Source organism: Salvelinus namaycush, chromosome 9 (genome assembly GCF_016432855.1).
Source record: "Salvelinus namaycush isolate Seneca chromosome 9, SaNama_1.0, whole genome shotgun sequence".
Taxonomy (NCBI): domain Eukaryota; kingdom Metazoa; phylum Chordata; class Actinopteri; order Salmoniformes; family Salmonidae; genus Salvelinus; species Salvelinus namaycush.
In genome coordinates, this window is record NC_052315.1 from 43,034,566 (window position 1) to 43,322,923 (window position 288,358).

At 42.2% G+C, this 288,358-nt stretch overlaps 1 protein-coding gene across 1 annotated transcript; it reads left to right on the forward strand.

Annotated features, from left to right (window-relative positions):
- The first annotated feature begins 28,803 nt into the window (after positions 1–28,803).
- Positions 28,804–205,698, forward strand: tmtc2b (transmembrane O-mannosyltransferase targeting cadherins 2b). Its single transcript, XM_039000635.1, has 12 exons — positions 28,804–28,956; positions 105,679–106,258; positions 148,922–149,768; positions 157,189–157,303; positions 157,827–157,912; positions 159,215–159,399; positions 159,699–159,777; positions 168,937–169,058; positions 176,862–176,943; positions 178,931–179,045; positions 188,262–188,325; positions 202,670–205,698. The coding sequence occupies exons 1-12, from the start codon at positions 28,874–28,876 to the stop codon at positions 202,847–202,849; spliced, it is 2,538 nt and encodes an 845-aa protein (XP_038856563.1). The 5' UTR covers positions 28,804–28,873; the 3' UTR covers positions 202,850–205,698.
- The last annotated feature ends 82,660 nt before the right edge of the window (positions 205,699–288,358 follow it).

The following is a 288,358-nucleotide window of genomic DNA, read 5'->3' on the forward strand; positions in this document are numbered from 1 at the left end:
CTAGCATTTAGAGCGTTGGGCCAGTAACTGAAATACCTGGGCCGACAAGGTGAAAATCTCTTGAAGTGCCCTGGAGAAAAGCACTTGACCCTAATTTTCTCCAGGGGCGCTGTATTATTATGGCTGAACCTGTAAAATAAATCATTCCACTGCACCTATCCGGTGTATGAGACAATAAAACATATATTTAATTGTTTTTTCAGACAATGTACAATCTTAATTTGGAGCAGATATTAACAGAGTTTTTGGAAAACGTGGACACATATATGTAGATTTTACCTAAATTCTGTAACCAAACTTTGCATATGCACAGTTCTTCCAGTTAAAATGTTTTGTCAAATGTTCAACGAAAATTGTTAAAAATAGTCATTGTGGGTAGAGTTGTATGGTTTGTTAAAATGTTAAATCAATTGTTTTTGTTTGGCATACCTTTTAAGTGAAAAATCAATCTCAGTGCACTTCTTTTACCGTGGAATTGACCACAAATACCTTTGTGCATCTTTAATTCCCCCAAAAATCTTCCATCTACAATTTGGAAACATGTTGCCTTTTGTCCTTGAATGCCTGACTCTAGCCTCACATAACACATATTCACTGTTAGCATAGCTGCTCCCTCAAACTCACTCTGATATAATGACATCACCACGAAACAAAATTCCTGACTGTCCGTATCCTCTACCTTCCCTCTACCAGGGGAAGGGAGGAAGAGCGGGCCAAGGGGATGAGTAGGAGGACTCTGCCTCGGGCTCCTCTGTCGGAAGCTTTAACACAGATCATCTGGGATTCTCATCAAAAGCGTTCAGGATTATTACCACATGCTACACATCAGGCCCAGTGCTGCTGAGGCATAAACACACAGACACAGCATTGTGATTCACAGTCTTCACTGACTGCTAGGGTGGAGCGCGACAGTGTTCACTCATCACTCTAATCCCCACTCCTATCACACGTGACTCCCATTTCCATGGCGTGGAAATATTCAATGTGACAAAGTTATTGGAGTTTATTTTGAATGTGATCATTAAAACACTTCAAGGGTGTTGAGTTAATGCAGGTGCTCAGACATTCCCCTAAGTATTAGCATGGGTTTTTGGGATTGGGGTTTTATTTTATACTTTATTAATCAACAATTGTGTTACCACATATACCTTTTGTGCAACCAAACGTTCCCTCCATCTATCTCTCACGGTCTCTCTTCCTACTATTTCTTTCCACTTTACCCTCCTTATTGTTCTTGCTTCTCATTCCCCTCTTCTCATTGTCCATTAAAAGCCACCCCAGCCATGTGAGCTGATTGTGGAGGTATGTTGTGGTCAATGTTCCCTCTAATTTCATCACTGAGCAAATTTCAGGTCTGCTGAGCACAAACTTGAATGTTTTGAAAATTCAATGCAACTTCCGGCACGCATTTACTATTAACACTGAGGCCGTACCCACTTTGAGTTAGTTTTAACAGTGGCCAAGTAGGTCTACTGTGGTATTTGATCATGATGTAGGCCTACCAAAGTGGCCTACCATCAAAAACAATGTAGAAAATACATCCAATAACATTTTAACATGGAAATAGCTGTACTATCATTCAGCCTACAGTAGCAACCAATGTGTGGTGTTCAATGTAGGCCTACATTCCATGAGACTTTTGAAGAAAACATGCAGGGCTTGACATTAACCTGTTCATCCACTTGTCCTTCAGACAGGGAGGTGACTGAAAATGTTGTTGTGTTGTTTGATGCAAGACACCAATTTACAAAATAAAATGCATCATTATTCCCATACCATTATAACAGAGAATCAGACAAATTATGCTACCCTCAGCCTATTTGCTACTTAGCTTATTCAAGCCTGTCTCAAATGCAACACTGCCCCTTTAAGACATAAAAAAGCTCTTTACCTGATTTGCTTTTCAAAGATGTCTAAAAATGCACATGTTTTGTGCTCTTGTAAGAAGCAATCCACTCCCCCATTGCTGACTACAAATTATCTATAACTAGGCTAATAACTCACTAACTAGCAAAAGATATGAACAAATGTACAAATGTGCACACGGCGCTACATGTCACTTTTGTTTTGATCTCAAAACAAGCGCATCTACTCACTTCAGCTGATGCTGTAGAAACAGTCCAGTTCAAAGTGGATGGCACAGATCCATATATGGCAATGGTCTATTTGCATATTGGCCTGCTGCAGCTCTGATTGGTTATGGCGCACCGATATGTGTAGAGTACGGGCCTGAGTTGTGCCTGTTAAAGCAATAGAATCTTACTCCGATGCGTTCTGCCTATAACAAAATATATTGTATAGTTCGTTTTGCATACTAAGTCTTGCATAGTTAGTTTTGTTTCGGTATGTTGCATTGAAAGTGGCTAATATTGTGTTGATTCGATCACAATTGCCACAGTAAAGGGAAACGTTGATGGTGTTAACGAACAGGGAAACTCTAGAAAATTGAGTGAAGTTAAATCTCGTGCTTCTCAGCGCACGCTGATATTTCTTATTCGAGTCAGAGGGAACATTGTTTGTGGTGGCCATGTTGGATTTGGTCCTGTACTGGGGTCACTGCCAGAGTATCTGCCTTCTGACCCACTTCTGAGGAGCTACCAAGCTCAGCCACATCCAATCACCAGAGGGCATTCACCAGCGTAAACAATGCCAATTAGGGCAGATGGCCTAATGGCACTATGCCATTTGGGGCAACGCGGGATATGGTGGGTCATGGTGGGCTATAGTGATCCAGTGAAACGCTGCTTGTGTAACAGATGGAGATTTGTAAACTTACTCCTAAGCCTGAAATGTCTCCACTTGCGTTGCCAAATACCTAGCTTTTGTGTGGCACGACTGGGTAAGAACGTTTTAGGAGGGCGGTCATGTGAGTTTGCCAAGCAGAGTTCCTGGTTTCTATTCTGTGTGAACTAGAGCAGGAGGAAGTGGGAAGGCTAAGCAAGCAGCACGATGTCTATTATACTTGTCCACGAAGAACTGAGTTTCAGGAGGATATGAGCAAAAGCCACATAAAGTCTGCGTTGATGTTATACGCCGTCAGTCAGTTGGCCGCCAGTGTGGGATGTGGAGACAGACGTTAGGAATGACAGAGGTTTTAGTGATTGTCTAGAGAGACTTTGATTCAACCATGGAGGAACTCTGCTCTGATGTCATTTGATCATGTAAATGAGTAGGAGTGCTCCTGAGTTTGTTTGTACGCTGAAGGGGACAGGGGCATGTGTCTGGTGGGATGTGTGGGGGTAGGCAGAATTATCCGGACATTTTGCGGGAAGCGTGCCACCACCCTGACCCTTGATGACTTGCAGTGATCCCCTTTGATTTGCTTGAGAGAGAAAATGGCATTATGAGAAAGCCGCAACATTCCTTCCGGGAATGTATAGCATAAACAGATGGGAGGTCTTGGCGGCATCAGTCCAGACAGATATAACCCATTGTTCACTTCTAAAAAGCAGAAGAGTTAGCGAGCTAATTCTGCCAAGGAATCATTCAATCAGGTAATGTACAGTGTCAGCAATATATGCTGATAATTATTCATTCATCATATAAATAGTTTCTAAATAAATAGTTGCTTGTCCTTCTTGCGGTTAGTTGCATTGTTCCCTGTCTTCTCTAGTCCCTCTCTCTGCTGTTTGAATAAACAGAGTGCTCCATCTTGTCCGGAAATAACCTTGACCTCTTCTGATGCGTTGCAAATGTGTGCAGGTGCAGGTACCGGAGGGAAAATACTGATGCTTTGAGCTGTATGGGCATGAAAAACATTGGCCCCGTTCCCATAATAGGAAGTGACTAGTGGAAATTGCCCAAACAGAGAATTCTCTCCCACTTGACATCACAAGTGCACATACTTGAATGGCCACGAGAACTGATACAAGCTAAAAAAGAACTAAGATTCCCCAAAGAGATGGCGTAGTCCGATGCAGCAGCGTGGGTGAGGGAGCGGAAATATTAAAGTTATTTATCCGTGACTCATTCAATCCAGCTTGCTCAAATTCTACCCAGAGAATAATGAGAATTAAACTCAGAACTACCCTGTTTTTTTTTACCCTCCTAGCCAGAGATCAGGAAAGGCCTGCTCCCTTTAGACATGTGAAAAACACAATAATGTAACCAGTGTCTGTCACAGTTCAACGGAGAAGGCATTGAGAGCACTGACACGTCAGCACACAGCTCGCTGATGGACTGAGAGGAGTGAGGTTAGACTACTGGTAATCTGACTGTAGAACAGGAAGTGAACAGTGTGTTGACATAATGGGAGTCAAAAGGAGTCAGTAATTGGAGTCAATGCCCCTCTGTATTAAGTACCTATGACTTAGTCAAGTTCAGTCTAAGCTAACAGCGGGTCCTGATGGACTTCTCTGATTATACAGTGAGCTTTCTACTCATTTTCCCACTCAATTGGATTGTCTCTCTCTCTTTATCATTACACTTGGGGAGAGCTGACGTCATCGCCAATGATGGTTCTTTTATATTATCAGACAACTCAAGAGTCTCAAGACCCTACTCCCCTTTAGCAATGTTAGAGTCTGTAAATGTACAGTAACAGTACCACCCATGTCAGAATTGGAGGTGGTCTGACAGACCTCCACTTCCTCCAATCTCCTCATTATTAATAGGCCTGCTACTGTAGTAAAACTCCCTTCAGTCTAATGGGGAGGGAAAGAAATTATATTAATGACCATGTAACGGATTCCAGACCTATGCTGAATACATCTTCCTCACTTTCCAGCTCCATCTAGCCATAAGCAGCCTGTCCCTCTCCGTTAGGCCATCAAACCTGAAGTGACAACATTATTTATTTTAAAGCTCTCTATTTTGCGGCTGAGCGAGCCATGTGAGAGGAGGAGTATTTTGAGCAATGATATAAAGCTAATGATCTCATGTTTTCCCTTATGGCTGTGAGGCTGCCCATTATGGGGCAAGACTGTCTGCGATTGGAGCACAGATTGCACAGCAGAAGGGAGAGGTTCGATGTCACAACAGGGAAGAACAATATGACCAACAATACGCATGAGGAGGTAGAGGAAATGAAGTACAGGGAACTGCTAACGGTGCTACAATAATGTTACCTTTGCCAGAGAATGCATTCATAAGAGATAATCCTACGTTACCTCATGCATCACCTACAGAATGAGAATCTGTCTTCTGTTTCCAGCTTTTTGTCTTTCTCCGTTTCCATTGTAATGGATGAATGAATATCGATATTCAGGTGGGCTTCATTGAGTTGCTGCAGTGTAAAACATTATAGAGCAACTGGCTGGTTAGCCATGTATATATTTCTGTTCATCACCCTCATTATATTTTATGTGTCAGTCAAACCGTATTACACATGTATCCCTCCAAAAAGGCCCTGTACTGTAGATGCTCCCATTAGAGTTCATACGATGTTACTCTCCGCTTCAGTTACTGTAAGTACCATTCACATTTTTTCCACTTTCTTTCCAGACAGTACTTCCTTTACCCCCAGATGTGGTCCTGAACCTGTTATTATCTCACAAGCCCAGAGCAACGTTCCTGTAATTCCTTGAACATGTAAGATCGGAAGATACAGCAAGATGGTCTGTCACATACTCGATCTCAGGCTGCACACATGTTTTCGCTTAGGTGGACACCTCACATGTGTCGGGACTAAGGGTTTATGGAATCAACAGGACAGGATTGATCAACAGTACCACAGTATTAGAGCGCTCTGAAAGGGGAGCAGCAGGAGATGATGCAATATCTTGAGTTGAAATGGGCTTGTGATCTGACAATACAACCTCTCACCCTGATTATTGGCCTACAGCTGTGTAGCACTTGTGACCTCACTGTCCATCAGTCCTTTGTAATACATGGTAGGCCACACAAGCTCATAGAATGGGACCTCCGAGTGCTGAAGCGTGTAGAGCGTAAACATCGTCTGTCCTCAGTTGCAACACTCACTACCCAGTTCCAAACTGCCTCTGGAAGCAACGTCAGCACAAAAACTGTTAGTCTGGAGCTTCATGAAATGGGTTTCCACGGTCGAGCAGCTGCACACAAGCCTAAGATCATAATGTGCAATGCCAAGCGTCAAATGGAGTGGTGTAAATCTCGCCACCATTGGACTCCTAGCAATGGAAACACGTTATCTGGAGTGATGAATCACACTTCACCATCCGGCAGTCGGACGGACGAATCTGGGTTTGTTTGATGCCAGGAGAACGCTACTTGCCCGAATGCATAGTGCCAATTGTAAAGTTTGGTGGAGGAGGAATAATGGTCTGGGGCTGTTTTTCATGGTTCGGGCTAGGCCCCTTAGTTCCAGTGAAGGGAAATCTTAATGCTACAGCATAAAATTATATTCTAGATGATTCTGTGCTTCGAACTTTGTGGCAACAGTTGGGGAAGGCCCTTTCCTGTTTCAGCATCACAATGCCCCCGTGCACAAAGCGAGGTCCCTCCAGAAATGGTTTGTCGAGATTGGTGTGGAAGAACTTGACTGGCCTCTACAGAGCCCTGATCTCAACCCCATCAAACACCTTTGGGATGAATTGGAACGCTGAGTGCGAGCCAGGCCTAATCACCCAACATCAGCGCCCAACCTCACTAATGCTCTTGTGGCTGAATGGAAGCAAGTCCCTGCAGCAATGTTCCAACATCTAGTGGAAAGCCTTCCCAAAAGAGTGGAGGCTGTTATAGTAGCAAAGGGGGGATCAGCTCCATATTAATGCCCATGATTTTGGAATGAGACGTTCGAAGAGCAGGTGTCCACATACTTTTGGTCATGTAGTGTACCTCTGTCTCCCAGATCTGGAATACTACATTTGCTCCTATGCTCCCCACACAGCAGGCTTCCTGTTGCTCCTGGCCGAGATGACATAAAGCGAAGCAGGAGAAAAGAAAGGAAAGGACTCCAAGCTAGGCTGAAAACATAGTATCCTGATGTCTAATGTCCAAACTCTGGAAAATAAACTTTGAACTCAGAAGAAGGCCTCAATCGCAGAGGGACATCAGTGAATGCTGTGTCTTTTGTTTTTACAAGTATGGCTTTCAATTTTATGTATTGATTGAACGGCAATTTGTACCGAAATTGAAAACATCTCGAGCTCCTGTTCAGCTGACCGAGTTTGTGATGCTAAAATGCCGACTCCACTATATGCCAAGGGAATTCACGTGTGTTATTATCACAGCTGTGTACTTACCGCCACAAGCAAACATCAAGGCGGCACTCAGCAAACTGTACAAGAAAATTAGCCAGCAAGAATCATCTCACCCGTAAGCAGTTTTTATTGCAGAGAGAGATTTTAAACAAGCACGTTTAAAACAAATTCTTCCAAAGTATCACCAACATGTATCCTGCCCCACGAGAGAAAATAACATGCTGGACCATGTGTACACAAACATCTGTGATATGTACAAAGCCATCCCCGCCCCCACTTTGGCCAATCAGGTCATGTCTTTCTGTTCCTACTCTCCGCCGACAAGCAGCAACTCAAGAGGGGGCCACCATCAACGAATGAGGCGCTGGACAGAGGAGGCTGACTCAATGCTGCAGGACTGTTTTGAGAATATTGATTGAAATATGTTCAAAGAGTCATCCACCCCGGACTCATCCATCAACATTGAGGAATATACATCGTCAGGCACAGGCTTCATTAGGAAATGTATTGATGATGTTGTACCCACAATAACAATCCGGAAATATCCCAATCAACTCACAAAGCCGCCAGCCCAGATGGCATCCCTGGCCGCATGCTCAGAATTTGCGCTGACCAGCTGCCAGGCTTCTTCTCTGACCTCTTCAACCTGTCTCTGTCCCAGGTTGTAGTCCCCACTTGCTTCAAGGAGAACACCATTGTCCCAGTGCCCAAGAAAACCAAGGTGACATGCCCAAATGGCTATCACCCCATCACACTCATTCCTGTCATCATGAAGTGCTTTGAGAGTCTGGTCATGGCCCACATCAAGGCCAGCATACCAGGCACACTGGACCCACTGCAATTTGCCTACTGCTCCAACACATCCACGGAAGATTCAATTTCCATAGCTATTCACATGGCCCGAACACAGTTGGACAAGAGGAACGCCTATGTGAGAATGCTGTTCATTGACTACAGTTCAACACTATTGTTCCCTCCAAGCTTGTCACCATGCTCAGAACCCTGGGTCTGGACACTATGACTTCCTGACGGCAGACCATAGACTGTGTCGTGTCTTTGGCTATGCCGGATTAAGTGATATGACATGCTATTCTATAAAATAATTTCTCTGTAATTCATATTACCTGATTAAGCTAATCAGGTGAATGTAAATAACTAGAAAGTCGGGGCACCACAAAATCATGTTTATAGAGCTGTTTTCTTCTGAATAAACTCTTAAAGACCTAGTAATCTTTTACATCAATAGCAGTCAATATTTAATCCTCGCCTTATTTAGTTGCATCTGAAAGTTGTAAATTCTTGGTTATCTTCACGAACCCTGGCTAACAAGTTGAATCAGCAATACAAAATTTGGTTTAATTATTTATTTACTAAATACCTAAATAATCAAACAGAATTACATCTACACAGAATGGATCATACATTGATTACAAATTATGTCATTAAGGAAAACGTCCCTAGCGGACGGAACAGATACGACGGCTGGTTACACAAAGAGAGGGGGTTGGGTTTGAGTGAAAGAGCGGGAAGACTGAGGAGCAAAAAGGTTTTGTGTCTCTATCGGGCCGTAGGCAGCCATGCTATTGTAAATACAGTATCTCATGCATTCTAAATAACCGCCCATTTGAAAAAGGAGAATGCAATAAATATTTACTCTGAGCTGCGCTTCGATAGATTGTTCGTAGATGGGAGACCGGGTGGTCCAGCATGGAACTCTGGTCGTCTGAAGAATGTCTCTGGTGGTAAACTATATATGTTGTAGTATCGTTGTGTGTGTTAGACTGGATACGTCGTCCGTCCTTTCCTAGCCCACATTTACAGCGACTGCTGCTAACTCAACGGCTAGGAGGTATCACTTCTGGAGTGAATAAGAGTTCAAAGTTCATACCAAGTTGCCATACTGTTGATGGAATTTATATGTTTAAATTAATGATTAGAATATTCCACCCTGAAACCATATAATGGTATGAAATTGATTAGAATCATAAAATTATTATTAATGATGTGTGTAGTTTTTAGTCAGTAAAATTATATATCTGTACAATATGTCTCTATAGTATCTTAAACACAAACTGTCTGAGCAAGATTCGGTGCCGACCGTGGCTAGGGGCCACTGAGAGATTTGGGAAAGGACAGGGAGTGCTTCTCACGGTCCCTAATCTTTGTCGGCTGGGTATTGATACAGTATGTGCGTAGGATACCTACTGTTCGTGTGTATGTATGTGCGTATGATATCTACTGTTTGTGTGTGAAAGTATGTGCGTAAGGAGCCAGTATAAAATGAATGGTTTTGTACAACGGACTAGCACGCCCGTGAATAAACATTTTGACTATCATAGCTGGGCCTCCGTCTGTTTCATTCAACCAGTATCTTATAAATCCTGGGTTGCAGACTGAGTAGTTTAATTGAATTGGGTTATGAACATTGAGAACATAATTCTTGTAACACATACTTTTAAGCTCATGCTATATTCTGGTATAGTCGAAATTCATCCTTTCGGCATGTTGACCATCAACGGGATGTGGTCCCGTGTGGCTCAGTTGGTAGAGCATGGCGCTTGCAACGCCAGGGTTGTGGGTTCGTTCCCCACGGGGGGACCAGGATGAATATGTATGAACTTTCCAATTTGTAAGTCGCTCTGGATAAGAGCGTCTGCTAAATGACCTAAATGTGAATGTAAATCTTCGCGTTGAAATTCAATGCTAATTTCGTTAGGTTATTATCTGAGCCCTTTTAACGTAGGACCGTCGCCCTAACGTCCTCGGAACAGAAAGTTACATTTTCGTAAATGGGTTTATATAGTGGTGAAAGAAGGGCGTGTTTCATAGTTTACAACCCATGTCTGTTCATAGGGCGGGGCCTCTGAGTGAGCAGAGTGGTGTTCTTCTGACAAACCGTCCTCTCATTAAGAAGATAAAAATTACATTTAATCTTTTCACAAATAGTTTCATATTAAAACATTTAAATTGCACAACAATTCCATGTGAATCTGATAGCTAGAATGTGTAGATTTTCCAAGATACAGTTTATGTCGTCCTATCATCAGTAATCATGTCTCAGACATCAACTGAACTGACATCAAATTCATTAAGTCCCAATGCATATTTTCAACTGGTTGGATTACTGAAATATGGTTCCGTTTCCCATCTTTTGATGTCACCAGACTCTCTCTCAATGTTAACAAAGGGATTTTCAATAGTCACATCGGTAGAGTAGAGAGAGGAAAAAGGGGCAAGGTATTTATGGGGGTCATAAACCTCCCCCCTCAGGCCAACGTCATGACAACTGTGAGGATTGGCAACAACACCTCCTCCACACTGACTCTTAACACAGGGGTCCCAAAAGGGTGTGTCCTCAGCCCTCTGCTGTACTCCCTGTTCACGCACGACTAGGTGGTTTTGCACGACACCAACTCCCTCATTAAGTTTGCTGACGACACCACAGTTGTAGGCCTGATAACCAACAATGACGAGTCAGCCTATAGGGAGGAGGTAAGTGAACTGGCATTATGGTGCCAGGACAACAACCTCTCCCTAAACATCATCAAAACAAAGGAGTTGATTACTGTCTTCGGGAAGCAGAGGAGGAACACACACTGATCCACATCAATGGGAATGCAGTAGAGAGTAAGCAGTGTAATGTTCCTCGGCATCCACATCACTGAGGACTTGTCATGGACCAACAACACCACCACTATTGTCAAGAGGGTGCAACAGTGTCTCTACTTCCTAAGGCAGCTGAAGAAATTAGGCATGCCACCCCTGGTCCTCTCCAAATACTACCGCTGCATCATCAAGAGCGTCCTGAGCGGTTCCATCATGGCCTGGTATGGGAATTACTCCGTCCACGACCACAAGGCCCTCTAGGGGGTAGTAAAGATGGCCCAGTAGAAATCTGGGGCCATGTTCCCACCCATCCAGGACATCTTCTTGAAACGGTGCCTGAGGAAGTCCCACAGCATCATCAAGGACCCCACACACCCCAGCCACGATCTGTTCACTTCCTTACTGTCAGGCAGATGTTATCGGAGCATGAGGTCTGATACCAACAGGCTCAAAGACAGTTTCCAGCTAGCACATTTGGTTCCTTGGAAGTTGTGGGAAAGTACGTTTTTGGTTTCCGATTGGTTCTGAGTACGAAGCCATACGTTTCCTGACCGGTAATACGGAACGTTTTTTAAACGTTCTGAGAACTGGAGTGAACATTTTACTTGTTCTGGGAACATACTGTCCATTTTTAGGACGCTACGTCACTGCCATGACTAAGGGTAGACCTCGAAAATTCTAGCCCCTAGAGTTACATTAGAAGTGCCCATCCAAAAAGGCTCAAGGTCATTGGCCACAGATAAAATGACATGTCAAATCATGTTATATCTATGGTAGCTTTGGTTGGACTGATCATGTCAACATCATACTTTCAAAATCTTACCTAGCAGTCATCATCATGAGTCAAGTCGACAATCTACTGGCAAATAATTTTTAATCCTTGTCATATAAAGAGAAATAATGAAGAGAAATTATAGATAAAACGTATCGGTGCTTATCGGCCGTTGGACATAAACATTACACAAGTTGGAAATCGCAAATTCAACAATGAGTGGTTTGGAAGGAATCAGTGGCTAACTGCAAGCATTGCAAAGCAATCATTAGCCTGCTGTTCAGTGGAGTGGCTGTGGCTGTGTGGTCTAAGATTAAGACTCTCTTTTCCTAGTTTGAAAGGATAAACATTCAACATTGGCCATGCTGTCAATGAAGCATGATTTGTGCCGCGCTCAAAACAACTGTTAACTCGGTACTGCAAAATCTAACTTTAGTGAGTTCAAGACAACTGGAAACTCTGGAAAAACGAGCTACGACTGAGAAAATACATTTTGAACCTTAATCCAACTCGGAATTGGAATTCGGCAACTCAGGCCTCTTTCTAGAGCTACAACCTGAAAATTACTGACATCATCATGATTCAACCTTTTTTTCGAGTTCCCAGTTGTCTTGAAAGCACCATAAATCCAGAGAATTTGATGACAAAGTTTGATGACAAAAGTTGATGCGACCTTCCTGTTCAAGTGAGCACAGCACAACAAGGTGAGTCCAAAAATGTATTGTATGCTGCTGCATAAATGATGTAATATGCCAGGGAGATATGTATACTGTAGCTAAGAAAGTAATACTAAGTGTATGTTGTGCAGTAAGCTGTTAGTAGCCCATAAGTGTCACCCTAATAATTTGCTCTATTTTCACCTCTTAATTTTGCTTACTGTTCAGACTTGGTGGTGCATATGTAGCCTATAACCTGTTTTTGAGAAATGTAATTATTGAATATCGTGAGAGCTTTCATTGTCTGCTTATATGCCCCCTTTATTTATCCTTACGGTTCTGACTCGATGTACAGGGAGAATACTGTAAGAACGGCCCATGTTCTGATTTCTGTTGCTGTACAAATAGTTATATTGACTACGTCCATCCTAGCTCGCTCATTAATGTGTTAATCGGAATTACGGATTGCCTCTTATCTGCTTGTTGTCCCCTTGTGCCATAGTTTGTACATATCAATTGTCAGTAGGAACCACATTTGTTTAAGCAAGTCAGCCATATCAGCTATGTTTTTTTTTAAAGGCAGTAAATTAGGCTGAATGAACTGTTTCGCTGCCAGACAAGGCTCCACTGATAGCCAGTGGTAAGGTGTTGGGACTGCTGTTGGGACAGCTTTCTGTAGGCCGTAACAATTTGTTGGCACAGTTTGTCACCGTTATAGTGCAATTAATGTATTGTTTAGTGCAGTGGCTTGCATCCCATTTTTTTTTTACCCACCAAGATTTACATGCTAAAATCACCACTGGTCTGGTATAAAGCAGACTGAAATATTATTATGCAGTTTTTATTTTATTTTACCAGATAAGTTGACTGAGAACACATTCTCATTTACAGCAACGACTTGGGGAATAGTTACAGGGATGAATGAGGTTTTGTAAGCTGGGGATGATTTGGTGACCGTAACGGTATGAGGGCCAGATTGGGAATTTATCCAGGACACTGGCGTTAACACCCCTACTCTTATGATAAATGCCATGGGATCTTTAGTGACCACAGAGAGTCAGGACACCTGTTTAACGTCCCATCCCGGAAGACAACACACTACACAGGGCAATGTCCCCAATCACTGCCCTGTGGCATTGGGATATTTCTTTTTACTTAGAACAGTGGAAAGGGTGCTTCCTTCTGGCACTCCAACACCACTTCCAGCAGCATCTGGTCTCACATCCAGGGACCCACCAGGACCAACTCTGCGTAGCTTCAGAAGCAAGCCAGCAGTGGGATGCAAGGTGGTATGCTGCTGGCAAAAGCAAGTTGATTAAATTAAACCTGAAGCAGGTTTTTCTCTAGGACGTTGCCTGTGCTAAGCCATATCCTGTGTATTTTTATCCTGAAAAACTCCCCAGTATTTTCCAATGTCAAGCAAACCCATGATGCAGCCACCACCACGCTTGAAAATAAGGAGGCAGTTACTTAGTGATGTGATGTGTTGGATTTGCCCCAAACATAGGGCTTTGGATTTAGGTAAAAATGTACTTCTAGCAATGTTTTTTTGCAGTACTGCTTTAGTGACTTATTGCATTCAACATGCATGTTTAGGAATATTATTATTCAGTCTTGAGTGGCCCAGCCAGAGCCCGGACTTGAACCCGATCGAAAATCTCTGGAGAGACCTGAAAATAGCTGTGCAGCAACGCTCCCCATCCAACCTGATATCGCTTGAGAGGATCTGCAGAGAAGGATAGGAGAAACTCCCCAAATACAGGTGTGCCAAGCTTGTAGCGTGATACCCAAGAAGACTCAAGGCTGTAATTGCTGTCAAAGGTGCTTCAACTAAGTACTGAGTAAAGGGTCTGAATACTATATACAGTTGAAGTCGGAAGTTTACATACACTTAGGTTGGAGTCATTAAAACTAGTTTTTCAACCACTCCACAAATTTCTTGTGAACAAACTATAGTTTTGGCAAGTCGGTTAGGACATCTACTTTGTGCATGACACAAGTAATCTTTACAACTATTGTTTACAGAGAGATTATTTCACTTATAGTTCACTGTATCACAATTCCAGTGGGTCAGAAGTTTACATACGCTAAGTTGACTGTGCCTATAAACAGCTTGGAAAATTCCAGAAAATGATGTCATGGCTTTAGAAGCCTCTGAGGCTAATTGACATAATTTGAGTCAATTTGAGGTGTACCTGTGGATGTATGTCAAGGCCTACCTTGACTCAGTGTCTTGACTCAGTGTCTTGACTCAGTGTCAAACTCAGTGCCTCTTTGGTTGACATCATGGGGAAATCAAAAGAAATCAGCCAAGACCTCCATTTTTTTTTGTAGACCTCCACAAGTCTGGTTCATCCTTGGGAGCAATTCCCAAACGCCTGAATGTACCATGTTCATCTGTACAAACAATAGTACGCAAGTATAAACACCATGGGACCACGCAGCCGTCATACCGCTCAGGAAGGAGACGCGTTCTGTCTCCTAGAGATGAACGTACTTTGGTGCGAAAAGTGCAAATCAATCCCAGAACAACAGCAAAGGACCTTGTGAAGATGCTGGAGGAAACAGGTACAAAAGTATCTATATCCACAGTAAAATGAGTCCTATATCGACATAACCTGAAGACATCAGTCCGGAAGTTGAAGCTTGGTCGCAAATGGGTCTTCCAAATGGACAATGACCCCAAGCATACTTCCAAAGTTGTGCGAAAATGGCTTACGGACAATAAAGTCAAGGTATTGGAGTGGCCTACAAACCCGACTCAGTTACACCAGCTCTGTCAGGAGGAATGGGCCAAAATTCACCCAACTTATTGTGGGAAGCTTGTGGAAGGCTACCCAATTTTTTTTTACCCAAGTTAAACAATTTAAATGCAATGCTCCAAATACTAATTGAGTGTATGGTAACTTCTGACCCACTGTGAATGTGATGAAAGAAATAAAAGCTGAAGTAAATCATTCTCTCTACTATTATTCTGACATTTCACATTCTTAAAATGAAGTGGTGATCCTAACTGACCTAAGACAGGGAATTTTTACTAGGATTAAATGTCAGGAATTGTGAAAAACTGAGTTTAACCTTTCTAGCCCAGGAGCCCTTTCTAGCGGAACCTCCCCCCCCCAACATTCCGCTGAAAAGGCAGCGTGGGAAATTCAAAAATATTTTTTTGAAATATTTAACTTTCACACATTAACACGTCCAAAACAGCAAATGAAAGATAAACATCTTGTGAATCCAGCCAACATGTCCGATTTTTAAACTGTTTTACAGCGAAAACACAACATATATTTATGTTAGCTCACCACCAAATCCAAAAAACACACAGCCATTTTTCCCAGCAAAGATAGCTTTCACAAAACCCAGAAATAGAGATAAAATGAATCACTAACCTTTGAACATCTTCATCAGATGACACTCATATGACATCATGTTACACAATACATTTACGTTTCGTTCGATAATGTGCATATTTATAGCCACAAATCTTGGTTTACATTGGCGCCATGTTCAGAAATGGCTCCAAAATATCCAGAGAAATTTTAGAGAGCCACGTCATCTAACATAAATACTCATCATAAACTTTGATGAAAGATACATGTTTTACATATAATTAAAGATACACTGGTTCTTAATGCAACCGCTGTGTCAGATAAAAAAAAAAAACTTTAGTAAAAAGCACACCATGCAATAATCTGAGACGGCGCTCAAATATAAATAACATTTCTCCGCCATGTTGGAGTCAACAGAAATACGAAATTACATCATAAATATTCCCTTACCTTTGAATATCTTCATCAGAATGCAATGCCAGGAATCCTATTTCCACAATAAATCGTTGTTTTTGTTCGACAATGTCCATTACTTATGTCATATTAGCAACTTTATCTAGCATGTGTAGTACACGTGTCCAAACACCGGCGCATTGAAGGCAAACGTCGGATGAAAACTTCAAAAAGTTATATTACAAGTCAAATAAACTGGTCAAAATTAGTAGAGAATCAATCTTTAGGATGTTGTTATCATATATATCCAATAACGTCCCAACCGGAGCATTTCTTCATGTCCGTATAACTCATGGCACACGTGGACATCACATGGCTAGCGTGCGTGGCCAGGAACTGGAACTCTGCCAGACCAGTCACTCAAATAGCTCCCATCCAGCCCCACATCACACTAGAGGCTTCATTCCACGTTCTCCTGACTGTTGACATCTAGTGGAAGGCCTCTGAAGTGCAAACAGATCCATAAATTACAGCGATTTGAATAGGCGATGACTTTCACATCAACCCATTTCAGATTTTTCACTTCCTGTTTGGAAGTTTGCCTGCCAAATGAGTTCTGTTATACTCACAGACATAATTCAAACGGTTTTAGAAACTTCAGAGTGTTTTCTATCCAATAGTAATAATAATATGCATATATTATCATCTGGGACAGAGTAGGAGGCCGTTCAATTTGGGCACCAATTCATCCAAAAGTGAAAATGCTGCCCCCTATCCCAAACAGGTTAAATGTACTTGGCTAAGGTGTATGTAAACTTCTGACTTCAACTGTATATATATATATATATATATATATATATATATATATATATATATATATATATATATATATATTATAATAAATATATATTTCTTTGGTATAACTTAGCAAAAAAAATACAAACCTGTTTTTGCTTTGTCATTATGGGGTGTTGTTTGTAGATTGATGAGGGGGAAAAGCAATTTAATCAATTTTAGTATAAGGCTGTAACATAACAAAATGTGGAAAAAGTCAAGGGGTCTGAATACTTTCCGAATGCACTGTATGCTATCACAAAAATAATAATTTAGTTGTGTTAAGTGCTAGTGTAACATTAGAATACGATTTTTATTTTATTTTAAGTAAAACAATAGCATTTTCATTAGTGTATGTTACTGTAGGCTATATGTTTAAAAAAAGTATTCAATCAATTTTTGGGGTGGAATGCCTTTGTTACAACTATGAAACAGAAAGCATATGTGTTGGAATACGGTAACAGCTTCTTTTTATAACAACGAAATAAATACAAAAATACCCCAACCACCAAGAAGCACAGTCATAAGACGCGAGGTCAAATGATGAAAACATCAGTAGCCTAAACCTCATAATAAGCGTCAAGTGGCCTTGATAAATAGTGAAACTTGACACAAAAGCAATAATGGCATTAGAATGAAAGTATTCACACCCCTTGAGTTTTTCCACATTTTGTTGTGTTACAGCCTGATTTTAAAATGGTTTCAATTGATATATTTTTGTCACTGGCCTACACACAATAATCGGCAAATGTTTCACATTCCAGGCGTGGAAAGCTCTTAGAGGCTTACCCAGCACAAATGTGCTTCTACTGTCACGATCGTCTATGGGTGAGAGAGAGAACCAAGGCGCAGCGTGTGCAAAATACATTCTCTTTTATTTAGAGAAGGGAAAACGCGAAACGAACACTGAATACAAACTAAACAAAACAACAAACGACCGTGAAGCTAAATGACGTAAGTGCATAGACAAGCAACAAACGTTCAACATAGACAATTACCCACAAAAACCCCAATGCCTATGACTGCCTTAAATATGGCTCCCAATTAGAGACAATGAACCACAGCTGCCTCTAATTGAGAACCAATCTAGGCAGCCATAGACATACAAACACCTAGAAAAGACACTGATCCCTTTACCATACAAAACCCCTAGACAATACAAAAACACATACATTCCCCATGTCACACCCTGACCTAACTAAAATAATAAAGAAAACAAAGAATACTAAGGCCAGGGCGTGACAGTACCCCCCCCCCCAAAGGTGCGGACTCCGGCCGCACAACCTGACATTGAAGGGGAGGGTCCGGGGTGGGCCTTATTATGGCGGCGGCTCGGGTGCGGGACGTGGCCCCCACTCCACCATTGTCAATACCCGCTTTGGTGGCGCCTCTGGAGCGGCGACCCTTGTAGCAAGTCCCGGACTGAAGACCATCCCAGAGGGCGCCACCGGACTGAGGGGTAGCTCCGGACTGAGGGGTAGCTCCGGACTGAGGGACGGCTCCGGACTGAGGGACGGCAGCTCCGGACTGAGGGACGGCAGCTCCGGACTGAGGGACGGCAGCTCCGGACTGAGGGACGGCAGCTCATGGCTGGCTGACGGATCTGGCTGCTCATGGCTGGCTGACGGATCTGGCTGCTCATGGCTGGCTGACGGATCTGGCTGCTCATGGCTGGCTGACGGATCTGGCTGCTCATGGCTGGCTGACGGATCTGGCTGCTCAGGACAGACAGGCGGCTCTAATGGCGCTGGGCAGACGGATGGCTCAGATGGCGCTGGGCAGACGGATGGCTCAGATGGCGCTGGGCAGACGGATGGCTCAGATGGCGCTGGGCAGACGGATGGCTCAGATGGCGCTGGGCAGACTGATGGCTCAGATGGCGCTGGGCAGACGGATGGCTCAGATGGCGCTGGGCAGACGGATGGCTCAGATGGCGCTGGGCAGACGGATGGCTCAGATGGCGCTGGGCAGACGGATGGCTCAGATGGCGCTGGGCAGACGGATGGCTCAGATGGCGCTGGGCAGATGGATGGCTCAGATGGGGCTGGGCAGACGGGCAGTTCAGGCGCCGCTGGGCAGACGGCAGACTCTGGCCGACTGAGGCGCACTGTAGGCCTGGTGCGTGGTGCCGGAACTCGTGGTACCGGGCTGGGGACACGCACCTGAAGGCTAGTGCGGAGAGAAGGAACAGGGCATACTGGACCCTGGAGACGCACATTAGGCCTAGTGCGTGGTGCCGGAACTGGTGGTACCGGGCTGGGGACACGCATCTCAGGGCTAGTGCGGGGAGCAGGAACAGGACGCACAGGACTCTGGAGACGCACAGGAGGCGTGGTGCGTGGTGTAGGCACTGGTGGTAATGGGCTGGAGACACGCACCATAGGGCTAGTGCGTGGAGGAGGCACAGGGCTCTGGAGACGCACAGGAAGCCTGGTGTGTGGTGTAGGCACTGGTGGTACTGGGTTGGGGCGGGGAGGTGGCGCCGGAAATACCGGACCGTGCAGGCGTACTGGCTCCCTTGAGCACTGAGCCTGCCCAACCTTACCTGGTTGTATGCTCTCAGTCGCCGACCAGTGCGGGGAGGTGGAATAACCCGCACCGGGCTATGTAGGCGAACCGGGGACACCATGCGTAAGGCTGGTGCCATGTAAGCCGGCCCGAGGAGACGCACTGGTGGCCAGATGCGTTGGGCCGGCTTCATGACATCCGGCTCAATCCTCAATCTAGCCCTGCCAGTGCGGGGAGGTGGAATAACCCGCACCGGGCTATGAACACGTACAGGAGACACCATGCGCTCTACTGCGTAACACGGTGTCTGCCCGTACTCTCGCTCTCCACGGTAAGTACAGGGAGTATGAGCAGGTCTCCTACCTGACTTCGCCACACTCCCTTTTAGCCCCCCCCCCCCAAGAAATGTTTGGGTTGTACTCGCGGGCTTCCAGCCTTGCTTCCGTGCTGCCTCCTCATATCGCCTCCTCTCGGCTTTAGCTGCCTCCAGCTCTTCACGAGGGAGGCGATATTCTCCCGGTTGTGCCCAAGGTCCCTTTCCATCCAATATCTCCTCCCATGTCCATGAATCCTTTATGCGCTGCTCCCGTTGCTGCTTTACACGCCGCTTGGTCCGATTCTGGTGGGTAATTCTGTCACGATCGTCTATGGGTGAGAGAGAGAACCAAGGCGCAGCGTGTGCAAAATACATTCTCTTTTATTTAGAGAAGGGAAAACACGAAACGAACACTGAATACAAACTAAACAAAACAACAAACGACCGTGAAGCTAAATGACGTAAGTGCATAGACAAGCAACAAACGTTCAACATAGACAATTACCCACAAAAACCCCAATGCCTATGACTGCCTTAAATATGGCTCCCAATTAGAGACAATGAACCACAGCTGCCTCTAATTGAGAACCAATCTAGGCAGCCATAGACATACAAACACCTAGACAAGACACTGATCCCTTTACCATACAAAACCCCTAGACAATACAAAAACACATACATTCCCCATGTCACACCCTGACCTAACTAAAATAATAAAGAAAACAAAGAATACTAAGGCCAGGGCGTGACATCTACAAAATATTGACACAGGGGTGTGAATACTTATTTAAATAAGATATTTCTGTATTTAATTTTCAATGCATTCACAAAAATGTCTAAAAACATGTTTCACTTTGTCATTGTGGGGTATTGTGTGGGGGAAAAAGTACTATGTTTAAATAAAAAATGTATGTCTAATCCATTTTGAATTCAGGCTGTAACAGTGTACTGGGATACAAGGTAGTTGGGGTGATTGATTGAGGTAATATGTACATGCAGGTTTGGTTAGGTGATTGATGGAAGTACTATGTACATGTAGCTAGGGGTGAAAAGTCGAAAGTCTGGGTAGCCATTTGATTAACTGTTCAGAAATCTTATGGCTTTTGGGTAGAAGCTGTTCAGGAGCCTTTTGGCGCTCCGATACCGCTTGCTGTGTAGTAGCAAAGAGAACAGATTGTGAATTGGGTGGCTGGAGTCTTTAGCGCCTTTAATGCCATCTGTAGTGCCTTGCGGTCAGATGCCGAACAGTTGCCATAACAAGCGGAGATGCAGCCAGTCAAGATGCTCTCAATGGTGCAGCTGTAGAACTTTTTGAGGATCTGAGGGCCCATGCCAGATCTTTTCAGCTGTGCCCTCTTCATGACTGTGTTGGTGGGTTTGGACCATGATGGCTCCTTAGTGATGTGGACACCGAGGAACTTGCAGCTCTCGACCGTCTCCACTACAGCCCCGTCGATGTGAATGGGGTCGTGCTTGGCCCTCCATTTCCTGTAGTCCATGATCAGCTCCTGAGGGAGATGTTGTTGTCCTGGCACGGCCAGTTCTCTGACCTCCTCCCTGTAGACTGTCTCATCATTGTCGCTGATCAGGCCTACCACCGTCGTGTCGTCGTCAAACTTCATGATGTTGGAGTCGGCCACCAATGTGAATGCGTTCTATAGTTTATATGCTTAGAATACCAGTAAAAGTACATGTACTGAATGATATTGTAAAACATATCGAAGATAACAGCCAGACAGTAAATAATGATATGGATTTGAAACAAGTTTTGTATTTGCACAGGCAAAAAAAAACATAACAAACTATTGTCCATTATCACTAGCTTTGACTGAATAGCATTCCTTTAATAGGCAACTCAACCGCCTGGTAGATCATATTTTTCAAGAGTTCTTATAATAGTAAAAGAACAACATATTAGTAATTTAATCATTCTTAAATTATGTTTTAGAGGTCAACAACATTTTACAACTTTGTAATTTCCCATTTTATACACAATTAGTTTGAGAAAAAGTGTGGTAAATGATGTTCGGTTTTGCGCATGTTCACTTCCTTGTTTTCAACCATCTTTGACTGGGGTGTTTAAACAAATATGTGAGTCTGATAATGAAACCCCACTGATCCTTTTACTAAATAGCATTGGTTGAGATTATAAAATGTGCGAAACAAAATTAATATGTTTAATTTAATTTAAAATTGGTTGTCAACTGCCCGGTTTTCTGAATTTAGACCTTAAACAGACAGTGCAAGGTGCAAACACAGTATTTGAGCATATGCGTGTAAAGATACCTGAGGAAATCTACACAAACACAGATATGACGATGAATCCAGCACAATGACGATCTTAGATATTGATGACGACACATATGCCATGCCCAGAACAAGAGATGGTGTTAAATATTCAGGTATCAACACACACGCTCCGGAGTTGCTGCGTTGTGTCTGGGGCTGTGTGTGTTCTCCTACTGGCTGGGATCATAGGCCTGTGTGTTCACTGTAAGTTTAGTATGTTTTCCCTGAAATATTCTTAATCATCAGTGACATAATCATTGATTAACTTTTCCACTGTTCCCTTAGTCACACTGGTCAAAACCCACTGGGTACACACTGACTGAATCAACGTTGTTACCGCGTCATTTCATTTAAATTTTGTTGAACCAATGTGGAATAGACGTTGAATTTGCATCTGTGCCCAGTTGGAATTCTTGTGCAAAGAGAGACCAGATACAGACCAGCTACAACAACATGACTAATGAGAGAGACCAGCTACAGACCACTTATAGCACCCTGACTAATGAGAGAGACCAGCTACAGAGGGAGACAGAAAGGCTGAACAAGAAGCTCAAAGGTGAGTCAACTAATGAGTTTATCAGGAGTGCTTTCTCTATGCAAAGTTTTATTCTGGTTACTTCATTCAATGTGAGTGGTATCAATCAATGTAACTAAAATAAGGACATGAACAACTTCTAGGGAGACCTTGTCAAGAAGGATGGAGTGTTGAATTCAATTTTTACTTCCTCTTCCTGTCTGCTTAAACCTGGGAGGAAAGCAGACAGAATTGTCTAGGGAGCGAAGCACACCTTGTGATCATAAACAACAGAAAGGAACAGGTGAGAGAAAGACAGAGAGAGGGGCGTGGGGGGCAGAGAGGCTATGTACAAACAATGTTTTTTTCTGTGCCAAAATAACAGATATTTATTAATTGCTTACACGGAGTGAAAACAATCTAGATTGGTCTGACTAACTCAATTGCCTGGAAATGGGTGGATGGCACATCACTGACCACACCGTAAGACATGAAGAGTTCTGTGTCACTAAGAAATCCCTGACTGGAGTAGTAGGATCTCAGAGGGTGGACCGTTTTGAATCTACAGTATGTGTTGTTTCTACTGCAGATATTGGCAGGATGGACAGCCTCATAAAATGTTTTGACAGAATTTCTGGCAACCCCATTTTTTTTGTGCCAAATTTCCGTTGACCACAAATCTCGTGATGCAACTTTAAAATCTGTAAATTTCAATTAATTTTATTTTCATATCTCTTATCAAGTTATCTTTCCCAAAAGCATGTGTATCTTGTTGCATGTAGTAATATGTACTCTTAATTTAAAAAAATACATATTTATATGTATAAAATATACATGTTTTGGCGTCCCCACTGCAATTCCCCCACTAGGGGTTGCGACCCTGACTTTGAAAATCACTAGCCTAATAGCTGGAAAGGAACAGAGCAAGACTGTGTGGAGTTTGTATACTGTTTAGAAGAAAATTACAATCTGTTTGTCTGAAGAGCCTAACCCTGTAAGATCATATTTTATAATTTAGCTAGACATGTTGGCAATAGAATAAGATTTCAAATGATGCCCACCTGACCCAGATTACAATGTATAATGGAACGTTTTTGGATTACGTAAAGAGTACAACAGTAATTGTGGGACGCTGTTCTGTGTTACAAACACAAAAACTACAAGCGTGCTTGCTTCAGTTCCTCAGTGGCAAAGCTAGGAGATATGAAAAAAGCCTTTTATAGTTGAAGGCTGTTTCATAAAAGTGCATTGAAATGACATAGTTTGGAGAGATGTGCGGCCACTTGAAGACACCAGTTAGACACCCTTGTAATCGTTTTTCTTATCTTGAACCTACTCTAAAATGTCAATGAATATTCTTGTTATGCTGTATGAACGTATCCAGAGTATTTTCAGAATTTGTTATTGATAAAATGCTTTGAAAAGTACAATAAATTAACAATGCACATACAATCAACAGTGTAATGTTTGGATTCAGTCTTGTGTCAAGTGAACTGTTGTGTCCTCACCTTTAGTCTGATAATTTCCCCTTAATCTCCAAAGTGTTCTCTTTCAATGGCTACCATGGTGATGCATATGCTTTTTATAGTTTTACATTTCAATTTGGCCCAATTTCCAAAGGACCTCTCTGTCCTATCAATATTACCCATCTAATCTTATGTCTGAAGACTGTTATTTGGTGGATTGGTAGTCTGAACTAGATGTGGGAGAATGGCACATGCCCACACACACAAATTATCTTAATATTGTCACGTTCCTGACCTGTTTTCTGTTGTTTTGTATGTGTTTAGTTGGTCAGGGCGTGAGTTGGGGTGGGTATTCTATGTGTTGTGTTTCTATGTTGGGGTTAATGTGTTGCCTGATATGGTTCTCAATTAGAGGCAGGTGTTTGACGTTTCCTCTGATTGAGAACCATATTAAGGTAGGCTGTTCTCACTGTTTGTTTGTGGGTGATTGTTCCTGTGTCAGTGTTGGTGCTACACGGGACTGTGACGGTTAGTGTGTTTTGTCAGTTTGTATAGTGTTTTGTTTTGTCTGATTAAATTCATTATGTCTAATTACCACGCTGCACATTGGTCCTCTGATCCTTCTCGCCTCTCCTCGTCTGAGGAGGAGGACGAAGTAGACTGCCGTTACAAATATTTCACACAATGTACATCATTCAATAGCAGTTGTCAATAAATCATTGTTAAAGGTCCAATGCAGCCATTTTTATGAGTGTACAAAACATTAAGAACACCTTCCTAATATTGAGTTGCACCCCCCCCATCACCCGCCATTTTGCCCTCAGTCAATACTGATTCCAATACTTCCACAGCGCCAGCCACCTACTACCATACCATGTTCAAAGGCACTTAAATATTGTGTCTTGCCCATTTCCCCTCTGAATGGCACACATACACAATCCATGTCTCAATTGTCTCAAAACCTTCTTTAACCTGTCTCCTCCCCTTCATCTACACTGCTTCAAGTGGATTTAACAGGTGACATCAATAAGGGATTGTAGCTTTTACCTGGATTCAGCTGGTCAGTCTAAGTCAGGGAAAGAGTAGGTGTTCTTAATGTTTGTATACTTAGTGTATTTCCACACTATGATGGTTGGAATAATACCGGGAAATTGTGAAAATAATGAAAATGACATTTTTGTGTAAGAGCTGTTTGAAAAGACTGCCTGAAATGTTTGCCTGTTTTGGTGGGATGGAGTTTTGGCCTGCCTGGTGATTTCACCATGCCAAATTAGTTAATAGACCAATAAGAAAGAGTTCCAAACTGCCAATAACAGTTCATTTGAAGTTTTCCACTCCCCACTCAGACCACTCCCAGACAGTCATAGCTAAATTCTTGCTTGAGAAATTTCCCTTTGCGAGGAAGACAATTTAAGTTGAAAACAATCACAGTAAAGTACTTAACTGTTACCCAGAAATGATTTGATATTTATATAAAATGGCTGCATTGGACCGTTAACTATACTGCCTCCACTATTATAATGCAGAAAAACATTGCCTGATCCCAGACATTTACTAGCAGATGGGTTAAATGCACATGAAAACACTGGGTCAGTCACTCCGATCAGTTTAATTAATTCTTGAAATCTATTACATCATCATGTCCTGCTGTTCTGTGAATGGCCACATTGATGCCTTCCTAGATAGACTGGGGTCCCTCTATTGAAATACCATTGCATCAATATGCAGTGGACCATACTGTCCTCTTTGTCTATGGAGCACACTTTGGAGAACACTATGGAGCACAAAGATTGATTTAGTTTTTCTTCTCATCTGTTCCCCTGCTTCCTCACATTCTCCTTTATAGTGTGCAATCTCAAAATACTCAAATGGTTATATTCCAATAGTGGATGTTGAAAACACTTGCTTTAGTGTAAAACATTTGCTACAGTTGGAAGCATGACTGTGCTGCTTTGCTTCAGTGTTCAGACTCTGTGTAACTGTGTACACTCAGTGTTGCTCTTCTTGCTGGGTGAGCCCTCTACTGGACGTTTTAAGGAAGCACTTGTAGTAGCCTGCAATGGCCACAAGTCAAGAAAAAATAAATACAACCCTCCTGGTTTAATTAATACTAAAGCAATGGACCTGCTATAAATGTGTAATAACCATGGTATACATTATGGATAGTAATAGGGCATATACATATCAGGCCTACGTCCCCTAGAAATCACAGTTTTCCCCAACTGTTCATATTCCTTTCTGCCATACATTTGTTTCACACAATAAGTTTTAGTAAATGTTATTTAAAACAAATAACAAACTCTCCCTTATTTACCTCTTGAATCATTGTTAGTTGTTAAGTTCTTTACTGAGGCTTCTTAAAATATTGTTAATTACTTTTTTATTGGATTGTCTTTTCTGCCTCAGGTTTATTGCACCGTGGAGTGTTTTGACTCAAGGCAGGCACCCATGGAATATTTACTACAGGGTTAACATGTTGTAATGCTCTAGAGCAGACTACTGTATTTTCACATGATCGTTTCTGACATATAATCCTTAGTCTCTTATAAATACTAACTAGTTCAATATACAGTTGAAGTCGGAAGTTTACATACACCGTAGCCAAATACATTTAAACTCAGTTTTTCACAATTCCAGACATTTAATCCTAGTAAAAAAAACTCAATTAGTATTTGGTAGCATTGCATTTAAATTGTTTAACTTGGGTCAAACGTTTTGGGTAGCCTTCCACAAGCTTCCCACAATAAGTCGGGTGAATTTTGGCCCATTCCTCCTGACAGAGCTGGTGTAACTGAGTCAGGTTTGTAGGCCTCCTTGTTTGCACACGCTTTTTCAGTTCTGCCCACACATTTTCTATAGGATTGAGGTCAGGGCTTTGTGATGGCCATTCCAATACCTTGACTTTGTTGTCCTTAAGCCATTTTACCACAACTTTGGAAGAATGCTTGGGGTCATTGTCCATTTGGAAGACCCATTTGCGACCAAGCTTTAACTTCCTGGCTGATGTCTTGAGATGTTGCTTCAATATATCCACATAACTTTCCTTCTCATGATGCCATCTATTTTGTGAAGTGCACCAGTCCCTCGTGCAGCAAAGCACCCCCACAACATGATGCTGCCACCCCCGTGCTTCATGGTTGAGATGGTGTTCTTTGGCTTGTAAGCCTCCCACTTTTTCCTCCAAACATAACGATGGTCATTATGGTCAAACAGTTCTATTTTTGTTTCATCAGACCAGAGGACATTTCTCCAAAAAGTATGATCTTTGTCCCCATGTGCAGCTGTAAACCGTAGTCTGGCTTTTGTATGGTGGTTTTGGAGCAGTGGCTTCTTCCTTACTGAGCGGCCTTTGTTGTTTGTTGTTGTTCTGGGATTGATTTGCACTTTTCGCACCAAAGTGCGTTCATCTCTAGGAGGCAGAACACGTCTCCTTCCTGAGCGGTATGACGGCTGCGTGATCCCATGGTGATTATACTTGTGTACTATTGTTTGTGCAGATGAACGTGGTACCTTCAGGCATTTGGAAATTGCTCCCAAGGATGAACCAGACTTGTGGAGGTCTACAATTTTTTTTTTATTTTGATTTTCCCATGATGTCAAGAAAAGAGGCACTGAGTTTGAAGGTAGGCCTTGAAATACATCCACAGGTACACCTTCAATTGACTCAAATGATGTCAATTAGCCTATCAGAAGCTTCTAAAGACATGACATCATTTTCTGGAATTTTACAGGCTGTTTAAAGGTAAAGTCAACTTAGTGTATGTAAACTTCTGACCCCCTGGAATTGTGATATAGTGAATTATAAGTGAAATCATCTGTCTGTAAACAATTGTTGGAAAAATTACTTGTGTCATGCACAAAGTAGATGTCCTAACCGACTTGCCAAAACTATAGTTTGTTAACAAGAAATGTGTGGAGTGGTTGAAAAACTAGTTTTAATGACTCCAACCTAAGTGTATGTAATTTTCCGACTTCAACTGTATATCTAAAAATCTAGTTTTGGTTGATTCGTAATTATGTTATGACTCACATTATGCCATTTCAGATTGTATAATCCAATAATCAACAGACATTTGAAGCCTAAATTAATAATATTTTGTATCATTTTGGGACAGTAGTTCTATTGAATTAGGTTACATTTTATATGTATATATATAAAATTGGTTGTAGTAGAGCACAGATCAAACCTAGTGTTTTGTATGCCTGGAGGGTGAAGCGCTATAGCCCAGGTTTTCCCAAACTCGGTCCTGGGGCACCCCCTGGGTGCATGTTTTGGTTTTTGCTCTAGCACTACACAGCTGATTCAAATAACCAACTCATCATACATGATTTTAATCAGCTGTGTAGTGCTAGGACAAAAACCAAAATGTGCACCCCAGGACTGAGTTTGGGAAACCCAGCTATAGCCTACTGCTCGGATTAAATCCAGATTATGGCACTATGCTGTATAGGCCTATACAAAGAGCTCTCCTGAGGGTGAGAATTGGAAAACACTGGTGGGCCTGGTGTCACTGCTCCACCGAGATTGACATATTCACACTCATAAGGGGCTATATACCGTAATTATGGCTAGATTACCTATAGCAATGCAATGTGGATACAGCAGTTGGCAATAAAGAGGTGTCCCATCATGCAGTCTAGCTCTAGCCTAATCCTCAAATCATCAGCATCATTTTCTTCTATTCACTGCGAGGAGGAGGGACACCGCACATGCGCAGAAGATCCTTTAAACCACACGCGGCTCAATCACGACGTTTATCCACCGGACCACTATGAATCACACGAGCAGTCTTGTAGGAAAGGCGTGCAAATGCAGTCAGAGACACTGTAAATGCTGGCCGTTTGCTCTATTTCGTGTCGGATCATAGCTGTCCTCCTCTAGCTCAAAATGGGTTAGAGGGAGGATGCCTGCCTGGATTATCCACTCTCAACACTTTGCGAGGATGTGGAATTGGAATATCTGTTTTTGCAGAGGCATCTTGACAAAGACGGAGAGAGATAATAGAGATAGTATTTGAAATATATCTCCACTGTTCTTCTTCGTTTTCTTTCATTGTTTATTTTTTTGAGAAATGATTGCAGAATTCGTGTGCAGCGCCGTGGCTTTGGTCCTCTATGTCAACACTCTGGGCGCCGATTTCTGCTACGATGACAGGTACATGAATGAATGACATTGCTGTGCTGCCCGTAGGCCTACTGTCAAAGAATACAGTGGTTTTTAATAGCGGTAGAGAATTGCTTGGCATAGTAAAATATGTCTTAACATCTCTAGACAACATTTTGCGGTAGCGTACGGAATAGCGGGCAGAGGGAGGGTGACTTCTGTCAGTTCTCTCTGTTGGCTGCAAGGTCTCGGTAAACAGCAGGCACTTGCTTGCCAGTACGGTGTCACTGCATAAAGTTTGAGTCCTGAGAGGATCCAATGATACATAGTTGCAGGCGAGATGAACCGAACGCTACGAAATTATTAGGGGAGTAATTTGATACATTGTAACTCCATAATGCCATGCTAATAGTTGCATGAGGCAGCACCATGTACGTAGCACTGCATTAAAACCATTATCATGGCCAAGTCTCGTCTTAAACAGCGATACTATGTATGACACAGTCATATTTGTTAGGGGCTGTACCGTCCACATAAACGGGTGAATAATATTTTCTGAATATCATTATTCTAACAGACAATAGTGAATGATGATCCCAAACGAATGAAATAAAACAACCCTGTTTTATATAGGCGATAGGACTGAAATCAAATAAGACCAGTGCGCTTCATTAGGCAGGCTAAAACATATTGATACATTTTAATGTGGTTAATTCTCCATTAAAAAAGGAACTGTCTAAAAAGTGGAAATGCGTTCAGTGCAGTCTGCCGCCGGCTGTTGTGCCTCCAGATAAATAATATTTCTCCCGGGCCTGATAATTTATTGTGCCAAACAGATTTAAGTACCTGTAAGGGCTGAAGATCTTAACACAACACCGTCCCGGTTTTATTTTACCAACGGCTGCAATACTTTTGGACAGTTAAACATAATGGCCTCTGTATAATAGCTTGGTTGATTGATTTAACGAGTGATAGTGTAGTGCAAATCACACTATATTACATTTCAATATTTTATAACTGGTTTGATACATGCAGAATTGGAGGGTGGTCTCAGGGCAATTTGTATTATTCTGTACGTGATTCTGTGACACTCCATTTAGAATGATATGTTAGATTCGGTTACATTATGAATGGAATAGAGGTTGTAAAATATCATACGATTTAGAGGACATACACAAAACATTAAGAACACCTGCTTTTTCCATGAGATACTGTAGACTGACCAGGTGAAGGCTTATTGATGTCACTTGTTCAATGACGTCAATCAGCGTAGATGAAGGGGAGGAGACGGACTAAAGAAGGATTGTTAATAGGGATGCACCGATATGACTTTTTTGGCCGGTACTGATATCCAATATTTTCCTTGCCAAAAAACCTGATACTGATAACCGATATTTAACATTTTAGCAGCCTTTTAAGCATTCTAGTACAGTTAACTAGTTGAAACAAAGTGTCATATGTTCATTTGTTCAGTTAGGAACAGATTGTTTAATAACTTGTAAATGAGAAAAATGACATATCCATGAATGTATTTTATTCCACAACAGATATTCATGACACAAATATTTTATCTGCCCCGCATTACAAAGATGGTTAAGTGGTTGGTGGCTCTTCTTACTCTCCAATCTTGACTGTATGAAGAAACTTTAAAATGATTTGAAAGAAATATAGGTTGAAACTAAAATTCAGTTAATCATTTTAGCTATAACTGCTTGAAAAAAGTACTGTCTCTAGGCTGTCATAAACTGCTATAAATGGCACAACTTCAACTTTTCAAATGTGCTCAACTGACTTGACTAGTGAAATGAGAGCAAATTTACAACATGTCATCTCATCTTTCATTTATGAAATGAAAAAAATTAACAAAAAAACACAACTGCTTTGTTTTAAATGAAATTAAAGTCTTGACCTATACCAGCCATGAATGAACAACAGAAAAGCCATTGGGCTTAGTACATTTTTTCCCAGTGACTCTAGATGGCTGTGTTACAATATGACTGCCCATTTACAATTTTAACATTTGGGGGAGGTTTTTCTTCACAAAGAGGACCTGCTCGGCCTTGTCACAACAGAGTCTGTTTCTTTTTTTCGTCTACAATGTGTGAAGCTGCTCTGAAAAGCCGCTCACTGTCCACACTACTACAAGGAGCACCAAGATACTTGCACGCAGCTTTAGCTAGGATGGGGAAACGGTGCTTGTTACTTCTCCAGTATCCAAGTGCATCTTCATTCCTGGGAATAGTAGGTTCTGTCAGGTATGCTAGTATCTGCAAATAATAGGAAGGGGGGGTTAGTACATTTAATACAACATATTGCGTTATTCTTGCATTCCAAAGGATCATTAGGCGTAGATCAACAATGGCAAATGTTGGCCGATGTAGTAACAGAAAATGAAAATACAACGCGTCTCTCTCACAGAGATACATACACACACTGACCAAAAAGTTATTTTGTTGGCATTTACGTTTGTCCTCATTACCAGTAAAACATAATCAAAACCTAGTTCTTTCACTTACTCGCTGTGCTGTTTCGTTGTTCATTTGTTCAGTCGTTTCATTCTCAACCAAGATTTCATCATACATGTCAAGCAGTGAAATTTCAGCTCTGTTTGTGGCCTCTTCTGTCGTGGGTCCCCTTCTTTGGTGCGAACTGTCACTGTGTCCATTTCCATATTGTCCAGCTATGTTTGTAACATTTCACATAAACCATGTTTTTGTCTGCATCGAAGTAGCGGTCCTTGTACCTAGCATCAAGCATGGTGGCGACACAGTAAAGAGGCTCAGAGAGAATGCCACCGAATCGCTTGTTCAGAGCGTCTAGTAGAGTACTTTTGCAAGTTTTAACCCCACGGTCTGTGTCGGCAGTTTTGTTGAACAGGCATTTCAATGCCATGACAGAGGGTATCACGTCTGCTGCAGACGCAGTTGAAGAACTTACTTCTCGAGTCATTTGGTCGAATGGAGCTAGGAGTGTGTTCATGTTTTCAATGAGCGTCCACTGGTTTGTACTGATTGTTGCAGGTAACGCATAGTCGGCTGCGTACACGCCAAGCACGCATTTTTGTTCCAGCAGGCCCTCCATCATGTAGAAAGTACTGTTCCATCTGGCCTTGCAAAAGCGTTTTAATTTTCACTCCAAGCTGCTCCTGTATTGCTTGCAGGCGGCTATATGCTCGCTGTGAGTGTTTAAAATGACCCACTATCTTTCTACCGGTTGCCACTGTCAAATATGCTGCATTGGGCTAAAACACCTTAGTTCACAGCCAGTTGCAGCATGTGCATTCTTCCAAAGCCTTTGTCATGTTACGTGCATTATCACGTAGCACAGCGTGTACATTGTTCTTGGAGATTTTCCAAGTTTCAAACATGTTCTTAAATGCCATTTAAGTGGCAGCAGTGGTATGAGAACCAGCACATTCTTGAGCATGCAATATGGCTTTCCTCAGTACGAAATCCTTGTTAACCTACTGTGCTGTCAGACTCGGCATGCTCATGGGGCTGACAACGCTGGTCCAAATGTCAGTCGTGAAGCTAATAGCAGTGACGCCCATAGCAAGTAGCTTGTGGATGTGCGATTCAACAATCCTGTGTAACTCCGGTAGGGCAACATCTGAAAAATAGCGCCTACTTGGTAGTGTGTACCGGGGCTCGAGGAGAGCCAACATCATCTATAACAGAGAACGGTTGATTGTCAAGGGCAATGAATTCCATTATCTTGGCGTTAATGGATTTCGCCTTTGAGTTGTCTTGCTGAAATTGTATTACTTTTTCAAATGACTGCTGGACTTGAACTTGTTTAGTTTTTGGAATTGTGCGCTTATTTTTTTCTGCTTTTGTTCTAAGTATTCGCTGAACGTCTGGGGGTGATGCACTTTCAAATTAGTAATTAGGTTAGTGGTATTGAAAGATTTGAATTTCTCCCCTCCTCGGGAAATAATATCAGCACAAACGTTGCATATGGCCTTTTTGTTATCTTCCTTTGAAACTTCAAAATAGATCCACACCGCAGACATTGTGGGCTAGGTTAGGAATGCTGTGTTGCAAGTGTGATACTGTATTTTTCGTGGCATCATTATGTCACCTACCTATGTTATATAGGTATGCACGTCAGCTTTGACATCGGTTTTGCACATTGGCGTTAAACTAGACATCGGGCCGATGTCGATATTGGCATTTTTGGCTAATATTGGCCTATTCCGATATTCTCACCGAAATATCGTGCATCCCTAATTCTTAAGCCTTGAGACAATTGAGACATGGATTGTGTATATGTGCCATTTAGAGGCTCAATGGACAAGACAAAATATTTAAGTGCCCTTGAATGGGGTAGGGTAGTAGGTGCCAGGCGGACCGGTTTGTGTCAAGAATTGCAACGCTACTGGGTTTTTCACGCTCAACAGTTTCCTTTGTGTTTCAAGAATGGTCCACCGCCCGAAGGACATCCAGCCAACTTGACACTACTGTGGGAAGCGTTGGCGTCAACATGGGCCAGCATCCCTGTGGAATGCTTTCGACACCTTGTATAGTCCATTCCCCAACGAATTGAGGTTGTTCTGAAGGCAAAAGGGAGGGGTGAAACTCAATATTAGGAAGGTGTTTCTAATGTTTTGTATATTCAGTGTATAGTGTCATCAGTTGTGCACACAACAACCCATGTTGTTAAATAGCAAGGAAAATGGCAAGGAATCAAATATGGATATTTTATCACAATGTTTAGTAAATCCTCCTCTCGAAATTCAGAAAGCAAATTTGTACACTAGTAGAGAAACCTCAAGTCAGGTGCCTTGACTTAACCCAGCTAATGAGTTTAAATCCAGTGTGGCACTGTGTCGAGCATAGCAGGGAGCACCAAGGGTGGCTGAGAACACTACCTGAGGATTTCTCATCGGTCTGGTTCTGGAGTCTTGCTGCTCAGGAATACGTAAGTATACTGCTCTCGTTACATTCAGTTGTTTTCTTGAGAAAATAAATCCTACAAGAAATTGAGTGCTCTGCTTGCTTTAATTAATGTAGGGTTTGCTGAGTCAGATCTCTATAGGACAACCCTGTTCAAAGATCACTGGTTTTACGGGTTGATTTAAGTCACCTTCCACTTACCAGTTGTTGTACATTGTAACTCATCATGGTTAAAGTTAACAACACCTTAACTACATGTTTTGTGTGATGTGTTTGCTAGCCTAGCACCAAACAACTCTTTTATATGGAGGAATCTAGGGACCTCACAAGGCTTTCCACTGTCAATGCTCTCAGCACCACCACCAGTTCCCTGCACAAACAACCCAGCCTTGAAGAGTCATCCATTATGTGGTGCCAGAATCACCCCTGGAAGTTGGTTCTCCATCTGGCCATGGTCACCATTATCACACAGAGCCTTGACACCTGCACTAGAACATAGTGAGTCATATGTATAGTTCATATCTCAGCCTATTGCTATAATCCTGTATGAAAATAAATGGTCTGTACTCTGCAGTGTTGTGTATCCATGGATGCCATGAATACACCTTTATTTAACTAGGCAAGCCAGTTAAGAACAAATATGTTTTGTTCTTTTTTATTTATTATACAAAATGATCAACAATTTACATCCCTACATCAAACATGTTTAACAAAACAAAACACGTGTATAAAAAGAAAATACTAAATACATACAAAAAATATATATATGTAAATAAAAATATATACTGTACATTTCTAAAACAAATATATGACAAAATTCTAGTCCAATTGTATTCCCTCAGAAAAAAATCTTATATTCCATCAGAGAAAATCTGATAATGCTTCAGGAATTTTTATTTTTTATTCAACATGCTTAATGTCTTAACAAGATGATTAAATTCAATCAAAAATATTTGTAATTTTGGTGTAGAATTCTGGAATTTTTGTTTGTGTATAAAGTATTTGGCAACATAACAAAATAAATCACAATCATTTCAATGGTCTTGTTATCATTGCAATAGTATCACATTATATCCTTCATGTCAAAAACATTGGTAGTGTTCAAAAAGTTTAAGTATTCTGCAAGGTTTTTCCAAAAATCTATCACATTCATAGAACAAGAACAAGTCAGATTTTCACCTTTTTTTCTCTGCAGAAAACGCAGATATCATCAATATCAACAAATTTCGACAACAATTACATGGATGTATCTTATGTAGAATCTTAATATACAATATTTGTAAGGCATCAACCAAGCTTTTTTCCAGACAATGTCAGGAATAAGCATATTCCAGAAAGGCGTAAGTTGGTTCCGTGAATGGAAAATTTGTCTTATGTATTTGTTACAGCAAGATTTGTAAATGAAGGCCACGCCTTCCAAGCTGAGTTTTGGATAAACTCTGTGATTATCACCAAAGCTAAAATGAGTTTTCATTAGTGTAGTTAGACCACTGTAAATGGCTTAGATCACAGAAATAAACTGTCTGAAAGGTATTGGAATGTTAAAAATTCATTCAATGTTATAAATTGTTCATATGAAAGAATATTACCCATGTTGTCGAAAACATCAAGAATAAAGTCAATATTCCTCTCATGCCAGGTACTGTAGGGTAGAACAATGACTTATTCCTTACAGTTATGTCTGAATTTTTCAACAAAAGAGCTTTATTAGGGGAAAAGTTGTGCAGGAAACATATTTTCCAGGACATTAAAGCTTGTTGGTGAAACATAGATTACACGCTAAATTGGCTTTCAGGAATATAATTACAATTTGGTAGAAATTGAAGATCTCCCAACTTATTAAACACATTGTTTGGAATGAAATACTAAATAGATTCTGTATTGCCAAACATCTTTTCAACCAGTTGATCTTGAAAGTGTTATTTATGTCAGCAAAATCCAACACTTCCAGACCTCCTTCGGCTCTTTTATTTGAGAGGACTGACTTTTTTAGTTGGTGAGACTTATTTTTCCAGATGAAGTCAAGAAAGATCTTGATCTTTTTACAGGTTGAGGGATTTATAAATAAAGATAATGAGGTTTACACAAAGTGAGACAGTCCCTCTGCCTTGGACAGAAGCACTCTCCCAAGTATAGATATATCCATTTCTAGCCAATTATTAAATATATACTAATTTTACGAGAGAAATTCATATGTTGTCTGACTAAGTTGTTTTTTGATAGACGTATTCCTAAATATTTAATATAGTCCTTTACCGGAATATTTTATATTTATTTATCATCAGAGTCATATAAACGTAAGATTTCACATTTAGAAATGTTCAGTTTGAATCCAGATGTAATGGAGAATGCCGTGATAGCATTAAGGTCATGGGCGACCTGGTCTTTGTCTTTAAAAAAAAGAGTAGTATCGTCAGCCTGTTGGGAAATGTTGATTTCTCTGTTAAAAATGGATAAGCCATGCAGATTTACATTATTCAGAATATCTAGTTCCACTACCAAAATTAATAAAAAGGGCGAAACTGGGCATCCCTGTCGTACACTTCTGTTGATACTGAATCTTTTGGATGTATTAAGGTTTAGTATCACAGAACTATTCATATCTTTGTAAAACATGAAAATGACTTTGATAAAAATTGAACCGAAAACGATCAGCCGAGTCATCAGGTGTTTCATTAAAATCCCTTGAGAGAATTAGAAAAGCGTCTGAGTATTTGTTGCGTAAATCCTGTAATTATCTGGTAAATTTTACTAAAAGGGTCTTATTTGGAGCATGTGAGTAATGTCCATACACATTACAGATGATGAAAATAGCATTGTCAAGTTAACAGTTACTATGACCCATCTCCTTTCCTGTGAAGATGTGGATTCTAGAATGTTGATTTTTATACTTGTGGATAAACGTCAAAACACCAGCAGAATGGTTTGATCCATGACTGAGATAGACCATGTTTCCCCATTGTGACTTTTAAAATTTCAAGTCACTTTCACACGAATGAGTTTCCTGAAGAAGGACAAAATCTGCGTTTACAATATAAAAATAAGCCTTTCCTTTTTGTAAGCTCTCTCCTAGCATTCAGGCTAACGATATTGAGTGAGTTGAAAACAACCTCGTGCATAAAAAAGAAAGACACAAACTAGACAGCAGATGAGTAATGTGAACAATAAAACAAACAGTAAACCTTGAGAGGGTAACTCCGACGGAAAACTACGCTCATCTGAGGTAGAGGTGGTTAACAGTATAACAAATCCTTTTTGAATTTTTTTGGGTTGGCAAGTGTTCATAAATTGTAGTTTGAACGGTAAATTTACTTGTGGCAGTACAGTAAATGTACTCTTGGCAGTGCTCACAGTTCAAGTGTGGTTCATGTCATGTCACCAGAGTTACCCAGTCATCTTTCTTCTTTCGATGAACACGTGTTGGCCCTTGAACCCAGCCTTCTTTCCTTCTTGTCGAGCCTTCTGTATAAGCGGCCACAGTTTCTCCCTGGCAGTCTGATCCTGCGGTATCAGAGCCTCTTTGATGCAGAGCTTCTTCTCGTCCAGAAACGTATTCCCCGTGGTCATTTTCCAGATGATGTCCCTGTAGTGGCGCATAGGGTCCATCTGATCTTCGTTTCCCAAGTCGATGTACCACGTCAATCACGTCTCTTAGCTTGTCTTTGATGCACGGAGCCACCTTTCCCAGGATAATGATAACTGCTTCCCTAACCTCTCTTATACTTTGGATTTTCAGATTCCACCAGCGAGAATACCATTGAAGTTCAGCTACATTCTCATACAGCTCATTATTTTGGGATTGCAGTTTCTTCAGCTCGTTCTCCAGGAACGTTATATTTTCCTTGTTCTCACTCACAACTGTGAGAAGCCGACGGACAGTTTCTAACAATTTATCAATCTTCTTTGATGTTTCTTTGGTAGCCCACTCTATGGTGGAGACTTTGGAGACCGTGGCGTCTTGTTTAGTAGTCAGGGTATTGATTACATAGAGAAGTTCAGACATGGAAATGTCCTCTCTCACTTTTTTCTCCGGTGGATTTTTAATTGGGGTCTGAGGTAAAGCATGTAGCACTGCAGTCTGATGATGTGGTGTGGCACTTGGTGGCGAGAGCGCTAAAAGTTTCAGGTCAATGACACACTAGATTAGTCATTCTAAAGTTCATCAGTTGGGGAGAGACAGTGGAATGCCAAAATGACTAAATCAAATCAAAGTTTATTTGCCACGTGCACCGAGTACAACAGGTGTAGACCTTACAGTGAAATGCTTACTAACCAACAGTGCAATTTTTAAGTAAAAAATAGGTATTAGGTGAACAATAGATAAGTAAGGAAATAAAACAACAACAGTAAAAAGACAGTGAATAATAACAGTTATGAGGCTATAACAGTAGTGAGGCTATAACAGTAGTGAGGCTATAACAGTAGTGAGGCTATAACAGTAGTGAGGCTGTAACAGTAGTGAGGCTATAACAGTAGTGAGGCTATAACAGTAGTGAGGCTATAACAGTAGTGAGGCTATAACAGTAGTGAGGCTGTAACAGTAGTGAGGCTGTAACAGTAGCGAGGCTGTAACAGTAGCGAGGCTGTAACAGTAGCGAGGCTGTAACAGTAGCGAGGCTGTAACAGTAGCGAGGCTGTAACAGTAGCGAGGCTATAACAGTAGCGAGGCTGTAACAGTAGCGAGGCTATAACAGTAGTGAGGCTATAACAGTAGTGAGGCTATAACAGTAGTGAGGCTGTAACAGTAGTGAGGCTGTAACAGTAGTGAGGCTGTAACAGTAGCGAGGCTGTAACAGTAGCGAGGCTGTAACAGTAGCGAGGCTGTAACAGTAGCGAGGCTGTAACAGTAGCGAGGCTGTAACAGTAGCGAGGCTGTAACAGTAGCGCGGCTGTAACAGTAGCGCGGCTGTAACAGTAGCGAGGCTGTAACAGTAGCGAGGCTGTAACAGTAGCGAGGCTGTAACAGTAGCGCGGCTGTAACAGTAGCGCGGCTGTAACAGTAGCGCGGCTGTAACAGTAGCGAGGCTGTAACAGTAGCGAGGCTATAACAGTAGCGAGGCTATAACAGTAGCGAGGCTATAACAGTAGTGAGGCTATACAGGCACCGGTTAGTCGGGCTAATTGAGGTAGTATGTAGATGTAGGAATGGCTAAAGTGACTATGCATATATGACAAACAGAGAGTAGCAGCAGTGTAAAGAGAGTAGGGGGGGGTGCAAATAGTCCAGGTAGCCATTTGATTACCTGTTCAGGAGTCTTATGGCTTGGGGGTAAAAACTGTTGAGAAGCCTTTGTCCTAGACTTGGCACTCCGGTACTGCTTGCCATGCGGTAGTAGAGAGACTGGGTTGGCTGGGGTCTTTGACAATTTTTAGGGCCTTCCTCTGACACCGCCTGGTGTAAAGGTCCTGGATGGCAGGAAGCTTGACCCCGGTGATGTACTGGGCCGTACGCACTACCCTCTGTAGTGCCTTGCGGTCGGAGGCCGAGCAGTTGCAGTACCAGGCAGTGATGCAACCAGTCAGGATGCTCTCGATGTTGCAGCTGTAGAACCTTTTGAGGATCTCAGGACCCATGCCAAATATTTTTAGTTTCCTTAGATGGAATAGGCTTTGTCGTGCCCTCTTTATGACTGTCTTGGTGTGTTTGAACCATGATAGTTTGTTGGTGATGTGGACACCAAGAAACTTGAAGCTCTCAACCTGCTCCACTACAGCCCTGTCGATGAGAATGAGGGCGTGCTCTGTCCTCCTTTTCCTGTAGTCCACTATCATCTCCTAGACTCAGCATTTGGGAATTGACCTGTTTGTGTCTGACTCAGATTGTACATTCTTTCTGTATGATGAAATGGGGTGATGATATGTGGGAATAATATTTTCACCGATATAAAGCACTGCTTAGAGGTAGGATGAATATTTTATTTCCAACATGAGTTATAACTTAGTGTTCGGAACGGATTATGGTCCTTAGTTCTTTCCTGCCTGTCTGCCAGTAATCTGTTGTTCAAAAATAGCCTTGACATTATGTATTTTCCCACGGATCACATTAAGGAGTGGCTGAGTGGCTCAAACTATAATGAATCACTTGGTTTGATGACACACGCCTCTAAGTAGCTTTCTGTTCACTAACACCCTCAGCCTCGTATAATGTGCTCAGAGTGCTGTGTGTCTGTCTGTGTGCGTGCGAAATCGTCATCACTGACAAATCATCCCACGTACCTACCAGGATAAAGGAAATACAGACAATAAATATGTCGTCCTTCACACGTCTTAGGCATTCCTTCTTTATTCTTTCCTGCCTGTGCTGAGGGCCTGAACGTATCTGGGTTGTCTGTCTGTGTGAGGCTGACTGCCCTGTAAATAGCCCCGGCTGGCCTGCCCCTGGTTGGGTTTCGGTGGTATTGCTGTCTGAGCTGGCTCTGCTCTGCTTTGCTCCGGCTCTGGCTGTAGTGTCCACCCAGTGGAATAGGATGGGCCAGCCCACTCCAGTCCGGGCCCAGCACTGTGGTAATGTAGCGAGCCCAAGGGCGTCATCCCAACAGTCTGAGCATCTCTCCCACAGTCTCTCCCAGTGCCCTGTAATTAGTGGAAGCCTCCAGAGTGGCGTGGAGGCACGGACGGCAGACTCTCAACAGGCGTGCAAAGCCTCTCGCTCTAATCTTCCGTCGTCTGCAGCCAGATGGTCGTGTTTTTGCGAAGCCTTGAGGGTTTTTCTCGCCTGTGCTCTCGGGTTTGAGGTGGAGTCAAGAGGAACACGTCAGTGCAGCCAGGATGGAGACGTCAGTGTTTTTCAGACTGAATGATGAAGCAATCTAGGAGGTCTGTGTGAGAGGGGTCCTTTGGTATTGTTCACACATTGACGTTTGTTCTTTTTTTGTTGTTGATGTGCCTCGGGATTGATTTAAACGTCATTGAGACGCTGAAGAGTTTTGATGTGTTCTCTTATTTCAATGGTTTACCATACAATACAAGGTCCTTCCACGCTTTTCTGGCCTGTCACTGAAACAGCGTAAATCAGGGATGCATTTTCAAGTCAAGCAATCATTTCCACTTATTGAGTCATTCAGTTATTGTTCTCTCTATGCGAATGCTTGGAAGTTGGCTTCTATTGTGATCAGACAGACAATTTCTCATCTACCTATAGCCCAACAAGATCAGCACACAGATATATGGGTTGACTTCCTTTCATAACTATATTTTCCAGCAGATAAAGAGCTCAAATTGTAAATGTTATTTTCACAAATGTGACATAGACTAAGAAGCTTTCAGTATTTGTTGCTAAAAATACTATTAATGAGGTTTCAGTATGTTGTGCATTGCTTCAGTTTCGCATAAACCCACAGAATTACTTGAAGCATTTTAGCCTTGGATTCGATCAGTTCACCTTTAGGCCGTGGGAAACCATTGACTAGATGCGATGCACATTTTTCCATCAAAATTTCCATCAAAATGAACAATCGTATCGTATCAAATTTGTAAAAATGTGCTCAATATTCCAAGTTTTAACAATAAATGGTGTTGTTGATGATGCAAGGTACAGCACATAATCAGGAAGTGAGTAGGAAGTGAGGGATGGATTGGGGCTACATGTTACGCAGCAGCAACAACTCTGGGGTATATTTGACTCCCCTTTCCCTCTGGGTCACTGCCTCACTCAGTGACTGTCAACACTATTACTATTTAACCCCATCTGCGGCGCGGTGTGTGATGGCAGCTCCCACTGGGTGATCTGTGTGTCGGCGGGTGTGACCCTACCGTGCTGAGGTGAACTTTCTCAGTCATTATCCCGCTGAGCTCTCACTGTCTGAGCACTGCTTCAGGTGATCAAACCTGGATTTGGGATTTTTTTTTAATCATGGGGATTTGTGGAGAGTAATAACTTTTGGATAGGTATCTACTGTGTAGTAACATACTATATATTTGTTTTAACATCATTTCAAAGTGATACATCCTCTGTAATACATCACTATAGGTTGATTCAAAACAGTAGTGTAAAATGTGTGCAAGTCAATTAACTTTTGATTTACAGTCCTTGTCGATAGCATTTAACATGATGAACGTGTTCCGGAGATGCCACCAGATAGCCATAACCGCCGTTGTCCAGATGGTGTCTAGACTTAAGACAGGGGACTTAAGATAGGGGACATCCATCCATCGGGTTTTACCCTCTCTCCATGGGAGAAATTGGATAGGCCTGGCCCATTCTGCTGCTGTAGTAGGGGAGTAAATTGCCTCTGTGATTGCCTGGGCAGATGATTGTCATGTGTGAGGTGCAGTTGGAATAGGGTGATTGTGGGTTGGCCTGATCAGATCAGTCACTGCCCACCGGTTCATGAAAGACCCTGTGCACAGACAGACAGCTTCACAGTCAGTCTTCCCAAATTCAGCAGTCCTGGATGCTTTGTAATCGTCCCACTGGAACCCGCAGAGATGAGGAACGGGCCATAAGTAGTTGTCGGGTTTACTGCTTTGTGGTGGACAGCATTAAAGATGAACTTGAACCACGTTACACAAGAGTTTAATCAGCGCCCTCTTTGCCTTTTCACAATCTCTTTGTTGACTATTTAATTAAAGCCAACAGATTATCTCTCCAAATGTATCATGTGGTGCACCTACCACCCCTCTTGACACACACACACACACACACACACACACACACACACACACACACACGTTTATACACACCCACACGGAAACTAATCATAATCACCATAGACGTACATATAACGGCAGATTGAATTATCCAGCATTAAAATCCTTCATGGGCAGCAGTGCATTGTGAAACATTTTACAGCGCAACAAAGTAATGAGACGTACTGTAAGTACTTAAGCTGCCAGAAGAAGACTTGAAGCTTGTCTGGGCAAAAATCATCTTTTTGGAAAAAGCTGCTTGGTCAAAGAATAAAACCCTTGCAGCAACACGATACTGCACTCTCCACAATGGCTGAAGGGAGGCCCCCCTCTGTAAAGGTTTGGTGTAGTGTTTCCTCCCATCATTAGACATGGGTTTTAAATCATTTGATTTCATGCGGGTGAGTCGGTAATGGGTCTAGACAAGGCCTTGGATTCAGAGGGCCAATGTTGGCTGATGGATCTAATGCCGTGTCCAGGCCCGGGTTGCCGAGCTCTCTTCATATTAATGGGATTAACAAGGGTTTTGGATGAGAGGGCGACTGTAAGCAGAGAACCCAATCCATTAGAAACAAGAACTCCCTTGTTGCCAATATCAAACAAGGATGCTATAGTTCATCGGTGGCCTTGTTTTCCTGTAACATGGGACATTGGCACGTTGTGATAAGACTATTGACAGCCTGGCCCGGGCCTGGGCCTTTGTCCATTGTGCATGGACTGTGTGCATTGTGAATGGACTGTGTGCATTGTGAATGGACTCTCACTATTCTCCCTGGACCCAACGAAGGTCCTTATTTGTCACAGATGGGCGAATTAAGACCCTGGTTGTGTTGGCTGTTGTTTTGGGCAGATAATGAAATAAGACCTCACTGTTGTGGCACCTTTGTGGGCCAACTTGTCAGAACCAACCGGGTCCGCTTTTTGTGGGTGTACGTGCCTGGATTAATGTAGCCTACTCAATGGGAGGGAGAGCTCCGTTTTGCAATGGCCAACCCAAGCTGTTTTGTTGTGTCCACTCAGCAGTGGGTGGCATGGCTGTGGGGTGGAAGGATGTCGGAAGAGCTGGGAAAGAACAAACTGAAGTGACCTGTGATAAAAGTGTCATATTGTATCCAGTGCTGCAAAATACAAGTGTTGGATTTCTTTGACGTTCTATTATTATTGTGGTCAAAGGGGTTTCAAATATGATTACAGCATCCTATTTTTGGAGAGTGGGTCAGATGTAGGACACGAGGACCTGCGGTTAGTTTGATTTAGCTACTGTACTGTTGGCGAACAGGCAATCCTCTCAGGTCGACCTCCAGAGGGACGTGATAGGCCTACTGCTACTGTCCTCACTGCTGAGGTCATTTTGATGCCACAGATGGGTTTGTTACAGCAGAAAGAGAAAGAGAAGGATTAGGCCATATTGTGTTGTCAGTCAAAAAGTATTTTGATGGTGATTTGTGGGTAGGCTGTGTGGGAGGTGCCTGCACTGAGGACCTTTATGTTTTCCAGGTCTGTGTGATGGAGAACCCATCTCAGGTTGTCACGGTCTGTCTCTAATTGCTACTGTAAAAGCATGAGTCCTCCCAGCGTACCTTTGAATTCACGTCACTCTGCGTCGTCAGACAACCTTTGGGACATCGGCACATATTAACATCCAGACGGTACTGTCTTTACTGTATATCGTTTCTCTTAAGTGGGTGAAAAAACAGCTTGGAAGTGGGACCCCCAGCATTTCATCAAATTGCTACATTGAGAGAGGGCAAGAGTTGAATCCACTCTAGCACTGTAATCTAAGCTCTCTGAGCTTTTCACCAAGTGGTTGTGTGGGATATGAAAGAATGAAACCAGAGCTGTTGCAATGTTAAGTCATCGCTAGTGGAGCTGGGGCAAACTTCATCCCACCTTTTTTTCCCTGAGCTCAGTCTAACCCAGGCTGGCTGTTATTTTAATGTCTGCTGAGCAGTGGGGGTTTTGTCAACCCTATTTCTGTTTTGGCCATAACTGTTTTTTTGTGTGTGTTGGACAGTTGCATACAAATGACATTATTTGCACAACAAGTAACAACTATGGTGATGAAGTTTAGTGTGTAATAGATTTTTTTCTAAATCCAGAGGAAGACAAGTCTGACATTTCTCCAGATGGAGAAAGACTCATGTTATATTGCATTTCTCATTTTCAGTCAACTCTCTCCGTCTCTCTCTCTCTCTCTCTCTCTCTCTCTGTGTCTCTCTTCTATCTCTCTCTCTCACCATCAAACGTATTTATTTTTAAACAGCAAATTCTTCATGAAGACTTCACCAGTGAGTCAGCAATAGACAGTGTCAGTTTGAAACGTGAACACATTTGATTCCCATAGTTTATTTTGGCTATGCATTGACCCTCAGGATCGCAAAACATATTATAGGCATACTGTATACGTTGGCATAATGTACATGTTTTTCCCCCCTCTAGTGATCCAGCCAAGTGAGGTCTTCCTCTCCGACGTGAGGAGGATACACATGGCGAGTGACAAAGGTTTATTTTTGGTCGGTGAGGAAGTTTGGGGTTCTGAGAGAGTGCGTGCAAATTATTTGATTTGACTTCTTGGCCCCTGAGGTTTGAGAAGCTGTAGTGGTGTGCTGTCAGCTCGTCTGCCAGACTAATGAGACTTCCTAAATGTGCTCTCAAGAAAAATAACGAAGTGGTCAATGTGGAGGAGAGAAAGAGAACGTGAACTGATCTCTGATCTGCTGTCTGTTGGCTCATGCTGCTGAGAAGACCTTGGGCTATCTGTTCTCAGTCTGTACAGAACAGCAAGAGTACTGACCATCAACTCCTGCAGCCTAAGGACTAGACTTAAAGGACTTTTACCTGAGGAGCTGTTAGAGATGTCATCACCACATCGGAGGCTTTGCATGGGTATTCTTTAGGCATCGGCACCAGCCACACCATCATCAGCCTGTCTAGTAAGGAGCAGTTTAAGTCAATCCATCCTAGTATTGATTGGTGTTTTAAGCTCTGATTTGCTTCAGGGTGAGGGACTGCTGATAAAGCCTGGCGTCTTCTTGAAGCCATTCACATCTGAGCGGGAACTCTTTGCAACAAATTGTCACTCATCAGGGCTCATTTGGACCCACATTACAGGATTGGTAATGTGGTGCGCTTGTCACTCTCTCTGATTGATGTGTCTGAGTACTGAATGGCAGCTAGCTAGCACAGCCCGGTAATCCTCAGGTTGGTGTATTGTGTTCTCACTGGACCCAGGCTGTTTATTTGAACAGAATAGATTGACAACATTATCTGTGATCTCCTTCAGGAACGCTCCACAGCTATTGTCATTTGCCATAGAGGCATTAAAGACTGACATTATGGGGGTTGATTTCTGTTGATGAATAAAAGTGTGGGTCGTAGGTCGGCACTGAGTCACAGATGTCTGGTCTTCATCGGAATACTTTTTTCAATTTTCATTCAACCCCAGTTTGACAATAAAGGGTTTTAGTGTCTCTTGCCTGCAATTTCACAGCGGTATATGCTTTTATGCATTATATATACACCCTGGGCCTGGATTCCGTCTCAAAATGGCTTGTGCACTTAGCCTACATATTGATGAATGGTGCCGCAAAGCCCATTTTTTTGGGCTAGCACAAGGAAATGAAAATGCACTAAAATGACTCTTTCATATCTTCTTAACGTGTGATCCATAGCATGTGGGGCCTGCTGACACGCAGAGATTTGAGGTGTGTCTGGAGACGTGGTGTATCTCACCCGCTGGGTGCTGTATTGGGAAGGGCGTCTGGGAGTAAACCTTGGGAGTGATTGATACTGGGTGTCATGAGAAACAGATGTGTTTGTGTGTTCCATGAGCCTTTAATTGTGTGGTAATTACTCGACATGAACAAAGATGGGGGTCTCTGGTAATCAGAAGCCTTGGGAAAGAATACTACCAGGTTACATTTCCATTTCTCAGGATGCAGTGTGGTAACACATGGCAGCTGTGTCTGATCGACGAATCTTGCGGTGAGAAGAGTTGTAAGATGTCTGTTGGACAAGGGTGACCCAAAGAAGTCATTTCAAAAAGACAGTCCGGTGACCTTAGATGTTTCAGTTGTTTCATTTTGATGTCCTGCTGCCCGACGTGATCGCAAGCTGTGCTCCCAGAGCGCTTGTTCTTGTCAAAAGCGAGCAGAAACTGAAAACTAGGAGACGTCTCGTCTGAAAGTGCCTAAACTACACGTTAGACATGTTCCCTTCAAAATCAAACAGAAGAATCCATGGTTGCTGTGAATTTCTGCTACTCTGCACAACATTTGGGATTGATCAAAATCTTTAAAGTTTCAACGTTTATTTGCCATGTGCACAGGATAGAACAGGTGTAAAACAGTACAGAGAAATTCTTACCTTGAGAGCTCTTTCTTAACAATGCAGTAATAATAACATGGGCACTAATAACATAGATAATAATACAAAATAGAATTAAAAAGAAATACGATGTGAGTTAAAGAAACACAAGAATGCAAGTACAGTGCATTCGGAAAGTATTCAGACCCCTTGACTTTTTCCATATTTTGTTACATTACAGCCTTATTCTAAAATGGATTAAATAGTTTTTCCCCCCTCATCAAACTACACACAATACCCCATAAAGACAAAGCAAAAATGGGTTTTTAGATTTTTTTACACATTTATAATTTTTTTTGACTGAAATATCACATTTACATAAGTATTCAGACCCTTTACTCAGTACTTTGTTGAAGCACCTTTGGCAGAGATTACAGAGGAGGAGTTTCTCACATTCTTCACTGCAGATCCTCTCAAGCTCTGTCAGGTTAGATGGGAAGCGTCGCTGCACAGCTATTTTCAAATCTCTCCAGAGATGTTCGATCATGTTCTAGTCCGGGCTCTGGCTGGGCCACTAAAGGACATTGAGACTTGTCCCGAAGCCACTCATGCATTATCTTGGTTGTGTGCTTATTGTCACTGTCCTATTGGAAGGTGAATCTTCGCCCCAGTCTGAGGTCCTGAGCGCCCTGGAGCAGGTTTTCATCTTTCCCTCGATCCTGACTAGTCTCCCAGTCCCTGCCACTGAGTAACATCCCCACAGCATGATGCTGCCATCACCATGCTTCACCGTAGGGATGGTGCCAGGTTTCCTCCAGACATGACACTTGGCATTCAGGCCAAAGAGTTCAATCTTGGTTTCATCAGACCAGAGAATCTTGTTCCTCATGGTCTGAGAGTCTTTAGGTGCCTAAAGCATGCTGTCATGTGCCTTTTACTGAGGAGTGGCTTCCATCTGGCCACTCTACCATAAAGGCCTGATTTGGTGGAGTGCTGCAGAGATGGTTGTCTTTCTGGAAGGTTCTGTCATCTCCACAGAGGAACTTTAGAGCTCTGTCTGAGTGACCATGTTCTTGGTCACCTCCCTGACAAAGGCCCTTCTCCCCTGATTGCTCAGTTTGGCTGGGCGGCCAGCTCTAGGAAGAGCCTTTGTGGTTCCAAACTTCTTCCATTTAAGATTGATGGAGGCCACTGTGTTCTTGTGGACCTGCAATGCTGCAGAAATGTTTTGGTACCCTTCCCCAGATCTCTGCCTCGACACAATCCTGTCTCGGAGCTCTACGGACAATTCCTTCGACCTCATGGCTTGGTTTATGCCCTCACATGCACTGTGAACTGTGGGACCTTATATAGACAGGTGTGTGCCGTTCCAAATCATGTCCAATCAATTGAATTTACCACAGGTGGACTCCAATCAAGTTGTAGAAACATCTCAAGGATGATCAATGGAAACAGGATGCTCCTGAGTTCAATTTCAAGTCTCATAGCAAAGGGTCTAAGTACTTATGTAAATAAGGTATTTCTGTGTTTTATTTTTTATACATTTGCAAAAATGTCTAAACCTGTTTTCGCTTTGTCATTATGGTGTGTTGTGTGTAGATTGCTAAGTATTTTAAAAAATGTAATCCATTTTAGAATAAGGTTGTAACTTAGAACTTGGAAAAAGTCAAAGGGTCTGAATAGTTTCCGAAGGCACTGTATATACATGTCAGTGCCAGTACCTTATTCAAAGTGCAGGGGTACTGGAGTGGTTGATGTGGGTTTATACATTAAAAGTGGAAAGTGACATACAGTACTAGCAGGGATATATAAATACTTATGGTGATATACTAATGGTAATACTGTATACTGTACACCTAAACAGGAGTGATAGCCTTCATGTAGGTCCTGGATGACTGGGGGCTCGCCCTCAATGATGCACTGGGCCATCCGCACCAACCTCTGTTGGACCTTCCTGTCGCGTTTGGTAAAGTTGCCATACCAGATGGGGACACAACCAGTCAGGATGCTCTCAATGATGCAGATGTACTAGTTCCTGAGGATCTGAGAGGCCATGCCAAATCGTTTCACCCTCCTGAGGGAGAATGGGCGTTGCCGTGCCTTTCTTCACGGCTGTTTGGGTGTGAGAAGAGCATCTTAAGTCCTCAGTCCTCTACAAAAGCTGGCCTATATTTTAGCCCAGCACTTTGTGTCATGCTTTTCATACAAATGGGACATCTTCAGATTAATTGCGGTACACTTATGTCACCTATTGTCAGGCTCAAAATATTTCCTGGTATTTGACCAGGAATCCTGCAGCAACTGATGTGCAGCCATGCCTGTCTTTGGGAGCCTGTGTTTGAGTGCAATACAAGCTTGTAGTGTATTTGAGTTTTAAAAAGCCTTCAACATGTTTGTAATTTCCACTTTGAAATTTCCGACTTGATTTGCCCTAACAAAAAATGTATCAATCACTACAAAAATGTCCATTAATTACAATCCACATAATAATTCAAATTTCCTGTTGCTGCAATTAAGATCCTACATCTGTATGCAGAATCTGGCCTGATGTGAAATACAATGAGGCTCAATAATGCTTAATTTGATCCAGTTTTCTATAGCAGGAAAAAAATCTGAAAGGTTGCTGAATCGAATCCCCGAGCTGACAATGTAAAAATGTGTCGTCCTGCCCTGAACAAGGCCGTTAACCCACTGTTCCCTGGTAGGGCGTCATTGTAAATAAGAATTGGATGTCCCATTTCCTCGCCTAGTTAAATAAAGGTTACAAAGTTTTTTAAATACACGTAAGACGAGCATTACGCTTTGAAGCTTATTTCTTTATTTAACCATTGAGAACACATTTTGTTTTACAATAACGACCTGAAAGTAACTTGATTTAGCAGCATCTGGGAAAGAGCAGTTAGACGTTAAACATTAGTCAGTGAAATTATCCTCCCCTTTCTTTTTGGCCAATGGTGTTGTGCCTTGGGCTTATTTCAGGCCAATTGGCAGTTGGTTCCTTGCGAGTTTGCAGTTACACAATTTAAGATCTTGGCCCTCACCCTGAACAATTACAATCCCTCAGTTGACTGCCGTGATTAGCTGTTCTTGCTCTCCATGACACACTCAACACTAGTCACCTATACCGTAAAGTGGTAGCACTCATTCCTGAATAGCCGTACATGTTAGAGTTTTAACAGTATCCTCTCTGAGGCTAGAGACATTAGCACTGGGGCCCCGCAGGGTTGTTTGAGTTTACCCATCTTATTCACACTGTACACAAATGAATGCAGTAAATGGGCTCCCGAGTGGCGCTGCGGTTTAAGGCACTGCATCTCAGTGCTAGAGGTGTCACTACAGACCCTGGTTCTATCCCAGGCTGTATTACAACCGGCCGTGATTGGGAGTCCCTTAGGGCGGGGCACAATTGGCCCAGTGTCGTTAGGGTTTGGCCAAGGGTAGGCTGTCATTGTAAATAAGAATTTGTTCTTAACTGACTTGCCTAGTAAAATAAAAATCCTGATAACTATATTGTCACATTTTCTGATTATACTGCCATTCTTGGTCTGATGTATAATGATGATGATATGTACAGCTCAGGGATTCAAAGATTTGTCAAGTGGTGTGATGAGCACCATCTCATCCTTAATGTAAACAAAACGGGGGAGATGGTGTTTGACCCCAAATCTGTTGGCGACCACTTGCCTGTGGTTGTCCACAATACCAACATAAACAGGTTAGTTCGTATAAGTACCTGGGTGTCCACATTGACAATGCGCTGAGCTGGAAGGTCCAAGTAGAGTGTCTGCTGCAGAGTCCAACAATGCCTCTATTTCCTACGTAGACTCAGGGTTTTTGGAGTTGACCAAAAAATGCTCCTGTTCTACCATGCGGTCATAGAGAGTATCCTGAGATTCGGCCTCAGTCTGGTTTGACAATTTATCAGTCCAATTGAAATCCCAAGTTTGCTGCCTGATACAAACGGCCATGAAGGTCATGGGTGTGAGAAACATCCTTCCCTGCAGAGTACTTCTGAACAGACCTTTATCAGACAAGCGCAGAAAGTAATTTCAGGTCAGACCAGATCAAATCCCTCCCATGTACTTTACTCTGAGTATCAGCTCTTCTCCTCAGACAGAGACTACAGGGTCCCTCCTCCCCTCAGACAGAGACTATATGGTCCCTCCTCCCCTCAGACAGAGTCTATAGTGTCACTCCTCCCCTCAGACAGAGACTATAGGGTCCCCACATGTAAGCTGAATAGATATTGGCTGGAATAGATATTGGCTGGTGTTTTTACAGACATTTTCCAATCCTCACTTGACCAGCAACACGTGCCAGTATTGTGGAAAAACTCAATAATTATACCAATTCCTAAAGCATCTAATCCCTCTGTGCTGAATGCCTACCGCCCTGTCGCCTTGACATCCTTAGTAATGAAATGCCTTGAGAAAATTGTGAAAAGTCATATTCTCAGCGTCACCCAGAAGCTCCTCGACCCGTTTCAGTTTGCCTAACAGCCTAGCAGAGGAGATGATGATGCCATTCCTACCCTCCTTAACATGGTCTATAGACATCTAGAGGGTGCCAAATCTCATGTCAGGGTTCTGTTTGACTTTTCTTCTGCCTTCAACACAATCCAGCCTTACATTCTGGCACAGAGACTTCTCCTTAGATGGGGGGCTGGTTTTGTGGCTGTTTGACTTCCTGAACCAACGCTCACAGCGAGTTAAAATAGGTCCCCACTCGTCAGACATACGCAATACCAACACAGACTCTCCTCAGGGATGTGTTTTGTCCCCACTCCTGTACATCTTGTACACTAATAATTGTACTAGTTCCCATCCTGACAGACACCTCGTTAACTTCGCTGATGACACTGCCTTGATCAGCCTGTTGCATGATGACGAGGAACATCCAAGCCCGGTCCTAGATGACTTTGTAGAGTGGTGTGACGAATCACACTTGGTCCTCAATACCAACAAGACCAAAGAGATGTGCATAGACTTCAGGAAGCATACAACACCTACCTCTGCAACATCTATCAGAGGTCAGAACATGGAGATTGTAGAGGAATACAAATATCTGGCTGTCCTCTTGGACAATAAGCTTCAGTGGAGAAAATGTACAGACCTGATCTACAAAAAGAGCCAACAGAGACTGTACTTTCTCAAAAAGCTGGGATCTTTTCGTGTTGACTGTACTATACTGACTCTGTTTGACAAATCTTTCAGTGAGAGTATTTAAACTTTTTGTATTGTTTGTTGGTTTGGCAATGCCACTGTCATCCAGAGAAATATGCTGAGAAGGATTATCACCACAGCAAGCAAGGTACTTGGAGTCAAACAGACAGGCCTGGATGAGATCTTTTAAGGTCAGGGCCCTCCGCAAGGCTCACAAAATCATTTTAGACCCAAGCCACCCCCTGTACCCGGACTTTGAACTACTCCCCTCTGGGCGCAGGTATAGGGCACCCCTCGGCAGGAAAAACAGAACTAGACAATCATTTGTGCCAGGTGTGAAATCCCTCCTAAATAGCTCGGGCGAATGTTCCTATCGACCCAGTAAGGCCAGCAGGCTAATGTTCCTATAGACTCAGTAAGGCCAGCAGGCTAATGTTCCTATCCACCCAGTAAGGCCAGCAGGCTAATGTTCCTATCCACCCAGTAAGGCCAGCAGGCTAATGTTCCTATCCACCCAGTAAGGCCAGCAGGCTAATGTTCCTATCCACCCAGTAAGGCCAGCAGGCTAATGTTCCTATCCACCCAGTAAGGCCAGCAGGCTAATGTTCCTATCGACCCAGTAAGACCAGCAGGCTAATGTTCCTATCAACTCAGTAAGGCCAGCAGGCTAATGTTCCTATCAACTCAGTAAGGCCAGCAGGCTAACGTTCCTATCCACCCAGTAAGGCCAGCAGGCTAATGTTCCTATCCACCCAGTAAGGCCAGCAGGCTAATGTTCCTATCGACCCAGTAAGGCCAGCAGGCTAATGTTCCTATCAACTCAGTAAGGCCAGCAGGCTAACGTTCCTATCTACCCAGTAAGGCCAGCAGGCTAATGTTCCTATCAACTCAGTAAGGCCAGCAGGCTAACGTTCCTATCAACTCAGTAAGGCCAGCAGGCTAACGTTCCTATCTACCCAGTAAGGCCAGCAGGCTAATGTTCCTATCAACTCAGTAAGGCCAGCAGGCTAATGTTCCTATCAACTCAGTAAGGCCAGCAGGCTAATGTTCCTATCAACTCAGTAAGGCCAGCAGGCTAATGTTCCTATCAACTCAGTAAGGCCAGCAGGCTAACGTTCCTATCTACCCAGTAAGGCCAGCAGGCTAATGTTCCTATCAACTCAGTAAGGCCAGCAGGCTAATGTTCCTATCAACTCAGTAAGGCCAGCAGGCTAACGTTCCTATCTACCCAGTAAGGCCAGCAGGCTAATGTTCCTATCCACCCAGTAAGGCCTGCAGGCTAATGTTCCTATCCACCTAGTAAGGCCAGCAGGCTAATGTTCCTATCCACCCAGTAAGGCCAGCATGCTAATGTTCCTATCCACCCAGTAAGGCCTGCAGGCTAATGTTCCTATCCACCTAGTAAGGCCAGCAGGCTAATGTTCCTATCCACCCAGTAAGGCCAGCAGGCTAGTCTTTTTTTATTGGTATGTAACTGTTATGAAAGTTGTATTGTCAATTTTGTTTTGTATTTAAACGGCACTTTAAACGTGTACATGACACTGCAACAAAATGTCTCTATGGGGACAATAAAGTCAGTAATTAAGTAAGATATAAATAAGCACTCATTCATTCCCATGTCCATCACATACTGTACCTAAACAGCAATAAGTAAAGCTGAGCTGTGTTAGGACACCACTGTGGCTCAGTTGGTAGAGTATGACACTTACAACACCAGGGTTGTGGGTTTGATTCCCATGGGGGACCAGTACAAACAAAACATGAAAATGTATGCAACCATTACTGTATGTCGCTCTGGATGAGAGCGTCTGCTGAATGCCTAAGTATGTAGCTAGATGATAAGGGTAATGCGCAGTGTATGTATTATGTTGAGTGTGTAATGTACAGTGTCTATTTTGTACACAGCAGTACTGTGTGTCGAAGACAATTTTCCCCTTGGGACATTAAAGTTCATCCTATCCTAGTCAAGCCCAGCTGTTGCATTAGCCTAAAACTCACTATATTTAAAAAAAACTTTTAAAAAAACTGCGCAAACACCACAATGCATAATGTAGTTCGTGACCTTGTGGACGATACAGCGGTAGTGTTTAATGCTCAAGCATCTTTGGAGAGCATATTCAGCTCTGCTATAATCATCGTGAAGGATCTCGTGTCAGTGAAAAGGGCTTCTGCCTTGCTTCAGGTGTACTGTGCTGCTTTATTCCTATGTCCCGCTTTGATTTATAGTGGAAAGAGCTGTTTGAAAGAACAATTTCTCTTGAAATATATATATATATATATATATGCTCGGAAGCCCTCAGAGCTCATGGTGGTTCACAGTGTAACATTTTTCCCCCTTGTGGAATGGTTGTCATTGTTTAATATCAACGAGTTCAGCCCCATTAAATTCCCGTTAGTCATCATCTTGGGCAGGATCATCTCTTGCGTGGGACAGAGCCAGTGAGGGCTAGGTAGGCTGCATCTGCACTGGGTAATCGGAGCTGGGTTTGAGATGAGCCGTAGGTCAACTGCACTGCCGCGTGCGTTCACCACAGTGTGTCTCAGCGATGATTCAGCCGCCCCTAATCAAAAGCACATTTTGTGTGCGGTTATGCAAGTCCCCTCCAAAACCCTGCTGGTAACGCTGAAGTGCTGTGGTGGACGTCGCCTCACATGAGACGTTTGCCTCTTCCCTTTGCGCTGATCTTTTCTTCTCTCAAAGGAGAGATCACGGCACACAGACAATTTGGCACCCTGAATTGTTTTCTCATTAAGGCATTTGTTTTCTCTGTGTGCAAGCTCTGAAGGTATTACAAATAAAACAGCGGACAACCCACCGAAGCTTTAATTATTTGCAGATTTGTCTGACTTCACAGGGGATGAGGCAGCTGTTACAATACTAGACCCCACTAAACCAGATTAGGGGTTAAAACCTTTTAGAGGCAGGGGTTGGGAAGCTCTTTAAAACTCTCCTGTGGTGTGCATCTATTCTCTACGAAGGCTTATACAGTACATGGGAGAACAACGTACAGTAATTGCATCACAGATCCTCATCATTCAACTCAGGTTTAGAATCCAATTCAATCTGCAGGAACATGTCCAAATTCATGACAAAAATTCTGTTCTGCTGCCATGGCTCAAAACTGAGGATGAATCTCAAAGGGTCAAAGAATCAAGCCTCAGATCTCTGGAAGCAGAGGAAAAATCCTGCTACACTTCCTGACACCTGGAGACCCAGGTCCACTCTTGCATTTAATAAGCCCTTGGAAGGTTGACCTAACACAGGGAGGTGTACAAGGTTCTTTGACGCCGGCAGGAAAGGACAGCTCTGACAGGTTCATCCATCGTTGTTGGAAAAATGGTAGTGAGATTTATTGAAATCACACAAAAGCAAGTTTGGCTGTACAGGTCATTGCTGGGGACTTACAAGAACCATTTATCAGGGCAGGCCTCCAATCAATTCAAATGTTCAGGGGATTGCAGATGCTGTCATGCTGCGGAAAAGTGAACAGCTCTATAAAGGGTATGCCTAAAGGCCAGGGTATTCAAGCTAACAGCAGAAATACTCAAATATAGGCACCTCCTAGAGCTCCTGCGCTGTCAATCGAATGAACTAGTGATGATGCAAGTGTAGTGGGGTGAGGGGTAGCCCTTGTCTCATGCCCAGCCAGCCTCTTGTAGCAGCCAGCCTCGCTCTCGCTCCTTAGCTATGTAGTCGGCTTCCACGTCTACTTTTACAGAGGTAACTGCTGGCAACCCTAACAGGAAGGGGCTTACATGGCCAGACGCGGCTTTATAAACATTGATATATTCAGCAAGTCTCCTCAACATTTTTATGCAACACAAATCGGACAGATGGCCACATTAAGAGTGTTTTTGAGGTCTAAACAGTCTTTATTAGCATAAGCATGTACTCACCTATTTCTTTTAGCAGAAATCCAAAGAAAAACGAAGCTTTGTGACCTTTGCCATTTTATTCCAATGCATATTTGACTGTTTTACTGATTCACGTTGAGTACTACTTTTCAGCAACCAGTACAAGGCTATTGACTGGACGGTAAAGCCAGGATTTACTTTGAATGTCGAATTGTTCCTTTCTTTTATGACTGAGCTAGCAGCAGCCAGGAAGTGTTCCTGCACTGTGAGACGCTTAAAGAACAAGACACTAGCACCGATAAAACATGCTTTACTTAGCCACTCTACTTACACGTTGTTCGCTTCGAGGCTGAATGCCCTGGACAGCTGTATGCAACAGTGTTGTTGGCTATGTGCTGAGAACTTTATTTAAAAAAAAAATGTATTGCTGTTTTCCCAAACATGTCAAGGAAGTTTGACCGTGTGTATTTGCTTTGAGTTTACGTCAGTGTGTATTTCCATTTCAACAGCAGCTGAGTTATTAGATGGATGTGTGCATATGCCTGTGTTTATTTTTTAGAGATTTAAAGCAGATTTGATTAGGATCAGAGCCCAGGCTCAGTGTATAGTAGTGGTAGTTAGATAATGCAGAGTAATTAGATAATGCGGAGAATTCATGAGTTCCGTAAAAGGCCAACGGTTTTGGTTACCAGTGTTGGAAGGTCTGCTCTGGCCTTTACATTGATAAAAAAAAAGGTTGCCCCTGACCTCAACACACTCGCTCACCTCAGGTTTTTGTCCATCGTCCACCGTTTCCTAATTGGCAGCATTTAATCAATAGCACCTGGTGTGGAATGGGCAGAATGAGCCCTCTGATTGTGAGAGGCATAGAGTGTACCACAGGCAGTCCGCTAGGGCTAAATAATTAAAACATTGTCTGTGTTCTACCCCACTTTGAGGATTGAGTGGGCTGCCTAAAAAATGGAACCACAAATGATCCAAAAAAAGACAGCGCCGCCTTCAGACGAGGGATACTGCCGTAGGTTTGTATACAATAACCTTCATTGTGTACCATGGCAACAATGGTGATGACTCACTGCTTACTGCAGTGGAAGTCGGGATGGGAATTCCCAGGCACCTCACGATGCAACGTTATCACAATATTTAGGGGCCTATACGTATTCACTCATGTATTGCGATTCGATATTGCGATTCGATATTGCGATTTTATTGCGACTTCATGTTCCAAACATATTGCTCACTATACGTCTGCTGCAGAGAGTCGACAGAACATTAGAAAACAAGTTTTTTTTTAACCAGTTACAAATAAAAGTGCTGAAAACATGTTGGCTCTATTTTAAAAAAAGATGGAGAACAACTATAGGATGAAGAATACCAGCGTTTTGGCACAGGTAGAGCTGAGAAGCGCTAGCTAATGCTACCCTACAGTAGCAAAAAATACTTGGAGACATGTAACTGTATCGACCCCCCCATCACTACGTGGAAGATCCCATTTAGTCTCATGAAGCATGACATAATCCAACAAAATGCTCATTGTAATGTGTGCATTCAAACTCATGTCCATGTTTAGCTTGGTTTTTTGTTGTTAATCATGTACTAATCGTGTTCTTTAAAAGAAAAAAATGATCCTATGGTCCTCAACCTCTCCCTGACTCTGTGCTGCTGGCTCTTTATCAAAGGCAATGCAATCATGTTGATTTCTGTATGGAATGCTGTGCTCTGCTTTGTTGTGAACATCAATGATGGCTTTTAAGTTGAAATTCCACCCGTACTAGATCAGACCCAAACTGCTCTCTCCTCTCAATACTTTCACATTTCATACAAAATGATTCCAGTTCTTCTTTGTGATTTGAGGGAAAACAGGCCTTCAGTCGCATGTCTCCAAAGGCAGGCAGCACTGGATCAGTCCAGTTCATTCCTATTAAGTGGAGGGGGCAGCATCTGATCTAACTCGACAGACTAGAGCCAGGGAAGCTTCCCACAGCATGTGGCTGGTAATTGATTTGATGGAGCTCCCCTCACTGAGGTGGTGAATGAGATGACAAGCCCAGAGTGGGACGATGGGAGATGAGAGAACATGGGGGCGATCAATGCTGCGGATACAGAGGAAAAGGCCTCTAAGATGGGCGTTTGTTTGCCGAGCATGGACCTCTCTTACCAACTGCCACTCTCCGTTGTAAGATTACAAAAGGACCATGTTTCTGCACAGCCCATTTGTTTTTACGGCCATGTATTAGATCATGTGGTTTTTCGTACCACAGGCCAGAAATATTTTTAACTTCCCCTCATTTTAAGAGATATCAAGGTCATAAATTCAATATGAGTCCTAACCAAAATCTGTTAATATGGCATAACACGGTCCTGCTATGAGGGGATGTATACGTTATTCCCCCTTTTACTGAACTCAAGTGTGGTTTAACATCCCCTAGAAGTCATAATGAAGGGCAATAACCACAATTATTTTCGATTGGAAATGTGATATACAGGAGTTGATGCGCGACATTGAGATTGCAGTGGAATTACTGCGAGGCGTTGAATGGAATAGTTCTCCCTTTAATGACTTAACAAACACTCTTGTTGGGGTTTGTGAGTACAATATGCATTTCACAGTGGAACATTAATGAAAAAACGTAATATTTTGAATGCCTTGCAGTACGTATAAACTCCAAAACCAGATGTACCCATAGAGTTTCATTCATCTGTTTTCATGCAACTGAATCCTACCACACAATACAGTACCTGACAGCTTTGCCTTCCAGCACAGCCTTTAGCAGCCAACAGACTAGCTTGCTCAATTGCACTGACACTTCTCAAATCGTAAAATTCCATATTCTGTAATTTTTTTTCTTTAAGTTCAGAATTCCATACTGTGGGGAGGAGAGGGGAAGAGAATAATACCCCAATTTGCACCTCATAAAACACAAGCGTTTTTCAGCAGAGTGCTCTCTCTCTCCTTCTCTGAAGGGGCCTCAGTTGCACCCCTCCAAGGGGGCGTCCCAGAGGAGAGTAATTTGAAGTGGTGAGGGAGGGCGTGTGAGGGTACTAACTGTCCTCACACTGTCATGTGGATCTGATCTCCTTCACCTGGGAATGGATAGGTATGGCAAGTATTCAGGAATGCCTCTGCTATTTCTCTCTCTTTCCCTGTGAGAATAGGCAGTTATTTGGACTGATAAAAACAAAAGAGTGTCTTAAAGAGGACAAGTATGAAAGAGGTTTGCACAATTTCTTTCTTTCTTTCGTGTTCTTTCTTTCTTTCTCTGCTCCTTTCCCTCTGCCTATATCTGAGAGTTGGGAGTGGAAGTTGATAGGATGCAGGAGAAGCTTGTGGCTGGCTTCCACTTTGACCCTGCTGACTCCTCTACCCCACGCGGCTGCCAGTCGACACTGCCGAGCGGTAAACTGTGTACTGAGATTATCCCCTTTTTTGCTGCAAATCCAAGAGTCTGGGCTGAGCCTGTGCCTACTGAGCTGAATAGAATGTGTTCACTGTGGTGTTTTAGCCCAGTTTGCGTGACTTAAATTTTTTATATCTGTTAAGCTCTAGGAATGCTCTCTGTGGCACTGCAGTAGCGGGATGGGGGGGAGAACTACTCTCCCCCTAAGTGATTCAATTATTTTGCAACAGTTCACGAACACCCACCACTGTTAAAGTGCTATGACAATTCAGTGAGGTGGAACAATTGAGGAAGTGTTTAAAAAAAAAAATTGTAAGCAAAAAATGTAGTATTGCCACAGATAGACGAAAAGAGGTAGACGAAAAAGAGGTAGACGAAAAAGAGGTAGACGAAAAAGAGGTAGACGAAAAAGCCAGTATCCTCGTATAAGAACAAGCCCTCTTGAACGTGTTGTTGGTTTGAAAGCTGTATTGTCTCAGTATTTGGAAAATGCAATATAACATTCAGATTCCGATGTAGTCCATGTAAAACTAAGAGGGGGGGAAGAACATGAGGCATGCTCATACTCCTAGTGGTTTATAATGACAGACTGGGTCATTATCCATGTAATGTGGTTATAGACCTTCCACCGGGAGATGGGTAAGTGATTGAGGAATGATTGACCTTGTTGTGAGGGATATTATCGTCCCAGAGATGTCACCAGAGCTTATCAAACCACTTTGTGCTCTGCTTGTGATTGTGATGTGTAGCTTATATCAGACAATGCCAGAACAGGAGGTATTTTGTAGCTGCTATAATTTATCAGACCAGAGAGATCAGGACAATCAGAGTCAAATTGATTGTCTGGGGGGGTGGCAGAAATTAGCAAGGAAATGGCTTCCCCTGCTCTTCTCAGAAGTAATAAATTATAGTATGCCACTCTGTTGTCCAGATGGATGTGGTCCTCATGTCAGTGGATTATGTTAATTATCAGACTGGGTTGGAATATCATACAAATAAGACTTTACAGTACTGTATGTGACATGATAGGACATTGAAATAAATCTGTTAATTCACTGACTTATCCCAGACAATGAGGCCTAATCCTCACAATGAAGTGTAGTGACCACACGTGAACTCTGTTATCAGGGATCAGATCTCTTACAGGCAGGTTGAGCCCAACCATGAATATAATTCAACTTAATGTTTTAATGGGGAGCTCTCTCTCTCTCTCTCTCTCTCTCTCTCTCTCTCTCTCTCTCTCTCTCTCTCTCTCTCTCTCTCTCTCTCTCTCTCTCTCTCTCTCTCTCTCTCTCTCTCTCTCTCTCTCTCTCTCTCTCTCTCTCTCTCTCTCTCTCTCTCTCTCTCTCTCTCTCTCTCATATATTACTAGGTGAAAAGTCTGTCGATGTTCACTTGAGCAAGGCACTTAAAGGGATACTTTGGGTTTTGGCAATGAGGCCCTTTATATACTTCCCCAGAGTCAGATGAACTTGTGAATACCATTTTTATGTCTGAGTGCAGTTTGAAGGAAGTTGCTAACTAGTGCTGGAAGTCTATCATTGCGCTAACGCTAGTTAGCATTGACTTGTCCTTTATTTGTCATCTATGCTTCAGAACCAAAAAGTTGTGTTTTGATCGTTGACCAATGACCATATCCAGATTGGTGACCAGAAAAAACGTGTTTATTCTCCTCCAGTATTGCCTGGAAAAAAGAGAGTAAGCTTATGTTTATCATCCATATAAAATGCAGTTTAGAAATCTACTGCTGACTCAGCTTTGCCAGAAAAATAGTCTACCTGGCGATTTGATTGATCATTTTCATATTTCAGATCGGCCTAGTTTGGGTGGCGACTAGCTACATGTCTAAAGACAAGCAGCTGTAACAGTTGACTACCTTCAATATTATGGGTAAAAAAATGTAACACTGGTGAATTTGTTACGATATTTGTGAGGAAGAACAGGGCAACCCAGCAGGCAACGAGCACTCTGCAGGTAGACTACCCTTCAAAGTGATAGTGCGGTGCAGACAGAGCACGCTTTCCATCTGATCCTGCAACCTCTGCTACAAGTATATCGTATGATTTCCCTGGACTCCAGAGAAGTGACATGACACCTGCTCGTCGAACATCTCGTTGCAAAATTATAGCCATTAATATGGAGTTGGTACCCCCTCTGCTGCTATAACAGCCTCCACTCTTCTGGGAAGGCTTTCCTCTAGATGTTGGAACATTGCTGCGGAGACTTGCTTTCATTCAGCCACGAGCATTAGTGAGGTCGGGCGCTGATGTTGGGCGATGAGGCCTGGCTTGCAGTCAGCATTCCAATTCATCCCAAAGATTTTTGATGGGGTTGACGTCAGGGCTGTGCAGGACAGTCAAACTGTTGCCACAAAGTTGGAAGCACAGAATCCTCTAGAATGTCAATTTATACTGTAGCGTTAAGATTTCCCTTCAGTGGGAAACCAACCAAACTTTACAGTTGGCACTATGCATTGGGGTAGGTTGCGTTCCCCTGGCATCTGCCAAACCCAGATCCGTCCGTCGGATGGTGAAGTGTGATTCATCACTCCAGAGAACGCATTTCCACCGCTCCAGAATCCAATTGCGGCGAGCTTTACACCACTCCAGCCAACGCTTGGCATTGCGCATTCATGAAGCTCCCGACGAACAGTTCTTGTGCTGACGTTGCTTCCAGAGGCAGTTTGAAACTAGGCAGTGAGTGTTGCAACCGAGGACAGCTGATTCTTACGCTGTTCAGCACTCGGCAGTCCGGTTCTGTGAACTTATGTGGCCTACTATTTTGCGGCTGAGGAGTTGTTGCTCCCAGACGTTTCCACTTCACGATACCAGCACTTATAGTTGACCGGGGCAGATCTAGTAGGGCAGAAATGTGATGAACTGACTTGTTGGGAAGGTGGAATCCTATGATGGTGCCACGTTGAAAGTCACTGAGCTCTTCAGTAAGGCCATTCTACTGCCAGTGTTTGTCTAAGGAGATTGCATGGCTGTGTGCTCGATTGTATACACCTGTCAGCAAAGGGTGTTGCTGAAATAGCCAAATCCACTAATTGGAAGAGTGTCTACATACTTCTGTATACGGTGCATTCGGAAAGTATTCAGACCCCTTGACTTCTTCCACACTTTGTTACGTTACAGCCTTGTTCTAAAATTTGTTACAAATAAACATCTTCATCAATCTACATACAATACCTAATAATTGCAAAGCGAAAACAGGTTTTTAGAAATTTAAAAACCAGAAATACCGTTTTGAATACATAAGTATTCAGATCGTTTGCTATGAAACTCGAAATTTCCATTGAGCTCCAAGACAGGGTTGTGTCAAGGCACAGATCTGGGGAAGAAGCCCAAAACATTTCTGCAGCATTGAAGGTCCCCAAGAACACAGTGGACTCATTTTCATTCTTGAATTAAAGAAGTTTGGAACCACCTAGGCTCTTCCTAGAACCCAATGGTCACTCTGACATAGCTCCAGTTCCTCTGTGGAGATGGGAGAACCTTCCAGAAGGGCACGCATTTCTGTAGCACTCCACCAATCAGGCCTTTATGGTAGAATGGCCAGATGGAAGCCACTCAATAAAAGGCACATGACAGCCTACTTGGAGTTTGCCAAAATGCACCTAAAGGACTCTCAGACCATGAGAAACAAGATTCTCTGGTTTGATGAAACCAAGATGGAACTCTTTGGCCTGAATTCCAAGCATCACGTCTAGAGAGGACCTGGCACCATCCCTACGGTGAAGCATGGTGGGGGCAGCATCATGCTGTGGGGATGTTTTTCAGCGTCATGGACTGGGAGACTAATCAGGATCGAAGGAAAGATGAACGGAGCAAAGTGCAGAGATCCTTGACGAACACCTGCTCAGGACCTCAGACTATGCGAATGTTCACCTTCCAACAGGACAATGACCCTAAGTACACTGCCAAGGAGTAGCTTCGGGACAAGTCTCTGAATATCCTTGAGTGGCCCAGCCAGAGCTCGGACTTGAACCTGATCGAACATCTCTGGAGAGGCCTGAAAATAGCTGTGAAGTGACACTCCCCATCCAACCTGACAGAGCTTGATAGGATCTGCAGAGAAGAATGGGAGAAACTCCCCAAATACAGGCGTGTCAAGCTTGTAACGTCATACCCAAGAAGACTCAAGGCTGTATTCGCGGCTAAAGGTGCTTCAATAAAGGGTCTGAATACTTATGTAAATGTGATATTTCAGTTATTTTATTTCTTATACATTTGCACATGTGCATGGGCGTGCGCTGGGGTCGCAAGCTTGGTGGGCTAACGCTCCTACTCCTTTTTGGGGTCGAGGGTCAAAAAGTTTGAAAACCACTGGGATACATGATAGTGGCAACAAATGGAGTTGGGTTGGATATAGTCATGGTAGCCTACAGTATTTCTGACAATATTCTATTTTGACTGAAATTGTGTTAGTCATTGTTAATAAGTGCAGCATTTATTCCACTTCAAAATAGTTTACTCATCAGGTTGTGCTGTTTTCCCCTCATCTTGTAGTAATTGCTCAAGGAGTCTGTGACCGCAGATGCAGGATTTTTTTTGCCCCCAATAGATCTGTACCCTGCCCTACTTTTGCTCCTGTAAGTCGCTCTGGATAAGAGCGTCTGCTAAATTACTCAAATCTAAATGTAATTTAGTACATCAGTGAATTAAAGACTCTCAGACTGGCTCGCTCAGGTGGCACACTGGAATTGTCCGCACACGCACGCACACACACGCACGCACACACACACACACAAAACCTAATGGAACTGAGTATCAGCTGAAGTTTCAGGAGTACATGAGCAAAAGCCACAAAGTCTGCGTTGATGGTATACGCTGTCACTCAGTTGGCCGCCAGTGTGGGATGTGGAGACAGACGTTAGGAATGACAGAGGTTTTAGTGATTGTCTAGAGACACGAGACGTTGATTCAACCATGGAGGAACTCTGCTCTGGTATAATTTGATTATGTAAATGAGTAGGAGTGCTCCTGAGCTTGTTAGTTCGCTGAAGGGGACAGGGGCGTGTCTGGCGGGATGTGTGGGGGTAGGCAGAATTATCCAGACGTTTGTGGGAAGCGTGTCACCACCCTGACCCTCGATGACTTGCAGTGATCCCCTTTCTTTGGTTTGCTTGAGAGAGAGAAAATTGCATTTTGAGAAATCCGTAACATTCCTCCCAGAGTGCTTATGTCTGTACAGCGTAAACAGATGGGAGGTCTTGGCTGCATCAGTACAGACATAACCCTAGGTTTCATTGTTCCCTTCTAAAAAACAGTAGAGTTAATTCTGCCAAGGATCCAGCAGTAGGTGTCATACCCCGCGCCAGCTGGAATAGGTCGAATAGCTGGAATAGGTGTCGTTTTTGGCTGCAAAGGAGTTCAGTAAAGCGTAGCAAAACAGCGTGGGCTCAGTGTTTGAAAACATTACCTCTCCTCAGGCTAACGAGAGGCGTTCTGGGTAATCCAGGGAGACAAGGGGATTTGGATGGTGATGTGATCAGCTCGAGGCTTTCTTCCCAGTAATCTGTGTGATTACATTGAAGAGAGGCGACTGACCAATCTCTTGATTTACAGATACTCTGGGGCTGTATTCAAAAAGCATCTCGGAGTAGAAGTCCTGATCTAGGATCGGGTCCTCCCTGTCCATATAACCTTATTCAAAGAGAAAAATGATCTTGGGTCAGAACTCTTTTGTGAATACGGCCCTGGACTCAACGGACCGATGGTCCTCTACCCCTTCAGACGACGGGCCTGGGGTGCTTACAGATTGAAACAGGAGTGAGTACAAGTCTAAGCAGCTGTAATTTCAGCACTGTTAACCAATAAACCCTGATGTCTGACTGTTTCAAAAGGTCTTGGCTTCGAGGAATGTTTTCAAAACGGCCGTGTCCGCATGACAGAAATATTTTCTATCGACGCCGGAAGCCTCGACTGACATGCCAAAGGCACCAGCCATCCACCCAAACAATAACCAAATCCCTCTCCAGGGACAAAGAGTGATAAATCCCTGTGAATTGATGATGATTGCTCAGTCACTCAGAATGCCCTGTTTTTATGAGCTCGTATCAGTAATATCCCAGAGAGTTTTACTGCTAGATTCCTCTAGCATGAGTTTGACTGTTTCACTGGCCCAGTCGACCGCCAGACCTCCCAGTCTCTGGTTTCTTAATGAGCGTCACTCCTAACAGGTGATCCGGGTGTGAGGAAGGATGCTTGCGTGTGTCCTGTTTATTTGCCTTACTGTAGATTATAGGCTATACTCTTATGATTCCAGCGTCGCCTTCTCTATGCTGCAAATACCATAGTGATCCATAATGTTGAAATCCCAATATACTGTATACCAAATGCCTAAATCAAGGAATGCAAGATCTTAAAGTAACTAATCATCCCTAATTGAAATACATGATTGTTTACCATGACATTTAATAATACTGTAATAACTCTAACATGAGGCTGCTGGCGTTTCCTACACATGCTGCATTGCACGGTGAGTGGGCTGTTTTGCAATCCAAATATAATGGCGGCTCCATGTAACAGCACAGCTGGAATGAAAACAGACATAAAACAGGCTATTAATTGTTTCCAGTCGTTGCCTGTCCATCATTCTGCTGGTGCACAGCATGTAGTCATTACATCTTTTTGTGAAAATGTATCTGTATGTATAAAGGCCTATATCCAAACAGTTTCATGCATCATATACTGTTGTTGCCTTCTGTTATTTTCACACTTGAAAACCCAACATAAATATCGCACGCACATATGTTTCTTTTCCCGCTTTCAATACAGGCCTGTATGGTGAACCACAACTATACTTTTTTCCTATAATCGGCAAATGTTGCGCCCATTACTATCTTGTGTTTTACATATGCTTAGGGCTGAGTCAAGTCTGTTTCTTTGTGTCACGACCGTCAAAGGAAGTAGACCAAAGCGCAGCGTTGTGAGTGTACATATTCCTTTTTATTTAGGATGACGCCAACAAAAACAATAAACAATACAAAAAAAACTGTGTAGCTTAAGGGCTATAGTGCCACAAACAAAGACAACTACCCGCAATGAAAGGAGGGAAAAGGGATACCTAAGTATGGTTCCCAATCAGAGACAACGATCGACAGCTGTCCCTGATTGAGAACCACACCCGGCCAAAACATAGAAACACAAAATCATAGAAAAAAACTAAACATAGAATGCCCACCTCAAATCACACCCTGACCAAAACAAATAGAGACATAAAAAGGCTCTCTAAGGTCAGGGCGTGACACTTTGTTTCAATTAATCATCAGGATCTGATTCTTTCTGTGATTCTTTGCCATTTCTTCAGGTGAGGAGAGAACTGTTACTTTCGCTATGCCAATGCATGCATAACAGGAGGGCTCCTATGTTCTTTTCACTTTCAACTCAACCTCACTTGCCAGTGTGATTTAGAACTTGTTAAAGCTATCCACATGAAACCTGTAGTTGTCACTGCTACGTTGGTAAATGGTATAATGAGTCACGCTGAGTAAATCTAGTCTGCAGCTCCATTCAACATCTATTATTTCCATGTACAAAATGTGGAAGTGCAGACCCTACCAGGGAATAAAATAAACCAACTTTCATCTTTAGTTGCTGGCAGTAACTAGGCTTTCATTTGATTACAGAATAAAATTTGGACACTTGCAAGGAACAGACTAAGGTCATTTCTCACAAGACTGTAACAACATGCACCGTGCTCCCCGGCTGTTCTCTACAGAAAACAAATGAGTCACACAGGACAAAACATTACTGAAGTCTTATTTGATACACGCTTTCATGTCAGTTTCAAAGGAACAAATGTGGAATGATACCTGCTACATCTGAAACATAGCTATGTTCTATATTGATCATTCATCTCCCTCTATTCTTAAACAGCCCCAATGTCAGAAGAAAATAATGGTATTATAGTATTTTGGAACAAATGGCTGATTAATGTTGCACTAATCCATTTGGACCATTCAGAAGATGAATAAGCAGAAAAGCAGTGTGCCTGGGTAGTTGTTTCCTTGGCAACCTAGAATGTTGGACAGCTGGTTGCTTAGGCCTACACTGACTGCCATGTGCATGTGATTCCACATAAATGCACCTCTCTTTAACAATATCCGGGAAGAAAGGTGAAAATAAAGCTGCCATGGACATTGTGGTGTATTAGATCAAGAAAAGATTATGGTGAATTAGATCAAGCTGTGTTTCTTTTTCCATCTGGGCCCCATGGGGACCATTTGTTCTTACACGTCTGGGTTTGCGATTCTTGGTCAGTGCCGGCTGACCAGAGTGATGGAACAAAGCAGGCCTGCCTGGCGAGCCCATGTCTTTGTCTCAGAAATATAGCTCATTAGTTGAAGCTGGCTGCTCAGGACATTCCTCTGTACTACAATGTTACGCCACAGGATTGCTCCTGGCTGCAGCTGACTTTCAATAGAAATCTGATTTGAAGGATGGTGAATAATTCCTTTTGGGGGGGGGGGGGGGGTGGTGGTTTATAGGTCACTGTGCCATCGTTTGTTCCTGGTCTGTCTGAGGAGGAGTGAAGTGGATTGGGGAGGGGCAATGGCTGTGGGGGAGAAGGAGCTCGCTTGTCTAGTTGAAAAATCTCAGCCCCACTTGCACTGCGCTGCTGTAGGGGGACAGGAAAATATTCCCAAGCCTGCTTGACCCAGAATTCCCCTCTTCACAGCAACAAAGGGATTCGAGTCCAAGTATAATTTATAATATAATTTAGTGCCTTCAGAATGTATTCGTACACCTTGATTTATTACACATTGTGTTGTGTTACAGCATCAATTCAAAATGTATTAAATACATATATTTACACCCATCTACACACAATATACCATAATGACAAAGAAAAACTAACTCGGTGTCACGTTCCTGACCGGTTTTCTGTTATTTTGTATGTGTTTGACGGTCAGGGCGTGAGTTTGGGTGGGTAGTCTATGTTATGTGTTTCTATGTTTGTTTAAGGGTGACCTGATATGGCTCTCAATTAGAGGCAGGTGGTTTTCATTTCCTCTGATTGAGAGTCATATTAAGGTAGGTGTTTTCACATTGTTTGTTGTGTGTACACTCTGTACATTCTTGTTGTGTCTGGGTATCGTGTTGGTTGGTATTTTCCGTGGTTCTCACTCTGTTTGGGGTGAAGCATTTGTTTTTTGAGTAGCGTCGTGTTTGCACCCGTGTGGGTAATTAAATTTTGAACGCTACTCTGAACTCTCTGTCTCCTGCGTTTGACTCCTGTTCATCCACTACACCTCGGGCATTACACTCGGCCACTCAGGAACATTTACTGTCTTCTTGGTAAGCAACTCAAGGATAACATTTGGCCTTATGTGTTAGGTTATCGTCCTGCTGAAGGTGAATTCATCTCCCAGTGTCTGTTGGAAAGCCGACTGAACCAGGTTTTCCTCTAAGATTTTGCTTGTGCTTGCTTTTTATCCTGAAAAACTCCCCAGTCCTTAATAATTACAAGCATACCCATAATATGATGCAGCCACCACTATGCTTGAAAATATGGAGAGTGGTACTCAGTAATGTATTGGATTTGCCCCAAACATAACATGTTGTATTCAGCACAAAAAGTGAATTGCTTTGCAAGTGCCTTGTTGCAAACAGGGTGCATGTTTCGGAATATTTGTATTCTGTTCAGGCTTCCATTGGCCTCATGGTGAAATCCCTGAGAAACGGAGGAAGGACGCCTGTATCTTTGTAGTGACTTTTCATGAAGTAGAGTATGTTACAATCCCTGGAAGGAGATTCTCGCCCTGAGCTTATCTACATTTTTATCCAGAGACTGAACATTAGCGAGTAATATACTCGGAAGCAGTGGATGGTGTGCGCACCTCCTGAGTCGGACTGGAAGTCCACTCCGAATACCTTTTCTCCACCGGCGGTGTTTTGGATCAGCCTCTGGAATCAGTTCATATTCCCGGTCGTAATGCTGGTGAGTTACCGCCGCTCTGATATCCAAAATGTCTTTCCAGCTGTATGTAATAACACAAACAATTCCCTGGACTAATAATGTAAGAAATAACACAAAAACTAAATACTGCAAAGTTACTTAGGACAGCTCTGCTTCTAGCTCCTATCTGTCAGCGCTATCTTTATATTTAAATGTTTATTTAACCTTTATTTAACTAGGCAAGTCAGTTACAAGTTCTTCTTTACAATGACGGCCTACCCCGGCCAAACCTTAACTTCTTATGGCTGCAAGCCCGAGGTCGGTACACCTATGACAACATCCAGCTCAAAGTGCAGGGCGCGAAATTCAAAAAAATATATTTTTTAAATATTTAACTTTCACACATTAACAAGTCCAATACAGCATATGAAAGGTACACATCTTGTGAATCAAGCCAACATGTCCGATTTTTAAAATGTTTTACAGGGAAGACAAAATATGTAAATCTATTAGCTAACCACGTTAGCAAAAGACACCACTTTTCTAACTCCATCAGTTTCTTACTCCATCAGGTGCTATCACAAATTCGACCAAATAAAGATATAAATAGCCACTAACCAAGAAAAAACTTCATCAGATGCCAGTCTGATAACATATTTATTGTATAGCATAGGTTTTGTTAGAAAAATGTGCATATTTCAGGTATAAATCATAGTTTGCCATTGCAGCCACCATCACAAATCTCACCAAAGCGACTAGAATTACTACAGAGAGCAACGTGTATTACCAATTTACTCATCATAAAACATTTCTTAAAAATAGACAGCGCATAGCAATGGAAAGACACAGATCTTGTGAATTCAGACAACATTTCAGATTTTCTAAGTGTTTTACAGCGAAAACACAATAAATCGTTATATTAGCATACCACATGTGCAAACGTTACCCGAGCATTGATTCAAGCCAAAGAGAGCGATAACGTTATCATCGCCAAAATATATTAATTTTTTCACTAACCTTCTCAGAATTCTTCCGATGACACTCCTGTAACATCATATTACAACATACATATAGAGTTTGTTCGAAAATGTGCATATTTAGCCACAAAAAAACGTGGTTTTACAATGAGAATAGTAGCAAAACTGGCCTGAAAATGTCGGGCGCCATCTTTCACAGTGATCTTGTCTAATGAATAACTATTCATAAACTTGACTAAAAAAATATAAGTTGGACAGCTATCGAAAGACAAATTAGTTCTTAATGCAATCGCTGAATTACATTTCTAAAATTATCCTTACTGTGCAATACAGGGTTCGCCAAGCGAAGCTATACCAAAAAAAATGGCGGAATATGCGTTTAACATTTTTCTACAGAACAACGATTTATCATCTTAAATATTTCTTACTATGAGCTGATCTTCCATCAGAATCTTGGGCAATGTATCCTTTCTCGGGTCTAATCGTCTTTTGGTCGAAAGATGTCCTCTTGTCCGTCGAAATGGCCACTAACGTTCGACCGGTACTGGAAACGTGCCCGGCGCTTCAAAGTGCATCACAAAGAAATGCCTCAAAATCGCACTAAACGGATATAAATTGCTATAAAACGGTTTAAATTAACTACCTTATGATGTTTTTAACACCTATAACGAGTAAAAACATGACCGGCGATATATAAGTGGCTTAACCAAAGCTTGGAAAGAGAGCCAGTCCGACGTCCATCGTGCGTAAGGCGCAGCAGGAAAAGAAAGCCACTTCCGCCTTGTGCTCTTTTATACAGGCCCTGATTGCGCAATCGACTCCATTCAAATTGTCACCTCTTACTGACATCTAGAGGAAGGCGTGGGCAGTGTTTGTATCCTCATAGCATTTACAGGGACCTTAAAACTGACCTGGGACCAGGGGCCAAGATTTCTGAAATCTCACTCCCTGTCAGGAAAAGTGCTGTAGAATGAGTTCTGTTTCACTCAGAGACATAATTCCAACGGTTATAGAAACTAGAGTGTTTTCTATCCAATAATAATAATATGCATATTGTACGAGCAAGAATTGAGTACGAGGCCGTTTGAAATGGGCACCTTTAATCAGAGCTACTCAATACTGCCCCTGCAGCCATAAAAAGTTAACCCGGACGACGATGGGCCAATTGTGCGCCGCCCTATGGGACTCCCAATCACGGCAGGTTGTGATACAGGGTGTATCTGTAGTGACGCCTCTAGCACTGAGCTGCAGTGTTGATACACCATCCAAAGTGTGATTAATAACTTCACCATGCTCAAAGGGATATTCAATGTCTGCTTTTTTTTACAACAAAAAATATATATTTAAGAAACTTTAATATCTGAAGCGAGCAGTACTACCTTCATATGAGTAATGCAAATGTTGTTTTTTGAGTAAGACACGACTTAAAATGTATATGTAAATCAACAGTTATTTTTGTTTTCTCGTTAAATTAAATCAGTATGGTGAAGTAAACATACAATCTTTTTAAGTCAAGGTCACTTAAGTATATAGTTGCAATACTTTAAATGCTTGAGTTTAGGAAAGGCCACCTTACTTAGAAATTGAAAATGTATCTAAGTTTACTTAAAACATTTTAGGAAACTGATTAGCTAAAATGTTTCAATTAGCCTTCACTCATATAAAAACAGTGAGTTAACTACACTCAAAAAGCAAAAGTTCAGATGCAGAAGAGTTTAGCTAAACATTTTTTTATTGCACCTTAGGAAATTACACATGGTCAACTTCAAATTGCAGGTGTGAAAAAACATATTCAACCCTCCAAAGCTGCCCCTGTTCCATAAAGGGTGAGCTGGTTGCCTAGGGCCAGAGAAGAAGAGGCAAAACGAGAGGGATATGGACCAAACTAGGTCAAGAGAGTGATGAATTTGGTCAACAAAAATTGTAATGGCTTATTTGCTATGTGAGGTTCATTTGATCGAATAAAAGCTTCATAATGCTTAGGTTGTTTTGAGTGTACTGATATAAGTAGTGACACCCTGCAACTTTGAGAAAAAAAACACAGCTATGCATATTAATGATTTGAGGCTGCTATGCATATTAATGATATGAGGCTAGTAGCATAGCATCTCTCTCCATTAAATACAGGTGGTTGATGTCAACCCCCCTCATCGAATTTTCAAAAAAGTTTTAAAATCACAAACTGGCCACCAATCCAAAGAGAGGAATAGGCGGGAGCTTGGCTGCCTGCCGTTCTGCTCTGTGGACAACGAGTCCCATTGTTAGGGTGGAGACATAACCATCTCGTCATTTTATCCAAATCTCTGCTTGAGCCTTAGGCCTGTGAAGACAGCACAGGAGAACACAAGAGGTAAGAAGGAATAGTATTTTATAGCTTATTCCAAACAGATTTATGGGGAATATTTTCAAAATAGACTCAGGCTGAAGATGTGAAATAAAAGGAAGCAATCTATCCATAAAAGTGCACACAAGTCATTTGTGCCGAGTTCAACTGGAAGCAAATGTGCAAGTTTAAAAAAGATTAAGTACAAAGTAACTTTGACCCCTGTAAAATCCAACTACAACTAATAACATGGATAAATTGACATTTGTCACTACACATGAACATAGAAGAACATAGTACAATACATTCTACATCTTGATGTTGACGTGCGTGATTTACAATTGTTATCGTCTCCTTATATGGGGTCACTGCAAATTTCCACACTTTCGTTTAGAGGTTCGTAGTAGGTCCAAACCAAAATTGAGAGCGCAACATAGTGAGTGTATATAGACCTAGTACCTGTGTGAGTGTAAAAGAGAGGGAGAGTGTGTGCACGTGTCTACCACCCCACTGACTGTTTACATCACTATAATTGGAGAGCATAGACTGTGTGCCATTAATAGTGACCTTAGATATTCAGTAGATAGTGTGCCTTAAAATGAGAGGGCGTGCGTGAGAGAGAGCACAACACCCCACAGGCTGCTCACAGCATCACTACACATGCATCAATAGATCATTCTTCAATAACTGGAGCTGAGCCGTCAGCTTACTACCATCTACGCCCCCAACACAAATCTTTCTGGATGAATTCGAATGTGTTGGTGAGTACCTTTGGGTAGCTCAAATGTAGGGCGTAGATCATACCTAACGAATCAATGAATCCCTCAGCAAAAGTGGAGAGGTTGGTCACCACAACTTCAACCTTCACGACAACGGCCATCATGACAGGGTTGAAACGGACTGGTACTTGGCATGTTGTCATGGGTGACCGTGAGGATGACTACCGCTGCATCTCCCAGATCTGGTTCATCTGAATCCTCCAGCTGGAATAGATAAAAAGGAAAAGAACATTCAGAAATTTCACCAAATATACTAGTGATTAGGTATACATTGTCTTGCCATATTGGTTTCATCCAACAATCACAGGTCTCCTTATGTGTCTAGGAGTTAAGACAAGATGCTTCATGGGAAAGACATACATGTACAAATAAGCAATTGTAGCCAGCAAGTCTCGAAAAATCCTGAGGCATCTTCACGCAGAAACACAGGAAGGATGCGGAGAACAGTGGTTCGTCTACCGTAGGAATAAGCGCTATACATTTTTGTGACACCGCAGTCTAACCTGACCTGGTACATTTGGGCTCGGTTTCCCAGACACAGATTAATAAGCCTAGTCCAAGAATAAAACAGGATGTGATGGGAGATTATCCATGGCTTAATCTGTGTCCGGGAAACAGGTGGGCTGTTGACGATCTCCTGCTGTGATACATGTAGAATAGAAGGCATCTTAAGAAATACTGAGCTGGGTCGTCAATTGACCAGTGTCACTCAGATTCTCAGGAGCATCAAGTGTATCTGAGCTCGGGCCAGGACATTACTCTAGCACAGCATCTACATCACTGATGTCTGCTGACTGAACATGAGCTGGGTGTGTCCTAGACTCGTAATCGCAATTCTTAAACTGACATTTTACTGTCTCATGGTTCATTTAAGTGCCCCATTAAGTGACTGAAGAGAGTTGAATTTGAATATGGTTGCTTGAAAGCACACAAGGGACGAATAAAAGACACCTGCTTCACACCTGTACCAACCCTGGTCTGCTCAGTGTGAAACCGTGACAGATTAATTTTGAGGGCATTGGTTGACTGGAATGTGCAGATACAATCATTTTAGAGACACAGACGTGGACTGACCCTAGAATAATGACTGTGCTGCAAACTAATGTGTTTCAGCAATCCTGTCCTGAGTGAGATGAGGCAGCACACAGCTTTTGCTTTTTTTTTTTTTACATTTCCAACCCCTTCTTCAATGGCACTGTAATAATAACACAAGGAATAAGTTACTAGAAATTCATAAAAGGATAGCTAAATGTGAAATAATTGATATTTTTAAATACGCATACACTATTATTTACAGTGGAACATTTCTCTATACTCTTGCGCTCAGCTGGCATCTGATTGGCTCACTTGCTAAGCGCCAAGAAATTTGAATGATTCACAGCTGTTGACTTGAAAACCAACTAATTGGGAAATCTATAATTATACTTAACAATAAATAAATTCCACAATGTGTTTCTTCTTTCTACGTTTTAAGATTCTCCAACACGTCAGTCGACTGTTCTTGATAAAAGTTAGCTAGCTAGCTATCAACTTTGATAACTGAAGACCGCCATGTTGAATTAAATGTTTTACTAATGACGTACCGCACGTTACCCACGTTGATGACGTCTGTTAACGTTTATCGCCAAACGGCTGCAAACTCATTGGGTTCATTACTTGCAAAAAACGATTATCACAAGCCTCCTTAACTTCAAACATGTTATGCTGTTCAAGTTTTGTGCACTCAAAAATGAAATAAACGTTGAAGTCACACAAATGTGTCAATTTAGCACAACTACTTCACCAATATTGTGTGGCCCTCAATCAAATGAATCAGTGAATTTAACTGTCCGGGTTTACAGTGTGTTTTTTACCCATCTACCAATAGGGTCATTGGAAAACCTCCCTGGTCTTTATGGTGGAATCTGTGTTTGAAATTCACTGCTCGACTGAGGGACCTTACAGATAATTGTATGTGTCGGGTACAGAGATGAGGTAGTCATTCAAAAATCATGTTAAACACTATTATTGCACAGAGAGTGAGTCCATGCAACTTATTATGTGACTTGTTAAGCACAGTTTTACTCCTGAACTTATTTAGGCTTGACATAACAAAGCGGTTGAATACTTACTGACTCTAGACATTTTAGCTTTTCCTTTTACATTTTTTATTGTTTTATTTTGAAAAACTTAATTCCACTTTGACATTAGGGGCCAGTGCTAAAATATCTAAATGTAATCAGGCTGTAACACAACAACATTTTGAAAAAGTCAAGGGGTGTGAATACTTTCTGAAGGCACTGTACTTTCTGAATGTATTTATTCAAAGCATTTTTAACACATGCATCTGATTTATTCCTGATATGAGAATGCACGCAGGTTTATCAATACAACGTTTTCATCATGAGAAGCTGCCTCTGTGGTAACATTAGACAAAGAATAAAATCATTATATTATTTATATATTGGAAGTTGTGTATTCTTTAGTAGGTACTTTAAAGGAGTAATGATGAGGTCCAATGTGGCTACCTGCAATAACAAATTATTTTCCCGTAAGTGATTAGAGAGGAAAACAAGAATTGCACCTTGCATGCAGTTTGTTTTGTGCACAATATAGATTGTTCAGTAGTTTATCATTTTTCTCATGAAATATTACTCATGGTGTTGCATGCAGTATTGCTCTCTTTAAATGCACTGCTTCTTTGTGAATAGGGTGCACAGCCAAATATCTTTTCACATACAGTACCTAATATATTGTTACTCACTAATTGGATAAATTCCTGGACAGATGTTCTCAGCTGTCTGTAATATATTGGAGCCAGCTAAACTAAAATAACTTTGATCTCCACTTTGTTTGCGTTCCTGGTGTCCCATCTTTATCTCTGTAGAGATAGAGATGTGATTCCCGGACAAATGATCATGAGGTGGAGAGATTGAATAAGGCTATAGTAATCATCCAGAGTTTTCTTAAGTCACACAGATGGACTAGGGCTGTGTTTCATGGCTGGCTCTAGTTGTCTTATTTAAAGACTCTTGTCTTAATGGTGTGATAAGGCATATCCCAGGTTTATCCATTTTTTTATGAGGAAGAACGAGTCAGGCGATCGATGTGGCTATGTATCACAGAGGGTAGTTTTACACTAGAAAAGACATTAAGTGAAATGATTTTCCTGATAATGATAATTACATTACTGTTTTAATTTACTGTGATCGTTTAATGATCTTCATTAATATGGTCAATTGGGATTAACCAATTATTTTGACCTGACTGATACATTCATCACACAATCCTTTATCAGTTTATCACAGTCCTAATTGGTCAGATTGTGTTGCATTGATGTCTGATGCTTCTCTGTCTCACATGGGATGTGTTTGACTTGGCACGGTGGGAGAGCATGTGGGCTGTTACTCTGTGAGATATTGTTTGTTGTACTTTTTTCCCCACATCGCCCCTAGTGTCACGTTTCTGACCTGTTTTCTGTTAGTTTTGTATGTGTTAGTTGGTCAGGACGTGAGTTTGGGTGGGCAGTCTATGTTTTCTGTTTCTATGTTGGTTTAAAGGGTGACCTGATATGGCTCTCAATTAGAGGCAGGTGGTTTTCATTTCCTCTGATTGAGAGTCATATTAAGGTAGGTGTTTTCACACTGTTTGTTGTGGGTGGTTGTCTCCTGTGTCAGTGTCTGTATGTTACGCCACACGGGACTGTTTTCGGTTTTGTTTGTTCGTTCGTTTTATGTAGTCAGTTTTCCTGTTATTGCGTTCTTCGTGTTTCATGTAAGTTCGTCGTCCAGGTCTGTCTACATCGTTTATTTGTTTTGTAAATTCTCAAGTGTTTCGTGTTCGTCGTGTTTTCCGTTTTGTAAATAAATATTATGTCAAATCGCAAAGCTGCATTTTGGTTCAATCCCTGCTCCTCCTCTTCGGATGAAGAGGAGGAGGAAAGCCGTTACACCTAGATGCTGTATACCTGGGTAGTCATCCTCCCCATAACATAACACTATGCTGTTTACTGTCCTTCTGTCGTAAACTGTCTTTACACTTATCCTCTTTACAATTACAAGGAATCAAAGTGTGTACACAGTAGGACCATTTTACTACAGGCACCTTTGCTGGTTTACCTCTCCGTACACACGCAGAACACTTTGCGGTCGTGGGAGACAGACCCTGACGGGGATATTTCCAGATGTTCTAATGGTCAACTCACCACCCCTATTCTTAGACTTGTTGATTTTACATCGGGTTAAAGGGTCCAGTGAGAGCATGGCTGTTGTCTTGATTTTGATTCATTTACAGTGTATTTTGTTCCCAGTAACCTTGCATTTACTTCCTCATCTTGGGAGATCCACTCGCCTCCACGCCTTTGGGAGATGCACACAGCTACAGTTGAAAATTCTTCTCTTCTGGTAGTGTTGAGTTGCTGCTCTACCCTTATCTGAACCTTTCCTGGACAACCCCATGTTCCATGGACTTGGAAATACTGGAGGATGTCCACACTAAGCCCTCCACACTTACTCCATGTGCATTCAAACAACATGTCGTCCCTCCGTCATCGGCTGTAACGAGCTGTTGACTGATGTTCAAAGAATTTGTGCTTATGTGCCCAGTGTAGCAGGATCCTCTCTGACAGTTTGAGATATGTCATGAAGCACATACCGCAGGCTGGGGTTGTGTGTAAGCAGCAGATACAATAGCACAAAGCCTGTTGTGTAAGACCTGGCTGACTGGATGACTGGTCACGGCAGGGCAGTGGAGTGACGTCAGTGTCCTCCTGTTCTTTCCTGTGTTCCCATGATCTCTGATCCTATGAACTGTTAGGCTGTTATACGTCTTGGCAGGCTGACCTGGAAACAGTGAGAGAGCTGACGCATATAGGTCCGTGTGTTTTAAGAGACATGGACGGGTCTGTTTGGCCACTTCCATCTTTTGATGTGAGAAGGACATGGTTCCATCTGTTTCCTGCTGTTCTTTTTGCAGCATTCAGACCAAGACGTGAGACAGATGAATGTGGAAGAGATATATTCACGGTGACACATGAGTGAGTGCTTGAGTGTGATCGTGGAACATTGGTTCAGATTATGCTGAGTGGAGTTAAAGGAAGTGTTTTATGAATCAAGATGGAATGTGACTGAATAAACATCCTTAATTCCCAGATGTATGTGTAGACAATAGAAAAGTGTTTGAAGAGAGTTTTAATGCTGTTGTGTTTACCTGGTAGGGTTCCATTGTGTGTGTCCTTTCTAAACAAGTTACACAAAATGCAAGACATCAATTCCTGCGGAGACAGTTGTTTCGTAGGAGTTTGTCTGTTCCGTTTGCTGCCCAGCTACCTCCAGTCTCTGACCCCTTTCTGTGTCCTCTCTGTCCTTCTCAAGCACCTGTCAGTCCCATTGTCTTCCCCTGAAGGAGAGGAAGCCCACGCAGGCATGCTCTTATGGCCCCTAATCTATGGCTCTGCTTCTCTCTCACACTCAGTTGCCACTGGTCCTTTGTTTCCTGGCCCTTTCTTACCAGGTTTGGGGAGAACAACAAGGGACCATCCGTCTTCCTATTGATAATGGACCACACATGGTCCTGCTCCAGTAGCTTTCTAAGGCCAGGCCTCAGTGCGTGCGCAACAGGACCGGCTTTCCTTATCCCTCCCTGGCCGATGGAGAGCTCCACTCAGCTCTTTGTTCACAGAGCCAGCTTCTGGGCAGTGCTTTGCTTGCCTCTTTGTCCCACTTGCTGGGGGCCTGTCCCACTGTGTTCCCTCCCTCTGCTTTGTGTTCACTCCACCTACAATATGCCACCAGCAAGTATTCCAGAAATGCAATGAATGCCAGTCCCTTTGTGGTTGTGAATGTGTGAAGAGGTAGAAGGGGAAAGGGAGGTGCTTTATTTAATGTTGCTGAGGGCTTTGGGGTATTGTGATATTGTGCTGACAATTATGGGCAGTGTTGAGTAGGTAGGTCCGTGAATTCATTCGGGTGTAAGGATAAACGAAATTCCAGAATTCCTTTTCTTTCTTATAATAGGGTTTTTTACTGGGGTAAATTGGTCTTGCTCTTGTAAATGTTTATTTATGGAGGGTATTTTGCTGTGTGAAGTCTTTTATACAGCAAAATACCCTCCAAGTAATTGTGTCATTTTCTTAAGTCGATTTGAATTAAAGGCAACGTGTTGCAAAATAAAAATCTGAATGCTTTGGATTGAAACCCTGTGTATTGCAGACGCCTTAACCCAATGAGTCCTACCGTATCGCCAGCGTGTTTTGGACTTCTAACCCCTTTTAAACAGTGTGCATTTGAGCTACAGACTTCCGGGTTGTACCAATTGGATTAGGCTATTTCTTTAGGATCTGTAGATACCAACCATTGGTCTGTGTGATTAACGGGGGCTGAGCTAGAGCCTTGTTTGTGAGACAAGGACAGATCCTGAAGGGGCCGGGTCTTTTATACATAAACGTCTGTAGAGTCCGAATGGTTTGAGCTACAAACTACTAAAAGCTATCTAAAAAAGCAGAGGCTCTCACTAACATGCACCTATAGCATGTTTTGCTCTATGACACTCACAAGCTGTCAATAAAACCCATGAATGCAACTGTTTATGTCAAATAGTTTCGTGTCTACTTGTAGCCCTAGTTGTCCTGAAAAGAAAATGGTAAAACACTTTATTGTGAGGCTAAATATAAGGGCTGGACATGCAGATAAATGACAGTCAGATAAATGAAAAGCCAATATTTTTTGCTGGGGTCTCGGGATTGATAGGGTTAACAATACTGAACAGACATCACACCCACATCACTGGTATTGATTGTTGAATCCCCTGCATCACTGACCACGAAAATGCTAGGGAGTGTGGCTAGAAATGGGTGCTTTGGGTTTTGATCGAGCTCAGATCTGGAGACATTATACCGTGGCTCTGTTGAAAGAGAGAGCCAAAAATGTTCCTCAGAAGTCTGGATATCATAATAAACACGTCTGCAACGTAATACGGTATATGCCCTCTGTCTTTTAGTTTTAACATGGCTGACATTGCACCCATAAATCCCTCTACATGAGAAAGGCTTATTATGGGGCCTTTCTTTAAGGAAGGGAAGCCGTTTGATGTGTCACCCACATGTTGGAGTCTTTTTTTCCCCCTCTTTCATGATGCCGGAGAGCATGTTCATTTCTAAAACTTCTGTTGGGCCCTCCGGTTGTGCCTTACCCACTCTGTTAAATTCACATGAGGCATGTTTAGTAGAAATATGATGTAACCTTAATGACAACCCCAGGCTTGATTAACTACAGTTCATAGTTAAAATACTGTAAACATCCCTTGTGAAATGTTTTATAACTTGTTCACTCTCGTCAATATAACCGTCGTGACCAGCAAGACAGAGAAGAGTCAGTCGGATGTGGTAGAAGATTTCTCCGCTAATCCCATGATTTATCAAAACTGCCTTGCCGGTTGAACCGAGCCATAGAAATAAACTGAAGTGTTCTCTCTGTGGCTTGGGTTTGTCCATGCTAACAGTACAACTTAGCCATATGGGCCCCTGTTGTTCTGGTGCTCATCAGGAATTATACTTTGTGAGAACATCAAAGGAGCATATTTGACAATAGGAAATGGCCACTTCCTGTGGCTGGCTGTGCAGGGCAACTTTCCTTAAAAAAGCACTCAAATGTTTTCATTTTTGCTAGGCTAGCTCAGGGACGTTTGCTGGCAACGGCATAGTTTTATACATTCAGAGTGGATACTTTGAGGTATCAGTGGGCAGAAAAGTCATATTATGAAAGGAATGGATTTGATTACCTGACCCATGTGAAATTGCTGTTACTTTATTTGGCCTTTTTTTAGACGTTTTTTTTCTTTTCTGCTGCATTAGATCTGACTTCTGGTAAACTTTTATAACCCATCATCAAGAAAATAAGAGTACGAAGACCAGGAAACCACCCCAGACCAATTGTGCGTGTTTATGTGCTACCCTTACTTCCGCAGGCTTAGGGTTAGTAATAAAATAAAAGGCATCTGTATTTCTGTTGGTTTCCTCTCAGATCAGACCAGTGGCTTTTGCCTCCTGATTTGAGCTAATTCACAGTTTGGACGATTGAGGAGAAATACACACTAAATCTTATTTAGATCAAACTTAATCAAACTTGTACAACCTGGGAAAGATTGAGCTGAAGAAATGCTCCTAGCTAAATCCCACCGCACTGTTCTGTCTAGCTAATCAAGACAATCAGCTAGCTGTTCTGCCGACAGGCCTGCCATCGAAAACAGGGTCGGTTTCCGGTAATGCAATCCTTCTTTCTTCATAATCGCAGGTATAATGTGGTCAGGCAACGCACATCAATCATAGACAATTGATTCTGCTTAGTTTTGCCTAGGATGGTTCAATGCTATTGATATTGCAAAATCAGTATTTAGTTCTCCCCATTTAAAACACCTCAAATATTGTTTTACTGAATGGATTATGCTGACTGTTGCAGTACATCTAGGTCTGTGATTCAATTAAGCCGGCTGATTGGAGTGAGGAAAATGACCCAAGTATTGTATTGACTCAAGGAAAGTAACTACTTCATAACACATTGATATAATAATGCAGTGAAGACAATGTGAAGGGATCAGGAAACTGAAGTCAGAGGGGTTGGCATGGTTTGCCCCCTAGTCTGGTGAACTATAAGTACAGTTAACAGCACTGGCTGCGTTGTTGCATTGAAGCCGTTGGTTTCCGTGTGGCTCAGTTGGTAGAGCATGGCACTTGCAATGCCAGGGTTGTGGGTTTAATTCCCTTGTGGGACCATTATGAAAAATGTATGCCCTCAATACTGAAAATCACTCTGGATAAGAGCATCTGCTAAATGACTCAAATGTAAAATGAAACCACATGACTTCTTTAGCCTGTTTGCTAGCTGCAAGCCTGCTAAAAGCGTCCCCCCCCCAGATATCTGTCTGATTTAGTGTTTTTTCATGGTATGTGACCCGACGCTGTCAGACTGTGTGACGATTAAGCCCGCTTTGTTATAGCTTCTCACCAATAGTTTTCCATTAATTGTATTTAAACAGCTTGTTTTTATTGGCCAACACAGTTTTATTTTAAACTAAGCTCATGGCAGGACTTAAATAACCCGTCACGCCATCAACTGTCTGACCAACATGTTGTTAATTTGTTTTAATTTCTACATTGAGGAATTCAGCATTATGTAAATGGAAAAGTAAATGGTGAAGTCAAAAAGCAGTAAAAGTACAACTGCTTACCAGGAAGGATGTGTGGTTTTTGTGATTTGGTGGCTGTAAAATTTAAAATGCATAAATGAGCTCCTTCACAAAAATGCAAATTGACACCATGTGGAAGACAAAGCATTTAAAAACACTTACGTGGCTATTTGGATCCCTTTTAGACATGTTTATAGGATTACTAGACTCTGCAGTCTCACGCGAGAGCGGCGCTCCTCGGTTGCTTTGCATTAATGAAGGCCTGAAGGGCGAGGAGATGGACCAGATGTCTTCCTTTCCTCATTTGTTTTATACTTAGATTTATATAAATTTTTCAAAATCTCTTTCCAATACATTCAACTCTACATACAAATATTTGTGTTTACAAACCTGAACAAAGATACTGTATATTCCATGTTAAACATGATATGGAATAAGGAAGCTGTAGTTCGGTTTGGAGTCTACTCTGGCTCACCAGTAAATACCCCATTATCTGTTTGATACCCGATTACTAGACCTTGACCAGATTATACTTGTCCTAGCCTAGCGTGTTTGTTTTTCCAAATCACAGTCATTGGCCTTGGCTATCTGAGAACGAACACTGAGTTAAAGGCATTATCAGAGGTAGGCCGCAATGGATACCATTCGAGAGCTACCAACTACACAATGGGGAACCACTCAATGTTAAGTAGCCAGGCCCTCCACTGTTGCACTGGGAGCCTTCGCTCAATATGGTCTTCTCCAATGGGAGCTCCATGTGCCTTCAATTAAGCCCGGAACCCTAATGAGGAAGTAATAAGGTGTAGGGTGGGAGGCATATGTCAACACAGGCCTGTAGTGACTATCTAATGAGATCACACAGAGCCGCATCCCGCTCGAAACCTCCCTCATTTGCATAATACATCTGTGCACATGTGGATACGCCACCGGTCTGCCACCGGTCTGTGGTGTTGTTGTCTCGGGAAAAACAACACTATCCGATTTCAGAGGGTACAGTTGTATTAAATGAGCAAATGTGTTAGTGTGTCGTAGCAGTTTTTGTTTACATAATGTTAACAGGGTTTATTTTAATTTGGTAATGGCATCCACATTACACTAATCATCACAATGTGCCCGCCCTGAAGTTTTAAAGGATGGCAGTGTTTTTCACCTCTTGCTCATCTACATAAACAGGATATTGGGAATACGACATACCCAGCCATCACCTGTGTCTCAAGACATCTTGAGACATTGCTGTTTTGAATCAATAAGTAAATAATGAAACCTTAGCAATACTACTTAGTGTCTTAAAAAGTAGTATATTTTAAGACGTCTTGAGACATCTTTAAGACGCGACACGTCTTCACTTTTTAAGAAGTCTTAAGATGTCTCAAGACGTCTTCACTGACGTGTCTTAAGACGTCTCAAGACATGGTGACGCCTAGGTATGAATAGTTTAAACCCCTAGTTAGCTCTCTCTCTCGCATGGCTCCTTGGCCTATTCACATTTGATTTATTTTAAATTTTAAATTGAACCTTTATTTCACTAGGCAAGTCAGTTATGAACAAACTCATATTTACAATGACGGCCTACCCCGGGCCAAACCCGGACGACGCTGGCCCAATTGTGCTCCGCCCTATGGGACTCCCAATCAGGGCCGGATGTGATACAGCCTGGATTCGAACCAGGGACTGTAGTGACGCCTCTTACACAGAGATGCAGTGATAGATTGCACAGAGCTCTCAGAAAACACTAGGTAATCACAATCCCTCCCGGAGTGATCAGTAGAGTGGTAAACCATGGCCTCGTTGTGTCCTTATGCACCAGCAGATGCAGGACGATTGGCCATAGCAGCAAAATGAATAGAATGTAAAGTTACTCCTACAGCTCTTTTGAATGCCACCGACTGAAATAAGACTCGCGCTAGCGGAGATCAGAGCACTAAAAGCATCCTCTCCTTCTTGGTCCGCTGGCATTCTTTCTCAGTTGCTCTTCCTGCACTTATGCTCCGGCTATAAACTTCAGTGGACAGAGGAAAGAGGAAGGCTCAGCAGTGCCGTGCCACGACCTGGCCCATCCTGAATGTCGGCGTGCCTCTTAAAGTCCCTCAGCGCTGGGGGGCAGGGAAAGAGAGATGGCAGGGCACAGGCCCACCACCCACCCCTCTTCCCTGCCACATGTACTGCCTGCATGGGAGTCTAGGGCCCGACATTCTACAGGCCCGCTCTCATTCATCTGGGTCAACAACCCCCCAGCCCAAATGATAAAAAAGCCCCAAGGTGGGCAGGATGGGACCCAGCATGCAAACAGAGCACGAGCAGATGAGAAAATGGGCCCCCATATTGATGTTCCTGTCCATGGGAGACAGGAGAGCTCTCCAAAACACAAGGGGAACAAAGTTTAATTAATTTATTATACCCTGGCCGAAAAGGTCATGGCGTGACAAAACTTATCCTGTTGTGAATAAGGCTGTGGAGGAGGATGAGCCCCACTAAAACTGTCCGGACTGTCTAGTAGACTGTTTAGACATGGGTCAGAGAGAGAGCGAGAGACAGACAGACTGGCCATGACTAAGTGATAAGATGGATAACATCCTTCCTCCAGAGCATAGGATAAGAGGCATTGGATAAAGCGTATTTGTCTGCCGGAGCTGCCTGTCAGTAAGATTCTTAAGAGCTAAGCAGTTAAATGCAATTAATTGGCTTAAAACTGTTTTTAAATGTCTATTCCTCTGATTTCCTAATCCCGCCACAGATGTTCAAACCAGCAGCACAATGAGCACATGTATGACTGAGTTAATTTATTTTCCCTGTCTGGCATGGCCATACAATAGACCCGTGTTCATGTCTCCCTACACAACCGTCTTGAAGCCTGTCTCATCATACAGTATGTCAACAGGGAGCAGACAGGTGTTTGGGTCTCTGAGTAGACTTTCTCTCAGGAGGGCCTGCATGTTGAATTACACCCTCAGGAAGGAAAACACCTGAGATACAACAGTGGAAACCACTGACCTATGTCTACCCACAACACTTAACCAAGAGTCGATGTCCATGCCCCTGTAGAAATGTAATTACCGTAATCAAAAATCCCCATCAAAATCCGTCTGTTTAAGCTAGAGATATCTGGGGATTTTTTTTGCATGGGCTGCGTCTCAGTACACCGCATCCGGTGATGTCAGCCTTACGCATCTGCGGTGGAAGGTGGCAGAGTTACATCTGTGTTTGTCAGACCAGCAGACATCCCGAAAATCGGTGTTCTCAAAAAAAGTCTGTAGTGTCCGAAAAGTTTGACCTACGAACTAATATGGAAATATGAGACTCTCACAAACACGTACATGTCGGTTGTTTTTCTCTAGGACCCCCACAATCCTCGCAAGACTCGTCTGAAGTCAGTACCACCGATCTGCCAACTTCTGTCTGTAGCGTCTGACCAGTTTGACCTACAAACTAATATGAAAATGAGACTCTCACAAACACGCCGGTTGTGTTGCTTTAGGATGTCCTCAAGCCACACAAGACTTGTCTGAAGATAGCCCGGTACCAGATTAAAAATGTATCGAAGAAAAGAAAAAAAAGTATATATACCCCTTGATTTATGCCACATTTTGTTATGTTGCAGCTTGAATTCAAAATGGATTAATAAAAAAAAGTTAGCATCCATCTACACACAATATACCATAATGACAAAGTGAAAACATGTTTTTAGACATATTTGAAAATTAAATACAGAAATATCTGATTTACATAAATATTCACGCCCCCTTCTACAAAGTCAATACTTTGCAGAAGCACCACTCGGGAACATTCAAAGTATCTTGGTAAGCAACTCCAGTGTAGATTTGGCCTTGTGTTTTAGGTTATTTTCCTGCTGAAAGGTGAATTGGTCTCCATGTGTTTGTTGGAAAGCAGACTAAACCAGGTTTTCCTCTAGGATTTTGCCTGTGCTTATAGCTGTATTCCATTTCTTTTCATCCTTAAAAACTCCCTAGTCCTTGCCATGACAAGCATACCATGACATGATGCCACAACCATGCTTGAAAATATGAAAAGGGGTACTCAGTGACATAATTATTTGTATTCAGGGCAAAAAGTTAATTTCTTTGCCACATTTGTTGCAGTATTACTTTAATGCCTTGTTGCAAACAGGATGCATGTTTTGGAATATTTGTATTCTGTGCTGGCTTCCTTCTTTTCACTCTGTTGTTTAAGGTTAGTATTGTGGAGTAACTACAAGTTTGTTGATCCAGCCTCAGATTTCTCATATCACAACAATTAAACTCTGTTTTAAAATCACCATTGGCCTCATGGTGAATTCCCTGAGCAATTTCCTGCCTCTCCGGCAACAGTTAGGGAGGATGCCTGGGTCTTCATAATGACTTGGTGTATTGATACACCATCCAAAGTGTAATTAATAACGTCACCATGCTTAAAGGGATATTCAAAGTCTGCTTTTTCTCTTTACACATCTACCAATAGGTGCCATTGTTTGCGAGGCATTGAAAAACCTCCCTGCTCGACAGGGATCTTACAGATAATTGGATGTGTGGGGTACAGAGATGGGTTAGTCATTCAAACATCTTGTTAACCACTATTATTGAACATGGAATGAGTCCATGCAACTTATGTGATTTGTTAAGCACATTTTAACTCCTGAACTTATTTAGGCTTGACATAACAAAGGGGTTGAATGCTTATTGACTCGAGACATTTTGGCTTATTTTTATTATTATTGATAAACAACATTTCTACAAACACAAAATTCCACTTTGACATTATGGGGTATTGTGTGTACATCATTGATACAAAATCTAAATTGAATAGATGTTTTATTCAGGCTGTAACACAACATGTAAAGGGGAATACTTTCTGAAGGCACATTATATATGGAAGTAGTTTAGTGCCAAAACAAAGGGGTTACACTTTTGTTTATATATAAACTGATCAAAAATATAAACGCAACATGTAAAGGGTGTGTCCCGTGTTTCATGAGTATATATAAAAGATCTCAGAAATGTTTCATATGCACAAAAAGCTTACTTCGCTCAAATTTTGTGCACAAATTTGTTTACATCCCTGTTAGTGAGCATTTCTCATTTGCCAAGATAATCCATCCACCTGACAGGTGTGGAGTATCAAGAAGCTGATTAAACAGCATGATCATTACACAGGTGCACCTTGTGCTGAGGACAATAAAAGGCCACTCTAAAATGTGCAGTTTTGTCACACAACACAATGCCACGGATGTCTCAAGTTTTGAGGGAGTGTGCAATTGGCATGCTGACTGCAGAAATGTCCGCCAGAGCTGTTGCCAGAGAATTGAATGTTAATTTCTCTACCATAAGCCACCTTCAATGTTGTTTTAGAGAATTTGGCAGTACGTCCAACCGGCCTCACAACCACAAACCACGTGTTACCATGCCAGCCCAGGACCTCTGCATCCAGCTTCTTCACCTGTGGGATTGTTTGAGACCAGCCACCCGGATAGATGATGAAACTGAGGTGTATTTCTGTCTGTAATAAAGCCCTTTTGTGGAGAAAAAAATTATTCAAAACAAGCTTCCTTTTGAATTATCTGTTTTTCCATGTATGAATCTGTTAACCCCTTACACAGTAGGGGTTAAAACCTGTTTGGGCTGCAAGCCCGACACCGGTACACTTATGACAACAGCCAGCTCAAAGTGCAGGGCGCGAAATTCAAAAGATATTTTTTTTAAATATTTAACTTTCACACATTAACAAGTCCAATACAGCATATGAAAGGTACACATCTTGTGAATCCAGCCAACATGTCCGATTTTTAAAATGTTTTACAGGGAAGACACAATATGTAAATCTATTAGCTAACCACGTTAGCAAAAGACACCACTTTTTTTACTCCAACAGTTTTTTACTCCATCAGTAGCTATCACAAATTCGACCAAATAAAGATATAAATAGCCACTAACCAAGAAACAACTTCATCAGATGACAGTCTGATAACATATTTATTGTATAGCATATGTTTTGTTAGAAAAATTTGCATATTTCAGGTATAAATCATAGTTTACATTGCAGCTACAATCAGAAATTGCACCGAAAGCAGCCATAATATTTACAGACACCAACGTCAAATACCTAATTACTCATCATAAAACATTTCTGAAAAATACATAGTGTACAGCAATTGAAAGACAGGCATCTTGTGATTCTAGACAATATTTCCGATTTATTAAATGTTTTACAGCGCAAACAAAATGTAGCGTGATATTAGCATAGCCACAATAGCCAGAAACACTTGGGCGCCCACGACCAGTCAACATGCACGACAGATATTAGAAATAGCATCATAAAATGTTTCTTACTTTTGGTGATCTTCCGTCAGAATGTTGGATAAGGTGTCCTTTGTCCAGAATAGTCGTTGTTTTGATCTGGAACGGCAAATATCCCTCTTCATTTAGCATGGGCACTTGCCAAGTGGCACGGATCACTCCAAAGTCAACAAAGTTAGAGAACGGAACACGGCAAAACTCCCGAAAAAATTTCAATAATCTGATTAAACTATATTGAAAAAACATACGTTACGATGATATGGTGACATGTATCAAATAAAATCTAAGACGGAGATGTTCGTCGTTCATAACGACAGCTAAACAGAAGCCATATCCATGTCCTCTTTCGCGCGCTCCAGAAACAGGATATGGACGGTCACGTCAAACAAAGACCTTTTATTCCACCTCAGACCAAGATAGACACGAAATTTCTTCTCTCACCGCATCTTGACAACCAGGGGAAGGCGTAGGAAGTGTTTGTAGACTCTTACGTATCACACCCATGTATAGGCATGCAGTTGAACAGGGCATCGATTTCTGACATTTCACTTCCTGGTCAGGAAAAGTGCTGCAGAAGGAGTTCTGTTTCACTCAGAGAAATAATTCAAACGGTTTTAGAAACTAGAGAGTGTTTTCTATCCAATTGTAATAATAATATGCATATTGTACGAGCAAGAATTGAGTACGACGCCGTTTGAAATGGGCACATTTTATCTGGCTACTCAATACGCCCCCTGCAGCCATAACAGGTTAACTAAAGACAGAGGAGAAGGGGAGGGAAGATTGAGTGCTAGCAGGAGAGGGTGGTAGAGGAAAAGGGGCAGAGAAAGATGGAGGTAGAGAGAGAGAGATGGATAGAAAGTGCATGGCGTGGTGTTGTCACGGCAGCCCTCTGCTGTCTACCCAGGAGTGAGGAGCTTGTTGACGGGTTTATGGGATGTAATAATCAGAGTGTATATCACACAGCCTGCTCTGCACAGGCAGGTTTGTAATTGGCTCTCACATCTGGCTGAGATTGGCTAGGCAACGCTATAACCTACATACAACTTGAAAGTTAGCCTTGGAAAGAGGCACTGCAGAAAAGGGATTGTTGTACTGAAGAACGCCCTAACTTGGCTCAATGGAAGAAAACGTGATTTAGCCATAACTCTCATTTTGCAGAGGAACTGCTACTATGCACTACGAGGGTCTTCATGGCCTTTAGAGGAAGCCAAACTATGCTATGCAGTTATGAAAGGCAATATTTCCATCTGTAAGAAGTTTAGTTGCTTGCAGAGCATTTACCTCCATCCGTGGCTCCTGTTTGACTAAACAGTGCTGAGTGCGGAAAATTGCCTTTATTACTCTGTCCAATCCTGGGCAGTGCAGCCAGACATGGTTCCGTCTGAGGGGGAGGGGCACTCCGACAGCCCTATTAATCACAGCCCTGCTGTGGATCTGCTCTCCTCTGCTCTGGTCTGTTACAGTACCGCTAATGATGCAACGAACACCTCGCCCAAAGCAACCTTCCACCATGCATAGCTGCCTAACCAGGGCTGCCCGGCGCTCATTTCTCCATGGTGATCAGTATGCAGAGCACACCCCAATAGGACCATCCCAGTCTAGTACAAAGGAGTGATCAGGATGCTAGGGAGCAGGCGGTGTCGTCCATTGAGCTAAAACAGTACTTCATCACTGCCCAGCTCCGTTCCATGGTCTGTCAAAGTGTCCCACTGTCTGCTTATCTACTGTGGCGTGAAATGGAGTGAGCCTGTGCGTTTGTACTGATGGAGCATTGCAAATAACCGCAGGGATGGACTCATTCTGCTGTGTTAGAAAATGCTAATATGCTAAAATAGTTTTGGAGGTTTCATATTATAATTGTTCATCCTTCAGTTTTCTTGACCTCAGACTATGGAATTCTATTATATTCAATCCGATACAACTTTATTGTCCCTCATAGGGGAAATTTAATGAGTCATTTATGCAAATAAAAGACAAATTACTGTATAATGAGGGTAATATGAGCATATACATTTTTATATAAAAGCAAACCCCTAGAGGAGGTTATTGACTTTGACCCAGTGTCACCTGCATCTTAAACCCCCAGTATCTACTCCTCCATTAACAACTTTAATGTGGGATTGCACAGGAGTAATTTATCCTTGTCGAAGGAGAGATGCGTAACACCCAACACTTAATTTGTGTAGTTCGTAGGAAAATTAAATCTATAAATGAGAAAGTGCCTGGGCTGGGCTTGTGTCAATCATTCTGCTCTCGAACCAACAAGGAAATGCCAGTCAGATCTGAAGAGGTTTTTTTGTGGGAAGATATTGTATACAAAATCTGTCTTTCTTTTGCCTGCATTTTAGTAATTTATGTCAAATGCAAGTAGGTTTTCATGTGCATAGCAATCAAATAGGTTAGCTAGTTTTACTATTTCCACCTATGACTAAACAACAGATGCTTTTAAACAAGTGATCCAATCTTGTATAACACTCACGTTCCTCAAGGCTGATATTATAATCTCACTTATCATACATGTCAAACAGAGTGGAGGAACTATTCATTCCTGACAAATGGGGATTTTCAGTGACCACAGTGTTCGTGTACTGTCTACAATGATCTACACCACAATTGTGACCGACCAATTTTTACATTGGATAAAAGTAGAGACTCTAGAAAATGGTATGTCATACACTACAGTTGAGGAACAATGGGAAAGTAATTATGCTTTGAAAGTTGATAAACTTGTAATCTCACTTTTGAGAAAATGGCTCTTGACTGTTTTGGTAAACCTACTGGAGAGTTCTTCTTTGTCTACACCCATTTAGCATCGTTCACACCCTATTAAGCCTTAGCCCCATCCGTCTCTTTAAGGATTCATATGTGAAGCCACGTACAAAACAACCAAATATTTCAAAACTAAAGGCTGGTTTATTTTACGTCTATCGACAGTTGTCGCAGTGACATCATGAACATTCTATTGTCGTCTGTGTCACGATCGTCGTAATAACATTCGGACCAAAGTGCAGCGTGAAATTGGTTCAACATATTTTATTTGAAGTGAACCGCACAAAAAACAATAAAGAGCAAACCACACGTGAAGCTATGGAATGCTCACAGGCAACTACACATTAACAAGATCCAACAAAAACCCAGTGGGGGATTGGCTGCCTAAATATGATCACCAATCAGAGACAACGCTAAACAGCTGCCTCTGATTGGGAACCATACCAGGCCAACATAGAAATAAAACAACCTAGATTACCCACCCTAGTCACACCCCGACCTAACCAACATAGAGAATAAAAAGGCTCTCTATGGTCAGGGCGTGAAAGTCTGACATCAAACTTGTCATTGTCGTTCTGAAAAAGTATAAACACAAAAATGACAGGCTGCCCAAAATAGCCTAATTAGATTATTTTAACACCAATAAACCCACCCCTTTAAAAGGAATTTAGTAAATGTCAATCTAGCAAACCAGGTAACTAAAAACAACTTTCTAAACAATGTTTTGGTTTGTTTCTACCTTGTTAGCTAGCTAGCTAATGTTAAGTTAACTTGCTAGCCAGTTCAAATAATGACCATATCATATAGCTGACAACATCTTCCCTTTAGCTCATTTGTCTTCATTATTACAGGAAAATAAACTCACAACAAGATCATTATTTACAAGTTAATGGGGAGCCAATTACAGAAAATTGCTTATGGCTTGAGTGTGACAAAATAAAAGAAGGGCATTCTACCATGGAATTTTAGAACTCGGACACGGTCTCATTGGCCTAACGTTATATCCTAATTTGACTTTGGTGCATGTTATGTTCTTCACATTACCGTCTCTGGTAAACACATACTATATCAAATAAAACCAATGTTTATTTGTCACATGCACAGGATACAGAAGATGTAGTGCAATGGTTACATGCGTAGTGGTGTCTTTTGTTTAGACATGTAGCTAGCTTCAGAGGACACATGACTCGACCTTCGCCTCCCGAGCCTGTTGGGGAGTTGCAGCGATGAGACAAGATCGAAATTGTGGAGAAAAAGGGGGTAAAATACAAAAAATAAATAAATATTATAATAATTTCAAATGTATAATATCTGAAAATATAGCTAGCAAGACTATCGTACCCATATACATGGATGGATGCTTCTCCCTCTCTGTCACGGATGCCATTGCCCTATTTGAAACTCTCGACCTGCTGCACTACAGCCCCGTCGATGTGAATGGGGGCATGTTCGGTCCCTCCTTTTCCTCTAGTCCACGATCATCTCCTTTGCCTTGATCACACTGAGGGAGAGGTTGTTGTCCTGGCAGCACACTGCCAGATCTCTGACCTCCCCCTTATAGGCTGTCTCATCGTTGTCGGTGATCAGGCCTACCACCGTTGTGTCGTCAACAAACTTAATGATGGTGTTGGAGTCGTACTTGGCCACGCAGTCGTGGGTGAACAGGGATTACAGGAGGGGACTAAGCATGCACCCCTGATGGCCCCCGTATTGAGGTTCAGCGTGGCAGATGTGTTGTTGCCTACCTTTACCACCTGGGGGAGGCCCGTCAGGAAGTCCAGGATCCAGTTGCGGAGGGAGGTGTTTAGGCCCAGGGTCCATAGCTTAGTGATGACCTTTGTGGGCACTATGGTGTTGAACACTGAGCTGTAATCAATGAACAGCATTCTCACATAGGTGTTTATTTTGTCCAGGTGGGAAAGGGCAGTGTGGAGTGCAATAGAGATTGCATCATCTGTGGATCTGTTGGGGCTGTATGCGAGTTGGAGTGGGTCTAGGGTTTCCGGGATGGTGTTTATGTGAGGCATGACCAGCCTTTCAAAGCACTTCATGGCTACCGAAGTGGGTGATACGGGTCGGTAGTCATTTAGGCAGGTTACCTTGGCTTTCTTGGGCACAGGGACTATGGTAGTCTGCTTGAAACATGTAGGGTATACAGACTCATTTAGGGAGAGGTTGAAAATGTCAGTGAAGACACTTGCCAGGTGGTCCGTGCATGCTCTGAGTACACGTCCTGGTAATCCGTCTGGCCCTGCAGCCTTGTGAATGTTGACCTGTTTAACCATTTCACACATACCAACAAACGGGTGTGATCATTCTACAGTGGTCCCTGTTGCGTACGATCAAACCGGTGTGAATAGAACACTTGATTAGAACGCCTGATTAGAACTCTTATTTAGAACGTCCATTTTCGATTGATGCAACAATCAGTATTTGAGTTGGCCACACTTTTTATACAGAAACATTTTGCACAAACACAGTCCTTACAAAGTTATGTCCAGAATGTGGCCAATTTATTTTTGGATGGAATGATCAGACATTCACAGAAGTAGTTATAGCATAACACAATCATCCAAACCAGAAAAATGTAGGCTACATTTGTTCTAGCTCTAACTGAGGAAAGATTGATGTAGCACAAGCGGTCATATGTTTATTACTCTCAGCTGACATGAACTACAATATAAATTAGCTAATAGCAATTACTGTTTATAATTAATCACATCACGGGTGAGCTCATCATTGATCGAAATAATTGAGTAAAACACTTTCTAGAAATCGAAAGTAATCCGACGATGGGAAGTTTGTGCGCACCGCCAACGTGTTTTTTTTGCATCGACCAAAGATAATAAGAGGAGACAAGATGAGTTTGGTCTGTTTATAGTATGCATGTTGAAGGGGGTGTGTCGTCTACGATCATCCACTTCCCTTCATTCACTTCCGGAAGTTTGCCAGGAAGATGAGTGAATCATTCCTTCACCGCATTATTACATCTTTGGTCTGACAGACATGCATAATGCATTGTATAATGTCAAAAAACATGGCGCCACACATAGCTGGCAAATAGCTTAGCTCATTATAATCAGTACAACCATAGTTGTCCATTACAATATATGCAATAATCGGAATGCATGATTTTTCACCAGTAATTGAAAACGTGAAAAAAACTGTAAATACATTAAGCTCCATACATACATACATACTGTACATACATACATACATACATACATACATACATACATACATACATACATACATACATACATACATACTGTATGCGCCCACAGTAGAAACGACATCGCGATATACAGAAAATAAGGAACTTACTGTCCAAAGTTATTATTTGTAAGGAAAACAAGACGGAAGGCAAAGCGAGTGCCAGCAAGAAAATGTTCCAATTCTTGCAAGACTGCGCAAATATATGCATACTTGATCTGCGCAAACATGAGTGAAGTGCGGTGAAGTGAAGTTGCTTTGGGCTCAGTAAAGCCTCAAACATAAATTGTCTCTGAAATGGGCTACTTCTATGTGAATTAATGAGGAGGCGGAACACACCTCAATTCAAACTGTTGTTAGAAAATACAACTTGTTCGAAAATAGTTTGAAATTGACAAGTTGAAACAGCCTATAGATAATTAGCAGGCAGTGCGTGTTAACTGTCCTGTTGCGTATTAATCACATTTTGGAACAGTGAGTGCATTCTGACATCACGTGCATAAAACAACTCACGCTGGGGTGACCGTTAGAGATATTTGGAACGCACGTGTGAAAAGGTTAAAGGTCTTGCTCACATCTGCTATGGGGAGCATGATCACACAGTCATCCGGAACTGCAGGTGCTCTCATGCAAGCTTCAGTGTTTCTTGTCTCGAAGCGAGGCATACTGACCAGCTTATGTTATAGACAGAAGCCTGCTACATGGCAGACCAATCCGAACTCATCTCTCGGCATGTCCAGCCCATCCATTATCTCAGCCAATCATGGGAAGGTCCCTTCTTTTTCCGTGGCTAAACCACCTAGGCTCGTAATTTAACAATTGTATTCGTATTTACAGATGGCGTACATGTTTGTTATTATGGCACATGAAAGTTCACATGTTCCAGAAGGCATTTCTGCCAAAGTTTACTTTCAAATGCCTCTCCGTGGAGTAGTGACGTGCGACATACGCCTAGTTTCCTGAAACAAATCACAATTACCTTCTCTGTTTGTCCTGGCTGACTGGCGGGTCACTAAACTCTCTCCTCCACTGACTGTATAGCTTGTGGTCCCAGTTCTCTTGTGGTCCCAGTCTTGCCAACTCCTATGCATTGTCACACCATTGTCAAGACTACACAAACTGACAGCACAGATCTGAGACCAGTAGGCTACTTATAGGCCTACTAAACTCAATTAGCAAAATGGCTGACATTTATTGTAATCGGCCGCCAGCAGGTCATATAGAATTTTAAAAAATATATAATAATTGATGTTTAGCTGGGTGGTGCAAAAATTAATTGTAGTGATAATGTTACGTTCGTTATAGCGATGAGACCAAAGCGCAGCGTGATTTGAATACATCTTCTTTAAAGAAGAAAGAACACTGAACGAACTATACAAAAACAACAAAACGAACGTGAAGCTATATAATAATAGTGCTGACACAGGCAACTAACCATAGACATACAAAAACCCTAGACAGGGCAAAAAACATATATCACCCTTGTCACACCCTGACCTAACCAAAAATAATAAAGAAAACAAAGAATACTAAGGTCAGGGCGTGACAGATAACTCAGGAACCATTGTTTGTGATCAAGGTGTCTGTTGACAAAGATATCTAATATGATTGTTGTCTGAATATGAATTGAAGCAAATCAGCATTTACTCAGAACAGGCATACTTCTATATGAGTATGCAATAGCACTGAGACTTGATCATGTTTTGGTACGTTTGGCATATTCTTATCCAGACATATCCCATTAATAGTGTGTTTCTCTAATGCCTGATTTGTAACGATGACACAAAGGTTTATGTTTTTTTCTCTCTTTAGGCAAATTACTTCTGTGACTGACTTTGAGCTTTTTATTTTAATCTCTTACTTATATTAATAATTCATTTTTTCAAATGATATTTTGGGGGGTTTTGAGTATGTTGAAATTCAAAAGAATACAGTATTACAATTGATAAGACACCCTTTCTTCCACGAGTGAGAGTAAAAGTCAATCATAAAGATGACTTTTACAGTAGTACTCATGTTCTGTGGTGTTCTTGTATAAGAAAGATACAAATGTTTATGTTACACTTCCTTAACAGATACAGCATGTATTGTCATGATTTTACAAACAGAAGCAGTCCTCATAAGCACTTGAGCACAAAATGAAAGAGTCAGATTGCCAACCTTGAGAATTGGCACCATGAGAGTGGCATTAAGGTTTTATACTGTTCTATTGTTGACCTGTTAGCATGCCCATGGAAAGAAACATTACACAAAGGAGCTGGTGGAAAACCTGAGAGGAGAACACAAAGGCCTCAGTAGGCATTCGCAAAATACGGCTGTGCTCCTTTCAGATATTAAAGCAGGGTGATGACACATACTTGGCAGAGACGACATCACTTTTCCCAACTGCCAGTGCAGTTTTCCCTTGTTTTACATGCTGGCATAAAGTGGAAACGATTGTGTATTGTTCTGAGAAGACCACTTTTTACAGTCATTGCTCTCCCTCTAAAATTGTCTCTGATAGCATACTGTATGATAAAAGTAAGTAGGCTGTTTAAACGTTTTTCAAAATGTTTGCTTGTCAACTTTACGTTCTTTAAATCTGACATATTCCTGTCAAAGAGGATGTGTGAGTGCAGCAGTTTTGATGTGAAACTCTCCATTCATACATCTCAGCTGTAACTTATTGGAGGAAGGAAGGAAACACACTGACAGAATTAGCATAGTCATTAATCTGCCAGTTTCTTCTGCAGTCCTTGCCAGTTTCTTCTGCAGTCCTACTCGTATCTGGCTTCTGCTCTCTGATTCATCTGATTCATCATCCCATTCCAAATAGTTCATGGTACCCGTTAACCTTTTACTGCAGTGGCCTAAATCAGGGTCACACATAGTGTTTCTTGGTAGACTTAAAGAAATCTACTTTGAAACAAAAATATACACCTCACCAGTGGCGACTCATCATTCAGGGCAGGTGGGGAAGAGCCCCACCTGTTTTGAGCCCCATCTGTTTAGCAAAAAAAAGAACATGTTATTTTGGCGCTAATACGTGTCACATATCAGTTTGCAAACAATGTAATGTAACAAGTCGCCAGATGGAAGCCACTCCTCAGTAAAAGGCACATGACAGCTGCTTGAAATTTGCCAAAAGGCACCTAAATGACTCTCAGACCATGAGAAACAAGATTCTCTGGTCTGATGAAACCAAGATTGTAGTTCTTTGGCCTGAATGCCAAGCGTCACGTCTGGAGGAAACCTGGCACCATCCCTACTGTGAAACATGGTGGTGGCAGAATCATGCTTTGGGGATGTTTTTTAGCGACAGGGACTGGGAAACTTATCAGGATCAAGGGATATATTAACAGAGCAAAGTACAGAGAGAGATCCATGATGAAAACCTGCTCCAGAGCGCTCAGAACTTCGGACTGGGGCGAAGGTTCTCCTTCCAACAGGACAACAACCCTAAGTACTCAGCCAAGACAATGCAGGAGTGGCTTTGGGTCAAGTCTCTGAATATCCTTGAGTGGTCCAGCCAGAGCCTGGACTTGAACCCGATCGAACATCTCTGGAGAGACCTGAAAATAGCTGTGCAGCAATGCTCCCCATCCAACCTGACAGAGCTTGAGAGGACCTATAGAGAAGAATGGGAGAAACTCTCGAAATGCAGGCGTGCCAAGCTTGTAGCGTCATACCCAAGATGACTCGAGGCTGTAATCACTGCCAAATGTGCTTCAACAAAGTACTGAGTAAAGGGTCTGAATACTTATGTAAATTTGATATTTCATGTTTTATTTTTTATACATTTTCTAAAATGTCTAAAAACCTGTTTTTGCATCGTCATTATGGGGTATTGTGTGAAGATTGATGAGGGAAAAAAACAATTCAATCAATTGTAGAATAAGGCTTTTAGGAAAAAGTCAAGGGGTCTGAATACTTTCCGAATGCACTGTGTATATATATACATATATTTTTCAATATATTTTCCTTTATTATTTTCCCCTAACCCTACCACTCCTCCCCTAATTGGAGTAAACTAATGAACAACAACACTTAGGCTTCTACTTCCAGCTTATTCATACTATATACATTATACAGACACAGTGTATTTTGCAATAGTTATCTTGTTGTTTTTATTCCCACCATTCAACCCTTCCCATCTATCGCTTAACACCATCCAAATTGGATTTCTATATTTTTCAACTGTGATGTTTCACATAAGTTCTGAACCTTTCTAATCTGATAGTTTTTACAGATTGTAAATTAAAGATAACATTTTTTGCTAAAAGTGTTATTATATTATAGATTGATTGACTATGACTTTTTAACCTCTCTGCACTACGGATCCCTTTAGCGGGATCATTTTCCTAAACAACCGCTGAATTGCAGGGCGCAAAATATTACAAAAAATATTTATAATCATGCAATCACAAGTGAAATATACCAAAACACAGCTTAGCTTGTTGTTAATCCACCTATCATGTCAGATTTTGAAAATATGCTTTACAGCGAAAGCAATCCAAGCTTTTGTGAGTGTATCAATCAATGCTAGAACAGCTAGCCCCAAATTAGCATGGTCACGAAAGTCAGAAAAGCAATACAATTAATCGCTTACCTTTGATAATCTTCGGATGTTTGCACTCACGAGACTCCCAGTTACACAATAAATGTTATTTTTGTTCGATAAATATTACTTTTATAACAAAAAAAACGCCATTTGGGTTGCGCGTTATGTTCAGAAAACTACAGCCTCGTTCCGTTCGACGAAAATTCCAAAAAGTATCTGTAATGTTCGTAGAAACATGTCAAATGTTTTTTATAATCAATCCTCAGGTTGTTTTTAACATACATAATCGATAATATTTCAACCGGACCGTAACCTATTCAATAAAAGAGAGAAAGAAAATGGAGAGCTACCCCTCTCGCTCGCAGGAACTAATCAAAGGACCCCTGACTAGTTTTGAAATATCTCGCTCATTTTTCAAAATAAAAGCCTGAAACTATGTCTAAAGCCTGATCACAGCCTGAGGAAGCCATTGGAAAAGGAATCTGGTTGATACGCCTTTAAATGGAAGAAAGACGGGAAATGAAACACAGATACAATTTTAAAAAATCACTTCCGGGTTAGATTTCCTCAGGTTTTCGCCTGCAAAATAAGTGTTGTTATACTCACAGACAATATTGACAGTTTTGGAAACTTTGGAGTGTTTTCTATCCTAATCTGTAAATTATATGCATATTCTACGATCTGGACCTGAGAAATAGTCCGTTTACCTTGGGAACATTATTTAAAAAATAAAAATAAATAAAAATCTGACCCCTAGCGTCAAGAAGTCACCCAGTATTGCTATCTGCAGAGTTAGCTACATGTAAATGTTGCAATTCTTCAGCCATTCCTGGACCTGTGACCAAAAACAAGCTACATATGGACAGCACCAAAATAAATGATCTAATGACAAATGATCTAATGACACAGCAAAATCTGCAGAGCTGGGAAGGTTGTATCCCCCATATATTTAACATTCTATTGGATGCAAGAATTTTGTATAATCATTTAAATTGAAATTAAAGTTTTGCGTATCAGTTCATAAACCATGTGCCATGGAATCGGTACATTGAAAATATTTTGGGGGTCCATACATTGCAATTTCATTGTGGCATGATTCATACACACTCTTATTAAAATGAAAATACATTTATCATTTCAATTGAGCTTTTAACCATTGCATTTTCAAACTAGCTCTGATCAATCTCCATCATTTTGAGACGTCTTTGCAAAAAGGTATCCATATTTTCTGTTGCTATCTCTTTAATGTTGAGCCTTTTTGAAGGGAAAGTGATCTTCTTCATTGAGAAGATGTGGAGCTTGTGAGGGGAGTTAAAGGCGCTGCATGGTCAATCCGAAGTCTGCATTGGCCTTGCAACATTTACGGTGATATGGCCTCTGCAGAAGTCAGGGCATTCATTCTTCTTGCACTTTGCAGAGCAGCGCAGAGCTGTTGTGAAGGAAGTTGTCAAGGAAGTGAGTTACTGTTTATACCGGACTTCCTGCCCTCACCTACAGTACCGTCAACCAATCAATGCGGAGCTACACAGAGCCCTCCGCATTTTTACAAAATTTGAGAGGCGCACGGCAAAAGCACTATGAAATTCAATTTGATCTCTGCTTGCCTCCGGAGGCTCCGCAATTGCGTCACACCATCAATACGGCGCCTCCGACCTTATTATCGGATCAAGCATGAATTGGCTCTTAATCACGGCTTTGATATAAGCACCAGACACTTTACTGGGTTTGTTTTCCTTTCTGGGTGAATCACACGCCTTTGTTTTGATGAAGTCATGCACTACTCTGGTCTCAAAACATTTGAAGTCATGAGCTGCTATCAACACTGCTGCATTTGAGTTTTGTCTAGATCCACCACAACAATCACTATGAGTACTATATTGCCTGGTGGATTAAGTTATCTACATACTAGGCCTACATAAAGTTGATAATGTTTCCTCTATGAGCTTGCATCGTTTATATGTTTTTCTGACTAGCCTGCTCTGTAGGCCTATCTTTTCTTGAGCTTTGGATGAACCTTCCTGTTAAAAGTGAACATTGAAATACTTAGTACGTAAAAAGTGCACCAGAATCTGTGCAAAAACTTTGGCAAGCCAGAGTGATGAGGAAAAAAATATCTGACCGATTAAGTCACACAATACTCTTCCTAGAAATTGGGGCGCAGACATAACTTGGGTGGGACAGGGTGGAAGCCTGGGTGGGGTGTGAGGAAGTGGGAGGTGATGCTTTTTCGGGTTTCGCTTGTTAGCGGTCACATGATCCCACCGGTCCTCTGGGAGTCGCCAGGCAGGCGCAGAAAGCGTGCGGGTGGCGAAGGAATGCACTCACGTCTGGAAAAGATTTGCAGTGCACAGAGAGGTCTTCCTGCTGCCAGCTTCCCAGAAAGATGTGCCCAGCCACATAAACCCAATCTTCCACTCTGCCAGGCAGGACCGGCAGTCCCTTTAGCCAGAGCTGAATGGGGCTGGATGTGCTGCGGTGATCAGGACCCACGCAACCATGCTGAACAGGATTAATTAATGAATGGCCTTGGATTGCATTGAGAAACTGGCTATGATTAGACTTGTCATCATACAAATGTTTTAATTCCTCTGTAGACATCCACTTGGAGCAGTGGTGGGTAAGGAGACGTGGGTTATTCGACCCCTTCTCTTATTCCCCTCTCTCTCTTTCCACAGTCTTCCATCCTCTCCCCCTGAGAGTGCCTGTCAACTGCAGTGGTGTAGGTGATCGCCTGCCTCTCTGACATGACATTCAAGAAGCTGACACTCGGAGAGCTGAACATGCAGTGCATTCGAAAGTAGTCAGACCCCTTAACTTTTTCCATATTTTGTTACTTTACAGCCTTATTCTAAAATGAAGGAAAAAAATCCCTCATCAATCCGCACACGTTACCTCACAATGACAAAGCAAAAACAGGTTTTTATACATTTTAGCAAATTTATTTAAAAAAAAAACAAATATTACATTTACATACAGTAATTCAGACCATTTACTCAGTACTTTGTTGAAGCACCTTTGGCAGCGATTACAGCCTTGAGTCTTCTTGGGTATGACGCTACAAGCTTGGCACACCTGAATTCGGGGAGTTTCTCCCATTCTTCTCTGAAGATCCTCTCAAACTCTGTCAGGTTGGATGGGGAGCGTCGCTGCACAGCTATTTTCAGGTCTCTCCAGAAATGTTAGTTCGGGTTGAAGTCCGGGCTCTGGCTGTCCCACTCAAGGACATTCAGACACGTGTCACTCCTGCGTTGTCTTGGCTTTGTGCTGTTGTCCAATTGGAAGGTGAACCTTCACCCCAGTCTGAGGTCCTGAGCGCTCTGGAGCAGGTTTTCATCAAGAATCTCCCTGTACTTTGCTCCGTTCACCTTTCCCTCGATCCTGACTAGTTTCCCAGTCCCTGTTGCTGAAAAACATCCCCACAGCTGCCACCACCATGCTTCACCGTAGGGATAGTAATTGGCCAGGTGATGAGCGGTGCCTGGTTTCCTCCAGACGTGATGCTTGCCATTCAGGCCAAAGAGTTTAATCTTGGTTTCATCAGACCAGAATCTTGTTTCTCATGGTCTGAGACTCCTTTAGGTGCCTTCTTGCAAACTCCAAGCGGTTGTCATGTGCCTTTTACTGAGGAGTGGCTTCCGTCTGGGCTCTCTACCATAGAGGCCTGATTGGTGGAGTACCGCAGAGATGGTTGTCCTTCTGGAAGGTTCTCTTATCTCCACAGAGAAACTCTGGAGCTCTGTCAGAGAAACCATTGGGTTCTTGTTCATCTCCCTGACCAAGGCCCTTCTCCCCCGATTGCTCAGTTTGGCCGGGCGGCCAGCTCTAGGAAGAGTCTTGGTCGTTCCAAACTTCTTCCATTTAAGAATGGAGGCCACTGTGTTCTTGGGGACCTTCAATGCTGCAGAAATGTTTTGGTACCCTTCCCCAGATCTGTGTCTCGACACAATCCTGTCTCTGAGCTCTACGGACAATTCCTTTTGACCTCATGGCTTGGTTTTTGCTCTGACGTGCACTGTCAACTGTGGGACCTCATATAGACAGATGTGTGTCTTTCCAAATCATGTCCAATCAATTGAATTTAACACAGGTGGACTCCAATCAAGTTGTAGAAACTTCAAGGATGATCAATGGAAACAGGATGCACCTGTGCTCAATTTCGAGTCTCATAGCAAAGGGTCTGAATACTTATGTAAATAATGTATTTCTGTTTATTTTATTATTTTATTCATTTACAGACATTTCTTAAGACCTGGTTTGCTTAGTCATTATGGGGTATTGTGTTTAGATTGGCATTGGTTTTTGGTATTTTATTTTGGTGCCAGAGCTGGTGAGGTTTCAAACAGTATATAATGTATCTGTCCTTTCTGCCACCACTTCAATGGAAAAAAGGCACACTTGTCTTCCAAATGGATTAAAGATGTAATTGAACCATAATGCCTCTGATGTGAGCGCCTTGTGCTGGAGTGAAGATCTCACTTGACAAATTGGCTAAAGAAAATAAACTTGTATATCAGAGTCATGAACCAAAGAGAGATCTTACTCTGCCAGTGGTGAGCTGCCTGGAGGTCCAGAGAAACCCATCAGGCCTGGGTTCAAATACTATTAGAAATCTATCATATACTTTCAGCATTTGCTTTAGCCTGTCTGTAGAGCCAGATGGGTGGGGTTGGCACTTTTGTGACTATTCTATTGGTTCGATTGTGCCAGGCAAGCTCTATCAATCCCAGCTCATGTATATGAAATTATTTCAAATAGTTTTGAAACCAGGTCTGAAACCAAATGATCTGCTCACTGACATGTCAGGCATTTTCATTACATAGAAATATCTCTGGCTGATTTTTGCCTCTCCGCTTCCATATAGGCCAGGTTGGTTCTATTAATTTCCCCCCAGATCTATCATAAGGAGGGCTATCTGTCCTCGCCCTGTCAGAGGTAGTTCATTTAGCTATTTGTTGTGGGTTGCAATCTTCATACCTTTCCCCTTTTCAACAACCTCATCTGCTTTCTGGCATAGCCATATTGAGAAGCAGGGCAAGATGGCTGCTATTTGCGGCCATGTAGGACAATGCCGGGTAAAAGTTCTAGGTTTAAGAGCTACACAAAGGCAGCGTTTTCCCCCCCAAAATTATCCATAGATAAATTATTCACCTTGATTCATCTGCCGCCGTGGCGCATTTCTTTGAATTCCTTGTTTGTCTCAGTCCGTTATTGTGTGTTGTGCAGTGTGTGCCTGTTTTCTCCCTCTCCTCGCTCCATGTCTAATTGCGTGTGCTAATTGTGCCCGCCGTGGGGACTCATTACAACCTGTCGTTCTCGGTATGTTATCACACGTGTCATATCCCATCCATCAGGCTTTTTAATTACGCGGTGGCATTCTGTGTTATCATGCACCTCCTCCTCTCTAAGGAGGCTCATTACATAGCCATCATCTCCCCGCCTGCTCCACCTGCCTCCCCCTGTCTCCCGCCTACTTCCCAGACACACGGGGTTCAAGGTCTTGTGTCAGTGCCGGTAACAGCTAGGTAACAAAGACGCAGACATGATCTGCTCCGGTAGGGGGCTAATAGCACATCTACCAACCCTCACACCTCACACAGCTTGGGCCTGATGTATGGCCGTCAGGGTCAAACACTCAGGCGCAACCCCGAACACCAGCCATGGGGAGGGGGGACAGTACAGTACACAGGCCAGGGTTGCCCCGTGGTGGGGTAGCTACTGTACATGCACAGCATGGTCTCTCCATGAGTGTCCATGGCCCCTCAACACTTATTATGCATGGCCTTAACACTGCTCTCTAGTTTGCTCTCTCTAGTCCCTCCTGCTTTGTAATCCCTTCCACAAACATATTTATTCATCCGTCCTCCCTTGCCTCTCTCTCTTGACACAGTGTGGCGTGTCTGTGTGTGAGATACCCAGTACTCAACGGTTGGTAAACACAGGGCTAGCTGTGATTGACACGTCTTTGGTCCCTGGCTCCCCATGCTCCTTTATGCCAACATGGCATTCCCCCTCTCTCTCTCTCTTTGTTGCTTTATTTGTTTTTGGTCAAGGGTGTGGTACATGCGCCTCTGCAGTCCCTGAGTCCACACAGTAAGAGCCTTGGTGAGCACTCCTCTCTCTGCTTACTCAGACTTTATGTCGGTGAAGGCCACAATACCACTCTCAAAGAAGGTTTACTCAAGTTTCAAGCTACAGTACTTATATACAGCAATGTATCACACTCAGAGGGGTGATCACACATCTTTACATGTACATCAGCCTTCTCTGTGATGGGTTGTGTCCCTGTCAAGCATGAGCAGGTTTCAAGGTGATTTGATTTCTGTCTAAGGCTCCTATCTTTGGGGCATGATAAATGACCACTGCTGAGTTTGAAAAAAAGCCAGACATTTCTTTCAGTCCTTGCAATTCTACTGAATGTGATACTACAGTGAAAACATACTGTGTCATATTGATTGAATTGACTGAAACCCCAGTCCCAAGCGCTGTGGTGGCATTGCCCTTGATCAGGTTATCTATAAGCATGAGGATCATTGCACATGCATCTTCTAACCCCTCTGTTTTCCATCTGCCCACAGCCGTGCGATCAAAACCAATCAGGATCTGCTACCAGAGACTCCGTGGATCAACATCTTCTACGATGACTTCTGGGGCACCCTGCTCACCCACAGCGGCAGCCACAAGTCCTACCGGCCCCTGTGTACCCTCTCCTTCCGCCTCAACCATGCCCTGGGTGGTCTGGAGCCCTGGGGCTACCACCTGGTCAACGTGGGCCTCCATGGGGCCGTCACGGCCCTCTTCACCTGGCTGGCCCGCTTGCTGCTAGGAGAGGGCCTGTGGAGCCTCCTGGCTGGGTTATTGTTCGCCTCGCATCCCATCCACACGGAGGCGGTGGCGGGCGTGGTAGGCCGTGCCGACGTGGGCGCCGCCCTCTTCTTCCTGCTGTCTCTGCTGTGCTACGTGCGTCACTGCGCCCTGCGAGGGGGCCCTGCGGGGCCCTGCAGGCTGGGGGCCTGGCTCCTGGGCAGCCTGGGTTGTGCTGCCTGCAGCATGCTGTGGAAAGAGCAGGGGGTGACTGTATTGGCCGTGTCGGCACTCTATGACGTCTGCGTGTTCCACCGGCTCAAGTTGCGTCAGGTCATCATGCTCTTCTACAAGGTAAACAGTTTGTTTTTTCCCATGTATCTGATTTCCTCCTCTCTCTCTCCCTTTGGCAAAACCCTGGCAAACTGCAAAGTGGAAAGCCAATCTATTCACATGGGTTTTGTTGTGTGGAAGTATGCCTGTGTAATGTTTGCTTTTCATTAGGATGTAATTTGCAAAACCTTTTGCCATGTATGTGCAGCTGTGTGATCCGGAATGAGCTGCTGTTTTGTCCTTTGAATGCAAGGAAATATACACGTGGGGAAGAAAAACAAAGGGAAAGTAGGCTATTTCTATATACTGTTTGTGTATTTGGATACAAACACAAAGATACACATCCGTAAGTGACTGTCAGAGCAGTGACGTGAGTTAGGGAATCGTATTATTATGGAAATAGGGTCATGGGAAGCTGATAAGGACTTTTGTCAGTTGAATTTGAATTCTCATGGTGCCTTGCTGTCTGTCGTCTTGTGTACAAATCCTACATTATCCTTGAACAGTGTCATGATCATTATCCATCGATAACTCCCCTTGTGACACAATTTGTTACCAAACACATATTAGATCTCGCTTTAGTAATAAGTAAACAATCAAAACGATCACAGTTTCAGGATTTGTTAATTCATCGTCTGTCACTATAATGTAGTGCATGTTATTGAGATGAATGATACTTTAAAGTGACATAATGATGATGAGGTGGTACTTTGTTTACATGTAACACGTTATCATTGGAATTAATCTTCATCATGTGTTTTTAGCGTGTGTTTGTGTAACACTTAGGGCCTGTCAAACGATTAAATAATTGTATTGAGTTAATCACATGGTTTTCTGTGCGATTAATTTGATTAATTGAAACAAATATATATTGTTTAAATTTTACCATAATTAAAGATGTTTCAATTTAAAAGAACATCACATTTGGGCTGTAGGTATAATATATTTTGGTTATGGGGGTAATGTCACGCCCTGACCTTAGTATTCTTTGTTTTCTTTATTATTGTTGGTTAGGTCAGGGTGTGACAAGGGTGATATATGTTTTTTGTCCTGTCTAGGGTTCTTGTATGTTTATGGGGTTGTTACTAGTCTAGGTGTTTTGTTATGTCTATGGTTACCTAGATTGGTTCTCAATTAGAGGCAGCTGTTTATCGTCGTCTCTGATTGGGAACCATATTTAGGCAGCCATATTCCTTGAGTATTTCATGGGTGATTGTCTATGGTTAGTTGCCTGTGTCAGCACTATTATTATATACCGTCACGTTCATTTTGTTGTTTTTGTATAGTTCGTTCGGTGTTCTTTCTTCATTAAAGAAGATGTACTCAAATCACGCTGCGCTTTGGTCTCATCACTATAACGAACGTGACAGGTAAACACTAAATAAATAACAACAGATCAGCCAGGTCTGAGATCATGTAAAATATCATACAGCTATTAGATTTAGCCTGGGTTACTTATCCATGTTCTTCAACTAGATCACAAGCTGCTACTACTAGAATTGGGATAATTTGCTTTAATCTTTTAACCTGTTAACTACAACAAAAACAGTAGCTAAATTGAATGGATGTCCTGTTCCGATTTAAAATCATTGTGGGAAATTATTTTAAACAAGAGGCATTCATCCATGGCATTGTAAACATTCTCGTTTGGTTAGCTAGCTAGCTAACGTTAGCATTTGCTAGCGACTTCTGTGCACAACTGTGCATAACTAGACGGCTAGCTTTATTGTTGCTCAAAGCTGTTAATAGTGGCCTGCTAATAGTGTGACAGGCCTGGCATTGCCGGGAGAACGCAGTGCTAGGAGGGCTACAGGAGAGGATACTTCATATCTGACAGCTTCTAAATATTTGATTAGAAACTCAACACACAAACACACCTCCCCTGCCAATACAGGCCGATCTACTTGCACAATGCTGTCAGGGATGGGCCAGAGCCTATGGATTATCTTATGCTTTGCCATGGTGTTGATGAATTGTCTAGGAAAACACCTGTGCGCCATATTCTATGCATATGACAAGTAGAAGCTCAAAGCAGGAGCTGTTACAGAAGTCAGATCTTCAGTATGAAACGCACAGAGAATCTCACTGCCGACAGATACTTATCACAGTGGTAGGTCGTTCTACCTGCTTACTGTATGCCGACCCGGTAGTGATGGACATGCCGTTTCTACTTGTAAATTCGTAATGCTTGGCCAACAACTTGACTTTGAGCGAATCAGAGAGCACGAACCAACACTTGGGGGAGCCAATAGGGGTGACAACAAAAAGGAAAAAAAGAGGGCATTTTCTCTGTACATTAAATGTCATGAGCCAGTCACACTTCATATGCAATGTAGGCTTTGGGATGGTAGATAGCTAAGTGCACAGACGCATTGCACACCACATTAAATACTTCCTCCAAGCTAGCTAACCACTGTCGCTAGTATTGACATTATAATTAAATCACAATGGATTTGTTTCCATGAAACAGCTGCCTGTGTTAGCTGCCGAGTTAGTGCAGTGTAGCTAGCTATGTTGTGATATCTAGCGAATACGAGAATGTTAACTAGCTAGCTAAACATTTCGCTATGGGCTGGCACTGGCAGTATGGGATCATGGCGATTGAATTAAATTGTTTCTTCGTCATCTTGCTAGGTAGTTATCTACCTGTGGTCATCTGGCTAGTATCAACAAGGGCTTTCTACAAAATACAACATTGGAATATAGACCATAGGCAACACACATGGAAATGCATTGCAAAACAACGTTACTGCCGCCTTCTGGTGTGGAGTATTTTAACCAGGCCAAGTGGCTGACGACTTCAAGGTCAAATCAAACTTTATTTGTCTCATGCGCCGAATACAACAAGTGTTGTAAACACAAAAAGAGATTGACTGCTGACACTGTTCAGAGGAAACATTTGACTATCATACCGGTGTGTCTGAGCTATTAATTTAAGCCAGTTTGCTACAGCAGGAAATAATTCTGCAGCAACAGGACATGTGAATGATAGATTATAATTGTTGTGTATACAATTAAACTTCAGAAGCCTTTTTAACTAAGAGCCTATATCTGTAGCTGCTGAGACTGAGAGCACACAGCACAGCCGAGTACGTTTTGTGCTGCTCTTAAAAGGGTCAGTGCGGAAACGTTAACTTTTGGTTGAAGAAATGGAGATGAGATGAAATGTGTGAACTTTTTTTTAGGGCATTACAAATCTCAAACGTTAACTGTAAATAACGCGTTTGACAGCCCTAATAATATTACAGGGAGAGAAAAATAAACCAAGTAAAGCCTTTATACCTACACAAATCAAAGATAAACAGGAATGAGAATCTAGCCTAGTCTTACATTTTCCTTGTTTCTTTTTGAGCACAAAGCCATCATCAAGTAGCCTTTTCTTCTACTGCGCCCTGTCACAAATGCTTACCGTCTGCTGTCGAATCAATGTGACTTCCACAAGTCTCTGCACATCAGGCCAAATTGAACAGGACATGTGCACAAATGTGACAAAAGGGATCCAAGAAGTGCCGATGGCACTCCAGGATGCTGACTCATACAGGCAATGTACGAAGCCCATTTCTGCGAGGGGGAGAGTTGGTGGGGGCGGAGGAGAGGGAATAACAGAGACAAAAAATAGAGAAAGAGAGAGAAAGGAAGAAAATCTAGCCATTCTGTTTTAGTGCTCATCATAGTGTGAAAAAGTGAGCGAGGCCCCTAGCTGTCTTCGTCTCCACACGGGCCTCTCTCATGATTTAAGCCTTAACAGAGCCTTGGTGTCCTCTGGAGTATGGCCCATACATTGACTGAGGCAGACAGGCCTGCTAATAGTGTGACAGGCCTGGCATTGCCGGGAGAACGCAGTGCTAGGAGGGCTACAGGAGAGGATACTTCATATCTGACAGCTTCTAAATATTTGATTAGAAACTCAACACACAAACACACCTCCCCTGCCAATACAGGCCGATCTACTTGCACAATGCTGTCAGGGATGGGCCAGAGCCTATGGATTATCTTATGCTTTGCCATGGTGTTGATGAATTGTCTAGGAAAACACCTGTGCGCCATATTCTATGCATATGACAAGTAGATCCCATTTACTGTCAAATCAGTTGAATACATCAGAGGCTTGTGACGGATGTTTTGTCTGCAGTGCCATCTTTGAATTGGCCATGATGGAGTCATGGGGTCTACCTGCACCTGCTCAACACTTAACATAATTTACTCTGAGGGAGGAAAAGGAAGGAAACGTCTGTATTTAGATCAACATAGGACAGCAAACATTGTGAGGCTGTGTTCTCTCCCTGTGCTGTTTCAGATGAAATAAGGAATAAAGGATAGAATGCTTTAGAAATAAGTTGGGCTTTTTGGTGTGAATTTCTAGTGCAGTATCACAGACTCACTGCATATCTTTGAACCCCAGCACAGAGGAAACAAGCAGGGGAAGTTGACAGATCACTCCCATCACTTGAGTGTCGTTAAGGCTGGCAGGTCTCATGTGTTTACAGTATGTACGGTTACAGTATGTACGGTTACTGTATGTCTTTTTCTGCGATAACGACGCCAAGTCATCTGAATGAATGTTGAAACCTGATTTCAGATGTCTACTTTGTTAGTATGAATGGGAAAGGCCACTGTCATTAGGCCAATGTCCGCCTTACGAACCTATCAGCCTGTGTATGTGTAAAGATCTGGAATGGACACAACAGAAATAAATATACTTTTTCACAGTCTGGCCCAGAGATATATCAGGTGATGACAGTTGAGCCGTTAAGCTTTGTGATGAAGAACTTCCCATCGTTAAGTGTGAGAACAGGCCGTTGTGGAGGAATACAACTAGGGTTGCAAAGGGTCGGAAACTTTCCGATAAATTTACAGCATTTTTCCGGAAATTTTCCATGGGAAGTTAAGCCCGGGAATTTTGGGAACTTTGCTTAAATTCATGAAAAAAGTTGGCTTATAACAGTGAACCTTTTTTTGTGGGATACACATATGGCAATTCTAGGTCTTGTGGCTTATTTTGGTTAAACTATCACCAATTCAATGGAATTGCAACCCTCTGCATTTTCCATCACATGTGAGTGCACTCTTCCGTCACATGTACAGCTGATTCTCAAGATCTTGCACACTAATGAGATGCTATTGAGCCCACACTACTACACTGTCTGAGCCAAGGACTACATGCTTTCTGGTAAGTTTTGATTACGATACTGGGTGGGGTGAATATATTGTATATGACATACATGATTTTTTTGTTAACTAGTAAATAGTAGTCTACAGCAAAGTGTGTTTAAATCCTTTCTAACTTGTTAACAATTTCTGCGTGTTAGTTTTTGCTACCATGTGGGTTTTAGCTTGCTTGAGACTGCTATCTAAGGAGTGTTAATTCACCTGTTTCCATACATGTTTCATTTTTTTTTTTATCTTACAAAGGAGTTGTTTAATCTAACTGCTTAACTATTTATCTGTACATGGAATTGTATTTTTTTTTAAATTAAAAATGGATTCTAATCTTTACAGGAAAATGCCACGGGCATTATCTGATGTGTGAAGACATTTCACTGCAGTAAATGTATAAGGAAAAGCTGTGTACATTTGCAAATACTGTGCCAAATAATATATGAAGAATGCAACAAAGATGCAGAATCATCTGGCCAAGTGCATAAAGTTCCCTCATCGCTCACAACAAGCAACCTCTGACAAAAGTCCCGCTACTTCTATTCGAGGTGAAAATGATGAATCAGACACCTTATCGATAGCAACAGCTCATGGTCCTCCTGGAATCAGAAGTTCTTTTGACTCAATGGAGGAACGTAGTCAGAGAAATGCTGATGAATGTCTTGCTCGAGCTGTGTATGCAACTGGTTCACCTCTGATGCCCACAGGCAATGTGTATTGGAAGATATTTCTGAATGTTCTTCGCCCAACATACACCCCTCCAACCAGAAATGCTTTATCTACTCATTTGCTGGATGCAGAGTTCAACAGAGTTCAAGTGAAGGTCAAGCAAATCATAGAGAAAGCAGACTGTATTGCAATCATCTCTGATGGGTGGTCGAATGTTCGTGGGCAATAAATAATTAACTACATCATCTCCACCCCCCACCAGTATTCTACAAGAGCACAGACACAAGGGACAGAAACACCGGTCTCTACATTGCAGATGAGCTGAAGGCGGTCATTAATAACCTTGGACCACAGAAGTTATTTGCACTGGTGACAGACAATGCTGCGAACATGAACGCTGCTTGGTCTAAAGTTGAGTAGTCCTACCTTCACATCACACTCATTGGCTGTGCTGCTCATGCATTGAATCTGCTCCTCAAGGACATCATGGCACTGAAAACAATGGATACACTCTACAAGAGAGCCAAAGAAATGGTTAGGTATGTGAAGGGTCATCAAGTTATAGCAGCAATCTACCTCACCAAGCAAAGTGAGAAGAATAAGAGCACCACGTTGAAGCTGCCCAGCAACACCCATTGTGGTGGTGTTGTCATCATGTTTGACAGTCTCCTGGAGGGGAAGGAGTCTCTCCAAGAAATGACCATATCACAGTCTGCAGTTATGGACAGTTCCATCAAGAGGATCCTCCTGGATGATTTTGGAAGAGAGTGGTAAGCAGCCTGAAACCTATAGCAGTACCCATTGCACGGATTGAGAGAGACAATGCCATCCTATCTGATGTTCAGACTCTGCTTGCAGATGTAAGAGAAGGAATCCGTACTGCCCTGCCCACTTCACTGTTGCTCCAAGCAGAGGAAACTGCAGTTCTGAAATACATCAACAAGCATGAAGACTTCTGCCTGAAGCCCATACATGCCACAGCGTACATGTTGGACTCCAAGTATGCTGGCAAGAGCATCCTGTCTGGTGCAGAGATCAACAAGGTCTATGGTGTCATCACTACCGTGTCTCGCCACCTTGGCCTGGATGAGGGCAAGGTTCTTGGCAGTCTGGCAAAGTACACTTCCAAGCAAGGGCTTTGGAATGGAGATGCAATATGGCAGTCATGCCAACATCTCATCAGCCACCTGGTGGAAGGGATTTTGTGGATTTGAGGCTCTTTCCCCTGTTGCCTCCATCATCCTCCAAATCACGCCAACATCAGCCGTCTCAGAGCGCAATTGGTCCTTGTTTAGGAAAACACACACAAAAGCGCGCAACAGGTTGACCAATACAAGGGTTGAAAAATTGGTGGCCATCTGGGCAAATTTGAGGCTTTTTGAGCCTGACAAAGAGCCATCCTCAACAAGGTTGGAAAGTGACAGTGAAGATGAGGCCTCAGAGTCTGATGTTCAAGAGGTGAACATTGAGTAGGTCCAGGGAGAAGACATGGAAGCCTGTGAGGAAGACAATCAAAGCTTTAGTTTCTAGACTATCATTTTACAGATGTAAGTTGAAAACGTTTTTGGGGATCATTCAATAGTCCCTTTCTTTTGTTGTTCAGTGAAATCATCCCATGTGAAGAGTCAACTCATTTAATTAAAGTTCAATTCATAACTAAATAGTTTTTTAAATTTCTATTGGAAAGATTTAATCATTTGCAATTATGTCTACTTATGATAAGGTAAAATGTTTATGTTTCCATATGATATGGTAAATATATCCAATGCAAAAAACATCTACATTTAAATGGTATTAATATGAATTTGCATATATTTCTGTGTAACACTTCTCGTGGGCTGAAGGAAGAGTGGACCAAGGTGCAGCGTGGTACGTGTTCATGATAATTTATTAAACCTGAACACTGAAACAAAATAGAACAAAACGAAACAGTTCTGTCTGGTGCAAACACAAAACAGAAAACTACCCACAAAACACAGGTGGGAAAGGCTACCTAAGTATGGTTCTCAATCAGAGACAACGATAGACAGCTGCCTCTGATTGAGAACCACACCCGGCCAAACACACAGAAATAGAAAACATAGAACACAAAACATAGAATGCCCACCCCAACTCACGCCCTGACCAAACCAAAATAGAGACATAAAAAGGTCAGGGCGTGACATTCTGTTAATTCCCATATATTCCCGTTAATTCCCATATATTCCCGTGGATTCCCACGGAAAGTTTCCACCTCTGAATATTCCCCAAAATGTGCAACCCTAGATACAACGTTTAGGAAGTGTGAGAACAGACCGTTGTGGAGGGCTACAACGTTTAGGAAGTGTGAGAACAGGCCGTTGTGGAGGGATACAACGTTTAGGAAGTGTGAGAACAGGCCGTTGTGGAGGGCTACAACGTTTAGGAAGTGTGAGAACAGGCCGTTGTGGAGGGATACAACGTTTAGGAAGTGTGAGAACAGGCCGTTGTGGAGGGCTACAACGTTTAGGAAGTGTGAGAACAGGCCGTTGTGGAGGGATACAACGTTTAGGAAGTGTGAGAACAGGCCGTTGTGGAGGGATACAATGTTTAGGAAGTGAGGCTTGGAGATTGGAGAGAAATAAGGTATTATTTAAGGTGTTAAAGCTCAGTCTGCCACTGTGTTTCACTGTTTAACATCTAACTATTACGGTGTCCATATTAGGACAGCCTCTGCCTCAAACAGATGAGACTGACACCAACTCCTTTTGAGGCTGAGGCTGTCATAATATGGACACTGTAAATCACTCATTCTCTCTCGCCTCATCTCTAGATGACATGTTAACATGGTATTGTACATTTTCCTGTATACTCTCAGCTGAAGTAGGTTGACATTTCGAAAACGTTATCAGATCATGAAATGGGTTCCTTATCTGATTGTGGCTTTCAGTCAATTACATTAACGTTTTATATCCACTGCAACTCTCCCATTGTGTCATTATGTGTTCTCTGTGCGGTTTCGGTTTTTAAACAACTAATTGACCGATGTCTGTTCAGTTATTTTAATTCCATTTAGTTCGTTTTTTTCTCCTGTGAGCGCAATGCCCAGTTTCTCTAGAGATAAATCAGATCAAGCCCGAACTGTGCGATGTACAGTGGTTCTTTCTTTAAAAGTTTTGAGCTTATGCCGCGACCGTTTGAGACTCCGCCAGGCTAGATCATAGCTTTCACCTAGATTCACCTTTCATGTAGGACGATATATATCAAATTAATTAGGATGCATGTTTTTGCGCGATATTCCAAATGCTTGTATTGCAAGAATCAGTAAAAAAAAAAAAATGTTTTTCTGAGTATTTATGTCCACTTGTTCTCATGTTGTCTTTTTGGTCTCATCTCTTTCGCTCCTTCTGTGCTGTGTGCACCTTCCCATTTTCACACACACACAAAGCCCCTCCCCCCGTCACTCACAACAACAAAGATGAGAGATCACTTCTTCCTCTCTGACAAGCGGTTTCAACTCGCTATTTGCATTTGAGGTTTGGTCCAACAGTACCGGTCATGTCGACACTGAAATACATTGAGACATTATTTTACTGTAATAAAGGAGAAGTTAATCTTTCTAATGATTTTTATGTCTCAACTCCTCAAATTGCACACAGAGCAGACACCACTAAAACGGGAGGATCAATGAACATTGATTCTGGAAAATGAATGCTCAGTTTGTCACGCACAACATTGCGGTACCTCTAGCAGCATTTTGGCCAAATACTGTTATACTAGTTGTCTAGTCTGAGTTCTATAAATGTGCAATAAGCATAAAACACAATTATGTAAGGAATTGGCAACTCGTTTTCTCATTCTGGGAAATAAGGTAGACCACTCGATTTCAACATCTGAACAAAGTGGACAAGCTGACATGCTGTTCAAACAGTTGGAGCTGGACATACGGGTGTGTTCATAACAATTCAACTGTTCTACCTTGTAAGCTAGAAACTTTCAAATGAAATATAAAGATTAGCTGGCTACTCACTAGCACGTGGGCTTGCGTTTGAGAGATTGTCCATGAGACCTGTGTTCATTTTCTATAATACCTGCTACAAGAAGTTAGTCATTATTAGTGAATGTGCATTATGCATGGTTCTGGTTAAACTTGTAACAAAAAGGGAATTTTCACAGATAGACTTGAAAGCCAGAACAGTGATTTTTGCAATAAACCAGGTTAAACTATTTTGTTAAAATAATAAAATGATGGTTGTGGAAGGCTTATATTTAGCCTAGGTATAACTTCACAAGCCCTGAATTCATTAGATTATTGCTGACTGTTTGAAATGCAGTGTATTTAACCGAGTGGCACAGCGGTCTAAGGCACTGCATCTCAGTGCTAGAGGTGTCACTACAGACACCCTGGTTCAAATCCAGGCTGTATCACAAGTGGCTGTGATTGGGAGTCCCATAGGGCGGCGCACAATTGGCCCATCGTCGTCCGGGTTTGGCTGGTGTAGGCCATCATTGTAAATAAGAATTTGTTCTTAACTGGCTTGTCTAGTTAAATGTAAAAAATAAAAAATAACATTTAAATGTACAACAAAGCTTATTTCTTCTAGATATACACTATATTGTGAATCGACCATAGATTTTTTTTAGACCATATTGCCCAGCCCTACTTTCATGTCTACTGTGGTATCTATGGCATGGATATTTTGGAATGTGATCTCTGTGCATAACTTTTTGGTGAGTAGCTAAGCCAAAGGTTTAAATAAGATTTATACTAACTGCTAAAAAAATATCCCTTGATTTCAGTGTGTATTTATTGTGCCACTAATAGAGGATGACCAGGCTATAACCGGTGTCCATTTGTTACAACATGGAATGACACATGGGAATAATCTCAGCTGCTCGAGGCCAGCATTGTGTGTATGTGCGAGTGCATGTGTGTGTGTCTCCAGTCATTTCCTCTGAGTCAATGGAACCTGGACAAAACTAGAACCTGGACCTTTTCCAGCCATGGCCTGCCAGCCAAACTCAAATGCCTGCAGCAGAGGTGCTATTGGCACACTATGTACTGTATAGTGCGGATTCTACACATTCAGCGCTGACATTCAGTCCCCGCTCTCCATCAGCTCTGTATACTCTGAAAAGCCGGACTGACCAGTCAGCAGGTTTCATTTGTTGCCATTTCTGTCTTGCTAAATCATTGTCCACTCTAGTCTATGCCAGTGGCTGGCCACTGGACAACTTTTCTATCTGTGGTTTCTTCTTGACAGATTCATAATACAGCCTTTTCTGTCTATAAAACCAGCCAAAGAAACTGCCAACACATTGCTATTACTAGTGGGTGATGAGGAGAGAGAGAGACAGAGAGAAATAAATAAATATTTTTTAAGAAATAAGAGAAGTGACTTTTAAAGAGAGAATGTGCGTGACTAATGTGAATGGCTCGCTCTCTCTGTGTAGCCCAGTTTTAGCTGGCCCACCCTCCAAGAACACAAACCACTGGTGTACCAGGCCCTCGTCCACACAGTAATCAGCCATGTGAAAATCCCTACATATTTCATCACGTTTTATTGGAGCGTTGTTGTTGTTGCACTCCTTCCATTCCACAGGTATGAGTCTTGGCACCTCCGAAAACACCGCTTTATTTGAGCCTAATTTCTTGGAGCTGCTATTCACATGCTAATGTGTTTTGTCTCTGCCAGCATTAAGTGGCTGCTGTCCATGTCTTTTTACACCTTGGACGGCTTGCCGCTGATTGGTCAGTTATGGAGCCCTGTCACACAGATGCAGTGGAGAAAAGCATGTTATTGAACTGAAGGCGGAGAGGTCCATCACTCTTAATTTAGCATGTGCTATTTCCTGGGAAATGACATGATTTTTTCCCAGACCATTTTTGTATGCAAGCTACTGTTAGCACTGAGAATACATGAATATAATTTGTTTTTTCTATGCTTTTCTTCGAAAGAAGGACAGAATATTATTTTACCCTCTTTTCAGTGAGGTCACATCAAATGTGTCGCTGCTGTCAACCTGAGACGGCCACCATTTGGATTTGTGTTTAGGCATGCTAAAAGAAAATTCCTTAATATTTAAAATGTCATTGGTTTCAATGATTGTTAGACACATTGCAGGCATGTGGATTTTAGATACTGTAGATATGCTAAAGCAGCAGTTTGAGCGCAAGACTGATGATAAACATAAATCATTGATATGCTTAGTATTGTGTTCCATTTTCTTTATATATAATGTGCTTGTTGGAATGATAGATTTCATCTCGTCAGCATGAAATATCATCAGCATCAAATATGCTGGTGTTCAGTATTTCCCTTTCCTGACATAGTCAAGCAACAAAGAGGTGTGTGAGAGGCAATTGTGTGTGTGTGTGTGTGTGCATTGAAAAAAGAAAGAGAGGATGAGAGTAAGTGAATGAGCACATGTTGGGTTAACAGAGAGAGAGAGAGAGAGGCTGGAGGCTGGGTCTCTGAGCTCTTGGCAGCCTCTCCTTCCTAGTTCTCTGGGGAGAGTTTTATTGAGAGACCTGGTAGAACTCTTGGATGCTCTTGGTTGCTGCTTACCCCCTTTATAATTTTTTTAAAAACACACTGTGTTCCTCCAGCCAGTCACCCGTCACTACAATTAAACAGCTGTTTTTAATTACCATACAAACTTAGACATCTTGTACATCTAGTACACTCTTGGAAAAAAGGGTTCTAAAAGGGATCTAAAAGGGTTCTTCGGCTGTCCCCATAGGAGAACCCTTTTTGGTTCCATGTAGAACCCTTTTTGGTTCCAGGTATAACCCTTTTAGGTTCCATGTAGAACCCTCTGTAGAAAGGGTTCTACATGGAACCCAAAAGGGTTATACCTGGAACCAAAAAGGATTATTCTCCTATGGGGACAGCCGAAGAACCCTTAAAGGTTCTAGATACCACTTTTTTTTCTAAGAGTCAACGTCTTTTTGACAAACAAACAAACTATGATATATCCTGCCACAAACATTAGCACTGTCCCGTTTGCTCTAGCTAGCTATAGTTACACTGGTACATGTGTATTGGAGTCTGGCCTAATGTTTACACTAGGGATATCACATTCTGCACTATTTTCAACAGGTCAGGATTAGACTCTATTCCAATCCTAGACTACAGCCAAGACATGTAGTCAATAGGGATGGGAATCATTTTCTACACTGTCAGAGTGTGTTTATTCAAGTCCCCCTTTATAACGTGGATATTCATCATGTAGTGTTGTAGCATTTATGGAAGCATAGCATGCTAGCCTGTATTAAGCCTACTAAATATAACATGGCTGGCAGCGCTTACGTTTGTAGTGTAACTGATTTATCTTTGTGGAAAAAAAAGTTTTATTAGCTATTGTTATACGTGGAACTGGTTCATAGGCTCATTTTCGATAACAGATACTGAAGTAAGATACAATTAGTACACCTAGCTTGGCCAACGTTAGCATTGCTTTTCAATATGAGCTCAGAATGTTTCTTCATTAGCAATATGCAGTAAAAAGTATTTCCTGAGGACTTGGCGTATGCAATGTTTTTCCATCAAGCAAATTGCTTTGTTTGTTGGCTATTAAAGTAAATGTTTGTGTGACAAAGAGTTTTGTCTACTCGGGAGCTTTAAAAATGAGAAAAGAGAGAAGAGAACTAAATGTCTACCCCGTGATTTTGGGTTAACATTTTATGATGACTGAAATTAAAATAGTTCCCTTTTGATGTGCAGTTTAGATTTTGTATAAAGGGAGTGAAGGCCCATAGTTCCTCTGTTTGTGACTGTGGACAGTTGTGCCCACATAATAGTACATTCTGCCATAACAAACTCAAACAGGGGAGAAAACAAAGCAGCACTTGCATCATGTTTGCTTCAATTTGCATGCCACCCCAACAGATCCACAGACGACGCAATCTCAATTGCACTCCACACTGCTTTCTCCCACCTAGAAAAGAGGAATACTTACAGTATGTGAGGATGCTGTTCATTTACTACAGCTCAGCATTCAACACCATAGTGCCCTCCAAGTTCGGGACCCTGGGATTGAAAACCTCCCACTGCATCTAGATTCTCGATTTCTTGACGGGCCGACCCCAGGTGGTAAGAGTAGGCCGCAACACCGCCATGCTGACCCTCAACACGGGGCCCCTCAGGGGTGTGTGCTTAGCCCCCTCCTGTACTCCCTGTGCTCCCACGACTATGTAGCCTCACACAACTCCATCATCAAGTTTGCTGATGGTAAGCCTGAGCACCAACTGCGATGAGTCAGCCTACATGGAGGAGGTCAGATACCTGGCAGTGTGTTGCCAGGACAACAATCTCTCCCTCAACATCAGCAAGACCAAGGCGCTGATTGTGGCCTACAGGGGCGGGTGCACACACCCCCATCCACATCGACGGGGCCGCAGTGGAGTGTCAAGAGCTTCAAGTTCCTCTGTGTCTACATCACTGAGGACTTAACATGGTCCGCTCACACCAGCACAGTCGTGAAGAAGGCTCGGTAGTGCCTCTTCTCCCTCATGAGGCTGAAATTATTATTCTTAGGAACCTTTACAGCTGCACCATCGAGAGCATCCTGACTGGTTGTATCACCGTCTGGTATGGCAACTGCACCGCCCTCGACCCGAAGGCCCTATAGAGGGTGGTGCAGATGGCCCAGCACATCACTTGGGATGAGCTCCCAGCCATCCATGACGTACATGCCAGGCGTTGTCTGAGAAAGGCACGAAAAATTGCCAAAGACTCCAGCCACCCGAGACATGGACTGCTCCGGCAGGTGTTACAGGTGCATCAAGACTCAGACTAACAGACTCCTATACAGCTTCTACTCCGTGGACATAAGACTGTTAAAGTCCTAACAACTACTGCTCCCCCTCACACCTAGGCTGCTGCTAAAATTATTATTGACTAGATATATTACTACCGGTCACACTCCTGAACTATGTGGACTTTTTATGTTGGGAAAAATAAACTGGGGGTCGGTGATGTTGCTAAACTCATATGATCTCATGACCCCTTTTCCATACCATGCCTCCCATACTCAGCATTGTGAATACACAATGCTGAGACATGATACTTTACAACTGTCAGCTGGATAAAGAGGACTTATCCTGGCATGATGTCTTGACACCTCATGTGCCTAACATGTAAGGTTAGGTCATCCCCAAATTAGCCACCCACATCCACCCCTCCCCAAAGAGTCAAACTACAGTTGAAGGACATACTATATGGCTGTAGAGAACCTGAGAGCAATCTGCATAGGTCATTTATCCCTCTTCAACATGTATAAATCAACCATTACAGTGCCTTGCAAAAATATTCATCCTCCTTGGAATTTTCCCTATTTTGTTGCATAACAACCTGTAATTTAAATTGATTTTTATTTGGATTTCATGTAATGGACATACACAAAATAGTCCAAATTGGTGAAGTGAAGTGAAAAAATGTGTTGTTTCAAGAAATTCAAAATATAAATAAACAGGAAAGTGGTGCGTGCATATGTATTCACCCCCTTTGCTATGAAGCTCCTAAATAAGATCTGGTGCAACCAATTACCTTCAGAAGTCAAATAATTAGTGAAATAAAGTCCACCTGTGTGCAATCTAAGTGTCACATGATCTGTCACATGATCTCAGTACACAGTTGAAGTCGTAAGTTTACATACACTTATGTTGGAGTCTGTCACGTTCCTGACCTGTTTTCTGTTGTTTTTGTATGTGTTTAGTTGGTCAGGGCGTGAGTTGGGGTGGGCATTCTATGTTATGTGTTTCTATGTTTAGGTTCATTGGTAATTAGCCTTATATGGTTCTCAATCAGGGACAGGTGTTTGACGTTTCCTCTGATTGAGAACCATATAAAGGTAGGCTGTTCACACTATTTGTTTGTGGGTGATTGTCTTCCGTGTCTGTGTATGTCGCACCACACGGGACTGTTTCGTGCTCGTTCGTGTATGTAGTCTGTTCCTGTTCGTGCGTTCTTCGTGTTTATGTAAGTTCACATGTTCAGGTCTGTCTACGTTCGTTTTGTTGTTTTGTATTTTCCAAGTGTTGTTCGTCTTCGTCTTTAAATAAATCATTATGGATTCAACCTACGCTGCATTTTGGTCTGATCCCTACTCCTCCTCTTCAGACGAAGAGGAGGAGAGAAACCGTTACAGAGTTATTAAAACTCGTTTTTCAACCACTCCACAAATGTCTTGTTAACAAACTATAGTTTTGTCAAGTCGGTTAGGACATCTACTTTGTGTATGACACAAGTAATTTTTTCAACAATTGTTTACAGACATATTATTTCACTTATAATTCACTGTATCACAATTCCAGTGGGTCAGAAGTTTACATACACTAAGTTGACTGTGCCTTTAAACAGCTTGGAAAATTCCAGAAAATGATGTCATGGCTTTAGAAGCTTCTGATAGGCTGATTGACATAATTTGAGTCAATTGGAGGTGTACCTGTGGATGTATTTCAAGGCCTACCTTCAAACTCAGTGCCTCTTTGCTTGACATCATGGGAAAATCAAAGGAAATCAGCCAAGACCTCAGAAAAAAATTGTAGACCTTGTAGACCGGCTGGTTCATCCTTGGGAGAAATTTCCAAACGCCTAAAGGTACCACTATCATCTGTACAAACAATAGTACGCAAGTATTAACACCATGGGACCGCGTAGCCGTCATACCGCTCAGGAAGGAGACGCATTCTGTCTCCTAGAGATGAACGTACTTTGGTGCGGAAAGTGCAAATCAATCCCAGAACAACAGCAAAGGACCTTGTGAAGATGCTGGAGGAAACAGGTACAAAAGTAGCTATATCCACATTAAAACGAGTCCAGTATTGACATAACCTGAAAGGCCGCTCAGCAAGGAAGAAGCCACTTCCCCAAAACCTCCATATAAAAGCCTGACTATGGTTTGCAACAGCACATGGGGACAATGATCGTACTTTTTGGAGAAATGTCCTCTGGTCTGATGAAACAAAAATAGAACTGTTTGGCCACCCAAAACGTTTGACCCAAGTTAAACAATTTAAAGGCAATGCTACCAAATACTAATTGAGTGTATGTATGTAAACTTCTGACCCACTGGGAATGTGATGAAAGAAATAAAAGCTGAAATAAATCATTCTCTCTACTATTATTCTGACATTTCACATTCTTAAAATGAAGTAGTGATCCTAACTGACCTAAGACAAGGCTATTTTACTAGGATTAAATGTCAGGAATTGTGAAAAACTGAGTTTAAATGTACTTGGCTAAGGTGTATGTAAACTTCTGACTTCAACTGTATATACACCTGTTCTGAAAGGCCCCAGAGTCTGCATCACTGCTAAGCAAGGGGCACCACCAAGCAAGCGGCACCATGAAGACCAAGGAGTTCTCCAAACAGGTCAGGGACAAAGTTGTGGAGAAGTACAGATCAGGCTTGGGTTATAAAAAAATATCAGAAACTTTGAACATCCCACAGAGTACCATTAAATCCATTATTAAAAAATGGAAAGAATATGGCACCACAACAAACCTGCCAAGAGAGGGCCGCCCACCAAAACTCACAGACCAGGCAAGGAGGGCATTAATCAGAGAGGCAACAAAGAGACCAAAGATAGCCCTGAAGGAGATGCAAAGCTCCACAGCGGAGATTGGAGTATCTGTCCATAGGACCGCTATAAGCCGTACTCTCCACAGAGCTGGGCTTTACGGAAGAGTGGACAGAAAAAAGCTGTTGCGTAAAGAAAAAAATAAGCAAACATGTTTGGTGTTTGCCAAAAGGCATGTGGGAGACTCCCCAAAGATATGGAAGAAGGTACTCTGATCAGATGAGACTAAAATTTTGCTTTTTGGTCATCAAGGAAAACGCTATGTCCAGCGCAAACCCAACACCTCTCATCACCCCAAGAACACCATCCGCACAGTGAAGCATGGTGGTGGCAGCATCATGCTGTGGGGATGTGTTTCGGCAGGGACTGGGAAACTGGTCAGAATTTAAGGAATGATGGAGGATGCTAAATACAGCGAAAATCTTGAGGGAAACCTGTTTCAGTCTTCCAGAGATTTGAGACCTTCCAGCAGGACAATGACCCTAAGCATACTGCTAAAGCAACACTTGAGTGGTTTAAGGGGAAACTTTTAAATGCCTTGGAATGGCCTAGTCAAAGCCCAGACCTCAATCCAATTGAGAATCGGTGGTATGACTTAAAGATTGCTGTACACCAGCGGAACCTATCCAACTTGAAGGAGCTGGAGCAGTTTTGCCTTGAAGAATGTGTAAAAATCCCAGTAGCTAGATGTGCCAAGCGTATAGAGACATACCCCAAGAGACTTGCAACTGTAATTGGTGCAAAAGGTGGATCTACAACGTATTGCCTTTGGGGGGGGTGAATAGTTATGCACGCTCAAGTTTTCTGTTTTTTTTTGTCTTATTTCTTGTTTGTTTCACAATAAAAAAGATGTTGCATCTTCAAAGTGGTAGGCATGTTGTGTAAATGAAATGATACAAACCCCCCAAAAATCGATTTTAATTCCAGGTTGTAAGGCAACAAAATAGGAAAAATACCAAGGGGGGTGAATGCTTTCGCAAACCACTGTACCTTATTTCCCTTAACATGTTTATATTGAGTCTCAAGCTAACATATTCCCTATCATATTTTTACATCACAAAACCACCTCACATTACATATGATGTTCCGGCTACCACCCAGTTACTCAACCCTGCACCTTAGAGGCTGCTGCCCTATGTACATAGACATGGAATCACTGATCACTTTAAATGGAACACTAGTCACTTTAATAATGTTTACATACTGTTTTACTCATTTCATATGTATATACTTTACTCTACAGTATTTTAGCCAATGCCAGTCAGATATTACTCATCCTAATATTTATATATTTATTAATTCCATTCTTTTACTTTTAGATTTGTGTGTATTGCTGTGAATTGTTAGATACTACCGCACTGTTGGAGCTAGGAACACAAGCCTTTCGCTACACCCGCAATAACATCTGCTAAATATGTGTATGTGACCAATAAAGTTGTATTTTATTTTATTTTGATTTTATTTGATTTAGATATAGAACCTCCTCATATATTGTCTGTAGATGTACTCTCCTCAAACTGCTGTTATCAGGGACATGGTTTCTTTGTTCAGTTATGTTTCTGGCAGTGGACTGAGCATGCCCAGTGTAACCAGCCTGGCTCAGGTGTTGCAGACTCTCTGTCGTTGCAGACTCTCTGTCTGAGAAGAAGCAGGCAGACCTCTGGTGTTGCTCTGTCTGAAATGTTGGTAGTGTGTATCCCTTCATGAGAGAGGTGAGAACCAAAGGCGGCCAGGTGTGTGTGAGTATATAAAAGGGTGTGTGAGGTGCACGTGAGTTGTGCATGTAGATGTGACATGTTCTTGCCATGTGAGACCCTCCAGAGTCTCACAGATGTCTTATGTTCTAATGGCTGCTGTCACTGTATGATGGAGTGGGCATAGCAGAGGTAGCCAGTGTCCCCTGCCCTCACCCACCTGCCTCCCACCTGAGGATAGATACACTCCACTGGGCCTCGCCTGGGAGAGGAGACCCATATGCAGACTGTTCAGGTATAATGCGACTTTGTAATGCTCTGTGTATTTAGAAATGAAGCAGATGCAGTATTTTCCACCGAAGAGTAGACGCAGTGCATTCTATTTAAATGGGGAACACGGTCAACAGTGAGGCTTTGTTTTCAGTGTTTTTTCTCATTCTACAGAAGCTAATATCAAGTAACGCTATAATGTGTAGAAATTCCATCTGATGCTGAATGAACAGTTATCTACTGTTCCGTCCTTCAGCTCTACAGCTACTGGCTATGGTAGTGGACCTGCGTTGATAGAAAGTGACTGGAGTTGGGAGCTCTAGATCTTTCTTTCTCTGGCCCACCCCTCATCAGGGATAAGAGGCGCTGACACGCATCGTGTCAGAGACAGCCAAAGCTCTGACCCTGGCTCTCCCCTTTGCGAGAGTGAGCAAAACAGAAGAGAGAGAGAGAGAGAAACAGAGCACACTCACTAAGTAGCAGAAAGGAACATGACATCTCTTTGAAAACAAAGATCCGCTCGCTGGCCGCTCCAAATATCTTACAGCCACTTTCTCTCTCTCCGTTTCTTATTCTCTCTTTCCTTTATTTAGAACCAGTCTGCTCACAAGCAGTTTCAAATAAAATGTTATTGGTCACATGTTCAACATATGTTATTGCGGGTGTAGCGAAAGGCTTGTGCTCCTAGCTCCAACAGTGCAGTAGTATCTAACAATTCACAACAATACACACATCTAAAAGTAAAATAATAGAATTAAGAAATGTATAAATATTAGGACGAGCAATGTCGGAGTGGCATTGACTAAAATATAGTAGAATACATTATATACATATGAAATGAGTAAAACAGTATGTAAACATTATTAAAGTGACCAGTGATCCATTATTAAAGTGACCAGCGATCCCATGTCTATGTGCATAGGGCAGCTGTAGGGTTGAGTAACCAGATGGTGCAGGGTTGAGGCAATGGTGTAAGGTGCAGGTTTGAGTACCAGATGGTAGCCGGCTAATGATGGCTATTTAACAGTCTGATGGCCTTGAGATAGAAGCTGTTTTTCAGTCTTTCGGTCCCAGCTTTGATGCACCTGTACTGACCTCAGGATGATAGCGGGGTGAACAGGCCGTAGCTCAGGTGGTTGATATCCTTGATTATCTTGTTGGCCTTCCTGTGACACTGGGTGCCCCCAAGTGTCCTGGAGGGCAGGCAGTATGCTCCCGGTGATGTGTTGGGCAGACCGCACCACCCTCTGGAGAGACCTACGGTTGCGGGTGGTGCAGTTGCCATACCAGTTGGTGATACTGCCTGACAGGAGGCTCTCAATTGTGCATCTGTAAAAGTGTGTGAGGGTCTTAGGGGGCAAGCCAAATGTATTCAGCCTCCTGAGGTTGAAGAGGCTCTGTTGTGCCTTTTTCACCACACTGTCTGTGTGGTTGGACCATTTCAGATTGTCAGTGATGTGTACGCCGAGGAACGTGAAGCTTTTCACATTCTCCACTGGGGTCACGTTGATGTGGATAGGGGCATACTCCCTCTGCTGTCTTCCGAAGTCCACGATCAGCTCCTTCATTTTGTTGACGTTGAGGGAGAGGTTATTTTCCTCGCACCACTCCGCCAGGGCCCTCACCTCCTACCTGTCTCGTCGTTGTTGGTAATCAGGCCTACTACTGTTGTGTTGTCTGCAAAATTGATGATTGAGTTGGAGGCGTGCGTGGCCATGCAGTCATGGATGAACAGGGAGTGCAAGAGGGGGCTTGGCACGCAACCTTGTGGGGCCCCAGTGTTGAGGATCAGCGAAGAGGAGGTGTTTCCTACCTTCACCACCTGGGGGTGGCCCATCAGGAAGTTCAGGACCCAGTTTCACAGGGCGGGGTTCAGACCCAGGGCCACGAGCTTAATGATTAGCTTGGAGGGTACTATGGTTTTGAAGACTGAGCTATAGTCAATGAACAGCATTCTTACATAGGTATTCTTCTTGTCCAGATGGGATAGGGCAGTGTGCAGTGCGATGGCGATTGTATCGTCTGTGGATCTATTGGGGTATGCATATCTATTGGGTATGCATATTGAAGGGTGTCCAGTAAAGTGGAGGTGATATTATCCTTAACTAGCACTAAGGATCATATAATTTATAGTCATTTAGTTAAGTTACCTTTGCTTTCTTGGGTACAGGAACAATGGTAGACATTTTGAAGCAAGTGGGGACAGCAGACTGGGTTAGGGATAGATTGAATATGTTCGTAAACATTCCAGACAGCTGGTCTGCGCATGCTCTGAGGATGCGGCTAGGGATGCTGTCTGGACCGGCAGCCCTGCGAGGGTTAACACGCTTAAATGTCTTACTCACATTGGCAACGGAGAACGAGAGTCCACAGTCCTTGGGAGCAGGCCACGGCGGTGGCACTGTGTTATCCTAAAAGCGGGCAAAGAAGGTGTTTAGCTTGTCCGGGAGCAAGACTTTGGTGTCCATGACGTGGCTGGTTTTCCATTTGTAATATGTGATTGTCTTTAGACCCTGCCACATACGTCTTGTGTCTGAGCCGTTGAATTGTGACTGTACTTTGTCTCTGTACTGACATTTTGCCTGTTGTATTGCCTCACGGAGGGAATAACTACACTCTTTGTATTCGACCATATTCCCAGTCACTTTTCAGTGGTCAAATCCGGTGGTTCACGCTTTCAGTTTTGCTCGAATGCTGCCATCTATCCATGGTTTTTGGTTTGTGTAGGTTTTAATAGTCACAGTGGGAACAACGTCCCCTCTATGACGTCCCCTGATGAACTTAGTCACTGTGTCCGTGTATAAGTCAATGTTATTTTCAATCTTGAAGCATAGATTCCGATTGGTCAGACCAGAGTTGAATAGACCTTAGCACGGGTACTTCCTGTTTGATTTTCTACCTATAGGAAGGGATGAGCAAAATGGAGTCGTGATCTGATTTGCCGAAGGGAGGATGGGGGAGAGCCTTGTAGCCATCCAAGTAATAATGGTCGAGAGTATTTGAAACGTAAGTTCTACAGGCAATGTGTTGATAGAATTTCGGTAAAGTTTTCCTAAAATTTGCTTTGTTAAAATCCCCAGCTAGAATAAATGTGGCCTCAGGATATGTGGTTTCCAGTTTGCACAAAGTGGAAGTGGAACAGGGGAACTCAAGAGCAGACTCAGACGAGGAAACTGGGATGAAGTAACCAAGGTATTTATTGAGACACAGGGGGAGATGGAGTGCAGGTCAGGGGAAGCTCGGGCGGGTTGCTGGAAACCAGGTACGGAGGCTGAGGCTGGAGAGAGAGGGGTTGAGACAGGGTAAGCAGGTCTGGAGGGGAATCCAATGGAGTAGTAGAGTGGGGAATCCAGGACAGAGTAGCAGGATGAGGAGACGTGGGACTGGAGACAGGGACCAGAGTCAGAGCGGGCAGAACTGTAGCGGAGAGGAAAACAGCATCAGGCAAGGAAAACAGGCACAACAGGATAACAGGATCTGAAGAGTAACAAGCGGCTAGAAACGTAGACTGACTGAGCAGCGATTACAATCTGGCAGCGTGGAAGTGGCAGGGCTGAGTATTTGTAGAGGTCTTGATTATGGAACAGGTTGCAGTTGGTGGGGATCTGCTCTGCACACTTGTCTCCGCCCACACAATCACACAGAGAGGGAGAGGGAGAGAGTACTGGGGGAGTGGCGGCAGGTCAAGGAGACACAGGATGAGCAGTAGAGGGCGTTGCAGGACAGATGTGACACAAAGTCCAGTGTAGTTCCTTGAGGGCCGTCGTGGTATCGGCTTGACAGGGAATATACACGGCTGTGACTATAACCGAAGAGAACTCTCTTGGGAGGTAATACGGTCGGCATTTAATTGTGAGGTATTCTAGGTTGGGTGAACAAAAGGACTTGAGTTCCTTTACGTTATCACAATCACACCATGAGTGAAACACACAACCACCTTTCTTCTTCCCGTAGAGTTCTTTATTTCTGTCTGTACGATGCACTGAGAACCCAGCTGGCTGTATGGACAGGGAACGTTTAACCTCTCTGGGATATGGCCAATAGCCAGGGAAAATGTAGAGCGCCAAATTCAAAAAAATTATATAAAATCAAACTTTCATTAAATCACACGTGTAAGATACCAAATTAAAGCTACACTTGTTGTGAATCCAGCCAACATGTCAGATTTCAAAAAGGCTTTTCTGCGAAAGCATAAGATGCTATTATCTGATGATAGCACAATGTCAACAAAGAGAGAGTAGCATTTTTCAACCCTGCCGGCGCTACTCAAAACGCAGATATAAAATATAAAACATGCATTACCTTTGACGAGATTCTTTTGTTGGCACTCCAATATGTCCCATAAACATCACAAATGGTCCTTTTGTTCGATTAATGCCGTCCATATATGTCCAAATTGTTTATTTATTTGGAGCGTTTGATCCAGAAAAAAACAGCTCAATTTTTGAACAACGTCACTACAAAATATCTAAAAAATTACCTCTAAACTTTGCCAAAACATTTCAAACTACTTTTGTAATACAACTTAAGGTATTTGTAAACGTTAATAATCGATCAAATTGAAGACGGGTCTATCTGTTTTCAATACAGGAGAGCAACAAACTAACGCTACTTTTTTTAGTCTTGCGCAACTCTCAAACAGTACACATGACGTTACACTGCTTCCTGATGGCCTTCTTCTTCATTGCACAAATTAATAACCTCAACCTATTTCCTAAGACTGGTGACATCCAGTGGAAGCAGTAGGAACTGAGAACAGGGTGATTAGAAATCTGGCTTCCCAATGAAAGCTCATTGAACAGACAGTGACATAAAAAGAAAGAAAATTCTGAATGGTTTGTCCTCAGGGTTTTGCCTGCTACATAAGTTCTGTTATACTTACAGACATGATTCAAACAGTTCTAGAAACTTCAGAGTGTTTTCTATCCAAATCTACTAATAATATGCATATCTTATATTCTGGGGATGAGTAGAAGGAAGTTGAAATTGGGCACGCTATTTATCCGAAAGTGAAAATGCTGCCCCCTATCCTAGAGAAGATATCCAGAGAGAGCCATGATTCCGTGAAACAGAATATTTTACAGTTCCTGATGTCTCTCTGGAAGGAGATCCTCGCCCCGAGCTCGTCTACTTTTCTACTTTTTTTGTCAAGGGACTGAACATTAGCGAGTAATATATTAGGAAGCGGTAAATTGTGTGCACGCCACCTGAGTCGAACTAGATGTCCACTCTGAATACCTCTTATCCGCCGGCGGGGTCTTGGAGCAGCCTCTGGGATATGTTCAATTGCATTGGGGGGTACAAACAAAGGATCCAATTCGGGAAAGTCGTATTTCTGGTCATAATGGTCCCCACACGTGGTCCCGTGTGGCTCAGTTGGTAGAGCATGGCGCTTGCAACGCCAGGGTTGTGGGTTCAGTTCCCACGGGGGGACCAGGATGAATATGTATGAACTTTCCAATTTGTAAGTCGCTCTGGATAAGAGCGTCTGCTAAATGACTTAAATGTAAATGTAAAATGTAAATAATGCTGGTGATTTACTGCCACTCTCATATCCAAAAGTTATTTCCGGCTGTATGTAATAATACCCCAAAAGTTTTTGCCTGATAATGTAAGAAATAACACACAATAAAAAAAATATACTGAAAAGTTGCTTAGGAGCTAGAAGCAGAGCTGCCATGTCTGTCGGCACCATCTTCTATTCCAAACTTCTTCCATTGATTCTCTGTTCGCTTTCCCCCAGAGCTGCACACTACAGAAAGAGTGGGAAGCGTCGTACACAGCCGATCCAGGGAACTGTCATGCTTTAGGTTCAATATAGATTCTGTGGTTGTTGAGGCTGTCTGTTTCATGATCTTTAAGGCTTTCACTGAGCATGTTTGATTTATACGCTAGGCTGGAAATAACCCTGGTCACAATTACAGTAGTCGAAAAAATATGGAGCTCATGCCTTCGTCTGTGCAGTGTCTTGGAATTCAGATTTTCAGTGAGATTAGTTCCATGCACCAGAGATTCAGAACAATGAATGTATATATTGTTTTTACTCCTGTTCCCCATTTTAATGAGTATTTTATGAGAACACTCAGTGGTTTGTTATGACTGCTGATGAATAACATGATTTGTATGCTTTGCTAACACCCTCAGGTTAATTGATATTAATCTAACTGTGATTGCGCTGTCGCAAACCACTCTTTTGGAACTCAAAGCAATTCATATGTTTCTAGTGAAGAGACAATAAAGAAACATGTGAAGTCATCAACCAGCTCATTTTGGAGTATAAATGAGGATGGCACTGTAGTCACGGTGATGTTCCCAATGCAGCCAGAGAATACTGCATTATTAACCACAATGTGTTATCTCAAATCACATCAAATCAGAATTTATTTGTCACGTGCGCCGAATACAACAAGGGTAGACCTTACCGTGAAAAGCTTACTTACAAGCCCTTAACCAACAGTGCAGTTCAAGAAGAGTAAAGAAAATATTTACCAAATAAACAACAGTAAAAAATGAAATAAAAAAATTATAATAAGTAACACAATAACGAGGCTATATACAGGGTCAGTGTGCGGAGGTACAGGTTAAAGGTAACTTGTACATGTAGGTAGGGGTGAAGTGACAATGCATAGATGGTAAACAGCGAGTAGCAGCATTGTACAAAACAAATGGAGGGAGGGGGGGGGGGGGGGGGGGGGGTCAATGTAATAGTCCGATGGCCATTTGATTAATTGTTCAGCAGTTTTATGGCTTGGGGGTAGAAGCTGTTAAGGAGCCTTTTGGTCCTAGACTTGACGCTCCGGTACCGCTTGCCATGCGGTAGCAGAGAAGACAGTCTATGACTTGGGTGACTGGAGTCTCTGACAATTTTATGGGCTTTCCTCTGACAATCTTTTCAGTCTCCTGAGGGGGAAAAGGTGTTGTCGTGCCCTCTTCACGACTGTCTTGGGGGAAGAGGAGGACCTGGATGGTCCTCCTGTTATCCTCTTCAATCAAATGTTTTACTTTTAAATCCCTTCACTACATTTTGTATTATGGAGTGGTCAGTACTATACTCTAATATAGGTCTACTGCTTGTTTTTCTGAACCCAAGAAAGGCACAGCAAATAGGAAGGTGTATTTTTGACAGCTCTCCAGTATGTTGTCCTAAAACATCTATAGAATCTATACTGAGCTCACCCAAAGCAGAGCAGTGGTCCCATTTTTACCTGAAGTGATTGGCTAGCTGTCTGCTATGGTTATGTGTCTGGGCTGTGATCCCTCTCTGAGCGCAGCAGTCAAAGCCAGTAGACCACTATCCACCCACATCACCCTGCTGCCGAAGCTTCTGGAGATGAGAAGGAAGGAGAGAAGGAGGGAAAGAAAAGAGAAGAGAGGGAGGAAGGAGATAGGATGGAGGGTGGAAATGGTAGAGAGAGAGGGGTGTGAGGTAGAGAGAGGAAGAGCGAGGTAGAGAGAGAGAGAGAGGTAGAGAGAGATAGAGAGAGGGACAAAAATAAATACATACTGTAGAGAGAAGGATGGAGAGAAAGAGAAAGAGGCAGGCTCTGGACGAAACATTCTCAAAGGGCAATGTTCCATCTGACATCCCTTGCTTAGATGTCTTGTTGTTCTCAGTGAACCAGAAAGCGGGTGGTCTATTTTAGGACATGCAGAGTTGCAGATGCACTGGAATGTTCACATAACCTCTCTCTCTGTTGATTTCATGCAGGACATCCAGGTCCTCCACTGACCTTTAAAATTCTGCATTGCATCAACCACTAAATTCCTCTCGCTCTTACAGTATATTAAATACCCGTATAGTAGATTGTTTTTGATATGAATGTTATAGCGAGTTAAAAAAAAGGACAACAATGCAACAATTTAGTCGCCAACCAGGTAGGTGCATGCCTTGAAGGCCTCACGGAGGCCTCAGAGTCCCGAACCTCTGGTTCCAGCCCTGTCCTAGACCCTGTCTCAGGCAATTCCCATCTGTCATTGTCACACTGCTCTTGCTCACGGTCATACATACCATTTCATAACAGTCACAGTTAGTTACAGTGACAACAAATCACAGTGACCATATACAGTGCATTCGGAAGTATTCAGACCCCTTGACCTTTTCCACATTTTGTTACGTTACAGCCTTATTCTAGAATGGATTACATTATTATTTCCCCTCATGAATCTACACACAATACCCCATAATGACAAAGCGGAAACAGGTATGCTGAAATGTATCCACATTTACATATTAAAAAACTTAAATACCTTATTTACATAACTATTCAGACCCTTTGATATGAGACTCGAAATTGAGCTCAGGTGCGTTCTGTTTCCATTGATCATCCTTGAGATGTTTCTACAACTTGATTGGAGTCCACCTGTGGTAAATTAAAATGATTGGATATGATTTGGAAAGGCACACACCTGTCTATATAAGGTCCCACAGTCGGAAGTGCATGTCAAAGAAAAAACCAAGCCATGAGGCCGAAGGAAATGTACGTAGAGCTCTTAGACAGGATTGTGTCGAGGCACAGATGTCTGCAACATTAAACAAATAAAATGTCTGCAGCATTGAAAGTCCCCAGGAACACAATGGCCTCCATCATTCTTAAGTGGAAGAAGTTTGGAACCACCAAGACTCTTCCTAGAGCTGGCTGCCTAGCCAAACTGAGCAATTGGGGGAGAAGGGCCTTTGTCAGGGAGGTGACCAAGAACCTGATGGTCACTCTGACAGAGCTCCAGAGTTCTTCTGTGGAGATGGGAGAACCTTCCAGAAGGACAACCATCTCTGCAGCACTCCAACAAGAAGGCCCTTATGTTAGAATGGCCAGACGGAAGCCACTCCTCAGTAAAAGGCACATGAAAGCCCACTTGGAGTTTGCCAAAAGGCACCTAAAGACTCTCAGACCATGAGAAACCAGAATCTCTGTTCTGATGAAACTAAGATTGAACTCTTTGGCCTGAATGCCAAGCGTCACGTCTGGAGAAAACCTGGCACCATCCCTAAGGTGAAGCATGGTGGTGGCAGCATCATGCTGCAGGGATGTTTTCAGCGGCGGCATCATGCTGTGGGGATATTTTCACTGGCAGGGACTGGGAGACTGGTCAGAATCAAGGGAAAGATGAATGTAGCAAAGTACAGAGAGATTTTTGATGAAAACCTGCTCCAGAGCACTCAGGACCTCAGACTGGGGCGAAGGTTCACCTTACAAACAGGATAACAACCCTAAGCACACAGCCAAGACAACGCAGGAGTGTCTTCGGGTCAAGTCTCAGATTGTCCTTGAGTGGTCCAGCCACTGAAGGACCTGAAAATAGCTTTGCAGCAACGCTCCCTGTCCAATTTTACAGAGCTTGAGAGGATCTACAGAGAACAATTGTAGAAACTCCCCAAATACAGGTGTGCCAAGCTTGTAGCGTCATACCCAAGAAGACTCGAGGCTGTAATAGCTGACAAAGGTATTTCAAAAAAATACTGAGTAAACTGTCTGAATACTTATGTAAATCTCATGTTTCTGTTTTTTATTTCTAATACATTTGCAAACATTTCTAAAAACCAGTTTTTGCTTTGTCATTATGTGGTATTATGTGGAAATTGATGTGGAAAAAATCACTCAATTTCAGAGTAAGGCTGTAACATAACAAAATGTGGAAAAAGTCAAAGGGTGTGAATTCTTTCCGAATGCACTGTAAGAACAATTATTATGACCAGTGAATTAGCTCTTAGGTAATTTATCTTACTCCAAACCAGGTCCTTGTGATTAGACACATGTATTTTGCTGAATTAGCTTGTGCAGACATGAGTGATTGAATGATGTTCCACAGCAGTATTTTCCCCACAGCTCTAGTTTTATTGCTGAGCCACAGAGTTCTTATCCTGAAACATTCAGTTTGTAATTTGTGATTAACCGTCTTGGCTCAGACTAAATTAGAATTTCTCCATTGTGACACACTGGAACGATTATCACAGCGGCGTAGCGAAGCCACAATGGACAATCTGCCTGTAAACATGAATACAAATTGTGGAAAATCATTCTCATAACAATGCCACTTGAGCAGAGTTAAGACCCACTTTGATGAAATTCCCTCTCGTTCTGAGTGATCAAAGGTTTGTTTTGTATGCAACAAGATGTTTACACACCACAAAGGAATCAACAAAACCCAGATCGGAAGTCGATGACAACCATATAATGAATTGTGGGCTGATGTTTCATATTTGCAGATTTATTTGACATTTTACTCCACAGAAAATTATTTGCATAGAGCAAGTGAGTCATCCTTTGTATGTTCTAACCCAAGCAATCACCATTGAGATTCACCATTCACAATAAATAATATATTATATAAGAATATTGCAGATAAACTACTCTTTCCCAGATTAATCACCAACTCCAGTGCATCAAAACACTGTTTCCCAAACACTGAAACTGTGATGCCATAATATGACAGAAGAACAAAACGGGAACCAACCTCCTAAGGTGCCAACCTCCTGTGCTAACACAGCTGGGAATGTCTCCTCTCTCCCCCTCAAAATGCTGCTGTGTGGAGCCAGAATTGAGCTATCATGCTCTGGTTGGAATCCAAGGCTACAGGGAGTGACAAGGGAAGGTCGGGAGACCAAAAGGAAGGAGTCAGTCATGCCTCCTAGAATATTCCCACACTTCTAGCAGAAGTTTTTTTCTCTCTCGCCTGATTTGTTTCTCGCTTCATCATCCAAGGGCATAAAACATCTTAAAACATCTTTGTCTCCTTGTGTCCTTCAGTGTCACCATCCTTTCCATTAATATATACTGTGTGCCATATCATGTAGGCTAGGACGGTGACTCAATACTTCTGCAGCGCAGACACTAGTCCACGACAATGAACATTTTGTATTCAGCAAATTCTTTTTGTTCAATGCTTTTTAGATAGCTGTAAAAAAAAAAAAAAAGTTCTAAATGTCTCCTGGAAATTTTCAGATTAAGTGTCAGAAAATGTGAGTAAAATATTGTGATTGATTAGTAATCGTCACCAGTATAATATTTTTTAAATCTGTTTTTAGTCAATATCTTTAGCGCGACCTTATGGCACTCTAGCGTAGGATATGATATTATTTTCAGGATTTCAACTGAGGGCTCTGTAATTAAAGTGTAGGAGTTGACAGTACTCATTTTGTACTCAATGGAGAGGATGGCTCCGATATTCCACCACACAGACACACACACACACACACACACCGTCAGCTCACCCCATCCTCTCCCCGTCTGGCTTTTAAAATCAGACTCCAGAGGCGAGGGCCTGGTGTCAACTACATGTGCATCATATGCTGACGAAGAGAGGGAAGAAGGAAAAAGTTACATTTCTTTGAAGGCTCTCGTGCTATCCTCATGTTATATTTCCATCCAACATTGATAACGTTATGTAAGGTGGGCGTGTGGAGAGTTGGGTGGAAGGGAAGGAGAGTTGAGTGTGGTTGGGAGGAGAGACAGGGCTGGGGTGGGTTGGGGACGGGAGGTTAGGAGGGGGGGTGATGAGATTTGATTATTCTGTTTGCGTAAAAGAGGCGTTCGCTTTGCCCCTCCTCTCTCCTCTCCTCACGACACACACACAAGCACACACTAAATGTAATATTTGACTTTTTTGTAGACACTATAATTTATGATCGAAATAGCCATTATGAATAGATCTGGGGTGAATGTCAAATAGCTTATTATCGGGTGGTATTTGACCTTAAAAACAATATTACTCTCTAAATGCTCCCTATAAACCTGCGTCAGCAATTCATTGTCAAACCGCAAGTCCTCACTTTGTCTTTATTGAAGTGTTCTCCTGTCAAGTGTGGCCAATACAAACAGCGCTAATGTTACCTTGTCACAGAAATGCAGTGGACCTTATCAAGACAAAACATCACGACAACATCCAGAGAAAAGCACTCTGGGAAATGGCCCCTCTCTGAGAGAAGTGAAAGTGATTGGCTTCTGACAGCGCTCTGACAGCAGATCTTCTTGGCTTGGATCTCCTGTCTGCCTCCTCCATGCATGTACTGTGAAGAGGCTTACATTGCCTCTAAACCCAGTCTAAAGCCTGCATGCAGGAGGTCTGATCTGCCAAATGGCGTGGTAATGAGTGGGAATCCAAGGCAGAGAGCAGAGCTCTTTACATTTTAAAACAGCGTTGCCAACCAACAGGCGACTGGGAACGTACATCATGAAGCTCTTTAGAAATCCCAAATCCATGCAGTTTTCATGGATCGTGCTGAATTAACATCAAACTCCAGGACCTCTTTCCTCCGTCTTTCCTCCGTCCCTCCTGCAAGCAAACTTGAATCAGCATCTTGTCTCAGCCAAATTGTCATGTAGTTATCACACAGCCAAGCAGGACTTTGGAAAATGTTGTGAAGTTTGGTTTGCATTTCAGACACCCTATCAACTCAAGTTACGATATTGACTCAAACTTAACAATGGTAGGATCTCACATTGATTGACTGTTTATGTTTCCTAAGGCTTTAGGTTGGTGTTAGACCACCCCAATCATACTTCAGGGAGAGACTGTAGCGTTCCTGCTAACGCAGCACATTCCCTACCAAGGGGCGCTCTTTTTTATATTTCCTCCAGTTAGGAGGCTCCCTCAGGTTGAGGAGAGGGAAACGTGTCCTTTTTACACTTGGAATGAGGCTCTTCAGGTTGCCATGACTGATTGCTACTTATGAGGGACATTAATGGGCTCTGATTAAGACACAGGGGGAAGGGGAACCTCTCTGACCCTCAAACCAGGGTCACCCGTCTTTGGTGAGAAAGGAACCATTTCAACAGGTGTGTATGATTGTGCTTTCCTCGGATTGAGCAGAGGGGGTGATTGGAACATCAATATGAGTGTGCTAAATGGTTTGAGAGAGAGAGAGAGAGAGAGAGAGAGGTGTTGAATGTGCATTCTGAAAGGGGTCATCTGCTGATTATGATTATGGTTAATAAAGGCTGACCAACAGAACATGAGCTGGCGTAACTCAAGGCATTTAAGTTTCAACAGTTTCAAGGCTATATTCCGCCTGGGTTTTGTATATAGGCTGTCATTGAAAATCTAGTCCATATCAGTTTGGAAAGGAAAGAAAGTGCTTTGAAAGTACAGCAGTGAGCACCCAGATAGCCATTGTGGATTAATGTTGTCAGTCCCATGAGCTATGCTCTTTGAAAGTAATTTCCTCTCATGCGAAGTGATGGTGTGCCATCCTCTCTCATCTTCCCCTCTTCTTGGTCTTTGCCACTCTGCTGGAAGCCCCCATGTTTTTATTTCCCTTATCTTATATTTCTCACAGTCAATTAATGTCCGTTTTTATCTCAACCAGATTCCTGCCTCATCTCTGGCCTGTTCCCAAAGTCTCCTGTGGGTTTCTCCATGACTGTCTCTTGACTGAGGGGGTTCCATAACTTCCATACCAGGACCAGCTGACTCTGTGGGTTGTGTCCGGGCTGTGAGGAGGTTTACCCAGGTTAAATGCTTTGATACAGGCCACTGCTGTGGCTGACTCACTGAAGGTTTGACCCCGTGACCCCTCGAACCATGTGGGCCACAGGGGTCACATGAGTCCTGGTCAGGCTCTGTGGTCGTTAGAGGTGAACACTGTCAAGGTTATAGCACCACCTATGCCTTATTTTAACAACGTGTTATAGTGTGTGCGTGACGGGATGATGTTTGGATGTTTGTTTAACTGGTGAACGGTTCAGTTGAATATAATGTGTGTTTTTACTCGGTCGCTCTTCTGACAAACGGATCAACGTGTTTATTTGACAAATATTGAGGACAAGATCATAAAATGGAAAATGTCCATTGTACATTGTACAGCCTCATGCTCCTTCCCAATTTCCCCACTAACCAGAGAAGCTTATCTAAGGCACTATTTGGTTTCCCAGAGAGAGGAGTTTTCTAAACCATCTAGGGAACCTTGGCCAGCCGTTAGTTATCCATCACACATTTTTGGGAAGTAATACACAGAGACTCTTATCTTGTCATTCCTGCAAACAATCAGCGTGTTTTACTCACCAGGATTCACTGCTTACTTACTGAACAAACTCTGCAGATAAGGAGAGAGAACACAGAGTATGCTATGGTACAAGACAGGCCAGCATGAAGCTGGTTATCATGTTAGCCAGTGGAGGGTGTGAATATATCAGTTTTCAGGAAACGAGCGCAAAGTGAACAGGAAGGTCTAAGCAAGTGAACGTATAGGCTTTGGTATTGAAAACCGGATTGCCACAAACATGTACTTTTTTTGGAACGCTGCCAATTCCAGTTCTCAAGCCTAATCAATGGCAGAGCACCTCTCCTACAATTCAGTGGCAGCTCTCAATAACCATTTTTGGATCAAATTTTCTTTCCGCTCATTTCCACCCCAAGTGTTGAGAAAAAAGGCATTCAAAGCACCAGAAAATACTTTCTGTAAATGTTCAGTTTTGCACTTCATCTCCAAGGATATTTTCTTCACATGCCTTCCTCATAAAGTTGAAATACAAAAATAAAAAAGGGGGAGAAAAATCCCTTATGCCTCCTACCGGGAAGTGCTAAACCACTTATTTCAAGCTAAACGGGATTATAGACAAAATAGACAAAGCTGGAATTCCTTGGCTCACAGCATAATGGATTTGTGGCACTCGGGGACCCCTTGCTGGGCCCGTAATTGAACTTGTGCTTTTGAAAGGAGGACATTTTAACTGGAGGCATATTAGGGAGAGGCACATGTTTGTTTAATTATGAGATAATAGTGATGCGCATCAAGTTATCCAACACCGGCCAGTGAACCCTCAAAAGGTTTTCTTTAGCAGACCCATTGCATTTCCAGTTTGTTCAACTGATATCCTGTTTTGTTTTGCAGTCAATGTTCCCCAGCTAGTCTAAACCAGGCAGTAAAGTGAGTCCATATATGAAAGTGTAGAATTCACAAATGGTGTGTGTTGAAATGTCATTAAAGGCTCTTTTCATGTTTGCCATTATGCCTAAGGTATTAGCCTGTACCTAACAGAGACACAGAAAGTAGCATGGCTACTATGTTGTTAGCATGGTGGTGTTTGACTGTGCAACGAGGCTGGGAAGTGAGTTAGAGAGTTACCATGACATACTTGTTTGTCCCAGAGCCAGGTACTGGGTATGCGTACGCCCTGGGCCAGAGAGCCATCAGCAGCACACAGTCATCAGGAGACTCAAATGCCCTTCTGCCCTGCTGGAAAGTGGTCCCATCACAACAGGGATAAATCTGCCTGGCAGAGCCCAAGCCAGAGTCAGAGGCAGCCATGCGCAGCGAGCTCAGCCCTGCAGAGTGGGGTGGTGGTGTCACATTTGTTACGTGGCACTCCGTGAGCTGCCTCTGGCTCCCAGCCCACTCGCGGAGCCCCTCTTCAAATCGCTCCCCCCTGGTGCGCCTTGGCTAAACACAGAGGTGGTGTTTCAAGCCCCTGCCCAGGCCCGGGGGATGGTTTGAAAGCACTGTGACGCGGCGCTCAGTAAATCCTGTCCAGATCCCCAGCAGCAGGTGTTATTAACACCACAGCACTCTGACCTCCCTGGCAGCATCTTACAACAGCTGCAGATCCTGGTCCCCTTCCAAATCCACATCTTCTTATTTACAGTTTCTCCCGCTTGTTTAGATTGAGAAGTGGCGGAGCTACTTTGCACTATAATCTTTTTTTTGAGTTGGATTTAGTGTGTGTAAAGCCAGTGGTGTTATTTGTGGAGTTTTTTAAGTGGACAACCGACAGGTTCACGTGAAGTTCAGAGGACAGAACTGTGGGACATAATGGCAGGGGGATCTGGGATGTAGGGTGGATTTCACGGCCACCAAGAACAATGCTGATTTATATCTGTTGAAAAGCATGACATGTCCCGTTGCCGCTATCCTTTTTTTATGTATGTCATATATTTCAACCCAAGCTGTGCTTCCTCTCTGTTACTTAATTCCCAAACTAAACCACATGAACATATTTTTGGCTCTGCTTTTAACGTCACTCGAACATAGCAGCGACTCATACAGCTGTTGACGTCTCATATCTTTCTTTTTTTTTGAAAGATTAAGAATTAGGAATTGAAATGGGGTACGGCTCTGTCATCATCAGATGTGACGTGGAATGGTCACAATATCCCTACATGTTCTATCCATTGCCTAATTTCAGCTCCTCACACAGATTAATGCTGTCATAAGAGCGTCCCAAAGTGTACCTGGTCCCAGATCCGTTTGTGCTTTTTTGCCAACTCATATGGTCAGTTGGCAAGTCAGCACAAACAGATCTGGGACAAGGCTATCCCAGGGTCAGATCCTCTTTCAACTAAAATATGTACAGTAAGATCTATTATTTGCGGAGGACAAGCCCGAGGTGAAGGGGTGATGACATTGACCATAATCCCCTTTGTTCATCTGTTTATTTTAGTAATAACCATGACATGTCCCTTTGAACTGACACAATGGCTAATCCTACTGCGGTCAGCTTTAAATGCCACATTCGTCTGTGTCAATCACTCCTCCTAGTGGAGTCCTATGATACATAGATATGATATTAACCTCTGGTCCAGGGGAAGTGAGCCCGTATGTCTTCCTGCCCTATAGGGCTACTAACCTACTTTCCCTGTGTCTCTATGACCCTACTTACACATCAGCTCCCCTGTCCCACAGCTTGTCCTTTCACATACTCCTGACACAGATACCACACACCAACAGATACCACACACCACAGCAAACAACATTGTGATATTGGTGTGGTGTTCATCAAGATGTGTAATACTGTAGTCAGCCGTGCTGTAGTCGTCGGTTCGCTTCCCTTGAGCAGAACCACTAAGTTCATGGTGAGTCAGGCTAACTTTCTAAAAGATAAGTCATGGTCCTGTGGTTGTAATAGGTTTAAACATCCGTAGAGCTTGTTCATTATGTGTGCCTATAAGATTAAAGAGGAATTTTATAACATGAAAGCCAATGATTTCTTAAAAGATGCGCTATGCAGAATGGTTTCTAAAATTCAAATATTTAGCCGAATTTCAGTTTATGTTACAAAACAAGCAAGTATATTGTAGAGAATCAGTGTACCATCTAAACCGCTGTGAAATATATTTTCCATAACCAACAATATTATATTTTCAGTTGTTTGAAGCTGGTGTAAAAAAAAAAGCGTAAAAGACGCAAAAACAAAACTTAAGAACTGGAAGCATAGAAATAGCGCACATGGAACAGATCTACTGCTTCTTTGACTTGCTTTCAATAAGATGGCAGATCTATAACACACATTTATATGTGAATTTGGTCAGGTCACCCAAAAAGTTACAGCTGTAATGCTTTATTTCGGGAAGCATAGCCATTGTATGCTGTTTACCTGAAGTAATGCTGAGTAGGTGAAACTTTCCCTCCTCTTCATCTTCCATTGGGACCTGACCTAAGACTTTTGATAGTCATTCTTGAATTAGCAAGAAACATGGGATATGAAGAAACATGGGATTTGAACTGGTGACCTTTCTGTTGCCAAGCAACATATTAACCTCTGGAACGGACTGTATCACTGCCTGGTACGGCAACTGCACCACCCGCAACCGCATGGCTCTCCAGAGGGTGGTGCGGTCGGCCCAACGCATCACCGAGGGTACACTGCCTGCCCTCCAGGACACCTACAGCACCGATGTCACAGGGAGGCCAAAAAGATCATCAAGGACATCAACCACCGGAGCCACTGCCTGTTCACCCCGCTACCATCCAGAAGGCGAGGTCAGTACAAGTGCATCAAAGCTGGGACCGAGAGACTGAAAAACAGCTTCTATCTCAAGGCCATCAGACTGTTAAATAGCCATCACTAGCCGGCTACCATCTGGTTACTCAACCCTGCACCTTAGAGGCTGTTTCCCTATGTACAGAGACATGGGATCACTGGTCACTTTAATAATGGATCACTAGTCACTTTAATGTTTGCATACTGCTTTACTCATTTCATATGTACGTATATACTGTATTCTATTCTACTGTATTTTAGTCAATGCCACTCCGACATTGCTCGTCCTAATATTTATGTATTTCTTAATTCCATTACTTTACTTTTAGATTTGTGTGTATTGTTGTGAATTGTTATATATTACTGCACTGTTGGAGCTAGGAGCGCAAGCCTTTCGCTACACCCGCAATAACATCTGCTAAATATGTGTATGTGACCAATACAATTAGATTTGATTTGAACAGTGGCAGATCCTCATCCTTTGAAAATAATGTACTGATTTGTCATACATTTTGACAGTGTTGCCCTTACACATTGTTTTTTAATTGGGATGGTATCCAACGAGAGTCTACTCAACTAGCACATAACGCTGTGAGAACCATATGTTTCTTAGAGCTTAGTGAGAGTGTGGTTGTCCTATGGTTATTTTGCATACAAGCATCCCACATCTTTCTGGGAATGGTGCACGGTAGTTTCTTGGCTTTGTAACATTCTCAGCACATTTAAGGAACTTGACAAAAAACATTTATTTTCTTGGTGTTTTGTTACTTTAACAGAGCGTTTACTAAAAGTTCAAACACAGTTATATTTAATTTCAATTTTGGTAATGTTCTAGGAACATTCTCCAACTGGTTTGACATTGGTAATGTTCTCAAATAGAAACAACATTCTTCTGTGGGAATTTCAGTACAGAAATATTTTTGCCTGGTTAATGGCTAAGGAAATTAATTTCCATGTGTCCTATCTGTTCTTGGAGTTCAAAAAAGTGTATTCAAAATAAGCTAACAGTGTTATTAAAAGTCTTATTGAAACATTCAGTGAAAGTTTTCAAGAATATATTAAAAAACCTCAAAATAACCTATAATTTCCATTAATAAAACCTCCCAGGTAAACTTAAGGAACCTTAAGTTCCCAAATCAAAATCAAATCAAATCAAGTTTATTTTATATAGCCCTTCGTACATCAGCTAATATCTCAAAGTGCTGTACAGAAACCCAGCCTAAAACCCCAAACAGCAAGCAATGCAGGTGTAGAAGCACGGTGGCTAGGAAAAACTCCCTAGAAAGGCCAAAACCTAGGAAGAAACCTAGAGAGGAACCAGGCTATGAGGGGTGGCCAGTCCTCTTCTGGCTGTGCCGGGTGGAGATTATAACAGAACTATGCCAAGATGTTCAAAATGTTCATAAGTGACAAGCATGGTCAAATAATAATCATGAATAATTTTCAGTTGGCTTTTCATAGCCGATCATTAAGAGTTGAAAACAGCAGGTCTGGGACAGGTGGCGGTTCCATAACCGCAGGCAGAACAGTTGAAACTGGAATAGCAGCAAGGCCAGGTGGACTGGGGACAGCAAGGGGTCATCATGCCCGGTAGTCCTGACGTATGGTCCTAGGGCTCAGGTCCTCCGAGAGAGAGAAAGAAAGAGAGAAGGAGAGAATTAGAGAGAGCCAAGATTTTCAAAATGTTCATAAATGACAAGCATGGTCAAATAATAATCAGGAATAAATGTCAGTTGGCTTTTCATAGCCGATCATTAAGAGTTGAAAACAGCAGGTCTGGGACAGGTAGGGGTTCCGTAACCGCAGGCAGAACAGTTGAAACTGGAATAGCAGCAAGGCCAGGCGGACTGGGGACAGCAAGGAGTCAAAACCTAGGAAGAGCTCCTCCCAGAGCAGGAGAAATGTCCACTTCTGTTCTCAGAAGTTAAAATCTAAAACTTTCAGTTTTACCGGTCAGGGAACGTATGGCTTAGTTCCCACAACCAATGTGAAACTAAAAACATAAGTTCCCACAACCTCCAATTGTGCTAGCTTGGTAATGTTAAGGAATCTTGCTCTGGAGCTGTATGGTAACATAGCATACACCAACAGGCTCACTTACAAATTAGTACAGCATGGCTGGATACATATTTAATAAATGTTTTATTTAATCTCAATAGCCGGAGATAGGAAGATTGAGTCTCCGGCTGCCTCTGTCTTTCTCTTCAGTCATGCTGTTCCTCTCCGCCTCTGTAGCCTGCCGCTTAAAGATTAAACTGGATGGGTACACAGTTATACGACCGGGCCATTTTGACATGAGGCCTACTTCATGGGGGCCTAGACGGCCCACAAAACCATACCAGGGGTAAACGGAAGAGACTCAATGCTGGAATCAATTCAGATTTGATCTCTGTCAATTAGTCCTGCATCTAATGATCTGATGATAATTCCGTAGTTACTCTGACAACACACCAGTTCATAGTTTGTAAGTAGCAATTGTGATGGATTGTACAGCATAGCAGAATCTTGAATTTCAATGTTTGTTCGAAGCAAAACTTTGATCAATGAACTAAAACAGATGTCAAATGAATGAACAGTAATGACGAATTTTGATGTCTTCAACATGTAGGTTTACAACATATTTATTTTACATATTTAACTGATTAACAGACTGGATGTTCCATTGCCAATGTTATGTCTGTAAATTACTAGATAGAGTAATTAAATCAAGTGGCTATACTATTATTGTATTAAGCTATACCCCATCCATGAACCAATCAGGTTATGGTTTCTTTAAATAGCATCCCTATGTTTTTTAATATGGAATGACTGAATCACTCTCTTTATATCGCTTTCAGTGAGTAGCATGATGTGTGGGTTTGTGTGAACAATTCATTAACAGTACAAGTCTCTCTATTGTACTGTGATAGTAGCCTAGCTGAAGGCCTGTCTGTGTTCACCACTGTCACTATCTGTGGGGAGAATGACTCTGTACTGTACATCACTGCTAGTCATCAGCGGCAGATGAGAGGAGAGTATGCCCCTTTAATCCCATTTCCCCTGAGGATACACACATCTCCTCACTGAATCAATCTGCAATGACAAAAGACAGAGGGAAAATCAATAACACAGCCACAGCCACTGTCACAGCCACTGTCACAGGTGCGATATGCAGTAGGGTCATTCCACCAATTGGGTGACTTTTGAGTAGTTTAACTTGGTCATTCAAAAAAACACCTCATTTTAACATTCTGTAATAAAGAGCACATGTTCATTTTCAATAAAAAACACATTTTCCCATCTCAAGAGGTTACATCAAAAAATGACTATGACACGGAACAAGAATATAAAAGCAACAAAGATTTTTACTGAGTTAGGGTTCATATAAGTAAATCAGTCAATTGAAACCGAGGGATTTCACATGACTGGGAATACAGATATGCAACTGTTGGTCGCAGATACCTTAAAAAACAGTCAATATCTGGTGTGAAAACCAGTCAATATCTGGTGTGAAAACCAGTCAATATCTGGTGTGAAAACCAGTCAATATCTGGTGTGACCACCATTTGCCTCATGCCGTGTGACACATCTCTTTCACATAGAGTTGACTATGGCCTGTAGAATATTGTCCCACTGCTCTTCAATGGCTGTGTGAAGTTGCTGGACATTGGCGGGAACTGGAACACGCTGTTGTACACGATGATCCAGAGCATCCTAAACATCCTAAACAGGATGTTCGACTCGCCCACTTTTCCAGCACAAAACACCTGGAAATTCCCAAAAAGAGTAAAACCTGCTCACCTGCTTTTACACTATGGGTTGACTATTAGATGTTCAATGCTTCTTTAGAAAAAAATATTTAAAAAGGTACTGTTTCACCTCATGAAAATGAAAGTTCATTTCACGTAACAGGGTTGACCTTAAAATGAGGGACATACATACATGAAATAAATAATCAAATTACATAAATAATAATCTTCAGATATTACTTTGTCAAAGCAACAAAATATGTAGAGATTTACAATGATGGTAACATTTTGGGGGATTTAAATGGGTTAAAATCTTCCTAGAAGGAAAATGGAAAGGTTTTTATTCACATAAAAAAATGGAGATTTGTGGAATTCTCCATGTGGTGTATATTAAAGGGCAAGTCAATTAATGAAATTAATAAAATGCAATATTGGTGCAACATTTCTATATGGAATATCGAAGGGATGCAAAAGGCACTCATTTCATGGAACGACCCAGTATTTGATCATACAGTAGATGCTACATGTAATCCATTTGGCATACTGAGATGGAAGAGGGCACATCAAATGGACGTAAAGGGATTTCAGCTGTACACCAGCCATGGCTTTCTATTTAAATGGTAAAGAGGGGTGTACGTACCAAAAGAATACTGTACAGCACATGGGGAATAAAAGCCAATACTCTATTGCGTGTATGTCTGTGAGGGATGTCTATTATCTTGAGATCTCTAAGGAATGATACAAATTAAAGTCCATCGCATAGCTCCAGGGCTTTGTCTTTGTAATGTCACTTTGTGATAGGCAGTCTGATCTGATCCTTTATATTCAATCTCTATGGGGAAATTAGTCATTTACAATACATCTAAATTGGTAAGATATTATATGTTATGTATTATAGCCTCATGATTAGGTGCTGTGCCAGTATGAGATCAACCTCTCATGACCACAGAGCACTGTTGCAGGGCACAAATTAATGTTTCCCTGCATATATTAGTTGGCGTTATTGTGAAAGGGAAGCCATAAAGATTTTTTAAAGCGGGAGTGTTCTTTCCAAAATAAACACAGTAGGAATGGCCAGTTGATCCTACTGCAGGAACTGTTCTATTGGGATCAATATAGGCCAGCTTTTTTTATCTGCGCTCCCACCAAAGTGTAAAAGATTCAAACGCTTTATAAATACTTCACAATCATTTCCGTGTAGGAGTTTGACAAAGTATTTCATATCAAGCCTGCAATATGACGGTTAAGACCGTCTATGGGCCCGTATTCTGCCGTTTATTTTGACATGTCCACAAAGGCCAGGTCTGTGAAGAGAAAGACAACACGGAATAAGTGAATGCTATGATGTAAGACCACATTTGCTCAGCAACAGTCAATGAATCCAGCGTAGCCGTGATTATTTTGGCTTGAGTCAAAGATAAAGTCACAGGGCAGTTTTTCCCTTTCTTTTTTTCTGTTGGTTTATAATCCCAAGCAACTGTTAACTGATATCTTCCTGTTCATGGGTGTTTAAAAACCAACATCACAGCCAAAACATAACAATAAAATCCATTGTAGTTTACTTTTTTTGCAACACATTCTAAAGATGCAGTCTAACACTTGGCTGAGAAAATTGTGCATGAACACAGCTTTTGTTTCAGATAACGTTACATAAAACACTCTTGTGTTTTTCCTTTTCCATTTACGAACCGTTATACTTTCTTGTGTTGTTTTTCCAGTTATTACATTCAATCTTATGCTCAATTTACCGACATGGCCTGGATCAAAATCAAATGCAAAGACTCCAAGAGTTAGAAAAATCACCAATCAACCAGAAAAACGACTTTGGCTCTAGCTTCTCATGATGTTTTCTTGCTGTTGCTGCTTGCTTTCCAGTCGATTGCCGTCCTCCTAGTTTCAGCTCTGTTGTTGTTTTCTCTCTCTTCCAGAGGAGGAACGTCCACCTGCTGTTGAGTGTGTTGCTGTTGGCTGCCTGGGGTGCTGTTCTGCTGGTCTGCCGCCTTTACTGGATGGGTAACAAACCACCCAACTTCTCCAACTCAGACAACCCAGCGGGGGACTCCCCGTCCCTTCTCACCCGAGCACTCACCTTCCTCTACCTGCCCGCTGTCAACATGTGGCTCCTCCTCTGCCCGGACACACTGAGCTTCGATTGGTCCATGGACGCCTTGCCTCTAATCAGAGGCATTGTCGAATGGAGGAACCTTCATACCGTGGCCTTCTATGTGGGACTGCTCCTCCTGACTTGGTTTGGGCTTTGCACCCGCCGGGTCAAGGGCAAGGAGACCAACGGAAAAGCCCATCATGTAACCAACGGCAACGGGAGGTCCAACACCAATGGACACAGCTATCACCACCCTGACGTCCCCGACCACACAAACTCTGAAACAGAGCCTCACCCTGCCAGTGCACAAAACGGTACCAAAAAGCATTACGTCACGAGGACTCGACTGCCCACCACTGAGAATGTAGTGGTGTTCTCCTTGGGCCTACTGGCCATCCCTTTCCTCCCTGCCACCAACCTGTTCTTCTATGTGGGCTTTGTGATAGCAGAGAGAGTACTGTACATCCCCAGTATGGGCTTCTGTCTGCTGCTGGCGGTGGGGCTGAGGTCCCTGTACGTGCGGCTGAGGCGGAGGTCCTCCAGGACTGTTTTGGTGTACTGTAGCGCCGCCATGGTACTGCTGTTTGGGGTTAAAACGGTGCTGAGGAACCAGGACTGGCAGAACGAGGAGATGCTCTACAAGTCAGGAATATACGTGAATCCTGCTAAAGGTAACACACATAGACAAGCATACACACACACACTTTAACATTCTCACATAATATAGGTTGACTCTGTATGACCTAAAGTAACATCACGTTAAGTGATAGCGTGATAGCTACTCCCTGTTAATGTGGGAGTGAAAGAAAGGGTGATTTTAAAAATGTACTCTGAGATATGAGCATGAGTGTTCAGAGCTCCTTGATAAATTGTTTACAGTATATCTGCTTCCAGGCAGTATATCCTCTCCAGGCAGTATATCCTCTCCAGGCAGTATATCCTCTCCAGGCAGTATATCTGCTTCCAGGCAGTATATCCTCTCCAGGCAGTATATCCTCTCCAGGCAGTATATCCTCTCCAGGCAGTATATCCTCTCCAGGCAGTATATCATGGCTGAAGGACCTTTCAACACAAAGCCTCCATTGTAACCTACTAAATATCCCACTATGGCAGACTAGAGTCTCTCTCCTTCTTACTTTTGGAGGACATCTTCACTGACATCCCTGCTTGATTGGCAATGAGGGGAAACTACATTACTAGAATATTCAAACATTCAAATTTAGGGTCACGGTCATCCAAAGAGTACTGTGTAGCTAATAGTGTTACTCCTGAGATAGTGAGCCGGGGCTAAGGACAGAGGTAACGGCAGGACATGTTGTGTTAGCTAATTTCCCTTTCAGATTCTGCGGCAGGGCTGATACGTGACAGCTGTTTATCCTGGCAATGCAGAGCAGCAGCTACGTTCCTTCCCTGGACAACTGTCCTCATACGATGTGTGATGAGACGCAATGGGCCGAGTCTGAAATAGTGACACACTCCGTTAAGCATTGAGAATAAGTTCTGTGAGAAAACACAGTTAAAGAGACGGAACAAATTCACATGGCAAGGTTTCTGTTGTAGTATATTCCCTATAAAAGGTCTTATTGTATTTACAGTCACATTTTAGAGGGTAAAGTTATTGACTTGTTTTTTTCTCTGCTCGGCTTTCCTATTATTGTTATTGAGACTTCGGCGATATCTCTCTCAGACGCCTTAACTAATAAATAAATGCATAGCTCAAAATGCCTTTGGCATTACTGAGCACTTGATACATTTTTATGAAATGCAACCCGAATGATTTGCTATTTGTCTTTCCCCTCCTATACAGCCATCGGGTGAGCATGAAGAAACAGTGTCTAAGGGGCAGATTGTTCACTGTCATTCATGTTCACAGTTCTCTTACTCTTACTGCCTTCGGCAGTATATAGACCCAGTTAAATAGTGCATAAGTGCATACATAAGCCCATATGTATACATGATGGATCCCAACTGTCCATACTTAGCTACAGTATTGATTTAGTTGTCAAGCTAAAATATTGAAGAGAAACACTATTCAGTCGATTTGGTTGTCAAGCTACACTATATATACAAAAGTATGTGGACACCCCGTCAAGTGAGTGGATTTGGCTATTTCAGCCACACCCGTTGCTGACAGGTGTATAAAATTGAGCACATAGCTATGCAGTCTCCATAGACAAACATTGGCACGACAATGGCCTGACTGAAGAGCTCAGTGACGTTCAACGTGGCACAGTCATAGGATGCCGCCTTTTCAACAAGTCAGTTGGTCAAATTTCTGCCCTGCTAGAGCTGCCCCGGTCAACTGTAAGTGCTGTTATTGTGAAGGGGAAACGTCTAGGAGCAACAACGGCTCAGCCGCGAAGTGGTAGTCCACACAAGCTCACAGAAGGGGACTGCCGAGTTCTAAAGCACGTAGCGCATAAAAATCATCTTTCCTTGGTTGCAACACTCACTACCGAGTTTCAAACTGCCTCTGGAAGCAACGTCAGCACAAGAACTGTTCGGCAGGAGCTTCATGAAATAGGTTTCAATGGCCGAGCAGCCGCACACAAGCCTAAGATCACCATGTGCAATGCCAAGCGTCTGCTGGAGTGGTGTAAAGCTCGCTGCCATTGGACTCTGGAGCAGTGGAAACGCGTTCCCTGGAATGATGAATCACTCTTCACCATCTGGCAGTCCGACGGACGAATCTGGGTTTGGCGGATGCCAGGAGAACGCTACCTGCCTCAATTCACTGTAAAGTTTGGTGGAAGAGGAATAATGGTCTGGGGCTGTTTTTCATGGTTAGGGCTAGGCCCTTCAACCAAATCAAACACCTTTGGGATGAATTGGAACGCCGACTGCAAGCCAGGCCTAATCACCCAACATCAGTGCCCAACCTCACTAATGCTCTTGGCTGAATGGATGCAAGTCCCCTCACCAATGTTCCAACATCTAGTGGAAAGCCTTCCCAGAAGAGTGGAGACTGTTATAGCAGCAAAGGGGGGACCAACTCCATATTCATGTCCATGATTTTGGAATGATATGTTCGACGAGCAGGTGTCCACATACTTTTTTCTTGTAAAGCAGTAATCAATATAGACGTATTTTTTATAGGAAAATTGACAACAACCACTTGACAACAGAAATGTAGCTACTATACCTACTCCATTCACACCCCTGAGATTGATTGCACCATTTTCCAGTCTACCAGACTAAATTTTCACTCTATATTAATATACTATAGAGCAGTCGTATGGAACCGTTATTTTATTCATTTTCTGTTTGGAAATAATTGGGCTCTTTGACACACTGACTCCCTGTGGAGTCTTTTTTCCCTTAGTCTCCTTGGTCCCAGTAGCTCAGTACCAGCTGTGGATATGCCCTCTGTCCCAGCCTGCACAATGCCCTCTGAGGAGGGTAAAAACCAGACTGTTCCCAGATCTGTTTGTGCTGTCTTGCCAACCCCTATGGTCATTGTTTGACATGACATTTGACGTGACGTGGCAAGACAATACATACAGATCTGGGATCAGGCTTTATTTATACAGCACATTTTAGACATGAATGCAACGCAATATGCTTCACAGGAAAAAAAGAATTTAAAAACAATGAAATATTTACTACACAACAAACATAAGAGGATTAAAAAGAAAAGAATAACAATAAAAACTGAAAGTCTAAAAAAAGCACTGTAAGGAAAAGCGAAGGTGTGCTTTAAGATCTCTTTTAAATATGTCCATAGTTTCGAAACCCCTCAGGTTCTCTGGCAGGCTATTCCAAAGGCTGGGGGCATAATAACTAAAGGCTGCCTATCCATGCCTCTTGGTCCTAGACTTAAAAATGACTAAAAGGCCAGTGCCAGAGGACCTGAGGGACCTACTGGGTACATAACTCAAAAGCATGTCTGACATGCATTGGGGTGCACAATCATATATTGATTTAAATCAATCATCTTAAAATTGATTTTAAACCTCACAGGCAGCAAGTGCAGACTTGAAAATCGGTGTAATGTGTGCTCCCCGTCTGGTCTTGGTCAGTACCCGTGCTGCAGCATTCTGTATGTTTTGCAGTTGACCAATGGCTTCCTTGGGTAGACCAGACATGAGAGCATTACAGTGGTCAAGCCTGCTTGTAATATAAGCATGGATGAGTGTCTCTGTACCAGCCTAAGATAGAAACGGCTGCAACTTGGCAATGTTCCTCAGGTGGTAAAAAGCTATTTTGGTCCCATTCCTAAAGTGTCGTTCGAAATTGAGTTCAGAATCTAAAATGACACCTAGGATTTTTACCTGGTGTTTTATCTTTATTAAAATGTGCGGCCAGTTTCTTTCTCTGTGCTTTGGCTCCAACAATGAGTACCTCAGTCTTGTCTTGATTTAGCTGGAGGAAGTTGTGAGCCATCCAAGTATTTAAATCACTAATACGGTCTAATAATTTATCTGTGGAGCTAAAATCCTCTGGTGACACAGAAATGTAAAGTTGTGTATCGTCTGCATAGCAGTGAAAACCAATGCTGTGCTTTCTGATAACGCTGACAAGGGGTAACTCATATAAACTGAACAGTACCGGACCCAAAACACCACATGTGATATCTATTTTTAGAACCGGACCAGAGAGGCCAATCCACCTCTTTTTTTCACCTTTATTTAACCAGGTAGGCCAGTTGAGAACAAGTTCTCATTTACAACTGCGACCTGGCCAAGATAAAGCAAAGCAGTGCGACAAAAACAACAACGCAGAGTTACACATGGAATAAACAAACATACGGTCAATAACACAATAGAACAATCTATATACAGTGTGTGCAAATGTAGTAAGATTAGGGAAGTAAGGCAGTAAATAGGCCATAGTGACGAAATAATTACAATTTAGCATTAACACTGGAGTGATAGATGTGCAGATGATGATGTGCAAGTAGAGATACTGGGGTGCAAAACAAAATAACTATATGGGGATGAGGTAGTTGGGTGGGCTATTTACAGATGGGCTATGTACAGGTGCAGTGATCGGTAAGCTGCTCTGACAGCTGATGCTTATAGTTATTGAGGGAGATATAAGTCTCCAGCTTCAGTGATTTTTGCAATTCATTCCAGTCATTGGCAGCAGAGAACTGGAAGGAAAGGCGGCCAAAGGAGGTGTTGGCTTTGTGGATGAACCATGAAATATACCTGCTGGAGCGCGTGCTACGGGTGGGTGTTGCTATGGTGACCAGTGAGCTGAGATAAGGCGGGGCTTTACCTAGCAAAGACTTATAGATGACCTGGAGCCAGTGGGTTTGGCGACGGATATGTAGCGAGGGCCAGCCAACGAGAGCATACAGGTCGCAGTGGTGGGTAGTGTATGGGGCTTTAGTGACAAAACGGATGGCACTGTGATAGACTACATCCAATTTGCTGAGTAGAGTGTTGGAGGCTATTTTGTAAATGATATCGCCAAAGTCAAGGATTGGTAGGATAGTCAGTTTTACGAGGGTATGTTTGGCAGCATGAGTGAAGGAGACTTTGTTGCGAAATAGGAAGCCGATTCTAGATTTAATTTTGGATTGGAGATGCTTAATGTGAGTCTGGAAGGAAAGTTTACAGTCTAACCAGACACCTAGGTATTTGTAGTTGTCCACATATTCTAAGTCAGAACCGTCCAGAGTAGTGATGCTGGACGGGCGGGCGGGTGCGGGCACCGATCAGTTGAAGAGCATGCATTTAGTTTTACTAGCATTTAAGAGCAGTTGGAGGCCACGGAAGGAGAGTTGTATGGCATTGAAGCTCGTTTGGAGGTTTGTTAACACAGTGTCCAAAGAGGGGCCAGATGTATACAGAATGGTGTCGTCTGCATAGAGGTGGATCAGAGAATCATCAGCAGCAAGAGCGACATCATTGATGTATACAGAGAAAAGAGTCAGCCCGAGAATTGAACCCTGTGGCACCCCCATAGAGACTGCCAGAGGTTCGGACAACAGGCCCTCCGATTTGAAACACTGAACTCTATCTGAGAAGTAGTTGGTGAACCAGGCGAGGCAGTCATTTGAGAAACCAAGGCTGTTGAGTCTGCCGATAAGAATGCGGTGATTGACAGAGTCGAAAGCCTTGGCCAGGTCGATGAAGACGACTGCACAGTACTGTCTTCTATCGATGGCGGTTATGATATTGTTTAGGACCTTGAACGTGGCTGAGGTGCACCCATGACCAGCTCGGAAACCAGATTGCATAGCGGAGAAGGTACGGTGGGATTCGAAATGGTCGGTGATCTGTTTGTTAACTTGGCTTTCGAAGACTTTAGAAAGGCAGGGCAGGATGGCTATAGGTCTGTAACAGTTTGGGTCTAGAGTGTCTCCCCCTTTGAAGAGGGGGATGACCGCGGCAGCTTTCCAATCTTTAGGGATCTCAGACGATATGAAAGAGAGGTTGAACAGGCTAGTATTAGGCGTTGCAACAATTGCGGTGGATAATTTTAGAAAGAGAGGGTCCAGATTGTCTAGCCCAGCTGATTTGTAGGGGTCCAGATTCTGCAGCTCTTTCAGAACATCAGCTATCTGGATTTGGGTGAAGGAGAAGTGAGGGGGGCTTGGGCAGGTTGCTGCGGGGGGCCCTTCAGTGAAATAAAACAATAATAACTAACCGAAACAGCAGTAGACAAGGCAAATTGATATTAGAGATAGGCATAAAGCAATCACAGGTGTTGGTCGGGAGAGCTAAGACAACAACGGGTAAATGGCGATGAATGGGCAGAGAGGGTCAGTTAGGTACACACAGGACCTGTGTTTGAGCCTGGGGCCGACAGATAAACAAAATTAGGTACAGTGTTACTGAAAAGACCAGCAGGCATCAGCTGTGTAGCCTAGTGATCATAGGGTCTAAGCAATAGGTGAGTCAGGGAGCCGTTCGGTAGTCGCTACTAAGCTATGCGAGCGGGAGACACGGCGTTCAGAAAGCTAGCGGGCCGGGGCTAGCAGATGGGTCTTCGGCGAAACCGCAACGGAAAAGCCTGTTGAAACATCAGACGATTACGTCGGCAGACCAGTCGTGATGGATCGGCGGGGCTCCGTGTCGACAATATGGGTCCAGGCCAATAGGCAAAAGAGGTATTGTAGCTCACGAATTAGCTGGTATACTCTGTCGGCTGGCCGGGAGATGGCCCTAGCTCGAGGCTAGCTCAAGGCTAACTGGTGCTTGCTTCGGGACAGAGGCGTTAGCCAACAGGAGCCGCTAGCTAGCTGCGATGATCCAATGTAATGGTTCAGAGCTTGCGTCAGGAATCCGGTGATTTGGTGGAGAAAAGCAGTCAGATATGCTCTGGGTTGATATCGCGCTGTGTAGACTGGCAGGTAATTGTCCGAGCTAAAGCTGGCTAGTGTCCGAGCTAAAGGTGAAGACCGCTAGCAGTGGCAAACAATGACTAGTAGCTAGTAGCTAGTGTGCTGGCTAGCTTCTGATGGAGGTTCCAGTTATAAGGTATAAACGTACCACGTTGGGTGACGCTGGTTGCAGGAGAGTATGTTTCGTTCGTAGATGGAAAGTGAGATTAAAATATATACGAAAAAAACGAAAAACAGACTATTTACAGACTAATTAACACGCAACAAGAAAAACACACGTCCGACTGCTACGCCATTTTGGATCTCTCCAGTATGTCCAGAAGGACAATATGGTCAACAGTGTTAAATGCAGCACTTAAATCCAAGAGTACAAGGACAGAGACCTGTTTGGCATCTGTGCTGGCTCTAAAATAATTTACAACTTTAACTAAGGCTGTCTCTGTGCTGTACTGTGCTGGGTTCAAAAGCCAGATTGGAATAAAAAAATATATATAGTTGGCACTTAAAAAATAATTTAGCTGTTTTTCAAACTTTTTCTCCAGAATTTTCCTTAAGGTTGGATATTGGCCGAAAATTGCTAAAAGCTGAATAATCTAGATTATTTTTATTCAGAAGAGGTTTCACCGTAGCAGTTTTTAGTGCAGCGAGGAAAGTGCCTGTGAACAGGGAGTGATTAACAATAGCTCGTACTTTTTCAGATACGCAAAAAAAAACCTAAGGCAGAGATAGAGGGTGTTCGAAAGAGGCTGGCAGCCATGTTGATTGACACTGTTAACCTTATTTTCTCCCTCCATCAGCATGGGGCAATCTTGGAAACGTTCTAAAGAACCAGGGCAAGATGGCGGAGGCGGAGCAGGCGTACAGGAACGCCCTCTACTACCGCAGGAACATGGCAGACATGCTGTATAACCTGTGAGTGTCTATAGCAAATCAAATCAAATGTATTTATAAAGCCCTTTTTACATCAGCATAGACTCTGTGTGCATACATGAGCATCACTGTCTCCCCTTACACACACACGTCTGTCAATTGATCAGTGGTCTTCACAGAGAGGAAATTGTGTTTTGTGTTCCTGCTGTCTCTGTGACAGTAGGTTATTAATCATGCTGTGTCAGCATGAGGGTAGGACAACAGCCAGCACACAGCCAATACTCAACATTAGCCCCAAGGGCTTTAGGTGTTACTCAACAGAACCTTAGATTATTTTCCATTTTAGATTGTTTAGAACAGATGTAGAGATTAGGTACAGTAGCATTTTATTTTACGGCACTATTTCCAATTATATTGATCTAGTAATTACTAGGAAGCTGTATTACCTTGTTGTCTCACGTTATTCAGTCTTATAAGACACATTGGACGTTAATTAGTCACTTCTGTTGAGATTTGTAGACGTGAGAGTCCCTAACTTTCTCTGTTACTTCTTTCTCTGTTATAGCGGCTTGCTGCTACAAGAAAACAACAAGTTCTCTGAGGCGCTCCACTACTATAAACTGGCCATTGGGAGCAGGCCAACTCTGGCTTGTAAGTACAGCTCCTCTTTTTGTTAACAATTTCCAGCTCTTGGTAATGCACAGTGCCAATGTCCAGGCAACTGCCAATGGGACTGAGGGTGAGGGAGGGCACAGGCAGGCCTGCTACATTGCTAGATGAATGATTGAATACAACCTGTAGGTTAGCTTTCAAGGACCACAAGCCGACAGATTAAACTATTGCATAATTTAATTTAATATGAATCGAGGTCAAAGTCTCTCTCTCTCCTCTCTCCTCTCTCGCTCAATGATGATTATTTTCCTCTCTTACCTTGAGGAAAGTTGCATGCATGTTTTCTGTTAGTTCATTATCCCCCTCTTTCTCTCTCCTCCCTTAATGGTGCTAGTTTTCCTTGAGTCTTACCTTAACTCTTTCATGCACGCTTCCTGCTAGCTCGTTATCAGCATCGTTCAACTGTCACACTGCCTGGTTAGCAGAGGTCACTCTCACGTGCTCAATTATTCCCCATTGTTTTTCCTATCAACCGATGACAGATAAACAGTGGAGTCCTTGATTTCCCTTCCTTTGTCTCCCAAAGTGTAATTAATAATGATGAATATAAATCAAGATGATGATCATAGTCCTCATTCATTATGCAATTACCCCATCTTTTACTGGCGATAGCTAATTGAATGATTTACCTAAAGCGGTGGTCGTGGTGATGGAAGTGAAGGAATGAGAGCAAGTCAGATAATAGATGTCATTTGTCAAGGTTGTACCATTCTTCACTGCATTTAACTGACAGCTGGTACAACTTGGAATCTGGTCAAGTAACGATTCCAAAGTGCCATCTCCATGACGATAGAAAAGCTCTAATGATAGACAGTTCTATTCACACTCTTCTCATATCCCTTTCAGGCACAAATTCTTAATGGAAACGGTCTTCACCAACACTCTAGCCAAGGGAATATATGCAATTTATTCCTAGAATGGGATTGTTGAGTAGAATTTGGAACTTGGCCAGTTCACTTTGGATGGACAAAGGACAGAGAGAACTGAGGAGAGGGGCTAGGTAGGACACTAGTGTAGTCTACGTTTCATCATGGCATGCTGAGGCACACATACATTATTAGTAGAGCCAGTTCCACCCCGCAGACTCCCATTCACATTCCATCCCCTCGGAGTCTTGAACATGTATTGGCACCCCATGGATGTGGCAGCTAATTGATCCACAGTGGGTGGCCAATTTATTTCCGAAAGACGCTTGATAATGACTAGTTTCAGCCCCATAGAGCCTAATTACTCTCTGCCTGCATGTTGATCGTGTATTTGATCTCTCGTTCCCCCCTGCAGCAGCCTACTTGAACACAGGGATCGTCCTGATGAACCAGGGGAGAATGGATGAAGCCAAGAGGACCTTCCTGACCTGCGCCGATATCCCCGACGAGAACCTGAAAGACCCCCACGCCCACAAGAGCTCCGTTACCAGCTGCCTATACAACCTGGGCAAGCTGCTCCATGAGCAGGGGCATCAGGAGGTAGAATAGAGGGGCAGATGGAGGGCGCACACACACATACACACACACACACACTCACAAGGACACACACACACCAAACATACACACAGAAACACACACCAGTGGAGGCTGCTGAGAGGAGGAAGGCTCATAATAATGGCTGGAATGCAGTCAATGGAATGGCATCAAGCACATCAAACACGTAGTTTCCATGTGGTTGATACCATTCCATTGACTGCAGAAGAGAAATGACTTGTGGCCCCGGCCTGGTTGGGCCCTCGTGCCTAATGGATGGTTCCTTTTGTTTTATTAATTCCTAGGAGGCCCTCTCGGTGTATAAAGAAGCAATACAGAAAATGCCAAGACAATTTGCACCTCAGAGCCTCTATAACATGATGGGTAAGTGGCAATTCTCTTTCTCTCGAACCAAACACAGAAGCTGTTATTTTGTTTGTGAGAAAAATTACATTAAAATGGAATAGAAGATTGGTAGATCGGAATGCAAGTTAATGTGTGTTTCATTTGTAAGTGTGGGGGTACATTTGCAACCATTGTGTCAGCTGTTGGCTGTTAGCTTGGCTCCATTTACAGTACTTCTACCGGAGTTTGTTGAACTTTATTCCACCTGAAGGGTCTCAGGATTGAATTGTATTGCTTGTGGCCAGGGTCTTGAGCTCGTCAGCTGAGCTAGGCTTACAGTAAGCATGACAAATTAGCATGGTTTCGGAGGGTAGACTCTGCCTAGGGTTGTTCGTTTCAAAGGTGCTCTGTTTTCATAACGTCTTATAAATCTTCATCTGTTTTTTTTCTAAGATACGTAAACCGGCATCAAAGTCGGGGTGTGTGGCAGCAGCAGCTCAACGCACCCATTGAGGCCCCAATGTTGAGGTTTCCACTGTGCGTTAACGCAGTTAATTTGCTTTCCACTGCAATAATAACCGCGCTCCTCAAGTTACAGTCATGTGAAAGCAGCTGCAGACTGAGTTGTGACTTTTGATTGCAAAAAACAATAATATTTCATTTCAAGTGACCCCCAATTCCACTCACACCCTTGTCCCTCAATGGCCATTCTCAGCCCTGCTGAGAAGTCTCAATCTGCCTTTGCTCCCTCTGTGGCTCCCCCATGTTGTTCCTTTCTATCGTTCTCTCTCTTACTCTCTATTTCTCTCCCTCTCTCTCTCTCCCTCTCTCTTTTTCTTCTTCTAGGTCTCTCTCTTTCACTCCCTCCCTCTCTCACTCTCTTGCTGAATTCCAACAAGCCCCCCTAATACAGTACATTTACCAGTGGAGTCAAATTCAGCTTGACAGAGGTACTGAGATTATGTCCAATTGTTGACCAAATCATTTCTAACAGTTTGAAAGCTGTAAGAGCTGTGGGAGGTTGGGTGGTACAGCATTTTCCCATATTTCTGGCAACTTTTGGCAGTTTACATGGCTGTCTGGGTCAAAGTTGGGTCTTAATCTGACACCCCCCCCCTCCTCTCAAAGGTGCAATGGAATGTTCCACTATATGTGGTTTTCAAGTCCTTGAGATTTGTTTCACTTCAAATTTTATTTCCGTGTCTGTGCTCCCTCACAGAGCTCCATCTGAAGCTGATGGTTGGCTAAAAAGGCACGAAGTCGGTTGCTGTTACCAGCTCTACATTACACCATGTCTGACAAATATGTATATAGATTAAGCTATTCATATTGCCCGTATCATAATCATAACCATAACAGTCAATATACAGTATTATATTAGCTGCTGACAAGGACATTTATTAAGTCTGGGGATTCTGTAACCCAACTAGGACATACAATATCTCACATCTGATCTGAAAGGAAAGAAAGTTTGTGCTGATGGAGAACAGTTTTAAAGATATCTCTTCTAACAGACTTTCTTTGGATACTTTATATACTGGCTTACAAAAGACTTCCCAAACTCTGATCCTTATCATGAGCAAAAATGAAAATGGGGTCTTATATTTGATACCATTTACATGCTTGAGTATCCTGTATTTAAGGGTATATTAAGGGTACATTACAGGCCATTGCTAATGAAGAACACGGAGATGTCTGTTGATCGTCTCAGAGGTCAGCAGGTTAGCATTCCTCACCAGCCACCTGCACGGGCGGATTGGCCGAATGGCAATTCTGGCAAATGCGAGAAGGGCCGGACCATCTTTTATTGGGGTGGGCTGGTCGAAATTGACCCCAAAATGCGCTATATATACAAAAGTATGTGGACACACCTTCAAATTAGTAGATCTGGCTATTTCAGCCACATCCGTTGCTGACAGGTGTATAAAATTGAGCACACAGCCATGTAATCTCCATAGACAAACATTGGCAGTAGAATGGCCCGTACTGAAGAGCTCAGTGACTTTCAACATGGCACTGTCATAGGATGCCACCTTTCTAACAAGTTAGTTCGTCAAATTTCTGCCCTGCTAGAGCTGCCCCGGTCAACTGTAAATGCTGTTATTGTTAAGTGGAAATGTCTAGGAGGAACAATGGATCAGCCACACAAGCTCACAAAACGAACTGACGAGTCCTGAAGCACGTAGCGCATAAAAATTATCCATCCTCGGTTGCAACACTCACTATCGAGTTCCAAACTGTCTCTGGAAGCAACGTCAGCACAAGAACTGTTCGTCGGGAGCTTCATGAAATGGGTTTCCATGGCCGAGCAGCTGCACACAAACCTAACATCCCCATGCGCGATGCCAAGTGTCGGCTGGAGTGGTGTAAAGCTCGCTGTCATTGGACTCTGGAGCAGTGGAAACACTCCAGAAGAGTGGAGGCTGTTATAGCAGGTAAAGCGGGGACCAACTCCAGGAGCTGTTCGAGCAGGTGTCCACATACTTTTGGTCATGTAGTGCAGTGGTTCCCAACCAGGGGTACTAAGACCCCCTGGGGTACTTGGCCTATCCACAGAGGGTAAATATTTATTTGCTTCTGAATCTCAGTCTCTTCAGCCCAGCGAGTGGGTTTATGATCTTGTAGTAACGCGTGACTCCGCTTTCGGATTGCATTACATAGCCACCGCCTTTGGAGGCTGGAAAGTCCCGCCTATTTCGTTCGCTGAAAGGCCGGTCACTTGTTAGCAGTATTATATCCATCCAAAACATTAAGGAACTGGCAGTCTCTCTCTCTCCTTCTCGCTCCCCATTTTCTTCTATTAAATTACATGTAGCCTAATATTTAAACACTTAGCTAAGTGGGCAGGGGGTAACACATTACATTCTCTAATTTTAATTATAAACTGGGCGGTTCGAGCCCTGAATGCTGATTGACTTACAGCCGTGGTATATCTGACCGTACACCACGGGTATGACAAAACACATATTTTTACTGTTCTAATAACGTTGGAAACCAGTTTATAATAGCAATAAGGCACCTCAGGGGTTTGTATACCATGGCTAAGGGCTGTATCCAGGCACTCCGCGTTGCGTCGTGTTAAGAACAGCTCTTAGCCGTGGTATATTGGCCATATACCACACCCCCTCGTGCCTTATTGCTTAAATATGTAGTTACGCTGTTATAAGGTAGTAAATAAGACAATGGTCATCTATAAGGCATGTATTTTAAGGGTCCATAATAAACCATTTATAAATTGTGTTTAGCATTTATTTATAATTTCTCCCACATTAATAAACAATTTACTAATCATTAGACAATTATTTTTGCATTCTCCAATCTAAAGTGAGTGCTATTTATACTTTAGAAATACTTTATAAATGTTTTGAGTGACCAGTTTAATATCTCACAAAAAGTTGGCCATGCCATTGGTAGACATTCCTGCAGTACCTGGTAAAAGAACAAGCACACAAAACAGGATGTTCAAGGAAATGCATATGTACTGTATGCATGTGTGAACAACTAGCTAACTTACATCGACAAATGTTGGAGTAATAGTTCATAAATGGTGTGCAAACAGTTTGTAAATACCTTATAAAGTGTTAATTATGGACCCTTGAAATAAAATGTTACCCTAGGATGTTGCTGGGACCAGCACAGGCAGTGTGGTCCCTGGTCTTCTGGTCCCAGTGATGCTAGACACATGTACTGCCAGTTTATTTATAATTTGGCTCTATATTATATACAGTGCCTTCAGAAAGTATTCAAACCCGCTGGCTTTTTCCTCATTTTGTTGTGTTACAGCCTGCATTTAACATGTATTAAATTGAGATTTAAACCACATAATGTCAAAGTGAAATTATGTTTTTCAAAATGTTTACAGATTAATTGCAAGCCGAAATAAGTTCAGGAGTAAAAATGATCTAACAAGTCACGTAATAAGTTGAATGGACTCTTTGTGCAATAATAGTGTTTAACATTATTTTTGAATGACTACCTCATCTCTTTACCCCACACTTACAATTTTCTGTAAGGTCCCTCATTCGAGCAGTGAATTTCAAATTTCAAAACACAGATTCAACCACAAAGACCAGAGAGGTTATCCAATGCCTCGCATAGGAGGGCACATATTGGTAGATGGGTTAAAAAAAATCAACAGACAATGACTATCCTTTTGAGCAGGGTGAAGTTATTCATTACCATTACACTGGATGGTGTATCAATAAACCCAGTCACTACAAATATACAGGCGTCCTTCCTAAATCACTTGCCGGAGAGGAACAAAACTGCTCAGGGATTTCACCATGAGGCCAATGCTGACTTTAAAATAGTTACAAAGTTTAATGGCGGGATAGGAGGATGGATCAACAACATTGTAGTTTTATTTATTTATTTCATTATTTTTTTACCTTTATTTAACTAGGCAAGTCAGTTAAGAACGAATTCTTATTTACAATGACGGCCTACCCCGGCCAAACCCTAACCCGCATGACACTGGACCAATTCTGCGCCGCCCTCCACAATACTAACCTATACAAGCCAGCCACACTAATGTGTTGGAGGAAACACCGTACAACTGGCGACCGTATCAGCATGCATGCGCCAGGCCCGCCACAGGAGTTGCTAGAGCGCGATGGGACAAGGACATCCCGGCTGGCCAAACCTTCCCCTAACCCAGACGACGCTGGGCTAGTTGTGCGCTGCCTCATGGGTCTCCCGGTCACGGCCTAGATCAGTGCTGTGCCTTAGACCGCTGCGCCACTCGGGAGGCCCCAACAATTCACTTTTGGTCCCGAATACAGTGTTTCTACTTACATGTACAAATTACCTTGACTAACCTGTACCCCCACACATTGACTTGGTACCGGTACCCCCTGTATATAGCCTCATTATTGTTATTTTATTGTGTTACTTTTTTTTGTTTTTTGTAAACAATGTAAATGTAAATATAAATGTAAAAAACCAACAATGTAGTTCAAGAAATAGTGTTAAGGGCTTGTAAGTAAGCATTTCAAATAAAATTAGATTTGATTAGATATGTATGTTTGGGGCAAATCCAGTACAACACATTACTGAGTTACACTCTCCACATTTTAAACATAGTGGTGTCTGCATCATGTTATGGGTATAGTTGTAATCATTAAGGATTGGGGAGTTTTTCAGGATAAAAAGAAACAGAATAGAGCTAAGCACAGGCAAACTCCTAGAGGAAAACCTGGTTCAGTCTGCTTTCACCCGACACCGGGAGAGGAATTCACCTTTCAGCATGACAATACACTGGAGTTGCTTACCATGAAGACAGTGGCCGAGTTACAGTTTTGACTTAAATCTGCTTGAAAATAAATGGTAAGACCTGGAAATGGTTGTCTAGCAATGATCAACAACCAATGTGACAGACATAAAATAATTATGAAAAGAATAATGGGCAAATGTTGCACATTCCAGGTGTGGGAAGCTCTTAGAGACTTACCCAGAAAGACTGACCGCTGTAATTGCTATGAAAGGTGATTCTAACATGGATTGCCTCAGGGGGTTGAATACTTATTTAATCAAGACATATTAGTGTTTTATGATTCACCATTTTTTTAAACTAATGTTTAAAAAAAATCAATGTTGGCAGAGTATTTTGAGTAGATCGTTGACAAAAAATGACAAATCAATTTTAATCCCACTTTGTAACACAACAAAATGTGGAAAAAGTCAAGGGGTGTGAATACTTTCTGAAGGTACTGTATGTAATAGTAAACGTTAGGATAGGGGGGACATGTATGGCAGCCAGGCACTTGTATTTGTAATATAAGTACACTGAACAAAAATATAAATGCAACATGTAAAAAAATGTAATGAGCTGAAATGAAAGATCCTAGAAATGTTCCATACCCACAAAATACTTATTTCTCTAAAACATTTTGCACAAATTTGTTTACATCCCTGTTAGTGAGCATTTCTCCTTTGCCAATATAATCCATCCACCTGACAGGTGTGGCATATCAAGAAGCTGATTAAACAGCATGATCATTACACAGGTGCAACTTGTACTGGAGACAGTTAAATGCCACTCTAAAATGTTAAGTTTTGTCACACAACACAATGCCACAATGCCACAAGTTTTGAGGGAGCATGCAATTGGCACAATGACTGCAGGAAAGTCCACCAGAGCTGTTGCCAAAGAATTTAATATTCATTTTGGCCTTGCACTGCAGTTCGATGTCGTAACCGACTTCAGTGGTAAAGGCTCACTTTCGATGGCCACTGGCACGCTGGAGAAGTGTGCTCTTCACAGATGAATGCCGGATTCAGATTGCAGACAGCGTGTATGGCGTTGTGTGGGCGAGCAGTTTGCTGATGTCAACATTGTGAACAGAGTGCCCCATGGGGTTATGGTATGGGCAGGCATAAGCTATGAACAACGAACACAATTGCATTTTATCGATGGCAATTTGAACGCACATAGATACCATGACGAGATGCTGAGGCCCATTGTCGTGCCATTCATCCACTGCAATCACCTCATGTTTCAGCATGATAATGCACGGCCCCATGTTGCCAGGATCTGTACACAATTCCTGGAAGCTGAGCATGTTTGGGATGCTCTGGATCGACGTGTACGACAGCCTGTTCCAGTTCCCGCCCATATCCAGCAACTTCGTACAGTCATTGAAGAGGAGTGGGACAACATTCCACAGGCCACAATCAACAGCCTGATCAACTCTATGCGAAGGAGATATGTTGTGCTGCATGAGGCAAATGGTGGTCACACCAGATACTGACTGGTTTTCTGATCCACGCCCCTACCTTTTTTTTTTTAAGGTATCTGTGACCAGCAGATGCATATCTTTAATCCCAGTCGTGAAATCTGTAGACTGAGGCTTAATTTATTTATTTAAATTGACTGATTTCCTTATATGAACTGTAACTCAGTGAAATCTTGAAAATTGTTGCATATTGCGTTTATATTTTTGTTCAGTGTAGTTAGTCTTTCATAAGGTATTATGAGCCAATGGTCATCTATTAGGCAGTAATTGTTCTTCTTTATCTAATTCATGTGTTTATTCATTCACAACTAGGATGTTGCTGTGCCCAGCACAGTACTGTGGGAAAGGATGCTAGGCTTAGCAGAGACAGCTCAGAGGTGAGTGCAGTGGAAGTAGGAAGAAAAGAGAGACACAGATGTTCCTTAATATGTTGGCTCTATATGTAATAGCAATTAACACAGTGACAGACAGACAGAGTGACAACAGAGGAGAACAAGGAGAAGCCCAGACGGACAGAGTGACAGACGGACAGAGTGACAGACGGACAGAGTGACAGACGGACAGAGTGACAGACAGACAGACAGACAGACAGACAGACAGACAGACAGACAGACAGACAGACAGACAGACAGACAGACAGACAGACAGACAGACAGACAGACAGACAGACCAGACAGAACAGACAGACAGAACAGAGAGACAGAACAGAGAGACAGAACAGAACAGACAGACAGAACAGACAGAGTGACAGCAGAGAATATGCAGAGACAGACTGCACAACAGAGAGGCAACAACGGCAAAGTTATAGTGGTGAGTTGTATCTCCAGTGGTGCTTTTACATGTTGTTCTGGTTTTAAACATGAGCTGGTTAAAAACGGAGGAGGACTTTGTTTCACCATTCACTGGTACAGTAAAAGTAGAGAATTGCTGTACTATAGTGTACTGCAGCCATACTCAACTGGTGGACCACGCTCCGGATCTGGACCCAGAACGGGGTCAATACTGACCACGGGTCCCTTCTTAAAAAACTCAGTCAGGCTTTTAACTTACTGCTGTTGAGAATTGTAATAGTACAGTGCACAAAGTTCAATTTCGATATGGGCAGTTTTCCTCTTATGTCATTCACTGACAGACCCTAGAGAGCTATTTTTAACCTGTCAGAAATGTCAAGTTGGTCAACTACTGGCCATGTTAGCTAAAGACGAACTGTTTTGCCGGTAGTCGTGGTAATACTAGGAAAGTTTAGATGCGATCACCATATAAGTTCAACGATGAAAAAGCCTGGAAGGAGGAGAGATGACTAGAAATGATTCGGTTGGCCGTTTTATGTGTGGATTAATTTGTCGGAGTAGAGGACCTTGTGCAGTTCAGGTAAAATAACAACTCAATGTTTATATCCCAAGACAAATTAGCTCGCAACAGCAAGCTAGCTAAATAGGACAAATTAGCTAGCAAGTGCAAGCTAACTAGCTAAATTGCCATACATATTTAATGCTTTTTGAACTGTCTCCAAATTAATGTCATTGGTTCAGAGTTTGTTTTGATATTTTAACCTGCGTGTCGTGATCGCGTTTGGTGTAGGCGGACAAAATACATTTATGCACGATAGCGCAAGATGGCGCACGCGCGCAGCCGGTTTGGGTGCTGTGTTAGGTGTCCTGACACACATAACACGCATACGGTGATGTGGGCTGGTGTGGCTAAAATGCCAGGGATGAATTTTTGTCCCAGTCCACCCCTGGCCACCTGTTGTTTCTCTCCAGTTTCTTATCAATGGAAATGATTAGCCATAATCCCCAGTGTATTATCTAGCTTCAGTCCGCTAGTTTAGATTACACATCCCGTAATTTGCACTCCTCGTGGGTGTGGATTGAAAAACGTTCATGTGAAACCTATCACTGTCACGTCCCCTGTCCCTGTATTATTCCTGAGATAATTACATTTAAAACATTGTTTTGTCTTGTGTTTTCCCCATTTACCCAACTGTGTCGTCAGCGTTCTTATAATACGTGTGAGGGGCTGGATGAGGTATCAGATGATGTCTGAAGGATCAGGGAGGGTGTTTCTACTCATGTCATCAGCATCATGTCATCCGATCAGCTCAGGCCAGTCTTAGCAAAGTACGTTAGGCCTGAAGTACATTAGGCCTCCCACAGAACTCCATCTAACAAACACATGGGGGGATATGAAAATCCCCCTTTAGGTTCGATTATTATTTTTACAGGATTGTCACTGAGCAATGTTGTAATGGGTGTGTCCCTGACCCTAGTCCTAGTAATAGCTCCATTTGCTAATAAAACACGAGTTTGGTATCGGGTTTCAAAGTGCACTGGAGTCATGGCGGGCCTTTCTGGATGACTGCCCTAGCTGTCATTGAATGTGTGAGACAATGTGTGAGACAATGGGAAGACGTGTGGCTCCTTAACTTCTGACCCTTGACCCAACCCCTCACTTCCCCTCGCAGGAGAGGCCTACATGAGACTGAACAAGCTGACCGATGCCGAGCACTGGTACAAAGAGTCCCTGAGAGCCAAGCCAGACCACATCCCAGCACACCTGACCTACGGCAAACTCCTCGCCCTCACGGTAAGTTGTTCTTCATCATCGTTAGAATCTTCTTCTTCTTTCTTATCCTTCTTCAGCTTCGCAAGTAGCCTGGGAGTCTGTATACAGTTAATCAATGGCTTGTGCATGTTTGCGGGCTTGTGTGAGGATAACATTGAATTTCTCAAGGTGCCCCATCATCCTGTGGCGATAGCTTCCTGATTGAAACCCATGTCACGACTGCCCTGTGTGTTTTTAAGATCTCTTACCAAATCCCCGGACTAATTTTTAACAGGCACTCCATATTGAACCCTAATCAATTTCAGCAACAGAGGTTGCAAATGGCTCGAGCTAACTAACCAGCGTCTGAAACCCATTAGCCCTGAGGAATCTCTGTGGAGTGGCTGTGATGTGGATTCTCCTCTAACTCCAGACCGTGCTGCCTTTAGTGCGCCTCCTTCTGTGCCTCTGTGCACTCAGATGATATTGACCAAGGTCACGTGGTTGACCCGTGTTTGACTAAGAGGAGAAAGGCTGGTTTGTGTGCTGGGGGTAGTTGACTCCACAGGGTTCCAGAGTTCACAGGGAAGGGGTCGTGTGGTGCACACAGTGAGCAGTGACAGATTGGGCCCAGGATGGTGTGTAGAAACAGGGAAAGAGGGGTGAAGGTGGTCCCCCTCTCCCCAGGCTGACGCCACTCTCTTCCAGGCAGCAGCCCAGCGTCTGGCCCCTGATGGAGGGACATGAATGTGTTCAAAGGTCCTGGGATGGGGATGAGCCCTCTGGAGTGCTTAAGAAGGACCAGGCCCTTCCTGTCTGTCTCCCCTCATTTCCAGTGCTTTACCGGAGCCCTTTTCAAGTCCCATTCATTTGTTGGGTCAGGACAATCCAGGACAATCAGGATAAATAAGGAAAACAGTATGTATTCGCCCTAATCACTTCTCAGCAAGCAAGGACACCTTTGATGGTGAACTTTATTGATTGGCAATAATGTTATCTGTGGTAAAAATGGCCATGTCAGTGATTTTCATTTAATTCTGAACTAATGTGAAGCAAGAAAAACAGTTGAAGTCAGAAGTTTACATACACCTTAGCCAAATACATTTAAACTCAGTTTTTCACAATTCCTGACATTTAATCATAGTAAAAATTCCTTGTTTTAGGTTAGTTAGGATCACCACTTTATTTTAAGAATGTGAAATGTCAGAATAATAGTAGAGAGAATTATTTATTTCAGCTTTTATTTCTTTCATCACATTCCCAGTTGGTCAGAAGTTTACATACACTCAATTAGTATTTGGTAGCATTGCCTTTACATTGTTTAACTTAGGTCAAACGTTTCGGGTAGCCTTCCACAAGCTTCCCATTTTTGGCCGATTCCTCCTGACAGAGCTGGTGTAACTGAGTCAGGTTTGTAGGCCTCCTTGCTCGCACACACTTTTTCAGTTCTGCCCAAAAATCTTCTATAGGATTGAGGTCAGGGCTTTGTGATGGCCACTCCAATACCTTGACTTTGTTGTCCTTAAGCCATTTTGCCACAACTTTGGAAGTATTGTCCATTTGGAAGACCCATTTGCGACCAAGCTTTAACTTCCTGACTGATGTCTTGAGATGTTGCTTCAATATATCCACATAATTTTCCTCCCTCATGATGCCATCTATTTTGTGAAGTGCACCAGTTCCTCGTGCAGCAAAGCACCCCCACAACATGATGCTGCCAACCCCGTGCTTCACGGTTCGGATGGTGTTCTTCGGCCTGCAAGCCTCCCCCTTTTTCCTCCACACATAACGATGGTCATTATGGCCAAACAGTTCTATTTTTGTTTCATCAGACCAGAGGACATTTCTCCAAAAAGTATGATCTTTGTCCCCATGTGCAGTTGCAAACTGTAGTCTGGCTTTTTTATGGCGGTTTTGGAGCAGTGGCTTCTTCCTTGCTGAGCGGCCATTCAGGTTATGTTGATATAGGACTCGTTTTACTGTGGATATAGATACTTTTGTACCTGTTTCCTCCAGCATCTTCACAAGGTCCTTTACTGTTGTTCTGGGATTGATTTGCACTTTTCACACCAAAGTATGTTAATCTCTAGGAGACAGAACGTGTCTCCTTCCTGAGCGGTATGACGGCTGTGTGGTCCCATGGTGTTTATACTTGCGTACTATTGTTTGTACAGATGAACGTGGTACCAACAAACAAGTGTGATCATTCTACAGTGGTCCCTGAAATGTACGCTCAAACCGATGTGATTAGAACACTTATTTAGAATGTCCAGTTTCGATTGACGCAACAGTCAACGTTTGAGCTGGCCACACTGTTTTTTTAACAGAAACATTTTGCACAAACACAGCCCTTACAAAGCTATGTCCTGAATGTGAGCAGTTTATTTTTGATGGCACTATTCAGACATACACAGAAGTAGCGACAGCATAACACAACCCTCCAAACCCGGAAAATGTAGGTTACATTAGTCCTAGCGCTAACTGGGGGAAAATGGACGTAACACAAGCAGTCATATTTAGCTAACTCTTATAATAATTTAGTAAAATACTATCAAAAAAAATCTAAAGTAATCCGAGGATGGGTAGTTTGTGCACGCCACGATGTTTGTTTTTTCGCGTAAACCAAAGATAAGAAGAGGAGACAAAATGAGTTTGCAGTATGTAATTATATTGAAGGGGGTGTGTCGTCTACCATCATTCACTTCCCTTCATTCACTTCCGGAAGTTTACTTGAAAGATGAGTGAAACATTCCTTTACCTCATTTTGTTATAACATGTTTGGTCTGACAGATGTTTACGTGACACCCAGAATGCATTGTATAATGTCAACAAACATGGTGCCAAACATAGCTTGCAAATAGCTTAGCTCATTATACAACCTTCAAAAAAGTATTTTACACACATCATAGGTGTCCATTACAATATATGCAATAATCAGAATGCATGATTTGTCACCAGTACTTGAACATGTGAATAAAACTGTAAATACATTATGCTCCATTCATACTGTATGCTACAGTAGAAATGACAACACAATATACAGAAAATAAGGCACTTTGATAGGAACGCACACATATCCAAAGTTATTATTTGTAAGGAAAACAACTGTGAAGGCAATGCGAGCGCCGGGCCAGAAAATGTGCCAGGGGGAAAAAGTTTGTGCAAGACTGCGCAAATGTCTGCGTACTTGATCTGCGGAAACACTGGGGAAGTGCTTGGGCTCTCCTCGAAGAGAGAAGTTTGTCCGGCTCAGTAAAGCCTATCAAATTTTGGAACAGTGAATGCATTCTGACATCACATGCATAAAAAAACTAATGCTGGGGTGACCGTTAGCTGACACAAATTGGTAAGGATTCAGAAGCCACTAGACACAATCTCTGGAATTTACATCTGTCACAGCATACACTGGGTGAACAACACTATCCAAAAGAAGCAGAAAAATGGCAGGCAGGGTAAAACTCACTGAATCACTGGCCACTTTAATAATGGGACACTAGTCACTTTAATAATGGGACACTAGTCACTTTAATAATGGAACACTAGTCACTTTAATAATGTTTCAACAATGTTTACTTTGTGCCTTACTCATCTCATATGTATATATTGTATTCTATTCTACTGTATTTTAGTCAATGCCAGTCCGACATTGCTCGATTTATTATTTGTATATTTAATACTTAATTCCATTATTTTACTTTTAGATGTGTGTGTATTGTTGTGAATTGTTAGATACTACTGCACTGTTGGAGCTAGGAACACAACCATTTCGCTACATCCGCAATAACATCTGCTAAATATGTGTATGGACCAATTAAATTTGATTTGATTTGATAAGGAGTGAGAAGTAGATGTTGTTTTAGTTAAGAAAGGGCTATTGATTTAGAGGAAAGTGGGGAGTTCAGAGCTCAGGGCCGTGTGCCTCTCTTCTGGATCTCAGGCAAAGATAGACAACGGCCTCCTTTCTCCTCTGGGTGTAAATTATGGGATGAGGAGAGGAGAGCTCTGTCAGACTTACAGGCTAGCTAACCTTGAGATGATTTTGAAAGAACAGAGCATAGTGTAAAATGCAGTGGCTGAACCAGCCCCAGCACACATTTGTATCTAAAACGGCACAGGTATGTATGTTTATTTATTTGCTTTTTGGTTATTGTATTGCAAGATATTATTACTGCACTGTTGGAGCTAGAAACATAAGCATTTTGCTGCACCTGCGATAACATCTGCAAATCTGTGTAAGTCTGTGCTGTCCTGTCAGAGGTCCTAGGTTCAGATCCTGGCAGGGGTTTGTGGGTATGGAGAGGGGTAGTGGTGCATTGGGGGATGTGATTTGCTCGCTTATGGTGGAGGTTGGTGTCATTCAGAGATATGCACCGTGGTGGTGGGTGTTATTGAACTCAGTCATTCACAAGTCATTTCCGGGCCTAGTGTGATGCAGGCTCCATTCATAATTACCTCGGTGGCTGCCAGAGCAGCAGTACACATCTGTTCCGCATCTGATGTCACCGGGAATGTGGGGGTCAACACTAACAATAAATACAGTATGTGTGAAAACAGGATATTGCACCTCCATAATGAGTTGATCCTGAATAGGAAGTGGATATGGGTGGCAGGGATCTTTTAAATATTATTTCTCCACCTTACCAAATAGCGAGAGAGAGAGAGAGAGAGAGAGAGAGAGAGAGAGAGAGAGAGAGAGAGAGAGAGAGAGAGAGAGAGAGAGAGAGAGAGAGAGAGAGAGAGAGAGAGAGAGAGAGAGAGAGAGAGAGAGAGAGAGAGAGAGAGAGAGAGAGAGAGAGAGAGAGAGAGAGAGAGAGAGAGAGAGAGAGAGAGAGAGAGAGAGAGAGAGAGAGAGAGAGAGAGAGAGAGAGAGAGAGAGATAGCTAGCTAGCTAGCTAGCTACATATTAGAGGTCTTCACGGGTCCAGAAAGTTGGACTCGTTCTGAAATGGTCCTGGGTCTTTTCCACCCAGAAACAATATGCATGAATTCATTTATTTTATATAGAGACCCTTTCTGAACGGACCCGATGACAACTAGATCCGTTCTGTAAAGACCTGGTCGGATCCAGACCCGATCTGAGTGAGGGAAGCAGCAGAAGTCATTTTTTAACCTACTAAATTAACCAGAGCTGATAAAGGGGGAGAGGAGGGAGAGAGAGTTGCCGCTCTGGCAGACGGGGGAGGGGCCGTATTGTGAGCGAGTGACACGGGGAACAGGGAGGGAGAGATGAGAGACAGCAACCAACCAAGCCGACTCGCGCTATAGTAGTTTAGCTGCCATAGCTAGTTTATTTATCATCAAATATGATTACATAGTAACTGTCTTGACTGCATCAAACCGGGAGAAGCTAGCTAACGTTAGGTAGCTAGTCTAATTGAGACTACAACTCCATTCAGAATATTAAGTAGCAGCCTACCTGTTGGCTCTTGGTCGTTGTAGCCTATCCTTCTCCTTTAACTTTTAATTCCGGCATTTTAATTCCATCTTCTATTGATTAGATATCTGGAGGCTCTATGATTATTGCTGCTTTGATGACTTATGATTGGCCAACAACAACAAGATACAGGTGCCATGCTCCACTCTCATAAAAAGCAAGAGCAGCAGCATAGATGATAACATTTCCATATTTCGCTCTACTGCAGATTTCACGTTCAAATCTGTACTGGCCCTTCCGTCAGTTAAAAGAGAAGTTTTATTTTTTACAACCAAATCTCAATTTTTTATGTAAATGACATATTATAGAAGGGTCCAGAAACCTTTTTAGTGATTTCACATGTTTTAGAGAAACTTCCCCCAAACAGCAAATCAGTTCCTCATCCTCGTTGTGTAGTATGGGGCCCCCGAAGAAACCATTAAAAAATGCTCCAAAAACATTCAAATACATCATTTTAGAAATGGCAAAGCTCTCACTATAGTGATTCAGATGTTGTACATATGAAATTGTGTCATTCCAAACTTTATTCGCAACATTATATTCCATCTTGTTTCGATACCTCTTCATCCATATTACAGGTAACTTCCAAAATAAAGGAAACACTTGAGTAAATGAGGGATACAATGTATATTGAAAGCATCGTGTCTCGGGTATTCGGGTACAGGTGGATCCGTGATGACCTCTACTACATACAAACCACCACACTAAATAGAGTTTATCTGGATACCTGACAGTTGTGAGAGGGAAAGCTAATGGGCTCTAAGTGTTGAAATTATGCAGCTGGATTTCATTCAGCAATCTGCTCAGAGAACTCCTAAGACTGATAAGGCAAAGCATGGATTCAAAACATGAGAACATCAATGGAGTCATTTTCCACACATTGTCTGAACATCAATGGAGTCATTTTCCACACATTGTCAACTTTTCATCAGTAAAGAGAGTTCCTCACTTCTCAGTCAAACCTGCAATGTATGTACCTCATACACTGTAGATTCTCTATCAATATTGTGAAATGAACATTAGACTATCCGGGTCCATTCAAAACCACACGCACAATGAGAGCCAGTGCATTAAATTGTCATAACGTGGTTTCCTGCCAGACATTTTGTCTGAACTTGAGTAAACAGAAATATGCTGATGTTATGACTATTCCAGCTGCTCCTCAGCTGAGTGCTTTGTACTATTTGTGAATTTGAGTGTGAAAGCATACAGAAATAATGCCTTTCGCACTGGATCTGTTACTGTCACTTTCACGCCTTGAGCTGCATTAAACATATACTTATTGCTCGTAAAATGTTCCATCACATCAATGAATATTACACTCAAACATTTCCACTTGTGGATACTTCTTGAGTTATTGAAGGTCAGCCCAGTGAAAAATGTATTTATACAGTATTTTGATGTGTGTATTTTCTGTAATTTCTGTAATTTAGGGCTCATCTGTAAAACAGACCTTGGTCTCAGTATGATTCCCTGATAAAGTAAAGGTGAAATAAAATCCAGATCGGATTGCAGTGTTTAGATAAATGGCTTTTTTTTAAGACTGCAATTAAAATGTAAGATTTGTCTTCTTTCATTCTTTATAATGGAATGTGTAAACATAATTTATTCTGGTTACTGGCTTATGTACTGTAAAATTAAGGGAGTCCTTGCTGCTTTTTTTTTACATAATCTAAAATGATGTGGCATTTCTTATATTTAGATTTCTATAGGCAATGATTGATAACTGGCATTATGTTTATAGAATATAGCTGTATTGTTGATCAGAGTGCAGCTGATACACAGATGAGACCAGTGTTGTGAGACAGAGGCAGCTGTGCTGGCTGGAGCCTCTGTGTGTTAGCAGTGATTTGGTCCGGCTCTGAGGCCTCCGGGGGACTGGCTCCTCTGGGCCCCAATCTGTCACTGCTGCTGCTGCCCCTCATCAGGCTGGAGTAATCCAGCATGCCTCACCACGCCCTCTCTCAAGATCTACGTCTCTATGTCTGCCGTACTGTGTGTGTGTGTGTGTGTGCATTTGTATGTGTGTGTGCATGCGTGTGTGCGTGTCTGTTGGGTCTCGCTCTCTCAGCTGCAGTAGTTTGGCCACACACACCGCTTTTGCGGTCATACAAGTGTTATTTGTACAGATATAAGCGTGTTATGATTAAATGCTCAGACCAGGCAGTCAACTGTGCCAAGCATGACATTGTGTACTTTGAGAGTAAATCTTTCGTAGGATGACACAAGGTGTTAAAAGAATAATGTAGTTACATGTGTTTTATGTCTTCTTATTAAGATTTAATGTTACAGTTAGTTTGTGGCTTGGCAAAATCAGCTTTTACATGTAAAATTATGTTTTTATATTGAAATTGATGGCATAGCAACGGCAAAAAATAGTAACAATGTATCTAATTAATCTCCCTTCTTAGGGTCAGAAGACTGAAGCAGAGAGGTTCTTTCTGAAGGCCATCCAACTAGACCCCACTAAAGGAAATTGCTATATGCACTATGGTAAGTGGTACAGTTTGGGGTTTTGGGGTTTCTTTTGATTTACCAAAATTATATAAAGGTTATACTGTATACTAAGGTTAATCTTCTGACATGCCATTGGCCACATTGAATCAACCAAATAGTGTACTTTTGCACTACAACAAAAAATATCTGTATGTTACACTGTTCTGACCTCATTCAACTCATGAGTTGAAATTCAAATTGAATTGGCCAAACCCCACAGGATGTAGAATTTTTATTTGAGTTTGAGTGGCAGGAAGTAGAATTGAATTCAGTGCAATTCAAAGAAATTCCACTCAGTCATAAAACATGACAGTTTCATTAAACACTTCCAGATACCAAAGAATAAATAACTTTTCTCTGGAAACAATGTTCATATACTCGTTTAACCTTAGTGCTTAGAGTAGACAATTATATTTCCACCAACCATTTCATTTGTTTGGCCTCTTTTTGAAGGCATCAGGGTCAACTTGAGGGTTAATTAAGTATTTTTCCCCCCATATTGAACAAAATGTAAGTGATTATTGAAATATAATAACTTAGAATATTTGCTCACAGGTTTTGTTTTCCTTCATCATTCATTTTAAGAGTTTGTCCTGAAAATCATTTGTTTCAACAATACTGTTTGTATATAACGACATGTTTGATGTTTTATGTACAAGATGCATATTTTTATAGACTAGACCTAATATAGAATAGAAGAGGTATTTGAATTTAATTATATTTCCTTTAATTCTAATTCTAATTCAAAATTGCAATTCTGGATCCTGTTTACTACTTGAATTGGATTTATAAAAAATAAAATAAATAAAAAAATTCTGAATTGAGCCCAACCCCGAGAACAAGTCACTTCTCAGGACCACTCTCTCTTGTGGATTTTTGAACCAAAGCCTGTCCACACACACATCTTGACTGGATCCCTTCCAGGTAGTTAGCAATGCTGGCTGACCTCTCTTCCTGGATTAAGGTTGTGTACGTGGCTGGTTGGGGAGGATAGCGTGAGGGAATATTCACACTATTGACCAATGAAGATAAACCCCAATTTCCTCACATTGTTCTCAAATATGACATGTGCACAGATGTGGAAAGAAGGAGCGTGACAGTTGACATGTCTTTTTTGCTGAACACCATTTGATCTTACGAGAAACAACCAATTTTATCTCTACTAAGGTCACTTCAAGTGTCCTCTTTGAAATGTGGGTTTGAGAGCGAGTGCCAGCAGAAGAATTTGTGGTAATGTACCGTGTGATCAATCTTTTGTAAAATGAAAGAATTTCCTTTATTTCTTGATATTTTAAGGAACAGCTTTCACATATTCTTAACCACTCCAATAAAACAAGAGTTGACATATTGAAATCTATCCCATGCCATAGCAGTGTTTCTAACCTGGAGGTGCTCTGCAATACATTGGAAATCAGTCAGTGCCAAAGTGCTCTCTCCTTTACCTAAGACCTGTAGCAGCAAAGTCTACATTTCATCCGCAGCTATTTAGGAAAATATGCTTGGTTTCCACCAGTGGTCTGGGAGCATTGTACAGTAGTGGAGCTCACCAAAACCAACAGGCTATTAATTCCTCCACAAACCTGACCCTCTCCGAGAGGTCCGACCCCAGTTCATGCCCCCATCAGGGATCCACACTCTAGCCTCAATAGGATGGGCTACAAAGGCCCTGCTCTATAATTTCAGCTGCACCTCAGACATACAGAACTCCAGCCAGGCCCGACGCACATGTCAGAGAAACATACCTATCAAGATCCTCCTAATTGGACAAATGGACCTGAGCGATACCCAAAGAGCGATGGCTAAAGAGCGATGGTACGCTCTGCTTGTACCTTGTGTTTCAGCAAATCATTCGTAGGCCGGCCGCTGTCCGCCCTATCTCCGCGGGCCAAACACAATATTCCCAGCAAGTATTCATCCCACTCTACGAATACATCCACATACAGCATTTTAACTTGGTGTTTATGTCCTCTCTGGCTGCTCCCAGGTCAGTTTTTGTTGGAGGAGTCTCGTCTGCTGGAAGCGGCTGAGATGGCAGAGAAGGCGGCGCGTCTGGACAGCGGGGAGTTTGATGTTGTCTTCAGTGCAGCCCACATGCTCAGGTGAGTGTTGGATGGGACGGACACACTGTGAGGGAGGGGAGGGGACAAGAGCTGGGGGAGGTAGAGCGTCAACGGTCTGTACACTTTATCCCAGGGATTACAGCGCTCTACTGTCAGTGTGATTTACTTGGCCGGCTGCTGTAATCCCCTTCTCTGCTTCTGCAGCGGTAGCCAGGGAGCTGCCATCTTGTCTTAGATCGCCACGCAGCTACGTGCCTGCCTCTGCACTCCCTCTGCTGTTTCTGGCTCATTCATGAAAAGCCAGTTTCAAATCAGAGCAAAGTTCAGCAGCGCGGCGTCTGACTCACAGTTCTCCTGGAAGCCGCAAGCTGTTGTGTTTGAGGTGCAAGCCGCGAGTGGAAATGTGTAAATACAGGAACGTGCCAATTTACAGTATGCCACACAGACTGAGGGAGCTCAGCTTAGAGCCAACAATATTATATTTACTATTTTGTAGGTGTCCCTTGTTTAGACTTATTAGGGTAAATCAGGGTTTTTCTGTGTGAGAATTACTACTGCTGGCTGTGGGAAATTACGACTACTTAAACCGTTAATGCGATGTCTTGAATCATTGTGCTTCACTGAGGTAGTTTTTGCGGTTCACTTTCTTTACCAAAGACAGAAGGAGGTTGTGTCATGCAGTGCTATATAATGTCTTTATCCAGCTGGATTTCACATGGTGGCCCGCTGCACAGCACTCTGATCCAGGGGGATGTGCAGCACCACCAGCTCAGCTGGCCATGCTTTACAGAGCCTCTTCCGGGGTCCGGACCCCTGGCTGTTAAAGAGGGTCTCAGGCTGGGCTCAGCAAGGGGCTCCCCACCACCGCGCTGGCATGGGGTCTCGCTCCTCTGGAACTCATGTTCTTTATGTGTTTGTCTTGGAACCAAGACGTGGAAGGCCCTCGGTTGGTGGGGGATACTAGTGAATTTGAATAGGGAGGGTGGGGGACTGGGCTTTCAGATGTGAAAACCTTCTCTTATTGCTCTCTGGGGCCCTTGGTCTTTGACAAGTTTACTTCCTCACTATCCATTTCCCCCGGCCTTCTTTAAACAATCAGCACGTTATTCCAAACCTTCGTCTACAGTAGTGCTACGGAGCAGCGGCATCAGCTGGCAGGCGAAGGGAAGGGAAGGCTGGCTGAGTGCTATCTCCCAGGGGAATGTGCTAATGCTGCCCTTTAAGTGCTCAAATCCCTCTGCAAGCCAGACCCACCGTTCACTAGCTGTGTGATGTCACAACACTGTTCCGGGAAGCCAGACTTGTTTGACAGAAGGAACAAGGAACATTTGTGTAACGTTTGTGGGTCTTGTTGCTCGAGACAGATGGGCTCGCTGTAGTTAGTACACATATCGTACACTGGCTGTTGTTGCTGAAGCAATTTGTTCATTAAGTTTTTTTTTTTTGAAACTGCGTTAGATGTACTATAAGCAGTGCTGTCAGCTGTTTGACTTGTGTGTCTGTGCGTCTGCACTGGGGTTAATAAAGCATCTTTAGATTACCAACTGTCAGGGCTCGAAGACAGAGGGCTCGGCGGTCGTGTTGCTGATGTGAAATATGTTCCAACATTGTTTCATCCAGAGAGTTCTTTATTTTCATTCACTCATGATCCCTATTTTCCTTCCATCTCTTCCACTCCGTCCTCTTCTAGTTCTCCTCTCTTGCCTCTCTTCCCAGCAGCTTTATCTCAGAGGACTTGGGTCTAACCGAAGGCAGAAGTGTGTCGTCTTCTCTCATTGTGCTTGCTGTGCTCTCACAAGCCACTATCCCCTGGCAATCCTTTACCACTCATATTAAAGATCTTGTTTGTCTGGTGACAATGGTTTGACAGCTCTCCAGTTCGCCAGTCTGATAATGGTATGTTTATAGACTTGAAAATGATATAGAATTAGATTAATTCTCGAGAAGAAATTCTATTCTGAATATGATTGTGGTTATCGCAACACATGGTTACGGTCACGGTTAGACACCAAACCCATATTTGTCATCGCTGCACAATTTCTGGTATGGGGCACTATTTAAAAGTTACTTTTGAAAGGCTATTTGTTAAACAGTTCAATGAGGTTACGCAAGGAGTTATTGTTGAGAAAATAAGTAATACTGCTTTGAATGATGGTCATTTTGTGTGAAGTATTTGTTTATTCAACTCTTAGTTGACAAATGATGATCCATGCTGCTCAATTGAGGTGTTAGCTTGGGCTCTGCTTTCTCGAGTTGCACAAACACAGGGCGCTCTATTTTAACTGCCAACGCTTAAATATGAGGGTTGGCAGTAGTGCTATAGGTCCTGTGGTGTGTCAGAAATATGTTTTTCTATTTTCACAGCCGGAATTATGAGCACAATAGCTCGCAGTAGTGCGAAAGGCTGGGTTTGAGGAATAACAAGTTGTAGGTGTGACGAGGGCTTGGCCACTCACTGGCCAATCAACATCCAGTGTTTGCTCAATAGCCTACTATGTTTGGAGTATTGGCAGTCAACGTAACATTGTTGTAATTGGCTTCAATGAGCCTAGCTTAGCCTACATGTCTTTACGCGTCCCTCTTCTCCTAAAATAAAAAATACTAGGCTCCTGTAAATTGTATTGTATGTATGAGGCACATTCTCATTAAGAAAAATATAGCCTAGGCCTACCATTGGTAATGTATTATAGAACTGAATCATTTAAATACGTTTGGAGGAGCGCAGCTTTGGTAACCGGATGAGAGGCGCTCTTTGGAGATGGGGATGGATACTTGAACAAGCTAAATGAAGTATGCAGGTAGGCATATGGGTGTGTATGTTTTAGGATGTGTAGTATATTTTCAATTCAAGGCACTGTAATTGAAATAGACCATTTAAACAGATTTTATGGATAGGCTACTTTGCAAGGCCAGGATAAAAAAGACAGTACACTGCTGTTGAACCAGCCTTCTTAGCCTAGGCCTAGGGTAAGGGTAGCAGAGGGCTTGATATGAAACGGTAAACAAGCAATCAGTTTAAAAAATATATATATATATTTCTAAATAGGATGGGGTCAAAAGCATGGTATCATAAATCGCTTCTCTCGTACAATGGCACTTGTACAAAATGTGCACATGTGGACCTAAATGTCTTTATGCGTAGCATTCACACATCTATAAAAAATAATAGGCTCCTGTCATTTGTATTGTTGTGCGAGGCAGATTCTCCAGAAAAAAATGCAGTTGATATGGCATTATAGGAGAACTGAATAGTTTGGAGTAGCGTGTCTTTGGTAATCGGACGAGGGGCGCTCTTTAAAATGGAAATGGGTCGTCTACTTGAACTAGCATAATGACGTATGCAGGTATGTGAATTGTAAATAATGAAAAAGCATCAGGGTAAAAATCTCTAATATATTTCAAAGCACCCTCAGTAGACCATTTAAAACCCCTTTATTCATAGGCTACTTGGCTAATGGCCAGGATAAAAAAAGATGTGCCTATGCGATGCTGTAAACCTGAGGGCGGGAGGTAGCCTAGCGGTTAAGAGCATTGGGCCAGAAACCGAAAGGTAATTGCTTCTAATTCCCGAACCAGCAGGTGGAAAAATCTGCTGTTCTGCCCTTGAGCAGGGCAGTTAACCTGTCTAGCCCCAGCGTTCCGCTAGCGGAACTCCTCCCACATTCCACTGAAAAGGCAGAGCGCGAAATTCAAAAAATATTTTTTAGAAATATTTAACTTTCACACATTAACAAGTCCAATACAGCAAATGAAAGATACACATCTTGTGAATCCAGTCAACATGTCTGATTTTTTAAATGTTTTACAGCGAAAACACCACATATATTTATGTTAGCTCACCACCAAATACAAAGAAGGACAGACATTTTTCACAGCACAGGTAGCATGCACAAAGCCAACCTAACTAACCAAGAACCAACCAAACTAACCAAGAAACAACTTCATCAGATGACAGTCTTATAACATGTTACACAATAAATCTATGTTTTGTTCGAAAAATTTGCATATTTGAGGTATAAATCAGTTTTACATTGCAGCTACCATCACAGCTACCGTCAAAAATAGCACCGAAGCAGCCAGAGTAAATATAGAGACCAACGTGGAATACCTAAATACTCATCATAAAACATTTCTGAAAAATGCATCGTGTACAGAAATGAAAGACAAGCATCTTGTGAATCCAGCCAATATTTCAGATTTGTTAAGTGTTTTACAGCGAAAACACAATATAGCATTATATTAGCTTACTACAATAGCCTACACACAACCGCATTCATTCATCAAGGCACGTTAGCAATAGCAATAGGCACGTTAGCGTTAGCGAATAAACCAGCAAAAGATATCAATTTTCACTAACCTTCATAAACCTTCCTCAGATGACAGTCCTATAACATCAGGTTATACATACACTTATGTTTTGTTCGAAAATGTGCATATTTAGAGCTGAAATCAGTGGTTATCCATTATGCTAACGAAGCTTCTATTTCCCAGAATGTGCGGATATTTCTATTAGACTCTCACCTATTCTGACCAAATAGCAATTCATAAACATTACAAAAATATACATGTTGTATAGGAAATGATAGTAACACTAGTTCTTAATGCAATCGCAGTGTTAGAATTCTAAAAATATCTTCATTACGACATAAGGCTTATGTTATAGCGAGGAGAGTGGCCAAAACCTGGGCGCAAAACTACTAGTACACAGTTCGACACATTTATGAAATAGCATCACAAAATGGGTCCTACTTTTGGTGATCTTCCATCAGAATGTTGGACAAGGGGTCCTTTGTCCAGAACAGTCGTTGTTTGGATTTAGAACATCGTTTTTCCCTCTTGATTTAGCAAGGACACTGGCCAAGTGGCGCGAAGCTCCCCATCGTCAACAAACACAGACAACGCAACACGCCTAACGTCCCGAAAAAATTTCAATAATCTATTAAAACTATATTGAAAAAACATACTTTACGATGATATTGTGACATGTATCAAATAAAATCAAAGCCGGAGATAGTATTCGCCTATAACGACGGGTTTTCAAAAGGCAATTCCAGGTCCATCTGCGCGCTCTCCAGAAAAAAAAAATGGATGACTCGTCGTGCCAAGATGATTTATTCCACCTCAGACCAAGATAAACACTTCCTTTCTTCTCTCACGTCCTCTTGACATCTAGGGGAAGGTGTATGACGTGCATGTATACTCATACGTGTCATGCCCATTTATAGGCAGGCCCTTGAACAGAGCATAATTTTCAAACTTTCCACTTCCTGGTCAGAAAGTGTGCTGCCAAATGAGTTCTGTTTTACTCACAGACAAAATTCAAACGGTTTTAGAAACTAGAGAGTGTTTTCTATCCAATAGTAATAATAATATGCATATTGTACGAGCAAGAATAGAGTACGAGGCCGTTTAAATTGGGCACGTTTTTCCCCCAAAGTGTAAATAGCGCCCTCTATCCTCATCAGGTTAACCCCCAACAACAACTGCTCCCCGGGCGCCGATGACGTTGATTAAGGCAGCCCCCCACACCTCTCTGATTCAGAGGGAAGACACATTCTGGTTGAATGCATTCAATTGTACAACTGACTAAGTTTCCCCTAAACCAGCCTTGATTAAGGGGAGAGTAAGCTATGCTTTGTTTTTAAATGAAATGGGGGGAAACCAATAATGTTTTTCATGATTCTGGATATGAGATGCACCGGCATATTAAAACTTCCCATTAGCGAGTGAACGTTATTTATAATAAGGGTTACACGGAGAAAATCGGACCTCTCTGAAATGAAATTGGATGGCCCTCCCTATACCCAAAATAATGATTAAAACATAAAGTGGATAGCAGAGAACATGGCTACCGTTTACCTTCACTTCTTGGCCTGTGCTTTTTTCCATTTTCTTTAATAAAGGTAGGCCTATGGCATACCCTCTCATACCCCCCCAATTCCAGTCCTGGTTTAAACTTAACAGCCCTTCACTGACATGAAGGTAGGCTTTTCAAAGAGTGCATGGTGGGTGGAAGAATTGGCCGACAAATCTATGGATATAGCAGCTATTAGACTCATTTATTCTGTCAAACAGGTAGGCCTACCTCTTATTTCTTAAATAGGAAGAAATAGGCTCCAACACAAAGCCCTCTTGTTTTTAACAAAGTCTAATTAAAATGAAGGTGTTAAATAAATTATGCCTATTCAACATTGCCTACTTTCAGCACCATAAGCTGCCCATTTCCGATTGATTGTTTCAGCACCACAATGTAAGTTACTAGAATCTGGCTTATTGTGAGGTCAATAACTCTGATAAATACATCAAGGGCAAGAAACATATTGTTTTTATTTAAATCAATTATAGTTGTAACAAGCTATCAAAGTTGACCTCCGGTCCTCCTTCTCATCTTTGTGCTCCTGCTCTCCTTCTCAAACTGAACAGAACATAGGCTATAGGCTAGTAAGCACACAAGATATTGCAAAAAAAAAACATTTTTAAAAGAAGCCTTTGACTCTCCTCCTGAACTGCCACTATAGGCCTACACAGCACAGCCATTGGTTAGGCAGCACACACAAAAATGTTTTGATCAGCAGAGCAGGCCAGGGCTCAGGGTTGGAATATCCATTGCAGTGTGTAATGCAGCCTAGTTTTATTTACACCATCCCAGCAGCTATCTTAGAAATATAACTTTGATCTGTGCTTCTCCAAGCATGCACATCCGTAGCCTATAGCCTACTGTATAGGCAATTGTTAATTTGATTGAGACCACACTAAATAGCCTATAGCACACTTGATATTGTGCACCCAGCGGAGAATCAGAGATGAGGGGTGACATCAGGCACACATCGACATATAGCCTAATAAGCAACTCATTCTAAAACACAGAGAAATTTTGACTTTGTCAATTACAAATTGAATGACCCTACCCTGGACTAGATTTAAAAACCTCACCTTGACTGAAATTGAAAAAGCATGACCCTCTCCCCTCTCTCCCATTCCGTACATTTTGACCCACCCCTTAGAGCTGTGTGAAATTGTCACTTTTGCCCTTGTTTTTAAATATTGCCACCCCTCCAACCACAGCGCAAGCAAGCTGATATTAGACAGGTAAATTGCAGAACCAGGCACTAGGGCTGGAAAATGCCAGTGCCCCAGTTTTTACATGACGAAATTGTAAACTAAGGTGTGTTTTGACACAAGTCAAAAATAGAGACCAGTGTGTTTGAGTTTTCATAGTGATAACTTGTGAATAACAGTGACACACGCCAGTATCCACACCTCCTACACAAAGGCCTTGGACTGAACTGTATCAAGAGTTATTTGACGGAGGCAGGGCTCTCTGCACTGAGTAAGGATTCTCAATGATTCTCAACCCTCATTAGTGCTGGATATAGTATGACAGATGCCGAAGCCAAGCTGTGTTCTTTTCTTGAGTTCGATCGCATGTCCGTCCAAAACATCTTCAACATATCATTTCACACCACAGACTCCATTCCAGTCCCTCATACCACTACCGGTGTCACCTCACGGTGAAAGCATTCACCCATGTCTGTTGACCAGCCATTACCACTGTGGCTTAACAACAACGTTGGTCTCAAAGGAAGCTTAATGGTGTTGTGTATCATTTGTTTTTTTGTGTGCATTTTTTGTTTTAGCATCTGAAATGTGACATTCTGATTTGGCAAAATGAAAATTGAATGAGGGAAACTCCTCCCTACCGCTGGATATTGTGGTGATTGAAATATTGGTTTCTAGAGAGAACTTGGATTTTTGCTATTATTAGAATTGCACGCTGTATGCTGCTTTCAATAATGCAGACTGCCAAGAGAAGATGAGTACTGCGCATTTATCAGAACTGCTTCTCTTGCCTCTTGACCTATCAAACGTTATGTTCATCTTCTTATCTTGTATTATTTCTCATTGTTGTTTCGTTGTCGATAAAGAACCTGCAAGTAAGGATTTTGTTAGACGATGTATACCATGCGTATCCCATACATACGTCTAATAAAACTTGAAACTTGAAATCACAGCGTGTTCTGATTAAAGTTCAACAAGAATATGACAGCACTTATGCTCTGCAGAATAACCTGTAGGTCAGGTATTAGTCTCTTTTGACAGACTATGAGATTTTGTTCTGGGTTCAGAGATAACTCAGGTATGGATATCTTCGGGGTATTGTCGTGCTAGTCGTGGAATGTGAAAGTGGCTGTATAGCACTGCAATATGGAGGAGGATTCCTTAATATGGCCAGACAGGCTTAATGAAATCCCTGTTCAGTTCAGATGGTCTTGCTTTCATCATTACGACTCGGGACTCCGGAGCCAGCAGTCGTTGACTCCGTCCTTGACTCTGTCAAAGTTAAACTGTTTGCAGTGAGACAATTGTTACCATCAGTGAAATGCAGCTGCGGGTTGTAAAAATGATTTCTGATTGATAGGAATATGAATAAACGGAAAAGCTCTTGGCCAAAGGGAAAGATTCACACAGTCAGGTAGGACAGTAATCTAAGTTTACTAGCGTAGCATATTGATTCACACAGTCAGGTAGGACAGTAATCTAAGTTTACTAGCGTAGCATATTGTGGATGGAGATGATGAGCATATGGAGAACGTTCTTGTTTTGACTGGAACTTTTATTGGAGAATCTACAGACTCTAAGTACTTCTAGTCTTCTGGGATTTGCAGGCTAACCATCTGTCTAGAGGTGCCTTTACCTTACATTACTATATCGTTTCCACTGCATGTTTTGTTGGTGTGTTTGTACAGTACAATCAAATATAATGATATGATGCTCCCAATTTTTGTAAAGTACATAAACTTGCAACACATCTTCACATGGGTTTCTGTGATAATCTCCTTCCTAGCTTTCAACCCCACCGACAGTACCAAAAACAATAGATGGGTTTACATAGAAGACAGGGGACAGGCCTTCGAAGTGATGTTTGTTCTTACTAAGGCAATGGTTGATGAGAGGCCTATTGTAATGACACGCAGGTCAAAGATCATGACACAAAGGTTGCGACCCAGGATATAATGAAAACAATCAGGGCATGCTGTATACCACTCAGCATGGAGGGCTGTCTGCTGAAAGGCCTGCAACAAATTGCCTGTTTCATTGACTCCTCTCGTTGCTACACGGCATTCTCAGCCGTGGCCTAACCTTACTGACCCCGTAGCAGCATTAAACAGACAGAGTTCAAGGTCTCTTATGAACCCTCTGAAGTTCGAAGCAATAAAGATGAGGGATGATTGCTTTTTGTGCTTTCCTTTGCAGACAAGCCAGTCTCAACGACGCAGCCGAGAAGTATTACGGACAGGCAGCCAGCATAAGACCTAACGTGAGTATATCAACCTCTGTTGACCTATTATTACTCAACATGATGGACACTCTGTCTGCAATCACTGGCTGTGTGGCTCTCTGACCAATCACTGCTCTGCCTGTTTCCTCACAAAGGCCTGCATTGTCAAGTCATCGGAGCTCCAAGGTTTGTTTGTGTAGGATCAATCAGGGACTTCAAAGGAGGGGCCAGGGCAATTTAAGGGTGGTCAGATTGAAAGGAATAATGATAATAACACTTAGTCACAGGGCTTTGGTGTGTGGATAATAAATAGGCTCAAGTAGTTGAGTATCATCTGACGACACAGATTTGACTTTGTTTGAACTGCAGTGGAGGAAATAAAGTTTGGCCTCTGTGGTCTTAATGTTAGTTCCATCCTGATTAGAAGAAATCACTTGTCAAGGAACAATGCAAGTTTGTCTGGACAGTGTCACCCGTCGTGATGTTTGATTCAGCCAACAGAAATGTTTCCCGTAGATGTAAACATACAACATACACAATTTACACCATTTGCCCACCATGTTTATGTAACATAGAGTGTAAAAATGTTGCAAATAGTTGTGTGCTTTCAATGGACTATCTTGTATTTGTGAGTCTCAAATTCCCACCATTTTAGAGCAGAAAAAATCCTTGTTATTGTCATGATGTAGTTCAAAGGATTAATAGAGACAGGACACCAAAGAGTGGAAGGTGAAGTGTGGAGCTCATTTCTATAATTCAGTGCTACTAAAGGTGAATTTAGATAACCCATGTTAGGAAAGAAAAAAGTCAAAAAGTGTACGATTCTGGATTTTTTTTACAGCGAAAACATCTGAAACCCTTAGCAGAGGCACTCTGGAGACAAAAACGACAGCCTGGCCAAATGGAGAGGAGGTGATGAGGGAGGGATAAAATGGACAATCGTAACATCAGTAGCCTATCAACATACACCTCACGATGTGTGCTGCGCACATACACACACGCCACACTCGTAGCCTAGTTTGAGCAGAATATCATCTGTCGGGCAGCAAGAGCACGCAGCTCAAACAACTGGTTGTCCCTGGACTAGTTTACAGCGGTAGGGTAGTTCAATTGAACTAGTTTCTCATAATTAATTAAAATAATTCATCAGTGATTTGTATTTCCTGCAACTTTCTGAAGAGGTAACGCCTGTTTGTGAGCGCCCATGTGTGTTGTGTTGCCAGTTAGCATACCGAAACAGTCATTTCTAAGGCTTTCCCCAAAACCCTTCCCAATTAAATGTTGACTCCAAAGTCGGCCTACCTGGCAGAATGATATCATGATGATTTGTAACCTATCAAGCGGGTGGTCATTTGTTCTTGCAAACTCAGCCATCACATGTACATTAGGCCTACTGTACATTGTACAGTACAGAAACACCACTAGCCAAACATATGGTGAATTAAAGGGCAACTACACCCCTCCCAATGTAGAATTGCAGGAAATTAGCTTCAAAATAACATACAAAATGCTAAAGCCCCTAAATTAAGCTTTTGGTGGTGTATTTTATTAATCTTAAGGAACAAATGAAGGCTCCAGTCACCATTTTAGCATTTTTGATATACCATGACATTTTAACAATTTGACCGCTGACCGTCTGTCACGCCCTGACCTTAGAGAGCCTTTTCATGTCTTTGGTTAGGTCAGGGTGTGATTTGGGTGGGCATTCTAGTTTTCTATTTCTTTGTTGGCCGGGTATGGTTCCCAATCAGAGGCAGCTGTCTGTCGTTATCTCCTATTGGGAATCATACTTAGGCAGCCTGTTTTTCCACCCTAGTTTGTGGGATGTTGTTTTTGCACAGTAGCTGTATAGCCCTGCAGAACTTTACGTTCTTTTTTTCCCTTTGTTGTTTTTTGTGTTCATTCAAATAAAGTATGATGTATGACTTTCCACGCTGCGCTTTGGTCTCATTCCGACAACGGACGTAACACCGTCGTTTACATGTGAATAAAAATTCGGAGCATGTCGGGAGTGTGTTAGAGGCCATTGTTTGAAATTCTTTCGGGAGAATCTTAAAGGTCTCATCAGTTCGATCTCCTTTGACACGAGCAAATTATAAGACAATCACCACAGAATGCAGGGTGTTCCCAAAGCATACTTTTTGGTACCCACGTGGACAGAAAGTGAATGCAGTGTTGAATTTGATGAAATGCAGACGAAATCATCATTTGATTTCTCCTCCATAAAATGTTGTCGGTAACAGTGCAATGCATCAGATTAGGGGAGTCCGGGGCTGTGCGTCACACTTTTACAAAAAAAATTTCACCAGTAGGCCTATAGGATGAGACTCTTTTCAACATTATTAGAAAGACCAAGGTCTTGGGTTGAAATGGCTTCCCTTTAGTCCTTATAGCTTATTCCAAAATGGGAGATCTTACCTATCAAAACACTGTCTACTTGAAATAAAGAAATGAATGTAGGCCAACAGAGTCTTAGAAATAGCCAGGTTATTTTGATTGAACAATATTGTTTCCAAAATTAAGCAGTTTATACTTTGTAAGTATAACTTATTATATAACCATCTCCAACTGAGCATAAAAGCAAGATTATGCTAATTTCCACTTGTCTTGACCTAGCAACTTTGAAAATAAGTTTGAAATATAGCTATCCCTTTCCTCATTCCAACAAACAAGTGTTCATGAATATCTGACTCCCATAGTTCAAACAATGAAAATACCAAGACTATACTTTCACCTCCCATAAAAACACACAAATTCCCTTCACCTCAAAGTAGTCACACATTTTAACCTTAAAATGACTAGACTACACAGCACCCTCTAGATTGGGAGTAACAGACTAAACTATACTGTGAAAACCAACCTATGTAACATAGAACCCCGGTGTCCCCTATTCCCCGTGCAGTTAATAGAATGCTTATTGCGCTGTTTAATCCCCCATTTTGTTAGAAGACCAGCAGAAAGTAAAAATGTGAACATTGGTACACTCAGGTGAGTCTCCATTATTAGGCTATCATAGATGGAGTTAAGGCAAGCATTTTGTCCAATAAATGAATGACTTGCATGCACACACAGGCACTCCCTGCTGTGAAGACATCTTATTATTGTATAGGAGCTTCATTCTTCTGGTGCTCAGCGGTAAATATGAGAAAAAGATAGAGCGTAATGCTGAAGCTGTGCGATCCATCCAAGTGTTCCTGTAGAAGTCATATCTAAAATTAGAATCTTTCACACTGAGATGTGTGAAGACGTGAGAGGTTTCTTGTGTGTGATGCTTGAAGTGTAAAGTAAAATGTCAGAACATTGGCTGAGATGCAGAGCAGCACGATCATCTGTATCTTCTTTCCTACGTGGTTGTCTATTTCAGGAACAGATCGTCATCATTTTCACCTCTTAGCATCCACAAATAATGTATGTAAACATGCATTTGATGCATCCAAGTCCAAAAACAGAGGCAGTTTCAGCCCAATGGGATCAAATAGTTGGGACGCCTCCTTTGCCATTTGGCCTGCTTACAGTGGAGGCTAGATACTTATTGAGGATGTTCATCCATCTTCCCCAGTATTACCCTTTGTTCTCTCTGATGTGACTTGACTTGGACCATGTTCCTGTCTATCTTCATTTGTCATTGCATGCTATGCTTCAGCCTCTGTATTGCTTAACTGCTTGACTTTTCAAATGATATCCGTGTGTCCATTCACTTTGAGTAGGACTGGATGATTGGCTTAACTCAAGGGCTTTGGTGCCTCAACCCTCCCCCGTCTCCTTCTGTCCAGAGACCAGCCTATTAGAGGCCTGCATAGGGCACCATAAAATGACAGCATCTGCAGTCTTTACAGTTGTCAGGCCAATTAGATATGGTCCCTATGCTTTCTATTTACAGTGGAATTAAGGAGGTTTATGGCCGGTCATTGCTCCCTCCTCATCATACTCCCATGGCTTTAAGCAGCTGTTTCTTCTGAGGTCCGGCGAATATATTGCACATCTGGTGGTGCTTCTGTCACGACTACATGCCAGAGGAAAGGGTAGCGTAGGGTGGGCGGAGGGTCATTGGGGCGGGAAGGGGGATCTTTTGAAGCTCGGCTGGAGCAGGACTAAAAGGAAAAGCAGGAAGAGCAGTAGAATCCCTACCCAGGAGTCCTTGCACACCATTCTCTCTAATGTGGAAGTGTCTTGTGTGAAGGCCTGTGATGCTATTTCATTGTGTTCAGCCAGATCTTCTCCTCTTCTTCTCCAGGGGTCACAGCTTTAACTTCACCTGATTATTCACTCCCAGACAGCTGGTTTCAATTTGTCTTCCTCAAGAAAGTTAGTATTTAGAATTTTAGTATTTTATTAGGATCCCCATTAGCTGTTGGCAAGGCAGCAGCTACTCTCCCTGAGGTCCAAACAGGTCTACATTACATCAAACAAAACATTGTGCATTATACAAATTTACATTGCTCCAATATTACATTACTAAGAATAATGTGTGTGTGTGTCTCTTCACAGTCCACGTTGTGTTATGAGGTGTTGTTTAATCTGTTTTTTAAATCTGATTTCAATGCTAGCTTGAGTTATCTGAGGTGAAATATCATTCCATGTAGTCATGGCTCTATACACTGAGTGTACAAAACATTAGGAGCACCTTCCTAACAGTGGTGGGCCGTCAGGGCCTGCAAGGCCTTCTCTGCTGGCCTAAACATCATCAGAATATAATTTTTTTTTAAATATATTTTCCCACAAATATGTATTAAATTATTCCCCAGAGTAAGAGTTATACTCTTCATTTCATAGCTTTCCTCTTGGTTGCACTGCTTCCAGCCCCAGGTTGAGATTTTGAGGGCTGGTCTTTATGTTAGATCTTTTATCCAATCATATTCAGCCATCATGTGTTGCCAGGGGTCTAAAATCTGCCCTCAGGCCTTCAGAATCAACAGTGCGGGCGCTTGTAGCTTATAGTGAATGGAAATTAAAATTTAGTGTCAACCAATCAGCTTTAGAGTTGGCTATTGTACGCCTTCTGGCTGGCTCCAGTGTTACACAGGAGCCAGCTAGCAGGCGTAGTGCGTGCACGTCTTTTGATTGGATTACCAATATTGAGAGGCAGGTCCTATGGAGATCTAGGAAACTGAATTTGATAAACGAATTAATTCGCGTACTACTAAGCTGTTTTTTCAACCCACAATGGAGGAAGGAGGAGAAGATATCGATTTGGTCGAGGATATAATTATAACGCCATTCTCAAGACGAACTTTTCAAGAAAAGTTAGACATTGTAAGGAGAGGTCGCCCGACGCCACAAAGCCTGTCACAGGCGGGAAAGTGCTTCGTTCGCTCGCCACTTTCAAAGTTTCAACTACGAGCGCTGTCAATGGCTCACAGGCTCCTAACAAGCAATGGTGCTTTTGAAAACTTTTGGGGACACCGGAGTGGATCGACAGCTCAAAGAACAAACGCGCAGGGCAACGGAGCTGCACAATGAAAAGGTGAAGGGAAATATTGAAAAGACTCATTGATTGTGTCATGTTTTTGGGTGAACACTGTTTACCCAAAAATGTCAATTTGTCAATTTCAAGGTGACGCAACGCCTGGTTATACTGCGTTTCTGTCTAAATGTATAGTTTCTAGAGCCATGGCATCATAATGAGGTGGATTAATTCGGGTGGGACTGTGTAGTACATCACTGAAGGCCCAGGCCCCAGGCCCACGGCACGCCACTGCTTCCTAATATTGAGTTGCATCGCCCTTTTACCATCAGAACAACCTCAATTCAACAGAGCGTCCACAGGGATGCTGACCCATGTTGACTCCAATGCTTCCCACAGTTGTGTCAAGTTGGATCGTCTACCATTCTTGATAGTCCAGAAGAAAAAGAAACGCACACCTATTTAGGCGAGGTGCTGGCTAGCAGAGTAGAAAACTTGAAAATAAAGGAGAGCTGCACACTCTAGGAGCTCAGATGCAAAAATGTAATATCCAACGTTTCGACAGCCAAGCTGTCTTCATCAGGGTATAAGGGTATATCACGGTATATATACCATTCTTGATACACACAGTAAACTGTTGAGCGTGAAAAACCCAGCAGTGTTGCAGTTCTTGACAAACTCAAACCGGTGCGCCAGGCACCTACTACCATACCCCGTTCAAAGTCACTAAAATCCTTGTCCTGCCCATTCACCCTCTGAATGGCACACATACACAATCCATGTCTCAATTGTCTCAAGGCTTAAAAATCCTTCTTTAACCCGTCTCCTCCCCTTCATCTACACTGATTGAAGTGAATTTAACAAATGACAGTAAGGGATCATAGCTTTCAGCTGGATTCACCTGGTCAGTCTATGTCATGGAAAGAGCAGGTGCTTCTAATGTTTTGTACACTCAGTGTATAGTACTGTGCATTTCCTAGCCTCTGTTCTGGCCTTGGGGACTGTGAAGAGACCTCTGGTGGTATGTCTTGTGTGGTATATATGAGTGGTCTGAGCTGTGTGTTATCCGATTGAACAGACAGTTTGGGAATTTTAACACGTCAATACCCCTCTCAAAGACCTGTAGTGTTCTCCCCTCTACTTTGAGCCAGGAGATATTGATATGCATGTTGTTGATATTAGCTCTCCATGTACATTTAAAGGCATACTTCGGTATTTTAGCAACGAGGCCATTTGTCTACTTCTCCAGAGTCAGATGAACTAGTGAATATCATTTGTATGTCTCTGTGTCCAGTATAAAGGAAGTTGGAGGTAGTTTGGCGAGCCAGTGCTATCTAGCATCAGTGCAAATGACTGGAAGTCTATGGGTACCTGCTGTGTTCAGGCCTATGTTCATTTATGTATGGAAAGGAATGAAGCCAGTTCGTCTTATCTAACGCACAGGCAAAGTACCCATCCAGCTCCCCTCTACCTTGTGGCCTTTTGGGCATCAGTGATGACAAGAATTCATCTTCATCAGATGAACGCTGTCTCTGTTGCTCAAAGTCAGTTTGTCAGATGTTCTCAGACCTAAAAACGTGTCTAATGTTGAGATGAGTCCATGTCTAGTTGTACTCATTGTGTAGACTCACAGTTATATGCACAGTTAGACTTACTGAGTCTCTGGCTTTTATATGAAGGTTATCCTAATTTACACAAAGTACAGTACATAGCTAAAAATCCTAGGTCTAAATACTGTATGTCATGACCAAGCAGGCTAGCTAGCTAGCTCACTTACAGTAGCTAGCTCGCTCACTTGCTGACTTTAGCCTAATGTTGTTAGCTAACCCAGATAACTTTCATAGCTAGCTAGCTAGCCACCACCACTAATAGTGACATTGACATGCTAGCCGTATAGTCTTTCATCATCAGGTGGTGGTTAGCCATGTAGCTAACTTAGCTGCAAGAATATCTTGCTAACATTAGCATGCTAGACAACTAAGCTAATGTTAACGTCCGTAAGTTAGACTATTAGATAACTAGCTATACTAGCTGATAAAGCCATCCATAGGGAAATGTTTGATTTTGATCATTCATAGAAAACTAGCAAGTTATCTTACCTCTACAATGTTTCCTGAAGTTTGAAGCAGAGTTTTTGTAGGCTGCCACCTCCGCCATCCTGGATAAGCAAAGCTTGCATTGCATGGCCTCTCCTGTGCTTAAAGGAGAACTGGTCACAGTCACAGTCTCCTCCATCTCCATAGAAACCTTTCCCCTCTTTCACGATACGTCTTGAACTAAATTAACTAAGACATTTGATTTGATTGGTCACTGACTAAACAACGATGAGCTCTCGCAAACTTTCCTTGCGCTCATATCTACTATTGTGGATAGCCTACAAAATTGTACTCTGTAATGGATGGTTTTAAAAAGGTAGCAAAGTACAATACTTCATTCAAACATAATTAAATACTCAAAAAAGTACAAGTACTCAGAAAAGCTACTCAATTACAGTACTGAGAGTATTTGTTACTTCCACCCCTGATTGATTGGCATATGGCTGAAATTGGAGCCACCTACTGTGAGTCCTCTGACTGTGGTTTGGGTGACTCCTCCACCTCTCCTCTGAGTGTATCAGTCAGGCCAACAGTAAGTAATACAGTGGGCATCTCCATTGGTGATGCTGGGAATTTCACCTCACACACAGTGGAACCACTCCAACACCACAGACGAACAGTAACACACATGGTATCACCACTACCGATGTGTTGCCCTTTCGATTAACAAGTTCAGTGGGTTTTTTTCGGTGTGGTCCGTTTATGGTTACTATTTCTCTGGGGTTTGACCCATCAATTTCAGGGTCAAAATTACCATGGTCATTTAGCCATGAAATCTGGCTGCTCATGTGATCTAAACGTAGAGAAAATATTTTACTTCTTCTGCTGGGAATATTGCTATAGCTACAAAAGTACCAGTCCTGCAGTCCGTGGTTACCAAAGCACTTCTAAGATGAAATCCCAAATGAATTTTTGTCTGACAATTAACTGCTTTAACACACTGGAGTCAGCAAGAGTGGGATTTCCTGGTCATGCCAGCCTTTACTTTGGCCCCGGCCACTGTAGCGAATATGTTTTCTTACAGTGCCCACGGAAAGTATTCAGACCCCTTGACTTTTTCCACATTTTGTTATCTTACAGCCTTATTATAAAATTGATTTTTTTTTAAATGTATCCTCAACCATCTACACATAAATACCCAATAATGACAAAGAGAAAACAGGTTTTTAGACATTTTTGAAAATGTATTAAAAGTTTTTAAAAAACAGATATACCTTATTTACATAAGTATTCAGACCCTTTGCTATGAGACTCGAGATTGAGCTCAGGTGTATCCTGTTTCCATTGATCAGCCTTGAGATGTTTCTACAACTTGATTGGAGTCCACTTGTGGTAAATTCTATATATAGACATGATTTGGAAAGGCACACACCTGTCTATATAAGGTCCCACAGTTGACAGTGCATGTCAGAGCAAAAACCAAGCCATGAGGTCGAAGGAATTGTCCATAGAGCTCCGAGACAGGATTGTGTGTCGAGGCACAGATCTGAGGAAGGGGACAGAAAATGGCTGCAGCATTGAAGCTTTAGGGACTGGGAGACTAGTCAGGATCAAGGCAAAGATGAACGGAGCAAATGTAACGGATGTGAAATGGCTAGCTAGTTAGCGGGTACGCGCTAGTAGCGTTTCAATCAGTTACGTCACTTGCTCTGAAACCTATTAGTAGTGTTGCCCCTTGCTCTGCAAGGGCCGCGGCCTTTGTGGAGCGATGGGTAACGATGCTTCGTGGGCGACTGTTGTTGATGTGTGCAGAAGGTCCCTGGTTCGCGCCCGTGTCGGGGCGAGGGGACGGTTTAAAGTTATACTGTTACATTGATGCTGTTGACCCGGATCACTGGTTGCTGCGGAAAAGGAGGAGGTCGAAAGGGGGGTGAGTGTAACGGATGTGAAATGGCTAGCTAGTTAGCGGGTACGCGCTAGTAGCATTTCAATCAGTTACGTCACTTGCTCTGAAACCTAGAAGTAGGGTTGCACCTTGCTCTGCAAGGGCCGCGGCCTTTGTGGAGCGATGGGTAACGATGCTTCGTGGGCGACTGTTGTTGATGTGTGCAGAAGGTCCCTGGTTCGCGCCCGTGTCGGGGCGAGGGACCGTCCCGCCGCAGCCTTTGTGGAGCGATGGGTAACGATGCTTCGTGGGCGACTGTTGTTGATGTGTGCAGAAGGTCCCTGGTTCGCGCCCGTGTCGGGGCGAGGGGACGGTCCCTCGCCCCGACACGGGCGCGAAGCAGGGACCTTCTGCACACATCAACAACAGTCGCCCACGAAGCATCGTTACCCATCGCTCCACAAAGGCCGCGGCCCTTGCAGAGCAAGGTGCAACCCTACTTCTAGGTTTCAGAGCAAGTGACGTAACTGATTGAAATGCTACTAGCGCGTACCCGCTAACTAGCTAGCCATTTCACATCCGTTACACAAAGTACAGAGAGATCCTTGATGAAAACCTGCTCCAGAGCGCTCAGGACCTCAGAGTGGGGCGAAGGTTCACCTTCCAACAGGACAATGACCCAAAACACACAGCCAAGACAACGCAGGAGTGGCTTCGGGACAAGTCTCTGAATATCCTTGAGTGGTCCAACCAGAGCCCGGACTTGAACCCGATTGAACATATCTAGAGAGAGCTGAAAATAGCTGTGCAGCAATACTCCCCATCCAACCTGACAGAGTTTGTAGCGTCATACCCAAGAAGACTCGAGACTGTAGTCGCTGCCAAAGGTGCTTCAACAAAGTACTGAGTAAAGGGTCTGAATACTTATGTAAAAGTGATATATCAGTTTTTTGTTTTTATAAATTAGCAAACATTTCTACAACCTGTTTGTGCTATGTAGTTATGGGATATTGTGTGTAGAATGATGTGGGGGGGGAAAATGTAATCCATTTTGGAATAAGGATGTAACCTAACAAAAGGTGGAAAAAGTCAAGTGGTCTGAATACTTTCACTGTATGTCTGTTAAGGGACACGTGGGGCTGTCTAAGGGACAATGGGATTATTTCACAGGCAAGTTTGATGTATTTATCAATTTAACACCTCTTATGAGAGGAGAGGCGCTATTGGACATAGTGTTCCCATATAAATTCTCATGCATGTATCATCACTCATCCAACCTTGGCACTGGAAAAACAGAGATGATAAGTTTCCTAGACTGGAGCAGAACAGCCCAGGGCAGAGCTGAAAACGATTGTTACTGCAGCTAGCACAGCTCAGACTAGTGTGGACAAAGCAAGACAAATGGCCAGACAATGGGAGAGTGTCTGTGGTTTTAATGTCCACGCCTCCAGGAACTCATTCATGACTGGATGACCAAAAATGTCTTTAGTCTCCATGACAAAATAAGTATTTTTGGTCCTATACCTTCAGACTAATGCTTCTAGGTCCTGGGGCTACTAGGATAAGACAGATGTATTATTAGCTAGCAGACAGCACGAGAGCCTGTTGAAATTACTAGTCAAGCTTGTTATTTTATGTTATTTTATCGATTACAACATACAAGTTGAAAATTATTTTAGTTTTACAGTCAAGACATGCATTTAGTTTTAATTCCAGAGATTAGTTTCAACTTCAAATATTTCACAAAGCCCCTGTTGTTTATACAAATGTGCATAGTGGGGTATGTTTAGAAATCTGTAAACCTTGCAGCATTTCCCATTGCGTATATAGTCACTTTTTCCCTGCCGTGCTACAGTATTGGCAGCAGCATCACCCCACATTGTTTTACGGTCTAAGGCTTTTATAAACTTTTGGGGAAATTTGCTAAAATGTCAAACCTTGACATAAACACGTGGCGTTTCATGAGGCAAAGTCCTATGGGTCATAATTACTTATGAGTTATTCTATATGACTTCACAGGCCATTATTGGTCATTTTATTGAGATGGGTTACATTTCATACTCCTGTCTTCTCTTTTTCTTGTTTCTTTTTTACAAATGGTAAATAATAAAAACAAACAGAAATCATCAATGCCCAGTTTAGGAATCACGTGTACGGTAGCACGTGTCATGATGCTCATGAATACAACTAGTGTTATTTGTTCCACAACATGCTGTCGAGTCAACTTTACATTCAAAACAGTAATGAATTAACAAAATGTAAAGCCATGTGCTATTACTCAGTAACAGTCGCTTAACTACACAAGTACACTTCTGCTCTACTCCTTCAGATAAAATGGAGATCAGATGTGAGATGTGATACACTCCCATGGTCTCTATTTAAACTCCCAGGGATTATTTAGATGGTGCTCTGAACACTTGCACTACTTTCCTACTATCCCGGGTGACACATCCCTTGGACTGGTTCTGGCATTTGCCTCTTGGCATCAGCAGGAAAATACATTATAATATGTTAATCATGTGTCCCACTTCAAAGAGCTGGGTTGAATTGTGGATATACCGCCCCAAACAGGCCACAGAGACATGGAGAAGTCCTGACACAAAACTCCCCTCAGAAGGGGACTACGGACTGGGCAGTCCGGATTGCTGGTCCAACAGCATCACTACTGTCACAATATGGCTTCCAAGATGAAACGATGTCCCTGTTAAGTGGGACTGTTTTAGTTGAAGGTCTGAAAAATGACTACTTATTCCTATTGGCTGACTCATTAAAGGGGTTAAAGCCCTTGGTTGAATTAACCTATCATGACATTTGTCCTCAGTTTTGGCAATCAGACATTATTGTAGTTGGTCAACAGAAAGCATGTTGTGTTGGGTTTGCCATAAAGAGAAAGTAATTGTTGTTCGCTGTTATCTTCTGTCTTTTCCTTTTTTCTCTTTAGTTCATTCTCTTGGTTGTTGGTGCATTGGGGGGTTCTTGGGGGTGGGGAATGGAATTCATTGTATTTTTTATTTTTTATTTTTCTTCTTGGGGGGGACTGTGGGAGGGGTCTCGAATGGTTGAGGGACAGCTATTGGGGAACTGTGGGGGGATCTTGGAGGGTTCGGGTTCATGTTTTTTGGCCTGGTGGGAGATCTGTCAACGTGCACTTGAGCAGGGCATTGACCCTGGATGCTTCTGTGTGTCACTCTGAATGGGAGTCTGTTGGATGACTGGTATGGTGTAGTTGTTGAGCGGCTTCATTGCAAGTATATTGTATGTTTCCGATATTCTATAAATAAATAAATAATAATAATAATAATAAAAAATAAGTAATTATGACCCATAGGTCTTTGCCTCATGAAACGCCATGTGTTTATGTCAAGGTTTGACATTTTCACAAATTTCCCCAAAAGTTTATAAAAGCCTTAATTTCTTCTCAGTGTGTGTATAGAAGTAGAGCTTGGTTTCCGGCAATAGAATGACTCCATTCTAGTCAAACAAGCTTCAATGTGATTAAAAATGTCCTGCTACTTTTTTCAACTTTAATCAATGTCCTATCAATATTCTCGGAACTTGTTAGTGTTAGACTGTCATGCCATCTCTTTTGAGAAGTACTTTCCTTAAAAATATTGTTTCGGGCCGTCTAGATTCATACATGAAGTACAGTATCAGTCAAAAGTTTGGACACCAATTCATTCCAGGGTTTTTCTTTATTTTTACTAATTTCTACATTGTAGAATAATAGTGAAGACATCAAAACTATGAATTAACACATATAGACTCATGTAGAAACCAAAAAAGTATCAAGCAAATCCAAATATATTTTAGATTTTAGATTTTTCAAAGTAGCCACCCTTTTCCTTGATGAAAGCGTTGCACACTCTTGGCATTCTCTCAACCAGCTTCACCTGGAATGCTTTTCCAACAGTCTTGAAGGAGTTCCCACATATGCTGAGCACTTGGTGGCTGTTTTTATTTCACTCTACGGTCCAACTCATCCCAAACCATCTCAATTGGGTTGAGGTTGGGTGATTAAAATGTGTTCTTAACTGATTTGCTTAGTTAAATAAAGGTCAAAAAAATTTAATAAATACAAATAAATTGATGTTTCAGCATGATAATGCACGGTCCCATGCATTGATCTGTATACAATTCCTGGAAGCTTAAAACAGTTCTTCCATGGCCTGCATACTCACCAGCCATGTCACCCATTGAGCATGTTTGGGATGCTGTGGATTGAAGTGTACAACCGTGTGTTCTAGCTCTCGCCAATATCCAGCAAATTCGCACAGCCATTGAAGAGGAGTGGGACAACATTTCACAGGCCACAATCAACAGCCTGATCAACTCTATGTGAAGGAGATCTGTCGCGCTGCATGAGTCAAATGATGGTCACACCAGACACTGACTGGTTTTCTGATCCATGCCCCTACCTTTTTTTTTTAAGGTATCTGTGACCAACAGAAGCATATCTTTAATCCCAGTCGTGAAATCTGTAGACTGAGGCCTAATTTATTTATTTAAATTGACTGATTTCCTTATATGAACTGTAACTCAGTATAATCTTAGAAATTGTTGCATGTTGCGTTTATATTTTTGTTCAGTGTAGATAATATGACATAACTTGTCTCCTTTTCTTTTTGTATTATTCTTTTTATGGTTCTCAGCCTCGGGATGACGTGATGTTCTAGATGTGCTTTGCAATTTATTCCTCAGTCTAACCAGAGGACATAAGTGTTTTAATGTGCTAACAGCTCTGGTACTCTGACTGAGTGGTACTGTATGAGACTGTTACTCTCCTGCCTCTTCTGCTACTGTCTCACTAGGTCTGACTCTGCTCTCGGCAGTCTACTCCACTCTCCACTCATTCTCTTGCATATCCATCTCTGACTGTTAGTGTCTGCTATTACTGAAGAGACCATTCAGAGTGACATTTAACCAATGATTTTGCAATACTTCTAGAAGAAATGGTGCTATAAAGAACCAAAAGGCACCGTACTTTTTTAGCAGTGTAGCCTTCTGTGAGATGTGCTTCTGAGAATGACTGAACTGTTCTGTCCTGCCCTTGTGTTCCAGTATCCAGCAGCCCTGATGAACCTGGGGGCCATTCTCCATCTCAACGGGAAGCTGCAGGAGGCGGAGGCCAACTACCTGCGAGCGTTGCAGCTGAAGCCAGACGACACCATCACCCAGTCAAATCTGCGTAAACTGTGGAATATCATGGAGAAACAGGGCCTGAGGACAATGGGGCCGTGAGTTATCTCACCAGCCAGTCAGCCATCTGTGCAGCAGGCCTGGGGAAGAAGTGGCCCGCTGCTCCCTTGGAGGAGACACTGGGGTAGTGAGGATGGAGGAGGACAGCAGAAAAAGGCACAGGACTGCAGAACGCTCCTTGTGACTCTTCACTACTCCTCAGGCCAGGAGTAGCTTCCCTGGTAGGCTGTCCATTTGGAGGAGCACTACCTTTGAATAATGTCTTCCTGGAACTTTGTCCAAAATGTGTGCTCTCCCAGGGTCTGTGAATCTCTACCAGAGCACTTCATTTGAAGTGGGCCATAGGTTCATACTTGAAGTCTTGTGATTAATTAGGAATTTAATTAGTTATAGATGCTTATAAGATCATGTAGGACAACATTTGTCCTGGGGCAGAGTCCCAAGGCGCTGCCCTCCGAAGCAGGAACACTGCAGTAGAAGTTACGTTTTTTTCTCACCGTCGAATTAAGTTTTTGGTCTAATGAAGTTGTGTTCATTGGCTTCTGTGCACATTAGTGAAACTCTTGGCATGATATAGGAGATAACAGCTTTATCAATGAATTCTCAAATTGAACACAACTAGTGGTGGCCAGGATTGATGAATCATTCATTGTGATTGTTTATGAGATTTCACTGATTTCACATGTTGTTGGACATTGAGAACTACAGCTTCTGCAAAGAGATGTAGCAGATTGTTGAGCATCGTTGAGTGATAAAAAAGGAACCCACTGATCGATATTGTCTTATAAATAACACTTCCACAAGAGTAAACAGATACCGTATAAATGGAACATGTGCCCTCAGGGTACAGTCAAGGAGCGCTCTGAGTATTTCCCACCCTGAAACATATGAATCCATAGAATATAATTTGCCAAAAGACACAGTGTTAGTTGTGAAAGAAAATACCAATAAGATAGTTTGAAGGAAAGGTGAAATGAATTTGAACTGGAGTTTCTGTCATTATTCCCTAACTCTATTATGCTTTTTCTATCTGAAGGCGCAAAACTATTCCGTGTAAATGTAGCAGTGAATTTCAAATTGCTTCGCTAGGCTTGTTGTTTCATAGAGTGACATAATATGGCTCCTGTGTAGGTCAGAGCCATATATTAAGATGAACATATGGCTCTGGTGTAGGCTACTCATGTCTCCTTGGATAATTTACTTCGAGGAAGGTAGCTAATGTGTTATGAAAGGAAATGGCAAATGACCTTCCCATGGTACTAACATTAGCCCCCCATCAGCTGACATGCTAGTTGGAGAGTTGGACAGCAGCAGAGAACTGAAGGCTTCCCCTCCCTTCTCAATACATACTGTACTGATGTGTGCTGATGACCGGTCTTTAGACATGATAAGAGGACAGTTGGAAGTCATTGTTGATGTCTGAAATCTTATAACCAAGTAGCAGTCAAACCGATGCACTCCATTACATAACAATGCACAGCCATAGTTTGTCCGAGGGAATCTTTTCATGTAATATTGCTTTGTTTGAAAATGTTCCTTTTCTTTTATTTGTATGTATATATGGATTTGAATATATACAGTAAAAACCTACATACAGTATAATAGACAATAGTCTGACTTGCAAGGGAAGGTCAGTGCCCACCCAGCAAGTTCAGTATCTGTAAGATATGAATCATTTTTCCTAGCGTCAAAACATCATGTTCTCTCACTCTTTTCAGTCTTAAATGTCAATATTGTATATATTCTGTGTAGTTTACATCTACTTGGTTGTTGTCATAAAAAATAATTTACCACCGTTTATTAACTGTGTCTCCAACTTGGAAGAAACTTTATTTTGGAGAAACAGATAATCCCGCTATGACATTTATGTTTATTGTAAAGAAGCCCACAGCCACCGAGCGGTTGAATATTTGTAAGTTATTTCTTTGTGTTATCTTGGCATATAAACCAGCTGGCACTGTGTTACATTTTCAAGTGTATGTTGAAGATAAGTATTGATCCATTTCACTTTATGAAATGTGATATACCTGTACACATTTGTCTAAAAGACTTTTCCTTGCGATTCTGACTGAAAAAATACAACTATTTGATTCCAATTTTTGAACAGAAGTATCTTAATTTCACTAAAATATTGCATTTGACACAAAGAAAACAAAGTTCATGATAATTGAAATGACTAGCAAAAAAGCCAAAAGTATTTAAACATTGCATTTTCTTGTGCTGTCCACTTCCCTACACAGTGACCCCATCCTCAGAGGTCATATCCAGTGCTTTATGGAGTTGTTCTTTCTTGAACATTAAACATGTATGAGCCCTTTTCCACTCTGTACGTAACCTCTGTTCTCATGTCTGTCTGTCAGTCTTTTGAAAGCACAGCACGGCAGTCTGTCTGGCTGGAGCTCGATAGCTCTACTGGTTCTTACTGTCGTAACGGTTGTGTATGTCTCGACTGCGTCAACACTGTGGTGTATTTAGCTATGATCACCATGTCTATCTGTCTGATATAATGAAGTGTTGAGCTAGGTTATCACCATGAAGTATTCTACCCTTACACCTTCTCCCCAACACCACCATCCCCCATCACAAGTTGTGCTAATTTGTCTTGTGTATAAAGTGTTGATGAACAAGCGAGAGTGTGTGTCTGAAGATGGAAATAAGTGTTTCACTCTGTGTCTCTGCTCAGGGATTTCAAGCGGTGAGTTGTATTGCAGACTCATGCTCACAGAGCACTCAGAGTTTCTAAAGTTATATTTTTGGAAAGTTGTATTTGTATAAATGATCAAGATTTGTAGCCTTTGCTTTTTGTAATATAAAAAAAAAAAACATATGCCAGAATAGACTTTCCCAATGTTTCTTTTTTCCCACAATAAAATAATGGTGTTCTGCTTTCATCAACTGCCTGAGTGTTTTGGGGGGGCCGTTTTGAAGAGTTTATTTTACATTTATTTTAGCATGTAATACTTAGCCTAAGAAACACATTTCCCATGACTTCCCTCTACTGAATATACTGATACAGTATATACAGTCCATACTCATATTTGCCTCATATTCACAAAGGGTATCAGACTTAATGGGGTGGTCTTGCAGACTATGGAACGGGTTTTACAAGGCATTTAAAGTTCCGCTGCAAATTTGCTGAAAATGTGTCATAAAATCTACTCAAATGGACCTCCTGCTTTCATCTATGTACAACACAAAGGGGATGTAAATATTCCCATATGGAAGGGAAGGGTAACACAGTGTCTACATCTGGCCTGCGCGTCTCGCCCGCTCCTCCCCCGCCCCATACCTCGGCCCTGACAAGCAGAAGGCCCTACCCAGTAACCCTTGTGATGTTTCTCACATGTGTGCGTCTGGTCCGCTCCCATGATGTGAACACCCCATGGTGTCCAGGGTTCCTTATTGATTCAGAATGTGATGTGCGAAGCCCATTGCCATTGTCCATGTTGGATCATATTCTACCAACACAGGTGTGCTTCTCTTATCGTGACAAATCATGATCAAACATGTCAGATAGCAGGGCCGTGGAAGCACGCACCAACTCAATGAAGTGCTCTTATTTCTTACCATTTGGTTTAACAAGCACGGTTGTTCCAGCCCCTTTGCGATGCTAACCATATGATATGGTTGACTGCGACACCGTTCTAAAAATGCACAGGCATTTAAAATACATTATGTGCATGTGTGGTGACTGCAGTTGGAGTGAAAGCCTATGCTGCGCTATGTATGCCAGTTCTATTGTAGCTAATGCTCAAAATTAATTCAACCATGTTAATCCATTTCCTCACTGCCAAAAAGCGAGGTAATAGTTCTGAGATGAGAGGAACAGGCACACATGAAAAAGGTATTCACACACAATATCTCCACATCATAATATGTCCTCATTGCCTCCATAGCCTACCTACCTACACTACAGGTGTTTATGTACCACTAATAACTCCATTATTAATCCAGGGATTATTAGCATAGCATTACAAGTTGAGGACATATGATGACAGATTGCATTCGGTAATGACATAAGGATGTTATGGTCAATAGCCAATAAGAGTAAATACAGTATAAGCCACTTACTATGAGTGCTCAACAGGTACTGATGCTCTTTGTCATTTTTAAGAATAAATTGACTGTCCGGTGCTGCCAAATGGGACCTTTTGTATGCATACCAATATGTTAGCCTTCAATTCTAGCCATGCAAGAGGATCACAACGACACTTTAAACTTTCAAATAAAAAAGGTCTGAACTTCCATCACCGAGGAGCACATCTCATGCGATCTGATTTCCTGCTTCCCGATCAATAAATGCACATTTTTATCATGGCATTAAACATTAAGTCATGGATTCCCTGGGTCCAGAACTCAAGGAAATATATCACATCTGTCTTCCATTTTCATGACCTACTTCATCATGTTACGATATTGCCTTTTGCATCCAGAGGAGTCCGAGCTGGAAGACAGGGGCTTACCACTTCCTTATGTGGGTATTTTTCTTATTATGTTGTTATATGGCAAATCTGCAAGCTTTTATCAAGCAAATATTTTGCAGAATGTGCCAGCGACCTATCAGGGCTTTGATCTGAGTGGTTTGGGCCAGGCACTCGGAGTGAACGTGCGCCGTCTTCAGAGCGGATCGCTGTGCGTGACGCAGGGAAGTCTTTCCCTTTGTACTCAACAGCCATTGTAATTGCGTGACAGAAGAAGCATTAGAACGAGGATTAGACACGAAATGCTTGCCTCAACAATAAGGCATCTACATGTGCATCTCCAAGACACCGCTTCATATTATTGAAGGGGCTTTTTTTAGCTTCAGGAAATTGCATCTCTTTTGCATTTCAATCGAATGCTTTTCTCAATGCTATCTGTACCACAGATCAACAACAACAAAAAAGTCAGGCCCTGCGGATGAAAGGTGCTGGAATGATGGGAGGATAGTGTGGCCCTTTCTTCCTCTGCTTTGTCAGAACAAGCAAAGTACAAGGAAACCAACTGAAAGAAAGACGTGTTTTGAACAGTTGGCTATTAACATAAATAGTAGTTATTGTCTTAAATGCATGTGAATATAGTCTTTGCTGGAGTCACATGAATCTGTGGAGTTATACCTGTAACAGTGTTGGGGAGTAGTGAACTCCATGTTGTTCAACTAGTAATTTAACAACGTTTTGCAGTAGCTTGGTGGTAGTTGAACCAAATTCAAATCTTGGTAGTGTTTTCAGTAGTTAATTACTTCTTTGCCATGTAGCTAACTATTGGAATGACACACTCGTTTTTTGCAAAAATAAATTACTGGTGAAGTAGGCAAGAATTTACTTTCTTTTTCAGTATCAGACCTGTGTGATTCTCACGAGAAACATAGTTTTGGTTTAATAGGATAAATTAACATCTGACTTACAATTTGTAGTCTATGATGTTTCAGACTAAGATATAATCATTAATCACAAAGTAGTGTGAATGTAGTGAACTACTTTTCAAAGTAACTCTGTTAAGTGTAGCTGTAATGTAGCTTAACTTCTTCCAGTGTGAAGTAATTGGTAGCTTGGTAAACTATATTTTCAGAGTAGCTTCCTGTACCTATAGCCAAATGCAGCCTACTTTTGACATTTCACAGGCCACCATCTGCTTAATAACTTCTGTACAATACTTCCCTTACGTCAAATGAATCATTTTAGCTGAGAGTAGAGGAGGACTAAGTCTTTCCTTAATAGGGCCTTCAGAATCATCTGGCAGGGTATACTGTATTTGAACTTGGGCGGCCGTTCTCATAGCTTGGACCAGAAACGAAAAGTGACACTGCAGGTCTTTACAGATACAACGATGAGAGAGGTATCTTGTCTATGTGCCGGTCTGTTCATTGTCTCGTTTATTGTTTTGCTATGACTTATTTCCCTACTTCACTGTAAATAAACGTGTCACCTTGGGCATTGCACAGTCACCATCTTGCTGCCTCCTCACTGAAACCTCCACCTCCAAGAGAACCACTTCACAATAGCATAAAATAAATTAAACATAAGCCTTCTGGCTACACAACGTAATCAAATTAAATGTAACTGTAGCTGACTGATTCTCAAGACCACAAATAAAAACAAACACATGTAGAATAACGTGAGCCTTAATTCTCATTAGCCTCAGGCCATAGGTTACTTAAAATAACCTGATAGACCTACCCGGTAACAAACAAGCAAAATAATTAGCATGTTTAACTTAAAAAAACAATCTCCTAAATGGGCTCTCAAAAAGCACAGTGCATCAATCAGACGGTTCCTGATTTTCGTCACACGTTGGCCACAGACAGCGAAACTCTCTCGGCCTCCATGGAGGTGGCCTGAGTTGTAGCGAGCCTCTCAAACAGGTGCTGGATGTATTTTGACCTGTTGTTGGTTGCTTCGAGCAGGGAGAATTCCTTAGACAAGATCTTCAGCAGATCGGTTTCCTTTTTTGTTCTCTCTCTCTCCTCAGCGCTCTGGGATTCAGGAGGTACAGTACCTATGGGTATGAAATATGAAAAGAAAAGATGAATTAATAAAATGTAAAAACAGCCACGTAGCTTAACCCATTTTACATAAAAGACAGACAGGACAAACCAATTTAATTTATATTATTAGCCTAATAGGCATACCTTACAATAAAAGAGAAATAGTATGTCAGCATACCTAAAGAAGGACATTAAGTTCTTCTGCTTCCTCTCCACGAGCATGGCCTCGATGGCACCTCGAACCTCTCATCCCGTCGGCTTTGATGATGGTGCAGTCCAGGTGGCACAGTGACTCCACGTCCATCTTCACCAGTTTACGGCAAGTACAGAGTTCGATCAGCAGCTTCAGTTGTGCGTCGGTCAGGGCTTGTTCACAGCCCTGTGCAACCTTCCAACCTCACGTTCCCCTGTAGCTTGTCATCGCTAACTCCCTTATTTGCGAAAGTGACGTGCAATCCTCCTAACTTTCTCCACTGTGCTGGGCAGCTCCCCTCTGAGCTCGTATGTTCCTCACACTCCCCATCTTCCTCTTCATAATCAGCATCATTCTTATCATCACTGTCACTCGGGGCCAGGGGTTGCGCTTGAGGGCAGTATATTACAGTCGGTCACAGTAGCACAGCTGTAGCTCTGGAACAACAAGTTTCCCATACATTCACCTTAACTGATGCACCATCTGTAGTGCTGCACACAATGTGGTCTTGCATTGTGAGGTTGTATGAGGCCAATTGCGCAACCAACATCTCCTTCACCCTTTCACCTGGCAGGCTACCTGGGAGTTTAACCATCCCCAGGGTCCAGTACTCTTGGAAGGTATGTATATTTATATTCATCAATCGTTTTTTCTGGCTGGAGGTGTACTCATTTATGGTTAGTGAGAAACGGATGGCTTTCCTCACCATGGCCTGGAACTTGTCGGCTAATCTGCTCTTCTCTTTCTCGGCATATCCTCCCACCAGTTGTGATATGTCCAAGTGATTATTGGGGAGGGTATGGCCATCTTTTTTTGTGCTGATCTGATGTAGTTATTGTTTGCAATGGCATGGTAGGAGAACCTGTCGCACGCAGCTATTTCTGATATAATCGGCTTGAGGTAGGACTCCATAGTTCTGGAGTGTTTTGCTGCTGAAGCCCCCTCTGCACCTACGGGTGTAGACTTGAATGTCTTATCAGTCCACTTGTTGAACCGCCTGCACATTTTATCCGGTGCTCGCAGATTTTACACTCAGCCTCGGTGGCATGGATTTTGATAAAGCTTTCCCACTGGTCACAAAGTGGTGGAATCAACGTTGTCCCAACGTACTGTGATGTGGACTCTAGGTGGAAAATACATTGGATTTGATCTCCAATTAAAATGAATATCGATATTTACTGATATCCAGTTTATCTATAAATTAATTAAATACAGTTAAATAAATGTTAAATAAAGTTAAATAGTTAAACAGAAGCTTTTCAAAATAAAAGCTTGAAACTATGTCTAAAGCCTGGTCACAGCCTGAGGAAGCCATTGGAAAAGGAATCTGGTTGATACCCCTTTAAATGGAGGAGGGGCAGGCAACGGAACAGGGATTTTTCCAAATAAAAGGCACTTCCGGGTTGGATTTCCTCAGGTTTTCACCTGCAAAATCAGTTCTGTTATACTCAGAGACAATATTCTGACAGTTTTGGAAACTTTAGAGTGTTTTCTATCCTAATCTGTCAATTATATGCATATTCTAGCATCTGGACCTGAGAAATAGTCCGTTTACCTTGGGAATGTTATTTTTCCAAACATAAAAATTCTGCCCCCTAGCTGAAAGAAGTTAATAGGGCAGTAGGCTGCAATATGTCCCGGTCGATTACAATTGTAACAGATAATAGGGTTTCCGGAAACCTCGACCCCCGGTCCAGGTTTCCGGCTTTTTCCTTAGTGTCTCGGCCCGATTCTGATTCTTTACTCATGGCCCCACGCTGCTCTCTTCCCCCTCCACATGTTGGGACAGTCTTACCCTGTCCGCTGGTTCGCCCAGACCTGGGGAATGGGAATCTTTCCTCCTGTGCCTGCTCAGCAGTTCCTGCCGTACAATACTGTTCAACCAGGCCCACGAGATGGTTGGCGGAAAGTACCTCGTTCTGGCCAACCCATCGTCGCACTTCTTGGGGTAGACCTCGCTGAAACTGGTTGAGTACGATGGTCTCGACGATCTCGGCGGATGAACGGGTCTCCGGTCGCAACCATTTCCGTGTCAGGTGAATCAGGTCAAACATCTGTGTTCGGGGGGGTTGTCCAGGTCTGTTGGCCCGCTGGTGGAAGCGGTGTGCCCTCACAGTATCAGTCACTCAGTCTAGTCAGAATCTCTCCCTTTAGTTCATCGTAATCCTGTGCATCTTTCAACTCTTAGGTCGAAATACACTTTTAGAGCGTCCCCTGCCAGGTATGGTGCCAGAAGCCCTGCCCATTCTTCTTTCGGCGACTTCTCCCTCTCTGCCGTTCTTTCGAAGGTGGTAAGATATGCTTCCACATCATCCTGCGTTGTCATTTTTTAAAGAAAATTATTGGCCCGCCTCTGGGTATTTGCAGCTGGTAACTGAGGCCCAATTTGGGCCGCTAGCCCCTTTAGGCCTTCTCTTAACTCCCGGGTGTTTCTCTGTTGCTCCTCTCTGAGCAGCTGGTTGGTGAGGTGCTGGACCTGTAATGTGTCCTGATACATTCGCATTGCATCCTGATGAGCTATTTGTTGAGCTCTAGTTGACTCTTGTTGGGCAGCCGCCGCTTGTAACAGGGCATGTATGGCTCCCTCCATACTCATTTTCCTGAGAAACTGTCCTAACCAAACAAAGCCACAAAACAAATAACCTGACTCCCCTTTGGAGTGCTAACTGAACTTTTTTTTCTTCTACTTAACCAGCGGTATGGTTAGTCCATGTGCCCGCATTCTCCACCACGTGTGGCAAACCTCTTCAAGGTTAGGAGCGTTTGTCACAAATTAAGTGGAAACTGTCAGCAGAATCACCCCAGAGTGAGAGTTCTTTCGAACAGGACAGTACCCGTGTGTTTGTTTCTCCATCCTGGTCCACCCAGGCCGCAGGCAAGGTCAAGGATAGCAGGGTTCGGTACACGAATCGGGTTCTCGGTAGGTCCAGGTCCAAACGCCAACAGGTGAGTCCAAAACAGTCCAGCTCATACACGGTAAATCCAGCCAATATATATTGTCTCTTTCTCTATGGTTCATAGATCCTTCCAGCCCTCTCTCTCTCTTCCTGGTTTGTCTTGACCCTTTATCTGTGGGTCGGCTCCACCTTCTGAGAGTTCCCCTTGCTTCTGGGAATTGTAGTTTTGGCAGTCGGCCATTTTTTGATCTGTAGTTCTGATCGGGGCGGCCATTTTAGTGATCGGGCAGAGCTCGTTTATTAGTTCTGCTCTCACATATCTGCCATTTATCACTGGACCCCCTTCGTTGCCACAGTACTTTTAATGGAATTTCAACTGCAATCCAGGTAATTTGGTTCTGCTATTAGATGAAGGACAGTGATAACATGTTCATCTGTTGTATAAATTAACAAAATAGCTCACACTGTATTCCCATTTGAACTTTGCTGTGCTATTAAATGGCTGAAAGGGCAGTGAAAGACATTTAGCTGAAAACTAAGCCCAAAACTCAGTCATTGTTTTTCCATTGGAATTTGGTTGTGCTTTTAGAATGGTTGAAAGCATATTCAACTAACTTTTGCCTGTCTTTTTGAATGGGTGAATATAGGTTGTAATCTCATTTATCAGCGTCTCAACCAAATATTACCAAATTATCCACATTAAAATTATGTGGTGTTCCCAGTGGGTTGCTACACAGACAACATTTTGGGAAGGAAGTAATTGGAAGCAGGTTGGCCCAACAGTAGCTCAAAAGTTGGAGCCATTTTTATTACCGTATTAACTACCTTTCAGTGACGCATCTACAGTTTTAGCATAAACCATGCGTGCGCTTTGAATTTATGGCGACTTTGTGTAAGTAAATACGGTAGGCTACTACAATGCACCCTGAGTGTTATTGAGCATGCAGATAGCAGAGCAGCGAAGGCCGAAGAAGACAGATTTAGACATTGCATATAATTTAACAGTTCCATTTCACGTCACGCTGTTCATAAAAATCATTTCTTATAATTTACAGATTTCTTAACATTATTTATCCCGGAAAAAGGGAGTGTGTTTGGGGGGGAAATCTGGGCTAATCTCTTCCTATTTACAAGCAGAAACTCAAACAGGATTTACCTATGACTCGCTCCGTTAAGATATAAGAATCAGAGATTATACTACAGGACTGCTTTGTTAGCGCTGATTGGAACGCCAATAACATTGACGAGCTAACCACCTCCGTCACCGGCTTCATTAGAACATTTATTTAGCGACGTTGTCCCCTCGGTGAGGAGGGCTGGTGTCCCCTCGGTGTAGAGTTTGGTGGAGGGCTAGGCCCCTTAGTTCCAGTGAAGGGAAATCTTAACGCTACAGCATGCAATGACATTCTAGACAATTTTGTGCTTCCAATTTTGTGGCAACTATTTGGGGAAGGCCCTTTCCTGTTTCAGCATGACAATGCCCCCATGCACAAAACAAGGTCCATACAGAAATGGTTTGTCGAGATCGGCGTGGAAGAACTTGACTGGCCTGCACAGAGCCCTGACCTCAACCCCATCGAACGCCTTTGGGATGAATTGGAAGGCCGACTGCAAGCCAGGCCTAATTGCCCATAAATCAGTGCCTGACTTCTTGTGGCTGAATGGAAGCAAGTCCCCACCTCAATGTTCCAACATCTAGTGGAAAGCCTTCCCAGAAGAGTGGAGCCTGTTATATAGCAGGAAAGGGGGACCAACTCCATATTAATACCCATGATTTTGGAATGAGATGTTCGACGAGTAGGTGTCCACATACTTTTGGTCGTGTGATGTATCTACCTCCATCACTCCAGTATCCATGCACATTGTAAATATCGTATCGGAACTGACCCTGTAAATAGTATGCTTTCTTACTTATTGTGTTCTTCATATTTATTATTATTTTAATATTTTCTTGTAATACATTGCTATTGATTATTGCATTGTTTGGTTTTGAGTTTGCAAGAAATGCATTTCACTGTACTTGTGCATGTGACATTAAAACTTGAAACTAACACGGTTTCCGCCATTCACCCATAAACCTGTTCTATGTCTGGTCATGACAGGAATGACAAGAATTTAAATACACTTTCATCAAGGCCTCACTTTGTATTTTACAACCATCAAATATCAATGTCATGAAATAAAGGCATGAAATGCACATAAACACAATCAGGTAATACAAACTTATAATTACCATGAATACACAATTCAATAATAAGTGCAGGCACATGCCTAGAGCATTAAAATAGCCTCCGTGTGAATTGGCAACATTGCATTACCCAAAACCACAGGATATTTGGCGCTCCTGAATGCACCTCTGTTTAACGGCTCGATTGACGACAGTGGAAGATGGAGGCAACGGAAGTTTGGTAGGCTATGAAGGTGAAGGTGTGTCGAATGAAGTTGTGGAGAATGCAATCCAAAGAATTTAACAAAAATGTATACCATTTTAGTGGAAGGTCTGTTAAGGTCTACGTCTGTTAGTGCCTTGTTTCGGGTTGGAATGTGTTTTTGAGATGAAAATATGTTCTTGAGAGATCTGTTTATCATCTCAAGGAAGGTGAAGAAAGCCTGCCAATAAACCCCAATGAAGAAGAGCTCTGTTTGACAGCCGAGCACAGCAACAACAACAAAAATAAAATGTCACCTCTTCAATTAGCAGGAATGACACCTAATACAAACTCTTTATCACATCTATGAAATAAAAATATAATGGGGAGCTTTTTGACCAGACCACTACGCCTCCTGTCTGCTTATTAATGAGACACAGAGCTTTCGATGGCAAATTGGCTTGCATATAAAAGCCAGAGCCGGCCTAGCCTGAACCTGAATCCTGCATAGAAAACAGCTCTCTTGTCATTGTGGCACCGTGTTAACAAGAGGCATTGTTAGTTCACAACAGGAGGCCCAACTTGTGTGGGTGACAGTGAATCGAACAGAATAATTGCTGATTTGTCACCTGCTGACATGCATAAACAGACAATGTTATATGACTAAAATTCATTCTGAACTTAGTCTTCTATGAAGAAATGTAAAAATGTGTCCTGGTAAGTCACACATTTCAACAATAGTCATTGTACAAGATGAAGCTCCTGAATAGAGGAGGATCTCGTATCATCAAAGAAAACAATGAATGTTAATGTTTTCTGTGTAATTTAGGAACCCAATATATTACTGTAATCAGATTGAACACATTCATTATACCAGTCTGGGCAATTAATAGATTAATCAATTATGAAAATATTCTGATCCATTGTTCACATTGTCGTGCTATACGTGGCATTTATTTCACCATAACACAAGTAAAACGTGTAAACAGTTGTTTTATCATTGCAAAATTCCAACCTAACTTTCTGCTATTCACAATTTCAAGGTGATTGATGTTTTCATAACAGTGGATATTGAAAATACCAGATGCAATCTAATAGCAACCAGCATACTCATTTCTAAAGATGAATCTACAACATTGTGCAAAGAACATTTTAAACAAATTCCATTTATATTTATGAGAAGTGTTGTACTGTCATAACAATTTTTTTCTGTGTTCATTCCTCATTAATAACGAGAGAGATGTCTACACTAATTTGTCGGAAAGAAGAGATTGGGGATTTTTGATTCCATTAAACCAAAGCAATCTTAGTGATTCATCAGTGTTGCAGAGGAAATGTGCTTCATAGTTACAACAAAAGACTGCAATTTCAGATACTATTAACTGCAAATGTTACATTTCTAATACAAAAAGCAAACACAACTGGCACTGTTATCATGGAGAAATATTCCACTCATCTCCTCTCTGCCAGCATCCTTTTATCACTTCATAACTCTAACGAGACAGCTTTGGACAGCCATAAAGAGCAAATATTCATCATCCTCCCCAGTCATGACTCCTATACAGTATGTAGGAGAGGTAGAGCCCACTCAAAAGACAATACATTCATCAACGTGGCACATGGATATTCTTTCAGTAACTGTCCCCCACAATGAAATCGGGAGGGGACTATGGATCTCCATACATTTGTACGTACATACGTTAGTTAGTCACAGGCAATATCTCAGACACCACTGGCATGATTTTCACGAAACTTGGTTGAATGATGCGTCTTGCCATAGCGATCCGCCATTTATAAAATTACACTGATTGGCCCAAGGCGGGAGCTACAGTATAGTAATCAACTGAGATTCCAGTCAGGACATGTTGTATATATATGTATCTCCTCATGAGCAACACGTTTTTACCACAAGGACCTATAAGCCTGACCCATTATATTTTCTTTCTCTCTCTGAGCATTGAGAATACAATTTCTATCTAAAAAGGACAGCAGCTGAGAATTTACCAAGAGCTCTAATATTTCCGCTAAACATGAAAGATTTGAGATTGGGTGATAATTATGAATTATCTCTATGTTCTAATCCCACTCTCTCTTCCGCTTCTTAGCCTCCATCTGTCTAACTACCTCCTCTATCCCCCCTTCTGTCACCCATCCGCCTCTCTCTCTCTCTCTCTCTCTCTCTCTCTCTCTCTCTCTCTCTCTCTCTCTCTCTCTCTCTCTCTCTCTCTCTCTCTCTCTCTCTCTCTCTCTCTCTCTCTCTCTCTCTCTCTCTCTCTCTCTCTCTCTCTCTCTCTCTCTCTCTCTCTCTCTCTCTCTCTCTCTCTCTCTCTCTCTCTCTCTCTCTCTCTCTCTCTCTCTCTCTCTCTCATATTAATCGACGCAACATAAGTTTGGGCGCTGCATCATTTGTGGGGGATGACATGTTTACTGTTGCCTTGTTAATTTATGTTGCACCATGTAGACAAGGGGCGGTGTAATTATGCCCCACTGATGTGACTGTGTGATAATAGTAATGTTGTGTGTGTGTGTGTACTGTAGGTGTGGGTGTGTGTGTCTGATACTGCCCAGGTAATGTAATTAAATTGGGTTGTCCTCCATCTTCCATGGTGGAAAGTTTCCTCTGCATGTCCTCATGGCCTTATCTTCTTGTACTGTATCAACCCTGGTGTGTTCCAATTTTAGCTTGGACTCTTACGGCAGCATTGGACATAAGACATTTTGCTATATGACAATTAAAAAATAGGAAGCTGAAGATCAGCAGTATCCATTTAGCTAACTTACAAAACTCTAGCTCCTGAGAGAGAACAGAGATCCTACTGAGAGAGAGTAAAAGAAAAAAAAGATTAAAAAAAAGAATGTTAAACTTCTGAACCATACTGCCACGTTGTACAGACACCACCACATTCAACCTCAGGGTAACCTCTCTTGAGCCTGGCCTCAGATCACCTCTAACGCTTCACCTCCTAGTGCCCTGGGCCCGGCCTGCCATGCCTTTACAGGGTGTAATCACACACAGCATGTGTGAAAAGAGGAGCCAGTGATGGAACCCAGAACCCTGTCATGTCAAAATGGCAGCCTGGGAGGATTTACAGAGCACTGTTACAGCCGAGGCCCAGGAGCCTCATAAACTCCCTATCATTTGGCAGCATCCGAGTCCTTTGCTCAGGAAATGACACCCTTTCTCTCTCTCTCTCTCTCGGTGAGGACAGAACACAGTTTGTCTTGCGTCTGTCCTCACTCCTCATCACTGGGTAGCCATTCCCATAGTTGTTCCCAGCCTACGTTGAGTCTGTTTATGCAGTCTGTGCATTACTGTATACTGTGAGAGAAGCAGGTGCGGCCGGAGCGAGGCGTCAGGATTGATTCGTTCCAGGGAGGGAGACAGATGTGGAGGATCCAGCAGCGTATATATCAAAACAAGGCACTTCTCCAGATTCCTAGACAGCTGGAGATCCATTCAAGATCAGGGAAGATGGACCAGGGAATATGGGAGGGGGGGAGCTCTCCGAGGGACAGCACTTGTTATTGCCCAGCAGGAAACATACGCTCCACCTACAATAATAATGGGCTATTAAGCATCTGGGCTGCATCTGGGCAGGTTTCCCACTTGTCTGTCCTTCTCTCAGGGGTGACTGTGGTCATTGGGATTGGAGTGGACTTCTATCCACTCCTACTCAGGTGGATTAGAGAAGAACATCAGTGGCTATGGAGCATGTCTGTGATGACAGGAATAGAGCATGAACATGACATATTCAACATTTATTTTGACAGGGAAGTCATAATGAGACTAGGGTCTCATTTACAGATGAGCCCTGCATAAATATATCAAACACATACAATATACAAAATTATAAAATGTTGTATATTATGGAGAGCTGTATTACAGAAAAGGTATTGCAAGCTATCTGTTTTCTTTCCAGTAACCAGATCAATAATGTTACTTTGCACAGTTGCATGACTGCCAAAAATATAACACTTGACTACCCATCACAGATAGCAACTAGCCTAAACTGAATGAAAAAAAGTGCAAAGAGAATGATAATTATACCCAATTAAAGTTTAAATAGAGAATAATTGCTGTTTATGTGATGTAATTGCACAGTGTTAAGTGCCTCCTGTTGCTCATCTGACATCCTAAATGCAGCTTGAGTGTGACACAGCACATCAGATTCACAAAGCACCACAAAACAACACAAAGCACTGTTATTCACAGCACCACTTGCATTGGTAAGCTCAAGAGGCCCTCTCTTTACCTCAAGATTCTTCAGAGACAAACCAAACTCTGTTCAGGATAGAGCTACAGTTTCACATTCCAATGGAACCTTGGATATTGCCTGACAACTCTTTGTTTTTTAGACCTTGATCCAAGCTTAAACTTCAGAACAAGAAAGCAGCTTGCCTACAACAGAACATCGCTCAGGGAATTATACTGTGCCTACTGTATTAAGACAATAGTCACTTGATTGGATTAAGCCAACAAACCTGTTTAATTTAATATATTTTTTACATTTTCATTCTGTTTTCTTTCTGCCAGTTTACTCAGTGGAATTATTGGACACATCACTGCAATCTATACTCTGTAATCAAATAAAATCAAATCCAATGTTATTGGTCACATACATATGATTAGCAGATGTTACTGCGAGAGTAGCGAAATGCTTATGCTTCTAGATCCGACAGTGCAGCAGTATCTAACAGGTAATATCTAACAATTCCACAACATCACCTAATACCTAACAAAGTCCACAACAAAACCTAATCTAGTAAAGGAATGGGATAAGAATATCTAAATATAAAATATATGGATGAGCAGTGACAGAGCGGCTAAGATGCAATAGATAGTAAAGAATAGATAGTGAAGGATACAGTATACAGTATATACATATGAGATGAGTAATGCGAGATATGTAAACATTCTTAAAGTGGCATTATTAAGTCACTAGTGTTCCATTTATTAAAGTGGCCAATGATATCAAGTCTGAGGTAGGCAGCCGCCTCTCTGTGCTAGTGGTGGCTGTTTACCTGTACTGACCTCGCCTTCTGGATGGAAGCGGGGTGAACAGGCAGTGGCTTGGGTGGTTATTGTCCTTGATGATCTTTTTTGCCTTCCTGTGATATTGGGTGTTGTAGGTGTCCTGGAGGGCAGGTAGTTTGCCCCCAGTGATGTGTTGTGTAGATTGCACCACCACGATCATCTCTTTTCTTTTGCGGATGTTGCGTGAGAGGTTATTTTCCTGACACCGCACTCCGAGGTCCCTCACCTCCTCCCTGTAGGCTGTCTCGTCGTTGTTGGTGATCAAGCCTACCACTGTAGTGTTGTCTGCAAACTTGATGATTGAGTTGGAGGCGTGCATGGCCACACAGTTGTGGGTGAACAGGGAGAACGCACCCTTGTGGGGCCCCAGTGTTGAGGATCAGCGGAGTGGAGATGTTGTTTCCTACCTTCACCACCTGGAGATGTACCGGCAGGAAGTCCAGGACCCAGTGGCACGGGGCGGGGTCGAGACCCAGGGTCTCAAGCTTAATGATGAGTTTGGAGAGTACTATGGTATTGAATGCTGAGCTGTAGTCAATGAACAGCATTCTTACATAGGTATTCCTCTTGTCCAGATGGGATAGGGCAGTGTGCAGTGTGATGGTGATTGCATCGTCTGTGGACCTATTGGGGCGGTAGCAAATTGGAGTGGGTCTAGGGTGACAGGTAGGGTGGAGGTGATATGATCCTTGACTAGTCTCCCAAAGCACTTCATGATGACAGTGCTACGGGGCGATTGCCATTTAGTTCAATTACCTTAGCTTTCTTTGGAACAGGAACAATGGTGGCCATCTTGAAGCATTTGGGGACAGCAGCCTTGCGAGGATTAACACGTTTAAATGTTTTACTCACGTCGGCCACTGACAAGGAGAGCCCACAGTCTTTGGTAGCGAGCCACGTTGGTGGCACTGTATTGTCCTCAAAGCGCGCAAAGAAGTTGTTTAATTTGTCTGGAAGCAAGACGTTGATGTCCGCGACGGGGCTGGTTTTCTTTTTGTAATCCGAGATTGTCTGTAGACCCTGCTACATACGTCTCATGTTTGAGCCTTTGATTTGCAACTCCACTTTGTCTCTATACTGACGCTTTGCTTGTTTGATTGCCTTATGGAGGGAATAACTACACTGTTTGTATTCGGCCATGTTTCTAGTCGCCTTGCCATGATTAAATGCGGTGGTACATGCTTTCAGTTTTGCCCGAATGCTGCCATCAATCCACTGTTTCTGGTTAGGGAAGGTTTTAATAGTCACATTAGGTACAATATCTCCTATACACTTCCTTATAAACTCGCTCACCAAGTCAGAGTATCCGTCAATGTTATTGTCTGAGGCTACCCGGAACATATCCCAGTCCACATGATCGAAGCAATCTTGAAGCGTGGAATCTGATTGGTCAGACCAGCGTTGGATAGACCTAAGCATGGGCACTTCCTGTTTTAGTTTCTGCCTATAGGAGGGAAGCAACAAGATGGAGTCAAGGTCGTATTTGCCAAAAGGAGGGCGGGGGGGGGGGGGGGGGGGGCCTTGCATGCATCGCGGAAGTTAGAGTAGCAATGGTCGAGCGTGTTACTCGCTCGTGTACTGCAATCGATATGCTGACAGAATTTAGGTAGCCTTGTTATCAAATTAGCTTCGTTAAAATCCCCAGCTACAATAAATGCTGCCTCAGGATATATGGTTTTCAGTTTGCATAAAGTCCAGGGAAGTTCCTTGATGTCCGTCTTGGTATCCGCTTGCGAGGGGGATATACACGGCTGTGACGATAACCAAGGATAATTCTCTTGGGAGATAATACGTCCAAGTGATTGGCAAATGTACTGCAAATTAAGAAATCATGTGACTAAACTAAATAAAAATAAAAAATAAACTACACTATGAAACGAAGATAAATTATATAAAGAATGATAGTAAAAAGCTTTGGGGCACCATAAATTACATTTTCGGGAAAAAAGCCAACTCGGCTCCTTCATTCATTGAATCAGACGGCTCATTTATCACAAACCCCACTGATATTGCAAACTACCTGAATTACTTTTTCATTGACAAGATAAACTAATTTAGGGATGACATGCCAGCAACAAACGTTGACACTACACATCCAAGTATATCGGACCAAATTATGAAAGACAAAGATTGTACTTTTGAATTCCATAAAGTCCGTGTGGAAGAGGTGAAAAACTATTGTTGTCTATCAACAATGACAAGCAACCAGGGTCTAACAATCTAGATGGAAAATTACTGAGGATAATAGCATAAGATATTGCCACTCCTATTTGCCACATCTTCAATTTAAGCCTACTTGATAGCGTGTGCCCTCAGGTCTGGAGGGAAGCTAAAGTCATTCCGCTACCCAAGAATAGTAAAGCCCCCTATACTGGCTCAAATAGCCGACCAATCAGCCTGTTACCAACCCTTAGTACATTTCTGGAAAAAATTGTGTTTGGCCAGATACAATGCTATTTTACAGTAAACAAATTGACAACAGAATTTCAGCATGCTTATAGGGAAGGGCACTCAACAAGCACAGCACGTACACAAATGACTGATGATTGGCTGAGACAAATTTATGATAAAATGATTGTTAGACTTCAGTGCAGCTTTTGACATTATTGATCATAGTCTGCTGCTGGAAAAACATATGTTTTATGATGGCTTTACACCCTCTGCTCTAATTTATGAGAGGTATTGACATGTTGAATGCACCGAGCTGTCTGTCTAAACTACTGGCACACAGCTCCAACCAACCAACTACCTACCTCATCCCATATTTGTTTTTGTTTTTCTGCTCTTTTGCACTCCAGTATTTCTACTTGCACATCCTCATCTGCACATATATCACTCCAGTGTTAATTGCTAAATTGTAATTACTCGCCACTATTGGCCTATTTATTGCCTTACCTGCTTACTTCATTTGCACACACTGTATACAGATTTTTCTATTGTGTTATTGACTGTACGATTGTTTATCCCATGTGTAACGCTGTGTTGTTTTTGTCACACTGCTTTGCTTTATCTTGGCCAGGTCACAGTTGTAAATGAGAACCTATTCTCAACTGGCCTACCTGGTTAAGTAAAATAATAAAATAAAAAAAATAAAAAAATGTGGATAAAGAGTTACTTGTCTAACAGAACACAGAGGGTCTTCTTTAATGGAAGCCTATCAAATATAATCCAGTTAGAATCAGGAATTCCCCAGGGCAGCTGTTCAGGCCACTTGCTTTTTCAATTTTTACTAAAACATGCCACTGACTTTGAGTAAAGCCAGAATTTGCTTTTCATAGCCGATCATTCAGAGTTAGATACAGCAGGTGCGGTAGAGAGAGAGTCCAAAACTGCCGGTCCGAGACAAGGTAGCACATCCAATGAACAGGTCAGGGTTCCATAGCCGCAGACAGAACAGTTGAAATGGTGGACTGGGGACTGGGGACAGCAAGGAGTCATCCGAGAGAGAGAGAGAAGGAGAAAGAGAACGAGAGATAAAGAGAGAGAGAAAATTAGAGGGAACATACTTAAATTCACACAGGATAAGACAGGAGAAATACTCCAGATATAACAGACCAACCCTAGACCTCCGACACATAAACTATTGCAGCATAAATACTGGAGGCTGAGACAGGAGGGGTCAGGGAGACACTGTGGCCCTGTCTGACAATATCCCCGGACAGGGCCAAACAGGCAGTATATAACCCCACCCACTTTGCCAAAGCACATCCCCCACACCACTAGAGGGATATATTCAACCACCAACCTACTACCCTGAGACATAGCTGAGTATAGCCCACAAAGATCTCCCCCACGGCACAAACCCGAGGGGGGCACCAACCCGGACAGGAAGATCAGGTCAGTGACTCAACCCACTCAAGTGACACACCCCTCCTTGGGACGGCATAGAAGAGCACCAGTAAGCCAGTGACTCAGCCCCTGTAATAGGGTCAGATGATGAGCTTTGTGGGCACTATGGTGTTGAACTCTGAGCTGTAGTCAATGACCAGCATTCTCACATACTGTAGTTGTTCCTTTTGTCCAGGTGGGAAAGGACAGTGTCGAGTGCAATTGAGATTGCGTCATCTGTGGATCTGTTGGGTCTGTATGCGAATTGGAGTTGGTCTAGTGTTTCCGCGATGATGGTGTTGATGTGAGGCGTGACCAGCCTTTCAAAGCACTTCATGGCTACCGACATGAGTGCTACAGGGCGGTAATCATTTAAGCAGGTTACCTTCGCTTCCTCATGTCAAAGCAGCTCTGCTCTTCCTCTGGATCTCCACAAGGTTGCGTGCTCTCTCCTCTCCTGTACATACTATACACTAATGACTGTCGTAGCGAATATGAAAACAAGCACATCATCAAGCTTGCTGATGACTCTGTCATCGTCAGTCTACTACATGATGGAGAGTCTGAGCATGGGCCTGTGGTAGATGACTTTGTGTCATGGTGTGAGAACTACCAAAACTAAAGATAGGGCCATTGACTTTAGAAGGTAGCCACTGGTCATGGGAAAATATATTGAGCTGGTCAGTACCTACAAGTACCTGGGAACAGTGCTGGACAACAAGTTGACGTTTGAAGAGAACACAGATGCCGTCTGTAAATAGGGACAGCAGCGGCTTTTTTCTCTGAGAAATGTCAGCAAGACAATGATGACACTGTTTTACATGAGTTTTATTGAAACCGTATTGATTTTCTCGATGGTGGCCTGGTTTGGCAATCTTAATGTTTGCAACAAAAATAGGTTGGACAGCTCTCGGTGAAATTCAGAAAGCAAGTGGTGAGGAGAGCTAGTGATCACCCCCTCCTCGACGATTTTGTGCTTCTCCCCTCAGGTTGTCGTTTTAGACTTCCGAAATTCAATAGCAACAGATACAAGAACTCTTTTATCCCACAGGCCATAAACATTCTGAATCTGCACATGAAATGAAATGTCTATTTTTTGCTTCACTTTTGTACATTGATTGCTTCTTTTTAATCCATCTCATTGTTTCATGTTATGTGTATATCAGATGTATGGTTATCACTGTTTTTAATCAATCTCATTGTTTCATGTTATGTGTATATCAGATGTATGGTTATCACTGTTTTTAATCCATCTCATTGTTTCATGTTATGTGTATATCAGATGTATGGTTATCACTGTTTTTAATCCATCTCATTGTTTCATGTTATGTGTATATCAGATGTATGGTTATCACTGTTTTTAATCCATCTCATTGTTTCATGTTATGTGTATATCAGATGTATGGTTATCACTGTTTTTAATCCATCTCATTGTTTCATGTTATGTGTATATCAGATGTATGGTTATCACTGTTTTTAATCCATCTCATTGTTTCATGTTATGTGTATATCAGATGTATGGTTATCACTGTTTTTAATCCATCTCATTGTTTCATGTTATGTGTATATCAGATGTATGGTTATCACTGTTTTTAATCCATCTCATTGTTTCATGTTATGTGTATATCAGATATCAGATTTTCAACTTCGGTCCAGCAGGAGTTGTTGATGAGGAAGCATACACCTCCCCCTACTGTTGCCACAAGCCGCCGTTCCATTCATACGGAAAATTGAAAGGCCGTCCAGTTGAGTCAAAAACATTACCTAGTAATGCCTTATACTGTTAGAAAGCTCTGAAACATAGCTTTTTGGGGTATTTATTGTTTATCTATGACTTGTATACACTTTTTGCACTGCTATAGTAGATTTCATTTTCACATGTTATTATTATTATTTTTTTAACCTTTATTTAACTAGGCAAGTTAGTTAAGAACAAATTCTTACTTACAATGACGGCCTACCCCAGCCAAACCTGGACGACACTGGGCTAATTGTGCGCCGCCCTATGGGACTCACAGCCAGATGTGATGCAGCCTGGATTCAAACCAGGGTCTACAGTGACACCTCTTGCACTGAGATGCAGTGCCTTAGACCGCGGCGCCACTCATTGTGTGTTTGTCATAGAACACAGATTTTGTGCCCAAAGTAGATTTTTATTAAGAGCGCGTGTCAGTGTAATACTTAACACCTCTTGAGCTTCCAGTGAACATAAACATTACAGTGGGGTTAAACTCATGGCTCACAGAGCAGGACAACCGGTCTAGGGCTCTGATATGCGATTTGACCGGGAGCCAGCACACCTTACGCTACCCTTCATCATGGATTTAGAAACGTTGTGAATGCACACAAATTGACATATAGGACTTGATTTTGGAAATATGGATGAATTTTAGGTAGTGTGTGTCTCCGGTTCTATGCATTCACTCACCATTGGGCTTATTATCTTGTTGAGATGGAGCTGGTATTTTAGGCATTTTTGCAGGGTGCTGCCTATTCCCTCCCAGTCCCTGCCGGACCCCCAGAGCAGAACCCTCCCACTCGTTATTTATCCGGAGCGCAGTGGAAATGGCTGATTGTGCTCCTCAGAGACCCATTAGAACAGACGACCTGCCGCAGCCAGACACCACTCTGATCCATCATGCAAATCTGGAACATGGACACCGTGCGCAAGTACACCAGAGTCTGCTTTATTACACCAGTGTATCAGGAGCGAGCACAAAGTGTTGCTAATAACTCTGGACACCAGGATAGAAAAACACAAATAGGGAAATGGAATACCAGCTGGTGGGTGGCTGTGTGGGAAGGGGCAACAGGCCCCAAATCAGTGAGGATTCTATTACCCAGCTTTGACATTCCCCGGCTTGGCTCCCCACCTCTGCCCTGTGCAGTAGCTAACCCAGGTACTTCTTGAATAGAGAGCAGGCTATGTTATTCTATCTTCATCTCTGGTGAAGGAGGTAATTTGCAAATAGGCTTCAGAATGTCGAGCGCCAGGGTTTCAGAGGCCCTTGACAGTTCTGAAATTAATTCCATTGGAAAACCCTTTAGAGTTGTGATTTGAAAATGGACAAGTTGACTTGAAATTCCGGGGATAGTTCTGGACTGATATAAACAATGTGTTTTTCTCATATTTAGCATGTCAGAGAATCCACTTCTGCTGATATATACAAATAATTGGGATGAAGAGTGTATGTGCAAAGAACAGCCATCTTGATGACATGACTTAATAACTCAAAGTGCCTCTCCAAGTGCCTGTCCAAGATACTATACGCTTCACAACCTTTACTGTGACTCGGTCTGTGGGAAATTGCCTATTGAAACTGAAATCAACTATTCTCTTTCATGTCCTACTATAACCATCTCAACATTGCTTCAGTTGGCAACCGCTCATATTTGAAACCCTGGATAGGGCTTGGGGCTGCGTTTCTATTGAGATCAGAGCATGTGCAAACCATTTTGCCTTCAAAACAAGGGCCTGGCTGAGGAAGTGCAGAGCTCCCTCAGATTTGCTGTGTGACAGTGATGTAGCAGTTTTTTGGATGAAATAGATTCGGAACTGTTAAAAACTATTAATCAGCGAGTCACATGTGAGCATTGTTTTTATTTCCTGACAAGTATTGCCATATTTTCCAATTGTCTAAGAAACATAAAAGTTAACGAAATATTAACAAACCTTTGCAGTCTTCGCACGAATCACGCAAACGTGTCTTTCCTCAAATAATTTTCTCCAGCTAAAGTACTGAGAGGCGGTATTCCCAAGTAATTTCAATTTCAAACAGTCCTGATAGTTTCCACATAAGCCTGATTGTAATCAATCATTTTGGAGCTTTTGATTATATCAAGCATTGATATCAGCAGAATATCCATACAGTAGGGAGCTAAGATGCTTCCTCATATGAGTAAACGTACCAAACAAAACACATACAGCAGGCAGTACCTCAAATGGCCCTAATCAGAAGCAGTAAACTATATAGGGAATAGGGCGCCATTTGGATTGATGGTAACCTAGTACTGCTGCTCTTCATCAAGGAGCATGAAGGGGAAAAGACCCGTCTCTACTGACACCAAAGGTAAAAACTCTCCTACTGCAAAAAGAGACAAATGAAAAGCTGCTGATTTGAGGCAAAAGAGCTGCAGACCAAAAAGGTAAATGTTATTGACGAAATTGTATATCAATGTGGACACATTAAATACCTTCCCACCTTTTCACTGAAAACATAATCCATGGGAAATAATCCAAACTAACCAGGTTTCCATCCAACCTTTTTATGCTTTAAGTATATACTGTACATGTCGGATAAAACATGTCATGACAGGCCTGATGGAAACAGAAAACATTTCGTCAAAACTAAATATGCGAGACAATGTGGGCTATTTTTGTGTTGGCACAATGAATTATGCGAGAAATGTCAGTGGAAACGATTTTATGCTCAAATATTGATATAGTAACCATCATATCGAAGTAAATTTGGAGCCATGCAATGACGTGTGGTCCTCCCACTGCGACTAGTCGGGAATGCATGCAGTTTGTTAGGCCACAGATGACATCAATTATGAAGGACTTCACAGGGTGGTGAAAGTGCAAGGTGATGAGTTTGCGTCTTATTCTGGTGAAATGATCATCAACGCTTGGCTGCCGTTTGATAAAAATAAATCTACCTCTTTTGTCCATAATGATCTCATCATGTAGACTACGTGTGCTCTATAGCCAACAGCGAGCAGATACTATCTAGAGTGCACATGCCAATACCAGAGTGGGCACTCTCACTATAAAACATTATTTCTATAACATGTGATGGAAATCCATTTAACTTGTATTTTTTATTCAGTACATTTAACTGGATTTTTTAAATGTGCGCTACCTCGTCACGCACAGCCTTTTATCTGCAACTAGTCAATTTGATGGAAATGCATCTCTGGTGGGAAAATGCGCATATTGTTTTTATTTGCATGAAAATCTGTCACCAATTGGATGGAAACCTACAGTAGCTAGTGCAATGCATGTACAATTTGATGAATGGAAATAGACTTTACATGTTGCGTTGATATTTTTGTTCAGTGTACATTATTATTTTTAAATCAATAGTACAAGAAGACTCACTCAATCAATGAGACGGATGTGCCTGTCTCTTCGACACCAACAGGTCAAACCTTGGAGGGAAGGAGTAGAGGGACAGTCTCAAAGTGTTTTCAACAGCCAGTCTGCTGCAATATTTAGATTTTGTTGCAGCAAGAGAGGAGTAGCTGGTCTCATAAGTAGGTAGAATGAAAGGGGATTAACAACTTCACTACCATCTCACTGAGTTGCGGGTTCTCTGCTGCTGATCAGCCAGAACATGGAAAGGTGCATCTCAATAAAATGACTGTGCAGACCGTGGTCACAGGACATCTACAATAGTTTATCCTGAAGAACCGATGAGAATATGTGAGTCTCTTCAGTGCTGGTGAATGGATTACGCATCCACTGCTTTCCGGGCGTGGGTCAGATTGTGAGGGGAAGTAATCCTCGAATTTGAGCAGATTTGGCTCAGATGTGACCCCATCAATTTACGCATGTGATCTATGTCCACATCACCCTCGTCAGCCAGAGTTGAGGATAGGGGGAACATATTGAAAATCCCTCTATACACTCGGTCTCTGCAGACACTGCTTTTTCTTGAAAGTGGCAATTTTATAGTTTGCCTGGAAAATGTCACTTGTACATCCCTGTATGGATAAGTTCAGTTGGTTGAAATGGTCAAGTACTGTATATCAGAGAGGTATGCAAGTTTAGTAAATCATTAATTGTCTTGAAGGTGCAGAGCTAGATCTGATTTATTTTGGGTGTGAAATGTCTGGATTTCACACCTCAGTTCATTGACCCTCCTGATCCCTCTCCCCCTGGAGAGCCAGCACATAAAAGCAGGTGACAGTGATCAGCACCCATTTCCTTGCAGCAAAAATGTGAGAGTTGGTAGCATTTGCCTTTATGAAGTTGACCATCTTAACAACGTTATTAAGGACCTCGTTGAGTTCTGGAGATAAGCGCTTTGATGCCAGCAGCTCGCAGTGAATGACACAGTGCCATGCCTGTGCAAAGGGAGACATCATGGCAGCAGCCCCATCGGTACAAATCCCAATACAATGGTCCCATTGTAATCCATGTTCCTTTATGTACTTGTTCAGAACACAGAATATTTTGCCTGCAGTTCACAGTTGTATTCTGAGGCAACTCTTTGCAACAAAGACATTCTTAATGAAAGGTTCCTTCATATACGTAGCGGATATTTACAAGAAGCTGGGCTGCATTTGAAATGTCAGTCGATTCATCTAGTTGGATTGCAAACCAATTTGATGCGGGGTCTGTCGAAAACATGTGATTCAATATCATCTGCCATATGACAGTGTCATTGGAAAGTGGGATTTCACTGATCTTTATAGCAGCAGTTGGGCCTAAAACCTCTCGACAAGCGTCCACGACTGAGGGGATGACCAGCTTTTCACCTATAGTGAAAGGAGCCTGGTACATGGACATTTTATGAGAGAGTAAGTATGAAGCCCTCAGTAAACTCTTGTTTTCTTGGAAATTATTGTGCAGCATTTTTGTTTGGTTGGTCATCAAATCTTTTTTTAATAAAAAATAAATCTGGTTTATCCTTGAGATGTGGATGTTTTGTTTCTAAATGTCTGCGCGATTTCGATGGCGTCATAGCATCTTTGTGAAGGCAAGTCTGACATATCACACAGACCGGTTTTTGCGGGCAGCTGTGGTTTGAAACAAATCCAAACTTGATGTAGCATGGATCATACTTACGAGGGAATGGATGATACTTTTTTGCCTCTGGTTAGTTTGTTGGGTCCACTTCTTTCGCATAACGTTTTTTAGCTCAGCACATTGAGCAAGTAGGCGTACGGCAAGTATTTATTCAGGTCAAATATGGTGTGGACCCAAAAACAAAAAATCATATTCAAGACAAATATTCTATGGACCGTCTAGCATTCCTCTACACGTGGACCGGACAGGGTTTGAGAAAGGCTTGTCTAAATAACAACATTGACTAGTTTGCCTGGCTGTAAATATCCTGCTGCTCTGATTGGATAGAGTGAACCTGTATTTCTCCATCCACTCACTTCATCATTTCATCCGATCACATTTCCTCACATGTTTTTGGTCTGATCATTTAGATTTCTGCTGCCTGCTACTATGAGAAATCACATGGTGAGGACGTTTGCTATCAAGCTATCAATGTGTACAATATCTAACTAGTGGGGCAAGGGTAGGGGAAAAAGAAGAAACGCTAATGCACATTCTGACTGAGTGAGAGTAAACTTGGCTGCCCTCTGCAAGTTGAGGACACAGACACACACTCACCCACCCCTCTGCGCACTGCTCCTAATCTGCAGCTTTTTTGCAGTGAGAACGTGCAGGAAGTTATTTTGCCAACATCTATTTAGGCATATTAAAACACTTGTTTTTTCCTATCATGAGTATCATCCGAGACGACTATCAACTGATATTACGGATACGAATACGAACATGGCCATGTCGCCACACCCCTATTCTGGATAAGAGAGGAGGGGATTGGGTGACAGACAATGTGACACATTCAATACCGCTTTGCACACTTGCCTGCATCTAGCTGATCTGGGGTGTAATCATTAAAATGTTCCCTTTTGCTACTGAAACTAGAGTTTCTATTGGACAAACATTTTGCAACAAAATTGGCGGACTGAATACACCCCTGATCACCCTCACACACAGTTCACTTTCATAGCAGCCACATACAGCATCATTACTTTGCTCATTGTATAAATACATGCTCTTCCCCACTCACCTTTTCTCTTCGCTTGTGGCTAGCTTTCTGTGACCAGGTGCAAAAATTTCTTCAAGCCAAACTTTCATGCCATAACTGCTAACCTCTACAGAGCCTACATACAATAGTTGTCACCATATTAACGTTATAGTCAACAAACTAGAACTAACCAACAATCAAATGCCAGCTAGCTAACATTGTTTGAGTCAGGTTATTGAGTCATCTAAATTAGCTGCATTAGCTAAGTGAAAGGTAAATTAAGAAGAAAAAAATTACAATAAAATATAGCCTACTCTCTCTCTCTCTCTCTACTGCTTCTCCTTGATATTTTAAGAATTGAATTTGTTTAAAATTCTTCAACTATTGTTTTTCTCTCTCTTTGAGTCAACTACTCACCACACTTTATGCACTGCAGTGCTATCTATCTGTAGCTTATGCTTTCAGTACTAGATTCATTCTCTGATCCTTTTATTGGATGGGCAGCATGTCGGTTCATACTGCAAGAGCTCTGATAGGTTGCAGGACGTCCTCCAGAACTCGTCATAATTACTGTGTAAGTCTATGGAAGGGGCTGAGAACCATGAGCGTCCTAGGTTTTCTTTTGAAGTCAATGGACCTAGAGGAGGATGGAAAATACCTGTCCTTTGGCTACACCATGGTACTACCCTACAGAGTGCTGTTGAGGCTGCTGTAGACATTCATTGCAAAACAGTGTGTTTTAATCTGTTATTTGATGACGTGAATATATTTAGTATAGTTTTATCTAAAAAGGATAACCTATTTTATTTTATTATTGTCCTCCCCTTCCTCCTCTGAGGAGCCTCCACTGATCAGAGGTACTGTTGCCTAAGTGTATTCCATTCATCATATCAGAAGATAATTAAACTGGTTAATTGTATCATTCCATTTTCTAGAGAGAGAGCAAGCAGCAGATCAGGAAGCAATCATATTTGCCAAAATAATATTCACTTTACGCTCTGTTTAAAACTGCTTTGTGGCGCTGAATAAGGACTGGCGGTTAACTCTTTACTAACCCAGCCATTAAGCTGTCAGTGTAAAACCGGCAATATTTCTTCATTAGCTTGAGAAACCCAGAGTGCTTTACAGCTCCTAGAGACCTTTTAACCAACATGAGAGACCAGGCCTTAATGACTGTGTCCTGTATACACCACCAGCTTCTCTTTGTGAATGCTTTTAATGGCCTTCTTGAAAATATCAAGCTTTTGAGGTATTTATTTTCTACTTTTTGCGTGATGTGAATCATTCCTCTGTTACTCATGTGATTGTGGGGCACACTAACCATGAAATGACATCTTAATTAAAGGACCCCTCTGCACTCGTTCCAGACTTTTTAACTTTTTAACTGGACTCATGGAGTTCATTGAGGTTTGAATTGCTTCGTTAGTATAGTGCATTCATGATGCAGTTTGTATCTGAGCTGATGCTCCAGGCGTTCTGTCTAACCACTTACTCCAACATCCCGAGGCTTGACATTTTACCAATAGTATTGAGATTGTAATTGAAATGGATCCGTCCACTTCTCCCCATCCTCTGGAATAGGCTACGCACACAGCTTGCCAAACCGACACGCAATCTGATGCACATTTTTACACTTAAGGTGCTGAATGTATTAGAGCAGATATAAATCATTTCTCTGCATAAAATAACTTTAAAAAAAGCATTCCATGCAGTCCTATTGGTCACATTTACTTTTGGATAAGCTTGAATCAACTATTTAGTTCACTATTGTGGTTGCCCTTTAGTATTCAGGGTAACACTTTTAACAGAGTAATACCTTTCAGGAACATAATTATGATTGATAAGTAAGAGAAGGAAAAAGGGCCAGAGTACCACATTCAAAAGACGTGAGTGTCGACTAGACTCTAATGCCGCCGGTTACGTGGACATTCGTGACTTCATGTGAAACAACAGATAATTGGTAAGGTCAGGGAAATTGAATTAATGGTCTGGTAATTAAATCTATAATGAAGGGATTGAGGCGTTTGGTGTCAGGGATCCCATGGGAGTGGTTCACCAAATCATTACCGGCTAGACACATTGAAGGGGCTTTCCTGTAGATATGCAAAATAACCAGAAAACCTGCATGTTCCTTAGGGGGAGAAGAGCACACGAGGCCAAACACATCATGACTTGGCTGCTAAAGACTAAAGATGCAGTGAAGATAACAATTACGTTCGAATTGATCAATGATAATATAAGGAATCAAATCAAATTGTGGATACTGTATCTACTGAAATAGAGTACGGTAATGCTAGGAGAGCCCTTCCTGCTGATTTATTATGTCAATTGTACATTTTCAAACCTAAAACAAAAAGCAGAATTTAAGAGATTTCTAAGATGTGCTGTGGAGGTATAACAGCAATCACTATGTTACAGTTACATTTAATCTCATTTTGAAACAGCTGTGTTTTTCCTTCAGATATGGGCTAGCTATACTATCCACTTCATGCAGCTCCTTCTAGATTCCAGACTTTCTATTGGATGTTTGATAAGAGTAAATCATGTTGGTAACTCTTTATTTGGATAGTCTATCTGTAGATTATCTACAGACTATCAGTAACATTTCAACTAACTATCTACTAACCCTAACCCTTATCCTAACCCTTATTCTAAACCTAAACGTATCCTTAACCGTAGCTTATCACCAGATAGTTTGTTGATCGTATGGCCATCTGTAGCGCATTTACAAATAGATAATCCGGACAATCCAAAGAAAGTGTTACCAATATACACAACTCTTGTTTTGCCATCTCAGCGGGATCCATTTGACATCACAAAGGAGACACACTGTTTTAATAATGGCTGCCTGCTCCTCAGGTGGTTCTTTTGAAGTCTTCTGTCAACATACAGTAGTACTTCATCTACCACAGGATTTCTGGATATCACAGTCTATCAGCCACAGGGTTGATGTCCTGAGCATGTGGCTCTGTTTCATATTTTCTGTATGGCATGGTCTTTGTAGATACTGCACTATAATTGTATTATATATATTTGACCCTGTGTTGACTGAGAATACATTCTCATTTACAGCAACAACATGTGGAATAGTTACAGGGGAGAGGGATGAATAAGCCAATTGGAAACTGGGGACGATTAGGTGGCCAAATTGGGAACTTAGCCAGAACACCAGGGTTAACACCCCTACTCTTACGATAAGTGCCATGGGATCTTTAGTGACCACAGAGAATCAGGACACTCGTTTAACATCCCATCCGAAAGACAGCACCCTACACAGGGCAATGTCCCCAATCACTGCTCTGGGATTGTATTACATTTTTGTCCAGAAGAAAGAGTGCTGCTGGCTATTATTAAATTTAGATAGTACATTTAGGAGGTCTAGAATACATAGTAGTCTCTCATTAGACCCTTCTTGCCAACCTTCAAATAACAGCAGCCATAGGTACCTCAAAATGCAATTTAACTAATGACATTGTAAAAACTGTATCAATCCCCAAAAGTTACAAGCAGAGAATTTTACAAGGTGAAACATTTACATATTAATGGAGGTAAAAAACATGTTCTTTGTTATCGCACTGAGCGTATCAAAGAGTGTTTTGTGTGAGTGATGTTTTTTAATGACCCCAGGTAGAACGTGCTATTTACACAGACCATGCCTTTGTCTTTACATCCACACCTGGACGAAAGAAACAGAGAAAAGCGTGGAGGTGCAGCAGAAGCATGGTTGGCCTGGTCTGTTTGGATCAAAGGCTTCTGTTCTCCCTCTGTTTCTCTGCACATATGCGTAACCACAGCCAATTACTCAGGTTCTACCTAAACAATGCATGTGAAAGACCCATTCACTATTCACAGCCATGCCCAACATGCTCATATACTCTAAGCATGCACATCCACTGCAGTTTTGGTCATTCTAACATCATTCCCATTATTCAATTGACTTTGTGTTTGTCCCCACCGGTGTTGTAGATCAAACTTGTAGCAGAGGATCAGGGATGCGTGGGGATTTAAGTGCTATACCAGTTGCTTGACCTCTGACCTAAGAAACAATGTCTAGTGAGTATCAGTGAGGAAAGAGTGGGAAAAATGCTCCTCGTAATTATGTACACCCCACACTTCCTGGAAGTCCCCAGAGATCGTAAATCATTGTTGGGTCAGTTAGCTAAAACACATGAGTTAATACGACATCAACAAAAATGACCCTTAGAATAAACATCTGTGTACCATAGCGAATATACTTTTCTATTAGGCTCACGAGCTGGAGCACACATGTGGAAGGAAAGGTGATTCATGAATGACAAGAAAGAAGCCATATGGATAGCAGATAAAAGAGCTGAGCTGGGATCGTTAAATCTATTCAGGTATGTGTGGACTTTCATAATCATTGGATTATGTGGAGACAAAACATTTGAATTAATAGTAACCTATACGCTACATTGGCACATGTGTGACTGAAACATATTCTGATCCCTATCCAATTCCAAAGCCTCCCATTATATGTCACGCCCTGAGCTTAGAGATCCTTTTTATTTCTATTTTGGTTTGGTCAGGGAGTGAGTTGGGGTGGGCATTCTATGTTTTGTGTTCTATGTTTTCTATTTCTGTGTGTTTGGCCGGGTGTGGTTCTCAATCAGAGGCAGCTGTCTATCGTTGTCTCTGATTGAGAACCATACTTAGGTAACCTTTTCCCACCTGTGTTTTATGGGTAGTTGTTTTCTGTTTTGTGTCTGCACCAGACAGAACTGTTTCGGTTTCGTTCGTTCTCTTTGTTATTTTGTTACTTAGTGTTCAGTTTTATTAATAAATCATGAACACTTACCACGCTACGCCGCTTTGGTCCACTTCTTCATGCAACGATGACCGTTACATTATACTGAATAAATGATACTGTAAATCACCAGGGTAAACATAACCAATCGCAGCTATAGCTGCCTCCCTGCTTGGCATACAGTATGTGAAATAGGCAGAATAAACAGTATTGGACAAATAATATACTGAACAAAAATATAAACGCAACATGCAGCAATTTCAACAATTTTACTGAGTTACTGTTATGCTGGTGAATGAGGACCCAAAAGCGACGTAATAGAAACAGAGTCTTTATTCCAGTATTAAACAAACAATGATTCTCCTGGATATTATCAAAGGTAAATCCAAAACAGGAAACTGAAATCCTCTTGTCAGTAGAGAGGAACGACTGGAGACGCGACCACAGACTGCAGGTCGCTTCAGGAAGGCACAGGCCGTAGCTGACATAGACACCTGCTCACACGCAGCATCTGAAGAAGGCAAAAACACGACAGGGCGGAACAAGGACACAGAACAGCAAACATCAAACAAGAATCCGACAAGGACAGAAGCGGAAAACAGAGGAAGAAATAGGGACTCTAATCAGAGGGCAAAATAGGGGACAGGTGTGAAAGAGTAAATGAGGTCGTTAGGAGAATGAGAAACAGCTGGGAGCAGGAACGGAACGATAGAGAGAGAGAGCGAGAGAGGGAGAGAGGGAGGGGGAGAGAGAGGGATAGAAAGAGGGAAAGAACCTAATAAGACCAGCAGAGGGAAGCACAGGGACAAGACATGATGATCAAAGACAAAACATGACAGTTACAGTTCATATAAGGAAATCAGTCAATTGAAATAAATTCATTAGGCCCGAATCTATGGATTTCACGACTGGGCAGGGGCGCAGCCATGGGTGGGCCTGGGAGTGCATAGGCCCACCCACTGGGGAGCCAGGCCTAGCCAATCAGAATTAGTTTTTCTACACGAAAGGGCTTCAATACAGACAGAAATACTCCTCAGTTTCATCAGCTGTCCGGGTGGCTGGTCTCAGACGATCCCGCAGGTGACGAAGCCGGATGTGGAGGTCCTGGGCCGACGTGGTTACACGTGGTCTGCGCTTGTGAGGCCGGTTGAATTTATTGCTAAATTCTCTAAAACGACGTTGGAGGTGGCTTATGGTAGAGAAATTAACATTTTATAGTGGTCTTTTATTATCTCCAGTACAAGGTGCACCTGTGTAAGGATCATGCTCTTTAATCATATTATTGATATCCCACATCTGTCAGGTGGATGGATTGTCTTGGCAAAGGAGAAACGCTCACTAAAAGGGATGTAAACAAATTTGTGCACAGAATTTGAGAGAAATAAGCTTTTCGTGCATATGGACAATTTCTGGGATCTTTATTGCAGCTCCTGAAACATGGGACCAACACTTTACATGTTTCGTTTATATTTTTGTTATTATAGTAGTATATTAGTTAGTATATTAGTTTGGGATGTTTGAGAGATGAGCTGTTACATCACCTGGGAATTTTCTGAACCATTATTTAAGAAGATAAGTGGAATATTATTGCCTGATTAGTTAATCACGCGGGTTTCCACCTTCCCAGATAGACAAACATGATTTAAACCTGACACTTATTCAGTGTGTGATCTACTGCCTGCTATATAATACATGAATCAAACGTTATGCGTTTTCTCATAGCAAGATGCCAAGAGGTGTATTTTAGTTCCTGACATCATCACAAAAAAAGGGAGCATGGTGCATCTGTGTTTTTTATCATCATCTCTCATCTTTTCCCTGGATAGTTCCTTTCACGAGTCATAATTTTTTCGATAAAAAATCTGGAGGCAGGTTCTGGTTTAACCATCAAATTTAACAGAGGTCTAGGGCATAGACAGAACACGCCCAGAGTTTAGGAAATAAATGCAGCTTATCACTTTAAAGGCCCCCAGTGGTATGGAAGCTCCAGTTCTTATAAACATGAAATAGCTGGAAGGAGTCTCATGGCATAGGAACAGACATTCATCAGGCCATGGTATTGCTGAGAGACAGCACTGGCCATCTGAGTGGACATGATGGATCTTTTTATTCCATGACTTCAGCACTTGCCAAGTAGGGTTGAAAGTGTACGCCTGAAGAAAGAATACATTCTGAGGCATGTGTTATTTGTGTGTTATTTATGTTGAATCTGAAACATGAATTCAAGTTAGCTAAAGTTATATCAAGACCACACAAACACCAATATCGCCCTGTATTTGAGCTTGATCATGATTAAAGGTAACCGTCCGTATGATGCACACAAGGGTAGACGTTTACAGAACTGAAAGCACATTGGTCAACAAGAAGTGTTCATGATTAGGGCTAGGATCAAACTGACAGGCATAAACTCCAGGGGCCTCATTTATCAATCATGAGTAGGCACAAATCTGTGCATAAACCATGCGTGGGATCATTTCTATGCAAAGTGTGAGATTTATTAATATGAATGTTTCCTTGAGAGTGTGACCATGCCTATGCACAGTGCAAAGTGGTGGAATAAGGGAACTGCTTGTCAAGCATAGAATGTGGAAAATATATGTTGAAAATGTGTGAAATTATGAGAGTAATAATTAAAGAAGTTTTCGATTGTGAATTCATGCAACATGTATTGACAGGCTATGTATAATTCAACCACAGTGCATTTGTTAAGATAATAATCCATATAAAGTACAGTCATTTGTTATATTAGAGGCACTTGTGAAAGTGAAACCATTGTTGAAATACTATAGAGACAGGTGGCACTTTTTCAAAAAGTAGAGATTGGCTCATCAGATATCGTTTCCCAAACAAATTTTTCCGGATCTTTGCGGGGATTTAAATATGGGGTCGTTTTCACGCCACATGTATTCAATTCAAAATAAAATAAATCGTGAACATGAAAAATAAAGTTGAGAATGTAAATATTATATTTTTGAGGATGGGTGAAATAATGGATGTGGAAATCAAAAACCCAACAATTTAAAGCAAAATGTATAGAATTGTAAACCAAAAAAAGGCATCAAAAGCAAAACCCAAATACTTGTAAGTAAATCATTTTTAAGTGGGAGCAAAACTCTATGACAAATTATTTTAAAAAACATTTGAAAACAAATGCAAAAATTGTTTTAGGTTAAACTTTCCCAGCAACCAATCCTATTGAATAGATTTTGCATACGCTCTTGCCTACATGTACCACCTTTTGGTTACGCTACTCGTATCTTTGCTTTCAATGTCTATTTCTTTGCTTTCACTGCCAATCTTTTCGATTGTGAGTTTTGGCATTATTTTTCAGTGAAGGGCGGGTTTAGAGGGAGGCGTAGACAATGAGTCTCCATTGGTCTGCTAGTTTTGGAGTGACGGTTCGTCTTAACCCAATCAATGAACATGATAGACAGGCTTTTTCTCTATTGCCTACTTAAGTAAAGCGCTATCCACTCGTGTTTTTGGCAACCGGCACTTTTCATTGGGAGCTTGCCGATTGGCATCGTACATCCCTCGACAAGCCAGACAAGCCAAACAAACTCTTAACATTCAATTTCCATACACCATCGCACAACAAGTTGAAGTCAAGAGGGGTTGCTTTGCCATCAATGGGTTCCGAAATACGAATGGAGCAATAGACGGCGCCCATATCTCCATAAAAGCACCATCCCAAAACAAGTTCAACTATGTGAACAGAAAAGGCTTCCACTCTTAATGTGCAGGTGATCGGTTATGTATGCTTAGAAAACGCTGCTGAATGTGTGTGCAAGGTGGCCAGGTGGAACGCACAACTAGTTTATTCTGCAGAACAACAATGTTGGTCTATACGCCTACAGGAGGGAGCTCTTGAGGATGGATGGATTATTGGTGAGTTTTAAGTATATTTGCCATTGCTAAATTAACTTGTCCTAATTGTCCTAATGTTCCTCTCTTTGTAGCTATGTTTTTGTTTTTACTTGTCAAACCACAACTAAGCGAGCCAAATAAAACATTTTGGTCGTACTCAATCAATAGCACCAGTGGAGGCTGCTGAGGGGAGGACGGCTCTTAATGATGTTTGGAATGGAGTCAATGGCATGGCATCGAACACATCAAACATGGTTTCCATATGGTTGACACCATTCCATTGACTCCATTCCAGACATTATAATGAGCCATCCTCCCCTCAGCAGCCTCCACTGACTAGAACCTCTATTTCAGTCTCGTAAAAGTTTTTTTTCCTTAGCCTTTTTGGTTGCACCGTTGTATTTCATGGTATGGCGTTGTAGATTTCCCACGGGTTTTAAAGGGATGATTCTTGACCATATATGGTTAATTAGGGGCGTTTCAAAATGCAAATAGCCAAGTTCGTGCAAGAGCACTGAGGCTGAGAGCAATTGGTATTTTATCAATGGTTCTCCTACCAGTGTGCATGTGATGCTCATAAGATTGTTTGATAAATCACACCTTTTCTATGCGTACAAACATTCTAAATTCCATCCGTAAGTAGTATTTTAGAATAGTTTCTATGCCATATTGATAAATGAGGCCCCGGGCCCTAGTTCACAAGCTCATGCAGGGAAAGCTCCTTGCCCTAATCATAAGATTTATAATTCCATTTTGATCTCTTGTCCTCCATCAGAGACGCAGCTGATGAGGATATGAGCTGGCTGGAATGGAATGGACTGGAGAGAGGACTGTGACTGTAGTCAGACTAGTCTGAAGAGTCCACCATGGAGACCCCAGTCCCCAGGCTCCCACAAACTCACAGCCAATCCAAACATTTTGATGTGTCCGACACTTATTCATTGAAGTAAATAGCTTGGACCTTAGCCATGGTCAAAAAGTGACATTAACATTAAGTTAGGTACATTTGAACTAGACTAGAATGTAGTCTGATGTGATGAACATTGTTTAACTTCTACTTATTCACTGCTGGCCTATAAGAGTTATAAGTATCAATCACATGTATTTATAAAGCCCTTTTTACATCAGCAGATATCACAAAGTGTTTATACAGAACTCAAGCCTAAAATCTCCCTAAAAAGGCAGGAAGCTAGGAAGAAACCGAGAGAGGAACCAGGCTCTGAGGGGTGGCCAGTCCACTTCTGTCTGTGCCGGTGGAGATTATAAGAGTACATGGCCTTTAAGGCTAGATCGTTCTTCAAGATGTTCAAGCGTTCAAAGATGACCAGCAGTGTCAAATAATAATCACAGTGGTTATAGAGGGTGCAACAGGTCAGCACCTCAGGAGTAAATGTCAGTTAGCTTTTCATAACCAATCATTCAGAGGTAGAGAGGTAAGGAGAGAGAGAGAAGAAACAGCCGGTCCGGGATATATTAGCAGGTCCAGTGAACAGGTCAGGGTTCCATAGCCTCAGGCAGAACCACAGAAACTGGATCAGCAGCACGACCAGGTGGACTGGGGATGAGGACGAGGACTGCCAGGAGTCGTCAGACCAGGTAGTCCTGAGGCAATTTCCTAGGGTTCAGGTCCTCTGGGAGGGGGGAGAGAGAGAGAGCATACTTAAGATCACACAGGGCATCAGATAAGACAGGAGAAATACACCAGATAGGACAGACTGACCCTAGCCCCCCGGCACATAGACTATTGCAGCATAGATACTGGGGATTGAGACAGCGAGGGTCGGGGGACACTGTGGCCTCGTCCGACGATACCCCTGGACAAGGCCAACCAGGCAGGGTATAACCCCACCCACATTACCAAAACACAGGCCCTACTGTACACCACCAGAGTGATATCAACAGACCACCAACTTACTACCCTGAGACAAGGCTGAGTATAGCCCACAAAGATTTCTGCCACCACACGAGCCCGAGGGTGTGTAACACCGGACAAGAAGATAACGTAAGTGACTCAATGCACTCAAGTCGAGTATAGCGGAAAAATCCTGGCAAGACTTGATGAACCCCTCCTATGAGAGAGCACTAGCAAACCAGTGACTCAACCCTCGTAATAAGGTCAGAGGCAGAGAATCCCAGTGGAGAGCCGGCCAGGCAGAGACAGCAAAGGTATTTCGTCACTCCAGTGCCTTGCCGTTCCCCTTTGCACCCCTGGGCCAGACTACACTCAATCATAGGACCTACTGAAGAGAAGAGTCTTCAGTAAAGACTTAAAGGTTGAGACAGAGTCTGCGTCTCTCACATGGATGAGCAGACCATTCCATAAAAGTTGAGCTCTATAGGAGAAAGACCTGCCTCCAGCTGTTTGCTTAGAAATTCTATGAACAATAAGGAGACCTGAGTCTCGTAACCGTAGCGTATATGTAGGTATGTACGGCAGGACCAAATCGGAGCGATAGGTAGGAGCAAGTCCATGTAATGCTTTGTAGGTTACAAGTAAAACCTTGAAATCAGCCCAGGCCTTAACAAGAAGCCAGCGGCTAGAACTGGAGTGATATTATATAATTTTGGGGTTGTAGTCAAGATTCTAGCAGCCGTATTTAGCTGACGTTAATTTAGTGCTTTATCCAGGTATCCGGAGAGTAGAGCATTGCAGTAGTCTAATCTAGAAGTGACAAAAGCATGGATTAGCTTTTCTGCATTATTTTGAGACAAAAATGATCAGATTTTGTAATGCTACAAAACTGCTCTTGTAATATTTTGATATGTTTGTCAAAAGAAAGATCTGGGTCCAGAGTAACGCCGAGGTCTTTTAGTTTTATTTTAGACGACGATAACCATCAAGTTTAATTGTCAGATCAAACAGCAGATTTCTTTGTTTCTTGGGACTTAGAACTAGCATCTCTGTTTTAAAAGAATTACGCCATCCACTTACTTATGTCTGAAACACATGCTTCCAGGTTAGGCAATTTTGGGGCTTCACCATGTGTCATCGAAATGTACAGCTGTGTGTCATCTGCATAGCAGTGAAAGTTGACATTGTGTTTCCATATGATATCACCAAGAGGTAGCATATATAGTGAAAACAATAGAACCTAGAGCAACACCGAAACTTACCATTGATTTGTCAGAGGACAAACCATAACCAGGGAGGATCTGATATCTTTCCGACAGATAAGATCTAAACCAGGCAAGATCTTGTCTGCATAGACACATTTGGGTTTCCAATCTCTCCAAAAGAATGTGGTGATTGACTGTGTCAAAAGCAGCACTAAGGTCTACGAGCACAAGGACAGATGCAGAGCCTTGGACTGACGCCATTAAAAGTAATTTACCACATTCACGATTTTGGTCTCAGTACCATGACGGGGTCTAAAACCAGACTGGAGTGTTTTGTATACATTATTTGTATACATTATTTTCAGGAAGGCAGTGAGTTGCTGAGTAAAATCTTTTTCATTTTTTTTTTAAGAATGGGAGATTCGATATAGGCCTATCATTTTGTATATTTTCCGAGTTTGGCTTTTTCAGGAGAGTCTTCATTACTGCCACTTTTAGTAAGTTTGGTACACATCCAGAGGATAGGGGGACGTTTATTATGTTCAACATATTAGGGCCAAGCACAGGAAGTAGCTCTTTCAATAGTTTAGTTGGAATAGGTCCAGTAGGCAGCTGGAAGGTTTAGAGGCCATGACTATTTTGTGAATGTGTCAAGAGATACATGATTAAAAAACTTGAGTGTCTCCAAGTAGGCTATTAATGTGCAATAACCAGGCTCACACCTATTTTACTAGTCAGGTCACACTAGGATTTGACCCTACTTATTACTGAAGTTTTTATTTGTAATTTATTTAATTATTTTAAAATAATGACACCACACAGCTCACTGTTGATTTACAGTAAAATTACTGTAAAAAAAAGTGACCGTCAAAGTACAGTATCTTGGCAACATTCTCTCCAATATAAAAGTTTATAGATGCGGCCATTGGCTCTGCTATCCCAGTTTGCTGTGGTGAGGTAATTGACGCTGTACAATGTTTCCCAAGTGGCCCTGACCCATTATCACCTTCGTTATTAGAAAATGGGACTTGGCAGCTAGTTCTAAGACAAAAGAAAACCAACAAGCCACACTGTCACAACAACAATTTATTTAGTGATAACAAGCCAGGAAGACAAGGAAGAACATCCAATTATAATAATGTAACTTCATCTAAGGAGCTGGTGCTTTGTAAGTTAACATTGAATGAACATTGGTCTTTCTCTGAGAGTACTGTATTGTACTTGACTACTTGGACCAAAACAAAGTGGCACTCACAATATTGCCAAGAAATGTATGATTGCTCAATAAGATCTAAAAGTTCAGCAAAGATTTAAAAAAACATCATAGGATTTCAGTAGAGGAGAATTTAGAGACACGTTTCCTAGTCCACACCTGGGTGGTTTACGTACCAGGAAAAATCCTAATTCACATGTCATACATCAGAGAGTCTACAGTCCAACATAAGCACAACCAAGAGCTTTTAGTGTGTTTGGTTTTCTGTAACTTTGAGACGACTTTGTTCATTATAAATGGTGTTGTGCACTTAAAGCAGAAACTCATTTGGTTCTGTTGTGTGAGATTGTGCAGAAGTCAGGGTGAAAGGTTTTAGCGAGAGAATCCAATTCCTATTCGGCCTTCAACAGTTTGAATATAAGAGCTTTATCAAGATGACATATCATCGTTAGAATAAGGCTCTGCTAAACTGCTTTCACATTTCACCCATTGAGTACCACCAAGTTAAAGCTGGAATCCTTAATTGAAATAATAACAAAGCAAGCACCCCACCTCTGTTTTGATAAAAAAAGCTGAGGGATGGAGCTGTAACCACTCTCAAATTCATAGACAGAGCCATGAATGCAAGGACTGACCACTCATGATAGGACAATTATAGCTTTAACCATGTTTTGTGGCTATACAGTGTTTGTTTATGTTAACATAGTTTACAAACATTAGTGGAAAACAAGCTTATATTTTGGGTTCTGATGAGGTAAGACAGTTGAACTAAGCTCATGAGGCATTTACAAGTTATATATTTTTAAGAATCAATGGGTACATATTATCAATGTGTAAGTCCAAAAATGGATGTAACAACTAAGGATTCTAGCTTTAAGTTACTGTACAGTATGTTATTCAATACTCGCAGTGCATGTTTGAGGGCATGAGTCCGGTTATGAAACGGTTCTCCACCTGTTGAATACTACTACTACAGTACGTTCCTTTTAGGACAGTAATATATGGTTCCATTAAATATGATTGATATTTCTGTAACTGATATCTTTCCCATAAAATACAGGAACACAAACATTTAGGATTTCTCATAAATCATGTAATGTGATTTAACAGAAATGATTTGATTTCCATAAATGGGTCTTTGAAAAAATCTAATATGCCTAGGAGAATCCGGACAGGAACTACAATCCACACAATAACTAATATTGTCAGAAATACATAGATTAGCCTCAATCACTCTGAATCGGAATCCTTGAAGAGATGAGTGTTGGAATACATGAGGAGAGTTTTCTTTGGCTTCTAATAGTAATGGTTTGAGGTAGGATTCCGATGTTTACCAAACTTGGAGCAAATGTGCAGTTATTGTTTTACATGCTGTATTTGCTGTCATCCTTATCTCAACTAACACTAGCTGAACCGTACAAGCAACACTTACAGTAGTTCAATCCAATGGTAACTTGAAAGTATTCTTAAGTGTTTTCAACCTATACCGTCCATTGAGAATGTTATTTTTCTAAAAATCACTTTACCTCTTTAACCCCCAGCTCTTATATTAATTTTCTCCTGAGCTGAATATCTTGCATTGTATCCTTCTGATTTGGGTGAATGCACTTTGAGGAGAAGTTGCTCCCTCAACAAAGTTATACCATATGTTATGATATTACATTTCCATGAAATCAGAATTTAAGCCATGACCAAGAAGGGCAACCAGCAATTGCTCTGAAAAAAACAAATAACTAGTTACAATTCCATGAAAGACCACTATTTAACACAAATTAATACTGGTGGCATGTTTTCATCTGGGAGTGATCATCCATTTTAGCTTCAGCCTGACCATGATGACAAATAGCCATTTTCTTTCCCCTTGTCTCAGTGTTTTTCCACCGCCCCATGCAACAACAGTGGAAACTTGAACTTCTCGCATGGTGCGAATTACTCATAAATTTGATGAATGCTGCTTCAGCTTAATGCATATAACCCTTATCATACTGTTCCCAGATGTTCTCTCTAAACCACATAGTCTTGCCTCTACTGATATAGGCAAAAAATATTTGCCTTTCACAAATAAATGTCAAGAGAGAAGAGCATTATTCTCTTTACGCAAACCTTAAAAGGTTCAATCAAAATACCACAAGAATCAGACCTTCCCTGAATCATGAGCACAGTACAATTTAGCATTGACATTTGACTTTTAAAGTAAAAAGTGAAGTTTCGTAAGCAGGCATCCATGAAATGAAGATACCCTATGTTCTTTTGTGGATGCAGTCGACCCAGCCCATGATGACTCATTCACCCTCTTTGGCCCAAAATATGAATCCCTAGAGAGGCTCTGGTCTCCCTTGTCATTCCTGGGCTAAATCAGGACCAGTACTACTCCCCTGATTACACACTCATTCATCTCACTTCACACACTCGCTGACATTTTATTTTCAGAATTCTCCATTGGAATGCTCTAAGAGCTTGTCAGGTTTGAACTTTTGGGAATATGATATGCACATACCCAGTGTCCAAAACAGGACAGCACCTTCAGCGTGTCTATTTGTCTGGCATATTACGAACATTGTGATATTTCTATGTACTTTACGTACAAGTGTAAATCAGATACGCATGTTCATTTGTCAGAACACTCTAAATACAGGAAAATGCTGCAGTTGTTGTGGGCAGCTGTACTGTCCACACACTGAAGTATGGTTGCTACTCACGAAGATACAATAGACCGAAGCCTCCAAGTGGGTAAAATACTAGACCGATTTATGCAGCTCTGAGTGTGGGAAGAGAAGCATCATAATTATTACCTGAAGGCACCCACTATGGAAAACAGCAGAGCCAGTCATTCACAGGCGTCAGCAGTCTCCTCATTCAGAGCAGCAGGCTTGTAGGAGTCCCCTTAATGAGACTGGGTGCATGTCTTTGGCCAGCTCTGAAGTGTTATGGGTGGCTGCCATTCTCATGACGGGAGGCCACATCCCATACCAGCTGCTATTTTTCAAAATGAAAGAAATCCACAATTAATTACACAATTTTGCTAATCGTATTGCCGAGCTGGTTGCTCTCATCCACTCCTCCAAAGTATTAGTCCCATTGAGGAATGTGTACAAGTGAAAGGATAGCCAATTTGACCTCGGAACGAGCATTCATCAGGGCCTGAGAGGGAATGTGCAAATCTGGAGGAGCTAAGAAGGATCTCAAGGGGAGCAAAACAAAAAGTTGTCTGGGAACCTACACAATTCCTCTTTTCATCAGTCAACTTACCATAACTTGAGAGTTTAATGACTTAAATCTAATGCTGAAAGACAGTTTATGCCTCAGCAATGAATAGACTCCATATGTCCCACTACTCGGTACACAATACATCTAGTATACAATATGCTGAAGAGTGTCACAGAGGTGGAGATGAAACAAACCTACCCTCATGTATCAATTCCATTATATGTACAGTATGTCCTATGTTAGTCTGTCAAACAACAGATGCTGGTATCCAAAGCGACTTTCAGTAAAGTGAATGCATTCATTTTTAGCATGTCAACAGTATGTAATCCTTACAGGAATTGAACCCACCACCTTTGCCAAGTCAACACCACAGTCTTACCAACTGGGCCACGTTCACACAGTACATTGAAATGACTATTTTGCAGGGCACCTAGCGATCTGTGCAGTTCCATTACCTTGTCACTCATGTTTCAGTGGTTTGGACACACTCAAAAAGTTAAATGAAAAATATATAATAAATAAATAAAAAATATTATTAATACACAATTCCTCTTTTCATCAGTCAACATCAGACACAAACAACAACACAGAGTTACATATGGAATAAACAAGCGTACAGTCAATAACACAATAGAAAAAAAGAAAGTCTGTATACAGTGTGTGCAAATGGCATGAGGAGGTAAGGCAATAAATAGGCCATAGTAGCGAATAATTACATTTTAGCAGATTAACACTGGAGTGATAAATGGGCAGATGATGATGTGCAAGTAGAGATACTGGTGTGCAAAAGTGCAGAAAAATAAATAAAAACAATATGGGGATGAGGTAGGTAGATTGGGTGGGCTATTTACAGATGGACTATGTACAGCTGCAGCGATCGGTTAGCTGCTCAGATAGCTAATGTTTAAAGTTAGTGAAGGAAATATAAGTCTCCAGCTTCAGCGATTTTTGCAATTCGTTCCAGTCACTGGCAGCAGAGAACTGGAAGGAAAGGCGGCCAAAGGAGGTGTTGGCTTTGGGGATGACCAGTGAGATATACCTGCTGGAGCGCGTACTACGGGTGGGTGTTGTTATCGTGATCAGTGAGCTAAGATAAGGCGGAGCTTTACCTAGCAAAGACTTATAGATGACCTGGAGCCAGTGGGTCTGGCGACGAATATGTAGCGAGGGCCAGCCGACTAGAGCATACAGGTCGCAGCGGTGGGTGGTATAAGGGGCTTTGGTAACAAAACGGCTGGCAGTGAATTTCAAACACATATGTGACCGACCGGCTCTATTAAAACCTCTTATGGCTGCAAGCCCGAGGTCGGTACACCTATGACAACATCCAGCTCAAAGTGCAGGGCGCGAAATTCAAAAAAATATATTTTTTAAATATTTAACTTTCACACATTAACAAGTCCAAGACACCAAATGAAAGATACAGATCTTGTGAATAAAGCCACCATTTCAGATTTTTAAAATGTTTTACAGGGAAGACAAAATATGTAAATCTATTAGCTAACCACGTTAGCAAAAGACACCACTTTTCTAACTCCATCAGTTTCTTACTCCATCAGGTGCTATCACCAATTCGGCCAAATAAAGATATTGATAGCCACTAACCAAGAAAAAACCTCATCAGATGACAGTCTGATAACATATTTATTGTATAGGATAGGTTTTGTTAGAAAAATGTGCATATTTCAGGTATAAATCATAGTTTACAATTGCACCCACCATCACAACTCGACTAGAATAAATACAGAGAGCAACGAGAATTACCTAATTACTAATCATAAAACATTTCTTAAAAATACACAGCTCACAGCAATGGAAAGACACAGATCTTGTGAATTCAGACAATATTTCAGATGTTCTAAGTGTTTTACAGCGAAAACACAATAAATCGTTATATTAGCATACCACATGTGCAAACGTTACCCGAGCATTGATTCAAGCCAAAGAGAGCGATAACGTAATCATCGCCAAAATATATTAATTTTTTCACTAACCTTCTCAGAATTCTTCCGATGACACTCCTGTAACATCATATTACAACATACATATAGAGTTTGTTCGAAAATGTGCATATTTAGCCACAAAAAAACGTGGTTATACAATGACAATACTAGCAAAACTAGCCTGAAAATGTCGGGCGCCATCTTTAACAGTGATCTTGTCTCATGCATAACTATTCATAAACTTGACTAAAAAAATATAAGTTGGACAGCTATCGAAAGACAAATTAGTTCTTAATGCAATCGCTGAATTACATTTCTAAAATTATCCTTACTGTGCAATACAGGGTTCGCCAAGCGAAGCTATACCAAAGAAAATGGCGGAATATGCGTTTAAAATTTTTCGACAGAACAACGATTTATCATCTTAAATATTTCTTACTATGAGGTGATCTTCCATCAGAATCTTGGGCAATGTATCCTTTCTTGGGTCTAATCTTCTTTTGGTCGAAAGATGTCCTCTTGTACGTCGAAATGCCCACTAACGTTCGACCGGGACCCCGAAATGTGCCCGGCGCTTCAAAGTGCAACACAAAGCAATGCCTCAAAATCGCACTAAACGGATATAAATTGCTATAAAACGGTTTAAATTAACTACCTTATGATGTTTTTAACACCTATAACGAGTAAAAACATGACCGGCGAAATATTACTGGCTAAACCCAAGCTTGGAAAGAGAGCAGGTCCGACGTACATCGTGCGTCAGGCGCAGCAGGAAAAGAACGGTACATCCGGTCTTTGGCCTTTTATACAGGCCCTGATTGCGCAATCGACTCCATTCAAATTGTCACCTCTTACTGACATCTAGAGGAAGGCGTAGGCAGTGTTTGTAGCATCATAGCATTCACAGGGACTTATGAACTGACCTGGGAGCAGGGGCCAAGATTTCTGAAATCTCACTCCATATCAGGAAAAGTGCTGTAGAATGAGTTCTGTTCCACTCAGAGACATAATTCAAACGGCTATAGAAACTAGAGAGTGTTTTCTATCCAATAATAACAATAATATGCATATTGTACGAGCAAGAATTGAGTACGAGGCCGTTTGAAATGGGCACCTTAAACAGAGCTACTCAATACTGCCCCTGCAGCCATAAAAAGTTAAGTCTTATGTAGCAAAATTTAAAATGTTTTTTTTTTTACATTGGATAAAAGCAGAGACTCAGAGCTAGAAAATGGTATATCAAACACTACAGTTGAAGAACAATGGGAAAGTAATTTAATTTTGAAAGTTGATAAACTTGTAACCTCACTTTTGAGAAAGTCCCTTGAATGACCTTAAATGTTTTGGTACCTACTGGAGAGCTCTTCTTCGTCTACACCCATTCAGCATCGTTCACACCATCTTAAGCTTTAGCCCCACCCATCTCTTTAAGGATTCACATGTGAGGTCATGTACTAAGCAACCAAAGATTCAAGACTAAAGGCTGGTTTATACTACGTGTGTGTTTGTACATTTAATCTGGAGTGCCTGAGTGTGCACTGGGCATTCATAAACTCAGAGCGTTGTCAGATTGTCCGTTCGTAAATTCAGAGCATTTTGGTCTCGGAGCGTTCAGAGTGCACACTGGACGCTCTGGCCAAGGAGTAGGGTTGATCCAAGCCTGCTAGCTACTTCCAGACACATAACGAGAGAACACCCCACTCTGACCATTTTACTCGACCTAGCAGAGCTGGTTAGGCTGTTTTTATGTTATCCAGAGCGTTGGTGACTGCAACTGTGCCGCTGGCAACAATTTAATTACGCTTTCTTGCCAGCGTTTACTGGGCACCGGCCATATTCAATGAGTTTCAACGCATTTTGATTTTGAAGTTTCCATTCAGATGGCGCTCCTGTGAAGTAGTGACGGGTGACATACACCTAGTTTCCTGAAACGAATCACAAATAGACCGGTATTTATTGTATCTCTCCATGGTTGAAGGATCTTGTCTCTTTCTCCAAATGTTTGATTGAAATTCATTGTGGAGAGCTCATTTATTCCTTTTGTGATATGATTACCAAGTATCTACTTCACCATTAGCCCATTCCATAGGTAAACTGCAGGGTAATGTAAAAGTTGTGTATTTTAAAGATCCAATACGTAATATGGTACACTTATCAAAATTTGGTTTTAGGCCAGAAAAGGTAAGTTAAGACTCCTGGATGCTGGCCTTCTAGGCAGAGTTGCAAAGAAAAAGCCATATCTCAGACTGGCCAATAAAAAGAAAAGATGTGCAAAAGAACACATACACTGGACAGAGGAACTCTGCCTAGAAGGCAAGCATCCCGGAGTCGTCTCTTCACTGTTGACGTTGAGACTGGTGTTTTGCAGGTACTATTTAATGAAGCTGCCAGTTGAGGACTTGTGAGGTGTCTGTTTCTCAAACTAGACATTCTAACGTACTTGTTCTCTTGCTCCAAGTTGTGCACAGGGGCCTCCCACTCCTCTTTATATTCTGGTTAAAGCCAGTTTGCGCTGCTCTGTGAAGGGAGTAGTACACAGCGTTGTACGAGATCTTCAGCTTCTTGGCAATTTCTTGTATGGAATAGACTTCATTTCTCAGAACAAGAATAGACTGATGAGTTTCAGAAGAAAGTTATTTTTTTCTGTCCATTTTGAGCCTGTAATCGAACCCACATGCTGATGCTGCAGAGACTCAACTAGTCTAAAGAAGGCCAGTTTTATTGCTTCTTTAAATCAGCCCAGCAGTTTTCAGCTAAGCTAACATAATTTCAGAAGGGTTTTCTAATGATCAATTAGCCTTTTTGAAATTATAAACTTGGTTTAGCTAACACAACGTGCCACTGGAACATAGGAAAGATGGTTGCTGATAAATGTAGATATTCCATTAAAAAAATCAGCTTCCAGCTACGATAGTCATTTACACCATTAACCTGTTTGGGCTGCAGGGGGCGTATTGAGTAGCCAGATAAAATGTGCCCATTTCAAACGGCCTCGTACTCAATTCTTGCTCGTACAATATGCATATTATTATTACTATTGGATAGAAAACACTCTCTAGTTTCTAAAACCGTTTGAATTATTTCTCTGAGTGAAACAGAAGTCATTCTGCAGCACACTTCCTGACCAGGAAGTGGAATGTCTGAAACCGAGGCTCTCTTCTACTCCCTGCCTATACATGGGCATGATACGTAAGAGTCTACGTGCACTTCATACACCTTCCCCTGGGTGTCAAGAGGCGGTGAGAGAAGAAATTTCGTGTTTATCTTGGTCTGAGGTGGAATAACAGCTCTTTGTATGACGTGACCGTCCATTTTCTGTTTTCTGGAGCGCGCGAAAGGGACATGGATTTGCCTTCTGTTTAGCTGTCGTTATGGACGACTAATATCTCCGGCTATGATTTTATTTGATACATGTGACCATATCATCGTAAAGTGTGTTTTTTCAATATAGTTTCATCAGATTATTGAAAATTTTTCGGGAGTTTTGCTGTGTTCCGTTCTCTTCCGTTTGTTGACTTGGAGAGCTTTGTGCCACTTGGCAAGTGTGCGTGCTAAATCGAGAGGGAAAATGAACGTTCTGAATCCAAACAACGACTGTTCTTGACAAAGGACACCTTGTCCAACATTCTGACGGAAGATCACCAAAAGTAAGAAACATTTTATGATGCTAATTCATATATCTGTCGTGCATGTGAATTAGTCGTGGGCGCCCAACTTTGGGGTACTCAGCTATACCGAAGCTGGATGTCGTAATGAAGTTATTTTTTAGAATTCTAACACTGCGATTTCATTAAGAACTAATGGATCTATCATTTCCTATACAACATGTATTTTTTACTTATGTTTATGAATAGCTATTTGGTCAGAATATGTGTGTCAGAAAACGTGTCAGAAAAATATCGTTGCTGTTTAGACGTTGTGGGAAAAAGATGCTACGTTAGCACAATGTGTAACCACTGATTTCAGCTCTAAATATGCACATTTTCGATCAAAACATAAGTGTATGTATAACCTGATGTTATAGGACTGTCATCTGATGAAGAAAATCAAGGTTAGTCAAAAATTATATATCTTTTGCTTGTTTGTTACGATCGTAACTTTTGCTAATGAGAAATTGCTTGTGTTTTTGGCTATTGTGGTACGCTAATATAACGCTCTATTGTGTTTTCGCTGTAAAACACTTGATAAATCGGAAATATTGTCTGGAATCACAAGATGCCTGTCTTTCAATTGCTGTACACTATGTATTTTTCAGAAATGTTTTATGATGAGTAATTAGGTATTTGACGTTGGTGTCTGTAAATATTATGGCTGCTTTCGGTGCAATTTCTGATTGTAGCTGCAATGTAAACTATGATTTATACCTGAAATATGAAAATTTTTCTAACAAAACATATGCTATACAATAAATATGTTATCAGACTGTCATCTGATGAAGTTGTTTCTTGGTTAGTGGCTATTTATATCTTTATTTGGTCGAATTTGTGATAGCTACTGATGGAGTAAAAAACTGTTGGAGTAAAAAAAGTGGTGTCTTTTGCTAACGTGGTTAGCTAATAGATTTACATATTGTGTCTTCCCTGTAAAACATTTTAAAAATCGGACATGTTGGCTGGATTCACAAGATGTGTACCTTTCATATGCTGTATTGGACTTGTTAATGTGTGAAAGTTAAATATTTTTAAAAAATATCTTTTGAATTTCGCGCCCTGCACTTTGAGCTGGCTGTTGTCATAAGTGTACCGACGTCGGGCTGCAGCCATAAGAAGTTAACTTGTTTACACTGTATTTCTGATCAATTTGATGTTATTTTAATGGACCAAAAATGTGCTTTTCTTTCAAAAACAAGGACATTTCTAAGTGACCCCAAACTTTTGAATGGTAGTGTAGGTCTCCATAGCCTTGGCCTCCGGACCCGACAGAGAATACAGTCATCCCCGGGGCAGTGTGGTGCCTGGAAGAAGGTCGATCCCACAGTCCTAGGGTCGGTGTGGAGGAAGTGAAGTTGCCCGGGTCCCGGTACTCCGCGGGTACACCGCGGGAATGGCAGAGGTCCGGGGCAATTTCCGAGTCCACAGGAAGACGTCCCAGGGCAGGCTGCGCTGACTTCAGGCAGTGGGCGTGGCAGAACGGGCTCCATCCCATAATGGCACCAGCAGTCCAGTCTGAGGGCATTGTGTCACTGGAGCCAAGAGAATCCCAATACCACAGGAACCTGAGGAGACTTAATCAGCATAAATTGGATTGCCTCGCTGTGGTTCCGTGACACTCGTAGGTTGATAGGAGTGGTATTATGAGTGACCCGGCCTATAGAGCACCCATCTAGCGCTCTAACGTCCTTGAGAATGGAGAGGGGCTGAGTGAGGATGCCCAGCTCGGACACCAGGGTAGAATCCAAAAACCTCTCATCGGCACCAGAGTTGATGAGTACCTGGAGGGATTTTGAATGGTTCCCCCACAGCAGGATGGCATGGAAAAGGGTGCGAGTAAGGGGAGAGGAATAGTTCACGGTATGGCCCACCAGAGTACTTGCCCCTTCTTGATGAGCCTGGGTTTTTAATGGGCAGGTAGGTACAAAATGTCCCATAGCTCCACAATATAGACAGCTCTGTGTGTGGAGTCGGCGTAAGCGCTCTGCCGGAGTCAATCTAGCCCTGCCCAGGTGTGCATGGACTCCGAAGGAGGCGAGTCGGCAGCCCTCTGTGATTCCAGAGAGAACTTGGGTGACGTTGGGTTCACTCAGACATGTAGACTTCGGGGGTTACCCAAATTCTACGGAGGCGAGGTGGGAATTAAGGGCGAATGAAGGCGATAGGGCACAGATTCCCTCTACCTCCTACGTTCTCGAAGCCGCCTATCAATCCGGATGGTCAAGGCTATTAGGAAGTCAAGGTCCAGGGGCAGCTCCCAGGCTGCGAGCTCATCTTTGATGACCTCCGATAATCCGTGAAGGAACATGTCGAACAATGCTTCCGGGTTCCAGGAACTCTCAGCCACCAACGTGCAAAAATCAACCGCGTAGTCTGCCACACTACAGGAGTCTTGATGTAGCTGGAGCAGCTTACAAGCAGCCTCTCTCCCGGACAACGGAGAACCAAACACCTTCGGAAATTCCACCTCGAACTCCTCCAGACTGAGGCAGACGGAGGACTGTTGCTCCCACATCAGCGTTACGATGTACGCTATCCTCAAGTGGTCTGAGGAGAACAAAAAAGGCTGCAGCTCGAGAATGAAGGAGCACTGGGAGAGAAAAGCTCGGTAGGTTCCAGAATCTCCAGCGTAGCGCTCCGGAGGAGGTAAGTGGGGTTCTCGGGATACTGGGGTAGGCTGGGAGATTACTAGTGTGACCCGCTACCCAGTAGGGAATCCGCGGAATTGCCCCAGCAATGTATCGAACGCCTGGTCTCGGCATTCTGCCAGGGTATGGAGTTCCTCCATAAGACATTGCAGTAACTCCTCTTGTCTTCCAATGGTGGCTCCTTGCAGGGAGACAGAATTGTGGAGCTGGTCTGAGTCTGCTGGGTCAGTCATGGCCAGTTCGTACTATCAGAACTCAGGATAAGACCCAGATGCAGAGTCACATATGTTTATTGACCCAAACAGGGGAAAGGCAAAATACAGGTCAAAGGCAGGCAGAGGTCCGTAATCCAGGGCAGAGTCAACAAGGTACAGAACAGCAGGCAGGCTCAGGGTCAGGACAGGCAGAGGTTCGTAAACAGGTCAGTCAGGCAGGTACAGAACGGCAGGCAGGCTCGGGGTCAGGGCAGGCAGAATGGTCAGAACTGGGGAAACTAGGGAACAGAACTTGAGAAAGCAGGGAGACGGGAAAACATGCTGGTAAGACCTGACAAGACAAGACTAACTGGCAACAGACAAACAGAGAAAACAGGTATAAATACACTGGGGATAAAGAGGAAGATGGGCGACACCTGGAGGGGGGTGGAGACAACCACAAAGACAGGTGAAAAAGATCAGGGTGTGACACTGAATAAGAGTAAGCCTATAGTGTGTGATGTCTGAATAGATAATGACCCGGACAGTTTTCCTGGTTGAGTGTCTATGTACAGTAAGTAACATAAAGTGAGTGTAGCCTTAATTTTCAGGATGATAATTGTAATCCATAGTATCAACATCATAGCTGCAGTAAACATCATATTCATAGAAAAACAAATACCAGCATTTCCATAGCAATTGACGTTTCACATGACTATAAAAGAGATATTTCATTTCTATAGAGACGCCTTCACTACAGTACAAATGTATCACGTACAAGATGATATTCCCCAATGTCGGTGTTCTGATCTCTTCCCATTGCTTGTTGTAAACCGGCATTGCTTGATTATGCAATAGGCTACAGTAAATCCGGAAAGTACAGCTAAAATGGGATATGTGTCACATAATTGTATTCCATGGTGACAAATTACCATTTAATGACTGGAGGACCTAATTGCGCTGGCAAACTCACTCCCCCACTTGCCACAATAGTGGCCACACTGTAAAACCAAGGAAGATGGATGTATTTTCATTGGCCTTGCCACTATCTTTTAATAGAGGCTTGTCTTTTTCTCTAACACAATACATGGTTCCCATTCGTAACCATGCTGGGTTTGTATTTCTTCATTCAGTCTGTGAAATAACTACATTAGCTCACCATGCTCCATGCCAATTCTAACAAGCTATTTTTTTTAAATACCACCTGAAACCACCAGCAACAGAATCCATTGAATCAGCAGGTCCATATTAATCCATGGTTGTGCTTGTGAAATAAGTTAAATTAAAGCCTTTTCTGTTATGTCCAATGAACACACAGGCGGCAGTGTCTCCGGTGTAGTAGCATGCCAACTATTATCAATATTGAGACATAAAAAAACAAAAAAGGTAATAGATTGCAAATATATTTTTTATCCCCTAGTCATGAGAAGCATCCCAAAGTCAGTGCCCTGTTCATATCCAGTATAACGTCTTAATTGTGCCCAGTTACGAAATGCAGTCTAAAATACATCAACACTGAATAATTAATCATTTCTGGCCTCACAAAGCCTGTTCTTCGAAATATGCTGTTTTCCAATGAATATTGCTTGGATCTGGCACAACACGGATTTCATTTAAAAAAATTTAACACCGATGTGATTAAACTATGATACAGACGGAAGTCCCGTCATTCTCTGCAGCTTTGCTATTTCAAGTCTGAATGGTAATAATAAACAAGCGTAAATAATAAATATGCATAAGTTCATAGATGCTCTGGAGTGCTTTGGTTTGAATTAAAATAGGAGCATCAATCACCGGCAAAATTACACCTGTGTGTCTCTGTAATTACTTACAGGGGTTCCAGGGCTTGAACTGATGTAAGTAATGTTACTGCTATAATATCCTCAGGCACCCCTGAGTGAAAGTAACGATGATCACATGTTTTACACTTGAAAATTGAAAAGCATGATAAAGAATATTCGGAATATCCTGTACTGTTCCATCCAACCTCCCAGCTAGCATATTTGGTTCTTTGGAAGTTGTGGGAATGTATGTTTTTGGTTTCCCATTGGTTCTGGGAACGAAGCCATACGTTTCCGGATCGGTCAAACTGAATGTTTTTTAAATGTTCTGTGAAAGGAAGTGAACATTTAGCCTGTTCTGGGAATGTTCATTTTTATATTGAAGGGAAGTTCTGAGACTGTTTTACTATGGTTCCCTGAAAGTTTTCTTGTGATGTTTTATTAACGTTCTGAGAACGGCTATTTTAAGGTAATTAAATAATGTTCTGAGAACATGCTTCAATAAGACTTTTAATAACACTGCTAGCTTAGTTTGGGTTAACTGTTTTGAACTGCAAGCACAGACAGGACACATGGAAATGTGTTTGCTTAGGTATTAATCATGCAAACACATTTATTTTTTATTGAGGCAGTGTCAGTGAGATTTGAACTTATGATCTTCTGTCGTTTATTCATAGTATTAGTCCACTACGCCATCAGGATGGCATGCCATGTTTTTTTAAACTCATACAAAGCTGTTTTTAGTCTCTTCAAACAAACCCCCTTTCAAAGGAAACAAGCACTCATTAAGATCAGGTGTGGCCAACACACCTGAACACACTTAACTGTAACGATTGTTCTCCTCCTCGTCTGAGGAGGAGCATGGATCGGACCAATATGCAGCGTGTTGTGAAGACATAACGAATTTATTTAATAAGGACGAAAAAACACTTAATAAACTACAAAACAATAAACGACGTTACAAGACCTGAACATGTGAACTTACATATAACGAAGAACGCACGAACAGGATCAGACTAAACAAACGAAACAGTCCCGTGTGGTACAAACACTGACACGGAAAACAATCACCCACAAACAAACGGTGTGAACAGCCTACCTTAATATGGTTCTCAATCAGAGGAAACTTAAAACACCTGCCCCTGATTGAGAACCATATCAGGCTAATTAACAATGAACCTAAACATAGAAACACATAACATAGAATTCCCACCCAGCTCACGTCCTGACCATACTAAACAAAGACAAAATAAAGGAAATAAGGTCAGGAACGTGACATTAACAAGATAGAGGATATAGTTTTTGTTGTCACTGAGAACTAAATGTATATGTTTTTAAATAACATTCTTAGAACGTTCTTTGATTGTTACTAATGTTTCCTTGTAGTTTTTATGAAACATTTTCTTAACGTTCTGAGAACATGACTTTAAATAGATCTATGAGGAAACCTGTAGAAAATGTTATGCTGATGTACTGAAATTCCCACGTAAGAAACATATGGTTCTCAGAACGCTATGTGCTAGCTGGGTATCCTGCACCATTCCCAGAATTTTATGGTAAAGTTATATGCAAAATAACCATAGGACAACCACGCTCTCACGAAGCTCTACATGGTTCTCAGAACGTTATGTGCTAGCTGGGCTACATGTCTCTCATGGAATGTATTATTGGTTTGAGAGCATACATAATATATAGCTGGAAATGTCAACGCTGTGGAAGGATACCATTGGATACTGTCGAGACATATTTCATTCATTACACGTCTCTGGCTGCTACATTGCTATAGCCCAGTCCACCTCTGACAATCAACATCAGTGAGCTGTGCATCTGAAGGCATGTACTAGGAACTATATCCTATAGAGGCCCAACAATGGCTACCCAGAGCCCGAAAGTCTGCCATCGGGGAAAATGAATAACTACTACTAGATAATTCCGCCTGTATGTGTGAGGGTTGTGAACTGAGGGGAAATTCGTCTCACGGTTCCCGGGAGATTTCTCTCTGAAACAAGGGCTGGCTCAAAGTTTGGTCTTGTCAGTCACCTTTCAGATGACTGAAAAGAGAAAGCAGCACTCCCAACCAGCCAAGTCACTGAGCACAGAGCATCCTCTTCCCATCGCTTGTCTCTGCCATGGAGACAGAGATGCAAGCTGGAGGTGGAGAGGGATTTTCTTCTGAATTTACAAAAGAACCAAGCTCGGTGCCCATTGAAACACTCACAATGCCTGTGTTAGCATTATATGCTTTTGTCACAGTTGTATTTTATGCTATACTAATGTAGGAAGTTAACCTTTTGTCAATAGGGGGAGCAGTTAGCATTTATTTTTTCTGGGTGTTGCCAAATTAAACTGCCTCGTACTCAATTCTTGCTCGTACAATATGCATATTATTAATTCTATTGGATAGAAAACACTCTCTAGTTTCATAAACCGTTGGAATTATGTCTGTGGGTGACCCAGAACTCTTTCTACAGCGAAATCCATGACAGGTACTGCGAAGGTCTGAGAGCGAAGCTCTGGTCTCAGATCAGTTTTAAAGGTCTGTGTGTATCCTATGGAACGACATGAACTGCACCCGCCTTCCCCTGGATGTCAGTAACCAATGAGAAGTGGAATGGGCTTGCTACGTAGCTCTCAGAGGTTATAAAAGGCCAAGGAGTGAGGGTAGCCTTCTTTTCGACGCTGACCATTACGCAGAGAGGGACCTCAGGATGCCATTTTCAAACGCTCAGTTATCAACGTTAGATGTATCCGTCTGTAATTTAATTCGATATAGGTGTTAGAAACATCATAACGAAGCTATTTTAAACCGAGTTATATCAGATTATGCGAGTATATTGCTATTTTTCGGAATTTCCTCAGTATTGCGTCTTGAGGATTTGGACACGTTGGGGCAAAATAGCTATTGTTAGCTATTGTTAGCTGCTATATCAGAAGTTGAATGCAACGTTTTACAACCAAGCAACGATTCTTTTGGACAAAGGACCACTTGGCCAAGATTCTGATGGAAGCTCGTCGAAAAGTAAGAGCTATTTATGATGTTATTCCGTTTTTATGTGGAAAAATGTAAACTCAATAATGGCGATTAGTGACGCCATTATTGCGGCACTAGTCTGGCTGTAACGCACACTGTATGTCTAGTAACGTTAATTTTAAAAATCTAACTCAGCGGTTGCATTAATAACTAATGCATCTTTCATTTCATGTCCAACCTGTATTTTTTTAGTCAAGTTTATGAATAGTTTTCGATAAAAATAGTTGTATTTTCAAAATGGCGCCGGGCAGATTGCTTGAGTAGTTGGACACTATTTCCATTGTGTAAGCACGATTTGTGCCGCTAAATATGCACATTTTCGATCAAACTCTATATGGATTGTGTAATATGATGTTACAGGAGTGTCATCGGAAGAATTCTGAGAAGGTTAGTGAAAAAATTAATGTATTTTGGTGATGATAACGCTATAGCCCATTTTGCCTTGAATCAATGCTCGGGTAACGTTTGCAAATGTGGTATGCTAATATAACGATTTATTGTGTTTTCGCTGTAAGACACTTTGAAAATCTGAAATATTGTCTGAATTCACAAGATCTGTGTCTTTCCATTGCTGTGAGCTGTGTATTTTTAAGAAATGTTTTATGATGAGTAAATTGGTCATACACGTTGCTCTCTGTAGTAATTCTAGTCGCTTTGGGGAGATTTGTGATGGTGGCTGCAATTGCAAACTATGATTTATACCTGAAATATGCACATTTTTCTAACAAAACCTATGCTATACAATAAATATGTTATCAGACTGTCATCTGATGAGGTTTTTTCTTGGTTAGTGGCTATCAATATCTTTATTTGGCCGAATTGGTGATAGCACCTGATGGAGTAAGAAACTGATGGAGTTAGAAAAGTGGTGTCTTTTGCTAACGGGGTTAGCTAATAGATTTACATATTTTGTCTTCCCTGTAAAACATTTTAAAAATCTGAAATGGTGGCTTTATTCACAAGATCTGTATCTTTCATTTGGTGTCTTGGACTTGTGATTTAATGATATTTAGATGCTACTATTTAATTGTGACGCTATGCTAGCGATGCTAATCAGTGTGGGGGGGGGGGGGGGGGGGGGTGATCCCGGATCCGGGTTTCTGAGGCGGTAAAAGTTAAAATACTGCTCTTCTAAGTTTATACATACATTCTGAATGAAGTAGCACTGGTTTTCAAAATATTTCATGATTTGTCGATAGATAACATATTGATGAAATTAAACTGTATTGCTCAAAGTCGAAACTGCTTTTAAATTAATCATATTGCAAAAACAATTGAGTATTTGGCCTTCAGCTATTGCAATACGTTGCTCTAGTTAGTCTTCCCTTATTCTGAACGAATAAAAGTACAGTCTGGAGCATCTCTAGATCATGATCATCAGAGTGGAATGTAACACTGCACTCACACAGGTGTTTTATTCCAATTCCATCAGATAATATTTTATTTCTTATACTGAACAAAAATATTAACTCAACATGCAACAATTTCAAAGATTTTACTGAGTTACACTTCATGTAACGAAATCAGTCAATTGAAATTTGAGCCAGACCCAGCCAATCAGAATGAGTTTTTCCCCACAAAAGGGCTTTATTACGACATAAATACTCCTCGGTTTCATCAGCTGGTCGGGTGACTGGTCTCAGATGATCCCGCAGGTGAAGAAGCTGGATGGTGGAGGTCCATGGCTGGCATGGTTACACAGGCTCTGCGGTTGTGAGGCCGGTTGAACGTATGCTGGAGGCGGATTATGGTAGAGAAATTAACATTCAATGCTCTGGCAACAGCTCTGGTGGACATTCCTGCAGTAAGTATGCCAATTGCATGCTCTGTGGCATTATGAAACGTGACAAAACTGCACATTTTAGAGTTGCCTTTTACTGTCCCTGACACAAGGTGCACCTGTGTAATGATCATGCTGTTTAATCAGCTTCCTGATATGCCACACCTGTCAGTTGTATGGATTATCTTGACAAAGGAGAAATACTCATTAACAGGGATGTAAACAAATATGTGCAATTATTTGGGGTGAAATCAACTTTTTGTGAGTACTGAACATTTCTGGAATCTTTTATTTCAGCTCATGAAACATGGGACCATGCTGAATTTATATTTTTGTTCAGTATACTGTATACAGTGCCTTCAGACCCCTTGACTTTTTCCACATTGTGTTAAGTTACAACCTTATTCTAAAATTGATTAAATAAAACCTTTTCCTCAGCATTCTACACACAATTCCCCAGAATGACAAAGCAAAAACAGGTTTTTAGAAATGTTTCCAAATGTATTAAAAATAAGGAACAGAAATATCTTATTTACATAAGTATTCAGATCCTTTGCTATGAGACTCTAAATTGAGCTCAGGTGCATCCTGTTTCCATTGATCATCCTTGAGATGTTTCTACAACTTGATTGGAGTCCACATGTGGTAAATTCAATTGATTGGACATTATTTGGAAAGGCACACACCTGTCTATATAAGGTCCCACAGTTGACAGTGCAGGTCAGAGCAAAAACCAAGCCATGAGGTCGAAGGAATTGTCTGTCGAGCTCAGAGACAGGATTGTGTCCAGGCACAGCTCTGGGTAAGGGTACCAAAATATTTCTGCATCATTGAAGGTCTCCAAGATCACAGTGGTCTCCATCATTCTTAAATGGAAGAAGTTTGGAACCACCAAGACTCTTCCTAGAGCTGGCTGCCCGGCCAAACTGAGCAATCAGGGAGAAGGGCCTTGGTCAGAGAGGTGACCAAGAACCCGATGGTCACTCTGACAGACCTCTAGAGTTCCTCTGTGGAGATTGTCCAGAAGGACAACCATCTCTGCAGCACTCCACCAATCAGGACTTTATGGTAGAGTGGCCAGATGTAAGACCCTCCTCAGTAAAAGGCATATGACAGCCCACTTTGCCAAAAGGTATCTAAAGACTCTCTGTTACGGATACAAGTGTTCTGTGTGTATCCTGTGTGTATTTCTTTTCTCTCCTTCTCCCCTACTCACAGGTGACCATCATAATTCCCCAATCAGTCATCAATCAGTCGCTAATCAGAAGACACCTGCTCCTTTCCTCCTACACAATCACAGTCCCTTTCCCTTGGTTTTAAAACCCTGTCAGTTGTTTTCTCAGAAGCTCAATCTCTCTGTAAATGCCATATGTCTGTAGATCTCTTGTGTAGTTTAGCATCTACATGTCACTTTGTCCCCACCTGTGAGTATTGTGTTTGTTATGGTGTTTGAGTGTTTGTTTGATAGTAGGAAAAGGGAATAACCAGACAGTTCGCCCATGGGCATACACTACCCGTAGGTAAACGTTGTTAAATACACTAGTTAGAACTGGGCGGACCACCCACTGTATTTTTGGTTAGTTAGTTAGTTAGCTGTTGTTGAAATAGGCTAGTCTAGCTTAGGGGTGTTTTTGGATGCTTATTCTTTCTTTCCTTGGGTCCAGCTCAGCCCCTTTTCCTGCCCCCCATTACCATGTGTTTACTAATAAACCCTGAGTTTGACGGTAGATTTAAGTTGTCTGTGGTTATTTGTTCTCACTGTTACGTTTTCACTATTATAATTTGCGTGAGTTGTGTTACGGGTCCCATTACCATCCCCCCCAGACTGTCGGACCAAAGGGAATCGTAACACTCTCAGACCATGAGAAACAAGATTTTCTGGTCTGATGAAACCAATATTGAACTCTTTGTCATGCTGTGGGGATGTTTTTCAGCAGTAGGGACTGGGAGACTAGTCAGGATCGAGGCAAAGATGAATGGAGCAAAGTACAGAGATTCTTGATGAAAACCTGCTCCAGAGTGCTCAGGACCTCAGACTGGGGTGAAGGTTCACCTTCCAACAGGACAATGACCCTAAGCACACAGCCAAGACAATGCAGGAGTGGCTTTGGGACAAGTCTCTGAATGTCCTTGAGTGGCCCAGCCAGAGCCCAGACTTGAAAAAGATTGAACATCTCTGGAGAGACCTGAAAATAGCTATGCAGCAACGCTCCCCATCCAACCTGACAGAGCTTGAGAGGATCTGCAGAGAAGAAGCTTGTGCCAAGCCTGTAGCGTCATACCTGAGAAGACTCGAGTCTGTAATCGCTGCCAAAGGTGCTTCAACACAGTACTTTTTTTTTTTTTTTAAGAAATTAGCAATTATTTCTAAAAACCTGTTTTTGCTTTGTCATTACGGGGTAATGTGTAGGTTGATGAGGGGGAAAAAACGATTTAATCCATTTTAGAATGAGGCTGTAACGTAACGAAATGTACTGTATTTAGCTAATACCCAACTCACATGCAGAGTGTTGAAGCCCTATGCATCATAAACCTGTCTACTCCTGGAGTAATTCCCTGTCAGAGTGACTGATTAGAGGGTTTTGCCGGAGGCCCTGGTCCAATGGGAGGTCAGGGGTGAGGGCTTAGGGGTCAGAGGGAGTGAGAGTGAATTTAGACATGAAGATACAACTTGAACCACAGAATAAGGCTACCTTCAAACCAAAATGCATGTTGGTTTGAATAGCTGCTTGAATAGCTTGCTCTCTCAAGAGCATTCAGTACCTCTATCCATCTCTCTACAGACTGGTCCAAGGACCTTCAGAGCCTTCTGACCAACTAGTGTACCTGCGATCTCTCCAGAGTACAGAGAAGTAAGCTCCGCTGGTGGTAATATACTTTATGCACTATGTAAACCTCCTTCACTGTGGCTGTCTGTTTGATGACATATAGCATATTATCCAGGGCCACTGGTTGGATTGGATTTACTGTACTCACTTCCAAAAGTCATGTGCTCTCCCCCCACAAAGTCTCCCAGACTTCTATGAAAACAAACGTGTCCACCCCTCTATTCCCAGGTGAGCCTGCTGGGCCATGGAAGCAGCACATCAAAAAACCTACCACCCTGTTGTCAGCTATCGACAGTTCCCTGAGGATGGATGCAACTACCAAGTCTTTCAAATTGTCACATTTGGGGGATGACCACCAAATGCAATAAAGTTTTGTAAAAACTGTGTCATTTTTGAATTGATTACAAAACAATAACTGTTTCTTAGCCTGTTCTCATTTTTTTCTAATTACTATGGTAACTTAAACATCTGACAACATGCAGACTTTATCCATCAAGACAACACTTAGAGCTTATGATTCAAAAAGGTCAAAAATCAATGCAAGTCTCATATCCAGAGTGAATAAATGTTTATTCATGTATAAAGGACATCACACAGGTGTGCCAACTAAAATATTTATCCCAGACAAGACTGAAGAATAGGACAAATAGGCTGTGTTAAAATAGGCAGCCCAAGTCTGAGCTTTTTTCCCACACATTGGTCTTTTGACCAATCAGATCAGCTCTGAAAAAGAGCTGATGTGAAAAGATCTGCTGTGATTGGTCAAAATATCCAAATTGGGCTGCCTGTCCAAACGCAGCCAGGGACAAGTGAATATAAGTCAGTTCTTGTGTTTGTAGAAGTTTCTATGAATTTGAGTGGTTACATACATTACATGTTAAATGGCTACGAGACCGAGGTAAAGATATTCTTGCTGTGATCAAAGGGAAGGTACCGCTGAAGGCCTCCGTATTCAGGCAGGCAGCTGATCATGAGATTACAATACATGCATGATGTACCTTTCATCACCAAAGCCGTGTTAGCATTTACTGCAAGTTGCTGAACAATCCAACCATTTGTTAGTGTCATTGATATAAATGGGCAATTCTTCTACATCTGCATTGCTTGCTGTTTGGGGTTTTAGGCTGGATTTCTGTATAGCACTTTAGCTGACAATATACAGTATGCTTTTAAGTCCCTTGCCAATTATTTTATTTTAGTAAAAATAATATAATTTAACTTAGCTGAATAAAATAGAAAGGAAATAGAAATTTTCCTATTACAGAGCAGGTACGCATATAAAGGGGATTTGTTGAGTGTAAAAGTGATCATTTGAAACAGGTCCTATATGCTAGATTTAGAGTTATTTGGCAACTTTAGTTATGAATGATACAACACTTAGAATGTCTTTGAAATCAAAACATATATGGGCTGCATGGTGCGACTATATGATATTGATGATTTGAGGAAGTAGCAAAAAAAGCTTGCGCTCTGTTCCTTGTACAGCCCTTCTCTCATCAAGTGATCATATTTTCACCCATCAGACTATTCTCAATTTAATATTGTCTTTACTAATATGTAAAATTAGTTTCGATCTAGAATGGCCCATTATCAAATGGGCATGAACAAGGGCAGGGGGAAAAAACATGTAATCTGTGTGCACTCGAATAGGGAATGGATCCGCACTCTTTCACGCGGGCCAGTTGTAGGCTACATCGATATTATAGCGAAGCATGTGCTCAATATGAGCAGATGAGAAATATGTATAAGAACACTTATTCGATCCAGGCATCAACCACTGTTTGAAGAGCATACTCTTGCTGCCGGATAGTTGATATCCCGCCCAAACTCTATGCCATGGGCTCTGCATCTTTGTTCTTGCAGCTACCCAGAGCTTAATTTGTGAAACCAAGTGAAATGTGTTCGGGAACATCGATAGTAACATCGATATTTCACTAAACTGTTGACAGCCTGTTTGCTCGCTCGAGAAAGGAATAAAGAAGAGAGTGGAGGAGATGGAAACATATGGTGGTGAGATATTCTGTATAGCTAAAGGTAATGTGTCACCCAATTAATTATGAAATTATAAAAAATTATATCAAATAAACTCAGTACAACATTCAAAAAAGTATTTTATACATTATTTTACACATCCATTATAATCTATGCAAGAATCGGAATGCATGTTTTGTCACCAGTATATACCACACGATGTACAAAAAATAAGCCACTTACTTTGATAGGAACACACACATGTCCAAATTCCAATTTGTAAGGAAAACAACCATGAAGGCAATGCGGCGCCAGCCAGAAAATGTGCTGGGGGAAAACATTTGTGCAAGGCCTGTTCTGACTAGAGATGTGCAATGTCTTCATACTTGATCTGAGGAAACACTAGGGAAGTGCTTGGGCACTCTTTGAAGAGAGAAGTTTGTCAGGCTCAGTAAAGCCTCAAACATAAATTGTCAGCAGCATTGAAGTAGGCTACTTCTTATGTGAATTAACGTGGAGGAGGAACACACCTCAATTCAAACTGTTGTTAGAAAATACAATTTGTTAGAAAATAATTAGAAATTGACAAGTTGAAACATAGCCTATTGTAAGGGCCGGCGTGGGAGCCCAATGATCCGGCGGAGAAGTAGCAGCCTGACGAGCCGGCTGGGCGTAAAAACCTGACGATCTGACTGAGGCCCGACGTGGGATGGGCGCCTTCCGAGCCAATGGGGGCAAGAACCTCTGGAGCCAGCTAGGGCGTGACAGCCCGACGAGCTGGCTTAGGCACCCCCGGTTCCATCGACATCAGCTCCCGGACCCGACTTCAACACCAACCCGAACGCCAGCACTCCCAGATGCCTCGTGTGGTGGCTTCTGCATTCTGTAAGGACCGACGCCGGAGATGAGAAGCAGGTACGTGGAGTCAACATTTAATCAGGAACAAACAGGTAACAAGACAGGCACAGCGTTGGCACACGGGCTAACAAGGACATACGACAATCAATTCTGAAGCAGGGAACGAAGCGGGGAACCAGACATATATAGGGAAGGTAATTACAGAGGTGATAGAGTCCAGGTGAGTCCAATAATCGCGGATGCGCGTGACGGGGGAAATGCAGGTGTGCGTAATGATGGTGGCAGGAGTGCGCAATGCTGGGGAGCCTGGCGCCCTCGAGCGCCAGGGGGGAAGAGCAGGAGCAGGCGTGACACCTATAGATAATTAGCAGGCAGCGTGCCTTGGTGTGAGGGCAGCTCAGGTAACTGTCGTGTTGCGTAACAATCACATTTTGGAACAGTGAGAGCATTCTGACGTCACGCGCATGAAAAAACTCACGCAGCGGCAACGGTTTGAGATATTAGGAACTCACACATGAAAAGGTTAATTGAGAAGAGGAACACCCCACTGGGCACACACTGGTTGAATCAACGTCGTTTCCAAGTCATTTCAATGGCACATTGGTAATTGTCAGTGACAAATATCATTCCTGATACTGGATATAACAACTTTGTTTTAAAGGTACAAATGAAACATATTTTATCCAAGGTTTGTCAATGATTACTTTTTTCAAATCTATTGTATTTTCCACGTAGATTCAACGTCACAATACGTTGACACAACGTTGATTCATCCAGTTTGTGCCCAGTGGAAACTGGTACGACTAGACCGATTACATTTAAATCCATTATAATACAATGATTAGACTAGTTTTGTGTGATGACTTGACAATATGCCATTAGAAATGTAGATGGGGTTGCTAAAAATTCTGATAAATTCCCTCAATCCTCTCCATTTTAAAAATGTCTCCTCCTAGACAGAGTTTTTCTTCATATTCGTTAATTTTCTTTACATATTATTCTATGTGCCCAATACAAGGTATCTAGTGACTAAATCAAGAAGCCAACACTCAGGAACAGCCTGCCTGTTATGTTCATTATAGTTGGAAAACCTGACCTGCACATAACATGAGCTAATTCCCCTCCTGCAGTCATTTCCTCTAAGCATTGTCCAGTGGTACCTCCTCTACACAGGGCACAACACGGGTCACCTCCAACTAAACTCAATGAAGATCGTTTTCATGGCAGATCGTTTTTCGACCCAACAGCATGAAATGCATCATACCAAACACACAAAAAACTCACCGACTCTTGTTAGTATCTTCTCAGTTGGTTATTGCCCTTTTAATGTGACAGGGTTAACCAGTTGTTTCATAACAGTACAAGCCCTTGCCCTCCTCCACGTATACAGTATATTCTGAAGCAAAAACAACCGAGTCCTACATTTTTTTTGTGAGTTCAAGTCATCATCTTGTGTGTACAGATATTGCCTTCCTGGGACTCGTTGGAAACACTGGCTGTGATTCCTTATTTACCAGCTGGAGTACAATCAGTAACGTTTCCCTGCTACTGAAATGTTGCAATGTTCCTTCCAAACACAAATACTCCGGCCAATGTATTTGTCTTTTAACTGTAGTTAATGTCATTTAAAAACAATCCCGGTATAACTTCAACTTAAATTTGACCACTTCGTTTGTATTTCAGGGGCAGCTTTAGTGGAAAGACCAACACTGACTGACCTTTAGATTAGAGTCCTGTTTGAGTAATATATTCTGACACAGGGTTTATTTTTTTCAGTTGTGGTTCATTGATTGACAGATGAGGCAAAGGTCAACTCCAATTAATTCCTCAGGGAAATCTGGTGGGTTTTGGTCACTGTTTTGTTGAGAGAGAGCCTTTTCTCCAGGTCTGTTATGGCTTCACATTTAACCACACTGAACCAGATTGAAAGGATAATTATTCTATTATAATCCTGTGATGAGGTTTTCCACAGGCTCTCTGGGAACCGAGCTTTCGGCCATCATGTCATCAGGCTCAGGAACTCACCAGAGGTCTAACCATAAACTAAGGGGTCAGGGGGAAAACATACACATGCAAGGACATTAGTTTTCATGTGGCGTGCACACCAATAGTATAATGCACAGCAGTTCTAATCTTTTACAAACATTAAACACATTCTTTGTCCTGAAATAGATCAATTAATTTGATACTTTTTTTGAACATCTTGTTAACATTTAAACAATTAGAAAATAACAAAGAACAGAAATAAAGTATATTTATTTATTAATCTAAAAAAGACTATTGGATGAACTGTATTGATGGACAAGATAGTGTTTTAGGTTGGACTGTGGGTTTAGTTCCTCTATTATATTAAGCAGTAGTTATTCAAAGAGGCTATTGTATCACATTTGATCAAGGAACATGAATAGTGTATTAACTGTTCTGTGAAGGTCTCTTTGTTCTGCATTGATGCTTAATCTGGGTATGGGAGTCAGCCATCATACAGTGCCATACCTAAGACTGTTAATAATCAAGAATCAGGTCTGTGTCTTTCCTCAGATCCTCTTATATCCCATGAGTTATAATATTGTATCCACTGCGCCAGCAGCCCATGCCCCTCTTCATAAAGTATAACCATTACAGTTCCGCCATGGTGTCTCCCACAACAAATGTCTACCTGGGTGTCGTCTTATTACGGGACATTCAAATCTTTCATTGAATAAAGATGAAGGGAACGTTGAGGATGAGAAAAGGCAGTAAAGTGTCTGAGGTGGGATTTACTGGGGTCTGTGTGATTTATGGTTACCCATAACAACCTGCTTAGGACTGTGTGGGTGGTGTGCGGCGTGTCAGAGGACAGCTCGCAAAAAGGCCCTTTCCACCGCCCCGTCAGGACAGAGTGCAAACACCATCTCACCTCTTCGTCGGCTGTATGAGAAGGTTTGAGGCTGTATGAGAAACACTTTTATAGTCCGAGCTGAGGGTGACAGGTAGCAGGCTTTTCCTGCACACGCACAAAAGAGCCTCAGTTGCCCGGGCAGCAAGAGGTGGAGGAAGGGGTTGGGCTCTGTCCGTGTGGGTCCTGCTAAACGCAGCATTATTTTTTACAAATGAAAGGCAAACCTCTGTGGAATATGGGTACTCAGCTCTTTCAAGCCCCATTAGTGTAACATCACAATTTGAATCATACCACGGCCAGTCAAGCTACTATATATGTGGTTTTGTATTAAGACTTCAGTGGAGGTTTCTTTAAAGAGGAAAATATTGTCAGCTCTTTGGACTGCATCCATAAGGAAGAGGAAGGGCACCATTTTTTGAATTTGCACCTTGTGGTTGCTCCCTGTAAAATAAAGTACTGTTATGAGGTTCAAAAACCTGAGGTAGCTGACAAGTGATGAAGGCCCACACACACCTGTGCCATACAACTTTCCACTCTTTATGTCCTTAGGCGGTTCTAATGGCATTCCCAGACACTGTGACTATGTTGCATCATAATGATCCTGAACAAAATGCCATCCTTCAGAGCTGCTATTTTACAGCAGGGGTAGCCTGACATATGTTAACAGAATCCTCACCATCTGTCTCAATATGGCCGTCCGCCGCAGACTCCTCCATACTGCTAAGCCCTGGGTTCTGCAGAGTCACACTGTGCCAACGGCTGTCAAACATCCACAGGGGCAGAACGGGTTCAACCTGTCTCTGACTTTCTTCCCTCTTCTCCTAGGTGTCATGTATTTCAGTAAGTGTGTCAATCTCTTCTCCAGTTGCCTCCATGGTTGCTCCTCGTCACCCACGGGCCATCCTCACCGCACACTCCTTCGTACGACTTACAAGGACTCCTCTAGTTACATGATTAATGAGCTTTTCAACACCCACAACACCCCAGCTTCTGTGTTTAGTGTATCATATACAACCTGCCCTGTGAGAAGTGACATTAGACAGTCAAATACTGAGGGTTTCGCAGGAGTATTTTTTATATAAGCCCCTGGCTGTTTGGGCATGTTTAAATATCTGTGAATTTGTGTGGCTGAAGTGGATTAGACTGTACAGCTCCGTGCCAACTGCACACCATATGACACTGATCCACGAGCCAGGAGGATGCCATTGGGTTTCTGGGATGTGAGGCTGGCAGATTCCAGCCAGAGGAAATCAGCAGCAGCTAGGACAATAACCAAAGCACAGGGCATTCTTGCATGACTGGCACGCTCAGCTCTGCATCGGAGAGAGAAGGATGTTGGTCGGGAAAGATGCTAGACAGAGATGCTGGGGATTGTGGATGGAGAGCAGTGGGTGGATTGAATGAAATTAATGAATGGCTGGATGGAATAATGGCTGGGTGGAAATAGGTGAAGTAAACCACCTGTGTTGTCATGTCTGGCTCATTAGTCATTCGAACTTACTTTACTGTACTGGGAGCACAGGTCCCAGGGATTTTCTCTGACGTTTTGCCCTGGGAAATAGAGGAGAAAAAGAAACATGACAAGGAAAAAGCAGACATATTACTCACAGAGTTAAACATCACATGAATCTTCACTTTCACAAGCGCCCTAATGGAACTGTTTGATGTCTACACTGCATGGCCTGATGGGAAGCTGCTTCTGACGTTCTCTGCCCAATAATTATTCCTCGGTGGCCACTCCTCTCTGCAGCTGTGGGCCACATGAACTCACATGAATCTGGCCCCTTACTGCCACATTTACATGGCAGGGATAAAAACAGACCAAACCTGGGGGGACGGGAACAACAGGACCCGATCATTTCTAATACTGACTGAGTATACACTACTGTATACATAACTTACATGGGTAGGTCCTGAACTTTAAAGCTACTTTGCTTTTTAATTCTATAAAATGTAGTGAATGACCCTCTCCCATAGCTAACATAGACCATGCCACAAACATCTGAACTGGATGTTCCCTAAATCACTCATGAATACGTTTGTAGCTAATAGAGAGAAGCCGCAGCTGCCATGTAGTTCAAGTAGACCAGTACAGTACGTACAGTACAGCACAACCCCTCTCTCTCATATTGGAAATGGAACTGTATTTGTTGCTGGTGGTGAGGTCTCTATTCTAATATAGGCATAACTGGAGAAGTCTGCCGTTCTCATGAAGAATCTAAACCAGCTGTCTCAATTAAAAAATGTCAGGTCCCCCCAACATTTATGGTCCCAGTCCAACCCCAGATTATGCTCTAAACACAATTAATCTCATATGGTCACACTAATCATAAAGCTGCTGGACCTTCCAGAATTCATCAAGTCACACTCATTTAGTCTTGACATTACACCTTCATTACACATCTAACACAGCAGATATGTAAGAATCTTTATCCTGCTTCCATACCATCATGGCATTTGTTAACGGATTAGTTAAAACCGCATTCCAGCCGGTGTCTATTCCACAAGTTACCACCGGCTAAATCTATGACTTTAAAATGCCTATTTACTTTGACTGTGCAATCCACTGTCTCATCAGCCCAGCTAGGCAATTTATAAACTTGATCTCCACTATAAAAGGCATCTAGACATTATCTCACATTTCTTTTAGGCTAACGTTGATTTTTCAACAGCTGAGATTTGTATAAACCTTGCGGTCTGTCTCGCCGACATTTGCAACCTTGTTTCAATTTTCAAACCCATAGTAATGAACGTGTCAGACAGGCAGCTTTTCTCAGGCAGTCGAAGTCATGAATCAGCTGGCATCATTTTTATGGATTTATACAAAGAAATGTCAATTGAATAAAAGGTCAAACGAAGTGCAGCTAGTTTGCAGTTTTTCCAGCTTCAGTTTGAAGTTAGCTGTGATGTTGGCTAGCTCCTCTGAACAACAGTGTCCTGACGAGTGAGCACATTGTCTATGACAGGCGAAATTGCACCTCATTAGCTTCTTGTTATGGATCAATCCAAATAAATGTCACTAGAAAAGAGTTTAAACAATTGCAAATGCAGCTACTTTGCTGTTACTCTGGATGCACTTTTTGACATGACTGTAAGTTAGTCGTAGATGGCTAGCTAGCAGGCAAGGGATAAGCATGTTGCGAGCCAGTATGGCAATGGGACATTTATAATGAACGACTGGGTCGCGTCCATAGATGCAGAACAAAACGACTGGATCGCATCTCTGTCAACTGAACAGACAGAATGAGGTAGCAACTCTAGATTTTTGTCGGGACTATATCTTGACTATGAAATAGTTAGAATAAATTCATAAAAATTATGTTTTTATCTCAGCATTATTAGAATTTGTTGCTAACCCGTTGTATAAAAGTGATAATGCCCTCGAAGCCGATGTTTGGGGATATATTGACACGGTTCATCTCGGGCCTAACACAAGCCTACTGCCTAGCCTAACTATAGCGTGAAAGCTAAATAAGGATGAAACCATTTAAGGGGGGTTCGTGGGGGGGGGGGTTAATTTCATTTGTGTTTTTTTAAGTCCATGGAGGTAGAAATGGGGGAAGGTATCGTGGGGGCATATGATGCAAGAAATATTACTTTGATGGGGGGTTTATCAATAAATTGGGGGCAAACACAGGAGTTTATACGCAAAATAAAAATACGAATCCTGGAAAAGGGAGTCTGAGCTGGCAACCCATAGTTGCAATCTGATGGCGCGTAAAAAAAGACTTGGAACTCGGAAAAAAACGAGCTCAGACTGGGGAAAATCGTTTTGAACAGTCATCCAACTCAGAATTCCAACTCTGAAACTCGGGCCTCTTTCTAGAGCTCCGACCTTCCGACCTGAAGATCACTGACGTCATTTGACCTCGTATTTTTCAGAGTTCCCAGTTATCTTGAAAGCACCATAAGTCAGTCGAGTGAACTATCCCTTGTTATAACATCTTTGGTCTGACAGACGCTTACGTGACAACCAGAATGCATTTTTATGATGTCAACAAACATGGCTCCACACAGAGCTGTAAAATAGTTTAGCTTTAGCTCATTATAATCAGTAAAACCTTCCAAAAATATTTTGCACACATCATATGTGTCCATTACAATCTATGCAAGAATCGGAAGGCGTGATTTGTCACCATTACTTGAAAACCTGAATAAAACAGTAAATACGTTAAGCTCCATACACACATACGGTATGCTACAGTAGAAACAACAACACGATATACAGAAAAAAAGGCACTTACTTCGATAAGAACGCACTCATGTCCAAAGTTACTATTTATAAGGAAACCAATAATGAAGGCAATGCGGGCCCCAGCCAGAAAATGTGGCAGGGGGGAAAAGTTAGTGCAAGGCCTGTTGTGACTAGAGATGCGCAATGTCTTCATATGTGATCTGGGGAAACACTGGGGAAGTGTTTGGGCTCTCATTGAAGAGAGAAGTTTGTTCGGCTCAGTAAAACCTCAAACATAAATTGGTGGAACATGTCACGTTCCTGACCTGTTTTCTGTTGTTTTGTATGTGTGTAGTCGGTCAGGGCGTGAGTTGGGGTGGGCATTCTATGTTATGTGTATCTATGTTGGTTAATGGGTTACCTGATGTGGTTCTCAATTAGAGGCAGGTGGTTTACGTTTCCTCTGATTGAGAGCCATATTAAGGTAGGTTGTTTCACATTGTTTGTTGTGGGTGGTTGTCTCCTGTGTTTGTATGTTGGTACCACATGGGACTGTATCGTTCGTTCGTTTTGTAGTATGTACCTGTTCGTGCGTTCTTCGTTGTATGTAAGTTCTCATGTCCAGGTCTGTCTACGTCGTTTTGTTATTTTGTTAATTATCAAGTGTAGTTCGTTTTTTTCGTCTTGTTTAATAAATTAAATCATTATGTCATCATACCTCGCTGCACATTGGTCTTCCGATCCCTCTCTCCTCTCCTCGTCCGAGGAGGAGGAAGAGCTAGAGTTTCGTTACAGAACACACCTCAATTCAAACTGTTGTTAGAAAATAAAACAATTTAGAAAATAATTTTAAATTGACAAGTTGAAACATAGCCTAAAGATAATTACCAGGCAGCGTGCCTTGGTTTGAGGGCAGCACGGGTTAACTGTCCTGTTGTGTAACAATCACATTTTGGAACAGTGAGTGGATTCTGACATCATGCGCATTTAAAGAAACTCACGCTGGGGCAACCATTAGATATATTTGTTCCTAAGAGCAAAGCAAAACAGATCTTGACCCAAGTTGTGTGACACAGAGCGCCCGCTCCCTCTAGTCAGAAGAAACACAAACAAATATCACATGTCCACTGCAGGTTACCTTCACTGATTCAACTGCACCCAACTCCTTTCCCACCCACCCTGAAACCACAAATGGATCCTCCAAAAGGCAAGGATCCACTTTCTCCAAAAATGGCACTCCTACTGGACCCAACTTATCTTTATCATCACCATGTCCATCACCTTCTACCGTTTCCATTTCACCTTCAGAACTTGAACTGGCATCCGGCTCAATCTTTTTGAACTTGACACCAATCTTCCTCGATGTGGGTGTCTCTCGTGTGTGTTTGCAGGTGGGTAGAGTTAGACAAATAGTAAATTACACATTGTAAATAGGACAATATTTTCATGTTGCACATATTTTAGTTTTCAATATTTGTATATGAATTTCTACAATTTATCAGTCATTGAAATTTGGAGCTATGGACTTTTTAAAATAATGTCCCATGTAAATTGTGTAATTTACTGATGGTCCCTAACTATTCCCATAGGGATGTTGAATGTCAAACCAAGTTGCCAATGGGCGTTACGATTGACTCAGCTGCACTCCGAAATGCTGATTACTTGGGTGCTGTGGGCATGTGGGCAGAAATAAAATAAACCCAACCTATAGGAAACTGTTATGGTACCCTTCATTCCGTGACATCATTTTGTTCCTGTCATCTTGCAAATCTCCTTTTGGACTTTATGACCCAAATGATCCTATTTACACTTTGCAGTCAATTTTGACACGAAAATAAATGTTTCTAAAGATGCCACGTAGGCCATTTTCAAAATGAGAATATATATTTTTAGGGGCAGTCTCTCTTTAAAGAGCGACTGAACTTCCTGATTAAGCCTTGTTTTGAAGCTTGGACATTAAGTTAATGTTAGCGGCCATGACTGAAGCCAAACAAAAGTTGTCTTGGGGATGTGGTTTGCTGTGGGTGTTTCTTGGGTGTGTCTTTGCCATTCAGTCACAACAAATAAGGGCATTAGTGAGTACAGCGAGGTAAGCTACGCTAGCTTTGTTATGGAGAGAACAATGTTTTGAAGTTAAGGACTTCTCCCCTCCTGACTTATTCGCCATCACAAGGTGGTTAGCTACATGGCCTAAAGTATCAGTGAATTCGGCTATTTCAGCCACACCTGTTGCTGACAGGTGTATCAAATCGAGCACACATCCATGCAATCTCCATAGACAAATATTGGCAGTAGAATGGCCCGTACTGAAGAGCTCAGTGACTTTCAACGTGGCACCGTCATAGGATGCCACCTTTCCAACAAGTCAGTTCGTCAAATTTCTTGCAGTGCTAGAGCTGTGCCATTCAACTATAAGTGCTGTTATTGTGAAGTGGAAATGTCAAGGAGCAACAATGGCTCAGCCGCGTAGTGGTAGGCCACACAAGTTCACAAAACGGGACCGCCGAGTGCTGAAGCACATAGCTTTTAAAAATTGTCTGTCCTCGGTTGCAACACTCACTACCGAGTTCCTAACTGCCTCTGGAAGCAACATCAGCACAAGAACTGTTCGTCTGGAGCTTCATGAAATGGGTTTCCATGGCTGAGCAGCCGCACACAAGCCTTTGATCACCATACGCAATGCCAAGCATCGGCTGGAGTGGTGTAAAGCTCGTCGCCATTGGACTCTGGAGCAGTGGAAATGTGGAGTGATGAATCACGCTTCACCATCTGGCAGTTCAACGGACGAGTCTGGGTTTGGCTGATGCCAGGAGAACACTACCAGCCCAAATGCATAGTGCCACCTGTAAAGTTTGGTGGAGGAGGAATAATGGTCTGGGGCTGTTTTTCATGGTTCGGGCTAGACCCCTTAGTTCTAGTGAAGGTAAATATTAACTTTACGTTATACAATGACATTCTAGACGATTCTGTGCTTCCAACTTTGTGGCAACAGTTTGCAGAAGGCCCTTACCTGTTTCAGCATGACAATGCCCCCGTGCACAAAGCGAGGTCCATACAGAAATTGTTCGTCGAGATCCGTGTGGAAGAACTTGACTGGCCTGCACAGAGCCCTGACCTTAAACCCCATTAAACACCTTTGGGATGAATTGGAACGCCAACTGTGAGCCAGGCCTAATCGCCCAATACCAGTGGCCGACCTCACTAATGCTCTGGTGGCTGAATGGAAGCAAGTGTGGAAAGCCTTCCCAGAAGAGTGTAGGCTGTTATATTAGCAAAGGGGAGACCAACTCCATATTAATACCCATGATTTTGGAATGAGATGTTCGACAAGCAGGTGACCACATACTTTTGGCCATGTAGTGTAGTTTCAAAGTTTAATTTCATGTAAAAACATGTTATTGTGGTGATGGTATCAACTGCAATTTTAATGCCTTGCTTTGGGTCAGTTCAGCTGTCCTACATCACAATATTCTATAACTGGCTAGTTTTGTCTCGTCTCTTGTCTCTCCTTATGGGGCGGCAGGTAGCCTAGTGGTTAGCGCGTTGAACTAGTAACCGAAAGGTTGCAAGATCAAATCCCCGAGCTGACAAAGTCAATTTATTTCGTTCTGCCCCCTGAACAAGGCAGTTAATCCACTGTTCCTAGGCCGTCATTGAAAATAAGAATTTGTTATTAACTGACTTGCCTAGTAAAATAAAACATGTCTGGTGTTAGATCTATCCCAGGGGACAAATCCCAGAACTTCTAATATTCCAACAGGTTTAGCTACATGTGGTCATTGCAAAAACATCACCCAGCTTGAGCGAAGAATATATACTTTTTTTGACAGTGCCTTCAGAAAGTATTCATACTCCTTGACTTATTCCACATTTTGTTGTTACAGCCTGACATTAATGGATAAAAAGAAATTCTCACCCATCTACACACAATACCCCATAATGTCAAAATGAAAACGTGTAAACATTTTTAGCAAATTTATTGAAAAATAAATGTCTAATTTAGTGTACATCAGTCTTCACACCTGAGTCAATACTTTGTAGAAGCACCTTTGGCAGCCATTACATCTGTGAGTCTTTCCACACCTGGATTGTGCTTCATTTGCCCATTATTCTTTTCAAAATTCTTCTAGCTCTGTCAAATTGGTTGTTGATCATTTTCAGGTCATGCAATAGATTTTCAAGTAGATTTATGTCAAAACTCGGCCACTTGGGTAACATTCACTGTCTTCATGGTAAGCAACTGCAGCATCTCCAGTGTAGATTTTGCCTTCTATTTTAAGTTATTGTCCTGCTGACAGGTAAATTAATCTCCCAGTGTCTGGTGGAAAGCAAACTGAACCAGATTTTCCTATAGGTTTCTGCTTGTGGTTAGCTCCATTCCGTATTTTTTTTTCTCCTGAAAAACTCCCCAGTCCTAAATGATTACAAGCATATCCATAACATGATGCAGCCACCACTATCATTGAAAATATAAAGAGTGGTACTCAGTAATGTGTTGTATTGGATTTGTTCCAAATATAACACTTTGTATTCAGGACAAAAAGCTTTGCCACATTTTTTGCAGTATTACTTTAGTGCCTTGTTGCAAACGGGATGCAAGTGTTGGAATATTGTTATTCTGTACAGGCTTCCTTTTTTCACACTGTCAATTACGCTAGTATTGTGGAGTAACTACAATGTTGTTGATCCATCCTCAATTTTCTCCTGTTGTTGCCATTAAACTCTAATTGTTTTTGAAGTCACCCTTGACCTCAAGGTGAAATTCCTGAGTGGTTTCCTTCCTCTTGGCCACGTGAGTTAGGAAGGAGGAAACTTTGCATTGGTCAGTAGCCTACTGAGTAATAAGAGTGCATTAGCTGAACTTATGTATATATTGTCAACAACGTGTTTTGATAACTTTCAAGTGTAACAGTTCCATGTAGAATACACCATACTTCACATAATGTTGCAGAAGCAGTGTGCTTCTAACATAACAATGTGCAAATGTTATACCTTCATGTATGGTGTCCTTACAGGAAGGCATAACACTTCACCAATCAGGCCAGACGGAATAGTTGTGCAGCAATGCTCCCCATCCAACCTGACAGCGCTTGAGAGAATCTGCAGAGAAGAATGGGGGGGGAACTCCCCAAATACAGGTGTGCCAGGTTTGCAGCATCATACTCAATAAGACTCAAGGCTGTAATCGCTGCCAAAGGTACTTTAACAAAGTACTGAGTAAAGGTTCTGAATACTTACACTACCGTTCAAAAGTTTGGGGTCACTTAGAAATGTCCTTGTTTTTGAAAGAAAAGCTATTTTTTTGTCCATTAAAATAACATCAAATTGATCAGAAAAACAATGTAGACATTGTTAATGTTGTAAATGACTATTGTAGCTGGAAATGGCTGATTTTTAATGGAATATCTACAGAGGACCATTATAAGCAACCATCACTCCTGTGTTCCAATGGCACGTTGTGTTACCTAATCCAAGTTTAGCATTTTAAAAGGCTATTTGATCATTAGAAAACCCTTTTGCAATTATGTTAGTACAGCTGAAAACTGTTGTTCTGATTAAAGAAGCAATAAAACTGGCCTTCAGACTAGTTGTGTATCTGGAGCATCGGCATTTGTGGGTTCGATTACAGGCTCAAAATGGCCAGAAACTGAAGATCTCGTACAATGCTGTGTACTACTCCCTTCACAGAACAGTGCAAACTGGCTCTAACCAGAATAGAAAGATGAGTGGGAGGCCCCGGTGCACAACTGAGCAAGAGGACAAGTACTTTAGAGTGTCTAGTTTGAGAAACAGACACCTCACAAGTCCTCAACTGGCAGCTTCATTAAATAGTACCTGCAAAACACCAGTCTCAATGTCAACAGTGAAAAGGCGACTCCGGAACCCCGCTTACCTTCCCCGGAACTCTTCGATGGAGAGCCGGGCACTTGTCAGGCGTTTCTCGCTCAGTGTGCCCTCATCATCGAGCTTCAGCCCTCCTCCTTCCCCTCGGACCGCTCTAAGATGGCGTACCTCATCATGCTGATGTCCGGGAGGGCTCTCGCCTGGGCTACGGCAGTATGGGAACAACAGCCGTATGCTTCAGTCTGGAGGAGTTTGTGGTGGAGGTCAAGAAGGTTTTTTTCGTTGCCCCATTGTCCAGGAGAGAGGCTGCCCGGAAGCTACTCCAGCTTCGGCAGGAATCTCGCAGTGTTGCAGATTATGCGGTGAATTTCCGCACGTTGGGTCGTCGGCCAGCCTGTCCTCCGGGTTCCACCCCCAGTCCAACGGCCATTCGGAGCGAGCCAACCAGGACTGTTTCCCTGTACCCTTCATATACATCCTACCTTTCATGTGTCCAGAGTTAAGCCCATGTCTCAGCCCTTTGTCTCCTGTTTCCAGGCCCCACCTCTCCCCCGTCTCATCGACGGCCAACCGGCATACATGGTGATGCGTCTCCTGAAGGTTCGACCTCGGGGCAGGGGGTTCCAGTACCTGGTTGACTGGGAGGGTTATGGCCCGGAGGAGAGGTGCAGGGTCCAGGGACATCCTGGACCCAGGCCTACAGAGGGTAGTTCGTATGGCCCAATACATTACTGGGGCCAAGCTTCCTGCCATCCAGGACCTATATACCAGGTCGTGTCAGAGGAAGGCCCAAACAATTGTCAAAGACTCCAGTCACCCAAGTCATAGACTGTTCTCTGTGCTACCGCACGGCAAGGGGTACCGGAACGTCAAGTCTAGGTCCAAAAGGCTCCTTAACAGCTTCTACCCCAAAGCTATAAGACTGCTGAACAATTAATCAAATGGCACCCGGACTATTTACATTGACTCCCCCAAACATTTCACGGTAAGGTCTACACCTGTTGTATTCGGCGCATGTGAAAAATACAATTTGATTTGATTTGATTTTGATACAGTACAGTACATTACAGTACATTACCTAATTTTAAAGCTTCTGTAAGTGTGATCCAAGTGAGAGAATACATGCACTAGTACACCAGAGTAATATCTGCATCAGTACAATGTAATTACTAGGTGTTACACAGGATTTGGCTAGTTAAAATTAAGTGTATCTTGAGAGGTACTTACTTGTAATTATAGTGTACCGATATCCAGTGGTGGAAAAAGTACCCAATTGTCACACTTGAGTAAATGTAAAGATACTTTAATAGAAAATGAAAAGTGAAAGTCACCCAGTAAAATACTACTTGAGTAAAAGTCTACAAGTATTTAATTTTAAATATACTTAACTATCAAAAGTTAAAGTATAAATCATTTCAAATTCCTTATATTTATAGTGGCTATATCGAGGAAAGCAAAAGTTCCAACAGCTGGGCCTAAATTATTGTATAAGAGATCACACAAAAGATTTTGCTGTGACTCTTATGTGGATGATGTTTAAAATATTTGTTGGTCTGATGTGATTAGTGAGGAGCATCCAGACGCTGCACTTGATGAATTTATGAAATTGCTTCTTCCAGTTATTGATAAACATGCACCTGTTAAGAAACTGACTGTTAAGGCTCCATGCATTGATGAGGAATTGAAAAACTGTATGGTTGAAAGAGATGGGGCAAAAGGAGTGGCTAATAAGTGGCTGCACATCTGACTGGCTGACTTATAACAAATTGAGAAATTATGTGACTAACTCAACAAAAAGAAGAAGAAACCATATTATGAAGCCAAGATCAATGATATAAAGAATGATGGAAAAAACTTTGGAGTACTTTAAATGAAATTATGGGCAGAAAGACAAATTCAACTCCATCTTTCATCGAATCAGATGGCTTATTCATCACCAAACCATTTGATGCTGCCAATTATTTTAATGATTACTTCATTGGCAAAGTGGGCAAACTTAGGCAGGAAATGCCAACAATGAACAGATAGCAATTATATTCATGCATAAATGTTTTATTTATTTTAAGTACAAATAATGAAAGAAAAGCATTGCAAGTTTGAATTTTGTAAAGTTAGTGTGGGAGAGGTGGATTTTATCGATCAATAATGACAAACCTCCTGGCATTGACAACTGTAGATGGAAAGCTACTGAGGATGGTAGCTGACAGTATAGCCACTCCTATCTGTCATATTTTTTATCTGAGCCTAGAGGAAAGTCTTTGTCCTCAGGCCTAGAGGGAAGCCAAAGGAACTCTGCTACCCAAGAGTGGTAAAGCGGCCTTTACTGGTTCTAACAGCAGACCTAAAAGCTTGCTGCCAGCTCTTACCAAACTGTTGGTGTTTGACCAAGTACAATGCTATTTCTCTGTAAACAAATCAACAACAGATTTTCAGCAGCTTATAGAGAAGGGCACTCAACATGTACTGCACTGACACAAATGACTGATGATTGGTTGAAAGAAATTGATAATAAGAAGTTTGTGGGAGCGGTACTGTTAGATTTCAGTGCAGCCTTTGATATTATTGACCATAACCTGTTGTTGAAAAAACGTATGTGTTATGGCTTTTCAACCTCTGCCCTATCGTGGATTCAGAGCTATCTATCTAATAGAACTCAAGGGATTTTCTTTAATGGAAGCTTCTCTAATGTCAAACATGTAAAGTGTGGTGTACCGCAGGGCAGCTCTCTAGGCCCTCTTTTTTTTTTTTTACCAATGACCTGCCACTGGCATTAAACAGAGCATGTGTGTCCATGTATGCTGATGATTCAACCGTATACGCATCAGCAACCACAGCTAATGATGTCACTGAAACCCTTAACAAAGAGTTGCAGTCTGTTTTGGAATGGGTGGCCAGTAATAAACTGGGCCTGAACATCTCTAAAACTAAGAGCATTGTATTTGGTTCAAATAATTCCTTAAGTTCTAGACCTCAGATGAACCTGGTAATGAATGGTGTGGCTGTTGAACAAGTTGAGGAAACTAAATTACTTGGCGTTACCTTAGATTGTAAACTGTCATGGTCAAAACATATAGATTCAATGGTTGTAAAGATGGGGAAAGGTCTGTCCGTAATAAAGAGATGCACTGCTTTTTTGACACCACACTCCAAAAAGCAAGTTCTGCAGGCTCTAGTTTTGTCTAATCTTGACATACTTTTTAGGTACATTATAATTCCAAGTAAGTACCCCTCAATATATACTTAATTTTAACTAGCTAAATACTGTGTAACACCTAGCAATTGCATTGTACTTATGCAGAAATTACTTGTATTCTGTGGTGTACTAATGTGTTTATTTTTCACATCGATGGCACTTTTAGAAGCTGACGATTAGAAAATCAGAATGGGCAATGTACTTTGTAGGTACACTATAATTACAAGTAAGTACCCCTCAATATACACTTTTTTGAAACTATCTAAATCATGTGTAACACTTACGCCTTGATCACACCGTTAGCGTCATTGCGTTTTGGTACCCAGAATTAGATTAATTTCGAATGGAACACTGTATTTGCATTGCGGCATTGCATTGCAGAGGCAGTTGCAGTGCGTCCTGTGTGGTGCATCAAACTGTATGAGTAGACAGCTTCACAGAAATTGTAGCAGAAAGTCAATGTTGTAACTTTATTGCACACATATCCAGATGATGCTGCATGCCATTTTGTGCAATGATGTTGTCGTGTGATTGAGGCTTTGGTAATTCAACGGAACAAAAATATAAATGCAACATGTAAAATGTTAGTCCCATGTTTCATGATGCAGAAAAATGTATCCATGCTTTGTCCATTCTAGGTTAGACTACTGCAATGCTCTACTTTCCGGCTACCCGGATAAAGCACTAAATAAACTTCAGTTAGTGCTAAGCTAGAATCTTGACTAGAACCAAAACATTTGATCATATTACTCCAGTGCTAGCCTCTCTACACTGGCTTCCTGTTAAGGCAAGGGTTGATTTCAAGGTTTAACTGCTAACCTAAAAAGCATTACATGGGCTTGCTCCTACCTATCTTTCCAATTTGGTCCTGCCGTACATACCTACACATACGCTACGGTCACAAGACGCAGGCCTCCTTACTGTCCCTAGAATTTCTAAGCAAACAGCTGGAGGCAGGGCTTTCTCCTATATAGCTCCATTTTTATGGAATGGTCTGCCTACCCATGTGAGAGACGCAGACTCGGTCTCAACCTTTACATTTTTATTGAAGACTCATCTCTTCAGTAGGTCCTATGATTGAGTGTAGTCTGGCCCAGGAGTGTGAAGGGGAACGGAAAGGCACTGCAGCAACCAACCACCCTTGCTGTCTCTGCCTGGCTGGTTCCCCTCTCTCCACTGGGATTCTCTGCCTCTAACCCTATTACAGGGGCTGAGTCACTGGCTTACTGGTGCTCTTCCATGCCGTCCCAAGGAGGGGTGTGTCACTTGAGTGGGTTGAGTCACTGACGTGATCTTCCTGTCCGGGTTGGTGCCCCCCCTTGGGTTGTGCTGTGGCGGAGATCTTTGTGGGCTATACTCAGCCTTGTCTCAGGATGGTAAGTTGGTGGTTGAAGATATCCCTCTAGTGGTGTGGGGGTTGTGCTTTGGCAAAGTGGGTGGGGTTATATCCTGCCTGTTTGTGTCAGTGTCTCCCGACTCCTCCTGTCTCAGCCTCCAGTATTTATGCTGCAGTAGTTTGTGTGTCTGGGGGCTAGGGTCAGTCTGTTATATCTGGGGTATTTATCCTGTCTTATCCGGTGTCCTGTGTGAATTGAAGTATGCTCTCTCTAATTCTCCCTCTTTCTCTAGGACCATGCCTCAGGACTACCTGGCCTGATGACTCCTTGCTGTCCCCAGTTCACCTGGACGTGCTGCTGCTACAGTTTCAACTGTTCTGCCTGCGGCTAAGGAACCCTGACCTGTTCACCGGACGTGCTACCTGTCCCAGACCTGCTGTTTTAAACTCTCGAGAGACAGCAGGAGCGGTAGAGATACTCTGAATGATCGGCTATGAAAAGCCAACTGACATTTACTCCTGAGGTGCTGACCTGTTGCACCCTCGACAACCACTGTGATTATTATTATTTGACCCTGCTGGTCATCTATGAACATTTGAACATCTTGGCCATGTTCTGTTATAATCTCCACCCAGCACAGCCAGAAGAGGACTGGCCATCCCTCATAGCCTGGTTCCTCTCTAGGTTTCTTCCTAGGTTCTGACCTTTCTAGGGAGTTTTTCCTAGCCACCGTGCTTCTACACCTGCATTGCTTGCTGTTTGTGGTTTTAGGCTGGTTTTCTGTACAGCACTTTGTGACATCAGCTGATGTAAGAAGGGCTTCATAAATAAATGTGATTGAAATTTGATTGAAATAAAAAAGATCCCAGAAATGTTCCATATGCACAAAAAGCTTTTTCTCTCAAATTTTTGTCCCAAATTTGTTTACATCCCTGTTATTGAGCATTCATCCTATGCCAAGATAATCCATACACCTGGCAGGTGTGGCATATCAAGAAGTTGATTAAACAGCAAGATCGTTACACAGGTGCACCTTATGCTGGGGACAATAAAAGGCCACTCTTAAATGTGCAGTTTCGTCACACAACACAATACCACAGATGTCTCAAGTTTTGAGGGAGCGTGGAATTGGCATGCTGACTGCAGGAATGTCCACCTGAGCTGTTGCCAGAGAATTTAATGTTAATATCTCTACCATAAGCCGCCTCCAACGTCATTTTAGAGAATTTGGCTGTACGTCTGACAAGCCTCACAACCGCAGACCACGTGTAACCACGCCAGCCCAGGACCTCAGGGAAGCTCAACTGTGTACTCGTCGTCCGACTTAAGTGGGCAAATTCTCACCTTCGAATGCCACTGGCACGCTGGAGAAGTGTGCTCTTCACAGATTAATCCCGTTTCAACTGTACCGGGCAGATGGCAGGCAGCGTATATGGCGTCGTGTGAGCTAGCGGTTAGTTGATGTCAACGTTGTAAACAGAGTACCCCATGGTGGTGGTGGGGTTATGGTATGGGCAGGCATATATTGGCCATATACCACAAACCCCTGAGGGTCCTTATTGCTATTATAAACTTGTTTCTAAGATAATTAGAAGAGTGAAAATAAATGTTTTGTCATACCACTGGTATACAGTACGGTCTGATATACCACGGCTGTCAGCCAATCAGCATTCTGGGTTCAAACCACTCAGTTTATGAAAATGATACAGGTAATACTGACAAAATAAAGGAAACACCAACATAAAATGTCTTAATAGGTCGTTGGGCCACCACAAGCCACCAGAACCGCTTCAATGCATCTTGGCATAAATTTTACAAGCGTCTGCAACTCTGTTGGAGGGATGTGACACCATTCTTCCAAAATAAATTTTATAATTTCGTGTTTTGTTGATGGTGGTGGGAAAAGCAGTCTCAGGCACTGCTTCAGAATCTCCCATAAGTGTTCAATTGGGTTGGAATCTGGTGACTGAGACACACACACACACACACCCTTTAAACTTCCTATGCTCCTTTGTGACCCCTCTTTCAAGGTCACTGAGATCTCTTCTTCTAGCCATGGTAGCATAATGGGATGTTAATTGCATAATTAATTCAGGAACTTTTTTGGAAGCATCTGCTTTCAATATACTTTTCATCCCTCATTTACTCAAGTGTTTCCTTTATTTTGGCAGCTACCTACAGTATAGGTAGCTATATATATATATATATATATATATATATATATATATATATATATAGTATACCTATAGTATACCTATAGTATACCTATATATACAGTACAGTACGTCCGACCTACAGCCAACAGAGACAATGCAGAAAATGAGTGTATTCATTACGGAAACCGTTTACCGTTTAAGAACCAAACTGAAGCAAACAGAACAAAACAGGGAGGGGCTACCTAAATTTGTCCAATAGAAATTCTTGTTTGCGTTTTCTGCTTGACGTCAACTCATATAGTTGCTAAATGTTTTGCAACAGACTAAACGTTTTACAACGATCTGCGTAATGATTACACCCCAGTTCTAAGGTCATGACATGACATAATTATTCCGGCCAATTTACATGTTGCCGAATATGTTTGCACTCATAACTTAAGATTTTTTGACTCTATAATAGTAAAATAAAATGAAGAAAATAAAAGTCCTATTTTATCCTGACGGTTAGTTTGGGGCCTCTCTGTGATAACGGTAGCTCACTCCACACTTTACGGCTGCTCACTAAAACACTGCTATTACTCCGAAAGATAGTTCCTGCCTGTATATTTAAATGCTA

Coding starts and splice junctions, on each gene's coding strand:
- tmtc2b (XM_039000635.1), top strand. CDS start 28,874: ATGATTGCAGAATTCGTGTGCAGCGCCGTGGCTTTGGTCCTCTATGTC. Junction 157,913..159,214: donor GAGCAGGCCAACTCTGGCTT/GTAAGTACAGCT, acceptor TCCCCCCTGCAG/CAGCCTACTTGAACACAGGG. Junction 159,400..159,698: donor ATGAGCAGGGGCATCAGGAG/GTAGAATAGAGG, acceptor ATTAATTCCTAG/GAGGCCCTCTCGGTGTATAA.